This window comes from Delphinapterus leucas, chromosome 4 (genome assembly GCF_059928025.1).
Source record: "Delphinapterus leucas isolate spDelLeu-1000000601 "Yukka" chromosome 4, BTC_Dleu_Yukka2, whole genome shotgun sequence".
In the NCBI taxonomy this organism is placed as follows: Eukaryota; Metazoa; Chordata; class Mammalia; order Artiodactyla; family Monodontidae; genus Delphinapterus; species Delphinapterus leucas.
In genome coordinates this window covers 7,845,542-8,133,899 of record NC_143132.1, presented here as the reverse complement: position 1 = coordinate 8,133,899, position 288,358 = coordinate 7,845,542, and the positions used below count along the sequence as shown (strand labels likewise).

Here is a 288,358-nt window from a genome sequence, read left to right as displayed (position 1 = left end):
TAAGTCTCTAAGTTAAACAAACAAACAAAAAAAGCACAGAAATCCTGGCAGAAAAAGAAATGCCCCCAAAATATTAACAGTGTCTGTACTGGGGTGATTAGGACTATGAGTACCTTTTGTTCTTTTTTAGTTCTTTTCATAAACATGAATTATTTAAAAAATATTTACCATCAAATTTAAAGTATTTACTATTAAATTTAAAAAACTAGTTACTATTAAATTTGAGAAGTGGAAAAAAGAATTGATAAGGGCAGAGTCAGCATTCTTTCAACCGCAAGAGCCAGAAACCGACTTAAATGATCCTAAGCCAAACACAGGTATGTTGGCTTTTGTAATTGAAATGCAAGATGGAGTTAAGTTATACACAAGATTAATTTACTCATTTCTGGATATTCTTCCTTAGAGAGGATCCTTACCATTTACGGGGGAGACATCTAAAATATCTCTCAAATAGGCAAATTGACGAATACTACACCATGAACACTTTCGGTATTAAAAAAGCTGTAAGGAAAGGAAAACTTGTTAAGACCATATATTTTATCTCCTACGTTAATTTCATTCCCATAGCCTTCCAATAATTCAAATTGTGTAAAGTTCACATTTGGTGCCAAGCTTCTCCTTTCCTGGTTTGTAATTTCCTTTCCATTTGCCTACCTGAAGTAGGGTGTCTGTTTACCATGTCGATTACCAAGGACATATTGCTGATGTGCCAGCTGTAAACTTCATACAGTGTATCAACAATGGACCATCATGCCCTGAGAGTTAGTGTCCTGGAGTTATCCAAAATTCTACAGTGTGGACCCACTAAGAAGAAAATAGAACAAGATGATGTCTTGTAAAAGATTTTCATGAGGAAAATCACTGAAGTTTACTTCATTTCCTGCCATTGCTCGTGAATGCCTAAGGACGCGTCAGGGATGGAGCTTATCAAGGTTTAAATATGGCAGTGGCCAGGTCCCCACTCCAGCTCCTGTATCCACTACAGGAGTGTGGTGCGCTGGACTCCTCCAAAGACTACTGGGTATTCCTGGACTTCCAGGCGGGCCAGGTGGCAAGGAGATATCAGGTGCTACCACAGCCCTGTAGGTAAGTTCCACCTTTTGGTTCACCCTCTCTGACCCTAACTGAGCAGGCCAATGGCTGCCCACCAAGGGACTCATCCTCCAGATGAGGTATCCTCTGTTCTGTCTCGGTTATGGTGCCATCTGTTTATGATTTTTTACAGTTTTTTTTTTACCTGTAATTGATTTCTAATCTCATAGCATTGTGAATGGCAAAGATGCTTGATATGATTTCAATTTTCTTAAGTTTACCTAGGCTTGATTTGTGACCCAAGATGTGATCTATCCTGGAGAATGTGCCGGGTGGACTTGAGAAGAAATTGTATTCTGCTGCTTTCGGATAGAATGTCCTATAAATATCCATTAAGTCTATCTGGTTTAACGTGTCATTTAAGGCTTGTGTTTCCTTATTAATTTTCTGTCTGGATGATCTGTCCACTGGTGTAAGTGGGGTGTTAAAGTCCGCCACTATTATTGTCTTACTGTCGATTTTTTTGGCTGTTAGCATTTGCCTTGTATACTGAGGTGCTCCTATGTTGCGTGTATATATATTTACAGTTGTTATATCTTGCCCCATTGGTTTATTTTCTCCATCATCATGGAGCTCTTCTTGGTTTTCCTGGGTAGTTTCCGCACTAATCCTAAACTGAGAACAAAATGTTTTGTTAGATACTCTCTGCTAAATACACACCAAAACTGAAAATAGGTAAGGATCTGGAATAAAAGAAATGCTAGGTAACTCTGCAGAGCTCCACATTTAAAATTCCAATTTTAAAATTATAAATCCACATGATCCTAGCACTAGTGCAAAGGACCAAGGATATGACTTTCAGGAAGACTGGTAGTCTGCTGTCCTAGAGCTATCTACTAAACTGAACAAGCATGTTTGCCAGGCACCCTGAAGGCCCTTATGATTCAAGGTTCATAATCATATGAGAGAGATTGATGGGTAGATAGATATGTGATAAAGCAAATCTAGCCAAGTGTTAATTCTAGAATCTAGGTGGTAAATGCCTGGTCACTGTACAATTTTTTCAGTTCCTCTCTATGTTTGAAAGTTTTAAAATAAAAGTTGGGGTGAAAATGGAAGTAGAGATACTTATACAATTTACGGAGAACATATATTACTCTTCCTTTTGGTGAGTTGTCTCACATCTACTTACTGGGTGCCAGTTATGAATTATGCTAAATCCTGAAGACAGATATAGTCTTCCCTTCATGTAGTTTATAGCCTAGAAAGGAAGAGAGATGGTTGAACAAATAATTCCAGTAGAATGTGAAGAATTATTATAGGGCTCACTCCAATGACCTCGTTTTACCTAATTATCTCTGTAAAGACCGTATTTCCAAATAAAGGCACTTTCTGAGTACTAAGCGTTAGGACTCTAACATGTCTTTTTTGGAGGGACACAATGCAACCTATAACATGCGTTGATCAGCTTTGCATTTTAGAAAGATCCTTCTGACTGCAATCTCTGCAGGGTACATTACGGGAGGAACATCACACAAAGAATCTCAGGAGATATATGTAGTAGTCTTAGCAAGAGACCTTAGTAACTGGACAACGGTCATAGTAATAATGTAGGATGGAAAGAAGTGGGCCAATAGAGACACTTTAGGAGCTGGTCCCAATGTGAGCTCACACATGAGCTGGGAGAGTGAGAAGGGGTCTCCCTATGCATGAGGGGTTCAGGGTCCCACGTCTCACCCAAACCCGCATTCGCAGCAGGTATGACCATGTGGCCTTTGTGAAACTTGTAGTCATCACAGGGAAGAGTGTCCACTTCCTGGTTCTCCAGGCCCTGGAGCTTCCCTTCCACTCTGAGATGCCACGCCCCCATTCAGCAAGAGCTCAAATTATCCATTCACTGATAATCATTAGATCATTCAGGAAGTCGCTGAAGGGAAAACTCCTGTTTATTTCTGGAACCATCAAACTTCCATTTCACGTTCTTCCCTAGAAGGTATTTACGTGACTGTCTCTGATTTTTTTTTAAGGGAACGTTGATGTCTGGGTGCTACACAAAGGGCTCCTGTTACATTACGCCAAATATGGGCATGAGACTAGAAGCAACAAGGCAAAAACTGTCTGTCTTCTGGAACTGAGCACACCTGCATGTGAATTAAATTCACTCTCTGATAATGTCCATGTAATCTTAGAGGTTTAGTCGGGAACTCTGGAAGGAATGCTAGATGCCCCCAGTACATGTCCTCCCCTTCCTCTGGAGTAGTAAAAACTCCATTTTTTTTCTCAGCTGTGTATGTGGTTGCCCAGAAGAATTTGTCCAAGGGTGTCTCCATCACCCTTGTAACTAGGTGGGGCCACGTGACTACGTTCTGGTCAAAGGGATGTTAGTGGAAGCCACGTGTGCTACTCCTGGGAAGTATCTTTAAAGAGAAGGTGCAAATCCTTCTTTTCCCCCTTCCTCCCACTGCTGGTTAGAATTTGGGATGTGTTGGCTACAGTTTGAGGAGTCCTCTTGGACCTTGAGGTGGAGACTTCTTGCTGAGAATGGAAGAGGGACAGTTTAGAAAGCGTCTGAACTCTTCCTGACCATGGACCCTCCATCCTGGCCCTGACTGCCTACATTTATGTGTGAGAGAAGGAAACTTCTTTCTTGCTGTAGTAGACAGAACAATACCCCCTCTCCCCCCAAAAAAAGATGTCTACATCCAAATCCCTGGAAACTGTGAATGTGTTACCTTACAAAGAGACTTTGCAGCTGTGATTAAGTCAAGGATCTTGAAAGAGAGAGATTATCCTGGATTATCCAGGTGGGCTCAAGTTAATTAAAGGGGTCCTTAGAAGAGGAACGTCAGAGACAGGAAAAGGGGATGCAGTGATGGAAGCAGCAAAGGTTGGAGTGATGCACCTTGAAAATGGAAAGAAGAGCCATAAGCCAAAGGATGCAGGTTCTAGAATGCCTCTAGAAACTGGAAAAGGCAAGGAAACAGAGTCTTCCCTGGAGCCTCCAGAAGGAACTTAGCTCTGATGAACCTTGATTTTAGTTGCAAAAGACTCATCTCAGACTTCTGAGCTCTAAAACTGTAACAGAATAAATGTGTGTTATTTTAAGCCACTAAGTATGCGGTAATTTGTTATAGCAGCCACAGGAAACTAATACACTTGCTTAAATGCCTGTTATTTTGTGCTTTCTAACACTGGCAGCTGACTCCGGTCATAACTAATACAGAGTTGGGTATCCAGAAGTGGGAAGATGCATGCGGCAGAACCTAAGTTGCAGCACTGAGGTAGCAATTGGACAGTGAGGGCTCAGATACTGCAGGGAGGAAAAATGACAACCGTTAGTAGGAAAAATGACATTTGGTGGCATGTTCCCAGTATTACTTTAGAAAGCATACTACCTGCTGACCAAGGCTGCGCACTGGGAAAAATGATTGAAAAAAATCAGAATTTAGAGCACATTGGGCTGCTTCCTTCCACTTTCTGCAAAGTGCAAGAGAGAGGTGAACTCGGGGGGAAAGTCAGCCAGTCTGTAAACAAGGAATATTATTGTGCCAAGGAAGCCCTCTCTGCCTGGAGTCCACGATTTCATTTGACTGATAAACTGATAATCTGGGGTCTGCTTCCATACCCCAAGCAAAGGCAGCCCGGAAAGATGGTTTTACTGAGGTTTCCAAGTTTTACCAATGGCTTCATACTTCAATTTTTCTGCCCGAGGGTTAGAGCCAGTCCAGAGGTAAACCTTAGTGTAAGGGTGTTTTACTTTTCCAACCGAGCCCATCATTTCATGTGTCCTCAAGGTATTAAGGTGAAGAGAAGCATAGTGCACAGTAGCTAAAAGACCAAAGTCTTCAGAAAAAAACTGTCCAGGCAAGTATTTGGGCTCCAGTTAGTTGAACACGGAATAGAGTTGCCAAATAAAACACAGGATGCCCAGGTACATTTGAATTTCAGATAAACCATGAATAATTTTTTAAGGAAAATATGTCTCAAATATTTTAATTCTAGAGTATTTTTCATTGTTTATCTGAAATTTAGGTTTAACTGGGAATCCTGTGTTTTCTAAATTTGCTCAGTCTGGCAACCCTAAAATGGAACAGACCAGAAACAAACATATCAGGAGCCTACTAAATTTGTGAGGGTATTCATTATATTGTTAAGGAAACCAGAAACTGTCTTGCAAACGCAGGTGACTCAGCAATCCGTAAAGCAACTCCTAGGACCCCGTATCTGTTCAGCTCCTGAGAAGTGTATTCCCTCTAATGCTTACTTCCAATGTGGTTTTTGAAGATAAGAGACAGGGAAGTCCTCCTGCCGGGCAGGGCCAGAAGGATAACAAGAAGAGACTTTGGTCCAGAGCGGAGGGTATTCAGATGGGCTGACCAAGGAATCTACTCTGCTGGCAGAGAAGGGGATCTCACCACTCCTGCTCCCACAGGATTTGATCACTGCTATGGGCCAAGGATTTCCAGGTGTTTCCCATGAACCCCTTTTCCAAATGGGAGGTTTTATTGTAACTAGCTTTTCCTACTGCATGACCGTATGTTGCTCATTTTGAAGCAGATAACTTTTCTTTTAGTTTGTGGGTTTCCAGACCACAAAGAGTCCCTTTGGACCAATGGAGAGCTCCGTATACCACCCACAGTGCAGGTCTCTGAGCTGGAGGGACTTTGGAATCGCTGCTCTTGGGAAAGGTATACATCTGTATACGTGTGGGAAGAAAGAAGTGTATAGATATATGGGCAAAAGGGCAAGTTTGCTTTTTTGGCAGCTTTCCTTCCTCTTCCAACATCCTCCCCTTCTTCTGGAGCAGAATACCTTTCTGTGCAGCATGCTGGGATGTCACAACTCAGTTACAAGTTTATTCAGATATTGGTACCCTCACTTTCAGGGCAGATGAGTGAGTCTTGGAGCACATACAGCCTTTGGCCACAAACAGCCTGTCCTTTTGCTCCACTGGGCCGTCATCAGGAAATGGTTGGGATGCTATGAAATTAGAGACGGCATAGTCCATGTAAAACCACTCTCACTTCTGAGACCAATTACAAGTTTGGGGGAGTCTCAAAAGCACCCCCAGATTCAATAATTCATTGGAAAGTCTCACAGAACTCGCTGAAAACTGTTCTACCCATGGCTATCGTTTTTTTACAGCGAAAAGATACAGTTTAAAATCAGCCAAGGGAAGCAGCGCGCAGGGCTGGGTCCAGGAAAGCACCCAACATGGAGCTTCCACTGTCCTCTCCCTGTGTAGTCATGGATAGTGTTACTCTCCGGGCATCAATGTATGACAACACATATGGAACATTGCCACCCAGGAAAGCCCACCCAAATTTTGAGTCCAGGGTTTTTATTGGGGCTTCTTCATGTAGTAATGCTGACTTATCAGATGGCTGATCTCAGTCCCAAGCCCCTCTTGAAGTTGAACTAATACCCAAAGCTCCCTCCCTAAATCACCCTAAGTTACATAGACTTTCTGCCATGGCCAGCCCCCAACCTAAACAAAGACACATCTATTGAGTATGGCGACCTATTAGAAGCGGAAGGCAAAGGTCAGACCTCTCTGTGGGCAAGGTTAAATTCTTTACTACACAGATACACTCTTCTACAATAATAGAACCCCAATTCTTTTTCTTTCTTTTCTTTTTCAGCCGCACCACGTGGCATGTGAGATCTTAGTACCTGCAGTGGAAGTGCGAAGCCTTAATGACTGGATTGCCAGGGAAGTCCCAGAACCCCAATTCTTAACTGAGCACAAGGCACCCAGAATCCGGAACCCCAACCTCGACCAGAATCCCAACCTCCTGTGTGTCTAGTTGTGACGATGTGAGTAAATTCTAGGCAATGGGATATAAGTGGAGGTGGTATTTGTCACTTCTGAAAAGTGTCCTTAAATGGAGACCATTTCTCCGCCCCTCTCTTTCTTCTTGCTGCCTAGATGGGGCTTCAGGAGCTGTCTTGGCCCATAAGGTAAAGCCTCATGTTGAGGATGGTGAGCAACAAGGTGGAAGGAACCTGGGTTCCTGTTGACTGAGGCACCCTTCATACGGCTGTTAAGAGAAAACATTAAATCATGTTTAAGCCAGTGTTACTTTAGATTTTCTGTCATTTGCAGCAGGATCTAATTTCACCATTTACTTGAAACTTACTTTCATATCGCTTACATCCAGTTTTGCAAAACTCTTTGCTCATCACTCACTGGATTCCATCTTTAACCCAACTCACCCACAGGCTGTCAGATGCTCCCCGGTCATTTCCTCTCTGTGGTAACTCTTGCCTGTCTAGGACACTGGCCTTTATCCCAAGCCTTTATCACATCGAGGCATTTCACTTTCCATTTTCAGCTGAGGCATGAGGAAAGGAAAGGGATGTTTTCTGATTATATGATCATATTTTCCATGGCTAATTGATTGGTGACTGACTGACTTAACACCTAAACTTTATAGTTAAACTTACAGGTCAATTTTCTTGATACACCTTTTAAAAATTGAAGAACAGATATTTGCTTAATCAGAATGAAGATTTATAAACCTTTCTAAAACCTAATATTTGAATTTTATCCACATTTTATCAAAATGTAGCAGCATTCCCTATGCCCAGTTGCTTTGCATCATGTACACAGAAGGATACAGGAATATACAAGGATACAGCAGGATAAACACTAAGTTTTTAATTTTTATGATTTGGTGTTTTGTCATCCATTGTTCTTCATAAAGACTTCATCCCAGCTTTTACAGGCATCTAAGAAGTTAATCATTGAAACATAAAGGATGGGAGTTCCCTAGTGGCCTAGTGGTTAGGATTCCAGGCTTTCACTGCTGTGGCCCGGGTTCAATCTCTTGTCAGGGAACTGAGATCCCACAAGCTGTGCGGCGCAGCCAAAAGACAAACAAACCAACAGAACCAACCAAATAAAAGAAAATAAAGGATGAACTAATACTACTTCTTAGATTATGAAGACAGGGATTTTATCCTTCCCTTATTTAAGAACAGCAGGACACTGGGACATCGTGCAATCTCTGTCACCTTCTTCATGGTCTACCAGTCTTGAAACTGGAGGCGGGCAGAGGGTGGAAGAAATGACACAAACCCAAAAGTCTCACTTCTAATTTGCCTACATTAATGACCTGACTTTCTCATTTTCATGGTAGAAAGAGATATGTGTGTATCTGAAATATAAAAGTTAATTTTCTCATTACTGCCCAGTCAAAATCAATATTTAAAACTTCAGTATGTATCAATGATGTGATTCTTACTTTGCTGCATTACAAATTCAAGGAAAGAAAAGATGTATAACACCTGAAGAATGGAAAAGTCATAAAGCCTTAGGAAGGTTACCAAATAACTTTAGGAAGGTTGTCTAATAATAATTATTAGACAAGGACTTGACAGGGATTTGTTCCCTCAGTGAAAAAGGCCTCACGGAATCTTCTTGCTGAAAGGAACCTAAGGACTTAATGGCATGAGTTTCCTCCAGATGAAATAACCAAGGCCCCAGCGAGACCAAAGTAGATGCCAAAGGTCACCTTGCTAATTAGCAGCAAAGCTGGAAGCAGCATCCAAGTTGTTCTCGACATCCCATGTGTCCTCTGTGATGGTTACAGAAGTTTCATATCATCAAGGTTAAGATGAAAGAGCTTCTCCTAAGCTGCAGACGTGTTTGGATGCAACCTCAGCAAACAATTGGATCCACTTCACCTGTGCTCTTCTGATTGGAAAGAAACTTGTATTCCGGTGAAGTAAAAGATTTCTGTCTCCAGAATAATACAAAAACTATTTTCCTGCCGAACCAAATCAAACCAAACCAAAGAAAGAATGTGTTGCTGTCCAAAGTTCATCAACAACACAAATCAGCTAAGGAATAACACTAAAGTCATATCTCTTCTTGTAACTTGTTCATTCCTTGAGGATGAGAATCACTCAGCTTTGTATCTCCTACCCCACTTAGCACATTGTTGGTGCTGAAATTTCTTTTTAATGAATGAAGTATATAAATCATTGCTTTGTTGCCCTAGCATTGTACCCCTTTCAAAAGAAGTACTTAGTAAATATGTGTCTAATTTCCTGTGCTGTCAGAAATATTGTTTAATCATACTGTTAAAAATAAAGACCTCCAGGGCCGACTGAACTAAATTCTCCAAACCACTAGATGCTCTTTCCTCTTTGGGCCACTCAGCTGTGCAGCCGGAAATGGATCATGGTGAGAGAGCTGCAGCTCTTCCTCAAATACCCCGGAATGTTGGCTATGTCAGAAAGTGTTTGGAGAATGCCTCGGAGGCTGAGAGAATATTTCCAAAGCAATATACACACAAAGATATTTGAACCAGAGAATATGCACTCGAAAATAGATGCATGAGTGCATCCACAGAATACCAAGTTTTCACCAGGTTTAGGAGCTGCAGCCCATTACCGTGAACCCAAGAATTAAGGTAACTATAAAACATGCGTTTGCACTCAGGCATGTAGTTTTACATTGATCCTCTTACAGTAAAATACGTATAAAATTGTGATCAAACTCATAGGCATACAAGTGATAAGACCTGATAAAGGACACTAGCATGTTTCAGGAAAAAAAACCCTGTAGAAACAATTATATCTTTTTAAAAAGACATACAATGATTTTTCACTGAAAACTAGGTATCTTTAGTTGAAATCTGGGAATACAGCTAAGTGTTGGGCCCACACTAGGATAAACAACCTCTCATATTCTCTGCCAATTCACACAGTCAAAAGGATGTGCACGTTTCCTCAACTGACAACACAGACACAGGTAGGAATTGTCTAGGTTTGCAGTTTCTAGTCCTGAGAAGATTCCCACCATATCAATGTGAAAACGTGCTGTTTCAGAGAGTTGAGAGCAAATCAAGACATTGAAAGGATCGACCCAGTGGGATGCTACTCAGCAATAAAAAGGAACAAACTACTGACCCACACAACAGCCTGGATGGATCTCAGAAACTTTCCACTAAGTGAAAGTTGTCAGACACAAAGACTGCATACTTAAAGATTCCACTTATGTGAAATTTCTAGCAAACACAAAATTATAGAGACAGTATAGAACGGCAGTTGCCCGAGGCTACGGGTGGGAGCTTTCCAGACGGATGGAAGTGTTAGAAAAACTGGATTGCAGTGATGGTTCATAAGTGTATAAATTCACTAAAACTCACCAACCATACCCTTATAAGAGTGATGTTTAAATTATACTTCAATAAAGCTGTTTTTGTAAAAAGGAGAAATTAAAAGAGATGATTCTTTCAGGGCCAGCCTGTTGCACAAACAGGTTGCCTCACCTGTAATATTCATGGTAGCCATTGTACTTTCCAAATGTGAGAGGATCTCTCCAAAAGGGGTGCTTTGACATACACATCTAGATATTGTTATATCAAATCAGGTTTCCAAAATTAGAATGTACAATTTCTAAGCACAATTTTTATTATATTAGTGTACTCACAGTGCCAATGCCATGTTCAAGAATGTTAGTACGTTGAATTGAGGGAAACAAACAAAAAGCTTCCCTGATTTGGGGGAACGGTGGTATGACTGGGAGCCCAGCTTCACGGGCTTTTCTTGAACCAGGCAGCTGTTTAGGGCAACTCCCAGGGCAGGAGGAAAGGTATTTAGGGTGTAGACTTAAATGCCTTCACTAACAACTGTGGTATGCTGGCTACACTCACCCCTACCACCACAGAAATGTGGGGCAATTATACCAGGAAAATTCATCCTGTTCAAAGGGCAAAGAATGAATGGAACATTCTGGGGTCAACTTGACTGGTGTTTCTGTCCACAGCAAGTGGTTCTCATACTTGGTTGTGCATCAAAAATCTCTGGACTTGGGCTTCCCTGGTGGTGCAGAGGTTGAGAGTCTGCCTGCCAATGCAGGGGACACGGGTTCATGCCCTGGTCTGGGAAGATCCCACATGCCACGGAGCAACTAGGCCCGTAAGCCACAACTACTGAGCCTGCGCGTCTGGAGCCTGTGCTCCGCAACAAGAGAGGCCACAACAGTGAGAGGCCCACGCACCGCGATGAAGAGTGGCCCCCGCTTGCTGCAGCTAGAGAAAGCCCTTGCGCAGAAACAAAGACCCAACACATCCAAAAAAAAAAAAAAAAAAATCTCCTGACTTGTTAAAAAGTCAGGTTCCCGGGCTGGGGCCTAAGGCTGCCAAACTGGGTGTCTGGGAAGCAAGGCCAGAGTCTGAATCTTTAATGAGCCCCAGGTGATTTTTATGCTGATGGTCTTCAAAACACAGGTTAAGGAACACTGAAGAAAGAGAAGAAAAGCAAAGAAAAAGAAAAGAAGAGAAGAGAAAAGAAAAGAAAGGAGAAGAGAAGGGAAGAGAAGAGAAAAGGGAGGGAGGAAGGAAGGAAGGAGGGGAAAGGAAGAAAGAAGGAAAGAAAGAAAGGAAGGAAGGGAGGAAGGGAGGGAAGGGGGAAAGAAAGAAGGGAGGGAGGGAGGAGGGAAAAAGAAAGGAAAGAAGGAAGGCAGGAAGGAGGGAGGGAGGGGAATAAGGGGTGCCCCATGAAGGAGGTGAAGACGAAGATGAAGATGAAGAAGGTAAAGGCCTTGCTGACTGGGTACCTTCGCTGAGTTTAGCTTTAATTCCTTCTAAACCACCAGCTGTGTTTCATCTCCACATCTTACACTGTGTCCTCTTTACCTGTCTCTTAGCCCTGCTTTCAGGCCGAGGAGTCTCACCTGTGTTGGACTGGAGACAAATAGTAGTTAAAGCATTTTCTCTTTCATGCCCCCCACCAACCCCCATGGGACGAGACTGAGCTAGAGACAGATTAAGCCTTTGCTCACTGACTGGTAGGGTGGTCTTCACCTTGGGATCCCTGGAGAGGAACCTGCAGGGGATTCTTTGCTCTGAAACGTTGCTGAGGGGGAGGGAAGCAAGAGTTGACTGGATCTGACGGCCCAGCCCGGAACAGAACTCTTCCCCTGGTGGGGACACCTGTTGTCACGTGGGGAGAGAGGAATGCCCTCCTGCCTGCACACAGTGGTCCACGTGGACTCCTTAGCTCTAGAGATCCCTCTGCTTTCCATCCTCCTTGGCAACAACCCAACCCGTGGATAGTGGCCCTTGGCTATCTCTGGGAGATTCTGCCCAACCACCAGACCACATGGGTACGCCATGTTTACAAACATGATAGCCCTGTTTGTAACACACATGTGACCCACTGCCTCAGTCACTGGTGATTGGACCAAGAATGGACCCTTTACCCAAACTGGCCCAATCGGAGCCCCTTTTCCTGGAAACTTGCAATTATAACTAAGATATTCCCATCTCATTGTGGGCTGGTTTCTCATACAGAGAAGGAGGAAAACTCAAGAACTTTAGCATTGCTTTTTTCTACTCATGAGGAAGGAGCAGCCTAGAAACCTAGAAGGGAGAAAGGAGAGTTGTGTGATGAAGAGGGCGCCCCTGGGGTGACTGCATTTATTTGCCAGTTCAGTCCCTTCTGGGGCCCAGCTGGCCTCCCGAGCTGCATTCAGTCCCCTGAGACGCTCCAGTACTATTGGAATAACGGGTCCTTCTATGGTTCTTTAATCCAGCTCTGCCCTGCATTCAGAGTCCTCACGAGTCCAGGTGCGATCATATTTCCCTTTGGCCATCCCTGTCTTTGTTTTAACTCACATCCCTTCCTTCTGCAGACAGGAAGGCAGACCACATTGTCTTCCTGATGGTGCAAAATGAGAGCTTTCCTCAAAAACTGATTTGGTTTTAATTACTGACTATAATATAATATGCTGACTGTATTTGAAATTATGAAATAATAATTAATTTTTAGGTGCAAAAATGGAACTATGAATATGTTTCACTTAAAAAAGCATCCTTGTCTTTAGAGTTACATATTGAAATATTGATGCTTGAAACGATATGATGTCAGGATTTGCTTCTAAACAATCCCACAGGGCAGGAAGTGGGTGAGGCATAGATGAAACAAAGTTGACCTTGAGCTGATAATTGTTGAATTTGGGTGACTGGGGTTTATTGTACGAGTCTGTCTACTTTTCTATATGTTTAAAATTTTCCATAAAAAGAAATTCTAAAAACACCAATGGGAAGTTTTTCAGGGGATTACCTCTGAAATGACACGAAACTATCAATGTTCAAAAGTAGGAAGAAGCTTTTTAAATTAGAGATCTAAACGTGTCACTCCAAAGGCAGTCACCCCTAATGGGAGTGGGTCTCAAGCACCGTTCAGCTAGTGTGTGAATAAAAACACACCAGGTGTGTGTGTCCCCCCTTCTCTTGAATGGAAATAGCAACTTTGAGTTTGTGTTCAATTCATCTCTGATGATGCAATCCAAGATAAAATACCCAAAGATCTATAGCTTTTTTATAGTAAAAAAACTACACACTTGACTATATACTTAGTGGTTTTTATTTTATTAAAAATTATTTGGTAGATTTAAAAGAAACATTATCTCAAAGTAGAATATTTTCCAAATAGGTTGAAAGCATGTGTGCAAGAAAATAAAGCATCTTGGATGCTCTCCAATAGCTCCAAAAGGCTTCATGTATCTATGCACACCTTCTTATTTAGAGCAGTGAGTAGGAGGTGGAGGTGGAGGATGCTTGTTGAGTATTCCAGAGCATCTGATTTCATTCTTTACATATTCACTATGGTTAAGAGTGGTCTTTTCCGGGGGTGTGGGTTTGCAGAGAAGTATTTAAAGTTTAAGTTGTGATTGTCCATTTCACCTCCATCCCTACCCATTTTCAAGGTGGCCAAAGTCAGTTCTCTGTAGGAAAACCCAAGGGGACCATCTGTTCCTTGTATGACCCATTGCTGTCCTGATTATATGGATGCTCTCACACTGTAGACGCATTTTGGGGTGTCTGCCTGAGGCCAGGAGCCCCAACTGCCCTTTTAGTATCTGAATGTCCATTTCTTTTCATTGGTCCTTTCCTCCATCAGCTTTATTTGCTCCTTCTATCCATTCAGGTTTACTTTGATTGGACTTTGCAACACTCCATTCCTGACTGGTTTTTCTACTGTAGGCTTTTGCTCTTGTAACACACGTGTACTCAAAGCAATTCATCCTACTGCCTTAGTTATGGCTCCTTTGGTTCCATGCACTGAAGACCCACCCTACTTCATGGAAATAGGAGTTCATTGCAAGGACAGTTTTGATCAAAACATAGTGGGATCAAAAAAAGGAAAGAAAACCAACAAAAACCCCAACCAAACCCATTTCTACACTCAAGAGCGTGATGACTGCCTTCATTGCATCTCCAGGTGTTCATGAATTGAATGAGACTAAAGGTTTAGAATCACAAAGATAGCACCTAAAAATCTCCTTGTTAATATGAAATATTTATACCACAAAAATAAAGCTAATAATATAGCTGAGTCAATGAACCAATTAATAGTTGACATCAGTTTTCCATGGAGCCATATTCTTTCACAGTGAGGGTGCTATTAACAAGAAATAAAAACATAGATGAGGCCTCACATCAATACATCCCCAACCCAGGCTAAATTTTCATTACGTTCCAAACTTCAGACCTTAAAATAATATTTAATTTAAAATATTTTAAAGAAAAATGCAAAGGTCTCTCAAACTACAATTTCTTCTATGGATTGTACTTCTATAGATGTGACTGACTATGAAATAAAGTATCATATCATATCATATAATTGTTTAAGACTAACACGGTAAAATTGCTTACGGTCAGACATAAGAAGAATTTTGTTCAACCTATTTGGTATGTTTGGACTATAACTTCGTATATTATATAAAGGACTTTTGAATATTTTTGTCCAGTACCCTTTTTCACCTTTTAGCTATTATGCATAATGCTGCTATCAGTATCTGTGTAGAAGTCTTTATGTGGACATATTGTTTTCATTTCTCTTGGCTGCCTGCCTAGCAATACAGTAAACCCTGAATTAAAAGTTATCCAAAACAATATTTAACTTTTTCCCTAAATATTCTGATATTTTCTATTATGTTCTCTCTCTCTCTCTGTTTTGTTTCATTTTGGCTGCACCGCATGGCACGCGGAACTTCCCCAACCGGCCTAGACCACCAGGGAAGTCCTCTCTCTTTTTTTGAAAAGATGTTGTTATGAGCCACAAAACTGATTTCACAAACTACTTATGCAAAGTGACCTGAAGTTTGGAAAACATCGCTTTATTAACAAATAATGACAAAGAGTATTTAGTGATAACAAACATCCATGTAGTCATTGCGTGGATTTGAAAAATCCTAACATTTTCCTGTATCTACTTTAGATTATTTTTTAAATTAAAATATTGTAGCTGGAATCAAAGACCTCTTTGTACCCCTCTCGGGTCCAGTGCATCTTCTGCCTTCCCAGGAGCAAGAACTATTCTGAATTTGGTGACTATTGTCCCCATTACAGGCTTTCACATAACTACTACAAATGTACGGATCCATAGCAATATATAATATCGATTTCCATGTTCATGAATTTAAAACAAATGTTATATAATGCTGCAACTTATTTTCTTTCCTATTATTGTTTTTAGGTTTTATCCATGCTGATGGATTCATTTCATTCATTCATTCATTCATTTCATTCATTCTAGTTCATTTAACTGCTATTATATTCTACTGTATGAATATCCTTGTACCCTTTTGTCCCTCCCACCCTCCCAAAACTTTTTGAGACATTGATTAAGAGAATGTAATTATCAGAGTAGAATCTGATTTACATAAACAGGTCAGAGAAACCACCTGCTTTTCCAAACCCCTGTCTCATATGTGTGAGGATCACCGTCAGGGACACAGAATTACCAGGACTATATTTTCTTTTTTAAAATGTATTGACTGGGCTTCCCTGGTGGCAGTGGTTGGGAGTCCACCTGCCGATGCAGGGGACACGGGTTCGTGCCCCAGTCCGGGAAGATCCTACATGCCGTGGAGCGGCTGGGCCCATGAGCCATGGCCGCTGAGCCTGCGCGTCCGGAGCCTGTGCTCCGCAACGGGAGAGGCCACAACAGTGAGAGGCCAGCGGTAAAAAGTATTGACTTATAATTCACATACCATAAAATTCACCCATTTAAAGTAAAAATAAAACAAAGCAAAATAAAATAAAATTTAGTATATGTTCATAAAGTTGTGTAAATGTTGCAACTATCGAATTCCAGAACATTTTTGTCATCCCCAAAGGGAAACTCCGCATCCAGTAGCTTTCAGCCCCAATCCGTTCTCCTTCTAGCCCCTGGCAACCACAAGTTGCTTTCTGTTTCTGTGGATTTGCCTATTCTGAACATTTCATATAAAAGGAATCATACAAATATGGCCTTTTTGACTGACCAGCTTTTCTCACTTACCATAACGTTTTCAAGGTTCATCCATGCTGTAGCTTGTATTGGTACTCATTCCTTTTTATGGCCAATTAATATTCCACTGTATGGATATACCACATTTTGTTTATCCACTCATCAGTTGATGACATTTGGATTGTTTTCACCTTTTAGCTATTATGCATAATGCCGCTATCAATATTTGTGTAGAAGTCTTTATGTGGACATATTGTTTTCATTTCTCTTGGCTGCCTGCCTAGGAATGGAATTGCTAGGTCATACGGCAACTCTATGTTTAACTTTTTGAAGAAATGCCAGACTGTTTTACAAAGCAACTGCTGCATTTTACACTTCCAAGAGCAAAGTATGAGGGTTACAATTTCTCCAGACCCTTGCCAACACTTGTCATTACCTGCCTTTTTTTTATAACCATCCCAATGATGTGAAGTGATATTTCATTGTGGTTGTGGTTTTGATTTGTATTTACCTAGTGACTAATGATATCATGCATCTTTTCATATGTTTACTGGCCATTTGCATATCTTCTTTGGAGAATGTCTATTCAAGTCCTTTTCTCATTTAAAAAAAATGGATTATTTAATTTTTTATTATTGAGTTGTAAGATTTCTTTACATGTTCTATATACAAGTCACCTACTGGATATATGATTTGCAGGTATTTTTTTCCCAACCTGTGGGCTGTCTTTTGACTTTCTTGATAATGTTCTTGGAAGCACAAAAGTTTTTAATTTTGATGAAGTCCAATTTCTGTATTTTTTCTTTTGTTGCTGGTGCTTTTGGTATGGTATCTAAGAATCCATTGTCAAATCTAAGATCATAAATATTTACTCCTATAGTTTCTTCTAAATGTTTTATAATTTAGCTCTTACATTCAGGTCTTTGACCCATTTTGAGTTAATTTTTGTCTGTGGTGTGAGGTAGGGCTCTAACTTCATTCTTTTGCATGTGGCTACCTAGAGTCCCAGCACTATTTGTTGAAAAGACTATTCTTTTCTCATGAAATTGTCTTGGTACTTTTCTCAAAAATCAATTGACTTTAAATGTATGCTCTATTTCCAAACCCACTATAGCCTACAGTTGTACCTTGGTATCTGCGGGAGATTGGTTCTGGGACTCCCCTGCAGATACCAAAGTCCAAGGATGTTCACAGCCCTTAGTGGGCCCTCCATATCCTCAGTTTCCAAATTCGAGGATTCAACCAATCAGAGATCCTGCACTAAGCTTATGATCCTTGGGTTGTTTGAATTTGTGAATGGGGAACCCACGTATATGAAGGGTGGTCTGTATTTCAATGAGACTTGGGCCTCCTCTGGCTAATAAACCAGCTTATTAGGGGGAAGAGAAGACAATCAAAACCAGAGGCAACACACACTGCCCTGTGAACCACTAGGAGAAAAGTGCTATCAGTAAGACCATTTCACAGGTAAGAGGCTCAGGGCGAATAAACAGTAGCTGTCGAGGGAGCGGCGCTTTGCACCCAGTGCTGCCTTCTTGCAAAGCTGGGGTTTGTGACTCCTTTCCCAGGCTGCTTTCCTTCTCGAGGTCTATTAAGGAGGACAGTAATAGAGAAAGCAGCTCACCTGGGTCGAACACTTTGTGCGCGCCATTCCTCACTTTGAGAGGCCTGTTGATTGGTAGGAAATGTGTCCGTACCCACTGTGCGAAGGAGGAAAACAGGCTCACAGCGCTGAGAGTTCTCCATCCCCAGCCCCTCGCCAGCCTCCACGCTCCGTCTCTTTCCCCTCGTGCGCCCACACTCACCTTCTTGAGCGTTTGCTGCTGCACGATGTGGGCCTTCTTGGGTGCGATAAGGCGACCACCCTTCCTTAGGCTCAGCTCCGCCACCGCCAAGGTCCTGCTGTTTGTCTGCCTCTGTGCCTGGAATTTGCGCCGCCCCTGCGCCGAGTCCAGGCAGGCACCAGAAGAGGCGGGGCCGTTGATTTTTATTTGTCTTTTAAAGTCATACTTGGCAAAGCCAAAAAAATTTTTATTTTTTTATTGAACTATAGTTGATTTACAGTGTTGTGTAAATTTCTGCTGTACAGCAAAGTGATTCAGTTATACATATATACATTTCTTTTTTAATATTCTTTTCCATTATGGTTTATCATAGGATACTGAATATAGCTCTCTGTGCTATACAGTAGGACCTTGTTGTTTATCCATTTCACATACAATAGCTTCCATCTGCTAATCCCAGCCTCCCACTCCATCCCTCCCTCAACCCCCTCCCCCTTGGCAATCGCAAGTCTGTTCTCTATGTCCGTGAGTCTGTTTCTGCTTCCTAGATAGGTTCATTTGTGTCATAGTTTAGATTCCATATATAAGTGATAGGCAAAGTAAAAACTTAATAGCCATATACCAATCCACACAATTTGTTCAGTATATTTTACTGGTCTCTAAAGCAGAAAAGTTTGGAAAATGCTAGTCTAATATCTCATGGTTATATGGGATTTCTTATTGTGATGTTAGATATTACTTATCTGTTGCTTATATTTAATTTCAAAACTTAATGAACAGTCAGAAGAAAAGTGTGGATATGTATCACGTACACATATAGATGAAACATCTGAAACTACCACCAAATAGAATTCAGGACCACAATGACTACTTTACCTCAGGAATGTAGTATGGTAAACTCCCACTTCCTCCATCCTTTGTGCTATTAGTGTTGTATATTTTACTTCTACATATATATATATATATATATATATATTTTTTTTTTTTTTTTTTTTTTTTTTCGGTACGCGGGCCTCTCACTGCTGTGGCCTCTCCCACCGAGGAGCACAGGCTCTGGACGCGCAGGCTCAGCGGCCATGGCTCACGGGCCCAGCTGCTCCGCGGCATGTGGGATCCTCCTGGACCAGGGCACAAACCCGTGTCCCCTGCATCGGCAGGCGGACTCCCAACCACTGTGTCTACATATATTTTTAATTCCACACTACATTGTTATTATTATTGTGCTAGAGCGTACATTCTTGTCACGTGGGGTAATTAGGTAAAAACGTTGCTTAGGAGGGTTATAATGAAAACCTTGAGAATCACTGCTCTCGGCAGTCAAATATCTTTTAATGAAAATTTAATTATAGAGGAAAATCATATTTAACTCATAAATGCATATTTACCATTTCCAGTGCTTTTTATTCTTTTGTGTGGACCCAAGTTTCCATCTGGTATCATTTACCTTCAGCCTGAAGAACTTTCTTTCTTCAATATTTTAGTGCAGGTCTGCCGGTGACAAATTTGGTCAGCTTTTATTTATCTGAAAAAGTTTTATTTCACCCTCATGGGGGTGTGTGTGTATTTTTGCTAGATATAGAATTCTGAGTTGACAGTTTCTTTTTATTTAAAGATGTCTTCCAATTGCCTCTGGCTTTTCTAGTTTCTGACAAGAAGTCTACTGTAGTATTATCTTCTGACTTTTTCTTTTTTCCTCTGGCTACATTTAAGATATTCCCTCTATAAGCCAAGATATGGAAGTAATCTAAGTATCCATCAAAAGATACATGAATAAAGAAGATATGTACAAACACACACACACACACACACACACACACACACAATGGAATACTACTCAGCCATAAAAAAGTATGAAATAATGCCATTTGCAGCAACATGGATGGACTTAGAGATGATCATTATTAAGTGAAGTAAATCAGACAGAAAAAAACCAAATATCACATGATATCACTTATAGGTGGAATCTAAAAAAAATGATACAAATGAACTTATTTACAGGACAGAAACAGACTCACAGACATAGAAAATAAACTTATGGTTGCCAGGGGGGAAGGTGAGGGGGAGGGATAAATTAGGAATTTGGGAGTAACATATACACAGTACCATATATAAAACAGATAAACAACAAGGACCTACTGTATAGCACAGGGAACTAGACTTAATATTTTGTAAAACCTATATGGGAAAAGAATCTGCAAAAGAATATATATATTCAGATATATATATATATTCGGATATACGTATATCTGAATCACTTTGCTGTACACCTGAAACTAACAAAACATTGTAAATCAACTATATTTCAATTAAAAAATAAAGATATTCCCTCTATCATTTATTTTTAGTGATTAGATTTTGATACATTTGAATTGGTTTGTGTGTGTGTGTGTGTGTGTGTGTGTGTGTGTGTAAGTGAATTCTGTTTGGAGGTCATTGAACTTTTGGGGTCTATGTGTTTACAGTTTTCAGATTTGGAAAAATTTTCAGCCATTATCTTTTCAAATGTATTTTCTGCTTCCTACACACTCCTTGCTTTTTGGGTCTCGAATTAGATGTGTGTTAAATCAGTCTATATTTCCTGTCGATTATAAAACCTCTTTATTTTCCCCGCCTTTCTCTCTATGTATTTTATTTTAGAGGGATTCTATTTCTATGCCTTCAAGTTCTCTGATATTTTCTTACGCAGTGTCTAAGTTTGTGTTAGTCTAAGCCAGTGAAAAGTTAATTTCATATATTGCATTTCTATCTCTAGAAGTTTCGTTTATTTCTTTTTTATTTCTCACTTCATTATACACATTTATTCATTAAATTCTTAAATATAGTTCTATTGTTTGTTTTAATGTCCTTGTCTACTAGTTCCTTCATATCCATCATTACTGAGTGCCTCCCACTGCCTGATTTTTCTCCCGGTTATAGTCACACCTCCCTTGCATATCTAGCATTTTTCAGTTGAATGGTGGACATTGTGTGTGTTACAAAGCAGAGTGTCTGGACTGAGTTTTCATCTTTTAAAGACTGTTTCAGCTGGCAGCTAGTTTACTTGAGGCTATCAGTTCGATACCTTCAAGGCCTGTCTTTAAATTTTGCTTGACTCACTAAGAGTAGCCTCATTCCAGGACTCCTTCAGACCCTACACTGACCATTACTCCTCTTGGGTCTCCACTGAATGTCGCCCATATTTCTACTCTGGCTGGACAGATGGAAATGTCTTCCTGCTCTGTGTGTGTTCTGGGTGTTACTTAGATTACAATTCTCTGGTCACTCTTTGTGGAGCTTCATGGGGATTCACTCTCCCCATGTGCAGACTCAGTGGCGCCTCCACACAGGTTGCAGGAGTTCTTTCTCTGCACAGTGCCTTCCTTTCCAGAACTCTTTCCTGGCTTCAGCCTTCCTGAACTATAATCTCTGTTTCCTTCAACTCAGCAAGGCTATCCTAACTTGCCTTCACCCCTTCTCTGCACCACAGTTCAGAACAAGTTTGTCTTCTTTCTCCAAGGGCTCACAGTTCTGCACTGTCTGTTGTGTGATATCTGACAGCATTTGGTTTATATATGTTTTAAAGTTTTCTAGTCATTTATGGGGGAAGGGGAAAGCTAAACTGGCACCATTTACTCCATCATGGCAGAAAGCAGAAGTCTTATAGATTTTGATATACCATTTTAAAAAATTGTAATTTATACAGCACAGGGGATAAATCCAATATTTTATAATAATTTTTATTTTATTTTTTGGCCACACCACCCAGCTTGTGGGATCTTAGTTCCCTGATCAGGGATTGAACCCGGGGCCCTCAGCAGTGAACGTGCCAAGTCCTAACCACTGGACCCCCAGGGAATTCCCTACAATAACTTTAAATAGAGTATAATCTGTAAAATTTTGAATCACTATGTTGTAAACCGGAAACTAATATTTTATAAATCAACTATACTTCAATTAAAAAAATAAAAATAATAATAAAATAAGAAACATGGTTTAAATAATCATTCAGGGACTTCCCTGGTGGCGCACTGGTTAAGAATTCGCCTGCCAATGCAGAGGACATGGGTTCGAGCCCTGGTCTGTGAAGATCCCACATGCCACAGAGCAACTAAGCCCGTGTGCCACAACTACTGAGCCTGCATGCCACAACTACTGAAGCCCGTGCGCCTAGGGCCCGTGCTCTGCAACAAGAAGCCACTGCAATGAGAAGCCCGTGCACTGCAACGAAGAGTAGCCCCTGTTCGCTGCAACTAGAGAAAGTCCACGTGCAGCAATGAAGACTCACACAGCCATAAATAAATAAATGAATAAATTTTAAAAAATCATTCTGTTTACAAGATTTTCTAATTTCCCTTGGAATTTCTTTTTTGATCTATTTTTTAGAAATGTGTTGCTTAATTTCCAAAATATGGGGATGCTCTGTTTACCTTTTTGTTACTGATGTCTAGGTAAGTTTCACTAGGGCCAGGGCACATTCTCTTTATAATTACTATCCTTTGAAATTTGTTGAGATTTGCTTTATGCTCAGCATATCGTCATTTTTGGTAAAGATATTGTGAACACTTCAGAAGAATGGATATTTTGTACTTAGTGTTATATATAATATGTATATATACACACACACACGCGCGTATACGAATATGTATGTATATACAAATCATGCAAATAAACTGATGTAATTAACTTATGTAGATCACTGTATATATATTTGCATCATTTGCATTGTTCAAATCATCTATATTGTCACTAATTTCTTATTTATGTCACACATTGTATTTTCCAAAGATAGCTACAAAAATATCTTCCATCCCACAAGGTATTCAACAATATGTCCTGGCTACTCTTCCCATCCAGAGATGAGGTTCTATCACTCCCTTTGAATCTAGTGGGTTTGGGATGACTTCAACAATAGAGTATGGGAAAAATTTAACTGTATGACTTCCAAGGCTAGGCCATAAGTGGTGATTTAGTTTCTATCTTGTTTGCTGGCACACTCATGCTAAGAGCCCTGAGCTGCTACTGAAGAAGGGCTGCATCCCAGGCCACTGTGCCATGGGGACATCAAGCCAAGGGGAAAGACAACATGCAGATGTTCTGGTCAGCAGTCCTAGTCTTCTGAGCTTTACCAGATTTATAAGTGAGTGGGTCTTCAGATGACTCCAGCTCTTAGTCGCTGAATCCCTCTAGTCTTAACATCTTACCAGCAGAGGCCTCAGACATCATGAGGAAGACACAACCATCGTTACTGTGCCCCATCTGAATTTCTGGCCCACGAAATCTATTAGCATAACAAGATTGTTGTTTTAAGCTGCCAAGTTTTGGGCTCATTTGTTAGGCAGCAACAGTAACTGGGACAGAAATGTAGGGTCTGGAATTGGGGTGTACCCACAACAAAAAAACCTAAAAAGCCAGCATGGGCCTTAGGACCAGCACTGGGCAGAAGCTGGAAAGGCCCACGAGGAGACCACTAGTATAAACTTGAAGTCCCTTGAGGAGATATTGTTGTAGGTGGGAGACCAGGGAGGACAGTATTAGTGGAGGATTAAAAAAAGCAACACTTTTTATGTTGCTATGCTGCAACCCTTTTTTTTTTTCTTTTTTTTTGCAGTACGCAGGCCTCTCACTGTTGTGGCCTCTCCCATTGCGGAGCACAGGCTCCAGACGCGCAGGCTCAGCGGCCATGGCTCACGGGCCCAGCTGTTCCGCGGCATGTGGGATCTTCGCGGACCGGGGCACGAACCCGTGTCCCCTGCATCAGCAGGCAGACTCTCAACCACTGCGCCACCAGGGAAGCCTGCTGCAACCCTTTTTATGTAACTTCATGCTATGAAGTTTGGTACACCTATACCCTGTGGTGATATAGGAAACAGAAAATACATCTCATAAACTGATGGATTTGCCTAAGGAGCTATCTGGGCAAAATATTTAAAGGGCCGAGTATTTTTACGTGGTTACAAATGATAGGATACAGAGAGAGGGCAAAAAATTTTTCAAGAAATTTTTTTTTTTTTTTTTGCAGTACGCGGGCCTCTCACCGCTGTGGCCTCTCCCGTTGCAGAGCACAGGCTCTGGACGCGCAGGCTCAGCGGCCATGGCTCACGGGCCCAGCCGCTCCACGGCATGTGGGAACTTCCCGGACCGGGGCACGAACCCGTGTCCCCTGCATCAGCAGGCAGACTCTCAACCACTGTGCCACCAGGGAAGCCCTCAAGAAAATTTTTAAAAACTATAAAGGAGCAAGGATTATAAGAGCTTAAGAATAAAACTGTTTCTTATTCCAGTCTGAGCAAAAGATTCTCAAAGGCAGAAAGATAATTTAAAAAGGTACATACACCCTTATGTTCATAGCAGCACTAGTCATAATAGCCAAGACATGGAAACAACCATCGACAGATGAATGGATAAAGAAGATGTGGTGCATATATGCAATGGAATACTACTCAGCCATAAAAAAGAACGAAATAATGTCATCTGTAGCAACATGGATGCAACTAGAGATTATCATACTAAGTGAAATAAGTCAGAAAGAGAAAGACAAATACCATATGATATCACTTATATGTGGAATCTAAAATATGACAGAAGTGAACCTATCTAGGAAACAGAAACAGACTTACGGACGTCGAGAACAGACTTGTGGTTGCCAAGGGGGAGGGGGTGGGGGAGGGATGGACTGGGAGTTTGGGATTAGCAGATGCAAACTATTATATATAAAATGGATAAACAAGTTCCTACTGTATAGCACAGGGAACCATATTCAATATCCTGTGATAAACCATATGGAAAAAAATATGAAAAAGAATGTATATAAATGCATAACTGAGTCACTGTGCTGTACAGCAGTAATTAACACAACATTGTAATTCAAATATACTTCAATAAAAATAAATTTTAAAAAGAATGTATATATATAAAAAATTTAAAATTGAAGTAAATTAAGAAAGAAAGAATCTCAGGGCAGATATTAAATATACAATTTTGTCAGGAAAACATCTCAAAGTTTAGCAGTGATTTTATTAAATTCCCAATTGACCAGACTGCCTAAGGATTTAATCTTATGTCTAAATCAGTGTTGGTTTACAAATTAAAGCTCAATTTTAAAAATTAATGTTTTTTAAATCTAAGTTGTTAAATGTTTCCAAATTATGTTACTCATTTTTGTATATACATGCATAAAAAATTTTTAGAGGCATACACACTGACATGTAAACAAAGGATGCCTCTGGGATATAGGATGAAGAATATAGGAAGGGGAAGCTTTTCTTTATATATTTCTGTATTTAAATTTTTTTTTCAGTGAGAATGCATTAATTTTATAAAGGTTAATTTAAAATCCTTAATGAATGTAGTAACATGTGTGGTTTTCTGTTCCTGCCTCACCTGAATCTACCAAGTATAGTTTAACCTTTATTTCATGAATTGCCACCTTATGCTCTTTATAGTTTCATTATTTGCTCAATAAATATATAGATATATGACTGGACTGAATCTATTCTGATGTGGAACATAATTTCAGAGTATTGTTTGCAACCAAACCCTTTATATAATGTTTATCGATTTCCTATTTGTTTCTCTTCTAAACGTAGCATGAGTTGTTTTTTAAAAGAGAATGTAGGGACTTCCTTGGTGGCGCAGTGGTTAAGAATCCTCCTGCCAATGCAGAGGACACGGGTTCCAGCCCTGGTCCTGGAAGATCCCACATGCTGTGGAGCAGCTAAGCTCATGTACCACAACTACTGAGCCTGTGCTCTAGGGCCCGCATGCTGCAACTACTGAGCCTGCGTGCCACAACTACTGAAGCCCGAGGGCCTAGAGCCTGTGCTCTGCAAGAGAAGCCACTGCTATGAGAAGCCTGCACACCGCCTCGAAGAGTAGCCCCCGCTCGCAGCAACAAAGACCCAATGCAGCCAAAAATAATAAGAATAAATAAAATGAATAAATAATAAGTTATTAAAAAAATAAATAAAAGAGAATGTAAAAATTTCCCAATAAAGTCATGAGAACATAAAGATGTCCTCTACTATGGGCATTATTTGAAATCATTTTGAAAGTTCCAACCAATGCAAAAGGAGAAAATATATAAGAGGAGAAAACAAATGGTTATTTGTGGGTCATAGTGTTATATACTCAGAAAATCTGAACGAATAAACTAAAAATCTATTGGAACCAGCAGTAGAGGTCATTAAGGTAACCAATCCCTAGATAAATACATCCCCATACCAACTACTAAGAGAAAAAAATGCTTTACTTCATTAAAGATGTTTGTCTATACTAGCAGTAACTAACTAGAAAATATTATTAAAAGGAAAGAAAAAAATCCATTCCCAAAAGCAACAAAAAGCTAAAATATAGTAAAAGTTCAACAACAAATGTTTGCAACCTCTATGAAGAAAACTGAACATTACCAAAAGACATTCAGAATATATAACCAAGGTATTTCTGTACTTGAATACGAGGGTTACATTTATTGAACACTTATTATGTGGCAGGCACTGTGCTACTCACTTTGTATGTGTTATCACATTTAATTCTCATAATAGCCCTATGACATGGGTACTATTATCATCTCTGATTTAAAGATAAAGAAACTGAAGATTCACGAGATGAACTGACTTGCCAAAGCAGAAAAGCTGTCTTTGTCTAGTGCCTGTTTAACAATCGTTGCCTCATGTTCCCGTGTCATTTCTACCCAAATGGTCATGGAGTCAATGCAATTCCAAGCAAAATCTTAAGAAGAAGTGCTTTTTTTTTTTTTGGCTGCACTGCGCAGCTTGCAGGGTCTTAGCTCCCCAACCAGGGACTGAACCTGGGCCCTCCGCAGTGAGAGTGCAGAGCCCTAACCACTGGACTGCCAGGTAATTCCCAAGAGGAAGTTTTTTGAAACTTAAAACTTCATCTATAGGGAAGGTGGGAGGGAGGGAGATGCAAGAGGGAAGAGATATGGGAACATATGTATATGTATAACTGACTCACTTTGTTATAAAGCAGAAACCAACACACCATGGTAAAGCAATTATACTTCAATAAAGATGTAAAAAAAAAAACACCTTAATCTGGAAGAGTAAATGTTAAAAACTGCTAAGATGTCTTTGAAAAGAATACTAATGAGGAAGAAATTGCTCTAGTACTTCTCAAAATGGGCTACCAAAATAGTGTCATTAAAATAGTGTAACAGAGGCAGAGAAACAAACTTATATATTGACTTGATAATGTTGGTATTTCAACTTTGGGGTAAATTCAATAAGTGGTATGGGGATAATTGGATATCCAGCTGGGAACTGTGTAGAATAGACAGCTTCTTCAAAAATAATAAATAAAATGAAATTAAAATGAATTAAAATTCTAAACAAAGTAGTAAGAGTACCAGCAGAAAATATAGGAGAATACACATAGGGATAGTCTTTTTAAGTGAGACATTAAACCCAGAAACAAGAAAGAAAAGAATGTGACTGACTGGATTACATTATCATTTCTGGCTAAGAAAAAAAGCTCAACTTCCCTTCTGAACAGGAAAATGCAAATAAAAACAAGATACCACTTTCTCTCTTGTCAGGCTAACAATTTTTTTAATGGTACTATTTAGTATTAGAGATGGCATGGAGAAAAACCCTCTTTGTTGGTAGAAATGTTAACTGGCACAGCACTTTTCGAGGACAAACTGACATTTCTATCCAAAAATTTTTTTATTTTTAATTTTTTTATTGACATATATTCAATAGAAAATATTGCGTTAGTTTCTGCTGTACAGCAAAGTGATTCGGTTATACATATGTATACATTCTTTTTCTACATTCTTTTCCATTATGATTTATCACAGGATATTAAATATGGTTCCCTGTGCTTATACAGTAAGACCTTGTTGTTTATTCACATTTTAATACTCATTCCCTTTCACCAAACGAGCATGCATTTAGGATGGTAGGTTGACTGTAGATATGAATATAATACTGATGTATAGGGCAAAAAGAGAAAACTCTCTCTTACCTCGTTCCAGAAGAGTTTTAAAACAGATATATTTTGATAAGATGTGATAAGACTCACATCTATCACACCTTTGTGAGAGACTGGCTCTTTTATCAATGTACAATATTCATTTATCTCTTTGTCTTAATGTGCTTTGCCATCAAATTATATTTTATCTTTTATTAGTATTGCCACCTATATTTCTTTTTAGTTTGCATTTGCCTTTGATCACCCCTTATTTTCAATTTTTTTGTTAGTATTGTCTTATGAATATGATATTACTGCATTAAAAAATTTTTAGTACACTTTATTTTTTAGAACAGCAAAATTTAGCAGAAAGTAGAGAGAATTCCCACATACCTCCTGCCTCTGCACATGCTTAGCCTCCCAGCCATCAACAACCTGCACCAGAGGGCTACATTTGTTACAACATGATGAACTTATACATGTTAATATCAAAGTCCAGAGTTTACCATAGGGTTCACTCTTGTGTTGCACATTCTGTGGGTTTTGACAAAAGTGTAATGACATATACCATCATTACAGTATCATACAGAAGAGTTTCACTGCCCTACAAATGCTCTGTTCTCCATCTGTTTATCTTTCCCTCTCTCCTAACCCCTGAAAATCACGGATTTTTTTTTTTAATGTCTCCATGGTTTTACCTTTTCCAGAATGTCATGTAGTTGGAATCATACAGTAAATAGCCTTTTCAGATTGGTTACTTTCGTTTGGTCACTTAGTTTGAGAATACATTTTAAAAAAATTTTTAATTGTGGTAAAATACGCATAATGTAGAATCTACCATCATAACCATTTTTAATTGCACAATTCAGTAGTGTCAAGTACACTCACATTATATATACTTTTTTTTTTTGGGCTGCGTTGGGTCTTCATTGCTGTGCATGGGCTTTTCTCTAGTTGCAGTGTGTGGGCTTTCTCATTGTGGTGGCTTCTCTTGTTGCGGAGCACAGGCTCTAGGTGCATGGGCTTCAGTAGTTGCAGCATGCGGGCTCAGTAGTTGTGGCTCTCGGGCTCTAGAATGCAGGCTCAGTAGTTGTGGCACACGGGCCTAGTTGCTCCGTGGCATGTGGTATCTTCCCACACCAGGGCTCGAACCCGTGTCCCCTGCATTGGCAGGCAGATTCTTAACCACTGTGCCACGAGGGAAGTCCCACATTCACATTATTGTACAAGCAATCTCCAGAACTTTATCATCCTACAAAACTGAAACTCTGTATCCATGAAACAAGAATTCTTCATTTTCCCCTCCCCCCAGCTCCTGGCAGCCACCGCTCTACTCTCTGTTTCTATAAATTTGACTACTCTAGACACCTCATATGAGTGGAATCCTACAGTATTTTTTTTAAATGTCTGGATTATTTCACTTAGCATAGAATGTTTGAGGTTGATCCATGTTGTAGCCTGTGTCAGAATTTCTTTTTAAGGCTGAGTTATATTCCATTGTACATATAGACCATATTTTGTTTATCCATTCATCCACTGATGGACACTTGAGTTGCTTCCATCTTTTTGTTATTGTGAATAGTGCTGCTATGAACATGGGTGTGCAAATAACTCTTTGAGACCCTGTTTTCAATTCCTTAGGATATATATGTGAAATAAAATTCATATTTTATGGCACGACAAGAAAAATTTGAACAGGAAAAAAAATTCTCTGCCCTTTGGCCTCCTCTCTCCCCTCTACTGTGAATTGTGTATCTGCATCATGCTTTGACCAAACCTCCCTATCAGCAGAAATACCTGCTCGGCCATAAAGAGCAACATTCTCTTAGTACCAACAAGACAACACCTTAAAGGATAACATTCCTTCTTAATCTTGTAAGGGGCCACTATGATCCATGACGGACTACTCGCTAGATTGTGTAAACTGTCAATAATATGTCATTTAATGTACAGCTGTCTGTCTCAGAAAACTTACGTAACTGTACATTGGCCCCTAACCGACAGAAAAGTTCTCAGAGCTTTCTGAGAGGCTGTTCCCAGGCTATAATCCTCAATTTGGCTCAAATAAAAATTTCCACTTCTTTCTTAGATCAACTGATTGATTTTTGTCAACAATACCCAGAAGTGGAATTGCTGGATCATATGATAATTCCATTTTTCATTTTTTAAGGAACCTCATAATGTTTTACATACTTGCTGCACCATTTTACATTCCCAGTAACACTGCACAAGTGTTCTAATTTCTCCACATCTTCACTGTGACATCGTAATTTATAAGAAATATATAGTTGGTATTCGTCCCCCTTTTCTGGCACAGAACTAAAATCTTTAGAACTTCTAAGTGATGACAGCAGTATAGGGGTCTTTTGTTAAGCTAATGAGGTGACATTTGGACTCCCCCTAAGGATGGGGGCTGGTTGCCAGTGGAGTCAACCCGGTGATTAGAGGGTTGGAACTTTCAGTTTCACTGCCCCTAACCCCATCTCCACTGGGGAAGGGAGAAGGCCTGGAGGTTGGATAGATTGCCAATGGCCAATGATTCAATCAATCATGCTTGTATAATGAAGCTTCCATAAAAACCCAAATGGATGGAGTTTGGAGAGCTTCCAGGTTGGTGAACATGTGGAGATTTGGGGAGAGTGGCATACTCAGAGAGAACATGAATGCTCCGAGCCCTTTCCCCATACTTTGCCCTAAGCATCTCTTTCTTTTGGCTGTTCCCAAGTTATATCCTTTTATAATAAACAAGTGATCAAGTAAGTAAAATGTTTCTCTGAGTTCTGTGAGCTACTTTAGCAAATTAATGGAACCCAAGGAGGGGGGTGTTGGAACCTCCCGTCTATAGCCAGTGGGTCAGAAACAGAGGTGACAACCTGGACTTGCAATTGGTGTCCGAACTGGGGTGGCAATCAATCTTGTGAGACTGAACCCTTAACCTGTGGGAGTGATGCTGTCTCTGGGTAAATACTGTCAGAACTGAGTTAATTGCTTGGTGGTCATGGTGGAACCAAGTCCTCCCCTCCCCCATTGGAATTGGATGCAGATCATTTCACTCACCAACACTTGTTATTTTCTTTTTCTTTCTTTTTTTTTTTTAATTTTAATGTGTGTGGAATCTTTCCCTTAAATAGTGAGTTTAACTCATTTGCATTTAATATAGTTAATGATTCCTTATATCTCATTTTATGTTTTTATGTAAATACATTTTAACGCTTTCTTTAACTTTTCTATTTTTTATTGGATAAATTAAATTAAAAAATATTTTAATACATTTATTTATTTTTAGCTGCATTCGGTCTTCGTTGCTGTGCACAGGCTTTCTCTAGTTGCGGCGAGTGGGGGCTACTGTTTGTTGTGGTGCGCAGGCTTCTCACTGCGGTGCCTTCTCTTATTGTGGAGCATGGGCTCTCGGCACGCGGGCTTCAGTAGTTGTGGCGCACAGGCTTAGTTGCTCCGCGGCATGTGGAGTCTTCCCAGACCAGGGCTCGAACCCGTGTTCCCTGCATTAGCAGGCGGATTCCTAACCACTGCGCCACCAGGGAAGTCCGGATAAATTAAATTTTCTTTTTTTATCTCTCCCCTCCCACCATCCATAGTTTGGGAAGTTATGCATGCTATTCCTATTCCTCTGTTGACAGCCCTTAATTTTTAAATCCTTATCAAAAGCGCATATTTACTGAATGCTTACCATATTCCAGTCCCTCCGCAGATCTTTTTATATTGATTATTTCATTTAATTCTTACAATAACTCTATGAGGTTGTTTCTAAGTTTTAAACAAATTTTTTTATTTTAGAGTAATTTTGGATTTATAGAAAAATGGCAAAGACAGTACAGAGAATTCCTGTATACTCCATACTCAGTTTCCCTTATTATTAATATTTTCCATTAATGTAGTACATTTGTCAAAATTAATGATCTAATATTGATACATTTTATTAAATTAAGTTCATAATTTTATTCATATTGTAAGCAGATAGAGTAGGGGGTCCCGGGGAAAGAGACCCAGGCAGGCATGGTCTTCATGACAGAAGAGAAGCCATTTTTGGCCTAAGCCATTTTGTGATCTAAGCCTGGCCACAGTGCTTTCCCTTGAACAGGTTCAGTAATGAATGATCTCAAGGTAAATGAGAGAAGGCAGGAACTATGGAAAAGCAGTCAATAAACAATAGTTCAGGGACTTCCCTGGTGGTCCAGTGGCTCAGACTCCATGGCGTGCTCCCAATGCAGGGGGCCTAGGTTCGATCCCTGGTCATGGAACTGGATCCCACATGCCGCAACTAAAGATCCCACACGTCGCAATGAAGATCCTGCGTGCCGCAACTAAGACCGGTGCAGCCAAGTAAATAAATTTTTAAAAAACAATAGTTCAGTGATTAGAACAGAGTCGTATTTCCTCCCCAAGGGATATACGTAACAATCTGATACATACCTTTGAGTTCTGTAGGAGCTAAGGCCTGCATCCAGGTGGAGGATGGAAGGTTGATGTGGACCTTTTCTGACTTCAAACTACTAAAACTTGGACTCTGTTGTCCTTTGCCCCAATTCTATGCTGGATTCTCTGCTCAAGCGCCTTCATGAATATGCATGTGCCCTTAGCTTAAATCTTCCCCAACTCTGCTGTTTAGGGAGACACTGCTTTGGGGAAGATCCCCGGTGTGCTCCTTACTTGCTGCAAATAATAATAAATCCCTCCTTTTTCTGATCTTTGCCTTGGTTGTGTCTTTTGGCCCAACACCCACCAAGAGGCAAACCCAGGTTCTGGGTAACAATATTTCTTTAATTTTTGTCAAATGTCCTTTATCTGGTCCAGGATACATTATGTTTAGTTGTCATGTCTTCTTAGTCTCCTCTTGGCTGTGACAGTTTCTCAGCCTTTCCTTGTTTTTGATGACCTTGACCATTTTGAGGAGATGGCCCTTAAATTTAATAAAACCTTTTAAAAATGCCTTTCTATAAACATTTAGAATGAATCAGTATAACTTTTTCCCCTGGAGCAAGGTAAGACCTTAAGCATCTCATGTTTGTAGCAATACTATGAAATTTTAGTTCTAGTTTATCATTAACTTTCTTTTTACATTTTTCTGTTTTATTTCTTAAAAATCCTTTCTTAAATGTCTTAACATTAAGATTTAAGTATAAATTTTACTAGCATTTTTGTTTACACCACTTTTATATGTTTTGAATTTCCTTCTCTTTCTTGGATTCCTTGTTTTTGCCTGAAGGAAAAATTTTCAGGAAAAATGAATGGGTGATAAACTTTCTGAGTCCTACATATTCATGTTTTTTTATCTGCAAAATGAAGATAATAATACCTATCCTGCAAATTGTTGAAGATTAGGTGAGGCAAGAGTTAAGCTTTTAGCAACATGTCTGGCACCTTAGAAGCAAACAATTAATGTTAGCTTTTGCTACTATTACAGTGAGCATGGATTATTCTGTATTATAAAGAAAAATATACACAGACATATGCAAATGAGGAAGTTAGTGGCAAGGAAGGTTATAATAAAGAAAGAGATTTGATAGAGTAGGTGACGCAACGCCTGTGATAAGCATGATAAGTATGGAAAAAGCCGGATCATTTTTGCCAACCACTTTAACCTGGGTTATGCTGTCAACTATAGTCCAGAAAGCCACGTGGGTGTTCAAAGCCACACAGCCCATCTGTCCCCTCAGAGGTCACTGGAGTTTATCAGCTGTCGTGTACCCTTAGCATAAGTCAGGAGGGTTCTGGGGAAATGTCTTCCTAGTTACAAGGACTAACAATTTAGTTCAAAGATTAATAAACACAAAATAACACTTGAGAAGCATATGTCATGTCAAATGCAGAATGTGTCTTCCAGAGGGAGGAAAAAAGCATCAGAGTATTCTTTATACAAACCAAAATTTCTTCAATTGATTCTTTGTTATTCATGAGCAAGGAGAGAGAACAAATTGTTATGCCTGACACCAGATTTCAGGACTGGAATTTTGTAGTGTGATTCATGTAGCTATATTTAATATTTGCAGAGTCACAGAGTAACTTCTGTTGGAGCCCAGGGACGCCTTCACCCTGGGGATCCCTTCTCTTCCAGGGCTCTGCTTAGAGGCCCTTATAGGATGGTCTTGGTACAGCATAGAAATTCATTGCCCCCTTCAATGGCTGTCCAGTGATTCCATCAAGATCAATGCTTGTAAAACACATCTAGGTCTTTCGTTTTAACTTAAGAATGTGTTGCCCTTATAAAGATAAAGTGTTTACCTCTCTTGGTCTTGTTAAAGGTCTGTGACCAGTCCGGAATTTTTAATACCAGGGCCTCTGGTAGTTTCCTGTGCTCAGTGGATGGAATCCTGGAACGGGAGGTATACATAGAAAAAGAGAAAAGAAGTCAGATTTTTAAAAATGTGTGGGTTTGTGATCATTAGGGTAGGATATTGTGCTTAAATCTTCTTATGATGTACTTGTAAATGTTGATGGAATAATATTTAAATAACAAAAGACATGGCCTCATCAATTGGTACTTTGAAAGCTTTCACAGGAAAGAGATAAAGGATAATGTGACTAATAAAGGAAATGCTGATAAAGTATTAAAAAGAACAGAACACTTTTGATGGCTTCACACTCCAAGTGAAAGCCTGGGAAATAAGTGAACACAAAATAAAACAGCTGGGTGGACTCAAAGAAGTGACACCACCACTCCGTTTGTTCCTCCAAATAGAAACTAAGAGGAAAAATAAAATTGCTCCAAATCATTATAGGGGAACATTTAAGAATTCTAATATTGTAAATAGACATTCAGGCTGAGTTTTCCATGCAAAGCTAGAACAAGAAATAAATCCTTAGGTATCAACTAAGAGACTAATACAGCAATAAGAATATTTTCACAGGTTTAAAGTAAATCACTAAAAAAAAAATTGCAAAAACAACGTAATGAAGACATTTTGTCTGATGTCACATATGACAACACATACACATACCTGGCTTTTTCTGAGATTGAATGAGATATAAAGTACTTTGAAACTGTAAAATGTTATTCAAATGTATGGCAATATTAGGGTTATGTGGGAAAATAAAAGCATCAGAACTCTTCTTCCTGCTCCCATTTCCCATTCCTTACATTTACCTTAAAATGCAAGAGTTTATTTCTACCCGAGAAACTTGACAGGCTGCCTAATGTAAAATGGGACACACAAAAGCTGGCTTTTCCTTATTCTTTTATCGTTCAGTTGTGAAAAGATTTGTTTTCCTGGTTGTCGTTTAAAAATTGTTTTGGACAAGTTCAAACAGATATAAAGTTAGAAAGAATCCTATCACGAAGCCCATGTACTCATCCATCAGCTTCAAAGTTTATTAGCTTTTGCCCAGTCTTATTCTATATATAACCCCCCCAACTCCCACAACTCAAGACTATTTTGAAGCAAACACCAGACAGCCTTATCATTTCAGTCAGAATTCCTAAAAGATTAAAAACTTTTCAAAGAAAACGTGAACCTTAACATCATGATGGAGGCTTAAAATAAGAGCAATTCTTTAATTTCATCCCAAACCAGTCATTTCCTTTATTATCCTGTAATTTTTTTTTAACAAATTGTTTGGGTCAGGATCCAAAAAAGGCCCATTCTTTGTGGTTGATTGATGTATTTCTTAAGACTTAAAATCTATGGGTGCTACACAACATTGTAAATCAACTCTACCCCAATAAAAATGTTTTTAAAAAAATCTATGAGTGCTGCAATGATCTCCCCTGCCCCGCTTCCTATAGGTCTGACCTAGGACTCAGCATTCCACCCTCTGCCTGAAAAAGGGCTCTACCTCTGAGTACCGTCCTCTTCCCTTCTCTCCAGAATCCAAAGACACTGATAATCTAGCAAAGATATTAGGATCTAGGAGTGAATGAGAAAACTGTTTCAAAAAACCCCTCCAACATTTACTTGTCCTTACTCCTTAACAAGAGCCTGTACTGATCACTGGTATAAGAAATGTGGGAGACATTCTAGGAGAAATTTCTGTGTAAATGTAAAGTGGTATTGTTGGTAATGCTATCATTGCAGAATGTTTTAGAGAGGAGAGCTTTACACAGGAAGTACAAGCAAAATTGAACCATGAGCAAAGTATGTTATTACCTTCAGGGCATCCTTAACTTAAACCCGATAATTATTCACAGGCTCAGAAACCTCTGGGACAAGAAGCCATGGCTGTAAGCCAAGAGAGAAAAAATTGGATATTTCCTTAATACCCATTTAAGAGCGGGAAAGCAATTAGAGAGTAGATCATTTAAGTAAAGGAAGGTGGGGAAACACCATCAAGTCGGTATCCAGCCAATTATTCAATAGGATGATGGTACAAATCATCATGCAACAAATATCGTCTCTTGCTTACCCCAAAGTTTTAGGAATTGACTCATTGAGTTTTTAGCAGTAAAGAATTGGAGAGGTGAGTCAATCTATGCCTCCCATCTCTGTCCTTCTCACAGATGAGAAAATGGCAGCCTAGGGGGGCTATGAGATTTGCCCCAAGTTGACCCACTTAACTGCAGAGTCGGGGGAGAGACAGGCCACCTGATGCCTAGTCCAGGGCTCTCTCCATCTCTTCTGCCTTCCTTCCATCAGGTTTTGAGAGAGAATTTACAAAGTGTTTGCAGCAATTTGAAGGAAATAACACCAGCACTGTTGGCCTGAATCACCAACAGCCTTGAACCTGGAGGCTCCCCTGTAGGGGAGGAAGGACTTTCCCCCCACCTTCCTAGGTTCGGTAGCTGGGCCTTTGAAATAAACAGATAGCAGGCAGATTGTAAGCAGCAAAGGTGTACACACATTTATTTTTAATATTATGTGCATGGGGCATCACAAGAAAAAAAGTGAATACTCAGTAAATCGGTGTGATTTGAGCTTAAATACCATCAACAGGAGAAGGGGAGGGAGGATGTAGCCAACTTAGGGAGAGCAAATGATTTTCAGGAGAGAGGAAGGGGCCCTTAGAGGAACAGATGGGAGATACGATAGTTTGTGAGGACGTTTGGGTGTGGTGTGGACTTCTGGTCTCTTCTCCTGGGATAACGGTCAGTCTTCTCTGCTGCTGACACTTCTGGGGGGGGGGGCACTTATGACATTTGAGTTTCTTTTGGAGAATCTGAGTTTAGGCAGATAAGGGGAGTTCAGAGAAATCTTCTCACTGCATGTGCTGTCTTTACAGTAGTTTCAGCTCAAAATAATCAATATCCCAAAGCAGCATATTTTGGGGTGGCGTGTCCTGAACTCCTTCACTATTTAGTAAATATTTGTTGAGTACTTCTATGTCACAAGGATACTTGGGGGTTTCTTCTGCTTTTAACATCAGGATTGTTTCTCAAAGTTCATGCCTCACACCTTATCATCAGGTAGATTACTCTGGAAGGCAGGGGGTTTCTGTCATCCACTTTAGCACTGGTATTTCTATCATTGCCCCTTATTTGCTCTTCTCTGCACCATCCCCTACTGCCTCTTCTCCCCATCACAACCAAGGACCAACTTGTTTTGTTTGTTTGTTTTGGTTTGGTTTTGGCTGAGCCACGGGCGGCATGCAGTATCTTAGTTCCCTGACCAGGGATGGAACCCATGCCCCTGCAGTGGAAGCGCAGAGTCCTAACCACTGGACTGCCGGGGAAGTCCCCAGGATCAACTTGTTTTGTACAGAGGATGGTCACGTCTGGCTGGCAGGAAGGTAAAAAGAGACACCCACTGGGTGTGCAGACAGCTATCTGCCCGTGAACTCTTTCTTTTCTGCTCACTTCAGAATCGTTGTTTGAAAGGTACCTTTCATTATCAACTTGGTCCAACCCCTTCTTTTTATAGATAAGAACACTGGAGCCTAGAGAGGCGGCCGTCTGGCTCAAGGTCGCCTGAAGTGTCAATGGCAGATCCGGGCCCGGAAGCCAGGCCTCCGCATTTCTCTGTCTTTGCATCTTGCTTTATCATACAGGAGAATCAAATCTATTCAGCTACTAAGGGATTTGTGCAGAAACAACTTCCATTTGTGGTTGAGATAACCGACCCAAGAATTTTCAGTAACAGAATTTCTTGGGTAGATGAGGGAAAAAATCCCCACTGGGACAAGTTTAAAATGAAAAGCTGTGAAAACGTATGCCTCTCTGAGAAAAGGTGTTTAACCTGCTTCCTGGAGTGACTTGTGTTGGGAACACTTAGTAAGCACATGCTGACCCAATTAACACAGGGAAGGCATCAAACTCCAGCTGAAGGAGACCTAAGAGAGAAGGAGTTGTCTTTGTCGGAAATGTACACAAGTACCATCTTTATTTTTTCCGTTTTACTTTGTATATTAAAGTAATATATGCCCATAGGAACAGTTTCAATAGGAACCTTAATCTAATCATGAGGAAACACCTAGATGTGAGCCATTTTATAAGACAACTAGCGTCCTATCTTCAAAAAAGACAGGGGCTTCCCTGGTGGCGCAGTGGTTGAGAGTCCGCCTGCCAATGCAGGGGACGCGGGTTCGTGCCCCGGTGCGGGAGGATCCCACACGCCGTGGAGCGGCTGGGCCCGTGAGCCATGGCCGCTGAGCCTGCGCGTCCGGAGCCTGTGCTCCGCAACAGGAGAGGCCACAACAGTGAGAGGCCCGCGTACCGCAAAAAAAAAAAAAAAAAAAAAAAGACAGTGTCATAAAGAACAGAAAAGTCCTAATGGGGCAGAGATTATTCTATCATTTAAAAGTCCAAAGAGATAAACCATCCAAATGCAAACTCTGCAATCTGATTAAATCCTGGCTGGAAAAAAAAGATATACAAACAACACTTGGGGGACTATTGAGGAAATTTGACTGGATTGTCTATCAATCCACAGAGGGGATCATTGTTAATTTCCTTAGATGTGATGATATTCTGTGTATGGAGGAGAATGTCCTTGTTCTCAAGAGACATCAGCTGGAGTATTTATGAATGAAGCTTTGTGATGTTTTCAACTCACTTCAAGTGGTGCAGAAAAAAATGAGGGAGAGATAAAGTGAACGTGGAATCCAGGTTAAGAGTATATGGTTGCTACTTATTGTAGTATTCTTTAACTTTTATATAGATCTGAAAAATTTCAAGATAAAAGTCAGAGATAAAATTCTAGTGGGAAAAATCTCACTACAAAAAGTGTGGTCTCCTGTTTCTGCCCACTTCCTGTTTCCCAGGATATCTGCTTTCAACATATTTAGTTGCTTATTCTGGTATGTACCTCCAAATGTAAAAATAAATGCAGATACTGCTATTTCTAAAATTGCTATACAATTTTAGATCTATCTAATAACTTTCTAGTGTTGTAGGTGACACTTTTAGCTCTTTTGTGGTGAGATCCATATTTGACCTTTTTTCTCATGACTAAACGACATAAGGCCATATACTGATTAACAAGTGAGCATAAAATGATGACAGTTCCTGATTTATAAAAACGACCTTTTTTTAATTTGACTTAATTGCTCTATTTCTTCAGTTGCTTTGCTTTTTATGAACTATTGTTAAGTGTTTTCTCACCTAAAGGTAACAGCTCTGTAAGATCCCACTCAAAGCCCTTTCCCCACAAATCGTCTGTATTAGTTCCATTTTCTTTCTGAGGACACCTGATGTGGAACTCGCCGAGCACCTGTTTGGCTCTGAACTGTGTGCTCCGCAGGTTTGCTGCTCTGCAGTTAAATGGGACTTTCCTTCACCACCACCCTGCGAATTCCCACAGCATCTCTCTTGTGTTGCCTCCCAGATTCCTGGATCCCATGTTTTCTTTGCTTCCTTATCTTATAGATATCTGTGTTTTGTTGAGAAGTTGAATTCCATTCCAACTCCTGACCCTTTGTAACCTTTTTCTCTCTAAAAATTCTTGGGATGTCTCCTTCCATCTGATGTCCTGACATTGCAGCATGGTGTTCTTTGATGTTAGTCTTTTTCTATTCATCACGCCGGACACTCGGTGGAATTTTTCATTTGGAGACTTGTGTTCTTCACCTCTGGGAAAATTTATTGAACTATTTATTTACTAATTTCCTTCCTTTCATTTTCTCTAGTCTATCTTTCTGGGACTCCTGTCAGCCAGATTGGAGCTTCCACATTGAGCTTCTAATTTTCTTACTTTTTTTTCTCCTGTGGAACATATTCTTTTCCTTCTACTTTCAGAGAGATATCTTTCTGCTCTTTTACTATTTTTTCTTTTTTTGCTATCATATGTATTTACATCTATCGTATTTTCAGTTTTCAAGGACTTATTCTTTTTCTCCAATTAGTTCCCTTTTAAGCATCCTATTCTTAATTCATGGCTACAATATTTCTCTTATTTTCCTGATATATATTATTATTATTATTTTATTTATTCATTTTTTTGCGGTATGTGGGCCTCTCACTGTTGTGGCCTCTCCCGTTGCGGAGCACAGGCTCCAGATGCGCAGGTTCAGCGGCCATGGCTCACGGGCCCAGCCGCTCCGCGGCATGTGGGATCTTCCTGGACCGGGGCACGAACCCATGTCCCCTGCATCGGCAGGCAGACTCTCAACCACTGCGCCACCAGGGAAGCCCCTGATATATATTATTATTATATTGTTTTGGCTGCACCACATGGCTTGTGGGATCTTAGTTCCCTGACCAAGGATTGAACCTGGGCCTTCAGCAGTTAGAGCTCAGAGTCCTAACCTCTGGACTGCCAGGGAATTCCCCATCTGATGATAGATTTTTAATTAAGGTTTAAAAATTTTTTTAATTTTAATTTTTTATTGAAGCATGGTTGATTTGCAATATATAGCGTTTCCCATCTTGTATATATCCTTTTTGCTTATTTATTTTACACAGGGTAGTTTGTATCTCTTAATGCCCTACTCTTGCTTTACCCCTCCCTCTTTCCCTCTCCCCACTGGTAACCACTAATTTGTTCTCTATATCTGTGAGTCTGTTTCTGTTTTGTTACATTCAATTGTTTGTTTTATTTTTTATATTCCACATATGAGTGATAACATAGAGTATTTGTTGTTCTCTGTCTGACTTATTTCACTTAGCATAATACCCTCCAGGTCCATCCACATTGTTGCAAATGGCAGAATTTCATTCTTCTTTATGGTTGAGATATATTTCACTGTATTTATAGGTACTACATCTTTATCCATCACCAACTGATGGACACTTAGGTTGATTCCATATCTTGGCTATTATAAATAAAGCTGCTATGAACACTGGGGTGCATGTATCTTCTCAAATTAATATTTTCATTTTCTTCAGATCTATACCCAGGAGTAGGATAGCTGGGGCGTATGGTAGTTCTATTTTTAGTTTTTTTGCAGAAACTCTATACTGCTTTCCATAGTGGCTGCATCAGTTTACATTCCCACCAACAGTGTACTAGGCTCCCCTTTTCTGCACATCCTCACCAACACTTGTTATTTGCAGATGTTTTGGTGACAGCCATTTTGACAGGTGTGACTGATAGCTCATTGTGGTTTTGATTTTCATTGCCCTGACGATTAGCAATGTCGATCATCTTTTCATGTGCCTGTTGGCCATCTGTATATCTGCTTTGGAAAATGTCCATTCATGTCTTCTGCCCATTTTTTAATTGAGCTGTTTGTTTGTTTTTTGATATTGAGTTGTATGAGCTGTTTATATATGTTGGATATTAACTCCTCATCGGTCACATCATTTGCAAATATTTTCTCCCTTTCATTAATTTGTCTTTTTGTTTTGTCAGTGGTTTCCTTTGCTGTGCAAAAGCTTTTAAGTTAAATGAAGTCTCATATGTTTATTTTTGCTTTTGTTTCTTTTGCCTTAGGGGACAGATCCAAAAAATATTACTATGATTTATGCCAAAGAGTGTTCTATGTTCTCTTCTAGGAATTTTATGATTTTAGGGCTTATATTTAGGTCTTTAATTCATTTTGAGTTTACTTTTGTATCTGGTGTGAGAAAATGTTCTCATTTCATTCATTCTTTTACATGTAGCTGTACAGTTTTCCCAGCCCCACTTATTGAAGAGGCTGTCTTTTCTCCATTGTATAGTCCTGCCTCCTTTGTTGTATTTTAACTGACCATTAGTGGGTTTATTTATGGACTGTCTACCCTGTTGCACTGATCTATGTGTTTGTTTTTGTGCCAGTATCATACTGTGTTTTTTTTTTTGGCTGCGTTGGGTCTTCATTGCTGCATGTGGGCTTCCTCTAGTTGCGGTGAGCAGGGGCTACTCTTCGTCGCAGTGCACAGGCTTCTTAATGCGGTGGCTTCTCTTGTTGCGGAGCACGGGCTCTAGGCACACGGGCTTCAGTAGTTGTGGCACATGGGCTCAGTAGTTGTGGCTCATGGGCTTGGTTGCTCCACAGCATGTGGGATCTTCCCAGACCAGGGCTCCAACCCGTGTCCCCTGAAAGGGCAAACGGATTCTTTTTTTATAAATTTATTTATTTTATTTATTTCATTTATGGCTTCTGAGCCTGCACTCTAGAACCCAAGAGCCACAGCTACTGAAGCCTGTGCACCTAGAGCCCATGCTCTGCAACAAGAGAAGCCACCACAATGAGAAGCCCACGCACTGCAACAAAAAGTAGCCGCCACTCACAGCAACTAGGGAAAGCCCGCACGCAGCAGTGAAGACCCAACACAGCCAAAAATAAAATAAATAAATACATTATCATGTCATCTGCAAATAGTGACAATTTTACTTCTTCCCTTCCAATTTGGATGCTTTTATTTCGTTTTCTTTTCTGATTGCTGTGACTAGGACTTCCAATACTATGTTGAATAAAAGTGGCAAGAGTGGGCATCCTTGTCCTGTTCCTCATTTTAAAGGAAAGGCATTCAGATTTTCACCATTGAGTATCATGTTAGCTATGGGTTTGTTACAAATGGCCTTTATTATATTGAAATATATTCTTTCTATACCACCTTTGATGAGAGTTCTTTATTATGAATGCATGTTGAATTTTGTCAAATGCCTTTTCTGCATCTATTAAGTTGATCGTTTGATTTTTATCCTTCCTTTTGTTAATGTGGTGTATCACATTGATTGATTTGAGTATGTTGAACCATCCTTGTGATGCTAGAATAAATTCAACTTAATCATGGTGTATGATACTTTTTTTATATATTGTTGAATTTTGTTTCCTAGTATTTTGTTGAGGATTTTTGCATCTATATTCATCAGAGATACTGGCTTGTAATTTTCCTTTTCTTGTAGTCTTTGTCTGGTTTTGGTATCAGGGTAATGTGGCTGCATAGAATGAATTTGGGATTGTTCTCTCTTCTTCAATTTATTGGAATAGTTTGAGAAGGTTAGGTATTAGCTCTTCTTTATATGTTTAGTGGAATTCCCCTGTGAAGCTGTCCAGTATTGGACTTTCGTTTGCTGAAAGTTTTTTTATTATTATTATTTTAAATTCCAAGTTCAATTTCAGTACAACTGATTGGTCTGTTCAGATTGTGTATTTCTTCCTCATTCAGCCTTGGAAAGTTACATGTTTCTAGAAATTCATCCATTTCTTTTAGCTTGTCCAATTTGTTGGCATATAACTGTTTGTAATATTCTCATGATTTTTTGTATCTTTGTGATATCATCTGTTATTTCTCCTCTTTTATTTCTTATTTTGTTTACTTGGGTTCTCTCTCTTTTTTTCTTTATGAGCCTAGCTAAGGATTTATCAATTTTATTTATCTTTTCACAAAACTAGTTCTTGGTTTCATTGATTTTTTTCTTGGTTTCTTTTTTATTTATTTTCTCTCTGATCTTTATTATTTCTTTCTGCTGATTTTGGGCTTTGTTTTCCTTTTACTAATTCTTTAGAGGATAGATTATGTTGTTTGAGATATTTCTTATTTCTTGAGGTAGGCTTCTATTGCTATAAACGTCTCTCTTAGAACTGCTTTTGCTGAATCTCATAGATTATGAAAAGTTGTGTTTCCATTTTCATTTGCGTTGAGGTATTTTCTGATTTCCTCTTTGATTTCTTTATTAAACCATTGGGCTTTTAGTAACATGTTAATTAGTCTCCATATGTTTCAGTCTTTCCCATTTTTTAATAATTGACTTCTAGTTTCATACCACTGTGGTCAGAAAAATGCTTGATGTACTTTCTATCCTGTCTAAATTTGTTGAGACTTGTTTTGCAGCCTAGCATGTGATCTTTCCTGGAGAATGTTCCATGTGCACTTGAAAAGAATGTGTAGGACTTCCCTGGTGGCGCAGTGGTTAAGAATCTGCCTGCCAATGCAGGGGACATGGGTTCGCTCCCTGGTCCGGAAAGATCCCACATGCTGTGAAGCAACGAAGCCCGTGCACCACAACTACTTTGCCTGTCCTCTAGAGCCCGTAAGCCACAACTACTGAGCCTGTGCACCCAGAGCCCATGCTCCACAACAAGAGAAGCTACCACAATGAGAAGCCTGCACGATGCAACAAAGAGTAGCCCCTGCTTGCCGCAACTAGAGAAAGCCCGTGCACAGCAACGAAGACCCAACACAGCCAAAAATAAATAAAATTAAATCTTAAAAAAAAAAAAAGCTTAAAGTTAAAAAAATAAAAAAGAATGTGTATTCTGCTGTTTTGGGATGAAATGACCTGTAGTTATCTATTAAGTTCTTCTGGTCTAATGTGTCATTTAAGACTGCTATTTCCTTATTCATTTTCTGTCTGGCTGATCTGTCCACTGCTATAAGTGGGTGTTAAAGTCCCCTACTATTATTGTATTATTGTCAATTTCTCCTTTTATGTCTGTTAATATTTGTTTTATATATTTAGGTGCTCCTGTATTAGGTCCATATATGTTAATGAGTGTTATATTCTCTTGTATTGATCCCTTTATCATTATCTAATGCTCTTCTTTGTCTTATATTATAGACTTCGTTTTAAAGTCTATTTTGTCTGATATGAGTATTGCTACCCCCACTTTCTTATCATTTCCATTGGCATGAAATATCTTTTTCCATCCCCTCACTTTCACTCTGTGTGCGTCTTTAGCTCTGAAGTGAGTCTGTTGTTAGCAGTAAATAGATGGGTCTTATTTTTTTAATTCCATCAGCCATTCTATACCTTTTGATTGGAGCATTTAGTCCATTGACATTTAAAGTGATTATTGACAGGTATGTACTTATTGCCGTATAGTTACTTGTTTTCTGGTTGTTTTTTGTAGTTCTTCTCTGTTTTTTTCCTTCTTCTTTTAGTTTAGTCCCTTGTGGTTTGATGATTTTCTTTAGTGGTATACTTGTGTTCCTTTGTCTCTTGTTTTTATGTATCTATTGTAGGTTTTTGTTTTGTGGTTACCATGGGGTTCATATATGTTGACCAAAAACTATATCAATTTGTTTTAAATCAGTAGTCATTTAAGATCAAACACATTCTAAAAAATATACCCTTTTACCCGCTCCTCTACTTTTTGTGTTTTTGATGTCATATTTTACATCTTCATGTTTATCCCTTTATTAGTTATTGTAGTTATAGTTGATTTTACAGTTTTTTGTCTTTTAATCTTTGTCCTAGAATATTTAAGTGGTTGATCCTCTGCCTTTACTATATATTTGCCACTTTGATTTTCTTAAAAATACTCAATAAAAGTAGTAGATGGGTACTTCCACAACATGATGAACTTAAATCTCTACCTATATGCAGCATGAAGCTTATTGCCATCCAAATTGGGGCAAGATAAAGATGTCCTGTATCATAACTATTACTTGACAGTTTTCTGAGGGTCCTATTTATGCAAATTTTATTTGCAGATTATATGATTGTTTACAGAGGAAGCCCAAGAGAATCAAAAGAAAAGGTATCATGAAGAGTAAAAGAATTCTGTGAGGGCTTCCCTGGTGGCGCAGTGGTTGAGAGTCCGCCTGCCGATCCAGGGGACACGGGTTCATGCCCCGGTCCGGGAAGATCCCATGTGCCGTGGAAAAGCTGGGCCCGTGAGCCATGGCCACTAAGCCTGCGTGTCCGGAGCCTGTGCTGTGCAACGGGAGAGGCCGCAACAGTGAGAGGCCCACGAACCACAAAAAAAAAAAAAAAAAAAAAAAACTAACTTAGCTCAAAGTGGTTGCTATCAAATGCTTTTTCAAAAATCTATAGAAATGGTCCATTATTTTTCTCTTTTAATATTTTAATACTGTGAATTATTTTAATAGATTTTAAAATGTTGACACACCATTTAATTCCTTGGTCATTGTAATAGTCATACAAGGTTTTATTTAGAATTCTTGTGTTGTCAGTCTTAAAAGGTATTTCTTTGTAGTTTTCTTGTTTATGCTATCATAGTTGGGTTTTTGTTGTACATTAAGCTAATATCACACACACAAAAAAGGACTTGAGATTTCCTTCACTTTATAATCTAACAATTTGGATAGAATTGCAGTTATCCATTCCTTTAGGGTTTATTTGATTGAATCTTATGGTTAAACCTCTTGGCATTTTTCCTGAGAGGATTTGTCTGTTTTGGTTTCCTGTCTCTTATTAATTAACAAATAAGCCTTTCTGAGTCACTGAGTTTTAGGTATGTCTCCTGTAGACAGTTTGGCTTAGTGATCCAAACAGAGAATATTTTTTCCGTAGATACCACATTGTTGACTCCATACTATAAGCATACTATAAGAAATTAGTATATTTTCACTTCATTCATCTCCCCTGTCCCTTCCACCATGTAATTCTACTTAAGTACAAGATTTTTAAAACATGTTTACCTTTATATATTTAAATATGCTTATACCTCATTTAATAGCTTTAAATGATGTTATCTTTTTTTGGGGGGGTGGGGTGGGGAGCTTGTATCTTTACATTATCGAGTTGTCCCATCTAGCAATAGGTATTTCTCTACATTTACCATCTTTTTTTTAATGCCCCACAGTGGAATATTAGCATTTTCTTCAAAGAGATCCTGCACATTTCCTGTTCAGTTTACAACTATGTGTTTTATATTTTCTGTAGCTATCTTTTTTTTGCGGTACGCAGGCCTCTCACTGTTGTGGCCTCTCCCGTTGTGGAGAACAGGCTCTGGACACGCAGGCTTAGTGGCCATGGCTCACGGGCCTAGCCGCTCCGCGACACGTGGGATCTTCCTGGACCAGGGCACGAACCCGTGTCCCCTGCATTGGCAGGCAGACTCTCAACCACTGTGCCACCAGGGAAGCCCAAATGATGTTATCTTTTTATCTCTGGTTATAAAAAAAATTTTAAAACCTGTTTTCCATCTTCTTTCCACATTACCCACACTTAGTTTCTAAGTTATTTCACTTCTATAGTCTTAAGATTTTTAGTGTTATTATTCAGTTTGGTATATACAATCTCTCTGTTATATTCTTAAATGGACTTAATGCTCATTAATGCTTTGTATGTGGTTCTGCTATCTCTTGGTTGGCTGAAGTTCATTCTGTGTAATTTCTTTAAACAACATTCATGGGAACTACAGATCTAGATGTAAAATTCTTAGATTATGCATACTTTCCTTGAGAATGCTAGGAATGTTCATGGAATGTTACTGTGGAAAAGTCTGAGGTTAGATAGATACAGATATATATATATATATATATTTCCCCCCTGAGGACAACTCCAGTTTATGCTGTTGTACCAATATAATGATGAAAAATGCCCACCCACTTTCACTCACAAGTGTCCCAGTTAGGACAACAAATTATATGGTCACTCTACATATAGATAACATGATATTTTTACAGGATGTCTAAAGAATTATTTATCTTTGAAGACCAGAAACCTTAGACATTATGTCTTCATGATTATCTTTTTTTGTGAGTTTTTTTATGGAACAAGGTATTTCCTTATAACCTGCAGGTTGAAATTCTCTTTTATTTTTGGAAAGTTGTCTTGAATTATATCTTTAAATATTTTTCTACACTCCTTCCTCCCTTGCTTTTTTGTTTTTTCTAATGGTATGAAGGTTATGCAGGTTAGATCTTCTTTGTCTTCCATATGTAAAACATATTCTCTCTAATCCTTTTAAAATGCTTATTCATTTTTTCTTGCTTTCCTCTTTCCTATTCTCTATATGCTTTATTATGTTTTTCATAGTGTTCATTCTCTTTTGTGTTGTTTTAACTGGACCTTCACTTCTAGGATTACTTTTTCAATTTCTTTTCTAAGCTTTCCTTTCTTTGGCTTGTATGGACACTTCCCTGAGCCCTTACATGTCTATTTGTGCTTTTGTATTACAGAGGAAACAGCCTAACTAGGCTTTTGTAATTCAGTTTTATCTGTTCAGAACCAATTTCACCTACTCTGTCACAATTTTCACCTGCTCTATGGCAATATTTTTCTATTTAATATTTATTTGCCTTTTTTTTCTTTTCACCGTGTACTTATGGCACTATAATTACATAGATTCTATTTTAATTCAGTTTTAAATTATGAATTTTGCTTAAATAAACAGAAGTTTTTACGGACAACAAATTTCAGAAGGTTTAGATGGAGAGGAGCCAGAGTTATGTTCCTGAATATTAGACAAAGTGCTGTGTGCCTGAGTGTACTCTTTCAGCCTTTACTTCTCCAAACCAAATCAAAGATCAGCTCTGCATTGCTGTTCACAATGCTGAGTGTCTCTGCTACACCATCTTCACCAATAAGATGGCTCCTACAAATTATATGACTTTTCCATGTGATTCTTTATGCAGTACCACACTCCTTGCTTATCAAGAATCTGTGTCCATTTAAACTATTAAAATCACAAAATGATGACACTGGAAAAAAAATCGAGGAAATACAATGGAGTTATACATTTCTTTGGTTTACCCAAAAGAAATTAGTAAAAGGAAAAAGAGAAAAAGAAACAAAGGGACAAGGAACAGACTGCATAAGTAGCAAACAAATAGCAAGATGGAGGCATAAATTCAGTCATATCAGACATTAAATTAAAATGGATCAAATTATAATTCAAAGGCAAAGATCATCAGGCTCAATAAGAAAAGGTCCAATTATACACTATTTCACAGAGTTACACTTTAAATATAAAGGCAGAGTTAGGCTGAAAGTGTAAAGATGGAAAATTACATACTCTGTAAACATTAGCTAAATAAGGTTGGTCTGGCAAATTAATATCACAAAAAAAGATGGAAAGGCAAGAAGTTCTGGTGGTGATAAGAGGGACATTTCACAATATAAAAGGTGAATTCAGTAGGAAGACATAAGAATCACAAATGTATGTGTATCTAATAACATAGCTTCTAGATATAAAAAGCAAAATTTGACAGAAATTAAAGAGAGATAAACAAATCCACAATCACAATAAAGACAAATCTACAATCACCTCTCTCAATAACTAATAGAACAGGCAAAACAATCAGTAGGAACACAGATTTCAATGGCATTAATAGTCAAGGTGACCCAATTGGTGCTTATAAAACACTTCACCCAACAATTGCAGAATACACACTATTTTCAAGTGCACATGAAATATTCACCAAAATAGACTATACATTGAGTGACAAAGCAAGTCTTAAAAAATTTCAAAAGATTGAAATCACACTGAGAATATTCCCTTACTATAGTGGAATTAAAGTTGAAATCAATAACAAAAACTAACTAGTTATCTGTAAATATTAAGCCACACATTCTTAAATAACCCATGTGTTAAAGAAAAAGCACAATGGATTAGAAATATCTTGACTTGAAATGATAATTAAAATATAATCCATCAACACGAGTGGGGTATAGCCAGAGCAGGGCTTGACAGGGGAATATATTGTTCTAATGTGCAAACTAGAAGACAAGGTGAAAGCTAATTACCTAAACTTCAATCTGAAAAGGCTTAGAAAAATAAGAGCAAATTTAATCGAAAGTAAGTACCAGGAAATAAATACTTTTAAAAAGGCCCTAGGGCTTCCCTGGTGGCGCAGTGGTTGAGAGTCCGCCTGCCGATGCAGGGGACACGGGTTCGTGCCCCAGTCCAGGAAGATCTCACATGCTGCGAAGCGGCTGGGCCCGTAAGCCGTGGCCACTGGGCCTGTGCGTCCGGAGGCTGTGCTCTGCAACGGGAGAGGCCACAGCAGTGAGAGGCCCGCGTACCGCAAAAAAAAAAAAAAAAAAGGCCCTAAATCAATGAAATGGAAAAACAGAACTGCAATAGACAAGAATCAACATGACCACGAATCAACATGACCAATCTTTTTTAAAAGATTAAAAAAATAATATAATGTTTACAAGACTGATGAATAAAAATGAGTGAAAACACAAGTTATCAATACCAGTCATGAAAACTCAGATTTCACCACAGATCCTACAGATAAGAAAAGGATAAGAAGAGGAAATTAAGAGCAACTTTATGTCAATAAATTCGACAGGTTAGATAAAATGGAGAAATTATTTGAAAAAATCAATTTATCAAAAACTGATACAAGAAGGAGTATAATGTCTGAGTATTCTCATATTGTTTAATGAAATGGAATCTGTTATTAAAAACAGTCCCTCTACAAAAACTTTAATCCCAACTGACTTCACTGTTAAATTTTTTTGAAAATTTAATGAAGAAATGATACCAATCTTATATAACTCTTTCATAGGAAGGAGAAAAGAGGAATATTTCCTCGCTCATTTTATGAGGCCAGCATAACGTTGAGAACAGAACCTGATGAGAACATTGTAAGAGAGTTGCAGACTGATATCTCTGATGAACACAAAAATCTTGAACAAAACATTAGCTATTATTAACAAAAAATCACTAGCAAAATAAAGGAGGAAAGCCATACGATCCTCTCAATAGATTCAGAAAAGTCACTCAGTGAAATTCAACACCTGTTCATCACAAAAGCACTCAGTAAAGTAGGAATAGAAGGAAACTTCCTGCATTTGATAAAAGTATCTGAAAAGCCTATGGCTAATATATGAAATTCTGAATCATGAAATATTGAATGCTTTTCCCTCTAGGATCGGGCGAGACAAAAATGTTTGCTATCACCACTTCTATTCAACATTATACTGAGGTTCAAGTACGTACAATCATGGGAAAAAAGAAATAAAAGCACACAGTTTGAAAATGAAGAAGTGAAATATTATTTACAGATAAGAAGTTGTGTACACAGAAGATCTAAAGGAATTTACAATCTACTGAAACTAATTAACGAATTAAGCAAAACTCTGGGATACATGGTCAATATACAAACATCAGTTCTTTCCATATGTTTGCCACAAATTAATTGGAAAATGAAATGGTAGGTTTAGAAAACTGTTTTAAGGAGCCACTCAAACATAACTGAGGACACTTACTTGACACTTATTCCTTGCTAAAGCCTGTATTGATCACTGGTATAAGAAGCATGAAAGATACCCTAGCAAAAATTTCTGTATAAATGTAAAGTGGTATTGTTGGTAATGTTATCATTGCAGATTGTTTTCGAGGGGAGAACTTTACACAGGAAGTACAAGCAAAATTGAACCATGAGCAAAGTATGTTATTACCTTCAGGGCATCCTTAACTTAAACCAGATAATTATTCACAGGCTCAGAAACCTCTGGGACAAGAAGCCATGGCTATAAGCCAAGAGAGAAAAAATTGGATATTTCCTTAATACCCACTGAAGAGAGGAAAAGCAATTAGAGAGTAGATCATTTAAGTAAAGGAAGGTGGGGAAACACCAAGTCGGTATCCAGCCAGTTATTCAATAGGATGATAGTATAAATCATGCAACAAATATTCTCTTGCTTACCCCAAAGTTTCAGGAATTGGCTCCTTGAGTTTTTAGCAGTAGCGAATTGGAGAGGTGAGTCAATCTACGCCTCCCACCTCTGTTCTTCTCACAGATGAGAAAGTGGCAGCCTAGGGGGGCTATGAGATTTGCCCCAAATGACCCACTTAACTGCAGAGTCGGGGGAGAGACAGGCCACCACCCGATGCCTAGTCCAGGGCTCTCTCCATCTCTTCTGCCTTCCTTCCATCAGGTTTGAGAGAGAATTTACAAAGTGCTTGCAGCAATTTGAAGGAAATAACACCAGCACTAAAGGTGGCCCGAGATCACCAACAGTCTTGAACCTGGAGGCTCCCCTGTAGGGGTGGAAGGATTTCCCCCCCACCTTCCTAGGTTCGATAGCTGGGCCTTTGAAATAAACTGACAGCAGGCTGATTGAAGAAAAAAAGCATGAAAGAAATGCCAGCCCCACCATTTTGTAGTGTTCTTAAGCCCCTAAAATGCCAGGGTATTCAAGGAGAATAGTCAGGAGTTAATTTTTCCATCATACTTGTGATGTCGTATTAGAGTATATTTTCTGATCAATGGATCTTCAAAGGGACTGGAATTATTTGCCCTGGAGAGAGAAAAGCAAGTATGATATGCTGTTCACAGCTTTGTGTATTGAAGGTGTGCTTTTTTTTTAAGGAGGCGGTCTAGACAGTGAGTATTCAAACATAAGTAAATGGAACAAGAAACCAGAGATCTCAACTTGTCAAACCAGAACTCACCTTCTTCCTTAACCGGCTCTCTTAGGCGACGCTTTCATGGATCCAGCCACCATTTTTAACAAATTGAATTATAAGTTACCTACAGTGAAGTGCATTATTATTAACTGACCCCACATGCATTTGAAATGCATGTGTGTGAATCTTCTGTGTCAGATACCCTGATCAGTGCTGGAGATACAAAGATGAATCAGACTGGGTTCCAATCCTGACAGAGTCTAAGACTGGTGGAGGAGACCAACAAGGAGACAAACTATAACATGATCAGTTCTGGGGAAGAAAGGAAGGAGTAGATGAACCTTGTCTGGGGGAATCCCAGGTCTGTGGCCTGAAGCTTCTCACTCTGTGTATATACCCTTTTGGGTCCATCCACCATTCCAGCTTTAATCTTGTGACCTTGAGTGCCTAGGAGTGAGTGCGCAGGAGAATTGCAGGAGGAAAATTTTGTGTAAAGATAGATTCTCATGAAGGGGTTCAGGGCACACCACCCCAAAAATGTTGCTTTCGGGTATTATTTTGAGCTGAAACCACTGGAAAAACAGCAAATGCAGGGAAAAGCTTTCTCTGAACTCCCCTTATCTGCCTAAAGTCAGATACTCCAAAAGAAACTGAAATGTCATAAGTGCCCCCCCCACAGAAGTGTCAGCAGCAGAGAAGACTGACCGTTATCCCAGGAGAAGAGACCAGAAGTCCACACCACACCCAAACGTCCTCACAAACTATCGTATCTCCCATCTGCTCCTCTAAGGGCCCCTTCCTCTCTCCTGAAAATCATTTGCTCTCCCCTAAGTTGGCTACATCCTTCCTCCCCTTCTCCTGTTGATGGTATTTAAGCTCTCAAATCACACTGATTTACTGAGTATTCACTTTATTTCTTGTGATGCCCCATGCACATACTATTAAAAATAAATGTGTGTACACCTTTGCTGCTCACAGTCTACCTGCTATCTGTTTATTTCACAGACCCAGCTATCAAACCTAGGAAGGTGGGGGGAAGGTCCTTCCTCCCCTACAGGGGAGCCTCCAGGTTCAAGACTGTTGGTGATTCAGGCCAACAGTGCTGGTGTTATTTCCTTCAAATTGCTGCAAACACTTTGTAAATTCTCTCTCAAAACCTGATGGAAGGAAGGCAGAAGAGATGGAGAGAGCCCTGGACTAGGCATCAGGTGGCCTGTCTCTCCCCCGACTCTGCAGTTAAGTGGGTCAACTTGGGGCAAATCTCATAGCCCCCCTAGGCTGCCATTTTCTCATCTGTGAGAAGGACAGAGATGGGAGGCGTAGATTGACTCACCTCTCCAATTCGTTACTGCTAAAAACACAGTGAGCCAATTCCTTAACCTTTGGGGTAAGCAAGAGACGATATTTGTTGCATGATGATTTGTACCATCATCCTATTGAATAATTGGCTGGATACCGACTTGATGGTGTTTCCCCACCTTCCTTTACTTAAATGATCTACTCTCTAATTGCTTTCCCGCTCTTAAATGGGTATTAAAGAAACATCCAATTTTTTCTTTCTTGTTGTTGGAGCTGGTGTCTATCAGAGCCCCCTCCCCTGCCTGCCCCGCCACAGATCAATTGCTTGGACAGAGCTGGAGGTACAGAGAATGTCTTTTGTAACATGGAATTGAAATCCAGACATAGGAAGCAGATGAAGGAAATTTTAATGAGAAGGGAGGATGTGAGAATAGTTCTCAAGAACTTAGTGAAGTAAAGAAGGAAACAAATACTTGTTGGATGCCTGCTAGGCTCCTGGTATTCTGGGCTTACTGCCACATGTTTATTTCTGAAATGAGACGTGGGAAGAGGCCTATTTTATGATATTCCCAAGATTTAGAACCTGATTCATTAGGTTAAAAAATATAGGGACATAGGGTCTATTTTTTTCTCCTAATCGCCAGTAATTCATTGTAGAAAATTTGAAACAAGGCACAAAAAAGGGAAATATCACCTATAATTGTACCACCCTGTGGTAAATATTACAAAAATTTATTTTAATATATATAATTTTCATTACAAAATTGAAGTCATACCAAATCTACTACTTTATTTATTCTTTTATTATGTGTTCTATTTTGACATGATTTAAAAAAAATATATCTATTTATTGGCCGCGCAGGATCTTTGTTGCGGCGTGTGGGCTCCTTTAGTTGTGGCGTGTGGGCTCCTTTAGTTGCGGCGTGTGGGCTCATTTAGTTGCAGCATGTGGGCTCATTTAGTTGTGGCATGAGGGATCTAGTTCTTTGACCAGGAATCGAACCCGGGCTCCCTGCACTGGGAGTACAGAGTCTTAACCACTGGGCCACCAGAGAAGTCCCTATTTTGACATGATTTGGCACATTTTTTTTTTTTTTTTGCGGTATGCGGGCCTCTCACTGTTGTGGCCTCTCCCGTTGCAGAGCACAGGCTCCGGACACGCAGGCTCAGCGGCCATGGCTCACGGGCCCAGCGGCATGTGGGATCTTCCCAGACCGGGGCACGAACCCGTGTCCCCTGCATCGGCAGGCGGACTCTCAACCACTGCGCCACCAGGGAAGCCCGATTTGCCACATTTTTTAGTCAAGCCCCCACTGCTGGACATTTAGGTTGTTTCCAATGTTTCAACTTAAGGATGTCCTCGAGGGGAGTTGCTTGAAGGGTGGTGGGTTGGCCAGGGCAAGTGTTGAAAGAAAAGGAGACGTTTAGCCTGAGAAAAACTAGATTCAGGTGGGAAAATCACAGCTTCCAATATTTGAAGGTTGGTATTTGGAGGAGGAGTGAGACTTGGTCTTTGTGGTCCCAAAAGAGTGGGTGGAAAGTGTGAGGCGGTCAGTTCATGGTGTATACAGTTAAGGGCAGCTTCAGGAGGTAGTGAGTTTCCAGCTCATGAAGATGTTTAAACGCAGACTAAAAATCACTTACGCTTACAGTAGAAAGACCGGAGAGCTTTGAAAACACAGAAGAAGTGATTTATTCATTATTTTTTGAAGGGGAAGATGTCATGGAAGAGACTTCAAAAGCAAAAATTTGGAGGCAAATCTCTTATTATTTATTATTATTTGTATCAGGGCCCAATATTTATATAATAATTTACAGTTCACAAAGTATTAGAAAGAATCCCCCTTTTAAAATGAGAGAACCAAGTTAGGGATGCAGGCTTTTTTTGGGGTAGCAGTAGCTTTATTGAAGTATAAATGCATACAATAAACTACACATACCTAAAAATAAATAAATACAATTAAATAAAATGAGAGGACAGATTCAGAGAGGTTAAGTAAACCACCCAAGTTCCTACAGCTGGGAGGTAGTGGAGCTGGACCAGAGGCTCACGTTCACAGTCCCTACAACCACTCACTTTTCCAGTTGCTATTATTACTCTGTTAAGGTCAGCAGTCCCTTCTTGAAAGTCCAGACTCACAGGACTTTGCCTGTGCCCTGCTTCACTGCAAGGCAATGAAAATGTCCCCAATGACTAATGTGAACAGAATGTCACTGTACAGCTAACAGGTAAGGTCTCCTGTGTGTCCTTTCTACGCCATAGCAGCGACTTCACGATTAGGGGTCTGACAGGTGAGGGTGGGGCTCCTTCCCACTCTAACATCCTAGGATTCCATGATGTCTCAGGTGCCTTCTGCTCAGGACAGGGCCCCCGTCCCTGGCGGTCTGAATGACTATACCTGCCACATTATCCCTCTGTCTCATATATACCTTCGACCCTGTCAACTCAGACCCCCGGAACACTGGGCTTTGAGCCTCCACTCTGTCTAGCTGGAAAGCACATAGCCCAGGAAATTATTCCTGTTTCTGGCATCCACCCCGAATCCTTGCCTAGTCTGTTTGGGCTTGGCGCACTGAAATGAAATGTCAGGTTCCCTTTTGGCTCCAAGAAGTTGCCCAGCATCATATTCCAGTGAGCGACTCCCAGCTGCACTCCTGGGGGACCCTCCCCACCTGGCCTTTCTAGCAAAGCAAGTCAGCGGGTCCCATATATTGACCCACCTCCCTGAAAACACCTTTGGGTTTATAACTCTCCCACGCAGGCTCCCTCCCAATCTGTAGGAAGCCTGCATCCACCGTGGGACAGAGAGGAAGGCCGGAAGCAGATGGCCACCCCCTTTCAAGCCCAGAGTGAAGTGGGCTTCTCTTGCTTTTAACCATTTCCTGGTTTCAGCTGTTTTGCAATTCGATGGTGACTCCATTCTTACAAAAACATTTACTTGGTTGCCAGTATATTTCAAGCACTGGGGGTTAAAAAAAAGCCAAGTGAGCTAGGTCTCTGCCCTTGAAGAGCTTCCTTTCCTCCTGGCAGACGGAAAAGGAAACCTATAATGAAGATGCAGGAAGAGAAATGCTTTGATGAGGGAATGAGACCTTCCAAAAGAGAGAACAGTGTTATGGGGGCCTCAGTTGGGGATGCCTCTACCAAGGCGGCCTGAGGGTCAGATCGTGAGAGGACTGGGTGACAAACTGAGGAGTAGGAGTGTTATCCCCAAAGCAGTGAGAGCCCTTTAGGTGTTTACAGGTGATATTATACTGAATTTGAGAAAGAGTCCTCTGCAGCCCTGAGGAGGAGGGGGAAGGAGGAACAAGCTAAGAGGCTGGGAGGGGGCTTTTACTCTTTATGTCATTCTTTTCTGTTCTGTTTGGGTTTTCAAACCATAAGCTTGAATTGTTTTTATTTTTAAAATAAACAGTCATTATAATGGGATTAGTGGTTCCTTTTGGTCTTAGTCTTTATACTCTTCATGTTATAGATTTAAAAATGAAACATAATAAATAATTTTTGCTTTTAGAATTCTGGAATTGGGCTTCTCTGGTGGCGCAGTGGTTGAGAGTCCGCCTGCCCATGCAGGGGACGCGGGTTCGTGCCCTGGTCCGGGAAGATCCCACATGCCACGGAGCGGCTAGGCCCGTGAGCCTGCGCGTCCGGAGCCTGTGCTCCGCAACGGGAGAGGCCACAACAGTGAGAGGCCCGCGTACCACAAAAAAAAAAAAAAAAAAAATTCTGGAATTGCTTTCAGACATGGGAAAGGACAGGCGTTTTTGTTGACCTTCACAAATGGTTTGGCTATTTGACTCTGCCCTTAAGCTGCTAATAGTACAAGCAGACAGAAGGCTGTTATTTTTGTGTTTGGGATATAGAAGCTAAAAAACTCAGCCACACAGAATTCCTGCCTAAACCTCTGTCCAATGAGAATGCCCTAATCTATGGTTTCTCAGACTGGAGGTACTTGGGGTGAGCTGTGGACTGTGCAGGAACACTGGTTTGAGAAACACTGATGAAATAGAACTAGCTCCATGGTAATCGCTAACATTACTGTATCTCTTCAGTGGAATCTTCTTCTTCCAGCTTTGCCCTGCAACAATCTTTCCTCTGGCACTAGAGAAATTCTATCCATTTTAAGATCAGAAGAGAACATTTCCCACCTCTATACAAATCAATGGACAGTTTCTCATAAAGTTTTACAATTGCCAAAAACCTCACGTAGGGAAATAGGAAGGAAATAGCAGTAGATCATCATTCATTTAACAATACAAAGCAAAACAGTATTTATGGTATGCCAGATATGGTGATATAATGATGAAAATATAGGAACCTTGTCCTAAAAGCACTTATAGTTTAGACATGCAAATACAATGTAATAAAGTAATACCACTGCTATACCCACATAAATATCTTTTGCAGTGAATTGAAGCAAACACTGGAAAATAGCAGGAAATGGACGTACCAAAAAACACTGTAGGCATGTTAAATGATGTCCACTAACATACCTACATTAAAGCGCCAAGAAAATAGCCAAAGTTCTCCAAAACTGTTGAGCTAATGAACCATTGAAGTAAGTGGCCTTTGTAGATTTCTGTGCCTCCTACTTAATTTTTAATTCCATGTACTTAATTGTTTTTCACAGTTTCATTAGGGTATTTTTCCTCAACCTGTTAATTCCAAGGAAGGTATTATATATATATATATATATATATATATATATATATATATGAATCAATATTTTAAATTGTAGTTCTTTTCAAGTCTTGCCAAAATATTGCAAAATACTGTTTCAAGGTATTTCCAAACAGTGCAAATATTCAGTTTAATCCACAATTTCACGTTTTCTATTCAACCTTTATCTTGATGTCACAGAAAAAGAAAATGTTAATGATAATTCATGAAATAATACTGGTAAACATTCTTACAGGTTAGGAAAGTAATGAATATTGTATTGTCCTCCTTCTAAAAAATGACACCATTAGAACCCCACCTTGGGATAAAACAACCTTGTAGGCAACCTTATTGATGCTAGGATAATGGCAGCAGAGCACTTGGTCCCAGTGCCTGTTCAAGAGGAGGCAGGGATGCTGAGGGCAGTGAGGCTGAGAGCAGGAAAGAAGTCTGGGCTAGATCCAAGGAGAGATGGCCACAGGTAAATTGACTGTGGTGATGAATGTCTGGTGATATCATACACTAGCCTAACAACAGCATATGGACTGCCAGTTTTCTTTTCTTCCTTTCTCCTCCCCCCTTTCTTCCCTCTCTCCTCCACCTCCTCCTTCATCCCCTCCTCCCTTCCTCCTTTCTTTTTCTCCTCCTCCTTATTCTTTGCAGTAACTAAAAAAAAAAAAAAGAAATCGATAAAAAATAAAATCGATATATATGACATTATATATTTCCTTTTCCCCCAAATAGGCATAGGATATACACAAGCAGAGCACAAATAGCTAATAAACATATATATACATATATACAAAGAAGATACTAAATGGTCAAAGAAATGCAAATTAAGACAAGAGGGTGTGGTAGAGTGTGGGAAAAAGCCATTCTCACATACTACTTTTAGGAGTGCAAATCGGTGAAATCATTTCTGTGGGATATGTTCACAACATGAATCAAGCCTTTTAAGGATACATGCCCTTATACTAAGGAAATAACTAGACAGGTGTGTAAAATGTATATATGGGCTGTTTATGCAGCTTTATTTGTAATAACAAACAAAGAAGAAAACTTCCTTAAAAAAAACTAGAGGAGCAATTAAATTAATTATGGTTCGTTCAACTGATGGAATACTTGTAGCTTTTAAAATAATTATCTAAATTTCAATTGATTAACACAAAAATTTGGTCACAACGTAACTAAGTAAAAAAGGCAAAAGGCATAAAAGGTACCTCTGTATGTTGTATGTGTGTGTGTGAGCTCATGTCTCCCTAAGAAAATCTGGGAGGACTTATTCCAGTATGAAGCTAATAACAAGGTTTACCTCTGGGTGGTATCTATGAATAATCTTTACCTCTATTGTTTTCCATATTGTAAAGCTGTCTGTAATGACCATATACTACTTTTATTTTTTGGCTTTGGACCTCCACTGTAGAGAACTGAGTGTTAACTTTTCGGGCCTCTCACTGTTGTGGCCTCTCCCGTTGTGGAGCACAGGCTCCGGACGCACAGGCTCAGCGGCCATGGCTCACGGGCCCAGCCGCTCCGCAGCACGTGGGATCTTCCCGGACCGGGGCACGAACCCGTGTCCCCTGCATCGACAGGCGGACTCTCAACTACTGCGCCACCAGGGAAGCCCCCTCTCTTGTTTTAATTTATTTTGTTTTTTTAAAATCTGTTTGATATACATGAATTACTTATAAAATCAGAACAAACAATAAAGCTTGTATGAGGGAACAATCAAGAACTTTCACTCAGAAGTCTGTGAGAAGAGCAAGGGTGTCCTCACCACTGTCCAGGCATGAATTGTAAATTGTGCACCTTGTCACCTGGTATGAGGCGCAAAGATAGGATTTTTGGTTAGCTTGTTTATCCTTGGAATGTTTGGGTTATAGCTCCCAGTGGGGTTCCAACTGGTGAACTTTTGGGCTTAGTATGGTACACCACCAAGAGTGGTCATGAGCAGATTTGGAAACCAGCAAAAAAACCCCTGGCATCTTGACTTAGATCGGTGTATCAGTCTGCCGGGACTGCCATAACAAAGTACCACCAACCAGGTGGCTTTGACAACAGAAATGTATTGTCTCACAGTTCTGGAGGCTAGAACTCCAAAACGGAATCTTGTTCCAAGCCTCGCTACCAGTTTCTGGCAGCCTCAGGTGTAGGTGGAGTTCTCCCTGTGTCTTCACATCATCTTCCCTGTGTGTGTCTGTGTGTTCAAATTTTACCTTTTTATAAGGACATCAGTCATTGGATTAGGGCTCGCTCCAATGACCTTATCTTGATTACCTCTATAAAAACCCGATCTCCAAATAATCTTGCATCATTTTGGTGTGGTGGAAAGAACATAGGCTTTGCAATTACACATGAGTTTGAATCTTGGCTTTACCACTTACTGGTGGTATGACCTTGGGAAAGTTATTTAATTATTCAGGACTTGATTTCTCACTGGTATAATGGGGACGTAATGTTGCTGAGGTTTAGAGATACCCTAGAATGTGCTGGATATGTGCAGGCTGTTACCATCTGTGATTTGGGGGTCTTTGCTTGTAGATGTTAATTTCTATGACTAGATATATTTGTTAATACATCTGTCTGTGGACCTGATGGGAAGATTCTCAGATGAGAGCAAGGATTTAATCACTTAACCTGGTCAAGACTAAACTGGCATCTATACCAGGGTCCTTCCTGCCTACATGTGTTCACGTGTTTGGGATCAGCATAATTCACAGGTTACTTTTTAGGTGAAGCCTGTATAAAACCATTTTACAGCATTCCAACCTGGACATGACAGCTTATTGATCAACGTTGTTTAAGGCTGTCATACTGGGAGGAGGGATGGTGGTGGCGGTGGGGTGGAGGGGAGAAAGGGTGTAGCCTTCTAGATATGAAGACCAGCAATGCCTGCTATTACTGCATGACTATAAGCTCAAGATTCTGCTTCACCCTGATAACCTTCTAGATGGACTTGACTGAAGACAAGGGCACATTTCTTGAGACACTGTCATATTCTTTTCAGATTATCTAGAAGACTACTTATGCCAGTTTCCTTCATTACCAGCAATAAACATTTTTTTAAAAATAAATTTATTTGTTTTTATTTTTGGCTGCATTGGGTCTTCGTTGCTGCGCAAAGGCTTTCTCTGGTTGCAGTGAGCGGGGGCTACTCTTTGTTGCGGTGCATGGGCTTCTCATTGCGGTGGCTTCTCTTGTTGCAGAGCACGAGCTTCAGCAGTTGTGGCTCACGGGCTCAGTAGTTGTGGCTCGCAGGCTTAGTTGCTCTGCAGCACGTGGGATCTTCCCGGATCAGGGCTCAAACCCGTGTTCTCTGCATTGGCAGGCGGATTCTTAACCACTGTGCCACCAGGGAAGCCCCACCAGCAATAAAAAATTGAGTCAAATTTAATTTAGTGTTAAAGGTTGCAGATGCTCAGGTGTCCTGATGGAAGTGAAACTGTGGTGGATGGGGGTGGGCTTGGCGGTGGGAGCGGGGAGAAGAGAAGCAGGAGGGAGGAAGGAGTTGGTTGTATAGGTGGAAGTGTAAGTTTGGGCAGAGTCAAGATTGCAATCTCTCACCCTCAATAGGGACACGCTTCACCACTTCCTTCAAAACAATCAAGTTGAATGTGGACTTTAACTGCATTACTAATTTTGAAAAAGTCGGCACTCTAAAAGAACTTTTGATAGTCATGGCAACTTTTGATACCATGAGAATCAGTCTGAAGTAAGTTATTTGCCTACTTTTTGCCTAACTTATCTTGAGTTTAGTCTGGTTTCTTTCATGGCCTGTGCTAATTTGAATGGTTGTCTTAGTATAGTCAAGGTTCTGATAACTGTAGGAGGGAAACATTTGTTGGAAATACTCGTGTCTTTTCTCCAGTCACACAGGATAGAGACCAGTATTTATAACGGGGTTGTTTTTCCTTTTGATTTGTACTAAAAGATTAAAAACATTTTATTTACTGGAGTATAGTTGATTTACAATGTTGTGTTAGTTTCAGGTGTACAGCAAAGTGAATCGGTTAGACATACACATACATCCGCTCTTTTTTTAGATTGTTCTCCCATATAGGCCATGGGGTTGTTTTTCTTTACACCTGTAAGATTGTATCTGCAGCCACTGTACTTATGAACGGTTTAAGCTTCAGAAAAAATTGATATGAACATTATCATAAGATTGCAAAAACAAGCTTAGAAATAAATCCATAAACTGGTGAATAAGAGTAAAATAATATCTATAATATCCTTTTTACCATAATATTAAATGCCATTTTACTAGACTGGTACAAAATATAATTTCAGACAGTGGCTGTCTACTAATGACACAGTAGCCAGCACAGCAGGGCTACTAGCATCCCTAGGTTTTAATGCCTGGGGAGCACACCTCGCAATATTTAGTCAGGCAGAAGGTCTAGATAAAACAAAGATAAACCAAGGCCAGAATATTAATAAATTGTGGGCGGATCTAGAATCTGGAAACTGAGACGATACATGAAAAAGGAAATCAGGGAGTTGGACAAAGATACAGTAACAGCTTAAGACGATTAATTTTCGGGGAATTCCGACGGGGAAGGAAGGCTGTGCCCGGAAAGGCGGGACGGGGGGTTGAAATCCGTGGGAATGCCTGGGAGAGCCTGCACAGCCTAAAGTTTTTATGATGGCTCCGTCCATAATTTCTGTACGCTTGCATTGGCCGCCTCAAAGACCGAGCGACAGGATTTAATCAAGGTGTCAGCCGCAGGGGCATCGTGAATGCGGGCGAAGCGTCCGGAATTCCTGAGATGTCTGAAACGCGGAGGCGGCCTCTTCCCCACCCCCCGCCGCAGCCTCCGTGGGCATTTTCCGGCGAGGGGGGCACGCGAGCCCTTCGAAGAACAGCTTAAATCCGCGGACGTACGCGGCTGGCGCCCTCCCCGGGGATGAAGGTGAGAACCACCGGCCCGGGCGCGCGACGGGTGGGTTCCCCGGGTCCCCGCGTGGCCTCAGAGTCCGGCCCCCCTCCCCCCGGAGCGGGCGGGGCTGCGGGCGCACGACGCGGAAGCGCTGGGCTGCGAGGGCGGTGGCGCGGAGCCCGCGCGCGCTCTGCGGGCCGCGGTCGGCGCGGGCGCGGCGGGCGCGGCGGGAGCGGGGCGGGGCGCGGCTGGGCGGCCGGGGAAGAGGCGGGCGCTCGCGCACAGGCCGAGCTGCCGCCTCGCCCCCCTTCCTCTTCCCCTTCCCTACCTCGGCCCGGCCATCCCCCTCTTCTCCCCTCCCCCGAGCGAATCACGCGCCCTCCTCTGACACTCGTAGCGGGCCCGAACTCCGAATTTATCCTTCACGTGACCTGAGGGGGTTGGGTGGTTGGTTGGGGACGGAGGGGGAGAGGGAAAGGAGGGAACGGAATCTGCCGTTGCCCGAGCAACAGGCCCCGCCCGCCGGCTTGGGGCCGGGGGGCGGGAGGAGGACGTCAGCACGTCAGCCGGGGTTTTGCGTTTTGATTGACAGTTGCTATAGCGACCGGGTCGGTCCGTCGCCATTTTGTTGGTTGGTTTTTTTTTAAACCCTTTCGCTTCCCGCCCGAATAATAATAAAAAGCCCCATTGGAGTGAGGCGGGGGTGGCGGCGGCAAGAGCGGCGGGGGGATCCGGGGAGACTGCTGCCGTCGCTGCTGCTGATCGCGGCCCGGGACGGGCTCAGGGAGCGGACACCCCGAGCGGGGGGTGCGGGCGCCGCCGCCGCCGCCGCTTCTGCTGCTGTTCCTGCTGCTGCTGTTGGTGCCGCTGCCGCCGCCGGCGAGCGGGCGGGACCGGTGTGAGTGTGAGAGAGTGTGTATGTGAGTGAGCGTGTGCGAGGACGAGTGTGCGTGCGTGTGTGTGTGTGAGTGTCTGTCTGTCTGTGCGGGGACTCGGGGGCGGGCGGTTCGGGCTCTCCTGGCGGAGGAGCCGCCGCCGCCGCCGCCGCCGCCGCCGCCGCCGCTCGGGCCCCGGCGCTTCTCGCTGCGCAGGTTTGGAGCGCGCGCCATTTTGTGAGATTTACAAAATCCTCCTCTGGAAGAAGCCACCGGCAGCGGCCGCGACTCGGCGCCCGGCCTCGCCGCCGCCGCCGCCCTCCGCGCCGGGCCGGGCCTCGCGGCCCCGCCGCCGGGACTCGGGGTCCGGGGACTGCGGTATTTGCCGGGGAGGGTGCTGTCGCCTCCCCGGCCCCGGGCGCCGCTGGAACCGCGAGCCGGAGAGAGACTGAGGAGGCTGCGGCTCGGCCGCGGAGCCGGGAGCGCCGGGGGCGGAGAGAGGAGGCCGGGGCGGCGCTGGCTGCGGAGGCCGCGGCGAGAGCGCAGCGGCGAGAGCCCGAGGCAGAGACTCACCGGAGGGAACGGCGCGAGCCCCCCGCCATCGTCCCGGTGAGTGTCCGGCCCGGCCCGGCCGCGGCCCCGGCCCCGCCCGGCCCGGCGCCCGGCTCCCCCCGCGGCCTGCAACCGGGCCCGTGCCGAGGCCGGCCGGGCGGAGGGAGGGACCTGCCATTTTAGGAGGAGGCGCCGCGGCCCGGGGCCGGCCGCCGGGGGAGGGAGCCCGACAGGCCCGGTCCCGGAGGAGAGGCGGGTGCGAGCGGAGGGAAAGTTGCGGAGGGTGGGAGATGGGGCCGCGGCCTCCCGGGAGCTCCCGGGAGCCGGGGCCTGGGGTCCGGAGAAAGCGCCAGACCTTCACTGGTCGCCCGAGCGAAGGGGAGGAGGTTGTCTTCCTCCTCCTCCTCTTCCTCCTCATCCTCTTCCCCCAGCTCCTCCCTCGTCCCTCCTCTTGGTCCCCACCAGTGTGGGAACGGCTGGGGTTCTCCGCAAGGACAATGCGCGGGTTAAGAAAATGGGGCTGGCTGCCGGGCTAGGCGCCGGGGAAGGTCGCGAGCCCGGTCCCCGCGCGGCCCTTTTGGGGTGTGTGCTGGAGCCAGGGCACTCGGCATGCTCCGAAGTTGTGCAGTGAGTGCAAGTGAGCCCGGCCACTCGAGGTGGATTGATGACTTGTTTAGCAGCGGGAGGAATTGGTGGCTGAGGATGCGTAAATTATAATTGATACCTGGGTATTGCAACGGAACTTCACAAGTCTTTTAATAGGCACAGACCCCCTCTCGTTTAGAGACACCGGAGCTGCTGAATAGCTTCACACTTAGCGAAAGGCCCCTCCCGGGTCCGAAATAGTTAAAAATGGCAGAATTAGTGAGTGAGTGATTCTGACCACTTCTCTGTGCCTGCCGTCCAACCCTTGGATGATGTGAATCTTGTAATCGAGGTGCAGTACTTGAATGCCAGCACCATTTGGTTCTTGAATTCCGCCCAAGTTGTTAGAAAATACACCTTATAACATTGTTTTCACACTGATTTAAAGATTAGGACGAATAGTGCCAGGCACTTTTCTTCAGGGCCTTATGTGTATTAAGTCGCTTATCCTCCCGGTAGGAACTGTTACCCATTTCACAGATGAGGAAACTGAGCGGTGACTCATCCAAGGTCATACAGCTGGGACCAGGAGTCTGTAGCCTGCCTGGGCCCTTAATCACTAGGGTATAACTCATTATTGTAAATACTGGCAAATTTTGGAGCGATCTGTGTGTAATGACTCAGGATTCTAACCTAGAGCTTCTGTCCACGTATAGTGTTTTGCATGGAATTAACTTTGTGGTTTGCGGAAGCGGAAAGGAAAGGTTGAGGTGAGGGCCTCTGAATGAAAGTAACTAGTCAGCTTCTGCTCCCCCTGCCCCCCCCCCCCGCTCCCAATCAAACTATGTAGACAATTTTTGAATGGAAGGAATTAAAAAATATTCTTCAGTGCGTTTTGTTCACACTTAAATTTAATTATAGTCATGTAAGTATTGATGAGTCATAAGAAAGTTTTGTGCAGAGTTATTTTTGTTACTTTTTATCTTTGAATACTTAAGATTTTCTCTGTGATCCCTTACACTTTACATACACAAAGTATTTAAGAATGGATATATTTAATATTTTGATTTTGGGGGCGTTTTCATAATTCAGTGGAATTACCTTTAGCTTTTGTTTTGTAAACTTCTCATATCTTGATAAGTTATGAGAATTTTTTTTTAGCTAGAGTATAAATGTGGAAAGAGAATTAAAATTTCAGGTGCTAAGATTTTAAACGGAAGATCATTTCAAAGAGACTGCAGTTATGAAAAAAGTTCACTCAGTTAGATTAAGATTTTTAGTATACATATGACTTACACTTAAAGTACCCCAGTGCTTTTGGAGGATTTGCCTTGGAATAGCAGTGATGTTTATGGTGGCTGTCCAAATTCATTTAGACTTCAAACCTTGCCAAAAAGTTGAGTCCTGTCAATGTCTACAGCAAGTTGTAATGTAAAATGAGTATAAAAAGTTCATAAGAAGCGTAAGCTCAGAAGTTAATTATCCTGAAAGGAAGGGTCACTCCTGTGTCTGTAAGGTGAAGACTCACTCCTTTGAAATCTAAAAAAGATTATGGATTTGAATAGAATTAAGTGAGTGGATGGTCCTTATTGGTAGGGGTGGGAGATGGACTAAGTGATCTAGTGAGATCTTGTTTTTGTTTGGAATATGGAATTTAGATTTAAGATCGTTTCTTACATTTCTTTTAAAGACTCTTTGGTGGAATTCAGTGGGAACTTAACAAACATACATAATTACTGTGTCCTGGGGATTCAAAAATTGAGTTAATCCAGCCTCTTTTAAGGGCACTAACATTCAAAACAAATGAAGATGTTCCATTGTAATGTAGTATCTTGTTTGGGAATGTAGATGTTAAAAAAAACCCTGCCTTAGAATTTTTTTCCTCTAGAATATTGTCTGATGTGTGCCCCTTAGTTTCATTTATGGAGATTTTTTTGTGTGTATGACTTAGAGATGTTGCGGTGGGGAGTGTGGTAAGTGCAACAACTGGTATTTAAAGAATTTACATAGGTTTTTGTAGAGCTACAAATCACCATGCAACCAAATTTAGGATAACTTGTTATAATACGTGGTGAGAGTGACCTTTGGCATATGTTTTGTTTTGAAACTATGTAAAGAAAGAAGATGTTAATTTGTATTGAATCTTGGGTACTACTTGAAAACGAAACAAAAAACAGGTTAGAAGTTTAGAATGCCCAGGGATGTTTTCACATGCATGTTTATGCTTGGCAACTATCTAGTCATGGGGAGAAAACTTGAATAGAAGTAACTTTATTATGAGTGAGAAGGGAATTAATTGCCTTCTACATGATCTTAAAAATAAGCTTAATAGAAGAGGGGGCTTCATTTGTGACTTTATTTGTGGTAAGGTGTGTGCCAAATTTTCTTTAACATTCACTCTTCTCTTGTCTCAAAGAACTTTCACATTTCCTACACCCCCACCCCCACCCGCAAGCAGTTTCTCTTTTTATTCCCCCCCCCCGAGAAAAACTTTATCTCAACCCAGCAGAACCCCAAAACTTCCAGAGTCTTTATAAAGAACTTGACTTTTCTCTCCCAAAATTTTAGTAGTCTTAGAATTTTGTTGTATTACTATCAGTAATTTAAATTGTGAGCTAAGAATCACTATTTTCTGTTGAGTTTTTTGGTGGTTTTACCTCCAGATACTTGTGTGTATTTTCTGTTTAGAAGTAAGGATATTACTTGAAGCTATCAAACATGATCACCTGAAACTTGACACTATCATACTTTGCCCTGTAAGGTGAAATGCGTGACTTTATTACTTTCGTATGAGCACCTTACATGTATACATAGTGGTTATGCTTTTGGAAGGACTTCTTACCATATATCATTTTGACAATGGGCAACGTTTTGATGGCTAGAGAAATTATACTAATTCATAACCCAAGGCGTGCACAGTTTTGGTTTAAAAATTTTGGGGGAGGGCGTTAAAATTTGTGGTTAATTACTTGGAAAAATCATCAAATTATTTTAAATTACTTAAAATTTCTCCCCAGTTGCCTCTAAATAAAGAAATCATTTGAAATCTTGCCTTATGTCAATGCTATAATGTTAAGGTAGAGCTGTAAAGTTTACCATTGGTTATGTGAAAGTGAAATGTTGACTTCACATGACTAAAGTAATTAATTTAAGGCTCATATTAGGCAATTAGAGACAAGTCTTGTTTCCTAACCTAGTGGCTACAGGCAGCCTTAGTTTCATTTTTTGGTATATGAAAACAAAATGACTTGGAAATATTGCATTGTATAAACCAGCTAAATGTTTTTAAAAAGTTATGGTTTTGCTTTGAAATCCTACTTCCAGAGTTGTATAACAATTTAAAATTCTTTATTGGAGATAACTTATGGTACATTGAACATCTAAGATAATGTGGTTCCTTGTAGGCATACTTTTTGCTAATACAGAACCATTTTGGCTTTTCAGCAATTGATTCTTCTCCCAGAGCTATGTATCCTCTCTTCTAGAAGGTGACTTTTAAAAGTTTGTAATACTGTTAAAGTTTTGTTTGTTTGATGGACATGTGCCCATATCTGATACATAGTGCATAATAGTTTAAAATGTATCTTTACTCTTGATGAATTATTTTCAGTTTTATCTCCCCATAATTGGATTGCTTGTTCAAATTGATTTTGTGGAGAGGGGCTTAGTGAACTGGTTTATCATGGAATGAAACTGGTTTCAGCATCACCTCTATTTTAAATAACATACCTGTTCATTAAATAATCCCCTTATTTCTCTAAGTATATAAAATTTCGACTGGAAAGAGCTTATTATTTTTTTAAGTTTTATGGATATTTGTGGTTAATTAAGGTTGGCAGTTTAGCACATGCATTTGGGTAAGAAGATGCTCAAATTGTGACATCTATCCAAAATCTGCTTGATAGCAAGTTAGAGATAGCAGTTGAGGAAGCATGATAACTGTGGAGAGAGTATTGGCCTGTGAGATGGTGCCAGGCAGAGCCTCCTGAGTCAGGCAGGTCTGGAATCTCAACAGGTCCTGCCACTCACTGGCAGTGTGGACTTAAGGCACAGTGATTTTGCTAAGTATCAGTTTTTTCATATGTAAAATGGGGTTGATGATACTTACCATGGGGTTCTTGTGAAGACTGAGATAGCACACATACATTTCTTAATAGCTTTCTCCCTCTTTCCTCTTCTTCATTGATACTCATCCTTATGGTCTCAGCATAAATGCTACTTCTTCAGAGGCCTTCCCCCAAACCCCAGTCGAAGTAAGATTCCTTGGCCATGCATTCTTACAGACTCTGCTTTTTTTTGACAGCCATCACTAAATGTTGCTATACAGTTATTCATATGTACGCGTAAGTACACGTACTCATTTATTGTCTGTCTCTCCCTCTCTCCACTAAACTGTAAGGTCCATCTGGACAGGAATAATTCTGTAACCCCAATGCCTGGCACATAACAGGTGTAGCTAAATGTACATGTACATGGAATGATGGAATGAGGAACCTGTGTGCCACATCCTGTCTGAGCACCATTCCTTAGTTCTGCAACCTTGGGCAAAGTAGCTTCTGAGCTTTAGTATCCTGTATCCAGATGTGCAGAGCACCCGCTGCCTTGCCCAGGATTTTGAGAATGTGAAATGAGATACTGTAATGAGGTGTTCTGCAAAAAGTGTAAAATGTAAGTTGGTACAGTAGCAATAATTTCGGTAGTGAGATTACCCAAGAATTTATAATTAGAGTTTCAGCTTTCCTGAGCTGGTAAGTAGCTGTTATGTAATACTTATTAGTAACTTAATCTTTCTATATGCATTAGTTGGAACACAAGATTGGACCTATGTTCAGACTAAATACAGTGGCTTAAACAAGGAGTTTACTTCTCTCTCATATAAGTAGCCTAAGGCTGATTGTGGTGGCTCCAAGATATAGGGGACCTTGGTTCCTTCTGTCTTGTTTTCCTATGCTTAAGGGGACACCATTTCCTATATAGTTCAAGACAGCTGCTCACCACATTCACAGTCCAGGAACAGGATGTGGGGAGAGGACATCCCCTCTTTAAAGACAAACCTGGAAGTTGCATATGTGACTTTTGTTCACACCCATTGGTCAGAACTTAGGTGGCCACATGTAGCTGCAAAGGAGGCTGGGATATGTGGTCTTCAGTAGGTGGCTGTTTGGCTGAAAATCTGTTTCTACTGAAAGAAGAGAATCAGGGGGGTGGGGGGATTATGAAACATTGCCTGTCACACTTTCAATGTTTTGGAAGAAACTTACAGAAATGAACTTTGAAAAGACAACTGATTGCACTAATTAATAAGTTTATATTCCATATTTGCTCTTTTGAGCAAATTACTCTTTTGAACTATGGTGTACAAATTGAAATAGACTATCAGTACATAGTATATAGAGTATATACATATGTAGTCAGATTAGAAAAAATGTAACTAAACTTCTAGTAGTGAAGGAATTTTGGGTCACATTATTTTACTATGGTATTTTCTGATAGAAACATGATTCTTGATTGCTTTGACTATTATATGTAAATAGTATTTGAAATCTAAGCTCTTGGATTTAGTTTTAGCAGTCCCCTTGACCGTTTTGTATGTATTTGTGCTCATATCCTCAGCAAGCAATACTAGGATATTGTGATTCAGTATCGCAATATCTTGTTAGGTTTTCAGTAAATGTTTGAATCACTGAAGTTGCAAGGAGGATGATAGCAGTGATATTTAAACATTTACTGTCCAGTATCTTCCTCTTTTTTTCATGGGTTTGACAAAAGAGGAAGGTCTAGGATTCTTTGAACTAGCTTATAATTAGGTCAAGTAGAGACCTGAGGAACTAATGGGTCTCAAACAGTTTTCAGGAGAACTTGTCAAAGTTGTGGGATTCCCAAGCTCCGATACTTCTCTTTCTGTAGGTATGGGTGACACTCTACAATCCCCTTTGTTAATTTGGACTCCAGGTAATCCTGATGCAGTAGAAACATTTTGAGAAACATAGACATAGTTCATCTCTCATTTTAGAGAAGGAAAGGGATGCAGAGAAAATAAATGACTTAACCAGTGCCTCAGAATAAGCAGGTCTGGGGGTTCTTTGTTCTTTCTACAGAAGAGGGGACAGAGAATAGAGTACAACTGCATTTTTTTTTTTTTTTTTTTTTTTTGCGGTATGCGGGCCTCTCACTGTTGTGGCCTCTCCCGTTGCGGAGCACAGGCTCCGGACGCGCAGGCTCAGCGGCCATGGCTCACGGGCCCAGCCACTCCGCGGCATGTGGGATCTTCCAGGACCGGGGCACGAACCCATGTCCCCTACATCAGCAGGTGGACTCTTAACCACTGCGCCACCAGGGAAGCCCTGCATTTTTGATTTTATAGGAAGATCTGTTTTCAAATATGTTGCTATTTATGTGTGAGCTCATTGGTAGTGAATGGTTGGCTCACTTACCTGTCGTCTTAGCCTCTTAGAAGAATAGCCTGAGTTGGTCAAATAGTATTTAAAGGTGGGAAGCTGAGGTTTTAATTCACGTATAGTTAGTGTCGGTGCTGTAGTGGGTAGGGTAGTGTATCTCCAGCGTTAGGGTAGATGACAGGTAGGTTTTGACCTGGCATGTTTAGAAGGAACAAAGGGAGGTCATGTCCTCAAATTATTACTTTCCTTTTCTTCTGGTTTGCTTGCAGTTCTCACTGTTGAATTCATTCCTTTAGATTAAGGTAAGAGCTGGATTCCCTAATTTAAAGTGGAAATATTCCCAGAGGAATATCCTTTATCTGTTATCAGGCTAACACTTTATTTTTATCATTTAGCTGGCTGTCATTTTAAACATTGGAGAGTAGCACCTGCACTAATAAGAGAGCTTTTTGGGACGGGGAGGGAAGGGTAGGGCACATGTGCCCTTGCCCAAGGAAAATGAAGGGCATGTTTGAGAAATGTCTGCTTGTGGTGCAGTCCTGGAAGGGTTCACGGAGGCTTCTCTGGTGGCCGGAGGTTGGTAGCATTAGACTGGCACTTGCTGGACTTCTGTTGCTAAGAGTGTCCGTAATGGGACTGTGGGTAATTTTGCTGAGGACCACTGGGCTTGATGGAATACGGAGTCATTGGAGTAGGAGTGTTCTCCTTTTCTTAGTGTTTTTTCATCGTTTTAGGGCTCCTATTTGAGCAGTCGTATATCAGACATAAAAGGTATCATTTTGATCTAGAGAATTTTAGTTCTTAACAATCAACAAGTTATGTATTTTCACGATTAAAAAAAAAAAAAGATCCAGCCCGGTAGAATGGTGTCACCCCCCACCCCCTGTGCTCCCTAAGTAATAGCTATTTAGTTTTTCCTACTAGAAATGTTCTATACATATAAATGGACAACTGTATATGTAAACATTTAGTATATACACGTCTGTTACAAAGCTGTATATTTAGTGCGATCCTGATTTTTTTTTAGTGTGACATTGTGTGTGTGTATGTATCCACTCTGTGTACTTAAAATCAAAAGCAAATGGGATCATGCTGAACACACAGTTTTGCAACTTAAGCTTCTTGATCATCTTAGAACTATTCCCATATCAGGTGGTAGAGTTTCCCTGTTTTTTTAAGGGATGGGAAGTATTCCATGTTATGGATGCAGCACAATTGAATCAGTCTCCATTAAAAAGCATTTAAATTATTTTCCCCTATCTTTGCTATTTTTAAACAATGCTGCAGTGTACATCCTTGTACGTGTAACTTTTCTGTGAGCGTTAGCCAGAGAGTATATATTTATAAGGGAAATTGCTGGTTCACCAGGTATGTGCACATTTGAATATGTATTACCAAATTGTCTTCCAGAAAGTAGCACCAATTCGTACTTCATCAGCAGTGTCTGAGAGTGTATAGTTTCCCAAATCTCACCAACACTGGTGTTATCAAAGTTTTAAATCTTTGTCAATTTAATAGGTGAATAGTGAAGCCTAGTTGTTTGAATTTGCATTTCTTTATGAGTGAATTTGAGCATCTTAGTTGTACTGTAAGTCTTGTACATTAAATAACAAAGTATTCATTCTTTGTTGTTTAGTTAAAATTGTTCTGTGATTTTCCTGTATTCTGTTGAATGAAAAACTGTTTTGATAAATTGTAAATGCTTATAATTGTACCTGCTTTGATAAACTGTAAAAGGGGATTCTTGTTCCTCTTCAGCTGAGGAAACATTTGCCTGTCCTCTATATAAGATAATGTGAATTACGGCGGTAGAAACTTTGACTACAAAAGTAAATAAGGTTTGGTGACCTGTGCTGTTAGTGTTGAGATAGTTGTGTGTATACAGGCAAAATTAGCACAGGTAAGACCATGGCTGCTAACAATTAGAGCTATTGCCATACAAAGAACTAACTAGAAGAACACGGGGAAGGCAGACAGATTGGGCATCTGAGCAGGCCTTGTGGAGGAGGAGGGATGGGAGCTTGGTCTCGAAGAATGGATGGGCTTTTTACAGTAGAACCTGGGGAAGTGACAGTCGGCTGGAAGAAGTCATATGGGCACCTGTGGTGGTGTGCCTGGAGTTTAAGAGCGTGTGTGTGTGTGTGTGTGTGTGTGTGTGCGTGTGTTATGTTGGGGGAGGGATAGGAACAATTGCAGTGAGAAATGAGAGTTACGGGTCTTAAAAGGAATTTGAATTTGGGGCAGTTGAAGGTTTTTCAGTAGGGCGATGATGGCAGATCCATGGGTTAGGGAGATGACAGCCTAAGAAGGAAGGTTTTGAAAGGCTCATTCTAGGTGTACAGGCATGAGGAATAAGAGAGGGAAAAACAAGACAGACGGAGAGCCAAGTTTGGAACATCTTGAGTTCCTAATTATTTAATTTTCAACAGAACAAAGTGAATATTTCCGGATTCAAATAGCAACGTGACCCAGGTTTTGGAGATAGAGAGGAGAGAATTCAGCTTTGGTGGCAGTATAGTAAAGGCCATGACGAGTTGAATGACTGGCACATGGGACAGTTGAGAATATTTCCTAGTAAGGTCCTGAAGGAACTGTGGAAAAACAGAAGATAGAATTATTATTGTAGCTCGAACCTTCCATTAGTGACAGGTGGAAGTAATTTGTAGCACCATTAAAAATGAGCTAAAAAATGGGGCAGTGGGAGAAGGCAGTGTTAGAAGCTGTGATTCTGGAAAGGAACAGGTTGTATCATAGTTCACGGTTTAAAAAGTATAGAGCAGTTAAACATGTGAGAGTTTAATTTATTCTGAGTGTCTTAGTATTTTCCTGAAAAATACCATATTTATTCTGTTTATTTTCACATATGTCGTTATTGGGAGACCAATCATCTAAAAAGCATTTATCTTGTGAGGCAGATAGAGCTATTTATTGAGTACCTACTAGTGCCAAACATGGCACTAGGACCTGGGAATCAATGCTGAAATAAAGCCCTCGCCGTGTGTGCCATCACGGAAGTTAGTTGTAGAGGGGGATCTTTAATTTAATAGCCTGCTCCTAATCCAGAGTAGGCTTAAGGACTCAGTCTAGAGTATACATGAATTTTCATTAAAGGGAACACAGTCTGTGAAATTGAGTAATGTTTGATGTTGCTTTTGAAGGTCAAAATTTTTGTCTCCTTTTAAGAGTCCCTTTGACAGTTAATTTTAGGTTAAACTTCATTTGGATATAAGTAGGATTGCTGTCTTTAAGACAGATACTGTCTGCTGAAAAATTTGTTCTGATTTGATCGTTTCTCCTTGAAAAAGAACAGCTGTCATCACAGTGGTGTGTTTTACTTCACCTTTACATCAAACACATTCTTATTTATTTATTTATTTATTTATGGCTGTGTTGCATCTTCGTTTCTGAGCGAGGGCTTTCTGTAGTTGCGGCGAGTGGGGGCCACTGTTCATCGCGGTGCGCGGGCCTCTCACTGTCGCGGCCTCTCTTGTTGCGGAGCACAAGCCAAATACATTTATTTTTGAGAGACATTACTGTGGTACAAAAGACTGTTTCATTAAAGTTTTCCAAAAGAGCAATGGTGAGAAAATTATTAGCATCTCAACATATTTTGAAATCTAATTTCAATCTTTGAATTTCCCTCTAGTGGTTCTGTGGTACAGTTCAAAATGTCAGTAATGCTAGGTAAATTTACCTAAGAATTGGCCTGAAGGCCCACAGCTACTCAGCAGTACTGGAGTCAGCTATGCAAAGGGAAGAAATTGAAGACAGAAGTCTTAGGATTCATGGGAGATGTTTGGAAGAAGGCTGTTTGCTGAATAAGATAAAGATACAGACATCTGAAGTAAAGGATGTGGGCATATAGGGAAGGTCAAGGAATAAAATTCAATAGAATGGATAGAAATGGAGGAGAGATTTGAACAAATGGATGAACAAGAATTCTCAGTTCTTAAAAACAAAAACCCTCTTTAATGATTTATTGTGACTTCTAGGGGAAAGACTAGACTAGTCATAGGACCCCCTACCTGGATGATCTGGCTCCAGCTGACTTAAGCCGTCCTGCCTCCCATGTCTTTGCATGTCTGCTTCCTGGGCCAGCCATCATCCCTTCTTTGTTTTAGTTAACTTCTTTTCCTCCTTCATTTTCAGTTCAGATATTAGTTTGTCAGGGAAAGCAGACCCCTGTCCTAGTCACCTCTTCTTTTTTAATATCTCATGTCTCCCTGTACTTTTCTTTCACAGTGCTTATCACAGTTGGTAATTTTTTTAGTGCTTGTTTTATTAATACCCTCCAGAGAGCAGGCGCAGTGGTGTCTTGCTTCCCCTTGCATTCTAAGAGATTGGCAAGTGTTTGGCGGTGAGTACCAAATAAACATTTGTTGAATGAATCAGTGAACTACGTTTTGGTCTTTACTAGTTGGTCTCAAGGACCAAATGATTACATATGGGGAATGTACATTTGGAGTAAGAGTTGGACAGGGAATATGGGAGCCTTGAAGAAGAAGAAGAAGAAAGGTGAATCCTGTCTTTTTAAAAATAAGCTTGGAAAACTATGTAGCCAGTAAAAAGACAAAGTTATTTACTCATGGATTAATTTAATCAGTGCATATTGAAATACCTACTAGTTGTTAGAAGTTCAGTGTTGGTATTACGGAGTTGAAAGATTGTGCCTTCTCTATTAAAGGAGTACATAATTTTACTAGTTTATTGAAATAGATACAGTTTTTAGTTTCATTTGGAATGGTTTTAAATTGTGGAGGGAATCAGGCTGGATGTTCTTTATGATTCTTAGCCAACAAAGTGAGGTTCATTCAGCAATTATATCTGGAATGTCAATCCAGCATTTGCAGTAGCTCTCGGGTTCACATTTAAAATAAGCTCTAGCTTTGGCGTCATTTAAAAAGTGATAGAAGGGACTTCCCTGGTGGTGCAGTGGTTAAGAATCCACCTGCCAGTGCAGGGAACATGGGTTCGATCCTTGATCCGGGAAGGTCCCACGTGCCGCAGAGCACCTAAGCCTGTGCTGGGCCACAACTACTGAGCCTGTGCTCTAGAGCCCGCGAGCCACAACTGCTGAGCCCACGTGCCACAACTACTGAGGCTGCATGCTCCACAACAAGAGAAGCCGCCGCAATGAGAAGCCCGTGCGCCTCAATGAAGAGGAGCCCCTGCTCGCCACAAGTAGAGAAAGCCCTTGCACAGCAACGAAGACCCAACGCAGACAAAAAAAAAGTGATAGAAAAGTGAAGAAAGTGGTTTGGATGCGTTTTGGCTTTACTTTTTCTTCACATTTGGACAACAGAACAGGAAGAATGATTGAGGGAACGTTCGTTGTACGGATGGATTTTCAAAAAAATTGAATCTTGTAGTTAGAAAATTACTGAAGCTTTTGATCTTGTCAGGTGAATGATCTTTTTAAAAGCTTAAAAGGGACTTGTTTTAAAGTAGTTCTGAAACCTTTCTCGGGGACTGTTTTCTGTAGTAAATATTTAGAAAAGCAAATATTCAGATTTTATATTTTGGCTCTTTGCCTGGCCCCTTGACAGGCCCTTGGGACGTAGTTGTGAGTTAGATGGACATACGTGGTCCCATTCATGGTCATGAAGCTCTTCAGTATGGTTAGAGTTCACTGTAGAGAACTCTAAAGGAAACATGGCTTGATGCTTCCATCATCCAGCTATCCATTTGTCCATCTGTTTATGTATTCCTTGAACTTAGTTCTGGTGGCAACATGTTAGACTATATTGTTGCTTCATTTCTGATAACAAAGGGGCTAAGGGGGATAACATTTATAATACCAATGTAAAGTAGAAACTTGGATCTTCAGCTTGTTGGCATTGGCAGATTTTTTTTAAAAAAGAGACGTTCATGTAAATCAGTGAGTTTCTCTTATTAAAAAATAAACTAATAATGGTAACATTATTAAATAATGCTAGTATTGATTGCCTGCTATGGGGCAGACTCTACATATTCATTATTAGTTTTTAAAATATTATCAGCAGCCCTAGAAGGTGGTGGATAGTATCTGTTTATAAGTTAGAAAACTGAGATGCAGGGAAGTAAATTTGCTTAAGGTTAATCATAGTAGATTACCTATGCTGCTTCCAGGTAATAAAAAACCCAGTGAACAGTTACGGGCCCTAAAGTTAAACATTCAGATAGAAAAGAAAAAGGAGCCTAGAGCTTCTATAACCCATTAATAGAAGAAATAGATAAAAGTTCTGGTATGCTGGGATTGACGCTTTGTGCTACTGGTTCATTAGTCTTTCAGATAATTAACCAGAACATCTAATCGCTTTCTATGTTTGGGGAATTCTTTACCTTAAGAATCTTGGTGGGAGGTAGATGTCTTCCATTACGAAAGCCAGTTGCTCACTTTCTCTGCATTTTTTTGGGGTTAGGATGCAATCATATGACCTGGGACCTCCATTCCACTACCTCAGAAGCCAGTGATTTGCAGAAGCAGGCACTTTGCAGAGCCTGTGTTCTGCAGTGCAAGGGGGATGGCAGCTGCGGCTCTTCTGGAGGCAGTGAGTGACAGATCCAGTTGTAGCATTTAGTTCCGGGGTCAGTGGTATCTCTACAAATCACAGGGACCGAATCCTGTGTTGTCTCCACCGGACCAGATCTGTGGTTTGAATTTTCGGTGTTCTTGGTTATGTAGCCTTCCAGCCTGGCCCTCCTGGGGTTTTCTGTGAGTTGCCTAATACACTTTAATAACTTCCTTTACAGTTTCAACAAAGCTAGAGTTAGTTTCTTTTGTTTGCAACCAAGAACCTTTACTCAGATGATACTAATTATGACAATAGACAATTCTAAGGAACTCTGTGGTCAGGGTTACCTGTATCTAGATTAGAATTTACTAAGTAGAAGAGTTCACAATATATATTAAGTGAAATACTCGTAAAACAACTTTGCTTATTGATTTAATGAATTTGCTGAATTTGAGTGCCTGTTCTAGTCCAGGATATGTTCTAGGTGTTGGAGATACAGAAGTGACAATGTAGGTAAGATCCCTGTACTCACAGAGCTTACATTCTATTGTGAAATGTAGAATAAGCAAGAAAGCAAGTAACATAATTGACCAAGAGTGATACATATCATGATAAAAATAAAGACAGGATAATGTGATAATGATGTGTGTATGTTTAGGAGTTGTATCTTATAAAACATTTACTTTAAAATTGTTGTCAGGAGTCATGACTTCTGTTTTTGACTATGGGGCAGTAACGTTCTGAATTTACCTTCCAGCTAGGAAACTGGACAAAATACATGGAACAACTGTTTTCAGATATTAAACAATAGGCAGTGCAGAACCACGATCCCTAACAGATGGGAAACAAACGAGGAGGTCCTGTGATGGTGCACCTTTCTGCCTGGAGGCAGATCTCAGTGCAGGGAAGGAGATTCCCCAAAAAGCCAGTGAGTTGAGGAAAGAAAGATTGGAGTTGGGGGAGGCCAAAATGGTTCTGATTTGAGGAGCAGAGTTCTGGAAAGAAGGGAGTTATGCAGGGAAAGAGTTCCATAAATCTTCTTAGTGGTCCCCTTAAATGTTGACTGAATGCCAATCTGTGGTGCATGTGTAGGGTACAGTTTTATGAAGGAAACATTTCTGGGGAAGGAATCCACTGGGGAGCTGTAAGCAGAACAATTTTCTGAGCTCACCCAGGGCTGGAAAATATTTGAGTACTTGATAGCCAAAGTAGAAAGATCTCATTATATGCGGTGTTGATTGAGAATCCAAAAGGGTCATGTCTTAATGGGGCTAAACTAGTTCTAGAATAAAGGTTACTCTAGATCCGTTTGAAAAAAATCTTAGAAACAAGCCTTAAAAGGGGCAAACTACAATTGACCCTTGAACAACATGGTTTGAACTGTGCAGGTCCACTTAATACGTGGATCTTTTTCAGTACTGCAGTACTACATGATTTGCGGTTGGCTGAATCCATGGATGCAGAACTGCAGATATGGATGACTGGCTGTGAATTTATACTTGGAGATTTGACTGTGTGGGGCGGTCAGCAGCTCTAACCCCTCTGTTGTTCAAGGGTCACCTGTAATTTGAAAGTAATGTAATTGCAAGTCATTGCAAAGGCCAATACTCTTTAAAGAAACGTAAAGAAACCCAACACTCAACAGTGTAAAATGTCCAGCATCCAATCAGAAATTACTAGATGTGTGAAGACGTAGGTTAAAGTGACTTACGATTAGGATATCAGTAAATTGAAACCAACCTAGAACTGACATGTTAGAATTAACAGGCAAGGACATGAAAGCAGTTACTGTATTCCATATGTTCAAAAAGTTAGAAATTATGAAAGGTATAAAAAGATCCAAATAAAACTTTCAGAGGTGCAAACTAACGTGTGGAATGAAAAATATACAGGATGGCATTAATGGCAGATTAGACATGGCAGAAGAGAAGATTAGTGAGCTTGAAGACAGAAGAGAAAACTCAGGAGAAACAGAAATGATAGAGACAATGGAATTAGCAGACAAGGTTATTAAAAAATGGCTACAATAAAATACAGGGTCAAATGTCAGATCACTGTGTTGTACATCTAAAACTAATATTTTATGTCAAATGTATCTCAATAAAAAATACAAATAAAACAGAGGGTCAGATTGTGGTTAATGTTGACATCTTGGTACATGAGTTTTGCTTAAAAAGAGCAATTGTGACTGCTACCTGAAGTTGGCTTGATGTGTAGTTTAGAGTAGTTGCAAATCATTATTTCAGCAAAGCACCAGGATATGGTGGAAGAACTTTATTGTGTAACAGGGTGTTATTTCTTGATATGTAACAATATTACCATAAAGTTAGAAACTTAAAAACAAGTACATTTATGGCCTCACAGTTTCTGTAGGTTAGATGTCTGAGCAGAGCTTAGCTTAGCTGGGTCTCAGAGGGCTCTGGTCAAGTTATTGATGGGGCTTTGGTCTCATCTAAGGTGTAACTGGGGAAGGTCTCCCCTAAGCTCATATGATTGTTGGTAGAATTCGGTACCCTGTGCAGTGTTGGATTGAGGGCCTCAGTTTCTTGCTACCTATTGGCAGACATCTGCCCTCAGTTCATTGCTGTGTGGTCCTTTCCAGCATGGCCACTACTTTCTCAAAGACAGTGAAGGAGCAAGTCTACGCACTAGACAGATATACAGTCTCATGTATCATAACCGCAGAAGTGACATCCCTTCATATTTCCTGTATTCTCTTGGTTAAAAGCAAGTCATAGGTCTTGGTTCAAGGGAAGGGTCTGTGGAAGGGCATGAACAGCAGGAGGCTGTGTCGTGGGAGCCATCTTAGAGTCTGTCCATTACAGACAGTAGAGTATAGTGGTAAAGAAGTGCTGTACATTTGATTGGATGCTGTACATTTTTGTACATTCCCTGGAGTCTGATCTAGATATCTGGCTTTGAATCCTAGCCCTGCCTTTTCCCAGCCATGAAAACTTCTCTGAGCCTTAGTTTCCCTGTGGGGATAATATATGCCTACTGTTCATAGCATTGTGAAGAGTAATAGAATGCTTGTAAAGCACTTAGGACTCCATCCTGCTAACTCCTAGTCATCTTCCCCATCTCAGTTTAGATGTCTGTGTTCAGGGAAACCTTCCCTGAGTCCTTCCAGTCTAGGTTAGGTTTCACAACACCTTGAACTTTTCCTTACCACTCCACCAGAATTTTATACCAGTTAGGTTTATTTATTTTTGTATCTGTTTTCTTTAGACTGAGCTGCTTAAGAGCAGGAGTTGCATCTGCTTTGTTCACTGCTGTCTCTTCAGGGCCTAGCATAGAATCATAGAAGGGCCTGTTGTATAGAAAACTCCATAAATGCTGAATAATTGAAAGAATGAGGTTAAACTGCATGCACTGTTTCTTTGAAATGGCATTTTTAGTGTTACCATACTGTGTTTTTTCCAAGTACTGGAGCAGTTAGTCTAAAAGATACTCCCTCTGTTTCTAGGATGGTCAGGATCTAGCATGGGAGACTGAGGCATAATAGTCTTAGAACTGTGATTAAAGATGTTTGCAGAGTGGATGCTAAAAAGTGGTAAAAAGAAAAAAAAAAGAGGCTGACAGTATTGAGGATACAGTAGTAAAAATCAGTCCTATTGGATTAGAAGTAGGGTACACAGTAGAGTTTCTCTTGCAGTAAATGTGCTCTGCAGATCACTCCATGGTGTGGTATGAAGGAAATAAGCTTGGAGAAAATTACCTTCTTGGAGATTCACAGTACACATTAGCATATTATAGGAAACCTGTTAACATAGTAAGGGCAATCTTTATTAAGCTTGCTCTGAATACTTTATAAACACACATCACAACCTAGTAAGGTATTATTTTCAAATAACTGATGATAAAAATTAGGTTTAGAGGTGAAGTAATTTTCCCTAGTGGTTGGAGAGATAGGATTCAAACCAGGTTCAGCCCTCACTCTTAGTTATTATTTGTATTGCTTCTGTGGAATATGTTTTAGCAAATATTAATTTCATGAAAGCAGGAATCTTGTACCTTTTTGAAAAAAATTATTTTTTGGCTGCATTGGTCTTTGTTGCTGCGCGCAGGCTTTCTCTAGTTGTGGCGAGCAGGGGCTACTCTTCCTTGCAGTGCACGGGCTTCTCTTTGTTGTGGCTTCTCTTGTTGCGGAGCACGGGCTCTAGGCGTGCGGGCTTCAGTAGTTGTGGCACGCGGGCTCAGTAGTTGTGGCTCTCAGGCTCTAGAGCGCAGGCTCAGTAGTTGTGGCGCACGGGCTTAGTTGCTCTGCGGCACGTGGGATCTTCGCGGAACAGGGATTGAACCCGTGTCCCCTGCATTGGCAGGCGGATTGTTAACCACTGCACCACCAGGGAAGTCTGAGAACCTTGTACATTTTGTTCGTCATGTATCTAGGGCTAGAATCTTGCTTATCCCTTAATACATGGCTGAATGAAGGGTTTCAGGTATTATTTTAAACTGTATCGGCTTCACAAGTTGAATTCCATGTAAAACTTGAAGAGAGTTTTGTAGATAGCAGCTAGTATAATCCAATCAGTGGATTACAACAGAAAGTAATTTTGTGTTTTCACTTTGCAGTGATTGAGTAGTTATGTCCCTAAAGAAGAAACATCTATGTAGTCTCTGACTCCTTGTAACTTCCTCTCAGTTACTTTTGAATTTACTCTATTACCCAGCTCTCTTGAGTTTTGTTTCTGAAATAGTCTTCAATTAAGTTCTTTCTTTACATTATTGTTAATGACCTCTACAGATCAGATCTTTAGTTTCTTTTTGCTTACTGCAATAATTTTTTTAAGAATTACTTTTTAGTTTTAATATGCATATAATCAAAATTGAATACTACCGAAAGGCTTGTGATGAAAACAGCCTCTCCCCAGGCACCCCCTTCATTACTCCAGCCGTGCTCCGTAGAGCAGTGCTTCCCGAACTTTTCCACCTCAGGTTCTGTGTGGACAAAATAGAAGAGGCTGTTTGGGTGTCCTGAGGTCTTTAGGGGATCTTGGCACTTCTGGAACATTAGTGGCACTGTGTGCCATGCACACTAGCTGGCAAGCTCTGCCCCGTAGGTAGTCACTTTTTCCTCAACTCTTAGCTGTTTCTTCTGCTGTTTATCTATTTCTAAATAATTTGCTTATCAGTTAGGATGCTTTTGGATGGTAGTACTGAGACCACGACCCAAACTGGCTTCAGTGTAAATCCCAGTTGGAAGTCCAGAGGTAGGGTGGGCTCTAGGGCTAATTGGTTTTGTGGCACAGTAATGTCTTCAGGGCCCCAGTTTTCTGTCTCCCCCTTTAGTCATTGGCCGGCTACATCCTCAGATTAATAAGATGGCTGCAGCAGTTTCAGGAGTTGTACCCAGATCCAGCAGTGTCCAGAGAAAGAAAATTATTTTTCTTGTAGCTGTATAAGAATATGGAAACTTTGCCTAGAAACTCCAGCAGACTTACCTCCTGGGTTGTATGCCTGTTTCTGAAAGACTCACTAGGAAGGGAAATGGAATTACATTTAGACCAATTAAGCACACGCCTGGAACTGAGCGCTTTCCCTGAGAACATGCCTAAAGGGATGGGTGTGCAAAGCGGTTCTGGACAAAATTAGCTTCTGTTAGAAAGGAAGAAGGGGAGAGTGGAGGCTGGGTAGGTAACCCTGACCCTAATTTGGTATTTGACTTAAAATTTAAGATATTATCTATTGACTTTCTGTTAAGGTAGATGAATATTTAACTTTAAACCACCTGTTTTACACTTCTTCTCCCATCTGTTCATTATAGTTTTATATATATATATTTTTTTTCTTTAAATGTATTATGTTTAATGATGATTATGTAAGTCTTGTTCACCATGGAGAAAAATTGTATACTATGATTACATTTCCCTCCTTGTATAATTTTGTTTTTCCTGTTTTGTTTTCCTCGTATAATTCTGTTGTGTTTTGTTTTCTAGGCACTAGTGACTGAGTTTTCCTGTACCTTCTAATAGCCTCTCCATATAGTTTTGCACAAATATCAGATAATTAGTTGTCCCATTCCTCATTCTCACTCACCCCCACCCCCTCCCTTAAGAATGTTCTTAAGGGGCCCTCCATCAAACTACTCCTGTATGGAATTCTTTTTTTTTTTTTTTTTTTTTTAATTTTTATTGGAGTATAGTTGAGTTACAATGTTGTGTTAGTTTCTGCTGTACAGCAAAGTGAATCAGTTATACATATACACACATCTACTCTTTTAGATTCTTTTCCCATGTAGGTCATTACAGAGTATTGAGAAAAGTTCCCTGTGCTATACAGTTGGTCCTTATTAGTGTGTATGGAATTCTTGCTCTCTAGGTCTAATAGAGTTCCTTTGCGTTATTTCCAACAGGTTTGGGTCTCCTGTTTCCTAGTTCTCTGACCTTTATCTTTCCTGCCTTTATCTTTCTTTTTGCCAGAGCACAACTTTCAGTACTTCCTGAGAAAGGGTGCAAGAGAGGTTAATTTTTGAGACATCATCTGAAAATATCTTTAATCTGCTTTCTCTCACGAGTAAAAGTTTTGACTGGGTACAGAATTGCAGTTGGAATATAATTTTTACTGAGAACTCTGAATGGATTGCTTCATGGTTTTTTAGCTTCTATAGCAGATATAATTTGTATTCTGGGTTCCATTGGAAAAGTTAGAGAACGTAATGCACTCCCATGTATCCATCACCCAACTTCAACATTGATCAACTCATGGCCGCTTTTTTTTTTTTTTTTAATTTATTTATTTTTGGCTGTGTTGGGTCTTTGTTGCTGTGCATGGGCTTTCTCTAGTTGCGGTGAGCGGGGGCTTCTCATTGCAGTGGCTTCTCTTGTTGCAGAGCACGGGCTCTAGGCGCACGGGCTTCAGTAGTTGTGGCACGTGGGCTCAGTAGTTGTGGCACGTGGGCTCTAAAGCGCAGACTCAGTAGTTGTGGCACAAGGACTTAGTTGCTCCGCGGCAAGAGGGATCTTCCCGGACCAGGGCTCGAACCTGTGTCCCCTGCATTGGCAGGCAGATTCTTAACCACTGCGCCATCAGGGAAACCCTCATGGCCACTTTAAAAAAATTCATAATCCTGTCTACCCCTCTTCCCTTTGATTTTATACAAGCAAACCCAGATATATAATTTCACTCTTGAATATTTCAGTATGTATCTCTAAAAGATAAGGACTAGTTTCTAAACCATAACCCCAGTAGCATTATCGTACCTTTAAAAGATTAACAGTAATTCTTCAAATATCCAGTTAAAGTTCAAGTTACCTCGATTGTCTCATAATTATATTTTTAAACAGTTCATTCAAATCAGGATGTAGGTAAGGTCCATAAATTGTCATTGATTGACAAATCTCTTAAGTCTCTTAATCTATTGGTGGTTTTTTTCCCCGTGAGTTTTATTTGTTGAAGAAAGTGTATCATCTGTCTTGTAGTGTTCTACAGCTTGGATGTTGTTGAATGAAACCCTGTGGTGTCATTGATGGGTTCCCCGTCCCTTGTAATGTATTTCCTGTACTTGGCAGTAAGATCTTGATAAAACTTTGGTTTTTTCTTCTTTTTCTCTGTTTTTTTTTTGAGAGGTGGTGAGTGGGGAGAATACTGCATAGGTGGTATGTTATCTTTAGGAGGCACAAAAATATCTTACTTTCTGTGATGTTAGTGGCTACTAAATATTAATATAGATCCATTAGTTTATTAGAAAATTTGGTCCTTTTTATATGAACCTTCCCACTTCCCGGAAGTTTTAAGGATCTGATCTTCATCTGTGGTGTTCTGAAGTTTTGTAGTGTTACCTTGTCTATTTTTTATTTGTTTACTTTTTACGCTTATGGGGAGATATTTTTCAACTTTTACTTTCCATCAAGGTATTTTTTATGTTCTCTGCTCCTCCCCCCCCCGCCCCCCACTAGCATTTTTTTTTTACTTCATGGTTACATATATTCTTTTGCCTCTTCAAGCACATTCATATTATGGTTAATTGCCTTTTTTCCCCTTTCATGGCACTGTCTCAGTTTCCTCTGTATTCCTGTTTTTCTGCTTGTTTTGATTTCTGTCTTTGAGTTTTGGCAGCTTTCCTCAAATATCTGGCCATCCCTGGGCTGGTGGCTTTATATTTAGGAGTAAGTTACAATAAAGCTGAAGGAAGCTCTTTGTGAGGTTGAGGCTTGTTCACTGAAGGCTTAGTGTGGTGCTCGAGGGCCCCATGAATATGAGTAACCCTAGGGCTTTTACTCCAGGTCTCTTGATGTCTCCTGATTGAAACTGTAAATCGCATGCCTGGGGGAGAGGGAACGTGTATTCCTGTTGCTGATGTTCTGCAAGCAGAACTGGAGAAGGGGACTAGAGTCCACAGTTCCGTATAGAGACTCTTACCCAGTTCTGTTTTTCGTCTTCTGCCTCAAACCAATTCTCTGTTGTGCTTGATCTTTCAACGTGTGGAGCCTCTTTACATTTCCCCAGAGAGCGTGCATGCCTCTGGTCTATTTGGGGACATGATAGTTGCCAGCCTGTATAGGGTTTGGGCTGCAATTTGGGGTTTTACTACATTTATTTTATATACTTATTTGTTAAAACGAACTTAGGAAAGTTGCCGGTAAAATACAGATAACTTTTATTTCCTGAATCTTTTGAGAGAGAGTTGTTGACATGATGTCTCTTTGTTGAATATTGTAGTGCATGTTTCCTACAAAGAGACATTCTCTTGCCTGACAACAATACAACCATCAAAGGCAAGAATGTAACATTGATAGATTACAGCTGTCTGATCCTTAAGCCTCCATTCAGGTTTCAGCAGTTGCCCCAGTGGTGTTCTTTATGGGAAAAGGATACAGTCAATCTAGGATCACTTAACACATTTTGTTGTCATGTCTCTTCAACTCTTGATCTAGAATAGTCCCTCAACTGTTTTTTTCTTTTATGGTATTGATATTTTTGAAGAATACAGGCCAGTTATTTTATAGAATCACTCTCAATGTGAGTTTGTCTGGTGTTTCTTTGTATTAGATGTAGGTTAAGTATCTTTGCCAGGAGTATCATAGAAGTGATGCTATATTAATTTCAGTGCATTTTGTTAGATGGTGTATTATTGTTTTTCTGTTTGTGCTGTAAAAAAATTACCACAAATTTAGTGGTTTAAAAAACATACATTTATTATATTATAGTTCTGGAGTTCAGAAGTCCAAAATGCATCTCAGCTGGGCTCAAATCAAGGTGTCAGTAGGGCTGCATTCCTTTTGGAGACTCTACAAAATAATGTTTTTCCTTGCCCTTTCCAGCTTCTGGAGGCTGCCTGCATTTCTTGGCTTATGGCCCCCTTCTTCTCTTTTCAAAGCCAGCAAGTTTGGACCTCGCCCATCTCGTGCTGCCATCTCTCTCTCTCTCTCTTCTTCCCCCCCACCCTTTCACTCTTAAGGACCTTTGTGATTACATCGGGCCAACTGGGATAATTGAGGATAATCTCAATTTTAAAGTCATCTGATTGGCAACTTTAATTTCTTCTGCAAACATAATTCTCCTTTGCCATGTGTAAAGTAACACGTTCACAGGTTCTGAGGCTGAAGGTGTGGACCAGTCTTGAGGCAGGGGCGTCGTTGTGCCTGTACTACAGGTGGCATATGATTTCAGTTCGTTCCTTATTGATGACGTTTACTTTGATCACTTGATTATGGTGGTGCCTTAAGGCTTCTCCATTTTAAAGTTACTTTTCCTCCCTCTTTGTAATAAATATTTTGTGTAGAGATACTTTGAGACTGTGTAAATAGTCCATCAGTAATCAGACTTCTAATTTATTCACTTGTTTTATATCACTGTGAGTACCTGATTTTCTGTTTTATGCAGTGGGTTGTAATCCATTACTGTAATTATTTATTTTGATGCCTCACTTGTCCCAGATTTTGCTAGTAGAAGCCCCTTCAAGTTTGCTTCTATGTCCTTTTAGCATATCTCCATCATTTTTTGGAGCACTTTCCAGACTCATCTTGAACTATTGTCTCAGCCTTGGAATTGGAATTGGCTATTTTTCCAAGGACCCCCACCCCCTTAAAAATCCTTTATTTTGAAATAATTGTAGACTCACAGGAAGTTGCAAAAATAATATAAAGTCCCATGTACGCCCTTCATCCAGCTTCCTTCAGTGGAGTTTTGTGTAGCCCTACTACAGTATCAAAATCGGGAAATTTGATATATCTGGTACATTTCTGTTAACTGCACTACAGAACTACTCACTTCTCATTATTTTTTAAGCTTGCATTTGCGTGTGTGTATAGTCTTTTGTAACTTATCTATTCCATGTATAGAGTTGTGTAGCTAGCCCCACAATCAAGATAACAGAGCTGTTCCATCACTTTAGAAGAACTCTTTTGCTACCTCTTTGTATTCCCAACACCCCCCTCCACCATTCTGTTTATTCTCCATGTCTGTAGTTTTGTCACTTCAATATGAATGGAATTACACAGTATTAACCTTTTGAGATCAATCTTTTTCACAAAGCATAATGCCTTGAGGTCCATTTGGTGTTGTGTATATCAATAGTTAATTCCTTCTTATTGCTGGGTAGTGTTCTATTGTATGGATGTACCAAGTTTGTTCAACCATTCACCTACTGAAGGACATTGGGATTGTTTCCAATATTTTGTATAATATTATGAATAAAACTGCTTTGAATGTTTGAGAACAGATTTTCATGTAAACATTGTTTTCTGTTTTTTTGGGGTAGAAGTTTAAGAGTGTGATTGCTGGGTCATGTGGTGAACACGTCTTTAGCTTTGTAAGCAATCACCGGACTATTTTCCATAGTGTCTGTACCACTTTATTGTTCTCACCAGCACTATGTGAGGGATCCACTTTCTCAGCATCCTCCCCACCATTTAGTGCTATCACTGTTTTTTATTTATAGCTGTTCTAGTAGGTGTGGTGATACTCTGTTATGGTTTTAATTTGCATTTCTTTAATGACTAATGATGTTGAACATTTTTTCATTTGCTTGTTTGCCATCTGTATCTCCTCTTTGGTGATATATCTGTTCATGTCTTGCCCATTTTCTGATTGGAGTTTTAAAAAAATTTTTAACTGCTGAGTTTTGAGAGTTCTTTATGTATTCTAGATACAAGGTCTTTGTTGGATACGGTTCGAAAATACTTTCTCCCTGTCCATAGCTTGTTTTTTCATCCTCTTAAAAGAGTCTTTCAGAGCAAAAGGTTTGAATTTTGATGAAGTCCAGTTTATTAAATCTTTCCTTTATGGATCATGCATATGGTGTCAAGTGTGAGAACTCTTTGCCTAGAGCTCTGGTTCTTTTTCATGGAGAATGGTATTAGAAACCAAAACCTGAGCATTAGGTGTGCTTGTTGCTCTTAGGGTGTGGATCTTCTCCCGGTCTCAGTGGACATAGAGAATGTGTGTGTGTCCTAAGCCTTTCCAGGTTTCGGGGTACATTAACTATTTTCTTTGGTATCTCCAAGTGTAGACACTTATTCTGTGCCTTCCTTCATTCTCCTAAGTCTACTACCACTGTCTGTGTTTTATTTTATTATCTAAACATTGGTCCATACTTTCTTTTATTATTATTATTTTTTGACTTCTATACTGATTTTATTTTCAGTGGAGCTTTGTGAGAGAATAATTGTAAATGCATGGACTATCCACTGTGTTGAATGTGTACTTGGTGAAGCTGTAGTGTTCCCTTTTCAGATCTTTTTTGTTGTCATTATTTTTCTTTTACACTTGTCAGCCTTACCCCCCTCCTACTATAGCTGCTTTCACCCTGATTGTGCAGTTTTGCCACAGCCTGTAATCATCCAGGATTCTCGTTTCCATGTAATGAAGACCAAGTTCATTAAAATATTCAGGTTCTCTTTATAGTTGGACCTCAGCTTACTTTTCCAGTCTTTTTATCTGCAACCCTACCGTATTTGCTCCACTCCAGAGCTATTCTAAGTAGCTTTCATTTCCCCACATGTGTTATGCTTTCTGCTCCTTTCCTCTCAGTTTTCCTTTGAGGCACATTGTCTGTGCTAATTTTATAACATTTTCTATAGAGCACAGAGCTTGGCATATAGTGGGCACTTGATGCATTAAATACATAAACAAGTGCTGCTTCCTCTAAAATAATAATACCACCCAAACTTTTTATTGACCTATTATCATTTTCCAAATACTACCATACAGTATCTCATTTAATTCTCAAAGCAACTCTATAAGCCATTATTCATCTTTTATAAATGATGCTGAGTGAAATGTCCAAGGTCATAACTGTAGGAGTTAAATTGCATTTAACAAATGTTTGTGTACGTATTTTGTGGCAGGCCCTGATTTAGATGCTCGAGACACTTGGGGAACAAAGCAGACAAATGTGCCTTTAATAGAACCAATATTAGAATGTTTTCCTTGTGGGGTGGGTTTTGGGTAAAGTCTTCCATAACCGTAGTTACTCATCTCAGATGTCATCTCTTTTAGTTTCTCCTAGCTCTTCTGGAAGGAGGCAGGAATTGGGTAGAAAGAATAGCTGTGTCTTCTCGTTAGTTCCTTTTTGTGCACAGTTTTATTCTAAGTAGCATTTATAAAATCATTATTTGTATTTGGGGCCTTTGCTAGATTGAGCAGCTATGGGCAGGGATTGTTTTTTTTCTGGCATCCGGGATGCCTGGCCCATAGTATATCTAATATTCTCAATAAGTGTTTTAACCCATTAATATAAAGACTTATCCATGGTTGTCATTTACTGATAGCAGGTAACAATACTCTTCAGTACTCATTAATGCCTCTGTGTAAGGATACAAACCAGTTTAAAAAACTCTACTCTGTATCTTAGCCAGTAGGACATATTCTCAAAGAGATTATCTATAGGCAAGTTTTTTACTGAAGTTTAATAAACTATTTTGTTTGTGGGTATGTATACATCTCTAGTCTGGAGATGGAGTCTTGACCCCCTTTTCTCCTCAGTTTTGAGCATCTCATAGGAGTCCTGAGTTGTTTGTTAAAGAAGTGTGCTGATACAATATAAGGTGTCAGAATTTACCAGCCTTTTTCCAGTTCAAGAAGATAAATGATTTCAGATGTAGAGTGTTTACTTTCAGACATTTTCCAAACACATACATTGTAACTTTTCTTCCATGTTTGCTTGCATACAAAATGTTGAAGTTATCTATATTTATTTACTGAACCATGTCAAATCTCAGTGGCTTAAAACAACCAGTACTCTTTTCTTTGCTCACAATTCTCCAATTTGGGCAGGCCTTGCCTCCATTCCACATGGTGTCTCCTGGGACTGGAAAGTCTGAGATGTTGGATTCCAGCACATGTGTGGTCTCTGAGACATCTTCCTTGTGACTTTTTCATCTGGTTACTGTGGGCTTTCTCACAGCATCGTCTTGGGGTAGTTGAACTTCGTACGTGGTGGTGGATTCCAGAGGTGGTGACTGGATTCTGGAGGTGCCAACAGCGGAAGCCACTGGGCGATCTTAAGACTTATGCCTGGAACTGGCATAATGTCATCTTCACCAGATTCTTTAGGCCAAAAGCAAGTCACAGGCCTGTCCAGATTCAAGCAGAGGAGACTGTACAAGGTGTGGACACTGGCAAGAGTGGTTTATTGGGACCACCAAGGAACATCCCACTACATGAACCAAGTATTTTTCTGAAGGGGAAAAAGGTGACTTTTCTGTTTTGTTTATTATTTACTGACCAGTTTATGCATTTTATAATGCACTGATGTGATTGTATTCCTTTTTGCTGTAACTACATTCAGATAGCTGTATGATATTAACATAATTTGTCTTATTCAGTTAAACTGTGGTTTGATAATTTTGGTAGGGTTTATAAATATAGATTTGGAGATTGGGTAAAAGAGATAATGAGTACTTTATGGCCTTCTCAGCTCCAAATTACACCTAAGTTAAAGCACCAAAGTACTAGATAAAAACCCTGAATATGTACTTTGTGAAATAAGTGATGTAAACCTTCTTTTGGGTCACATGTTACAGTCCATAAAATATCTCAAGTATTTCTCCAGTAATCCTGTGATTGTCCTTTGTACAGGAGAAAGAAGAAATAGATAATCATATCTCCTGTAATTGTAGCTCAAGACTTTTCTTTTTTGCCCCTGAACAGATCTCCTTAATGCCGGGAATGTGACAGTGTTCAGTGTTTCATTTCATTTAAATAGTTCTCATATTGAGGTCATCCTGTTACTGGGCTTGGGTGTAACAATGGAAATTTGTCAGAAACATTGTGGCTCATTGACCATATACATTGGAGTCCTCTGGAAAGCTTAAAAGAAATGCAGATTTTTGGGTCTACCCCCAGACTTAGCATATCCAGATGTCTGAGAAGGGGTCTGGGTGATGTGTAAAGTTTGAGGATCACATTTTTAGGTCCTGTGACATGCATTCTCCATGGGGGAGGTGATATCACTCCCCAAGGGGGAGAACTTGTTCTTGGGCGTGGGGGAGTGAAAAAAATCTTAGATATTACAGTAAGTCAGCCTTACCTGACAGAATCTTATTCCATAATATTTAATTTCACTCATTAAGGAGAAATTTAATTTAACTAAAGTTTTCTTCCTGGTGATGGGAACGAAGGAGAAAAGGTTGAGAAACATTGTTCTGTAAGGATTACTCCTGCACAGTGCCTGCCCCACAGGACTTGAGCCACCTCCCCCATCCTGGAAAACCTTGGTATGTGATCTGGGTAATTTTTTTAATACTGAGGTTTTACCTGCACTAATAGATTTTCTTCTAAAAATCCAGAGGGGGAAAGCATTTTACTCTATGGAGTTTTGCATCCAGGCAGATCGATCTTATCCTTATGGACAAAGCACTGTTAGAATGGACTCTGTTCTGGGATTTGGAAACCTTTTAGCTTTCTAGAAAAAGCTCTTCCTGTTCTTTAGCTTATTATCACATAGCTCACCAGGATCTCTTGTATGCCACAGGAAAGGAGGCGTTCCTGTCTCTCCTGGGAGTGAGGCCTGTTCCCACGCCTCTGTCTCCTGTATGGTGCAGGCCCCGGGGTGGGGGGGGCGGGTCAGGGTGGGTGAGAAGGCAGGACCCCAGTGCCCCTGTTCTCTGGGAAGGAGTGTAGGCCGAATACTGTTACTTGGGTTTACTGACTTCTTTCTTTGCTTTGGACTGGGTACAAATGAAAATACTTTTTTGGGATGGGGGCTATTACAGGGCAGTAGCAGAAGTAGAAGAGACGTTTCTAATATATTACTTTCTATAAGGAAAAACTTCAGATTTTGATTTGAGTATTTCTGGGTCCTTCAGGATAGTGTTAACATCTTTGTACTTATTTTCTGTGTAATTTATCCAGGCTCAGGAGGGTTAAAGGCATAGTACAGCCAGGAAATGAAAGGCTCTGTAAATCTGCATTCACCTGAAAACACATTGCTTGGCAGCTGGCAGATGCTGGGGTAGATTATTTGTTGAATCAATGAATAAAATTAATCCAAAGGTTATTTTTAAAAATGCAGTTCTTTTTTCTATGATTTTAGAATCCAGGCTTAACATAATGTTAAAGGGAGAGTGACCTGGGAAGTTAGGAGTCCCAGGGTCCAGTGTTCTTCCTGCCATGTCTTTTAGTCTCTAGACTTTCATAGATGATCTTTTAAGAGCCTTTCAGCATCCAACATTTTATTATCAGACACCTTAGAAACATCCTCAGCTGATGTATTAAATAGTTGTTAGAGGGGATTAGTTCTAGTTGTCACGTACACAGTAGTGTATTAGGGTCCACGGTTAAGCTGCTGTAAGTGGGAGCCAGCACTTTGATGGCTCTGAGAACACAGAATCATCTCGAGGAGGTGAATGGCCAGGTTGCTCTGGGTGCTGCCTCAGTGGGTCATCCAGAGACACGTTTCTTCCACCTTGATCATTCACAGTACCCTAGGGGACGGCCCTCATTTGTGTTGTCCTTGCCCCAACTCACAGGCAGGTGAAGAGACTGAAAAGTGTTCACTCCTTGTCTTAAAAGGCCGTAAGTGTCACCCCACGCTGTTTTTTTCACATTCTGTCCATGAAAACTTAGTTGCATGGCCATACCCAGCTGCAAGGGAAGCTGGGAAGTGTAACCTAGCAGGGAAGTTGTGTGCTTGACTATATTTATGGAGGAAAGAGATGACTGTCTCTGCCACAGATAGTGTGGATGAAACCATTCAGCCTTCTTAGTAGCATCCTTTTGGGGGAAGCTTTTTACTTAATGTTTTTGTTTAGCAAAAATCTTACAATTAACACAAAGAGGAAGTAAATTATTTTGGCACTTGGATTAAAATGCTAAGTAGAGTATATCAAAAGGCAAGTTTTGAAATTAATTAGGAACATAAAACTAACCAGCTCTAACGGATTATACCTTTGTGTCCTCAGAGTACAAGCCAGGTAAAGAGTCGTTTAATCTTTGCTGTATTCTGTGTTCCTAGAAACACCTAGGTGCACATTCAGTCACAAGTGACATCTCAGTTTTCCAGAGGAGTAGCCCATAGTTCACTTCGGTAAACTAGCCCAACAGAAGGAAGCTCCTTCTTAAATACTATCAGGCCTCTTGGGCTCTGAATTCTTGTTGGTTTGTAAATTTGGCCATGTGTCAAAATCGCCTGGGGCCCTTGTTCAAAATATAGGTTCAGGCCCTGTCCTCTGGAGGTTCTGATGGTTATGTCTCTGAATCTGAATTTTTAACAAGCCCCTCAGGGTGACTCTGATGCAGCTGTCAGTGGTATGGGATGTCCACTGCTTTGGATAGTCTGCACCTCAGTTGCCTCACGTGTAAAAGTGTAAAATTATACCTACCTGGTTTCACAGGGTTCAGGGAGCATGACATGAGTTGTACTTGAAATTGTTTCATAAATTAAAAAGTATCATAAAAAATGTTAGGTGGCATTATAAGTTAAGTCTGTGCCAGGTATTGTGCTAATTTATTTGGTAAATAAAGTTAAGTGCTCATATCTCCCTTTAGAAGTAAGCTGGGAAATTACTGTGAGATAGAAATCTAGACTTCTTGATCCTTGCCTAATTGAACAGGGATTCTGGAAGAGTTATCTGCTCAGCATAACTACCAATAGCAGAACAAGCCAGATAATTTACATACTTTTGTTTTAACATAGTGATAAGATACTGTATATCGACTTGATGACTTCCATTAAATACATTTTCATTGTCATCTGTGTGGGAAACTGTGCTCTGTACTTTGGCCTTGAATATGGTATAGTCTCTGCCCATAAGGAAGTTACAACCTGGTAGAGAAGACAAGACTTATAAACAGATCACAGTACCATTATTAAGAACATTTTCTTCGTAAGGGATGAACTCTACAACTGTTACAAGGCAGGTTCTGAATATGATATTCAGGTTCAGATGGGAGAGGTCACGTAAGGTGAAGAGCACAGCTTGACACAGGAGGAGTGACTTCCCTTTTTCTTTCTACCCCAGAGGGACCAGCCTCTGTCAGGTACTAGGAGGACTCTTTTCTGTCCCCATTTGCAGTTGCCTGGACCTTGTAAGGCAAGTAACATGATAGAGAAGCTTGTGAAGGTTAAGGATACGTTTCCTTCTCTGAAGTAAAGGGAAGTGGAACTAAATGTGATAATGCAAACCATGTGCTAGGCACTAATGTATATCACCTTAATCAGTTCCAACAGTTCTGTGAGTTGAGAGAGGCCATGTCCTTTAGTGGAAGGAGCCTGGGATTTTAAAACCCAGAAGCAGTTGGTAATGTTGGAGCCAAATCTGGCTTATGCATCGATATTCAAGTAAGTGGCTTCTTCCTGGTGAAACAACTTGACAGGACATGTCAGACTGTTCCTTCCTTTCAGCGCGTTAGGTTTGCCTTGGCTTTGACGAGGGCATGGCTGCTGCTTATTAACCCATTGAGATATTACGGATGGAGGTCTGGGGGTTCATTATTAAGCTGCAGAGTAAAGGAAGGGGAAGTGTGGTGTAGCAAACATGCAGTGTATGGTAGTAGGGAATCTTGACAGGAAATACAAAGGCTGATTTATTTGATAATGTACCAAAAGTTGGGGATAAAGTAGTGAAAAACACAAATACAGTTTGTGCCCTCGTGTCATTGACAGCCTAGGTTTGACATTTTAACGTTTGCTGTTTGTGATAGAACATGTGAAAGCTTTCTCGAACTGTTACAGATTGGATAGCTCAGTATTGGGTTTCACTGAGCATGAAATTGGTGGGGATTTTACACTATATGTTTTCCAGTGGTTATGTCTTTTTAAATCTTGAAGGAACTCACAAAAAAGCAGTAAGATTGCAGATCATTCCAAATGAGATGTTGACATAAATCAAGCATACTTTTCCACATCCTTCAAGAATACAAATACAGATTGGAGCGTTTTTCATAGGTGACATTTGTAAATGTACATATTTTAAGAAGATTTGAAAATGTCTTTCTTACCTCTTTGTATTAGTTTCCTGTGGCTGCTGTAAAAAAAGTACCACAGACTTAGTGACTTAAAGCAATAGAAATTTATTCTGTCCTTGTTCTGGAGGCCAGGAGTCTAAAATCAGTACCACTGAAACAAGATGACAGTGTCATCAGGCCCAGGGGGTCTCTAAGAGACAGTCTCTTCCCTGCCTTGCCTAGCTTCTGGCGGCTGCCAGCATTCTTTGACTTGTGGCTGCATCTCTCCGACCTCTGCCTCCATGGTCGCTCTGCCTTCTCCTCTTCTGCCGGTGTGTCGCGTGTCCTTCTGCCTCTCCAATAGCACACTTGTAAAGGCATGTAGGACCCACCTGGATAATCTCCTCATCTCAGGATTCTTAACTACATCATAATCACACCTGTAAAGACCTTTTTCTAACTGTGATAACATCCAGAGATTAGGATGTGCATATTTTTTGGAGGGTGACATTTTTTAGCTTACACTGCTATGCATTATTTGGAAGAGTAGGAAGTTTGCTTTCGAAATAGTAACTTTAAGATATTCGTAAGTATATTTCCAGTTACAGTAAAAATTCATGATGTATCTTACATCTTTTCAACATTAGCTTGAGATTCAAATTTGGGATCCAAATTGGGAGGCATTGCCCCAAATTTTACCACCTCACATGTCATTTATAACAATGGTTTTGAGCTACTTGTCTCTAAATAGTGGAGGTTATTGTTCTTTTAGGACTAGCTCAAGTGAAAGTTGTAATTTTTATCAGGATTTGTTAAAAATGAGTCTAAATTTAAGAAAATGATATGAATTATTGGTACTCATTTTACCAATTTAGGAATTTTAATGACTGTGAGAAGGTGCGATTGCAGGAGGATAATGAAAAATATACTATGATTATACTTTTCCTAAAATTGCTTGGTTCTGTCAAACTTGAAGATGTGTTACAGTTGGACTTTTTGTTTTTTATTATGCTATACCTTATTTTAGCGAATTTTGGACTGATCATTTTGAATGAGGTATGAACACATAGTAAACAGTGTTGTTTCAGAAAGAAAAGATGGTTACACTTAGAATGGAAGGTACCAATGGAGGGTTTTTGCAGTCCTGAGCCAGTCATGAACATAAATGTATGTGTGTGTATTAATTTTAATACCTGGTTCTTTCTTGAACGTGCCTAATTTTTTTTTGTCACCCTTAAAAAAAAAACAGACTCTTTTCTCTAATATCTTAAGATACATATTTGGAAGTTCTTTTCAGATAGTTCTATTATTTCTAGTTCCTTGGGTATGAAGTTTGGTTGTTTACCCACTGAGTTTCTCTTGTGATGGAGGGTTTCTTTGTGTGTTTGTAATTACTTTGTATGAGCTCTTCTTCACAGGAACTTCTGAAGGTGTTCTGTGTATGAACTTCGAGGGAAGTTCATATCTGTGTTTAAATATTTAGAGTCAGTGACACTTTGCACTTCCCATTCCCTATTTCCCAAGTGTAATAACAGTAAACACTATCAAGCTGTTTACCTGCTTGGTGCAGTTGTTGCCATTTTTTTCCTCCTACATGTGTTACTCCTACGTATGTTACAATTTTATGATTTTAGCTTTAAGCACATTTTAAGCTCCAATTTATGATTAATTTTTGTTTTAAACAATAATCTTTTAATTTAATTACAAGAAGGAGAAAATATTCATTTATGAAAATTTACCTACTTATTTACCATTTGTGGCACTCTTCATTCCTTGTATAGATTTGTGTTTCCATCCAGTATAATTTCCCCTCAGTCTGAAGAACATTCTTTAGTGGTTTTTGTAGTGCAGGTATGCTGGCAAAAAATTCTGTCTTTATTTCACCTTTGTGCTTGAAGGTTATTTTAACTGGGTATAGAATTCCAGATTGATAGTTGTTGTCATTGAGCATATTAATGGTGGTGTTCCACTGTCTTCTGGCTTCCTTGTGTCTGGTAAGATGTTATTGATAGTTACTATTTTGTTCTTTTCTCTGTGTATACTGTCTTTTTTCTCTCTGGCTGCTTTCAAGATTTCTCTCTTTATCTTTGGTTTTAAGCTGTTTGCCTATGATGTGCCTGTGTGTGGTTATAATTTGAGAGATTTTTTTTAGCCATGATTTCTTCAAATATTTTTCTACTGTTTTCTCACTGTCTTCCGTGATTTTATAATTTCCTTTTTTTTTTGTAGTTTCAATTTTTCTGCTGAGATACTCTGTCCATTCACACATTAAAGAGCAAATTGTTCCTTAAAGTTTTTGAATGCATTCTCTTCTAACACTTTGTATAAAATATCTGCTTTAAAGTTGTTGTCTGCTATATCTAACATCTTGTGCAACCTGGGGTTGGTGTTCTGTTGACTCTTTTTTCCCCTTGACTGTGGATCACATTTTTCTGTTTCTTGTTTACTGAATTTTGATTGAATACTGTTTTTTCCTTCTTGAGAATGTTCTACAAAGCTGGTTGGTCACCTCGAATTTATTTATGTTTGTTTTTATTACTCAAGATTTATAGAAAGCTCAAGGTTACGCCTGGCCCCTCTAATATGGTGGGACATGACTTCCAAACTGGGTCTTCCTGTGGATCTTGCCTGGGTTTGGTTTTAGACATTATTCGTTTTGGTCTGGAGTAGGCTATACTCTAAAAGTGTGGTCCTTAGTCTTGAAAGGGGGAAAGGATGTTAAGGTGTGTATTAGTAAGGGTTCTCCAGAGAAACAGACCCAATAGGAGGTGTATGATTTAGTGTAAGAAATTGGCTCGTCTGGTTATGGAGGCTGAGAAGTCCCCACATCTGCACTTTGCAAGTTGGAGACCCAGAGAGCTGATGGTGTAGTTCTGGTCAGAGTCTGAAGCCTGAGAACCGTAAGAGCTGATGGTTTAAGTTCTAGTCTGAAAACCAGCAGGCTCAAGATTCAAGAGCTGCTGTTTCAGTTTGAGTCCAAAGGCAGGGAAAAGGTTGACGTCTCAGCTCAAAGCAGTCAGACAGGAGTTCTCTCTTACCTGTGGAAGGGTCAGCCTTTTTATTCTACTCCGGCCCTCAGCCAACTGGATGAGGACCACCCGTATTAGGGAGGGCAGTCAGTCTGGATTGGAATGTTAATCTCATCCAGAAACACCCTCACAGACACACCCAGAATAATGTTTGACCAATTGTCTGGGCAGCCCATGGCTCAGTCAAGTTGGCACAGTAAACCTCTGTTAAAGAGATCTCTCCACTGTGGCTGGGCAAAGACTCCAAAATTTCCCATTCTCTTTCATTTCTGTTCTCCTCTCAACCTCTTAGCAGTCACTGCACTAAGCTTGTCTCACCTTGCCCCATGTACGTTCTGGTCTTCTTGGGACCCCTCTACAGACTTTTGGAGACCCCTTTCTGCATAGCTCTCCTCTCTGTGTTGCTCTGTCCCCCAAAGATTCCAGGTGCTTCAGCTGTTTGGAACTCTAATCTTTACTTTCACATCTCAGTAGGACCCCCATGCTTTGCTTGGATTCTAGCTCCCTCCACCATGTTGGGAAGTTGTCCCCAGAGAACCTGGGCAAAAAAATAGGGTCAGTGGAGGAGACAGTTTTCTTTAAAAATTCTGTTTCCCTGATTATATTTCATGGAGTAGGCAGACTTTTAAATAACGTTGTAGTGATGTGGACCTTTGGATGAAGGTCAGGCCAAACGGGTGGACTCTAGAGTAAATTGTACCCCGCTTCCCACTTAGTGTTGGAACCATAGCCAAGGCAGATGCCATGGGTCGCAAGCTCTGCAGATGCAATGACTAGGGGCTGTCACTCATGAAACAGCTCTCCCATTAATGGATGCCTTCATTCTTTCCTTCATTTGCCACTTGTTCTCCTGTAACATTCTTCTTACTCTTAGTCCTATTTTCTTTAACTACAGGGAGCGAGTCAAAGTCAGTTCATTCCATCCTTGAGACTTGCTAAATTATTTGGAAATGTCTAGTCACTGGTCCTTTAATCTTTCATTGTCTTGGCCGAACGTCCTTGGTACTTCCAGATCCCCAACTCACCTAATTACTTTCTCAGAAGTTCTGAATTTTCACCGCCTCTCTTACGTAGATCTAGAAATTGAAAGAATTGTGAGCTTCAGAAGCCTTACCCATACTAAGACTACAAATCCAGATCTCACCTGTCAAATTCTTGGAAAGATTTTTCTGATACTCCCTCTTCCTCAAATCTAAATTGGTTCTTCTCGTTAATTTTCTCTTTTAGCAATGTGTACTTCCCCCTCATAATCGTGAGCATGGTTTGTAGTTATATATTAGTGTGATTTTGCCTGTCTCCCACGTTGGACTGTGAGTTCCCTGAGGGCAGACACAGTGGCAGTAAATCTCACCCGTGTGTCTCCAGTTCTCAGCACATATTTGTTGAAGAAATGAATGATAGATTTGAAACTCTCATCATGTCATGACATCATCTGATTTTTAGGATATTATTTGTGTGTATGCAGTTATTTAAATTATTTTTCGGTTGTTTCAATAGGCATAAGTGATGGCACTTCTGAATTGTATACAGAAGTATGTATGGTTGTCCCTCTTGCGACTTTCTGTCCACTCCTGTCCATTCCTACCCAACCACCTTCTCAGTCCCATTGTCCTAACGACAGATACTGCTGTTGAAGGTTTGCAGTTATCTTTCTGGACATTTTCCTGTGTATTTCCATTTATATGAAAAGAAACATAAGTATGCTTATGTTGTTGTTGTACAGATATATGTTTGCCCATATTTCTTTGTAGCAATGGAGTTTGAAGCTCAATTAAAATGGCAATTAAGTATTATTTTGCTATTATCATTGGTTTGATAATCAGATCTTTTCTGATCTGTTTATTTTACTTTCACATACTCTTTAAGTAAGGCACATAACCTCTAGACCTGAGTTTCCCCATCTACTAAAGGATTGATTTGAATTAAATGAAATTGAAGACCTCTTGCTCTCAATCTGATACTAAATTCAGTGTTATTGTATAATCCATATGTATTAGCTACCACAAAAAAACATGTTATTCTTTGTAATATTGAAAAAACAGGAAGATCAAACATCAATTATGACTTTGGGTAGCAAGAGGAAATTTTGGGGCAAGTTGTTAAAATGTTCAATTTTTTTTTTCTCCAAGAGTGGCTAGAGAACGTTAGCTGCTAAAACTAGTAGTGGGATCTGTCTGTCTTGTGGACTTTGGCACTAGGAAGTTTGTGCTTTGTTGATCCCTCAGAGCTAACTGATGACACCCTAAAAGGAATTTCACCCCAACTCCCTGAATTTTCACATCACAGCTGTACATTTATTAACACAATAAATGTCCCTGTGAAAAATTTTATAAGAATCAAAGTTTACATAGGTAAATCTTTGTTAGTTATTTATATAAAGCATTTTATGTAAAATAGTTTCCCAAGCAATTTTAACCCCTATCTCCTCTCCCAAAAGAGAAACAAACAAAAGAATAAAAAAAAGCAAATTTTGCTTAGTCATGGTATGTTTTTAAGTTCTCTGTCATAGAATATCAAATCTTTAAATTTCTTTTAGTTAGCTGCTTTTGTCAAGTATCTCACTTATTTTATAGTTTAAAGAATTGTATTTCTAATACTTCTTTCATATATCGCCACTTCTATTTAAAATTTTTTAATTATGGAAAACTTGAAACATACATAAAAGTAGAGAATATAATGAACCCTCATGTCCCTGTCCTCCTGCTTCCACAGTTGTCACTATTTTGCCCACCTGGTTTGCTAACATTTTCAATATAATACCACATTTAAAAATATTCTTTTTAGAAAAGAGGCTTGGTGTTTAAGAGGAAAAAAAAACAAACTCAAAACAAGAAACAAAAACTATGCCCAAGCTTTATCTGATTATGGCTATTTATAGAGAATTGATAATTATATAAAATATTTTTTTAGTTCATATACCATTCTCTGTATCAGAAGTACTCAGTTTTGTGCCTTTCGCATTGAAATGAATTAGCAAAGTCATTTGTTCCATCATTAGATTGCAGGTATGACTTAACTGTGCTTATAATCTTGTCTTAAATATTTAAAAAATTTAACTCATTTGTTTCAACAAAGCAACCAAAAGCAGATATTTTTTTGGAGATGATGTAGTTTGATGGTACTGGTTTCCTTTCCCTCCTGTATTGAGAGTCAGCTATAGTTGAGGAAGCTGGCCATCTGGAGGGTGAGTTGAACAGGCTGTTCCCACTTTCTGGGGCTAGGTGCTGTCAAGCATAGAGTTAGCTACAGTTGAAGGCAGAGTGGGGTTAGGGCCTTAATCATGGTATAAATACTGCTGCGGCAGGGTTGAGGGTAAGTGGTGTCTACTGTAGAGGTTGCTGGTGGGAGACTTTCTGGAGGAGAAGACATTGGTGTTGACAGGCAGAAAAGGAAGGAAGGCTCATGGAGTCTGAGCAAAAAAGTGATGTTGGGGGAATGAGCTTTGTCCCTCGTGGCTAGAGTGTAGATTTGGGGAAAGCATATAGTAGGAAATAAGACTGGAAAGGTGGAGATAATAATGACAGTATAAAATATGACAGTATGAAGAAGTGAACAGGTAATGAGCATTTACCGGGCAGTGCTTTAAATGCTTTACACGCGCTACGTCATCGATAGCAGCACTATTTTATGGGGTAATCTTCACTTTGTAAATGAGGGCACTTAGTCAACTAGGAGTTTAGAACTTTGCGTGAGGCCACCTAGTAAGTTATGGAGCCAGGAGTTAAACTAGGGCAGGCTGACTCCGGAGCCTGACGGCTTTGGGCCTTGAACACCAGGTTAAGCAGCACAAAGCACTTTTTGGGGGTCCTACCATGGACAGTGACCAAGCAGTATATTAACTGAGTTTTAAAAGCAAAGATCTTTTTTTTTAGCTGTACGTGGGCCTCTCACTGCTGTGGCCTCTCCCGTTGCGGAACACAGGCTCCGGACGCGCAGGCTCAGCGGCCATGGCTCACGGGCCCAGCCGGAGTTCCGCGGCATGTAGAATCTTCCCGGACCGGGGCACGAACCCGCGTCCCCTGCATCGGCAGGCAGACTCTCAACCACTGGGCCACCAGGGAAGCCCGCAAATATCTTTAATAGTTTATTTTCATGAGCTTTTCACCTTTACTGGAGTTTTAAACATTGGAGGTACTTAAAGGTTGTTTCATAGTTGTGGCTTTAGCTAGATTCCATGTCGACTTTTATGTTGGCTGAATTTCTTGGACCATTTTTTCCTGATTATAAAACATGTGCATAGGGCTTCCCTGGTGGTGCAGTGGTTGAGAGTCCGCCTGCCGATGCAGGGGACACGGGTTCGTGCCCCGGTCCAGGAAGATCCCACATGCCGCGGAGCGGCTGGGCCCGTGAGCCATGGCCGCTGAGCCTGCGCGCCCGGAGCCTGTGCTCCGCGGCGGGAGAGGCCACAGCAGTGAGAGGCCCACATACCGCAAAAAACAAACAAACAAACAAACGTGCATATTTATAAAAGTTGTGATGCACTGAAAAGTGTAAAGAAGACAATAAAAACCATCCAGTCTTTTATTAGCCAAAGACATTCATTATTAATAGTTCATGTATTTTCTTCCAGAGTTTTTTCTATTCTTTTTTTTTTTTAACTTTCCTGAGACTGTGCTTTGATGAAGATTTTGAGTTCTTTCTGATAAAATATAATGCATGCCTTTTCCCCTCATGTAATATAATTGTTTTAAGAACTTAAATGATTACATAATATTTTATCATGTGAATGTACAATAATCTGTGTCCTCTTTTCTTTTGAAAGTGTTGAACATTTTTATTTATGATTTTTTATTTTTGATGATGTACATTTGTATATAAATTTTGTATTTTTCATCATGAAATGTATTTCTAAAAGAGGTTGAATATGAAGCAAAATAGACTACAAGCAGAATGTGAATCAGTGTTACATGAAGAAAACTGTATGGGAATAATACTTACTTTTGCTGAAGCTCATGTTCAAGTATACCATGTATAGATTTGAAGATTATAAATTGAGAAATAAAGCATAAGATTCGAGCAAGAAAAATGGACTGGGACTGGCTAATTAAATTTGAGAAGAGAGGTTGAGTGTCTTGATGTTCAGCTGGAGAAGAAGGTGAGGAATAAGTCTCTGTGCATCTGAAGCGTGTTTTGTAGGCTTTGTATAGTTATTTTCTGTTTCTTCAGAGTGCATAAAAAAACATGAACATAAGTTAGTATGGAGGAATTTAGCATACAGTTTGATTCAGGATTGAAAATTCTCGGTATAGTTTATCATGAGAATTATTCTTGGAGATGGGTAGATTTTCACTATAAATTTAGGATTTTATTCTGCATAAGGAGGAAGGGGTGCTTAAGATGGCGATTTAAAGGTATAACTAGACCTTTATTTCTAAGATTTATTTTAATATTAGTTGTAGTTTTCTTACCTGTTGTATGTTTCTTTTTGGATATTTCCATATAAGAGCAGCACTACTATGTTAAAATTTGCAGTTTTGATTGAAAGGGCAAACCAGAACAAGAAACAAACAAATAAAACTCCACACAGGCAGCTAGCAAAATAGCATGCCCGTGTATGTAATTGATTTGCATGACTGTGAATGAGGTCCCCAAAGTTGAACATCCAGTCTAGTGAGGCCAGCGGAATTTGAAATATAGGTTGGGAAATGTTGACATTAACAAATCAGTCATATGTGTTAGGATTGTGACAGTATGGCTGCTGATACCCTATGGCTGCTGATACCCCATGCCAGTCATTTATACAGAATTGCCATTGATCAAGAAAATCCTAGTTTAAGATTTTAAGGTTTAAGATTCTAGGTTTAAGGTTTCGTTTCATTACAAAATGCCCATTCATTTTAGAAACTTTAAAAACTACTGAAGATAAGAATAACAATTTCTTGCAGTTCCTCTCTCCGGAGATAACTGCTATTTGCATTTTGTGTATAACCTGTCTTTTTTTTTTTTTTTTCCTCTGCGCACAGTTATTCTCTCCTTTTTAAAAATGAATATATTTGCATACTGCTTTATAGCCCACTTTTTCTATATAAGACAGTATTTTCCATGTTGTTATTCTATCATTCTAACGTGCTTATTGAACATCTCCTAGGCTATAATAGAAATATGAGATTGAGATTCACCAAGCAGTAGATACTATCACTTGAGTAAGAATATAACATAAATAATTACTAAAATATAGTGGTCGATAAGTAAACACAAGTTCAGAGGAGAGATTGGAGTGGCTTTAAGCTGGATGAGGGAGAATTAAGGTGGTCTTGAAGAGTGGATAAGATTTAGGTAAAGAAAGGGCAAGTTTTAGGAAGGGGGAATGATTTGAGCATTGATGCAGAAGGAGGTTAAGTGGCATTTTATAGAATGCCATGCTGAGCTCTGAGTTCAGGGCGATAAGATTTGATCTAATGTTCCTAAGTTACAGAGGGGTTAAATCCAGGTTGAAAGTCTGTGCTTCAGGGATGTATGCGTGGCAGCTAAAGGTGTGATGAAATGGGACAAGGGATGAGCTGTCTTTAAGTAAAACAGTTCCCAAATCCGGCTGTGCTCAAGAATAACCTGGAAGTTCTTGTTTAAAAACAACCAGATTCTTGAGTCCTTCTCCACGCTTCCTGAATCAGGATCTTTTGGGGTGGAGTCTGCAGTCTAGTTTTGGCAACCTCCTGTATTGTTTCTGACATACTGTCTGGCCTAGGAGATGCTTAGTTTAGGAGGCCTCTGTAATATGTGTGAAATAGGGACTGATATAAGGACATGGACCAGGGTGATAACAGTAGGCATGGACGAGAATGGAAAGGCATGAGGCATTTTGAAAATCGATAGAATTTAGTGAGACTGTTTAGAGTAGCTAAAGAAGTCAGCAGTTACTAGCATGGTTGTGGTGTCGCTGGCACGTGTAGAGATGGCAGTGTGAGCTGTGTAAGGAAGGGATGAGGATGCCTTTTAGGCATAGTGAGTTGAGGTAGTAATGTGGCACTGCACGCAGCATCCAGCAGCTGTTGGACTAGATACTGAGTGAGCGGTCAGGGTAGAGAAGAGAGTCTGGAATTATTAGTTCAGAGTAAATCTTTGAAGTACTTCTTTTAGAGGGAAAGATGTATAGAAGAATGATTTGGAGGGGCCAGACGATGGAACTGGAGAGTAACACCTGAGTTTGGAGCCAAAGGTGAAAGAGACATGGAGGATGATTGGTACCCTGAAATACAAGGTCACACATTTAAAGAATTTTTTAGGAGGTAGCATTTCTCTAAGTTGCACAAAAGTCTAGCAGGGAAAATAAGTGCAACTAAACTCATTTTACTGTGCAACTAAACTCATTTAGTAAATAGGCTTATTGGAAGAAAATGTAAGCTGTTAACAATAGTGTGTGTGTTTTTTAATTATTTCTGCATCTTGTTGTTTTTCTGTATTTTTGAAATTCAAGGATAATTAAAAAACAGTGGTTCATAAAATTATATATAATTATATGTATTAAAGTACACATAATCAACTAAGTATATGTGTGCACGTACTTATGTAAATTAATTACATATAATGTACACTTTATAAATAAAATTGTGTGTATATATATAAAATACTTTAGAAACACACACATATATATAAATACTTTAGACCATTCTATTTAGAAAAGTCAGTACTATCAGAAAGGAAAGAGTGAGCAGTTTTTTTTATTGCATTTCTTAGAAACTAGTTATGAGAAGGGGTCGCAGACTATTATCGATTGAACATATTCTTCCTAAGTGTCTTCTGTCTGATAGATATGCTTTGTTTCTGGAATACATGCATGCATGAGATCACCCCAGATGTCAGGTTAGGGAGGGAAATGTAACGGGGGATGACACTGAGCGCTGGGTCTCAACCTTGTTTGATTCTCAAAGCACCTAGAGGTCGTTGGGCCACCCCTTTTTAATTCCTCTTATGAGCAGGATCGATTTGAGTAATAGAAAGTTTGAGTATGTTATGTGTAGGTGATATGAAGCAAGCGCATCAGCAGAAGAGATTGAAAAAATTTGTTTTGTTCATATTACTTTGCTTTTAATTCCTATTTACAAAGGGTTCTTGTACCCAGTTCCAGCATGTGAGGGTGTGTGTGTGTGTGTGTGTGTGTGTGTGTATGTTTTTCACGGGGGAGGGGCTTTTTCACACCAAGCAGTTCTCAGATGGCAGCAGGGTGTCTGAGAATTCAGCCCAATTCTCAAACTGTCTACCTGGTAAAGGGCTCAGTCCTGTAAGACCCTCCACTTCTGACACCAAGCACAAGCCCAGGTTGTTACCTGGGCGTCTGACTGGCTACAAACTGGAGGTTCCTGTGACCTCCTCCTTAGGTTTGACTCATTTCCTAGAATGGCTCACAGAACTCACTTTTCTTATTTTGGCCGCGCCTCGAAGCTTGTGGGATCTTAGTTCCCCAACCAGGGATCGAACCTGGGCCCTGGCAGTGAAAACGCCGAGTCCTGACCACTGGACCGCCGGGGAATTTCTCAACACAAGAATTTGTGTGGATTGGATGTGGGGTAAGCAATAGCAAAGAGGTCCTAGATGATATTAGGGTTTTAGTTTGGGAGGTTGGGGTGTAGTGATACCCGTTAACCAAAACTGAGAATACAGGAAGAAGAAGTGGATTTTTTTCCTGTCCTGCCTGGTCATTCCTCATCTTTTTTGATCAAGAGAGAAGAGTGGGGAAATGACAAATTCAGTTTAATGTGGGACCTGAGATCAGCGGTTTTGGAGTCGGTTTGGTTAGATTTGAATCTTATCTCTCTACAATTCGCCCTGTGTGACTTGGGGCAACTTCACCTCTCTGGGTCTTAGTTTCCTCACCTGTAAAACGGGTAATAGTGCTACTTAACTTATGTAATTATTTATGAGAATTAAGTGAATTAAAGGAAAATGTTTATGTGTACATTAAATATAAGATACCTCATATGCAGTAATAAGTGGGAAACAAGATCAAGCTCGTTCACTGGACTCTCAGAAATGTGGGCCTGAACCTTAAAGGAGAGAGGTGGGCTAGAGGCAAGTTGGTATTTTCAGTCTGCTTAATTCCACATATAACTAAGATAGTACTTAATGTTGCCTTTCAACCAAATCTTAGAAGTGAGCCTTCTGGAACTTAGGTCTGCTTATGACAGGGATATTTCCTAGTATCTACTTTATATAGTAGTAGTCACTCTCCAGTAGTGGAAGTTAGGTTCCTGAAAAGTGCTGTGGTCTGAATATTAATGTTTGAGGAACTTGGAGTATAAGAGAATACATGCAGATAGGTTGATAGACTTGAAGGTTGAAATAAACCTGTGAAAATCATTGTTTTCACACTCACTAAAGGAGACAAAGGATGGCAAGCAAAATAAAGTATCACTGGTAGTTTATATGTTTTTTTAAAATAAATTATTTATTTATCTTGGTTGTGTTGGGTCTTTGTTGCTGTGCACGAGCTTTCTCTAGTTTTGGCAAGCGGGGGCTACTCTTCATTGCGGCGCGTGGGCTTCTTGTTGCGGTGGCTTCTCTTGTTGTGGAGCACGCGCTCTAGGCGTGTGGGCTCCAGAGCGCAGGCTCAGTAGTTGTGGCGCACGGGCTTAGTTGCTCCGTGGCATGTGGGATCTTCCCGGACCAGGGATCGAACCCGTGTCCTCTGCATTGGCAGGCGGAGTCTTAACCACTGCGCCACCAGGGAAGTCTCTGTATGTTTTGAATTAGTGGCAGGGTACCTGTACTTTTTTTTGGTCACAGCTTACTCCTAGAAACTTTTCAGTCTCTGCCCACCAGTCTTAAAAAAGATATTTGTCAATGCGTTATGGGTTGTAACAGATAATATGCCTATGAGTTATTTCCCTCCTGTTTTCCTGTATTTTTTGCCATATACGAATACTCAGTGCCTAATTTTGTCTCAGTTTAGCCCAGATATAGTCCTGGAGAGGCCAGGTAACTTGGTGCTTGAGGTAGCAAAAATTGGGACAATATTTATTTAATCCACACAGCTCTGTCTTGAACCTTTTCTATGGTGCTCACTCAGGGTTGTGTTAGTTCTTTATGTAGTTTTATGAGAAATCACATCCTTCTGCCCCTTAAACCCACGTATCAGCTACTTCCACTTCCAACGTGCCGTTGGAGTCATATATTCCAAGACCCAGGTTTTCAGTCCTTCATGTTCTTTTTATCTTGCCTGAGGCTTTAGTGCAAAAATAACTTATCTGCTATTGGTTTTTACACTCTTTTATCTTGTCTCCTTAATTCTTTTGTTTTTTTTTTTGGTTAAGGGAATATAGAACGAACTGTTACATGCTATAATCAGAATTTCTCTGCTAGGCTGACTTTTCAGGAGAGTTACTTTTCCATTCCCCTAAAGTGAAATACTTTATACAAATTAATTTACTGCTTATGAGCTTTATTTCATGTTTAGTATGGTTGAGGCAGAAGAGTGGTGAGTCTAAAATCAGACTAAGTCACCTAGATTCTTGCAGGTTTGCAATTTTCTTCTAACCTTTTCAATGATCCCTAATGAGAGGCATCTTGGAGTGGTGGAAAGTAGTGAACTTTGGTGTGGGACCAGAGTTCTCAAGCTGTGCCCATAGGCCAGGCGGGTTATCTCTCTGACCCTTGATTTCCCCACTGTTGAAATAACAGTGCCTACGTGTACGGTGTGTGTCAACGTCTGTGAAGTGTCTCAGCTGATGGTGTACAGCAAATGGCTTTTTCCTTGCACTTTTACTCATAATTTCGATTTGATATCATCTTAATGCTTTTTGCCTTTTTACTTTTTTTTTTTTTTTTAAAGACTGTGACTATTTCCTAGGGATCCTGGGGGAAGTCATAAATGTTCTTGGTTTTTAGGATTTCTCTTGAAACCCCCAGTTAGTGAAAGGACTTTTTTCTGTGTATGCCATTTGATCATCTTATTGGGAATTAGAGTTATAGATTTTTTATTTTCCTTGTGTGTTAGGTATCAGAACATTTCCCCCATGACTCCTTTGGCTATTATAATTCTTGAAAATCTATTTCTAAAATTATTATCTGGAAAAAAGACATTTTCTTCTATCACTTCCTTGCTCTGTTAGTGTAAATGAGCAGAAGTTTATAAGGAAAGCTAATCACAGAGTATAATTTTAAGATAATCACATTGTAATTTGATCCATGGAATCAAATTTTAGGTCTTTCAAATTCGTTTTCATTTTTTTTTTTAACATCTTCATTGGAGTATAATTGCTTTACAATGGTGTGTTAGTTTCTGCTTTATAACAAAGTGAATCAGCTGTACATATACATATATCCCCATATCTCCTCCCTCTTGCGCCTCCCTTCCATGCTCCCTATCCCACCCCTCTAGGTGGTCACAAAGCACGGAGCTGATCTCCCTGTGCTATGCGGCTGCTTCCCACTAGCTATCTATTTTACATTTGGGAGTACATATAAGTCCATGCCACTCTCTCAACTTTGTTTTCATTTTTGTAGCTTGTTATTTTATTTTTTTGTAGCTTATTCTTAATTGGCATCTTCTGAACTATCAGAATTGTCCTTTTAAATCTCATTGTGCATTATATTTTATTTTTTCATGTGGGTTAAATTTTTAAAATTGTGAATATATGAGAATATATATTGATATAACACATAAAATTAAAAGGTCATAAAAAAACAACTGTATACTTGTACCCAGCTTAAGAAATAAAATAGTACCTACCAGTACTTCTGAAGCTTGTATCAGACTGAGTTTTTTCGCTGGCTGCTTATGATACTTCCTTACTACTTTAGTTATTTTGGAACTAGATATAGGGCTTCCCTGTTAGCGCAGTTGTTAAGAAACCGCCAGCCAATGCAGGGGACATGGGTTCAAGCCCAGGTCCGGGAAGATCCCACATGCTGTGGAGCAAATAGGCCCGAGCGCCACAAATACTGAGCCTGAGCTCTAGAACCTGCGAGCCACAACTACTGAGCCCGCGTGCTACAACTACTGAAGCCCGTGTGCTACAACTACTGAAGCCCGCACGCCTAGAGCCTGGGCTCCGCAATAAGAGAAGCCACCACAACGAGAAGCCCGCGCACCACAACGAAGAGTAGCCCCCGCTCGCTGCAACTAGAGAAAGCCCACGCACAGCAACAAAGACCCATCACAGTCAAAAATAAATAAATAAAATTATTAAAAAAAAAACAAAACTAGATACAGTTTTTAGTTTTGCCTCAGTACAAAACATTGTGTCATTAGAGAATACATTAGTACCTGCCATTTAGTTTATTAACTCTTCAGTTAATCTGGATTTGCCATATCATGCTAATGCATTCATTTCAATCATAGTTTTGCCACCCTAGTTTTTTTCAGATTTGTAGTAATTTTATAAATCTCAGCATGACAGTGCTTTTGATTAGGTGTCTCGATATCCTCCCACCCTCTCTCCCCTCCTCTCATCTCCCCCACCCCTCTTGAGAAAGAGAGACAGACACAAAGAGACCGAGTCTGATACCTTCCTGAGCATACCATGCACGTAAACTCAGCTTGTTGAAATTCTGTTATCCCTGCAGATGTGCTGTAGGTTAATTTTATGCAGTGATTTTCAGACAACTAAAAATTGGTTTGTAAGTTAACTTCAGAAACCACTTAAGCTCAGTTCCTAGATTGTTCATAGACCATTGTATTGCCTTGGGCAAAATGTGAGCTAACACATACTGTAAAAGATTTTGAGGACTATGAGAGGTTCCTATGGTAAGGATAGTAGATGCTTTTCGTTGGCATCTAATTTTGCTCCATAATTTGTGAATGGCTCCATTTGTGGGGGGAAAGATAAAAAATTCACTGTAGGTTTTTCTCAGAAACAAATAAAATATGACTGTCTGGATTTGTAAGCTTCTTTAGAAAGAAAATTGTATCTATAAATGCAAAGTACATTTGTTGTTCGCTGTTACCTACTTATTGTCATTAAAACTCACATCTATTTTTTGAAAAGTGACCAGCCTGAAGGATATATTGGAATAATCACTAGAATCTTTATTTAAAGTAATCTAAGGTCAAGACTTGAGTTTATCATTTCTCAGTATATGATGGTTTAGTTGCTGCATATGTCAGCAGCAGATTTTGTAACTTACAGAAATTCTTTACCCTTTGCTAAAGGCTGCTTTTCAAATGAGTGTGATTAAATGGTTGATTTTTTTTTCTAAAAGATGTCAGTTTTAGGGTGAGATCATTTTGATAATCCAGAGTCAGATGCATTACCCATTGTGCCACTGGCCGACTCATCTTTTCCTATTGAAACCATTGAAGTTGGCAGGGTATAGGTAGCATTGTGACATCTTACAGGTGAAGAATGTGATGTCAAGAGCCTGAAGGATTTGAAAATGTGCAGTTCATGGCAAGAGATTTAAAAATTCACATTTTCCTTTACCATAGTTTATCCTAGAATTGTAAAGACTGACCATTTATGAGGGAAAAATTATTAGAAAACTATGTCTTTGAAGTAAAAAATCTTGACTCTTGATGATTCAAATATTATTTTTGCAAATAAAACTATTTTGATGCACTACTTTAATGTTCATCCATTTATCTGTCCATATCCCCTTTCCCCCAAGTTGGGTACTAATTGGTCACATGCCTAGGGTTTTCCTTGATACCACAGCAGCACCTAAGCTGGAAAAGTGGTTCTTCAGGAATGGAATCTGGAATCCAGGGAATGATTTCAGACACAGGTAGTTCCTAATTTACAAGTAATTCATACATGTAAACCCCTTCCCTGAGCTGCTCTTTCAGTTGCTGCTATTTGGAGTACAGAATTTGAGCTTTTAAAGAACTTCTGGGGTTCAAAAGTAAGTAGAAGCAGAAATAAGTGAAAAGCAGAAATATTTGGTGGCAATAAATAGTCAAATCCATATTATGACCCACTTGCATAAAAATGTTTTTCCTCAAACTATCTCAGTAGTTTTTAACATTATTTTGCAACACTGTTAGAATTCTATCATTTAGGGGTTTATTTGGGCTAACTAGCTAGCATCCTTGTTGAAAACTGCAAATATTAAAGTGAATTATTTCAGCCCTGCTGATTTCTTCCTATCACATACCTGAAGTGAACTACACTGAGGCAGTAGGAGCTTTGGGTGGTAATTTAGGAACATACTTAGGGGAAAGCGTTGTTATTAGCAGGATGATTGGAATGTCATAATATAAAATTTAGGGAATTACAGGCATCAGGAGTTGAGAGAGTGCTAACAAAGGAAAACAACCTATTTCAGAATTTGTCTGGATAAAGAGAGGATCTAGAATTGGTTAAGTTTCTATGTTTCTTCTGCAGGGTCCCCAGTGCCCATGGCTGGTGTAATTATCTTTTGGGTTCAATAGATGTCTTTTGGCTAGTCTGGGAACTTGGCCAACATAAGCAACATTGTTTCATTAGGAATAATACTTCCACAGCATCAATTTGAAAAATAGATTTTTAGACCAGACTCATTTATAAGTTAGGTTTCAGCCTGTGCTTGTCTTTGTCTTGTCTGTCATCACGTGCTCTCAGTTGACAATAGCTACCAGGTTGCTTTTCTTTCCCATCAGTCATGGAATTTGCTGGCCAATCATAAAATAGCAGTGGAAGTAATAAGTAGGAAGTAAAGTGAAAGAATTACAATAAGTACAAGAAGCCACTCCTAGAGCAAAAGAGGGCTTGTGGGCTTAGGGGAACAGTTGGTGAGCAGTGTCTCAGAACTTAATTTACCAGTAACATTGGTAGATTGACGTGATCGTTCCTATAGAGTAAGTTTCATTACCTCTGATAGTAAGCCATGGTGAAAAGTGAATTCACATTTACTGATTTGTGAATTGATGTAGATTACAAAATGTAGATGTTTTTTATTCAGATAAAATTACATAGAATAGTGTAATATTGACGGTTTATTTCATCCCTAGATATGTGTGAAATTTTTGTTGGTAGTAGTCAGATTTTAAAACTGTTTTTCTCCCTGACAATTAAATATTTTATATTTTATATATAATTGCTTTTCATTGATGAAAATTATTTTCAAGTAAGCTTAAATAAATGTGAGGAAATGAATTTGCAGTAATTTTATCTCTATGTTTTGGGGATTGTATTTACATTAGATGTTCCTCAATTAGGGGTAATTGTCTTGCATCCTTATCTCTTATCATAATCTGTTTTTCTTCACACAGTGTTATAGTTTTGCTGCTGGACTCTTCCCTCCCTTCCCCCACCCCATCAGGATGATATGAGACTTGAAAGAAGACGATGCATACAGGTGACTCAAGTTTTGAAATACAGTAAAACTGTGGCTGTCTGAGAGAATGTGGGAACTGGTGGTATATTTTGAATGCGGGAGCTTTCTGATAAACAGCATTAGTGGGGAGAATTATTTAGATCAATAAATGCAAAGATAGTTGGGATATTTATTAAACTTGACTTTGGGAATCAAGTTTGATAATCAGTGACATATAGTGTTATTAATACAAATACAGCATAGTGATTGCTAGTACTTGACCTTTTCAAAAGGGGTGTTGGCTAATACTTTGGCGAGAATTGAAGTATTTCTGTTAAAAATAAGTAAAATATTCACCTTTATGGTTGAATGCATGTTCCCCCAGATCCCTGTTAGAAGAGAGCAAATTTTTTAAAGGCATAGGGAGTAGATGTTAGTAGTGTGTCTTAAGTCTCTGATAATTCAGTTAAGGATATTATTACCCATATGTATGATTCCTTAAAAAATATGGTCTGGGATTTTGTTTTTTCTTTCCTGCCTCTCCATCATTTCCTTCATTCCTCTCTTTCTCCTTTCTTTCTTTCTTTTCTCCTTCCCTTTTATCCTTTTGTCATTTGTATTTATACAAGAGAAGCAGTATAGAAGGCATTTTTGAAAGAATATTTTTGATTGCTTTATAATTAATTGAGGTGATCTTATACACAGAAAAATGGAGGCTTGTTCCATCTGTGGCTGTGTTTGAGCTCTTGAAAATGTAGTGTAGCTAATGGATGAAGTGTTAACTAACTTTTAAACTTGAATGTTCTTAAATCAGGCCGATTAGGAGGTATTTTGTTGAACCAAGTGGCTTATATTTGCAGGCCTGGTCAGAGATAGTCTTATTTGATTTATAAACTGTTTAAAAGAGTGATCTTTAACTGGAAAAGAAGTAACCACATAAATCTTGGATAGATGCTTAATTACATTATTGGTGAAGGTGTTAAGGATTTTGTGATTGCTTTTTAGTTGGGTGATCTTTGTTTTCTAAAAAGAAAAAAAATTACCATTTTTTGACTTCAGCTCAGGATTTTAAAAAATAATGTCTCAGGTGTGCCATTTTGTATGAAGAAATGTGCTTGAATATATATTAAATTTAATTATAGATCAAATCATACTTTACATTCATGAGGGACTCAAAGAATCTGATGATAATTCTTTTTTGAGTAAAAGGTGTTTGAGTAATTATCTCTGTAATCTGTCTCTCGGGTACACATGTGTATTTGCCTGTACGTATTAGAGGTACACCATGTACACATTCTGGCTGAGTGGCTGACAAAAGCAACATGATGCTGAGGCTGAATGTCAGTGTCATAGAGGAATAAATAGGAATACTTACAGAAAAAATTATAGAATTTTATGAAAATTTTGTTGTCAGATTTTATACGTTTGACCTTTTGGTGCAGGAACAGTTGCTCAGCACTGTCAGCTCCCGGATTGCTCCTTGGGCACTATACTGCACATTGGCTATACCAAGTAGATGCTCACTTTCGCCTGAGGTCAGTAGAGGAACAAAGTATTTTGGGGGTATCTCATAGATTTATCCATGAATATTAATGATTTTGGAGATTTTCCCTTAAGAAATTTTGAGGTGGCAAAGTTGCTATTTTATTTCTAGTTTACCTTCATAAGATATGAAGAGTTTCTAAATAACTCTTTTTCTTGAAAGGCTTGTGGATGAAATGAAATATCTAAAGAGTAAATCCAGTTTTTAAAGGTTATCTAGTTAATTTTATGACTGCTAGAACACACAAAAAAATTACAAATACTAGATTTATGATATAATCTAGTCTCTTACTCAGCCTCATAGTCTTTAAAAAGTACCAACATTTACTGGCTTATAAAGGAAAAAACTCAAGAAGAAAGATCTGACTCTCTCTAATATACATATTAGCTGTTGGCGTATTTCCCTTTCAACAGTTTGAAAGTTAATAATTGTTTTTGAATGTAAAATTAACAGCTTTCACAATCATCATTAATTAATGAAGTTTGCTCTTGTTTTACTGTGCACACATTTATTCTTCAACGGATAGAATTTTAACACATAAAAGCTCGTAAGGAGTTTTTTCATTGAAAGTTATTTCTAGAATGCTTTTGCCTACTTGAAAGTGAATATTGTTTCCCCTGGCATTCATGGTCCTGACTTTATGTTGGTTAGCTGTGATGATACCTTACTCTCTCATACCATTTCATTTTAGGTGCAGGTTCAGGGATGCTAGAAAGGACATTGAAGTATGCTTTGACTGACTGTCTTTCAAAAGCCACAGCTTAATAATCGATTTTTACTGAACAGCAAACCAAAGTTAAACTTCAATATATCTCTGGTACGTGTGTATATAGGTGTTCCTGTATTTACTTAATTTGAGGGTATTTTTGCATATTTTAAAATATAGTTAGAATGTAAATTAGGTAAAATTAGATTATTTTTTGATTTTTGGAAAAAAAATCATTTATGACCAAACATTTTATTTGGCTAACATTTGCTTTGTACCAGGTACTGTAATAGTGTTCTGCTCGTAAGGATCCCTGTACTTAGAATCAAGGAGCACATAGGAGCACATTTCAATTGGAAGAGGGGGCAGATATATAACAAATTTTGCAGTGGATGTTTATGATAAATCTTAAACACTTGTCTGTTGAATTCAAGCCATCTAGAGTAAAAACAGAAAGCACTCTCTGGTTAATAGCATTTGCAGTAATGGCTTCACCTGATACCTTCATGCCGATGTTGTCAAAATCTACCTTTGTGTCCCACTCTTCTCTTCTGAGCTCCAGACTCATGTAACTGCCTCCTACATGTCTCTCCTGCACACACTCCCTCCTCTCCTGTTTATCCCTGTTAGCGATGAGTGACACCGTTCTTCCCAAGCACACTGTCATCTTGGGAACCTAGGAGCTACTTTTTACCGCTTTGAATTAAGTGATAACCAAATTCAGTTTATTTAGAATGTAGAAATCACTTAGGAGATTAAATTTGGAAAATGCACTGCCTCAGAGATCACTGTGGACATTAACATAAAGGCATTTGCATTTTTCCAGTTTATTTGATAAAAGGACCTCACCTTCCTTTTATTTCTTATTTATACCTGTTAACATCCAAGGGAACATTAATGGGAAAAGCTGTTGGATACAGCAGTTGATACTGTTCTTTATTTGTTGGGCTTCTTTAACAACTGAAATTGTTTTGTAACAATAGTGATAGGCTAGTTGTTTTAAAACTTGAAATAGTTCTAGAACATACAGAACTGAAACTCTTTGAGGATGAATAACATTGGAAATTTGTTTATTTATTTTGAAAATCAATTCTTTTTTTATATAAATTTATTTATTTATTTTTGGCTGTGTTGGGTTTTTGTTGCTGCGCGCGGGGTTTCTCTAGTTGCGGTGAGCGGGGGCTACTCTTCGTTGCGGTGTGTGGGCTTCTCATTGCGGTGGCTTCTCTTGTTGCAGAGCGCGGGCTCTAGGTGCGTGGGCTTCAGCAGTTGTGGCACGTGGGCTCAGTAGTTTTGGCTCGTGGGCTGTAGAATGCAGTCTCAGTAGTCGTGGGCTTAGTTGCTCCACAGCATGTGGGATCTTCCCGGACCAGGGCTCGAACCCATGTGCCCTGCATTGGCAGGTGGATTCTTAACAACTGCGCCACCAGGGAAGTCCCGGAAATTTATTTTAAATTCCGCTCATTTGTTCATATTGTCTGCCATATTTCTATGAATTTAAGTGCTTAAAACCATTTGATATGGCAGAGTTTTAATTCTAGATTAAAATGTGGGTTTTGTAGGGCAAAGTTTATATACCTCAGTGGTCACAAGAGTATGGCATACTATTACAGAACAATTAGAAATCAGATCTGTATATTTAAATAAAACCAACTTCTGTAATTCCATTCATGTACAGGGTGCACTGGGGGAAATAAAAGGATATGTACATTTTGATATTTGGGAGTGTATTGCCCATTTCCTTCCTTTTGGACTTGTTCTTCATGTGGTCCTGCGTATCTGGTCTTTTTCTGTAAGTGTTTTCCCTCCTTTAGCTGTCATTCATTTCTTAACCCTGAGCGGTCTGATTTTGTGCTTAGTAATTCAATGAATTGATGGGTTTTGGTGAATGGTAAATCTAGTGGATTTATTTTTGCTCTCAGATTTTAATTTTTTTCTCCCAAGAAAAAATTGATAAATACTTGTATTTACCAAGTAATACAGCATCAGTGAAAAAATTTGGAAATTTATGAGAATATTGGTAAGTGGAAGGAAACATACCCAGAGTTCTACTGCCCATTGCACTATGGCACTTCCCCTTCTAGTATTTTGTTTGCAATGCCATTTCTGATTAATTAATATCATCTGAATATCTGTTCAGGTTGGTGTGCTTGGGTAGAATCTATTTTTATGTTGTTTATATTTTCTCTTTTATTGCCTAGCATTATGTTGTGAACATTTCCCTGTGTCATCAGAAACTTACTAACTATAGTGATCTGCTGTTCCTTTGAACTTGGAGCAAATTCAGAGCATTCAGAACTATAACTTTTTGCAGGTGAATTATTTTAGAAATTTATTTTAAAGTATGCTGAGTTGAAACCATTTCTTTGTATGCTCATTTCCTAGTTAAGTTAGGTTTCTCTCTTATTAGACTTTTTTTTTATTTTTCCTTTTCACTTTTTTTTAAAGTACTGACATCTGTGCATGAGTGTTGGGTTGTATGTTAAATTATTTCCTTGTAATTTATTCCTATGAGCGTAAGTATTAGGTCATAGGGCTTGGAAAATTTTAAGGCCCTTCATACAGGCTTTTAGAATGGTGTTTGGTAATATGTACCAGTTTATACTCACTAGCATTAGATGAATGTTGGTCTTTTAATATACATTTGTGAGCATTGAGTATTATAATTAAAAACAAGTTTCTAATTCAGCTGGCAAAAAGAAGAATCTCCTGTTTTAGAAAATATAAAAGTGATAGTGTGTACTCAATGGAGGAAAAAGTTCAGTTGCTTCAGAAATGTATAAAGTGACAAAACTAATATAGTTCAGTAAATATTCTCCTCCCAGGATTCTTTCTAGCAAACGGTTGTATTTAATGCTTTTATGGCATTTGCACATGTTTGCTTACGAGTTTTTTTGGTCCCAGCTAGTCTGATTCTCAAAGTCAGAGGACCATGGCTTATCCTGTTTGTGTTTGCTGTGTGTGTCTCGCAGGGCTCCTGTGACATAGAAAGTGCTCAACGAACACTTAGAAAAAAACCACTTTTTGTCATTCTACTAATGCCTAAAAGTATTTTACTCTGAATGTCTGCTTTAATAAATTTCTTCAAACGGTTTTAAGAGTTCTGCATTATTTTCCATTTCCTTATCCTTTTATGTTTCATATTTTATTAAGTTTCTGATTTCCAAGTGAAAGCAATTAATAATGATTATATCATATATGTATCTCATAAGAAAACATACGATATTTGTAGAGAAGATGATGGGAAACCTGAGGTTAGCCATGTTGTAAAGTTGAATTTCTTAGACCCTAGTGCCTTTATTCAAGACCTAGGCGAAAGCAAATAGATTCATATTCATTATTTTAGATTTTAGGGACTTACTAAATGTACCTCCAAAAGAACGTTTTGAGTTCTGGGAAGATGACAGCAGGGCATAGTTTTTTGAATCTTTGTAGTTTTCCCTAAAAACAGAGTAACCAGCACAGCAAAACCAAAAATTCATGGACACTTTCTATAAGACTAGGTGAACAGTATCACTATAAACCCTAATAGAAGTAGGTGGGGACAAATCTCCAATAGCTACAAGACCTGCATGGTGTCAGCATTTGTACAGACAGATGCAGAAGGGAGCAGCAGGAATCTGATGGACCTGAGAACAGGAGAACCCCAGGCTAGCTAACAAAAAGTCCCTGGAAAGTGTGGCAAGCAAGTTGGAGAACAGAAGCTAGAATTAAGAGATGTTTTTGAGTTCTCAGAATACCAGGGGCCCACAGTGAATTCTGTGGGTTAGATCCATCTGGTCCCTATGAATTTTCAAAACTTACCAGTTGAAGTTCCCTTGCTGGTCAAAGTCCTGCACTAAGGAGACGCTGCTGGTAATAGAATCCAAATTAAGGAGGATGAAGACAGTGGGGAAAAGGGAAAAAAGGACATATAAAGTTGGGGGAAGGTGAAAGTACAGGAGACCTCATTCATGAAACTGTATTTCAGTGTCCTTCATTTCCTCTTCATGAAAACAGCAAAGGACTCTTATTGAAACCGGAAAAGCTACTCCAGTTTCCTAAAAGTTTTTTATTTTACATGAAATAGAGCAACTGACTAGGATCACAGTCAAATTCCCCACAGAGCTTTTGTAAGAAGAAAGGAATAAGGAGAGAATAATATTTCTGCAGACAGTGAAAACATATTACTAGAAAGAAATGTTAATGAAACAAATGAAAAATATAATCTAATGTTTCTAAATGAACTCAGAGAAATTTAGGAAATGGTACAAATATGGAAGAGCAACATAAATCTGAATAAGGAAATCTTAGAAATGTGGTGATAACTAAGGAAAGAGAAATAAAAGAAAAAATCATTTAAAAAATGAAGTCTAAACTAGAAGGTACACAAGAGTGAAAAAACAGTAGAAAATTTCTTTGGAGAAACAAGATAAATAGAAGAAAAAAATTTTTGATAAAAAAGAATTAAAGAAGAATAAAGAATCATTCTAGAGAAAGTGACATTTACTAAAGAGAGGCAAGAAGTTTCAACATACAAATAATAAGAGTCTCTGAAGAGGAACCAAAGCAATGAAACAATAAGTTTTAATAATAATAACTCAAGTAAATTTCCTGAAATTAAAAAAAAGTGTTGCCACTACATTTGAAAAGGGTATGTTGTATACTTGGATAAATCGATACAGAAACAACCAACATGTAGACATATTCTTTAAACATTATTGAAAATTCTTCGGGGTATCTAGGTAAAGACCCAGTTCTTTAAAGGAAGAATATTAGATCATTTGATTTTGATAGCAATGCTTTATTCTGGAAGCAATGGAGTAGCATCTCATATTCACAAGGAAAGGAGATAAGAGCCACGAGTTTTATACCTAGCTGAATTGACTGAAGTATAAAGACAGCAGAGAAAATATTATGAACGTGAGTATGAATTTGGAGGCTGCTCTTTCTTTGAGCACTTCTTAAGGAATCTACCAGAGACTAAACTTTGGCACCCAGAGAGATTGCAGGGACGTTGATATAAGGGGAGCTTTAAATAGGTACTTGTGGAACTTAAAGGATGCTTATGAGTGAGTGTAATATGTAATGGCTAGATTCTCTGCAATGAAGATACAGTACAAACAACAACAAAAAAAGGTAAAGTTTCTGATTGCTTCATTGTTACTAATGGGAAATAAAAGAATATTACCTCAAGTTGGAGAAGAGGGAGGGGAGGGGGGAAAAGTTACTAATTAAGTTTCAGTGGTATTCTAAGTAGGGGAAACAGTAGGTCATACTCTTTCACCCCTAGACACATAGTGAAAAGAAAGGAAAATAGAAGGGATTTGGGTAACCATGAGAACAAAATACAGAGTTCCAAATCTCACTTTCTTCATATGGGGAATAGGAGGCATAATAATGGTAATAAAACCTCACAATGTAGTGCCGAGCACATGCCTGATAGATGTGCTCTATTTTAATTATTATTATTCTCTCTCCTCTCAGTTGTTATTACCATACTATTTATGAATATTTAGGTTTTGCATTTTCTTAAATTTCCCCCTTATTTGAGAATTTGGCCTGTCTTCTCAAATTACATGTTTAATGTCTCAAATTTTATCAGACTTACAGTTAATTCAAATTCATCTCATTTACATAATTTAAAATTTGTGTTGAAGGACTGTTTTATTTATTAGGCATTGGAATTAATGCTGATTTTTTTCCTACTTATTGGAATTATTCAGAAAGGATTTATTTGCAGGAGCAGGGTAGATAGGGAAAAAATGTAATAGGGGTAAAGGGTTTTTTCTGGGAACCAAGTTACCTGAAAAGCTAATAACATTTTGTTTTTTCATAGTGATAATACTTGACATGATTATCTAACATCCATTTTTACATGAATCTAGTAGAAAAAGATTTTGTTACAACGAAAATTTATTGTCGAAAGAGATCTGAAATACTTTAGTTTTCCCTCTTCCCCATTCAATAAAACACAAAATGTAGTTTTTTTCTCTCTTTGAGGGCAAGGACTTTTTTCCTATCCCTCACCTTTTATAGAAGTAAAGTATGTGTGTATTTGTGTGTGTAAATATTCTCTGACACAAATTACATATCATAAGATTCATCTTAGGAGTAAGTTTGAGCTTTGAGTGAATTTATACAGTTGTGCAGCTATTACCACCACAGTCCAGTTTGTGTGTGTGTGTGTATATATATATATATATATATATATATATATATATAATTCATTAATTTTTTAATTTTTGGCTGCATTGGGTCTTTGTTGCTGCGTGCGGGCTTTTCTCTGGTTGCGGCAAGCAGGGGCTACTCTTTGTTTTGGTGCATGGGCTTCTCATTGCGGTGGCTTCTCTTGTTGCGGAGTACGGGCTCTAGGCACGCCGGCTTCAGTAGTTGTGGCACGCGAGCTTAGTTGCTCTGTGGCACGTGGGACCTTCCCGGACCGGGGCTCGAACCTGTGTCCCCTGTGTTGGCAGGCAGATTCTTAACTACTGAGCTACCAGGGGAGCCCAAGTTTATATATTTTTAATTAAAAATAATTCAAGTTCAAATAGAACTTCTGTAAAGAAGAAAACAAAAATCAGCAGTAATCCAAATAATCAGAATATCACTGTATTTTTTTAGTTGATATATTTTTGCCTGTTATACCTTATGTACATGTGGCTCCTTCAAACAGTATTGAAGAAACAAAATGGGGTCACATTTTACTGACTTTTTTTAGTCTTCTTTTAAAATTTAAACATTTCTCCATCAATATTCTTTTATAGCATCATTTTTAATGAGTAATTAGTATTTTACAAATCAGATAACTATTCCCCATTGTTGCTAATTAGTTCATGTTTAAGTGAATGTTACTGTGGTAGTCCTTGTGTTCATGTTTGATTTATTGCCTTAGGTCCAGTTCCTAGAACTTGCATTTATTGAGTTAAAGGATATGTACTTTAAAAAAAAAATTTTGTTTATTTTTGGCTGTGTTGGGTGTTCATTGCTGGTGCGCCAGCTATCTCTAGTTGCGGTGAGCAGGGGCTCATTGCGGTGCGTGGGCTTCTCATTGCGGTGGCTTCTCTTGTGGAGCATGGGCTCTAGGCGTGCGGGCTTCAGTAGTTGCAGCACGTGGGCTCAGTAGTTGTGGCTCGCCGGCTCTAGAGTGCAGGCTCAGTAGTGACACAAGGGCTTAGTTGCTCCGCGGCATGTGGGATCTTCCCAGACCAGGGCTCAAACCCATGTCCCCTGCATTGGCAGTCAGATTCTTAACCACTGCGCCACCAGGGAAGCCCCAAGGATGTGTTCATTTTTAAGATACATATTTTCAAATGTCCTTTTAAGGGACAGTTTATGCTTTCCCCAGCTACACAGCAGAATTTTACCACATTCTAGAATTCTGAGTATTTAAAAATATTCCAATTTAATAGACAAAACATCGCTTAATATTTTAATTTGCATTTATTTGAATATAGTGAGATTGAATATGTCTTTATATGTTCTGTGAATTTCCTTTTAATATTTTTTGCTGATATTTCTCTTGAGTATTTTTTTTTTAAATTTCATTTTCTAAGAGTTCCTCACTGACTCTGATGATATATATGCCAGGAGCCATTCTAGATGATTTACATTTATTAACTCATTTTTTCTTGATGATAACTCTCAGATAGGTATGATGATTAACCCAGCCAGAAGTTAGGTAGCCTGCCCCAGGTCACACAGTTAGTCAGGGATGGAGCTTGGATGCAAACCCAGGAGCTTGACTCCCAACTCTTAACCAGTATATTTCTGCTTTGTTACTTACTTCTCATAATTTTGCAGTTCATATTTGTGTTTTAATTTAATTCATGGTATTATTTTATACAGGAGCTCTAAGTTTTTATATGGAGGGACTAGGTCTTATTTATTAGTGTGAATGCCTGGAACATAATCGATTCTCAAATATTTGTTGAACAAATGAGAATAAACCCATTAACAATCTGTTGGTGGTGGTGACCTTTTATTTTGTGTATTGTATATCCTCTTTTACAGGGATTCCCAAGGGCTTCATAAATAATTTACTCTTTGGTTTTGATAAGATACAATAAGCTTATCTGTATTAGCTTTTCTGGAAAGTCTGTGGAAGTAATTACTGCTTTAAAAAGGAACATGTGTTCTTACACAAGCAAATATGAGTGGTGAAGAATGTATGTTATCGACAGGGATTTGAATTGTAGATTCAAGTGAAATGAAATATTTGTTTTGAGTGTAGGAATAATTTGATGGAGTTTGGTTTTTGTAGTTTTAGAAAATGGATAGACTTGGCCATTATTTAAAAGGCTTTTTGAATAAATTTTGGTTTATTTTGAGCAGTAAAATCCTTTAAAAGGAAAACCCAAAGTAAAAAAGCTGATGTAAAAAGTTAATGCTAAAGGTTTTGACAGTGTAGATCAGCTACTCCAAAGGTATAATTTAAGATTGCACTTCTTTTCTCCCTTTTCGTTTCACATCAGGCTACTATTTACTGGTCCCTCTTTAGTTTGGTTGAGGCCTGGGGTGTCCTTTAAACACTAGTCTTATTAAAAAGTGTAGAGGTCCATATTATTAAATGGATCTATGTTAGAGATTAGAGAGATGCACATATAAGTTTACTTCCATTTTTACACACTGTCCACAAAATATACATGGGATCAGGTACTCAAAAAGCAGACACTTGAAAATGTAAATATTTATCTTGTTAATAGAAACCTAGGTCTGCTTTGTATAAAGTTATAAAAGCTAAAAAAAATTTGTTGAATGCTTGCCTTTTCTATAACCTCCTGGTTACAACCAACCTTTTTTTCCCCTACTAGTAGTAGTATCTTTTAGCCCATGCTTAACTGACATGTTAAAATCATATTTGTACTTTTCTTCTATATTAAGCATTAATTACTCATTAATTACTAAATTTATGGGCTTATGTTAATATACCTTAATCAATTCTGGAAGTAAAAAATGAAATATCAGTTTTCCTTTTCCTCATTCTCACTCCTTAGTGGTAAAATGCCTTTTAATCTTCAGTTTTTAAATTCTTCCTTTGGTTACTTACATCACTTTAAATAGAGTAATAGACCTATTTTATTATTTAAGAAACTAATGGCTGTCGTCCCAGAAAGAGGAAATCAAATAGCTCTCTATGCTACCTTTCTTTCTGCCAATTTCTATTACTATTTTAAAGTTTTTCTGTTATTATTAAAATTTTATAAAATTGATTTAAACCTCTCTTTCTTGACCTGTCAGTTTTAGACAGCTTCTCTTGTTTTCCCAAGATATAAAATGAGGGCTTTAGTACCCTTTCTTTTTACCTCACAGACAATGACTTTTACATTGTATATAAGAATATACACTTAGATATCTTTCTTTAACTGCAGTTCCATGATTTTGTCTTGAGATTCTGTTGAAAATTAAAAACAGAAAAAGCTATACTGGAAATACCACATAGTGTATTAGAACCTATAGAGAGGGAGATGTAATAGGATGTCACTGAGCCCCTTCCACTCACAGAAGAAATGTTAACAAAGATTGGAGGTGTAGTGCGATGTCATGATGATTTTTAAAAATGATTTAATTGTATGATGTGCATTCAGTTTTCACTAGGAAAAAATTTTTAAAAAATCTCAGATGCAGAGTAATTGTAATTTTTATTTTAATAAAAAATATTTGTAACCCCTATTGCCCAACTCAAGAACCTGAACTCCCTCTGCCATTATCTTTTCTCCCAAGTGGCAGGACGAGTGCAGATTTGGTGTTTGTGGTGAGACACTGGACGGATGACCTCAGTTCAGTGGCTGTGAATTGGGGTCCTGGCAAGAGGTTTCTCATACTTTCATTTCCAGGGTGGGGGACCACAGTGAGCAGTACGGAGTTGTGCTGCTCCTGTCTAGCCCTTCCTAGGCAGGTGGCTTAGTGTCTTCTGGGGCATTTCTTTGGCCTCAGCCTGGGGGTGACTGTTCATCTGTGTTTGAGTGTCTGAGTTTCAGTGTGTTGACTGTGTGGTAGACACTTCTTGGAGCTGTTGGGACAGGCTGACCACGCAGCAGGTAGTTGTCTGGTAATGAAGCCCACTTCTGCCCATCCTTCTCCTCCAGTTTTCCTTTTCCACTCAGAATGGCACCTGCCACTTTTGCTGTGGTTCTTGGTGTCAGCTTTCAGCTCTGGGTCTTTCTGATACTCTTTGGATATTGGTATGATCCTGTTGGCCTTTTATCTTGAAGAAGTCTGTCAGAACCTTTGGCTCACTGGTATTTCTCCATCCCATGCTTTAATGAATTGATTTTATTTTTGTGACTCTTGACTGCTGTGTTGGTGGATATCATGGAGGATATGAACCGGTATGCTTATTAGTCTGTCTAGTGCTGTAGATTTTCTTTTTAAAAGCACCTTCCACCCTCAGTTTAGGAAACTGAGCTTCTGGGTGTGGCGTCGGTTCCTTCTCTTGCTGGTAGTCTTCAAGGATTTTTCAAGCATTACTCCAATTCTGGCTGTCCTTGGTTCTCTATTTACTAGTGAGTTCTGGTAGTAAATATTAAGAACTAGGTGGCATTCGTGGTCTCAGTAAAACTTTCCTTCTACTACCCACCTGTAGTGTAGCACTTAAAAGTTGCCCATGTGAGAAATAGCTCTCTTGAGAGTCAATACCTGTACTTCAGTTTCTGCCTTTGTGACTTTTGGTTTGGGTTCTGTTTGGAAGCACTGTTTTCTTTGTCCATGTTTTGTCCATTACCTCCACGTGGCCTCTCCTTGTTACCTAGATTTCAGCTGCTTGGGAGGATGTCTGCTTATCTCAGGTGCTTCGAACACAACCATCTTGAAAGTGAAATTTTCATACTGTTCATTTTTAAAGTCAAACTGAATATAACCCCTAAATGTATTAAGTCTGTCCACCTGTTTTCATATGACATGGGAATTGATAAGAAAATACTTAATGTAGTTTGTATAGGTGAAGATGGTTAAGAAAGAGGAAACTTACTATATTTTATTGTCTTGATAAGCACAATACAAAGAAAGATTTTAACCCCAAAGTTAATTTGCAAGAATCTTTTTTTGTTGTTGTTTGTTTTGGCAGTGTGCATTGATTATGATAACATTTAGCTAAATAAAGGCTTGATCAGCTTTTTATATTTCCATGATACCTGATGAGGGAGTAAAAGTATATTTAATATACAACAGTGAGTATTCGTAATGTTTTGGCGCCTTTTTTGGTTTGGGAGGGGAAGGAGGATGAAGATGGGGCCATTTCCCAAATGTGAATTAGTTGATCCACAAGAGTAGAGAATAGTCCAAGATTTAAAAATTTATGTCTATAATCCAGATTTAAATAACAGTTTACCTTCTTTTTTTTTTTTTTTTTCCTGTACGCGGGCCTCTCCTGTCGCGGAGCACAGGCTCCGGACGCGCAGGCTCAGCGGCCATGGCTCACGAGCCTAGCCACTCCGCGGCATGTGGGATCTTCCCGGACCGGGGCACGAACCCGTGTCCCCTGCATCGGCAGGCGGACTCTCAACCACTGCGCCACCAGGGAAGCCCTACCTTCTATTTTTACAAGCAGACTCATGAGAAGGAGGGGAAAAAAGCATCAGGATTGCTCTTAAGTTGGAGAGAATCTACTGGACTTAATTTTTTTTTTTTTTTTTTGCGGTACGCGGGCCTCTCACTGTTGTGGTCTCTCCCGTTGCAGAGCACAGGCTCCGGACCCGCAGGCTCAGCGGCCATGGCTCATGGGCCTAGCCGCTCTGCGGCATGTGGGATCTTCCCGGACCGGGGCATGAACCCGTGTCCCCTGCATCGGCAGGTGGACTCTCAACCACTGCGCCACCAGGGAAGCCCTGGACTTAATCTTTTGTAAAGGATGTCCAGCTAAACAATCTGGTGGCAGCCTCACTTTATAGAATGAGGCATTACAAACTTGACCAAAGTAGTTGCTCAAAAATTTTTGAATATTTTTCCAGATTAGATGGCTTCAAATTAAAAAAGGAAAACACTTGCCATTTTTCAAAACTATAAAGCTACATTGTATTTCTCCCTAAAATGCAAAATTGTTGGTATGGTGTGATTTGTCATTTGAGATAATCTTGGATGATTTGTTAATGTGGCATAATAATGGTCTCTTACACATTGAGAGGATATATGTCTTGAACATCATTAATTGCAGATGAGAAGTTACTAGTTATATATTCTAAATATGTTTCTTCTTAGAATATAGGGGAGAAAACATAACTGGAATACTATATTTTTAAAAAGTTAATGATTAATTGTATACTTAGAAAACTTACCATTTTCTTTACTAGGAATTCTAAAATACATATTTTATATAATGAAGATTCTAATTTAGTGAGTTAACTAATTTTAAACATTTTAAATGTTTAATTTCTGATTCTAAAAGTAGTCATTGATGTTTTCCTAAACTCCACAATTTAAGTAACTTTTAAAAGAACTGCTGATAACTAAACAACATTTAAATTCAGGATGTTTTATCCTAGAGCATCTGTCACCAGGCAGATGATATTTCCTTGTGTCTCTAGGCCCCAAAGGAAAATAAGAATCCAAGGTTTTAATTTTTTTTTCTTCTACAAGGATGGGAAAATTTTGTCCTATGAAAAGTGTTTAAGAGGTGGGCCAGGAAACAGCCTTTGTTTATATGGAAAATACTTTTTTTTTAAACTGCTGTAGATTGGAAAACAGGCTGGATTAAGATCACTTAATCAATGTGATGGAAGTAAGAAAAACTTGAACCTGGGAGAAATGACCAAGATATTAAAGATTCATGGGCAAGAGCAAGAGTATGAATGAAATTGGCTTAAAAATCTTTTTTGCCCTTGTCTTTAGGAATTAAAGGAGGCTTGTAAAGGGTTCCAAGTACTTAAAAAACACACCAAATGATATCTAAAGTTTGAAGTGAAATGAGATTGCGTCTTTCAGGGAATGGATTAAATGCTTTGGGTTAGTGATTTTCAACCCTTTCTTAAGTAAGCCTTGGTTAATAGATGCTTTTATCATATGATGGCATGGAGAATGATTCTGAACTAATCTCTTTTGAACATTTATATTTAAATATATTTTCATATGAACAGCAAACCATGAGACTTACTGGTACCCCACGGATATATTGATTATTTATAGATACTGTTAAAAGATTATTTGGGAGGGCTTTGATTTTCATCTGTAGGATCTTTTGCACTATTTTTCTAAAAGTATAGTTTGTTTATGGAACAAGGGGTTAGTGTTAGTCTTTCAGGTCTCTTCCAGCTTTAAAGTTCCTCCCTCTAACAAGCTGACTCTGGTTTGTGGTTTTATTGGACTTTTTAAATGATTTTCATCCAGAACTGCTAAGTAGAGAGAACATGAGAAGAAATTAGGAGGCAGGTATGGGTGACGGATGCTTGGAGATGGTGGAAAAGTGGCTTCGGTTTTCTTAAGGGGGAAGATAGTTTGCAGTGGTAGAGATAGGAGCAGCATGCTGTTTTCTTTGAATCTGGTGCTTGAAATCTGCTCTTTGTCTTAATTCAATGTATTTTACAAATGCTAGCAGTCTTTCTGGAGACATTTACAGACATTCTGTGGGAAAATATATTTGAAAATCACTGACTTCTTGGTGTGGGATGAATCTGTACTCCCGTTTAGAAGGAGATAATTGCTAGGATAGGTGGGACAAGTTGATCTATTTTAAAATAAAACTGTATCTTTTATGAAGATACAGTTACAAGGCACAAATGGGAACTGTGTCTCCTTGACATGTTTCAAAGCATTTCTCTGACTATGTGAGATTAAAGAAATGTTCTCAACCACTAAGAATTGTCAGGACACTGATGCTCTTTAAGGCTATATTTGTAGCTGTTAGTATGTACTGACAGAGTAGAAGTTTTTTTTTTTAATGTTTTATTCATTATTAGAAAGTTTACATATGAATATAATGTGTTTATATTTTGCTCATATCTTGAGCTTGGTTCCAAGATATGAGTATTATTTTCTTGGTCCCAATTTGTGTATTCTGAGCCCTATAGGTTAACAATTAATGTGGGTTTTATTATTTTAAAATTATTTTGAAACTATATATTAACACATAGCATAACCAAAACCAAAATGTTATTTCTCTTCAGTCTGATAAAGCTTGTTTCAGACTTCCACTGAGCCGTGTGTTCTGTTATGCCGACCTTTTTGTTCAGGCTTTCCGTAATAGAATAAAAATGCTGTATAGGATTTCTCTAAAATGAGAATCTGTTTGAATGTATAGAAAGACCTTTACATAATGCCTGCCTTTGAGTAGGTGGGGGAAAAAGTTAAAATGTTGATGGCAGCTTCTGATAGAAAAACTCATAGCTATATAGTAAAAAGTTAAAATTACAATACATACACTACATTAACTGTATTCTGTGTGTATTGCCATTGGATTTCATTTGGAGTGAAAAATAGAATATGATTCTAATCCTTTACAGTTGCTGTTAATTTTGCTCTAAACCTGAAAGTGTTAACAGCAACTTGAAAATGTGACAAAGCTCAATTTCATTTCTTGTTTATTGCTTGTTTTCCTATTGGACAATTGGAAGTAGCTCTGCCCTGGCAACTAAAATAGGCTGTTTGCATAACCTAGTTTGATTGGCTAGCATTCCGACTAACAGTTCCAATCATATGGCGTCGGTTTAGTGGTAGGCTATGCTAATTAGCCGCTGTTGCTGGGGTTCAGGATGGTTTCTATGTGCTGTTCTGCTGCGTTGTGTTGCCTGGTGAGAGACATTGATAAATGAGCCTTTAATGATCTGCAGCAGTTCCCACTCACTGCGGGCAGGCGGATTTTAGAACAGAAGTGGAAATAAGGATTTAATTGCTTTGTTAAATACCTGTAACCAAAATATGTGTATTAAATTATAGAAGTTAAATTGTATAAAATCTTTATCTAATTAAATACTTTATAACAGAAAGGGAATAGCATTGCCAAAATATAACCCAGGGAGCAGCGCTGTGCACAGGTTTTGTAAGACTATTCAGTAAAATTGATCTCTTTCTTTTCAGATTAGAAATAGTACCATTGCAAAAAGTAGCATATTTGATACTTCTCATGATTTTGACCTTTTATAAAGGTACATGTTTGTTTTTAATCAATTGGTGCAAGCTCTGGGGCAGAATTATCTTGTACTGCTCATGTAATCTTAGCAGATAGGAGCATAACTGGAACCCCCTGTTCATACTCTTCTGTTCACTTGGAAGATCAGGTTGTTATTCACCACCTCTTATTATTATCTTTCTGATTTAAGTCAGATGCTTTAACTCTTGCTTGTATTATACTATCTTAGGTTTACATTAGGTTTTTATTGAGTAGTTAGGTGAGAGATTCTGTAGGAAATTAAAAACTCAGTGCTTTGTTCAAAGAACTTAAGAGGTGAAGAGTAAACACATGCAAAGTTAGATGAAAATATAAGACAGTCATACCTAGAACGTGCCTTATCTGGAAGAGTACAGGTAAAAAGAAATCACCAAGCGTTTTGAGGATAGGGACATGGGAAATGGGTTGAGTGGTCTGGGAAAGGCTTTTGAGAAAGCCCACAGAACTTTGTTAAGGTTTTAAGTATGACTTAATTCAAATAGCTGGAGAATAATAGGAAGGAAGAACATTTTAGTGTGAAGAATAGATAACAATTGAACAAAAGTAACGTTCTGATATTATTGTTATCCAGTATAGGTGGTCACAGTGATTAAGGCTTCAGCGTCTTAGATGTTTCAGTGCCTGAGTTTCTAAGCCAGCTGGTGTTATTCCCTTAAAATAAGAACTGCTGTTATACTGTTCTAGCTCTAATTTTCTTTGGCTTTTCTTCACTTGGTTTTGTGGCAACCAGTGCTCTTCACCTTTTGTGTCTGTTGCTTAAAGCATAGGGCTTTTAAACTTTCTTTCCTCCCTTTTCCTTGGCCCTAAAGCATTGAAACACAAGATGGCACCAGAAATAATCCATTTGAGTTTTAGATGTCTATATCAAATTTTCTGAGAAGTTTACCCCTTTAATTGTTATATCTTTTATTTAAGGGCCTGGTTAAATTAGACAGGCTAATTGGACAATCTTACAGCCTTGCAAAGAATGTAAACAAAAATTAAACCTTAATAGCTGATTACTGTTTTTCCTAGGCATATTTACTGAAGATGTATTCTAAAACAAATGTACACATTGCTCTATGTTAATTATATCTCAATAAAGCTGGAAGAAAAATAAATAAAATAAAACAAATGAATAGAAATGCTTTATTCGTCCCCATAGTCAGAGAGATATATATAGGCTCCTGCACTCAGGGAGTTTATAATTTAATGGAGGTGGATGAGGTATGTCTTTATATAACTGTATGGTATAGTTATGCAAAGTGGTGAAATACCTCTGCTACAAGAGAGGTGGAAATTCAGAAGAGGGGTGATCCTTTTTCGATTGGGACAAGGAAAAGATTCTTGGTGGAAGTGGTGTTTCACATAAGACGGTCTTAGGAATGCTTATTTGCGCTCCGTATGTCATCTTTGGTGAAGTGTTCAAATCCTTGTCCAACCTTTTTTTTTTTTCTTCTCCTTTTTATTGAGTTTTGAGAATTACCTATTTTGGATTCAAGTCCTTTAGCAGATACATGATTTGCAAATAATTTATCCTAGTCCATGGCTTACTTTTTCATGCTCTTAAATGTGTCTTGAAGAACAGATGTTTTTAATTTCTATGACGTCTAATTCATTGATTTGGTCTTCTGTGGATCATGCTTTTGGAAAACTTTTGCCTGATTGTCCCAAGGTCTAAAAAGTTTCCTATGTTTTTTTCTCCCCCTCCAGATTTTATAGTTTTGGGTTTTACATTTAAGTCTGTGATCCATTTGGAGTTAATATTTGTAAATGGTGCTGCAAGGTGTAGCTAAAAAATCACTTTTTCTGCAAGTGGGCCGTTTGAAGAAAGGACTATCCTTTCTCCAGCGAACTACTTTTGTATCTTTGTTGAAAATCAGTCTTCCATATGTGTGTGGGTCTGTTTATGGACTTTCTGTTCCATTAATCTGTTTGTCTGTCTTGACACCAATACCATATTGCCTTTATTACTGTAGCCGTATAATAAGTATTGAAATCTGGTAGTAGTAGTGTTAGTCCTGTGACTTTCTTCTTTTTCAGAATTGCCATGGTCACTCCAGGTCCTTTGAGCTTCCATGTGAATCGTCACATCATTTTGTCAGTTTCTGCAAACAAGCCTGCTAGGATGTGGGTTGGAATTGTGTTGAATCTGTAGATAGTTTTGGAGGAAGGATTGACTTCTTAAACAATATTGATTCTTCAGATTCATGCTCACTGTATATCAAGAAAACAGAAGCCATTGATTTCAGAACTTCTTTTTAAAAAATATTTTATATTTAGTTCAAATTATATTTTCTATTTCCATTTATGTATTTAATTCACACAACAGAGGTACTACTGGACATTATTTGCTATATTAGAAACAGTACTGTGTTTTTGTCCATTCCATTATCCAATGTCTTCTTTTTTAATAGAGGTGTTTAGTGCTATAATTTTCTGCCTAAGTGTTGCTTTAGCTGTTTCCCCCAAGTTTTGATATAATGTACTTCATTTTCTTTCAGTTCAAAAAAAATACTTTTAATTTGCTGTTTGATTTCTTCTTTGAGCCACAGGTGTTTAGAGCCATTTCTTCTTTGAGCCACAGGTGTCATTTAGTTTCTAAGTATTTGGGGATTTTCCATACATCTATTACTGCTTTCAGATTTCATTGCCGTCAGAAAACGTATTTTGTGTGACTTGATTCCCTTTAATTTGTTGAGATTTGTTTTATGACCCATATTATGGTCTGTCTTGGTAAATGTGCTGTGTTGCTAGAAAAGAGTGTGTGTTCAGCTGTTCTTTGGTGGAGTATTGTCTAAGTGTCGGTTACGTCAAGTTTGTGTATAGTGTTGTTGCTATATCCCTACTGATTTTCTGTCTACTTGTACTATCAGTTATTGAGAGAAGGATATGAAATTTTCTAATATAATTGTGCCTATTTATTCTTGCAATTCTATCTTTCTTTGCTCTGTGTATTTTAAAACTCTTTTAATAGGTGCGTACGTATTCAGAATGAATATATCCTGTTGATGATTTGGCATCTTTATCATTATAAAATGACCTTCATTCCTAGTCATATATTCCTTGGGTTACAGAATACTTTGTTTCATATTAATATAGCTGTTCTGTCTTAATTTTGATTAGTGTTAGTATGATATATCTTTTTCAGCCTTTTACTTTTAATGTGTTAATGTCTGTATTTGAAATGTGTTTTTATAGGCAGCATATAGTTGAGTCTTGCTCCCCCCGCCCCAAGTCTGCAAATCTCTTGATTATTGATATGTTTCAGTTTAAATCAGGCTGCTATTTATTTTCTATTTGTCCCCTCTGTTCTTTGTTCCCCCTTTTCTCTTTTTTTCCTGTCTTCTTTGGATTAAATGAATATATTATTTGATTTTTTTTCTCCTTTGTTGGCTTATTCATTTTAACCCTTTGTTTTTTAATTCAGTGATTGCTTTTTATCTGATAACAGTCTGCTTTCAAATACTACTACTTATATCACATCACATTTGGCATATTGACTGTACCATAGAATACTTTCATTTATCTTTTACTGGTCTTTTTACTGCTTTTTCACAGATTCTATTTGTATGTATGTTAAAACCCCACACTACATTATTATTTTTGTTTAAACAGTTAATAATCTTTTAATGAGACTTAACTAATTAGAAAAATTCTATACATTTGCCCATGTGATTACCTTTTCTGATGCTTTTCATTTCTTTGTCTAGGTCCTGTTTCCATCTGGTCACATTTTCCTCCATCCCCAGTACTTCCTTTAATATTTTTTGTAGTGCAGGTCTACTAGTGACACATTTTCTCACCTTTTGTATATCTGAAAATTTTTGCATTTTATTTCATTTTTGAGAGATATTTTCATTGGGTATAGAAATTCTAGGTGATACTTTTTTCTTGCAAAACAATTTTAAGATGTTACTCCACTCTACTCACTTGCATTGTTTCTTCTAAGAAATCTTCTTTAATCCTTATCCTTGTTCCTTTATGTATAATATGTCCTTTTTCTTTCCTGGCTGCTTTTAAGAATTTTTTTCTGTCATTAGTTTTGAGCAGGTTGATTATGATGTGCCTTGGTGTGGTTTTCTATATGTTTCTTGTGCTTGGGGCTTGTTGAACTTCTGGATCTGTGAGTTTGTGGTTTTTTTAATCAAATTTGGAAAATTTCTGACTTATTTTTACAAAATTGTTTTTGTTCATTCTCTCCTCCCTATCAGGAACTTTAGTTACATGTATATTATGATATTTGAAGTTGTCCCAGAACTCAGTGAATGTCTGTTAATTTTATATTTTATTTTCTCTCTTTTTAAAAATCTGTTTTATTTTTTTCTGTTTTGACAGCCGGTTTCAGGTGTTGAATAGTCAGTTGGAATTCTGAAATACTTTTTATTGCTGTGTCTTCAAGTTCACTCATCTTTTTTTTCTACAATGTCTAATGTGTTTTATTTTAAAAATTTATTTATTATTTTATATTTATTTTTGGTTGTGTTTGGTCTTCGTTGCTGCGCGGGGGCTTTCTCTAGTTGCGGTGAGCGGGGGTGACTCTTCGTTGTGGTGCGTGGGCTTCTCATTGCAGTGGCTTCTCTTGTTGCGGAGCGCGGGCTTCAGTAGTTGTGGTGTACAGGCTCAGTAGTTGTGACTTGCAGGCTCCAGAGCACAGGCTCAGTAGCTGTGGCACATGGGCTTAGTTGATCCGCGGCACGTGGGATCTTTCCGGATCAGGGCTCGAACCCATGTTTCCTGCATTGGCAGGCGGATTCTTAACCACTGCGCCACCAGGGAAGTCCCTTTAATGTGTTTTTAATCTTACACAGTGTAGTTTTATTTATACAAGTTCAATTTGTGTCTTTTAAAAAATATTTTCCACAACCCTCCTTAACTATTTGAATATGTGGAATGTAGTTATAATAATACCTCTTTTATTGTCCTTACCTGCTAACTTTAACAGCTGTGTCAATTCTGGATCAGTTTCCATTGATTGATTTTTTTTTTTCATAGGTTATGATTTCCTGCTTCTTTACATGCTTGGTAATTTTGATTGTGTGCCAGACATTTGTGAATATTTACTTTGTTGAGTGCTGGGTAGTTTTACATGCCTATAAATTTCCGTGATCTTTTTTCTGGGACAGTTAGATTTCTTAGAAATAATTTGATCTTTTGAGTTGTACTTAAGGTTTTGTGTGTGAGACCAGCACAGTGTTTAGTCTGATTGTTCCTCACTACTGAGAAGATAGTACCCTGTGTAATTTATTTAATGCTCTGTGAATCTTGATGTTTCCCAAGTCTGATTGGTGTGTATGTTGCCTAGCTTCTGGTGGTTTGCTGTCAGTCTTTGGCACGCCTTGACCTCTGCTGCATCACCCTGATCTCTGTCTTCATCTTCACATGGTGTTCTCCCTGTGTGCCTGTCTCTTTGTCCAAATTTTCTCCTCTTATAAGGACATCAGCCATACTGGATTAGGGCCCAACCTAATGACCTTATCTTTAATAACTACATCTGCAGTGACCCTATTTTCAAATAAGGTCAGTTCCAAATAAAGTCATATTCTCTGGTGCTTGGGGTTAGACTTTAACATGAATTTTGAGGGGACACAGTTAAGCCTGTAACTGCCCCCCTCCCCTAGTGGTGTTTCCTTGAATGTACCCCCTTAAAAAAATTTTTTTTAAAAATATTTATTTATTTGGCTGGGCTGGGTCTTAGTTGCGACACGTGGGACCTTTTTTGTGGCACACGAGATCTTTTAGTTGCAACATGTGAGATCTTCCTGGTGGCACGTGGGATCTTTTAGTTGCAGCATGTGGGATCTTTTGTTGTGGCACTTGGCATCTAGTTCCCTGACCAGGGATCCAACCCAGGCCCCCTTCATTGGGAGCGCAGAGTCTTAGCCACTGGAACACCAGAGAAGTCCCTGAACATACCACTTTTATGCTCTTACGTTCTTATCTATGTTCTTCCCTCATTGGAATGTCTCCTTTTCCTTTCATTTGCTTATCTTAATTAAAAACTACCTACTAATCAGAATTAATGTCTATTTACCCTTTGTTATAAGCGTTTACATGGCTGTTTCTTGCACATACTTGCAACATTTTTGAAGAACTGGAGAGGACTCATTTTTGGAATTGTGCCCCAGTTCTTTCTTTCCTCCCCAGTACCGCCTGTAGTACCTTATAATTAGTGGTTACTTGAATTGAGTATATTAATGAGTGTGTCTGAGCAGACAAGTTGTAGGTACGAGGCATTTTACGAAAGATTAATAACTTTAGGAAGGATTGGAGTCTGGACTCATGGAAGCCATTTAGGAGGTGGTTATAGTAAGCCAGCCATGCATTAGTTTATTAAACAAATAGTTATGGCGCCTACTAGGTACAGAACCCTTTACTAGGTGTTAGGAATTGATAGACCTGTGAAAATTACAGAATCTGCCACTATTCTCATGGAACTTACCGTCTATGAACAGTTACGAGGTAAAAGAACAGAGAAGATGGATATGAAGGAATTTCCTAGGGAACCCTAGACAGAACTTAAAGAATGATTAGTCACGAAGGTGGAGGATGAAGAAGAGTTAGAGCAGCATGATGTGAAGCCTGGATGAGTGGAAGAGTATTGTTAGTGGAAATTTCAAGTCAGGCAAGGACATTCTTTTCTCAGGGGAAAAGATAAGTTAGTTTGCTTCTGGTTAAATAGAACTTCTAAGTAGAAATTGCAGATTGCAGAAAATTCAGAAATGAATAGTGAATTCATAGATGTTGGTCCTGCTTTACCATGAAAAGGAGAGACAGCATGAGTAGCTAGTTAAGGGAGGGGCTGACGGGGTCGACAGCGGGGCTTTCCTGGGTAGGTGATACTCTGAAAATGTTTGGAGGAAGAGTGGAAGGGCTGGAGAACTGGGACGTGATAATGTGATGATCATTTCTACTTTACTAATGAGGAAGCTGGGGCACAGGAAGTTGAAAGGTGCTCAAGGACACAACTAGTAAGTGGTGGAGCTGGAATTCAAACTGGGTGTCGCGGCTCAAGGGTCTGTGCTTCTAGGCACTCCTCCATGCTGCCTCTAATATTTTTCTTTAAATGTACTCACTTATTTAACACATTAAAGTTTTTCGTAAGGAAACTATAATACTATTACAGAGTTAGAACATCAGCCTCACTTGTCACTTAATGAAGGTGGGAGTAAAAATAAATATAGGGAAACCAAAGCAATTCTGTTTTTTTTTTTAAGATTTATTTATTATTTATTTATTAAAAAAATTGTTTTTTGGCGGCATTGGGTCGTAGTTGTGGTGCACGGGCTCTTCGTTGAGGCGTGCGGGATCTTTCATTATGGTGCCCGGGCTCTTCATTGCGGTGCATAGCCTTCTTTCTAGTTGTGGCGTGCAGGCTCCAGGGCACATAGGCTCTGTAGTTGCGGCACACGGGCTCCAGAGTGCGTGGGCTCTGTAGTTTGCGGCACGCGGGCTCTCTGGTTGAGGTGCGCAAGCTCAGTAGTTGTGGCGCGCGGGCTTAGTTGCCCCGCGGGATGTGGGACCCCTGACCTGGGGTCAAACCCTCGTCCCCTGCATTGTAAGGCGGATTCTTTACCACTGGACCACCAGGGAAGTCCCAGCAATTCTGTTAAATTTATACAACTTACAGAATGCATACCTGAAAATAATGGAACTATTTATGATCAGTTAGTAGGTAAGGGATATTCTGCTGGATGTCAGGTAGTTTAAGAAAACAGTGAGGTAAGCAACATACGTTTTTGGGCATTTATTGTGCCAAACATTTCCTCTTGGTGTTGAATATATACTAGTGGATAAGACAGAGTCCTTGCTGTCATGGAGCTTATGTTCTAATGGCTAGAGATACGCAGTAAACATCTAAACAAGTAGATGGTTGGGGGAGGTACAGTTTTTGCTAGAAAGGCCAGGGATGGTCTCTCCAAGGGAGTGCTTTACTTCAGTTTCATTTGACTTGTTTCAAATGAACATGTGCCTGTGGGATAGTCTAGTTTATAGTTCCAACCACAGTCCTGCATAAGATCTTGCAAACGTATTCTTGTATCTAGAACAACTTAATATTTTTTCCCAGTTGTAGTAGAGGAATGATAGTTGTCCATATGAAAGCCCAGGAAGCTCTGTGTAAAGGAGCGGTCATTCGTAATCACAGTCTATCTCCTTATGGAGCCGGGGAAAGGGAGGGAACTTAGCATCCTGCTCGTGTCAGTATTAGCAGTCGTAACATCATTCATTTGGGGGTAAGGACTTCCCTGCTTGGAAAACAGTGAGTAGACTCTGCCACCACAAATGTCTTCAGCATTAAGAAAATAATGTAGCACTGTGCAGGAAAATCTTTGCTAGTGCCCGTACATACCATCGATATTTCTTGATAGTTAATGTGGAAGAACATTTTATAACTGAAAGTTTGAAAAAGTTTTCCTGAGCACTAGGCCTCTCAATTCACTCATTTTGCATAAAATGGATTATACTGCACTTATTTTAACCATCTACTAAGTATTGTAATATCTCTGAAAACGTAGGCATAAGAACTTTTTTTCTAAAACATGTTGAACTAAGTGCATTACTATTAAATACTCACTGTAGCGGGTGCAACTCAGGAAACAAAGCAGACAGGTTGCATTTTTCAAAAATTTGAAATGAAAATAGCCTATTCAGGTCCATGGAGGACTTTTAAAAAACATTTTAATTGACATTAGTTTTCTTTTCAATAAAGTAGTTAATAGGAAAATTGGTACGATTTCCTAGCTATTAAAAATATTAGTATCCTGGAGTTTGAGAATTCATAGCATGAAGGCAGCTTTCAAATCCTTCATCTTTGAATTTGGGTGGTGTTTTAGAGTTTACAAAGTGTGTGTTCATATGTGTTAGCTCACATGACCCTCTCATAGGTGTTGGAATGACTTATCATCCCCACTTGAAGGAAGGGCAGCCGAGCCTTGAAGACGGCCAGGGTCACACTGAGAGATAGTAGAGCTGAGGCTAGAATCCACTTACTCTTTTTAGTGCAGTGTTTGCTCAGTGCCTGTCATATGGAACAGGCACTGTAGACGTCACAACTAGGAAGGCCCGGCTGGCTCTCCTCCTTCTCCCTGTTGAAGCACCATGCCCAGGATGGGCAGAGGGAGTTGTCCCTCGGTGCCCCCTTGATAACTCTGCTGCGTGGAGTTCTTGATACAAGTCACTGCTCCTCTGGTTGATACTAGTCTTATGACTGTCCCTCTTTGTTAGCACTTGTCCTCCTTGTCGGTGACAGTGACAGCTTGGGAGGGGACCAGAGGGCACTTACCATTTCTCTACTCTCCTAGTAGGAGAAACTGGTTCTTTTGTATCCCCTTCCTTCCTGTTAATCTGTGTTTGAGTCTTATGAGGTGAGTTAGTTGAGCCAGGCAGTGATGTTTTTTGAGTGCCATTACGTACCCATTCACTGAAGATATGTCAGTGAATGAAGCAGCAGCAGTTCCATCCTTCAGGGCCTTGTGTTATAGTTGGGGTAAAACAGATAATAACACAAACACATGTACTATATAAATAAATACATAAATACACAATATTTTATATTATACATGTAGATACATAACATACAGATATATAAGCATGTGTGTGTGTATAATTTTAGGGTGCCTCACACTAACATTGCTGCCTCTGAAGTCGCAAGACCCCAAATCCAGCCTATTGCCTCTTTCTTATAAATACACAGCCACACTCACGGGTTTATGTATTGTCTGTGGCTGCTTTTGTGCTGTGAGGGCAGAGTTGATTAATTGCAGCAGAGATTGTGTGCTTGATAAAGCCTAAAATATTCACACTCTGGCTTGAAGAAAAAGTTGGCTCACTGCTTGCTCAAGATCTTGCCAGCCATTGTGCTCGAAGGTACTGGTTCAGCTTCAGAGCTAGAAAATAAAGCTTGATTGGGAAGCCGACAGAGATGATAGATGGTTGCAACTTTGGGGCCGAGAGGGTAGTTTCCATTCTCTAGGTGCGGGATCACTGTGGTAGCTCCAAAGATGGAGGTGACTGAATAATTTGTTTTGAAGTAGGGAACCTATTATGCTTGCAGAAGAGCGTTTATTGTTGTTTTCTAGTAAGTGTGAATGGTATGTGGTGATTTAAAAAATGTGTATTAAAATGATGTAATAAGGACTTCCCTGGTGGCGCAGGGGTTAAGAATCCGCCTGCCAGTGAAGGGGACGTGGGTTCGAGCCTTGGTCCGGGAAGATCCCACATGCCGCGGAGCAGCTGAGCCCGTGTGCCGCAGCTACTGAGCCTGCACTCTAGAGCCCGCGAGTCACAACTACTGAGCCCACGTGCTGCAACTACTGAAGCCCGTGTGCCTAGAGCCCATGCTCCACGACAAGAGAAGCCACCGCAATGAGAAGCCCGCTAACCGCAATGAAGAGTAGCCCCCGGTTGCTGCAACTAGAGAAAGCCTGCACGCAGCAACGAAGACCCAATGCAGCCAAAAATAAATTAATTAATTAATGAATAAATAAAATGACGTAATGAAAGTATATATAAATTAGATGATGGAAGTTGCTCCTGTTACCCTAGAGTCCCATTCTTCAGAAATATTCGTGATTAAGGACTGTTTTTTTTAAGATCTATTTTGATGTGGTAAAGTCTTTATTCAATTTGTTATAATACTGCTTCTGTCTCATGTTTTGGTTTTCTGGCCGTGAGGGATGGTGGGGTTTTATCTCCCGGACCAGGGATCAAACCCACACCCCCTGCATTGGAAGGTGAAGCCTTAACCACTGAACCACCAGGGAAGTCCCTTAAGGGCTGTTAAGACATGGATTTTAACCTCTCTCTAAATATTCCCTTCTACCCAAGAGTTTTTAAAAAATTGATTTTCTGATAATCTTCTTGTACATTGTGACCCCTTAGTTGACTTGGCACCTCAAACTGCAAAGGATTAGAAAGGATTTTAATAGAAGCCTCCCCATCAGTTGATGAGTTGACATTGTAGATTTTTAAAATTATGCTTTCATGTCAAATATTAAAGTACTTTGTACTATATCATCATTGTTCTAAATCTCACAAATTTTAATGAAAATTCTCGTTCTAGTAGAGGGGCCCCATAATCTGATCACCTGGGAAATCTTTGAAAAATATTGATGTCTGGTCCCCATTTCAGACCTAAATGACTCCAGATCTTTAGAGGTTGAGATGTCCCCCAAGCGAGCTATTGAGTAGGTAGCACTTTGTATAATACAACTTTGTTTTCATAATGAAAATTTATAGGAAAATGGTAAGGTTTTACATGCTTCTGGTATATATAGTTCATGGTTTATCCTGGAAAAAAAATCTGTATACTGAGTTTCTTTGAATTCAAATATTGAACAAAGGAGGGAAATACATATAAGACAGGGATTATTTCATTTGATTTGAAGATTCACATTAATTCACTCCCTCCCACCCTCTGCTTTTGTACTTATTCATCAAGAAAAAGTCTACCTTCTCAAAACCAAAAACACATTTCTTAACCTTTGGGTGGTAGCTTTGTATTAGCCCAGATCCTTACTAATGGGAGGTGGCATACATCTGATCACTGTTTTCAAACTGGGAAATAACATTTCTTTACGTATTTACTAACCTTTCTGGGTAGATATTACTTTCTGTATTCATTATGGTAGGCTAACTGGTATAACAAACATACCCAACATTTCAGTGATTTTATTTTTTTATATATATATATATATATATATATTTTTTTTTTTTTTTTTTTTGCGGTACGCGGGCCTCTCACTGTTGTGTCCTCTCCCGTTGCGGAGCACAGGCTCCGGACGCGCAGGCTCCGGACACGCAGGCTCAGCGGCCATGGCTTACGGGCCTAGCTGCTCCGCGGCATGTGGGATCTTCCCGGACCGGGGCACGAATCCGTGTCCCCTGCATTGGCAGGCGGACTCTCAACCACTGCGCCACCAGGGAAGCCCCATTTTTTTTATAATTAAAAAAATATATATTTTTATTTATTTCAGGCTGCATTGGGTCTTCGTTGCTGCACATGGGCTTTCTCTAGTGGCAGGCGGGGGCTACTCTTTGTTGCGGTGCGTGGGCTTCTCACTGCAGTGGCTTCTCTTGTTGCGGAGCACAGGCTGTAGGCGCGTGGGCTTCAGTAGTTGTGGTACGCGGACTCAGTAGCTGTGGCTCTTGGGCTTAGAGCACAGGTTCAGTAGTTGTGGTGAGCGGGCTTAGATGCTCTGTGGCATGTGGGATCTTCCCGGACTAGGGCTCGAACCCGTGTTCTCTGCATTGGCAGGCGGATTCTTAACCACTCAGCCACCAGGGAAGCCCTCAGTGATTTTAAATTAGAAGTTTATTTCTTGTTCATGTAGTAGCCTACTGACTGTTGAATCAGGGGATAACTGTTCTGCTCTGTACAGTTATTCAGGGACCAAACTGTGGACATTTTCCTATCTTACATGTGGTGTCTAAAGGTCACCCTGGGCTTTGGCATTCAGTCATTGGGTTGGGAAAGAGCATGGAGGTTTACATGGGAGATTTTTATGGGTCAGACCTGGTAGTACCACACATCACTTCTGTTGACATTCCATTGGTCAGAGGTTAGTCACAGGGCCATGCTTGCTGCAAGAGAAGCTGGGAGATGACTAGCTGCCTCAGTAAGGAAAAAAAAAGTACCTTTAGTTACCGATTAGTAGTCTTGTCCACGTGGCAGATGCAGCCACCATAAATATGACCAGCAAGACCTTGATTTAGTCTATGTAATTTTTTCTTTCATTGTTCCTTTTCTCATCCCCCCATGATTCTGCTAAATTACTTCCCCCACGTGCCCCCCCCCCCCCCATTTTGGGTGATTGTCCTTCATTGTTCCTTTATGTGTGACAGGGTTCTTGGATGCAGAAAAACTCATCCTTTCCTAATTTGGGAAGAAAATGAATTTAATGGAAGGCTATAAGTTAGCTCGCAGAATTGATTGGAAAGCTGGAGACTGTGCTGGAAAAATAAGTAGGAACCAAAGTGGCTGGCAGCAGGGGACACAGCCAGGTCAGGCCACAGGATGCCTCTCCTGGCACCTTGCAGTCAGTCGCCACGTGAGCTTTGTCCAGTCCCCACAGTGAGTGTGCTCTCACTGTTGGTGCATCTTCAGAAGTGACTCCTCAAGATGCTCGCTCTGACTGTTCAAACTTGGGTTGCTAGCGAAGCCCTAGTTACCAAGGAGTGAGGAAGAGCAAAGTTTTGTTACTGTTCAGCTTTTACAGTAGGAGGCATGGCTTTCTTTGTCTTCTGTGATTCCCACAAACCGTGGTGGGTGTCCAGAGACCAAGTGACCAAAAAGTGACAAACCCCTACTTTAGCACCTTTTCATCAGGAGAAAATGTCCCATATTTTGGTGTAAGATAGGAGACTGTTCCAGTCTTGATTTTGCCACTGACCTTTTTGGACAAGTCGTTAAAACTCTGGGTTGCAGGTGCCCCCTTTATAAATTGAGGTTGGGAACTTGATGCCTGTTAATATTGGTTCATCCACTCACTCACTGAATAAAATATTTATTGAGTGCCTTTATGTGCTGGCTTAAAAGAGGTGAGTGAGAGAGACATCCTGGCCTTCTCGTAGTTCAGTGATTGAGCACGGAAATCATTCCAATGCAGTTAGGGTGGGATGGCAGCTCGTGAGGAGTCCCTTATCCAGATTAGAGGGTTGTGGGCAGGGGATTCCTGTATCTCTCTTTGCTTCATTCACTCATTCATTTATTAAAGTGTCTGCTTTAAGCCTTTGCATTGTTGTATTTTTGAGAATACGTGAACAAATAAGACCAGTCCTTCCCTCAAGGGTGCAACTGTGAGGGCATGCTGATTACTCCCGCACAGAACATGCTTGCTGTGCTAACAGCAGAATAGTAGGAAAAGAAATGGAGCAGGGAGCAGCTCACTGTAAGATTCTGGGAAGGTTTCTAAGAGAAGATGACATTACATCTGGGTTTTGAAGTTTGAGTTCAAGATTTCTAGGAGCAGAAAAAAGAAAAGGGAGTATTCTAGATAGAGGGAAAACTTCTGCTCAGACACTCTCAGTGCACCTGAGAGAAAGGATGTGTGATGGGGGGGACAGGATGGAGGGAATGGTGGGCAATGAGATGAGAGCTGTAAACACTTAAACCTGGAAGCTCTGAATGTCTCAAGGTGTTGGGGATCTTGAAACTTTTAAGGAAGCAAACTTTGACAGCAGTGGGGAGAAGGTGCAGGTACTGTAGAATCCTCAACCCTTTCTTCTGAATTGAGATCTTGACGAAGAGTACAGAAATAAGTAGATGGATTTGTGAGACATTCCTAGGCCAAAGTCATAGAATGTAGTTGGATTGTGTGAGTGTGTGTGTGTGTGTGTGCGCGCGCATGTGCGTGCACAGGGAGGGGGGGAAATGAGACAGTGAATAAGGCTCTGCGGTCTCTAGCTTGAGTGGATGGATAGGGGGGATGCAGTTTATAGAAGTGGGTTGCACTTGGCATTCCTCTCTGCTCCAGCCTGGGCAGACACAGCATGCCGTGCTTTCTAAACCGAGGTTCAAGTTAGCCTTGGAATCTGTAACAGTATGCGCTCCAGACGGCCACTGCCAGTCTGTTTGAGTTTGTACTAGAGGGGTTTGAAACCTGGCTGCCTTTTTTCTCTGTTGTGAGGGATGGGAAGTGAAGAGAAGACACAGCTCCCCTCCACACCCAGTTTCTCTTTTCCTTGTCTTATTTTCTTCAGAACACTAATCGGACATTTTTTCTGATATTATCAAGTTCACTTATTGTCTCAGGGATCCTGCCCTCCCCCCACCAGCAATAAAATACAAACTCCAGGAAGACAGAGACTTTGCCCTTCATCTTCACATTTTTGGCCTTAATGCTGAGAACTTTATCTAGAACAGCACTGTCCAATAGAATATAATGTAAGCCACCTATGTAATTTAACTTTCTAGGAGTCACAGTTTAAAAAATAGAAAAAAGAATCAACATTAATTTTGGTAATATATTTTATTTTACCCAATATTATTATTATTTACCCAATATATACTATTTATTTAAAAATATTATTTTAAAGTTAAAAATTATTGAGAGAGTTTACATTCTGTTATTTTGTACTAAGTCCTTGAAATCTTGTATGTTTTACATTTGTTGTACATTTACAGCCCATCTCAGTTCCAGCCAGATGCATTTCAAGCACTGAGTAGCCCTACCTGTGATTAGTGGCTGCCATATTGGACAGCTTTGGTCTAGAGCATAGTAGGGGCTCAGTAAATTTTTTTTTTTTTTTTTTTTTTTTGCGGTATGCGGGCCTCTCACTGTTGTGGCCTCTCCCATTGCAGAGCACAGGCTCTGGACGCTCAGGCTTAGCGGCCATGGCTCACGGGCCCAGCCGCTCCGTGGCATGTGGGATCCTCCTGGACTGGGGCACGAACCCGCATCCCCTGCATCGGCAGGCGGACTCTAAACCACTGCGCCACCAGGGAAGCCCGCTCAGTAAATATTTGTTGAATGAATGAATTAGAAGATAGATTGGTTGTTAAGGGGGCATGTAGAATCCAGGAAGGATATGGTTTTAACAGTAAGGAAATAGAGCATATTTGTATGTTTGACAGACTGGAAGGGAGAGGTAGATGATAATAGAGGGGCAGTTTGATGGAGGAAGTTCCCTGGAGGAAGGCCCCTGAGGAGGTGGTTGGAAATGGGGTCTAGCAGCCCAGGTAGGAAGGATGAGAGATGTTCTGCTATCTTACCTCTTTTGAAGAGGTATGTTCTTCAGTTATATTTTAGGAAACCCAAATCCAGTTTGTTTAGCATAAATTTCTAATTGGAATTGTGTTATAACTATTTCTTCCCCTCATTTTAGATATTAGATAGTTGAGAGTTATTTTAAAAAATCTTAAAAGTGGTTTCCCTAATGACTTAAAAAAATTGAATCATTATGTTGTACGCCTGAAACTAATATAATGCTGTATGTCAGTTATACCTCAATTAAAATTTTTTTTAATTAAAAAAAGAAAGGAGGGCTTCCCTGGTGGCGCAGTGGTTGAGAGTCCGCCTGCCGATGCAGGGGACGCGGGTTCGTGCCCCGGTCCGGGAGGATCCCACATGCCGCGGAAAGGCTGGTTCCGTGAGCCATGGCCGCTGAGCCTGCGCGTCCGGAGCCTGTGCTCCGCAACGGGAGAGGCCGCAACAGTGAGAGACCCGCGTACCACAAAACAAACAAACAAACAAAGAAAGGAAAAGAAAAACATCTTTTCACGTGGGAAGTGGGAAGAAGTGTTATTGACATGTATCGACATTCTTTCTTTGATGTCATTCGACTAGAAAAAGAAGTATTTTCTGTGTTAAAATTAATCAAATCTAGTTTTTAGCATTGTGATTATATTTATCTGCATTGTACATGTCTGAATATAAAATAAGGTTATTTCCCGAAAATTATTCCTCAGTCCTTACATACTTGAGTTCTTAAACAGTCTTTTATATTGTCTCTTCTGTTATGGGGTATACTATTACTGTTCATTACTTTATTTGAATAATAGAGGTCTGTTTGAGGATGACATGTAAGCATGGGGAACTGCTTTCAGTAGTTTGGGATGCTTATGGAGATCGTTTGATGTAACGAACCTGTTCAAAGTGAGGCAGAGAAATTTAACACAGATTTTTAAGGTCATGATCTCATGTTTTCAGGTGTTGATGTTGTAAATAAAACTTTTGAAGACCATTTTTTAAAGTATTGTAATAAGTAGAAATCGTGAATATACCCGTAGAATTAATGGAAAACATCAACTCTTCTAATTTAAAAAGTTTTTAATCTTACTGTTACTTGGGATAATATATCCAGTTATAGTGTCATACGGTCATTCAAAAAATGTTGCCTTTAAAACAGTTTAGAAGTTAAGATTGTGTGCTCTGGGAAACCTAGGTGACTTTAAAGGAAATCTAATGAGGACAAGAAACTGGTATTGAAGATTGGAAGTAGGCTTTTGACTATATCGTGATGGACACCTCCCATATATTTAGATAGATATGCTCAGGCACACCTCAGAGATACTGTGGGATCGATTCCAGGCCACCCCAATAAAGTGAATCACATGAAGTTTTTGGTTTCTCAGTGCATATAAAAGTTATGTTTACACTATACCGTCATCTGTTAAGTGTTCAATAATAGCATTATGTCTTTTAAAAAAGTACATACCTTGATTTAAAAAATTCCCCAAAAACCCTAATTACAATAGTAACATCAGAGATCACTGATCACACATCACCATAACAAACGTAGTAATAATGAAAAAGTTCGGAATATTGCAAGAATTACGAAAATGTGACACAGAGACATGAAGTGAGCAAATGCTGTTGGAAAAATGGTGCCGACAGACTTGCTTGACTCGGGGTTGCCACAAACCTTCAATTTGTAAAAATCACAATATTTGCGAAGTTCAATAAAGTGAAGCGCAGTAGAACAAGGCACACCTGTAGTCGTGGTCCGATTGGGAAATGTGAACTCTTCTTGCTTTGGGGACAGTCGTATATTCCTGACTGAGGTATGCTCAGGCAAATATGCTGATGTCAAGGCTGGAAGTGACAGGGGAGATGGGTGTTCAACCTTTTTTCTGCCCAAGCATCCAGAGCAGGTTAAGTTAACACCTGTCAAAACAGAGGCTTTCTAGGAAAATGCTTCAGAGATGGGGAAGAAAGGAGGGTGATGTGTATATTTTGAAGAAGCCCCAAATAGATGGTGATACTTCCTCTGTATGTGACGCAGTAGGGTATGTGACGGGGTAGGGCTGTTGGTACAGGTGGCATGTTTTTCCCAATGTCACGTAGTTAACCTCTGAATTTGGACCAGAACTGTGGGCTTCTCCTCCCCAGGCCAATTTTTGTTTTTCTCTGCCACACTCTTTTCCTTCTCCTTTTATTGTTTTTGTACCCTTTTCTCCTTTCTATTCTCAATAAAGGTTTAACTGTCATGTGCTTGATAGCATGAAAACTGCTGAGATGTACTAGGAAGCAGTCTTTGACCAAGTCATTACATTTAAGAACATGTGTTCATTCAACCTAGTGCCCTTTTCAGACTTTCTCATTGTCACCAGTTTCCTAAGTCTCCTAGGCTCAAAACCACTGAGCCATTTTTGAAACCAGCTTGTCTCTCATCTTCCATCTTTAAACAAGTTTTTAAGTCCTGTCATTTCTATCCCGTGGTGTCTCTTCATACATCTTCCTTTTTTTTCTCCAACATTAATCTCGTAAAGCCTCTCACAGTCCTTTGCTCGGACTGTTGAAATAAGCCCCTAATTGATCTCTGCTTGAGGTTTCTCTCTGTTTCAATCCGTATTACACATCAATTATGATAAGCTTAAATAATAGAACATCTATTGAGCACTTACCATGTGCCAGATATTGTTTAAAACAGCAGTCCCCATCCTTTTTGGCACTAGGGACCGATTTCGTGGAAGACAATTTTTCCACGGATGGGGGGGACATGGTTCAGGTGGTAATGCAGCGATGGGGAGAGGCAGATGAAGCTTTGCTCGCTGGCCTGCCGCTCACCTGTGGCCGTGCGGCCCTGTTCCTAACAGGCTGCGGACCGATAATGGTCCGTGGCCTGGTGGTTAGGGACCCCTGGTTTAAAACATTGTCTTTAACTTTAATAATAGTCTTGAGGTTCAAGCACTGTTATTAACCCATTCTGCAGATGGAAAGGGAGGCAGAGATTGAATTATCCAGTCACTCAGTAGCTAGGTAGTAAGTGGCAAAAATGAATCCAGACACTCCAGAGTGTGTGTTTCTATAGTTGAAAACACAGCTGGAGTGGTGTCACTCCTGGCACCCTTTCTCTGGCACCCTCTTACCTATTTTACAAAATCCAAATCTCTTATCCTGGCAGAAAGACTCTTTGGTCCAGCCTGCCTTTCTATCTGTAACCTACTCCTCTGTCTATGTTCTCCAGCCAAACTTGAAGTGACATTTGAACCGCTGTCTGGAAGAGAAGTGGGAGTTGGTCGGGCAAAGTAGCGGAGTAAGGAGGGAGCGGAGGGTGCGCCTGGGAGAGCTGGGGCTGGAGCCCAAGGGAGGGCCTGCACAGGGTGAGGCTGCAGGTGAAGGTCGGTCTGGACTGTGGCCCACTTCCCGGTCTTGTCTTTTTCCACAGGACATTTTCGTGAGCTCTTCACAAGATTCATGGAGACTGAGAACTGGCTTTTTTAGGAAGGTACTTTTGTAAAGCTTGATGTGAAGTTTATCTGTTTTTCCTAGATTCCTTTTTAAATTCCCCTCTCTTCTGGCCACAGCCATCCATTTGGATGCATCCGTGCTGCATTTATTTTCACTTGAATTCAAGCAGGTTGTACTTGGGAAGGACATTCTCAAGCAGGGTGCTCTTTCTCAGCCTCAATCTCTTTTCCCTGCTAGTTCAGTTTATCTTCACTCCTTTGCAAGGGAGGACCTAGCAGTCTCGTCTTGTAGGAGGTGTTTCTCGTGTCTCTTGAGCACTTTCCCACTCTTTCTATCTTTGAGGCGTCCCCTGGTGAGGAGAGTGGACTCTGCAGAAGCCTGGGTTGTGTTACCACTGACCAGCCATGAGCATGGGGCCACCACATTTAGGGCCCCTGTGCAGCTGCTGGACTTCAGTTTCTTTCTATGTAAAGTGTAACAGATGCTGTAATGATGCCACCTAATTCTTGGAGCTTTCGTGGATATGAGGCATACTGGAACAAAACTTGGCATGGAAGAAGGGTTTAATGAATGTTGTTACTATTTTTTACTTTTATTACTTTTTCTTTAGTTGTGAAAAACTATTGACAGAGCATTCTGGTAAAGGGTCATACAGACCTGCTTTATTCTTACTATTACTACTGAGGGTATTCTCTTTGGTTTAGAAAAATGTGCTTGTTTGAGAGGTAAATAATGAAATCTCATTGTTATTTACCTGTCGACTTACTTTTTGACTTCCAGTGAGTTTGAAAGTTTTCCCATATGCTTATTATTGGTTTGTGAGAATTGCATCTTTTGCCTTTTTTCGGGGTGTGGGGGCAGATCTTAGTGTTTTAAATTGTATCGTTAGCTTTATATATTTAAGGATATTGTATAACACTTTGGACAGTAACATTTTCCAGACTGTTTTCATTTGGCATGGAACTCAGATGCAAATTTTAAACACTTTTGCACAGTAGAAATGGAAGAGGGAAAACTAATGATGAGTTCTAAAATGATGTATTTATTTGCTACATAAATATAGTTTTAATGAAGTGTTCCTTTTAAAAATATTATTACATTTTATAACCTCTGTGAACAGTTAACAGTTTGCTCAGTACTTAACTTTTAAAGTGTCTCTGGTCAGATAAATATCTTGCCTTTGGGGCATTTTGTAATGGAAAATCCCTGTAAATATACAGTGTTCTAATTGGAATCACAAAGCCAAATGATTGCCTCATTGGATAATTTTAAGTATTATGCTGCAATTCAATATAGGTACCCAACTAAGCACTTAACTAGATTTAAAAATATCTTGTATGTTTAACAGCTGTCTAGCTAGAACGAAAAAAGAGTGAGGAGAGGAGTTATGTGTATGTTCTCCTCTTTTCCGCCTGGGATCAGAGAGGGAGAGAGTTTTAAAAGTGTTTTTTTCTTTCTCAGCTGCTGTTGCTGTGCCTGCTTTGGGAGAAGGCAGAGGCAAAGATGAGGGAACGTATGGGGCAGCTTTCTTTCCAAAGAAACTTTATGTGCCTGAAACTTAGTAGCATCTCCAGACACTTGTTAAAGTGGCATGGTTGTGGCATAGCTGAAGTGATGGCAGCCTGTGGTAGGTGACATTTCCGCCTGTGTTGTATTCCTAGTGGCCTCTCTCTGTGTTCTGATTCTTCTTCCTGGAGGGGAAGGCAGCTAAGCAGGCAGTGTTCAGCTTTTTAATAGCTTCATAATATTTTAGCTTTTAGTTGTGTTGTAATATGTGGTTTCTCTTCCTTTTGTACTTCCAGGTTTCTGGAAGGCAACTCTAGTGTGTATGGGCCCTAGCAAAGTCGTGGTCAAGAGATCTGAAGAAAAATCCTGGAATGGGGTTGGGGAGGGAGCATCTTTGGGTAATTCAGGTTTTATATGTATGAACATATTCATACATTATGTGTGTGTGTATGTATATACGTGTATATACTTTATGTGTGTGTATATATAAAACATTTAAAGTTTTTTTTAGATAGTATTTTACTATGTTTTTGTATAGATTTTTTTAAAAAGGAAATAAATTAGAATCTAACCACCATTTATTAAAATGTGTCATTTAAGCTCTAAACAGAGACTTTTGAGCACAACCTTTCCTTTCCTCTGGCAATGATCTGTGTAATATTTCAAATCCATGGCACTTTACAAAGGAAGGAATACTTTGCGTTTATGTGACTGGACAAGATGATGAACCATCTCATTTCATGTATGAGGAAACTGACTTATTTGTTACCATGCTGCATTTATGCGGGTGTTACAGCAAGCGAGAGGAAGTCTTAAATCCTAGTTCAGTGTATTTCTATGTAGCAAGCTTGAACTTTCCTGGTGTATTTCTCATTTTACCTGTTTTGTAAATGAATATGCTAAATTTGCCTGTTACAGAGGAATCTGAGATACGGAAAGCAGAGCTTCACAAAGGTGGTTATGAGCAGCTTGAGATCTACAGTTATCCCATCTGGATGGTTCCAGTGCTTTTCCTTAACTGTCCCACAGATGACTCTGACCTGAGAGGAGGTGAATGAAAACCCCATCTTCCGACTGAAAATAGGAAGTGGCGTTCATTGAATGCACATGTCACGTTACTGCTGGTTAGGCTGACTTTAACTGTTTCATGCGTTGTCAACTACTGCTAACCCTGTCTCAGGTGATTGTATTTGCTAAACCATAAATAAGGGTATGTGTCATCTGACAAATACTAGTATGAGGGACAGCTGTCTGATAGCCTTGAGCTACACGATCACTGTCGTCCCTTCTCGTTGAAAGGCACGCTAGACTCTCAGATCTGGCTTACCGTCTAATTGAATGATGATAGTTCCTTAGCTTGCTTGAAAGAATCATTTCTTGATTTTAACCAGTATAGTTTGTCAGTTTGAATGACTTACATCATTTTTGTAATACTTTCGGTATCTTTATTTATTTATGAAAGTTAAACTTACTGAAGGCTAGATGACTGCAGTGAACATGTGAATCCTTCAGTTAAACAAGCGTTTAGCATTTATACAAGCATTCTAGTCAGGACCCCAGTTATTTGCTCATTTTCTTTGGTATTAACCTGGATGCCTGATAGAGCAACCAGCACTGTCCTGTGTAGATCTTCTAGAGTCTTAAAAATACTTTTATTCTCACAGTGGTAGTAGATTTTTTTCTTTTTTTCGAATCTTGGTCTCCTTTAGCCTGATTAGTTACCTGTTGAATAAATCATGTTATTCTCATACTGTGGCTAGAAAGAAATTTATGTAAATTAGGTCCTATATTTATAGGTGACACTGTTTTTGTACTGAGACACTGATATTGCCAGAAAAGGCTGCTGCAGCAGCTGTCGTCTCATTGCTGTTCCCTTGTGTTCAGAGCTGGATTTTGCTCGTTCAGAAGGCATCTTTTTTCTGTCCCTCTGCAGGGCTGTCCGGTGAAACAGCATCTAAAATTAAACTATCAGAAACAAGTTTGCTTTTTGTTTCCCAAAAGGACTGGAGTAGGGTGGGGTGGATGGGTTAGAGGCTATATAACTTTGAAACAGTTATGGGCCAACAAGGATCATGCAGCTACCATCATGAAGATAAACCTTTTTTTTAATTGTATTTCCCTCAAACTTAATTTGCCTCAAAAGCATGTTTGTGAACATTTTGTTCAAGTGGCCATTATTTTGGTTGCTGTGTTAAGCATGTTGCTTTCTTTAGCATGTAATTTTTCCAGTAAAATTTTAGTTTTAAGTTTTAGAAAAGTTTTGTTGAAGTCATTTACAATCAGTTACCAGTTAATCATACCTAAAATTCAGCAGCTTGTATGCTTAATTTATTGTAACATAGTAATCTTTTGTGTTGGCATTTCTAAATCTTCTCCTAATGGCAGATTCATATTTATAAATTTGTAAATGTCTGTGCTCTTTCTGTACTGTACAGTGAGTTGGTTAGGCAGCAGTTACTTACAGCATGTCTACTGAATGTTGAGCACTGTTCTAAGTCCTAGGGATTCAGTAGTGAACAAAGCTGGAGGGGGGCAGGGGGAGTGTCCGTTTCAGTAACATTATTGCACTGGGAGGTGGACTGGCTTCTCATCCATATCAGTCACTAAGTAGCTACCAGGCCAAGGAAGAAAATCACTGATCTTCATTTTCTTCAAGTGGTTGGAATTGATCCCTTGAAAGGTTTAATCTCGCTTCTAAAATTTCTCTATGGAAATTGTGTATGTTTACTTGTCTTTTGTTTAGGCCCCACACCCCTATTCCTAAAAATTAAGGGCTCAAAGGCTGCTTGGCACCTTGTTTCCTACTAAAGGGGGAAATTTTTTATTTAGATGGGCTTATTACTGATTAAACATTTTAATTTAATGGACAGTATAAGAGAAAAGGGATTTCTTTTTTTCCACTTGGAATTTTTTCATAGCTGCTGATAACCCATAAAATAACCAGGTAGTATTATCTGTTTTATTTATTTTTTTCTATTTAAACATATTTTATAATTTTAGAATATTGGGAGAAATATAAATTTACCCATATTATGTATTAAATATACTATGTACAGTATAATAATTATAGAGTCTGGCAGCTGTCTCTTGAGTGATTATTTTAATCCTTTTTGTGTTCCAGATGCTATTATTAAAAATAAGTGCTTGACATTTTACTTCAGCTATAAGAATTTGGTTTGCCGTTAGTAACTGAAAGGGTAAAGGACCGTTTACTGTCTTACTTAGGGCTAAGTAAGATTTTCTGTGATCTAGTTGAGGATAATCTGTCCATCTGTCCATCCATCCATCCAAGTCTTTCTCAGTGGTTGCTTGAGGGCTTACCACATGCATCCTTAAGTTATAGTGTCTTGTACTCTAGGCACGTGGGCTTCAGTAGTTGTGGCACACGAGCTCTGTAGTTGTGGCTCGCGGGCTCTAGAGCGCAGGCTCAGCAGTTGTGGTGTACCGGCTTAGTTGCTCCGCGGCATGTGGGATCTTCCCGGACCAGGGCTCAAATCCGTGTCCCCTGCATTGGCAGGTGGATTCTTAACCACTGCACCACCAGGGAAGGCCTGTTTTCTTTGTTTTTAAATTGGCTGATTTTTCCCCCCCTTCCACAGTGTCTAGTCTCCTATTAGGTCCATTTAGTGAATTTTTCACTTCAATTATTTTTCATTTCTAGAATTTCTTTTTGGTTCCTATTTATATTTTCCATTTATCTGTTAAGATTTGCTGTTTGTTCTTTTATTTTGTCCGTAATTTCCTTTATATTTTAAAAGATTTCTAATCTATTTTTTGTCTGCTCATTTCACTATTTCTGTCATTTCTGGGTCTATTAATGAGGTATTTTCTTCCTGAATACAGATTTCCTTTTCCTGCTTCTTTGTGTGCCTAGTGATTTTTGACTGGATATGGGCGTTAAGAACGCTAGGCTGTTGAGCATCTGGGTTTTGTTGCCCTCCTTTTAAGAAGTGTTGAATTTTGTCCTGGTGGGCTGTTAGCTTACTTGTTGGTCATCTTGATCCTTTGAGGTTTGTTTCAGTCTCTGTTACAAGTGGAAGGCTGCCTTTTATAGGGCCAGTATAGCTTTCCTCCTAAAGTGTGGATTTTCTGGGGCCTCTGTTGAACGTCTGTGGTGTTTGTCACGGTTTCTGCACCCTAAGTGATTAGAACACTTAACTGTCTCCCAGTCCGGGGCAAGTTCTAGTAGTTGTTCAGCTTTCAGCTCCCTGCTGTTGCTCTTTGCGTGGCCTCATGGACCTTCACCTGACGATTGTGCAGCTTAGTATTTGGCCACACAGTCAAGGGCATCCCCAGGTATAGATGAATGGAGCTCCTTCTCTGCATAACTCCCTTATTTCTACTGCCTGCCCCACAGATTCCAGCTAACTCAGTAGCCTTGAACTCTCATCTCTGTCTCCTCAGTTCAGTAAGACCACTGTGTTCTGCTTGGGCCCCCCTCCCTGCACTGTACTCTGGAAATTGTCTCCAGATAGAAAGCTAAAGTGGTTGTGGGGCTCACCAAGTTTGTTTCCCTTTTCTCGGTGATCACTAGGCACACAAAGAAGTTGTTCTGTGCGGCCTGTTGTCCAGTGTCTGAAAACAGTCATTTCATCTGTTTTGACTAGCTTCGTAGTGGTTTGTTGTGAGTGAGGTAGTTCGGTACCAGGTGCTCTAAAATGGTCAGAAGTGGAAGTCTGATATTATAGGCTTTAAAGAGAAATATTTTTATCCCTATACCATTGTTACTTTTAACAATTTAATGCACAGATTTACTTAACATCTCATATTGATAAACCGAGCATTTGTTTAGGTCTTATATGAGCAACTTCATCCTGTTTGTAGACAATTGAATATGCTGTTTTGGCTATTAGGTTAAAGTGTGTGTGTGTGTGTGTGTGTGTACATGTACACATGCATTCTGTGGTGATACATATTGGCCACTAACTAGAGGGTAATAAGAAATCAGTTCATTTGTTTTTAAAATTAGATAATTTATAGAATCATAACATAGTTTCCCCTTAATGTATATTTATTTAACACCTGTGGAGGCAGGCACTGTCATGTGCTTGGGATATAAAAGTGAGTAAGAGAAATTGACTGTCAGCAATAGATGTGGCCTGTGCTGTGATTAGACTGTTCTTTACTTCTGGCTCATGAGCCCCCATTTTATTTATTTATTTATTTATTTTTATTTTTATTTTTGGCTGTGTTGAGTCTTTGTTGCTGCATGCGGACTTTCTCTAGTTGCAGCGAGCGGGGGCTACTCTTCGTTGTGGTGCGCGGGCTTCTCACTGTGGTGGCTTCTCTTGTTACAGAGCACAGGCTGTAGGTGCATGGGCTTCAGTAGTTGCGGCACGCGGGCTCTAGAGCGCAGGCTCAGTAGTTGTGGCGCACGGGCTTAGCCGCTCTGTGGCATGTGGGATCTTCCCGGACCAGGGCTCAAACCCAAGTCCCCTGCATTGGCAGGCGGATTCTTAACCACTGTGGCATTTTAAAAATACTTCTTTCATCCTTACCCCCTTCAGCTTTCTCCCTCCCTTTTTGAACCATTTCTTCACGTTCTAAATATTCCTGATGGATTCAGTTCATTCTTTCACCGAACAAATATTTATTGAATGCAGGCCACGTCCCAGGCACTGTTCTTAGTACTAATGATATCTTACTCGTGGACTTCCATTCAGTTACCCTCTTAATTTATATTTTTCTTGCCAGCCATCATTAAAAGTGCAACTGGCTACTCCTTTAACGTTTTTCTTCTCTTTTGCTATGGGTATATCTTGTTGCTAGGGACCTTGGAGGTTTCTTCCCACTTAAGCTTGGTTGCCTTTCTGTCATTTCTTAGGGAATTCTGTCTCAGAAACTTGGCCTCGTAAAAGTTTCTGCATTTGAATGTCTTAGTTTTAATTAACTTGAATTATTTTCATTTTTCTTTGTTCTTTAATATTGTTCTGTCTCTTTAAAATCTAATGTGGATTAATACTGTCACAAGGATGGTCTCCTATCAGTATATTAATAAAAAAAAATTCAAGTTAGCTACAAGTGACGCTACATGTGGGTCTTATATCAGAGATAAATGATTGTTATTTTCACTCAGGGTCTTCTCCCAGGCTTTTCTGTTTGGTATTTCCTCTGTGTCTACTTCTGCCTCTGTCTTGCTGTCTCTCAGTCTCTGAGATCTGTTCATGGAATGTTTCTCTCTAGAATCAATGCTAATCTCTACTAGTGTTATGGTCTCTAGTTGTTAAAGTTTAGAACATAGTGAGGAAGCTGCTTCATTTTTAAAAATTTATTTATTTATTATTTAGTTATTTTTGGCTGTGTTGGGTCTTCGTTTCTGCGCGAGGGCTTTCTCCAGTTGCAGCAAGCGGGGACCACTCTTCATTGCGGTGCGTGGGCCTCTCACTGTCGCAGCCTCTCTTGTTGCAGAGCGCAGGCTCCAGACGCGCAGGCTCAGTAGTAGTGGCTCACGGGCCCAGTTGCTCCGCGGCATGTGGGATCTTCCCAGACCAGTGCTCGAACCCGTGTCCCCTGCATTGGCAGGCAGATTCTCAACCACTGCACCACCAAGGAAGCCCGCTGCTTCATTTTTAAGTAAACTATTTACCAACATTTTTATGAACTTTTAAAATTTATGAAGATATGCTTATGGTTAAAAAGATCCATAGAGTTCAGAAGGATATAAAAAATGAAGACAGGACCTTATATGCATCCTTTTCCCCAACTTACCTTTTATACTGTTTGGCAGCGATTTAAAATATTACATTGGAGTTGAACTCCAAGAAATGATTTTGAAGCAGAAACTAACGCACCATTGTAAAGCAATTATACTCCAATGAAGATATTTTTAAAAAATAATTTTGAATTAAGTTTTATAAGTTTATCATTAAATTAAAATATCTGCTATTGCAACATGTATTTATGATACATTCTTGGGCTAAAATATTTTTAATTTAGTTGAATAAGGGTTATATATAATATGGCAGATACAGGTTAAACCATATGTAATTGCTGTTTTGTAGGCCAAAGGAGGTCTAATATCAGCAATTTCATATAGTTCAGCCTAATTCTTTATCATCGTCTCTGTTATAGGATGAACTGAGTCTATTCCCTCATTAACATTTAGATTTAAAAAGGAAGATGGGAGCTTCCCTGGTGGCGCAGTGGTTGAGAGTCCGCCTGCCGATGCAGGGGACACGGGTTCGTGCCCCGGTCCGGGAAGATCCCACATGCCGCGGAGCAGCTGGGCCCGTGAGCCGTGGCCGCTGAGCCTGCGCATCCGGAGCCTGTGCTCCGCAACGGGAGAGGCCACAACAGCATGAGGCCCTCGTACTGCAAAAAAAAAAAAAAAGGAAGATGGAAACTTTAGAAAGAATAAAAACCATGGTGATTTGCTTAATTATAAAATCAAGTTGACAAGAAATTCCCATATTAGTTTGTCTTCTTGGAGTCTTATTATAGGAGAGGAATGAATGAGTGAATACCTTAAATACTTTCTGGCGTTGTGGGAGGAAACTAAACTTGAGTCTCTTTCTGGATTTCACACGCAGCAGTTGAGCTAAGAAAGGAGACAGTGAGCATGTGGCAGACACCACCTATATACCAGGCCTTAGTGCTAGAAGCTTAATCTTTCTTTCACTTCGCTAAGTAACTGGTAGTGTTACTAAGTAGTTATAATAGATTTTATAGTAAACAGATGGTATTGTAAATAGCTTTAAAAAAAAATCCCACAGGGATTTCCCTGGTGGCGCAGTGGTTAAGAATCTGCCTGCCGATGCAGGGGACACAGGTTCAAGCCCTGGTCCTGGAAGATCCTACAGGCCACGGAGCAACTAAGCCCCTGCGCCACAACTACTGAACCTCTGTGTCTGGACTACTGAAGCTCACGTGCCTAGAGCCCGTTCTCCGCAACAAAAGAAGCCACCGCAATGAGAAGCCTGTGCACCGCAACAAAGAGTAGCCCCCGCTCGCCGCAACTAGAGAAAGCCCACGCTCAGCAGCGAAGACCCAGTGCAGCCAAAAAAAATCCCACAAGTGAAAAGCATAGTTGTTTCTTATTGACCCACATTTAGATTACCTACAGCAAATTTTAAAGGAAAATCAGATTCTTTGTCACCTACCATACCACTCTTAGGACGGGAATGTGTTTTAGTCTTTAAAAAAAAAACAACCTACAAACCCCAGAATGTGGGGGGAAAAGCCTTACGGTGTATTGTGTGGTCAGAATATAGCCTGTTTTTGGACTCTGTGCTACTTGTATTAGTTGGAAGATAGCTTTCTTAAGATGAGCAGTTAAATTTTTTTATATGTTATTCAAAGCAGCATTGGCATCATTTGGTGGCTTGTTAGACTCTCAAGCCCTACTCTAGATCTACTGAGTCAGCCTGCAGTTTTAACCAGATTCAAAGGCAATTTGTAAGCACGTTAAAGTTTGAGACTCACTGTTAGAGATCTTGGGTGGCATTGTCACCCCCACAAAACAATGCCTTAGTTACCCCTCAGTGAGTGCTTGTTGAATTTAGTGCATGTAATTGACTAGATCTAGATTCAGAAAATGAAACAAGTATTTTAGGAGGATAGTTGTAACAGTAATAATCAAGCAGCAGCTATCCAGTTCGTTGTATTTCTTTCATGGCTGTCTGGATATCAAAAAGTTACTGATCCGTCACCCAAAATGTATTCTTGAGTCTGATTCTACTGATGCTGGATGATTAGTCACTGTCTTGTGATTGTGTGTTTGTGGTGTGTGTGTGTGTGTACATATGCAAGTCAACAATAGTATACAAATTAAAGGAGTAATTAGATTTTGGTGAGTCAAGGATATATAATCCATATTGTAATGTATAAGATAACTTAAAAAAAATAATCTGCGTGCAAGGAGGGCATATAAAGTTTAATCCAGCAGAAGGTAAGAAAGGAACATAAAACAGTTGGAATAAGTATAGAAAGGTTATTAGTGTTCATACATGAATTAAACCCAACTACATACTGTTTAACAAGAAACAAACCTAAAATATAAGGAAACAAAGGTTGAAAGTAAAAGGATGAACAAAAGACATACCACGCGAAGATTAAGAGGTAGGCTTGGTGTAGTCATGCTAATGTCAGACAAGGTGAAAAGCATTATTGGAAACAAACAGGGGCAGTTTTTAATGATAAAAGGTCTTATTCATCAGGAAGGTATAAAAACTTTCAATTTATGTAATGCAGTACATGACCCAAATGGGAGATTTTTAATATACCTCTCTGGCTAACCGATGGAGTAAGATAAGTACAGAAATAGAAAATACAAGTAAAAGAGGAATACTTAATAAAATTAATAAACCTTTGATTAGACTGATCACAAAGAAGAAAAGAGAAGGACTTTTTAACCAATCTTGGGTGAAGGGGCTGTCACTACAGTTATGTCTACATTGATTGAAAAGCTTATAAGAGAGGGTATTATGAAGAAGTTGGTAACGATGCATTTGAAATTTAGACAAAGTAAACATAGTATTGGAAACATATAGCCTACCAAAATAGACATACCAGAAAATGTAAAATCTGAATAGTCATATTTAAGAAATTTAATTGAAAAACCTACCCACAGGGAAAGCTGCACGTCCAGATGATGTCACCAGTGAATTTACTACAAAAGGATAATCATGACCAAATTGTATTCCAGGAATGCCGCAGTTGATTTAACATTCATAAACCAATCAGTGTATTTCACCACGTTAACTAAATAAATAAGGAAACGCATGTCATTTCAGTGGAGTTCAGAAAAAGCATTTAATAAAATTCAGCACCAGTTCATGAGAAAAAGGTTTTAGCACACTGGGGCTAGAAGGGAACTTCGTTAACCTGGTAGTGGTTATCAGTTAAATACCTAGAGCAACCACAATACTGGAGAAATACAGAAAGCTTTCCTTCTGAGATTGGGTGTGAAACAGCAGAACCTGTACCTCCTCCTCTAATCACCGCTGTACTGAAGGTGGCAGCAAGTAGAATAAGGCAAAGTGAAGAATAAAGATTGGGAAGGGGGAAAAAGCAGACTGTTCAAGTGCCCAGTTGTGCTAGTAGCTACTTACTAGACAGTGCAGATAAATCCATCATTGCAGAACTTTCTGTTGGACAGCGCTGTTCCAGACAATGCAGTTTCAACCAAAATCCCAGCATGCGTTTATTTGTCTTGGTGAATTTGATGAGCTAATTCTAAAACATAGACACAAAGAGGGCTAAGAATAGCCAAAACATTCTTGTAGAAGAAAAAAATTCTTTACTACATATTACAACTTCTGAAGCTCTCATAATTTAGACAATATTTGGTTCTTACACAAAGATGTAAGAAATCTAGGTAAGTCTTTATCCAGCATAAGAGAATAAAGAATCCGAAAACAGATCCAAGTATGTATGAGTATGTGATTTTTGATAAAGTTGACATTACAGGGCATTGGGGAAACTTTCCTTTTAATAATTGGTTCTGGGTTAACTGGATGTCCATTTTGGGGGGAAATGAAACTTGATTGCTATCGGAAACACAGAAATCAGATCCAAGAGCACTGCCCACCTTTAGATGTGAATGGTAAAACCCAACTTCTGGAAGATAACATAGAATTTCTTCATGACTTTGGTATAAAGGAAAGATTTCTTAAACAGACACCAAAAGTACTAATTTTAAACCAAAAGTTGGTAACATTAAGAGATTGTGTTCATCAAAAAATACCATTAAAGGACTTCCCTGTTGGTGCAGTGGTTAAGAATCCACCTGCCAATGCAGAGGACACGGGTTTGAGCCCTGGTCCGGGAAGATCCCACATGCTGCAGAGCAACTAAGCCCACGAGCCACAACTACTGAGCCCGTGAGCCACAACTGCTGAAGCCCATGCTCTGCAACAAGAGGAGCCACTGCAATGAGAAGCCCGTGCACCGCAATGAAGAGTAGCCCCCGCTTGCTGCAACTAGAGAAAGCCCGTGCACAGCAACAAAGACCCAACACAGCCAAAAAATAAATAAAATAAATTAGTTAATTTAAGAAATACCATTAAGAGAGTAACAGTGTAAACCATCTATAACCAATAAGGGGCTTATATCCAAAATATGTTAAAAAATCTAATTTTTTTTGACTCTCTTGATAGAAAAATTGAAAAACAATCTGAATGGGCATTTCACCTAAGTGGATACCCAAGTGGCTGATAAATGAAAAGATGCTCATAGTCACGAGGAAAATAAACATTAAAATCACAGTGCAGTACACACCTACTGCAGTGGCTGAAATTAGAAATACTGATGGTTCCAAGTGTCAGCGAAGGAATGGAGCACAGGGAATTTTCATAAACTACTAGGGAAGAAGTAGGTTGATTAAACAAAAAACTGGAAAAAAACCAACAGAACAGCATCTCTGTATATACCGAAAATCACTTAAGAATCTTCCTAGTGCAGTATGCGTAATAGCTCTGAACTGGAAATAATCCCATGCCAATCAAAAGTAGGGTGGATAAAGTAATGATAATGAACAAGCTACAGTTCATAAGCCTAACATTAAGCGAACAAATTCATTTATATAAAGTTAAAACTAATCTGTTTTTGGAGGTCAAGATACTAGTGACTTTTAGGGGTGAGGGAGTTAGGTATTGATTGGGAGGCGCCGTAGAGTAGTGGTGCGGGGTTTCTGGAATGATGGCAAGTTTTATTTTTCTTGTCCCACAGGTTCAATTGATGATAATTAAGCTATATACTAATGACTTTTTTCTATGTATTATAACAAATAAGTTTAAACACAATATGTAATAATGACACTGATGATAGAAACAGAAGCTTGTATTTTTAAAAAAGTGCATGTTATGTACCAGGTTCTATTCTGCATGTCAACTTGTGGTATCTCGTTTAAACTTTATAACAATCCGAAAGGAACAGGGTTAGTGTAATAATACCTCTGCTATAGGTAGGGAAACTAGGACCCAGAATGGTTAAGTCGTTTGCCATTCAGAGCCTTAGTCTTTTTACTATTTATTTATAAGAGTTATTTATAGATCAAGGACCCCAATTCTTTTCATATACATTTATATTTATATTCTTTCCCAGTCTTTTGTGTTTTTAACATGCAGATTTAACACACACACACACACACACACACAGTTATTTGACAGTTAGGTTTCCAATTTTTTGCTGTTGTAAACAATACCAAAATAAACATTCTTCCCTTACTATTTTTGTGCACATCATCTATTATTTCCTTAGGATAAATTTTTTTTTTCACTGAACAGAGTCGCTCTATGGAATTGGATTAACTGAATGTATTTTAAAATTATGAATAATGAAATGTTTAGAGAAGTTATCCCATCTGTCATCGTAGGGACATTGTACTTATCCAGCGGATATTTATGCATCATATACTCTGGGTCATAAAGGACCGCACGCTGTAATGGAGGGAGATAGAAGCTAAGGTCTAAAAACAACGCTAAGTAGGGGGTGAAGACTTGAGATTTGCGCCTTAGAAAGGTCACTCTAGCCATCTTATTGAAGAAATGCGGAGTTGCACATGGGCAAAGTAAAGAGAGAGAGATCTATTAGGAATCTATTTTAGTCATCTAAGTGAGGCATGGGGTAATGGAAATGAAAAGAGGAGACTGAGCGTTCTATGGGAAGTAGAATCAGTGAGATTGGGCTTCCATTTGCACAAGGCCGTCTGTGGAGGAAACGAACTCGAACGTGACTCTCAGAGCTTTAATTCTGGTTGACTGGGTAGAAGACAGTGGCGTAGTGGCGTTTGCTGTGTAGGATAGAGAAGTGGAACTTATATTTTTGGGGGGGAATTGAACTTTGTTCTCTTTAGTTTGCAGAATCTGTGCAACATTCAGGTAGAGATTGTATGCTCCAGAAGAAGGGTACTCGCCCCATCTTCCTTCCCCATCTACTGTACCGTGCATTACAGTACAGTAATTGCAGTTGATATTAAGCCATCTACTAATTGCCGGAGCCGTTCTGAGTACTTTACATGTATTAGAGCCCTTAACCTTCACCACAGCTGTTTGAGGTAGATATTATTATCATTATCAGGAAATTAGGTGTGCAAGGCCACACAGCTGGTAAGCGTGAAGCTGAAATTTCAAACTACAGCAGCCTGGCTAAGAATCTGTGGTCTTCACTTTGGGGCCAGCGCCGTTGTGTGTTTCAAAACAAGCTGACTTTAGAAAAATTACTCTGGTGCTGAACAGTGTAGTGTGTTGTGTGGTGAGAGTTTGCTGGTTTACCCAGACGGGCACATGTATTCTGGGCCAGTGTTGGTTGGCCAGGGTTTTGTGCTTTGTTTTCTGGCTTTAGTCTGTGATTGCAAATTTGCAGATTTGGTTGAATATAAGAAGAAAAGTCTTTTTCTTTTCCTAAAGAAAAATTAACTTTTATTAGCTAGCTACCAAATACTTTTAGGACCAAAATGTTAATTTTCCATTTCTACTATGAAAATCATGACCATGGTCCCAGCCTACCTGTGGGATAATAATTGATTGTTCGTTTTTGTGGCAAGCTTGCCTGGTCTAGGCTCTCTTAGGACTGTGTCAGAAGAGTCCAGAGGAATACAGCAGCCTGTGAATTTGTTTCCATGGATTGTGCGCTCAACTTTTAATTACCTGTGTCAGTGGTGAGCACCATTAGGACACATTTTTCACCTGGTTTGGGGGATGCTAGGGCTGTTGATTCCCATACACCTGACAAAGCGGCATCTTGGCAGTTTTCCTTTGAATTGATTTTTGAAGAGCTGATCCATTGGACAGGCCCTTTGCAGGAATTCAGAGATTACTTTTGCAACTTGTGGTTCTCAATTGATGCAAATCTCATGTAAAAATAAGTATGAAAGGTTGTTTCCATTGCTTTACAAAAAGATTTACTTAAGATTTTCTCTTAAAACAGACTTGTAGATATTCATTTAAATCACTATTATATTTTATACTGTTTATTGTACAACAGTTGTGTTGAGTGTTTGCAGTTTTAAAGGTTTTTAATATTATTGAACATCCTAAAGTCCTTATTTAAAGAACTATCAGATAAGTCAGAAGATACAAACATTGGGATATGAATGCATCCTTTAAACCTCACTTATTATCTTCTCGTAGGAGGAGAGACTTCAGCATGCAAACCTTCATCTGTTCGGCTTGCACCGTCATTTTCATTCCATGCTGCTGGCCTTCAGATGGCTGGACAGATGCCCCATTCACATCAGTACAGTGACCGTCGCCAGCCAAACATAAGTGACCAACAGGTTTCTGCCTTATCTTATTCTGACCAGATTCAGCAGCCTCTAACTAACCAGGTAAGTTTATGACATATCAGAAATGATTTGTTGGGATGGTAATTTATTCATTAAAATGGTAAAATAGTAAATAGGCAGAATGCCTTAATGGTTTTCAGTTTACATGTCACATGGGATTCCGGGTTGACAGAATATGATATTAAGGAGTTTGCGTTTAAAAGTTTGTTGGTTTTTTTGGTTTTTTTCTATGTATTTCACTTTAATTAGAAAAACACTTATAAACATAACCACATTCTCTCATTCTGCGATGGGGGAAAAGTTACTTCTAAAGAATATTAGTTAAAATAAAAAAACTTAAACCTTATTTTTATGGGAAGGCGGTTAAGTAGAAAAATATAAGTTATAGGAAAACAAGTCGGATTCCATTATAGGAAACTTAAAGAGGTGATTTTACACTGTTATAAACTACTTTAGTACACATTTATAAAAATAAATATGAAACTCCTTAAAATTAAAAAGAAAAAAATGTAAATTAATCATGCTGCTCATTCTAATATTCAGACTAGAGATTCAGCAATTTTCCATAAGACGGATAGTGTAAAGTGAATAAATGCTGAAAGCTCTTGATCTACATACACATATGCATGTGTGTATGTGTGTATTTTTAATATCTTCCTGAATTAACTGCGTCCACCATGTTGATTTTTGATTTCGGGAGTTTTGTTTACTAGCTGTAGTTGTGGTAAAGTTTCTTTCTCCACTGAGACTGTGTGTGATGAGTGCTGAAAATGGCTGTTTTCCCATGTACTCAGGAATTTGGTTTGTCACTGTTTAGGTCTTTCAATATGAACAAAAACAGAAAATTTCAAAGTATTTCTTACACTGGATTATTTGAAGGAAATGTGTTTTCTCTAATTCAATAATACCTGGTTTTAATGAGCTATTGGCTACAGTTAAGTAACATCATTATTTGAGGACACCCTTGTATGTGTTATAATAAGATCTTGTGAATAGTTGAACTGACTTTACATTTATAAAATTATATAGCATGTGAATAACATTCACAGTTAAATAGTAAGATAAATTATGACAGGACATAAGAATTTGTTTTATGCAGTAAATGGAGAAGTTGTATGTTTGAGAATTGGAGCAGTTGGTCAGAATTGGAAAGTGTTTAATTGTGTACCAGAAGAAAATTCTCTGGACATCCAAAAAGTAGTAATAGCACAGTCTTTGCACTGTACTTTTAAGAAACAAAGTATGTTTGGATTCATTTTCCCGCTTGTTCAAAAGCAGCCTATCAGGTAGGGTGTCTGTTTTTAGTCTGTTTTTACAGCTGAAGGGATTGAGCTCCCATTTGTGACTTCTCTAAGTATGTAGGCAGTAGACTCTGGGGCCCAGCCCAGGCTTCTTTCTTCTTAGATACAGTGCTTTTTCAGTTGTAACACCTGGCATCTAAGGAGGGCTAGGAAAAAAATCCAGTCCTTTCAAGTTATTTTATGTTTGTATTATTGTAGTAGGTAATTTAGTTAACAAAGTAACCTATTTTTAGATACAGCTAACATCTTATTTGAGGGTTATTTTCAAATAAGAGATAAATTACTTAGTATTTCCATTGTAAGCTGTAAAATATTTTAAAAGATTCATATGATGTAAAAAGACTGTCTTTTAAGTAATAGTATTCAGCCAGATACTTCTGCCAAACTCCAGAAATTTTGGAACCTTAATAAGGCAGTCAGATTAAAAGCTTACTTATAACTGAAGTGTGAAGCACTGAAACTGTGCACTGATGTGGCGTGGTCTGCCGGTCATAAGACATGGGCTCCAGGTCTTGACTCATGATCTGGTTGTGTGACTTGAGTTTAGGTCACATGGACCCTTCTCTCTGTTCCTTGAATGTAAGATTGAGACCTTAGACTAGACCCTCCAGAAGAGCACTCTCTAGCTCTAAACTTCTGTAATTTCATTATTCAGTTTCCATAATCATCCTATCCAGTGCCTTTTAAGTAAGGTTTATTGTACAAGTAAATTGAAAGGAGATAACGTTTTATTTCTGGTAGTTAATCTTTCTTGTGTGAGCGTGTTTCATGTGAGTTTAAATACAGTTTTGTTCAAAAGATAAATGAAGTAAAAGTAAATGTAGAAAAGTATGATTGATGTTCAGAATGCTGAGTCTCTCTGGGCTGTTAACAGTTTTCACAGTACCTTTCATGGTTCTTAAGCTATGTACTCTGGATATGTGTTACATATGCTATTCAACTTTATTAATAGCTCTCAAAATAGCAAGAATGGCAGGACATGGTGTTTCTCATTCTCCACTGTATATATGAAAATATGAGGTAAACATAAATAAAATGGGTGGAATAGGTATTATTAAACTAGAAAACAATTTTTAAATAAAGTCCTGGTACTTAACACTATGGAATCTTTTCAAGAAAAAAAGATTGTTTTAGCTCTTGTAACTTCTCTAAGCAGGAGGTGTGAACTACTGCCTTTTTTTTTTTGGCTTTGTGACCTGTGTCATCATCACACAGAAAGGTCAAGAGATAGGAGCGTTGGGGATGTGACTTTTTTTGGCTCCCGGAGCCTTAAGGCTGAGGTGGCAGGAGAATAGCTCAACAACTTTGCCTTTTCAGCGAGGGCGTTGGGGGCGGTGTGGAGGCCGTGGTGGCACTGGCTACCTGCAGTGGCTCAGGGAGCCCCTGGGTCCTCTGAACGCTGTGGGACTTCTGCCCGGCTGCGGAAGGGAAGGAGGGAGCTTGCTATGTTACATTCTCCTGACTGTGTGACCATAAGAAGTTGGAAGTGGACAAAGTGTCAAATGCTTAGGGCTGGCTTGAGTCTTAGTATATAGATTTGTCACTGAGTGTGTATTTGGACAAGTTAATTTTCTAATTCTGGATTGGTGCTTATGGCACCACAATAATGAAAAACAGAAAGTTTGGTTGCCTAACATGAAATCACAATGAAAGTTTGTGAAGGAAGAGTTGTTTAGTTTGTCGAAATTAATTTGTTCTTTCTATATATTTTGAGTGCCTAGCCTGCACAAGGCACTATTTGAAGCACTGAAATACAGCCTGATCTAAAGGCCAGTTTTTTGTGGGTGGAATTCATCTGGTTTATATATACAGATACCCCTGAAATAGTAACTTCTGTTGCCAGAAGAATATAAGAAAAGTAATGTATTTAGAATTAGCTAATTGATTTGGCCTTTTAGGTAGCTTGGCTAATTGTGGAAGAGGTTAGCAATATTGTGTGACATGCCAAGGCCATAGCACACACTCATATATTGAGTGCAGAAAAAGATTGTTAGGCAAAGTTACATTCATATCCAATTTCATGCATGTCCTGTGTACATTTAATTTTTTTTTTTTGATTGTGGGATTTTGGTGTTTTAAGCGAGCATAATTACTCATGGAAAGATGTAGGCACTAGTCACATTTTTTCCAATGTTTGAAATACCAGTGGAATTGTAAGTGGGCAAGTTAAAAAAGCATATTTACAGTTTTGAACATAATTAATTGTAATAAATGCATATGTTTATTTTATTGGTGTTTATTATGCATGACTCAATTATTTTGTCCAACAAATAGCCTAAAAATGATTCAACAAGAGGATAGACGAGAGACCTAAAATTAACAGGGAGCTCCTGGCCCAGTGCTGTGGTTCAGATCATAGGCTTAGGTGGGAGACTGCCTCAGTTCTCATCTCTGTTATTTACTGGCTCTAAGACCTTGGTCAAGTAACTTGACATCAGAGACTCAGATTTCTCATTTGTAAAATAGTGACAGGAACTTAGGTTACTTATTCTCATGAGATTGTTGAGAGGATTACATGAGAGAGTAAAAATCTGCATACTCAAAGCATAGTGTATAGCAAATATTTGCTGCTATAATTATTATTTTATTATTAACTACTTAAGTAATTCAGTTGTTTCTAGCAGTAGTTATACCTTCTATCAACTCTTGTGGCAAAGGTAAACAAGTATTTCACTGGTTCAGATTTCGTGAAACCTCACAGTGAGGCTACACTCCAATAGTCCAAGAATGGTCTTGCCAAGTACGTTACCTGCTTGAAAACGGTCAGGGTCTTAAAAAATAAAAAAAGGAAATACATTAAGAGAAACCTCTTTCATTACCTTAAATGCTTATAGCATTCATTCACATAAAAGTATTTGACATGCTTATTACTGATATTGTCTATTCATTAAATTAAGTCTCCAAGGACAGGTATAAGAACCAAATATTCTGTGAACCTAACTGTACCTGTTCATATTTAGAAAAATAAAACTATATATATTTAATAAATTAATTCAGGTGATATTATTAAGTCTTACTATATTTTCAGACAAATAGTTATAATCATTGAAGGTTTTTTTTCCCTTAAACCTTATTTGGAACTTTAAGAAGGAGAGGATCATGGGAAGAGGTAATAATTATTAACTTAATTCAGTAATTCAGTGAATTTGCCATCCGGATAACAACTTTTTAGAGTTCGAGTATAGATTCAGAAGAAACTAATGTTAATACCAGTTTAAGAGCAAGTGCAGGGTCGCAACAGTTCTCGGAGCTGAGTTGCTATTCCCAGGTTATAATCCTCAAATTTGGCTCAAATTTCCACTTCTTTCATAGAACAAAGAGAGGGAGAGAGAGTACAGCTAGGTAACTGTAACTAGGTAACACCATCTTTTCATACCACAGGGATGGGGATTCTTTTCTGTTCTGTCCTTACAACCCTTCTGTCTTCTTTTTTTGTTACTGTGGGTTAACTTGGTTAATTTTCCCAAGACTTCAGACATTTCTGTGAGGCCTTAGTATGATGTCTTTTCTGTCTCTCTGCCCCTCAGATTGACTGACCACAGTGCGTTTGGAAGGGGCTGCATCAGGGGCTTCTGGCTCAGTTGTTTTGCTGGTGTAAATGTCTGCAGGAGAGCTAGACAGGAGCCCAAGGATGACTAGCGTAGTGACCGAAGGTACCTTGATGTCATTAATTGGTTTTGAGGATCTGTTGGTTGCAAGAAGCCCCTCTGGGAACTCCTTTGCTGAGGCTTGAGGAGTGGGGCGAGAGCAGCCATCCAGGATCATTAGTGTGCTAGTTGCAGCATTCCTGGGCGTATTTATGTTTGGAGGACGTTTGTGTTTCCTGCTTTATCCCCCGTCTAGCAGGAAGCTCACAGTTGAACCCTGACTGCTTATTGAACGATGAAGGAGACATGGGTTAGTTTTGGGGTGGGAGTATGGTTGAAATGAGTTTTTTAAAAGAAAGTTTCATTAGCTTTAAGGTGTTCTCTGGAACTTATTTGTGGTCAGCTCCTAGTGTAATCATAGGTAGGGATATTGGTATTATGGCTTCACTTGTTTATTCAACTAATACTTATTAAGTACCTACTGTGTTTCAGGCACTATGCCTGCTATGTTTTAGGCAAAGGGAATACAACATTGAAGAAAAGAATCCCTGCCCCATATGGAGTTTTCCTTGTAGTGGAAGGAGAAGGAGAAAAAACTAAAACCAGTAAATGAGTAAATGTATACCAGTACGTCAGGTGCTGAAAAGTGCTGCTGGCTGGGGGCACAGGGAACGTGGAGGGTGAGGTCGGATGTGTTAAGGTGGAGGGCATGTTTTACTCAGTCATGTTAAAGAAGTGAGTGAAGATTTCAGCCTCGCCTACAGGTGCTGGTCAGAGGGCAGGGTCTGGGGTTGTTAGGAGCTGCAGTTCTGCAGCACCAAGCTCCATCTCTGCTCCACGAGCAGCTTGCTTCGTGGTGCCAACTGGGTCTTAAACTCCCGTGTTAGGAAGCTGAAAGGTGGGTTAGTCTTCATCTGCCTGTTGTGAACCAGGTCAGGCTTTAGGAATAATTTAGAAGAAATTTTTCCTTAGGCTAATTGTATGGTGGAGAAGCCCTCTTGGGCAGCATCATGCATGTCTCCAGGACCAGGGGTGTATCTGTATTCCTCTTGTTGAATTTGGGGAACAAAATTGAAGCCTTGGTAACTGGGCATATTATCTTCTAATTCCGTTTATTTGTTCCAGTGGTTGTCTTCAGTGGATTCCGGATGAAAGAGATATGACCAAGAGAGCATATGTACTATTCTAACGTAGATGTCTTTTTTTTTTTTTCTTTTTTAAATACGTATACACAGGTTACAGAAGAGGGAATTCATACCAGTACAGTATAGTTAAAGTGCTAGTCTTTTCTGTCTATTTAAGGTGATGCCTGATATTGTCATGTTACAGAGGCGGATGCCCCAAACCTTCCGTGATCCAGCTACTGCTCCCCTGAGAAAACTTTCTGTTGACTTGATCAAAACATATAAGCATATTAATGAGGTAAGACTATTGATTTGTTATAACAGCATCTATTTTGCAATAGAGCAAGGGAAAAAAGTTATTTTGTACCATATTTAAGCATACTAAAATTATTTTTAACTCCCAAGGATTGTCATATTGACGATTATCATGAAGACTGGTAAGTTAGTGATTTATAGATAATAAAATTATAATTGTGTAAAACAAATAAGATATATTAACAAGGACTGCAAAAAGTTAAGATAATTGTGGATAACTTCCCCTCTTTTTAAAGTTATATTTAATATATGCTGAGTTGTCATTTTTTAATAATCTCGTCTCCAAAACTTCAGGGGAAAGGAAGGTAATAATATAAAAGTATGAAAATGTTACAGAATTTTGCTTAAATTTTTACGTATCTGTTTCTCCTTTTACCATGGATGTCAGGAAGCTCTGAGATGTATTTAATGCCCAGTTAACAGGCATTTGCTCTAGTCTGTCTGATCTATCTATATTTATGTGGTTTAGAGTTTTCTTTTTAAATTAATGTGTGTTCTTTTATCTGTATCTTTTTCATTGTAAGATATCTGAAAGCCTTTTTGGTGGAAGTAAGTAGGATAAAAAACATGGACAGCCCTTTGAATTACTCACCTTTCAACTTGACTTTCAAAACTTATTTTTCTGGTGTCTTAGACCTTTGGCTTGGTTGTTACTTGCTTCTAATCCCAACTCTAGCTCTGTAATGAATTATTAAATGAGCTTTTTTGGAGAAGGGTGGACACCCTGTGCTTTCTTTCCTCTTCCAATGGGGCCTTACATCCTTTCACGTTAAAGACTTATCTTCTACCAGCTTTAGAGCCATTTAACTAAAAAGATGTTCTTATGTGTGTATAAATTTTATAGCAGTTTGATGCTGCTTTAATGCCAGTACTATATTATTGTGGCAATGTGGCAGGATAAAATTGAAGTGAACTCGATGAGGAGCATTTCTAAGTTGGATTTTGTATACAATTTATATGTTATAAAAGATGTTCCAAACTAGCTTTTGGTCATCTGAAAATATCTGATAAATTGTTGTTAACAATTGATTAATGTCAGTTTGTTAATATCTGATAAATTGTTAAACTGTTAACAGTAGCTTTGTTAAAGCTTGTTTTTAACTGTTTTGCCACCTTGTAAACTAGTTTTTCTGATGTTGCTCTGTGCAGTGTAATTTATAATTTCCTGAAAGTTAGTTACCAATTACCTGGACTGTTGCCTAGTCCACCTGTTATTTTTTAGTAGTCTTAGAAACTATTTTATAAGAAAAACAGATAGAAGGAAAATAACTGAATCTGTGACCAACCACAAGGTTTACGGCCTTTAGTCGGGGGGGGAGGGACATGGCTGGTTTTCATTAATATGTTATTACAGGCTTAAGAACTAGGCATGTCTCAGAGGCCCTTTTTATATTAGCAAAACATCAGTTCATATATTATACATTTAAACTTTCATTTTTAAAATCTTTTGCTCTAGGATCAAATATAAAATTGGGATTGACTAGAAGGGGGCATGAGGGAACTCGAATATAAGGAGGATGAAAATGTTCTTTATTTCGTTTAGCATATGTTGATTACATCGGCATATACATTTTCCCCAAAGTCCTTCATATTATACACTCTTGTTTTTTGAATTTTATTTATTTATTTTATACAGCAGGTTCTTATTAGTCATCCATTTTATACACATCAGTGTATACATTGTCAGTCCCAGTAGCCCAATTCCCCACCACCCCCCACCCCCACCCCCACCCCCCGCCGCTTTCCCCCCTTGGTGTCCATACGTTTGTTCTCTACATCTGTGTCTGTTTCTGCCCTGCAAACTGGTTCATCTGTACCATTTTTCTAGGTTCCACAAATATGCGTTAATATACAGTATTAGTTTTTCTCTTTCTGACTTTCTTCACTCTGCGTGACAGTCTCTAGGTCCATCCACGTCCCTGCAAATGACCCAACTTCGTTCCTTTTTATGGCTGAGTAATATTCCATTGTATATATGTGCCACGTCATCTTTATCCATTTGTCTGTCGATGGGCATTTAGGTTGCTTCCATGACCTGACTATTGCAAAGAGTGCTGCAATGAACATTGGGGTGCATGTGTCGTTTTGAATTATGGTTTTCTCTGGGTATATGCCCAGTAGTGGGATTGCTGGGTCATATGGTAGTTCTATTTTTAGTTTTTTAAGGAACCTACATACTGTCCTCCATAGTGGCTGTATCAGTTTACATTCCCACCAGCGGTGCAAGAGGGTTCCCTTTTCTCCACACCCTCTCCAGCATTTGCTGTTTGTAGATTTTCTGATGATGGCCATTTTGATGATGGTGGGAGGTGATACCGCATTGTGGTTTTGATTTGCATTTCTCTAAGATCTATACCATCTCACTGTATATAAATTATACGTTAGTTTAGAAAATAAATATGAATCAGGTCCTGTTACTCTTCTTGAGTGGGAGACTTTGGCGTGGTCATGTAACATCTCCTATTTAAAAAATGTATAAACAGTGTAATTCTAAAGTGAATTTTACTGTAGATATTTTTCATTTGTTACATATCAGTGTTATTCTGTAACTCCAGTAGCAACTATAGAAAATTATTTATTTCATTTTTGTGTGTGTTATAAAGAAAAAAAATTCATCACTTTCCTACTGATAGCACATGTGTCTTGTATGTACTCGACATATGGTGCCCTCACTGCTCCCCGTCCCCAATAATTTTTCATTGCACAGCTAACACTATTTTCTCACTGCAGGTTTACTATGCAAAAAAGAAGCGAAGACACCAGCAGGGCCAGGGAGACGATTCTAGTCATAAGAAGGAGCGGAAGGTTTACAATGATGGTTATGATGATGATAACTATGATTATATTGTAAAAAACGGAGAAAAGTGGATGGATCGTTACGAAATTGACTCCTTGATAGGCAAAGGTTCCTTTGGACAGGTAATTTAATGGAAGATGCTGAATTTCATAAATTAGAAAGAACTTCTTAGTGAATCATGTTACTATAGCCTTTTCTCAGTAGTACACTTTTAATATTTGTAAATAGATCTAAACAACGGGTATGTAAGCATTTGGGTTATTATAGTTTTCTGTAAAGGTAAGAAAACTGCATCAGCTATAAAAACTCCATTAGGCTTTTTAAAAAAAAACTTTCTATAGCTATCAAGTAGTTATTTTACTAATACTAAGTGGTTGATTTTAATCACTAATAGACAGTATTGCCTCTTTCATGTGGGGTTTTTAGTCTCTGGATGGTTCGTCGTTATGTATGAGAGAGATAATTACCTTCCTGTCGGATACTCCTCCTCACAGAGAACAAAATTGCCATTTTCAGCTGGCACAGCACATGTCCTCTCGCTTCTTTGGAGACTTGAGACACCAGGGGCTGTGCCCTAAGTTTTTCCTCAGCTCCTCTTCTAGCTCCGTCAGGCCTCTAAATGGGCAGAGGGTCTCCAGGGTCTCCTCTTAAGTCCTCATGGCATCAGCGTTGCTAATATTGTGATTGGCATTGTTCCAATGGGTGGGGTCGTTCAGGCCGCTTCTACCCAGAAGAGTGAGTGAGGAACTCCAGTGGACCTGGTTTTTTGTTCGTTCCTAGCCTCTTCTCTCCACCCACAGCTCTCTTCTCCTCACTTGCCCACCCTATCCCAACACAAAGCACAAACGCTAACTACATTTACCTCTTACATCAGCTGTGCCCAGACTAAGAGCTGTCAGACCTTCTTCCTTGCACTTTTAAAAAGCTTTTCTCTGGCAGTGGATCCCCCAGCTGTTCCCATGTGTAAATCTCCCTATCTTGTCTCATCAAGTCACAGAGCCTTTTTGTTTGAGGTATGATTTACTGTTAATCCCAGCCTCCTTTGCCTCGTAGCTTTTGTGCAGCAAGTCAGTTACTATAATAACTTCTAATCCAAATACTTCTTTTGACTTGGACAATATTTTGGATTTTGGAGGTTGTTTTTGGTTTGTCTAAAACTATGGAACCTGCATACACTCTTACTTACCTGTTCCTGCCCTGAGTGAAAGCAAAGCATGCCTCTTTTCAACCTGTGAGGAAAAATTCATCATGTGTCAGTCTAATCATGCTTAGGACAAAAAGTATACTACAGGCCAGTAGCAGCTACAGCTCTAGACCCAGAGAGATCAAGCTATTAAACCTATGGGGAAATATGAACAAGCTTCTTAGAAGACCCCTGACTCTGGTGTGGCTCTACCAGACCCTGGTGTCCCATGTATAATACATTTGCTCCTGTCCATGATTTCACAGAATTTTTGTAATTATACGTAATTCAGGGCCTTTCCCCTTGATTTGTAACCTCTTTTTCTCCTGAGTCAGGGGATTCTCAGTGTGTGGGGAGTCCCTCTTTAAGAAAGGATTACTTTTTGTCAGAAGCAGCTTCTGCTTCTCTTTGAGAGCTTTTTAAGGAAAGGCATTTCTGAGGCCTCTACCTTTTAAGTAAGGCCGTGAACACCCTGGATAGAGTGATTGTCATGTCCACCTTCAAAATTACACCAGCGTTTAGGCAGTTGCTCTCAACAGGACACTTTTCAAACTTCTGTGATGTCCACCATGAAAACTGTGGCTGTACGGCCTGTTCTCTAAAATTAGTTTTCCTTAAATACTCAGTCTTTGAGCTCACCGTGATCTTTCCCCCTCCCCTTTAATTTTCTCATACTCTGATTCCTAAGAGCAAGTCAGCATAGTAAACCTGTGAGAAAACATAGGCCTATTTGACATCAAAATCCATTTTACCAGATCAGACTGACTGATGCCTTTCTCCTAGGCTGAGGTGTATTCAGGGTCAGGACCTGTCACTCACCAGATAAAGTCTTCCTTACCGACTTGGTCAGACATCCTCTAAATCCTCTGCCAGATCCTTGTCAAAGAAGCAACTCCTTCATTTCTTAAGCCAGTGGTCATCAATCCTGATTGCACTTTGAAAGTTTCCAGGGAGCTTTGGGGATTGGGGGTGGGGTGGGGAGGGGAGGATGGATACTTAGGCTCCAAGCAATTAAATCAGAATCTCTGTGACTGGATTCTGGGCATGGGTATTTTTGAAAACACCCTACTGAATGTGTGATATTCAGGGTTGCAAATCACTGCTTTAGCATTGAGCAAGTTAACTATTTGCTAAGTCAGTAAATAGTTGAGTCCATGTTAGTGGCCTTTGTCCCGGAGACCGTTAGGATCTGGGCACTGAACTGCAACTCTTGGTACAGTCAATATGGTCAGTGAAACAGAAGAATATCAGAAGCACTTGGTCAGATGTTTACATGGGTCGCCTCTGATTTAAAAGACAATAGATAGTATTTTTTTAGAATTGGGTGAAACCAGAGATACTGCACGTTTCATTCCAAGTTTGATTTCAGCTGAACGATTTATGATCTATGAATGACAGTAACCTTGACTGATGTGATCTTGGACCATGCGTTCCATTCTCTTCCTCTAATCCAGTGGTACTCAGCCAACACATTGGAATCACTTGGAGTTCTACCTGCATCTCTGTACTTTCTGAATATGCTAGAAAATGTATCTAAAACTATTATCTATTCAGACTATTTGTAATATTATAAATATAATATTTAATCACTTATAGCAGTTTCTGATTTGTAGAGATATAGTTTTATCTGTGTATTTCCTAATTTTTGTATAAATTTATTAATAGTGTGAAACTTGTTTTAAATGAGTAAAATTTTAAATGAGAGGTGTGCATGGTGATTTGCACATGAATGTTTCAGTTTCCTTCTCATTTTAAAACTCAAAATCCCCTAATTATGGCATTTTAAACTTTTTTCCTGGTTATTTGTTTTTGATATTCTTTTAATTGAATAGCTGTAAACTAATTCTTCTGGTATATGCCTAAGTTTTTATCTGTGAAAATCTAAGTCACATTTAGAAAGTTATCTACATTTTTCAGATGACTTAGAACCTCACACATACGCTTCGGATTTAAACCAGGTTTTTCTCCTACTAAAAGAATAGTTAGAAGAATTGTTTTATAATGTTATTTAGTAAGAAAGGTAAAAAACCCCAAAGCACTTGTCAAGATTCATAATTTATTTCTGAAGGAGGAAAATAGTTAATCTGATTTTAAGAAAGTTAGCTATTTTGTGGATGTTTAGAAATACTGTAAGGATGCAGAAGAAATCCATTTGAAAAATGACTTAAAGTGACAATAAAGTAGTAAATGGATGCTGTTGAATGGAAACGAATAGGATCTCTTTTAATTAGGAAGGTCAGAAAAAGGGGAATTAGATAAATGTACAATTAAGTTGAACTGTAAACTGTTGTTAAATTGTTCATTAATGAAATAGATATCATCTGTCTTTTTTCTCTTTTAGGTTGTAAAGGCGTATGATCGTGTGGAGCAAGAATGGGTCGCCATTAAAATAATAAAGAACAAGAAGGCTTTTCTGAATCAAGCCCAGATAGAAGTGCGACTTCTTGAGCTCATGAACAAACATGACACTGAAATGAAATACTACATAGGTAAACAAACAGACAGGCAAAGAAAGCAGTGTGCCCTAACCCAGACCACAAATTTGAGTTATTTTTGTATGAATATATGTTGATTTTATCTTAAAGTGATTGGGTAAAAATTCAGTGATTTCTGTTGGAGGGCATAGGTTTATACACGTTACTTGATCTGGCAGTAATATTTTACATCTTTGGCGACATGCATTCTAGGTGGTATATAGTATAAAAACAAATAGGAATAGTGTCTTTTTGTTTTTTGTTGTTTTTTTTTGTTTTTCAAACTTACAAGTGTCATTTGTTTGCTTTAATGGTGCATGTTTATATAGAGAGCCCACTTTGTGTTAACTTTAACCATTTCTAATATAGCTCAGAAATTAGAAGTGAGCTAATATGTTGTTAATGGTTACAGAACCATTTTTGGAATGTCTGAGCCAAGATCTCAGGTTCTCCCTCAAGAAATAATAGCCAACATTTCTTGAACTCCTACCATATTCCTTGTGGTTTTCTTCCATCATCTGTAATCATAGCAGTCCTGAAAGGAAGGTGGTAAATCCTTATATTACAGGTAGTTTGTACAAAGAGTAGCATACCCAAGGTCCCAGGGCTCTTGGAGCTAGGGTCTGAACCTACCTCTGCCTGACTCCAGAGCTTGTGTTTATTTCATTGTCGTATGGTGTTTCTTCTGAATACAAAAAGAGGAGACAGAAGAGTTATGAAAATAGTTAAGTCTAGGGCCAATTGATATATGGATAAAACATCTTCTGATTATACACCCTTTAATACTATTCTTAATCAGATCTAAGACACCATAATTTTATGTGCCACCAAGAAACAAATTGCTGCCAACTGTAAAAACAACATGATGTCAATTTCAAGATAGAGACCTTAGGATCAACTAACTACAGACTTTTTATAGGCATGTATTAGCAGCTCACCTTCAGAAATGCTGACTTTACCTGAAAAACATATGAGGTTAAGTTTTATTAGCAAACTCCTTTTTAAGAAATGAGGAGAGGGCTTCCCTGATGGCACAGTGGTTGAGAGTCCGCCTGCCGATGCAGGGGACCCGGGTTCAAGCCCTGGTCCGGGAAGATCCCACATGCCGTGGAGCAACTAAGCCCGTGCGCCACAACTACTGAGCCTGTGCTCTAGAGCCCGTGAGTCACAGCTCGTGAGCCCACATGCTGCAACTGCTGAAGCATGTGTGCCTAGGGCCCGTGCTCCGCAGCAAGAGAAGCCACGGTGATGAGAAGCCCGTGCATCGCAACAAAGGGTGGCCCCTCCTCTCCACAACTAGAGAAAAATCCGGCGCGCAGCAACGAAGAACCCAACACAGCCAAAAATAAATAAATTTATTTAAAAAAAAAAAAGAAATGAGGGGAGGGCATTATGGTTCTTTAGTCCCCCCAAAATAACAGAAACAAAAAAATTGATGTTTAAAGGTATAAGGTTCACATATTCAGATTAAATTTCATTTATGAAACACCCTTCATTCCTCATTGTTGCAATAAAATGAGCTTATACTATTAATTTTTCTTCCTTAGTGCCTTCTCTGTAGATATCTGATATAACCCACAGTAATAACATTTGTATTTCAAGCCTTTTCACACTTACTGCATGTTTGCTGTTTACTTTCAGTTACAACTTAGTGTAAGGTGAGCACATTTCCATTCAAGGGGCTTAGGAGGCCAAGAAGGACATTCTAAGGATGCTTGACTTACAGTCTCTAAACATACTTCCCTTTTTCTTCTTTCTCACTCTTGTTTTATTTTGAATTTTTGCTTAAGTAGTAGAGAAAATGTTGATAGCATTACTACAACCATTTATTTCTGCCTTGTTGAAAGAAAACACGAAATGTTAGCTACTTGGTTATGTTATAATAATGGCTGTCATTTTTGTTTCTGATAAGCTGACTTTAATGATCATTAGTTGCATCAGTTATTACAGATATTCTTTTGGATGAGTTTTTTTTGTTTTTAAAGGTTCTTATTTAGGAAGAAGGTGAATTCATGCACAGTGTCTTAAGAAACTGAGTTTCTATATTGGAAAACAAGCAAAAAGAACTTTAGATTTAGACACAGCCATGGCAGTAGAGTTGGTACATTAAATTTAAGGTGTCTGGAAGTTGTATTGCTCTTTTATAACGTAAATAACTTAATTTTGAAGTGATTTTATCAATATAATTTAGTCTCATGAGTTGTATAGTCTTTAAGTCTTTGAACTTCTAAAAACTCTTACTTTTTTTACCACAGAGCATAATTTCTTATCTGGATTATTTGGTACCTGCCACGGTCTAGTTAAAAGAACATTCAGTTTAAGTGTAGAGCAAAGTCTTGCCAACTGTCTGTTCTCCCCAGAGTTCAGTTTAAAAAAACTGAATGTATATACTTGTGTTTGAGCTTTCTTTGACAGTGTCTTTAGTGCTCAGCACATTACAGATACTTAGTAAATGAATGATGAATTAGTGGAATTGAGTGGATTGATCTTCCATTGGAAGAGCATTCTCATCACAGCTTCTTAGAGGGATTGTCATAATCACGTTTGAATTCTGACATCAGTTACCTTTTGCATTCCTTTTGCGGCTGCTGCTTAACCAGGTCAGAACTCTTGTTTGGACCATGTCTCTGGGGTGTCTTATGTCACATGGAGCTGTGTTCTTAATTTTAAACCTATGAACTCAGTGATTAAGAGCAGATGTTATACATTCTTATGTAACTGTTGGTGAGAGTTGAGTTGTACTATGGACTCCTATAGAGCCATGTAGTAGTTGTGTTATTTATCCTAATTTTAGATCACGTGTATCAGGAATGATCTAAAAGCTATATTGACTTGCACTGCTTCCAGGGAGACAGTTCAGGGCTCCTACCAGGACAACACAATGTATCCCCTTTCTCAGGGACCAGACATTGAATACTGTCCTAGTTATTCCAGATAAATCTGTAGAGAAACCTCTGTTTTAAATGATACTAAAAGACCAAAATGAAGGTAGCCTTGACAAATGGTTGTTTTATGTCGTTCCAGTTGAGTTATAGGTGCTTAGTTTGGTGTGTGTAAGAATTTTTATACTGAAGGGCAGTTCTTTATTGAATGACTTCATCTGATGTGAAGTCAGTGTTAATACTTAAAGCACAACTTTTCGAAGCAGTTTGGCGACTATTAAGCCTTTTTAGAGGATCAGGAGTGATACCAAGTAATGTATTCTATTAGACTTTCCCCATTCATAAGCCTACTCACAATTTCTTGTGATTGAGCTTTATTTTGAAGTTTTCCTAAACCTTCAGTCTTGGACAGGATGTCCCATGTACCAGTCTGATGAACATAATCAGATGCCTTGATTATGAACTCTAGTACCTTACAGTGTGATTTTCGAGCCTTTGCTGTATTTGCCCAAAAGAAAAAAAAATCTGTCTTCCTTTGACACTTGTTTCAGAAAATTACTAGTGAAATCTAAGGCTCAGCAAAGCAGATTGTGTATGTGTATCAAAGCCTTCCCAGAGAGGGCTGCCAAGTACAGCATCGTCACAAGCTGGACATCCCAGTGGATGGAGCTTAGATGAAGTTGTGAGGTAGGGCTTTCAGGGAGTACAACGTGTTTTCTCTTACCAGTGACGATAAAATTATCAAAGTATTCTCAGTACTCTTTGTCAGTTTGCTACTTGCGTTTTCATACCTGACTTAATTTTTTTTTAAGCAAGGCATTTTGGTGGTACTTCTTGCATTATATTGCATATCGGCAGACACTATACACTAATATATTAATTCAGCAGATGAACAATTTAGATATTCTTAACTGATTAAAGAGTGTGCTGTTTAGTGCAGAATGCTGATCTCCAGATTTTAACTTGATTTTCACTCTGCATTTGACATTGTCATGTTACAGATTGTTGGAGAGTTCATGTGCATGTTGTTCTCATTTTATTGGTATGTATAATTTAAAATGAAACTTTTTTCTCTTTCAGTGCATTTAAAACGCCACTTTATGTTTCGAAACCACCTCTGTTTAGTTTTTGAAATGCTGTCCTACAACCTCTATGACTTGTTGAGGAACACCAATTTTCGAGGTGTCTCTTTGAACCTAACACGAAAGTTTGCACAGCAAATGTGCACTGCACTGCTTTTCCTTGCGACTCCAGAACTTAGTATCATTCACTGTGACCTAAAACCTGAGAATATCCTTCTTTGTAACCCCAAACGCAGTGCAATCAAGATTGTTGACTTTGGCAGTTCTTGTCAGTTGGGGCAGAGGGTAAGTATATTTCAGGACTTGTGAATTAAAATTAGAATAGGTTAAAAGAGTGTAAGTAGATACTTGAAATGTTATTAACCTGTATACAATTTGGAGGTAATTACAGGATGGTTATCTTTAAAATGCAGCACTTGAATCACCTTGTGTTGATACCTATTTTGGGAAATACCTTTTAAAATGCCAATAGTAAACTTTGAATTAGAAGGTATTAGTTTTTTAAAGTTTAACTTAAAAAATTATGTGTATACTAAAAGTCTAAGAGAAAAGAGGGGATGGATATATTACATATTAGGTGATTTGTTGTAACTATATTTCCCAAATAGAGGTCCTTAGTATAAATTTGGGGAAATTCCAATAACAGAACATTGACTCCTTGCTGTAAAATATTTCTCTAAATATAGGTCGAGATAAATGTTTTTCCTCAAAAGCTGATGGGTAAAAAAAAATGCAGGTAATTTTACATTACACACAGTGATACAGTGTAAATTACTAGGTTGATAGACATAATTGTTTTGATAAATAAGTTTAAATCTTTTTTTTGTTTTATAAATTATGACACCGAACTAGTTTTCTTTAGAGTGCTAAAAACAGACATGTCCATAGCAGTAAATAGATTTAGGTTTAGCTGATTTTAGGAAAGCAAATTTTTCCTACGGATCTTTCTAGCATTATGAAAGCTACTCTAACAGTGTTTTGCATATAAAATAGAAGTTATAGGATGTTCTCTTCTTGAAACCAACTAGGGTCACCATTTGATAATACTTTATTCATTTAAAATGTTGTTCCTATTTACTTGTAAGTATTGAAACTGCATTTCTTAAAAAAAAAAAGGTAAAAACTAACATGGAGATATTCCTATTTCATATTGGCTTTCCATTTCTTGTTTTTCCAAATTAGTGAAATTTCCTATCCAACTTTATTCCAGCTTTTAAATACAGTAGGTTAATTTAATCATGAAGGTTTATGGTCAGTTAACAAGATTGTCTTTTTGTTATTTTCTGAAAATTATCTTATGGTAGCAATGCTACATTGAAATACTTTTTAAAAATGGAAGGGATAGGAAGCAAAGTTTGCAGTTTCGGATGCCTCTGAAAATCAAAAGATGCTCATAGTTGTTAATAGGGATCAAGTATATTGTAACTGGAAAATATGTGCCCATCTTGAGAGTCATTTGAATAGATTTTAGACTTGTAAAATTTTTTCCTATTTAAACCAAATCATATATGCCGCCCTGATATCAAGCACTACTGTCTCTCTCCAGCCAAAGTGAAACAGCTATACCTCTAGCTCAGTGAGTTTTTTAACTATGTGAGTGTATCAGAATCCCATGGGAAGTCATTTCCAAAACAGACATGCAGTGGCCCTATTCTAGGTCTGCTGGCTCAGTGTTAGAAGGTGGCAGGGCAAGTATGTTTCAAAAAAAGTTTCTCAGACGATCCTGGCACACACAGGCTTGTAGATGACCCAACTACTGCTGTAAGCAGCTGGATAGGTAGGTGACAAACTTCCTTTCCTAAGCTGGGAAGTAAGTCTCAGTAGTAGGGAGTCTTTGGGGCTTCACGATGCCATTGGCTTACAAAAACTTGGAAATGTAATACTTCTTCCTGGTCCCTTTCAGTTAGGCTTTCTTCACTCTGAGCAGGCCTTAAAGTTGAGCTGACCTGCTAGTGGAGGCATGGGATGGTTCTCAGATTTGGCTGGAGTTGTGGAGGTCACAGAAGCTTTCGTGAGAAGTGGCTCCATGCTGCTGGCTGCCTTGTTTGAGTGTTAAGTTAGGGAGTTTGGGTAGGAGGATTTTGTTTGTTTCTCTCCCTTTTTTAAGTAAAACTATCTTTGTTTTTGTAGTATTTCCAGACATAAATTTTAAATGGCCAGGTGAAGATGAATTGGTCTCTGAAGACATCTCAGATTACTTCATCGAAAATAATCCATTTCAAGATTTCTTTTTCTAAGAAGTCTTAGAATGAGATGGAGGAGATAGGGTAGAGAAGTGATTAGTCAGAAACGACTCCCAATTGAATCTTTATGTGGCAGTGTTTCTAGATTTATCTGTGAGACTAGTACAGTACAGATGTCTGAAATTTCAGTTACATTGTACTGAGTTTGAGTCTTTCTTAATGCTTTGAATTAACCTGAAAAAAGTCTTTCAGGTTAATTTAGATACAATTTAGCTGTTAAATTAATGGTAAACCAAGTACCAGCCATAGCAGGAAAGAATAATTAATAGGGAGATAAATTGTTCTCAATAATATTTTCTTCTAATAAGGCATAATTGTTTAAGATATATCTTGGTTACCGGTTAGGATTGAACTAAATGAAAGGGCTTGAATTATTTATATATATATATATTTTTTTTTTTTTTCATTTCACAGTCAGATTTACCACTCCCTTGAAACGTTTAGTTCTTTAAACAGTATTCATAATCTAATGTTGAAATCAGTAAATGGAACTCTAATAACCCAGTTGTTTTTTGCTGTTAATATTAGACTTGTGTTCTTAATTCATTGTTGACCACAGTTAAAGAAAACTTGTTTTGGAATTAATACTATTTTGAAATATATTTCAGATATACCAATATATTCAGAGTCGCTTTTATCGGTCTCCAGAGGTGCTACTGGGAATGCCTTATGACCTTGCTATCGACATGTGGTCCCTTGGGTGTATTTTGGTTGAAATGCACACTGGAGAACCTCTGTTCAGTGGAGCCAATGAGGTATATGATGGATCGCTTTAAAAATTCTGTTTTTGTTTTCAGTCTCTGACAGTATAATCTGAAAGTTGTTTTTAGGAAAAGATGTCTATTTACCAACTTTAATCATTCAAGTGTTAGGTCAGTTTTGAACTTATTTTATCCATTTAAATTTTTTTTTCAATTATGTAACGGTGAGTTTAGAATTGTGAGACGGGAAGCGAGATCTTTCAATCTGCCAGTGGAGGAGAGCAATAAATTAGATTAGAAAATGTTAAGTATTTTGGTATAAATTTTACAGATTTTAAGAATAAGAACAGAAAAAGATGATAATGAAGAAATGAGGACCACCCTAAAAACAGTGTAAACGTGACTGTAAATTTTGAGAGTATGATTTGAAATTAAAGTGAATGATGACTAGTAGGGTTGATGAATATTTGATCTGAATAATTCAGGGTAAATTAGGACTATAGAATTTCAGAGCGAGTCCACAGGTGTTTATTCTGTGTTCTTAGAAGATTTTTGAAGGTCAGAGGCAGTGCCTGGGAGGAGGGAGGGCAAGGGAGAGGGAGGCCAAGCTCCCTTACAGTCAGAGGAATGGGCTTTCATTGGTTTTAAAACTATTTGCTTGTGGGATCCTGTTGTGTTTTGTTTTTTAAAGAAAAGTTAACCATTGCAGATCGTGATCAGTCCGTTCATTTATACGTGAGAAAAGAAAGACTAATGAAATTTCATGACTTGAACTGGGTTATACAACTGTCAATAAATAGTGCCAGAAACGTGTCCCTTCCTCCTTCCTTTTAATTCACTTCACTCTAGCCAGTGAGCTACTCTTTGGCGGAGCTGCCATAAGTGTGTCTTTAGTTTTCTTTTAATAATAAATAATATAAAGGTAATAGTACCTTTTTCATGGGCTTAAACAATATTAGGAGCATCTGAAACTTCAGTGGCTTCCATCTCACTCATGGTGAAAGCCAGAGCCCTTTTGAGTAGCTTGAAAATCCCTTACTCCCTCTGTCTCCTGTTCTCTCCCCACCTCTCCCTGCTGTCCTGCCCCGCCCCGCCCCGCCCCGCCCCGCCCCCACCGTCTCCCGGCCCAGCACACACAGCTCTCTCAGGTCCCTACGAACGAACCACAGGCTTGTACCAGGGCCCTTACGTTCATTCTTTGCTCAGTGCCTGGAGTGCTCTTGCTCCTGCCCTTGCGGCCTTCATGTTTTTGCTCTCACGTCACCTTCTCGGGGAAGCCTTTCGTGACACCCTATTTTAAGTTGCAGTGCCCTTCTCACTCTCCATCCCCTTTTAATTTTCTCCATGGTTCTTAGTGGTCACCTGGTATGTATTTGCTTATTATGTATTTGCTTCTTGGTGATCTCCTCCTCTACAACACAAACTTTGGGGCAGGGATTTTTGTTTTGTTTATTGCTGTGTTCTAGTGGGCATGGTTTCCAGCATATAGTAGACGCTCAGTATTTGAGTGAATTAATCTGCACTTAAAAAAAATACTTTTATTGGGCCCACACTTTTAAGCCTTTGGGTTTTTTTTTTTCTCTGTGTGTGATTATTTAACTAAAATTCTCCCAAAACTTAAACTTTAAGACTCCCTCCAGTCATTTCCTTACTCTCCATTGTATCCATGACCACCTGCCATCCCATGGAGGTATGTGTTTGCTTCACTGTGTGCCCTCCCCTCTGTGGAGTGTGGGGCTCAAGGAGGGCAGGGACTTTATCTCTTTTGTTCATTATTCTATGCTTACTGCCCCGAGGAGTGCCCAGCACACAGGAGATGCTCGATTTATTTATTTCTAATTTATGAATGAATGAATGGATGGATGAGCACAGATAGGGTGTCCTACAGTAGAAATTACAGGTGTTTTGTTTTTATTTTTAATACAGGTAGATCAGATGAATAAAATAGTGGAAGTTCTGGGTATTCCACCTGCTCATATTCTTGACCAAGCACCAAAAGCAAGAAAGTTCTTTGAGAAGTTGCCAGATGGCACTTGGAACTTAAAGAAGACCAAAGATGGAAAACGGGTAAAATAGGGAAATAATTTTTTTGAGCCTTTGTTATTTCTTTTACTGAGCTGTCTTTATATAGTGCATTTTGTATTTACTTGAAATCAGTGTTGCTGAACTCAGTTATTAACAGTAGTTCCATTGATAACTTAGGTATATATTTTCTTCATAAGTTGGTTATAGAGTTTGACCTGAACTATCTGTATGGACCAGTGTTTGCTTAGTGCTCTTTAAGGCTTCATTTTGAAACTGTATGTCTGCCTTCTGAGGTAGCTGATCAGATCACCATGCCTTGTCTCCACAGTAGAATGAGTAAGTTTGACCTTTGTTTCTCCTAGTTTGAGTACGTAGTGAAGTCACAGCTAACAGTACTGCAGCTGTGAACACTGGAAGTCATAATTGCAGTAAATGGCTTTTTTTTTTTTTTTTTAAGTTCAGATGAGAGAAAAGGATTCTTGACTTAAGCAGTTTGTGACAAGAATATGAACTGACTAAATGGTCCTTTGATAGATTTCAGATTCCTAGCTTGGGTAACAGGAGTTTCACATCTCCAAAATCTTTAAAATTTAAGTGAGGTTTTTAAACACGTTAGGTACGTTTTAGTAATTTTCTTTTATCTGAGAACTTTTTTCAGAGACCTAAACTGTGTCAGTTTAATAGAGTAAATGATAACAGTTTTGCATCTTGATTTACATCTTTTATATATCTGAAAATAATCATATGTTTTGTAATCTAGCTTGTTTCTAGTATAAGATGAAAATAATCTATAAATCTGTGATTGTATGTGATACATATACCAGACACCTTGTGATTGTAGTTTTTGCATTTTCAACACTTAGATTTTATTTTTGCTCCACTTTTTATTTTGCCCTTGCGTTTTAGCGATGCTGCCACCGGGTGTCATTTCCAGTGAACTGAAGATGATGCTTATGTGCTGTAATTCACCTTCAGCTATGGAGTCTTAACTATTAATATCAAATGGGCTTTTTTTAAAGAATATTAAGAAAAATTATATATATATATAACTACCTTTCACAACTGATTTGTAACTTACTGCATTTTGCCTTATTCTCTGAAGTTCCAGGCATTGTAATATCTGGCAGCTAAATTATGCCTACTCCCCATAAGGAAGGGATGGAAAATACCAAGCAGACATCCTGAATCCTTTTGCCTTTGTCCACATAGCTTTATCAGTCATGGCCCCTTTTCCCATTGAACCAAAACACAGCCTAGGAGTCCTTAGCTTCTGCAGCATTCAAGGTTGCTCCTACCAGTTGATTTTAATTAGCATGGAGGATGTGAAGCCTTCTTTATGTTTTTATCTCTCTGCAGTACAGGCTACCACTTCTTTTTCCACTTTGAAGTTTTTTTTTTCTTCTTCTGCTGCTGTTTTTTTTCCTTTTTATAAATGAAACATTCATCTCATTCCATTTCCCTAATCTCTGCCTTATAAAACCACAGTTAAGTCACAATGAGTTGTAACCTATCATTTCTCCAAAATTCAGGTATAATTATTTTAAATTGTTTAGGGGGGACATTTCAGAAAAGAGTAGTTAAATCTTTTCCCTTAAAATTGAAAGTGAGTATCTTGACCCACATTTAATACATATTAATTAACCATAGATTATTTGAGGGTTTTTTTAGCTGCAATTAAGCAGCTGACTTAAGAAACTTTATTTTTTAAAGTGTAAGATAATTACTTCTCTTTGAATAGAAATAAATTTTCAGCAACAAAAAAATCAAATCCATAACCAAATGGTTACATTGCAACAATGCACTAGGGATTTTAACCATAAGTATAAACAGGTGTGCATGCACTATCATTGGGTATATTTGTTTGCTTTATTTCCTTAGTGATTTTATTTTTAATTTCTCATTTTATGTTTCAAGGGCCCATTTTAGCTTCCTAGTAATGAAATCCATACCTACTATCTATTTTTTTCCTTTGGTGGGGAAGGGGGATGAAGAATTAAGAGTATAAGCGATACTGTTTTGTTGAAGTATAATTTATATACAGTAAGATGAGTATTTTAAGTGTTCTAACTTTTTAACTTTTAAATACAACAGTATATATCCACTACCTAAAACAAGGCATAGAGTAAGTACTTCCACCACCTCTTATATCCTTTTCTGTCATCTCACCCTCAGTTTCTGATTTCTGTCATCATAGGTTAGTTTTGACTATTCATAGGAAAAATTCATGTAAATGGGATCTGTATAGTATTTATTACTTTGTTTCTTTCACTTAACAGACATTGTTTTTGGAGATTCATCCATATTGTGTCTCAGAAGTTACTCCATCTTATTGCTTCATAGTATTTCATTGAATGGAAATACTGTATTTATATTTACTTGTCAGTGGATGTTTGGGTTGTTTCCAGTTTAGGACTATTAAGAATAAGGCTACTGGGAACATTCTTGTATCAACTTTTGTACACTGAAATTTTCATTTCTCTGGGTTCACTACTTAGAAGTAGAATTACCAGATCATAGGGTGTATGTGTGTTTACCTTCATAAGAAAAGAGCAAACAGTTTCCCACAGTTTTATCATTTTGCATCCCCACAGGTATGAGAGTTGCAGTTGCATGACATCCTCACCATTTGATATGGTTGGTCTTCTTGATTTTAGCCATTCTAATGGGTATATATAGTGGTTTTCATTTGCATTTCCCCATGACTGATGATAGTGACCACCTTTTCATGTGGTCATTAGCCATTCATGTATCTTCTTTTTTGTGATAGTCTTTCCAGTCTTTTGCCTGTTTGTTATTGGGATGTTTAATTGTTGAGCTCTAGGAGTTCCTTTTTTTTAACATGTAATGAATATAAGTCCTTTGTCACATATATGTCAGTATTCTCAGACTGCAGCTCGCCTATTTCTTTTCTTAGTAGTAGTTTTTAATGAGCAGGAAATTTAATCTCTTTTTTTTAATGAATAGTGTTTTTTGTATTCTAAGAAATCTTTACCTTCCTCAAGTTTATGAAGATACTCTCCTTTAAAAGTTTTTTTTAAATTGAAGTATATGTAGTTGATTTACAATGTTGTATTAGTTTCAGATGTACAGCATAGTAATTCAGTTATACATACATATATATATTCTTTTTCAGATTCTTTTCCCTTCTAGGTTATTGCAAAATATCTAGTATGTCCCTGTTGGTTATCTGTTTTATATATACTAGTGTGTATATGTTAATCCCAAACTCCTAATTTATCCCTCCCATCCCTTTCCCCTTTGGTAACCATAAATTTGTTTTCTATGTCTGTAGGTCTGTTTCTGTTCTGAAAGTAAGTTCATTTGCATCTTTCTTTTCTTTTCCTTTTTTTTTTTAGATTCCACATATAAGTGATCTATTTTCCTTTGTTTGGCTTATTTCACTTAGTATGATAATCTCTAGGTCCATCCATGTTGCTGCAGATGGCATTATTTCATTCTTTTCTATGGCTGAGTAATATTTCGCTATATATATACACATACACCCCATATCTTCTTTATCCACTCACCTGTCGATGGACATTTAGGTTGCTTCCATGTCTTGGCTATTGTATTGGGTTGGCCAACAAGTTCGGGTTTTTCTGCAAGATGTTACGGGAAAACGCAAACGAACTTTTTGGCCAACCCAATAAATAGCCCTGCAGTGAACATCGGGGTGCTTGTATCTTTCCGAATTAGTTTTCTCTGGATATATGTCCAGGAGTCAGATTGCAGGATCATATGGTAACTCTATTTTTAGTTTTTAAGGAACCTCCATACTGTTCTCCGTAGTGGTTGTACCGATTTACATTCCCACCAACAGTGCAGGAGGGTTCCCTTTTCACCACACCCTCTCCAGCATTTATTATTTATAGACTTTTCCATAATGGCCATTCTGACTGGTGTGAGGTGATACCTCCTTGTAGTTTTGATTTGCGTTTCTCTAATAATCAGCGATGTTGAGCATCTTTTCATGGGCCTGTTGGCCTTATCTTCGAGATTCTTTACATCCTTACTTTGTGTCTGTCTGTGTATATTTGTTTTATCAATAACTGAGAGGAGTGTTCATTTTTAGTGATGATACTGGATTTGTCTTCATCTCCTTTAGTTGCTTTATGTTTTTTGAAGCTCTCTCAATTAAGTATACCTATTTAGTATTTTTAGGACTTGGTGATAAATTCAGTCTTTCATTACCATGAAATATTCCTCTTTACCTCTAATAATATTTTTGTCTTTGAGTCTACTTTGTCTAATATTACGCTAGCTATACCAGCTTTTTAATTCTTAACATTTTTATAGTGGTTTTTTTACCCTTTTACTGTAGTAAACCTGTTCATACTTTTGTATGTGAAGTATGACTTCTGTATACAAAATGTAGTTGAGTCATCCTTTTTAATCTAGTCAAATAGTATCTTCCTTTCACAGTGAATATTTAACCTATTTAATTATTCAGGGGTTTGGGTTTTAGACTTTTGCCTTATTTGTATTCTATTTGTTTTATCTGTTCTTTGTTCCCTGTTCCTTCTTTACTGCCTTCTTTTGAGTTGAGTACTTTTTGGTATTTTATTTCACCTTAAGTGACTGTTTAGCTGTTCTTCTGTGTGTAATTTTTAGTGTTGCTTTTACTATATGCATCTTTAACTTACCAGTTGAACTTAACAAAATGTTATATCACTTTATAAACCGTGTGATAACCACGTGCTTTTATCTAAGTCCTTCTGTCTCTTGTCATCATATATCACTTACACATATGTTATAACCCTCACAACACATTGACTACTTAAATTAAAAATGATTTTTAAAAGAGATTTAAAAGTACATAAAAAATAAAGAAAATAAAAAGTTCTTTTTGGGAATTCCCTGGTGGTCCAGTGGTTAGGACTTGGAGCTTTCACTACTGCGGCCCCGAGTTCAGTCCCTGGTTGGGGAACTAAGATCCTGCAAGCCCAAAAGAAAAAAAAAGTTCTTTTCTTTTTACCCATGGAATTTTTCATTTCTTTTTGCAGTTCCTGACTTCAATCTTGTATTATGTTCCTTCAGCTTGAAGAACTTCCTTTAACTTTTTATTTTATAGTGAATAACTTCTGCTGATGAATTCTCTCAGCAGTTGTTTATCTGAAAATATCTTTATTCACCTTGATTTTTGGGAAGATATTTTCCATGGATATGGAAATTTACAAATTGATATAGAATTTTAGGTTTACGTAAACCTAAACAAATTTAGTTGTTTAAATATATTAATGACATTGTTTTCTGTATTACATTGTTTCTGAAGAAAAGTCAATGGTTTTTCTAAGCATTGTTTATGAAATATTTCTCTGTCTTCCCCCTGGCTGATTTTGATGCTTTTTTTTTTATTATTATAACTTAAGATGTTTTTATTTGATTCTCACAATAAGAAGATGACGATAGATAGTAATAATAGATATTCTCAGTTCCATTTTTACACATCAGAAAACTGAGATTCAAGAGTGTTAATTAAATTCTTTGGTGACCACAGCAAGGAATGGTAGGGCTAGAAAGCAAGCTCAGGTCTTCTCAAGCTGTGCTTAGCACGCTCTCACGCTGAGAAAGAGAACTTGGGGATATAACGAAGAAGGAAAATGCCTTTAGCACAGGGATCTTCTGTGGAAGAGAAGAGTAAAGAAGCAAGCAATTTGGGTGACATGCTCAAACATGACATATAAAAAAGCTGGTATGAATTTTGTAGATCTTTTCGTTCAACCTCTTTTTTTTTTGCTTTTTTTTATGTTTGATTTTTCAGCAGTTTGACTATTAGGTTCTTATGTATAGTTTTCCTTGTATTTATTCTCCATGGAGTTTGCTGAGTTTGTTAGATCTGTGGATTAATCTCTTTCATCAATTTTTGAAAGTGCTCAGACATCATCCTTTCAAATATTTGTTCTGCTTCACTCTCTCTTCTCCTGCTAATTATTCAATTAAATATATGTTATAGTGCTTACTATTAGAGGTCTCTGGTTTATTCATTTTGTTTTCTTTTTGTGTGTTAGTTTAGATAATTTCTTTGCTCTGTCTTTCTAGTTCACTGATTGCTTTTCTTCTCTTGAGCCCAGTCTGCTGTTAAAACCATTAAATGGATTCTCTGCATTTCTTTTAGTTCTAGTGTTTTCACTTAATTTATCTTTTTTAAAAAAAAATACTTTTGGGCTTCCCTGGTGGCGCAGTGGTTGAGAGTCCGCCTGCCGATGCAGGGGACACGGGTTCGTGCCCCGGTCCAGGAAGATCCCACGTGCTGCGGAGCGGCTGGGCCCGTGAGCCATGGCCGCTGAGCCTGTGCGTCCGGAGCCTGTGCTCCGCAACGGGAGAGGCCACAACAGTGAGAGGCCCACATACCACAAAAAAAAGAAAAAAAGAAAAAAAGAAAAAAAACTAGTTTTAAATAACACCCCCCCAGTCTATCCACATGTTACCTAACTTTTGAACTAAATTCTTTTTATCATAGTTATTTTTTAAAAATTAATTAATTTATTTTGGCTGTGTTGGGTCTTTGTTGCTGCGTGCAGGCTTTCTCTGGTCGTGGCAAGCGGGAGCTACTCCTTGTCGTGGTGTGCGGGTTTCTCGTTGCAGTGGCTTGTTGCGGAGCACAGGCTCTAGGCACACGGGCTTCAGTAGCTGTGGCACATGGGCTCAGTAGTTGTGGCTCATGGGCTCTAGAGCGCAGGCTCAGTAGTTGTGGCGCACGGGCTTAGTTGCTCCGCGGCATGTGGGATCTTCCTGGACCAGGGCTCGAACCCATGTCCCCTGCGTTGGCAGGCAGTTTCTTAACCACTGCGCTACCAGGGAAGCCCCATAGTTATTTTAAAATACCTGTCTGTCAGTTTCAACATTTGGGTCATTTATATATGTGAGTTTTCTACTATTTTTTTCACTTGATTATGGACCCTTTTTGTTTGCTTGTTTCATGTGTCTATAATTTTTTATATGTATGTTGGACTTGCTGTATTTAAGAACAGTTGAGATGGAAGTAAATCTTATTTCTCTTTAGAAAGAGGCATGCTGCTTACTCTGTCAGGCTACTAGTGTGATGAGACTGAGTCAGTTTCATTTGTAGTTTAGCTGAATCTGGGCTGTGTTTTGTTTGTTTGCTTGACTTAGATTCTATTCTCCACTGTCTTCATAGGTTTTAAGCGGTGTTTGGAAACTGCAGAGATCTTTTATGCATTGTTGCCCAGCCAGCAACCCGCTGCTAACTCTTGGTGCCTCAGGGTGATCTGTGTCCATAATGCTGCTCTGGACCCAGCTCTGCAGCGCCCTGGGGGACCCTCCCTGGGTCGTCTGCCTGTCCCGTCCTGTGGCCCAGCCACACGTGGCTGTTAGAAGTTGGTTGGGAGTTGGGCTGGACTCTTCTTAGTCACATCTGTGGCATTTGCTCCTTCTCCCACCATAAGTCTCTTCTTTCCTAGGAAAGACTCTTCATTTTCTAGAATTTAGCTAATCTGGTTTCTTTAGTCCTCAGCTCTCTGATAGGTTTTTAAAAAGCAGTGATTTTGTTGTGTGCCTGCCTGGCTTGTTCTTGATTTTAGAGTAAGAGCGATGGTCTCTTGCGAATTGCTGCATTGTACCTAGAAGCAAAAATCCAGTGATACTATTCTGAAGAAATTCAGTATTCATAGGGATTTTAAAGGTTATACTGTTATCTGTTAAAATGAGTTCCCAGAAAATCTCAGCACATGTTAAGGCAATTTATTATTAAACATATTTTCTATCAATAAAATGAGGCATAAATAATTTACTTCTGATTCTTTTATCTGCATATGAGCAGGTAGGGTTAGACCCATGATTCTTTATTAGGAGTGATCTTTAAAGCTTTAGTGAGCCGCTGTTACTGAGTAAGTGCCCCTGAGTTCACAGGTGTATTGGGCAGAAAAGAGGTTCACAACCACTGGTTGGCACACTTCCTTTGTAAAGGACCCCATGGTAAAGGTTTCGGCTTTGTGGGCTTCTGTTGAGTGTTCCTACTTGGTTTTGTGTGTTTTTACAACCTTTAAAAATATGAAAACCATTCATAGTGGAGGCTATATAAAAACAGGCTCTGAGCCAGGCCATAGTTTGCTGATCTCTGGGCTAGATGATCTTTATAGTCATTTCTGGTCTCAAAATTGAATTTCTCCTAAGTACAGTGTGTTCGGAATAGTATGTGTGAAAATATAGAGGCTCTAACTATAAAGCGTTCTTTTTAATAAAGGCCTCAACATTATCATACATGTAAGCATATTTGACATTATGTAGGCTTTTACATATTCCATCAGATTTAGAGAAAGCCTTTTTATCTTCTTTCTCTTTAGGAGTATAAACCACCAGGAACCCGCAAACTTCATAATATTCTCGGAGTAGAAACAGGAGGACCTGGTGGGCGTCGTGCTGGGGAATCGGGTCATACAGTAGCTGACTACTTGAAGTTCAAAGACCTCATTTTAAGGATGCTTGATTATGACCCCAAAACTCGAATTCAACCTTACTATGCCCTGCAGCACAGTTTTTTCAAGAAAACAGCTGATGAAGGTACAAATACAAGTAATAGTGTATCCACGAGTCCTGCCATGGAGCAGTCACAGTCTTCGGGCACCACCTCCAGTACATCTTCAAGCTCAGGTCTGTTCTTTTGATATTATATTAGGCTTTGAAATGTTTCCTCTTTTCTTTACAAAGTGGGGGTTATTTTAAAGTTTTTTAAAGTTTGTTAATGGGTGGGAGGAATTATTTTTCCCGAACCTGTTCTTTGTGGCTAGTAAAAAAATTCACCTCCCCCAAAGCTCTAATACTTAATTATGCGTATAATAAATTCTGCTTGGAAACAATACTCCTTATTAGCCAAATTTTAAAATTGTTTTTAAAATGGAAATACTTGGTTCACATGCTTGAGTTTTCCCCTGACTTAACCAAACTTGGTCATATTTTAGTTCAGGTTAATACAGACTTTTTTTTTGGTGACTCACTTCCCGTTTTAATGTTATAGTTTTAGGATATATACTTGAACAAAATTAACTTTACACTCACAAGCTGTACCGTGTTGTGATGCTTCAGGCGGATCATCGGGGACGAGCAACAGTGGGAGAGCCAGGTCGGACCCAACGCACCAGCATCGGCACAGCGGCGGGCACTTCACAGCTGCTGTCCAGGCCATGGACTGTGAGACACACAGTCCCCAGGTGAGCGGTCACACAGCCCTTCATTCACGCCCTCCACTGTGCCCAGGCGTACCAGTGTTGGATGCCAAGTGGTTTTAGAATGATAACGTCATTTACTCTAAAAGGTTCATAGCTTCCTTGGTTGTAAGGAATTCTAACTTACACATCCTTGCAACGTTTTCCCTCCGTGTTTAGAAATAGCTCCCATTTATTGAGTGCATACCAGCAGCTGCTCCAGGTGTTTGTTTATCTTGTTTACTCCGGCAGCATTTTGAGCCTCGCCCTGTTTGGATTTTCATTTTACTTTGGGAACTGTGACTTCAAGGTTTAGGGAACTTTCCGAGGTGCGTGATCTTAATTACTGCACTCTACTGCCTCTTGTGATCTGCTGTCACTGATAGTCCTAGATTCTGAATCAGTTTGTGGTTTGATTTTCACCTCCACTTTTTGTTTTGAACGTTTTTTGTTAAAGAGGATCTAATTAAGTAAATTTTTTTAAGGGGTGAAGCAGATGACGGTAGTCAGAATGTTTATTAAATACTCTTTGTAAAATAATAAGTTAATTCATACTGAGTACTGCATTATGATGTTTACAGTGAGAGGCAAGTATATTATCTAATGAGAAATAAAATGGAAGTTGATGAATATCACTGCCCATTCTTGGGACTGGGGCAGCTGAGTGCTGGTGGAGAAAGGCAAACCTGTAGATGCATTGTTACCCCTGTTAATTCGTAGTCACCAGCATCTACTTGGGCAAGCTTGCATGTTTCTCAGGTCATCTCATCGTGCTCCCATTCTCTTTAATAATTGCTTCACCCTCTCCTACTCTTGCTAGAAACCTTTGCCTCCCCTTCTCTGCTCTCCCTCACTCCTCACTGTGTAAGGAACAGTCCTCAGAAAGGAGCGCCTCACTGCGTGTCACCAGCCACCTCGCCCCACCGCCATGTGTGCTTGTGCCCTTTCTCCCGCCCCTTGTCAGCAGGGGCAGCAGCTCCTGCCTGGGGTCAGCCACCCCGGGCCCTGCCCCTCTCCTCCCACCTGCACAGGACTTGGCCCTGCTCAGCCACTGGCCCCTGTGTCCTCTGCTCGCCTTCTTCCCGTCAGCACCTGATCATCCCCAGCTCTCTCCCATCTGAAGCAAAACCTTTCCCTGGCCCTTGTCTTCCTTGCCCCACATTTCTGCTACTATTACTTCACCCTTTAAGAAGTCTTCAGCTGCTCCAGTTGGGCTGCTTCCCAACTCAGGAAACTGTTCCTGTGGAGTCACAGTGGTCATTACTGAGGAGCCCGGCAGACACTCAGTCACTTGTCTCTCTCTGGTCCTCACTCACGTTGACACAGCCCTGGCCTCTCCGTGCATTTTTTTTTTGCGGTATGCAGGCCTCTCACTGTTGTGGCCTCTCCCGTTGCGGAGCACAGGCTCCGGACGCGCAGGCTCAGCGTCCATGGCTCACGGGCCCAGCTGCTCCGCGGCATGTGGGATCCTCCCGGACTGGGGCATGAACCCGCGTCCCCTGCATCGGCAGGCGGACTCTCTACCACTGCGCCACCAGGGAAGCCCCTCTCCATGCTTTTTGTAGCACTCTCCTCTGCCTTCCCGGACAGGATGGCCCTCATCCCAGCCCCCACCCCCTTCCTTCACTGTCTCCTTTTCGGATTCTCTGCTCCCCCTCGGCCACGTAAACGTGGGTGGTCTGTGTCCTGTCTCTCACCTTAAACACTTCCTGGTGACCTCACCTGCTCTTACCAATGACTGCGGCTACCATCTCGATGTCGGTCACTTTATGTCTTTATTTCTGATCTAGACTTCACTCCTGAGCCCCACACCTTTATTTCTAATCATTTACTATAAATACCGTTTTGGAAGTCCCTACAGCATAACACTACAGATGCATCCTATAAACTGATGTCATCATTTTCTCCTCCCCCAAAGCTCATCTCCTTTTATCTGTATCAATACAAGTGGCCCTGAATTTACCCATTTGCTCAGGTTGTACACCTGGCACCTGGGGAGTTCATTCTTGACTCCTCTCTCCCTCACCCCCCACCTTGAATCCAATGGTAAATAGTATGGATTCTGAATATCCTACATATGTGTCTGTTCTCTCTACTTCACCCCCTTGGTACAATCATCTCTAGCTTATCTTGCTATAAAGATTATTGCAACTGGACTTCAAGCGTCCAGTTTCATTCACCAGTTCGCCTCTGTTCTCTTCTTTGCAGCTTAGTGAATGTTCAGTAGAGCAGTCTGATCCAGCTCTTTCCCCTGCTTTCAACCAGTTTCTGGCTTTCTCTTGTACTTAAAAAAAAAAAATGCGACTTCTTACACAGGATTCAGTGATTTCTGTCATCTGGCTCCTACCCAGGCATCCTTCCTCCTCTTCATTCATTCTGGTCTTCCTGGAATTTTTTTTTTTTTTTCATTTTTCAGACTGTATACCATGTTCCCTTTCACATTTCTCACATTGACCGTGCTCAGCCTGGAATAAGCTTTTCCTCTGTCTTTGCTTTGGTGACTACTATATATCCTTCAGGTCTCAAATATCACGGCCAGAGGCTTTCCCTAATTCTTTAGAACGACCTTCCTTCTTCCATCCCTTTCTCCCGGTTTCTAAATTAATGTTATTAGTTTTATGTAGTCTTTCTGCGATGTTTTATACATATGCAAGCAGATACAAATGTATATCCTTCACCTAACCTTTGTACACAAATGGTAGCATACCGTGCACACTGTTTCACATCTTGTTTTTTTATTTTAACATGTTTTACATATATTTTTATTTATTTATTTATTTATTTATTTATTTTTGCTGTACGTGGGCCTCTCACTGTTGTGGCCTCTCCCGTTGCGGAACACAGGCTCCGGACGCGCAGGCTCAGAGGCCATGGCTCACGGGCGCAGCCGCTCTGCGGCATGTGGGATCTTCCCGGACCGGGGCACGAACCCGTGTCCCCTGCATCGACAGGCAGACTCAACCACTGTGCCACCAGGGAAGCCCTACATATATTTTAAAATATATATTATGGAGCTCTTTCTGTATCATATAGGGGAGCTTTTTCATTCTTTTTGTTGTGTTTTTAACAGTCACACAGTATTCCATTGTTTAGATATTCCAAGTCATTGCAGTAGTTCCCTATTAATGGACATTTAGCTTATTTCCAATCTTTTTTACTACTGCAGATAATGCTGTAATAAATAGCCCTACATATAAATCATCCACACATATGCAGTTTATATGTGATATGAGTTCCTGGATGTGAAATTGCTGGGTCAAAGAGTAACGTGGTTTGTCATTTTGATAGCTGTTGCCAGATTGCTCTCCATATAGTTTTACCAGTTTAGCCTCCCACTAACAGAGTTTGGAGAAGCAGTCAGTGTGATCACCTTTGGATCAGTCTGAACTGAAAAACCTGGTATTGGACAGAGTATAGTTACATTTCACTTATTTCTTCTTTCCATGAATTTAAGTAGCTTCATAGTTTAAGAACCATTAATATTTTCTGAGAACTTTCTGCCTATTTTTCTACTGGATTATTTTCAATAGTTTTTCTTGAATTTTGATTCTGAGACCACCTTTGTTGAGTGGTCTTAATGATCTGTGCTAGCCACTGGTGATAAAGACACAGGCTTTGCCTTCCTAGAGCTTACCGTGACACAGAAAATAAATAAAACGAATCAAATGAATGGAAATTGCAAGTACTATTAACTGTTAAAAAGAAAATAAGACAGGATAATGTAATAGAGAGTAGTGATTTGTTGGGTGGGAGGTATTAATTCAGATAGGCCGAACTGATAACAGGTAGACCCCCCAAAATATGGTAGCTGAAAGAATGTGAAGTTTCTTTTTTATGTAATAGTCCAGAGTGGGTATTCAGGTTAGTGGCGTGGCTCTCTCCCACATCCTGGGTTCCTACCATCTTATGACTGCCCCATCCCCAAGGGCCTAGTTGTCTGCTGCATCTGGCAGACAGAAGGACTTGGGATGTATTTTGTGGGCCAGATCTGGCTGTAACATAGGAACCTTCATTCATATTCCATTGACTAAAACAGTCATATGGCCATGTCTAAGTACAGGGGAGGCTGGGGAGTAAGCATAGTGCAGCCTTATGCTCAGGAAGAAGAGTATGTTTTTTGAGGACAATTTGGAACCTCTGCCACAGAAATTGGGGGAGCATTAGGCAGAGTGGTGAGGGAAGACTCTGGAACTGAAATGATGAGAAAGAATCATCCAAGCAGAAATTAGAAATCAGAGCATTCTAGGCAGAAGGGAACAGTAAGTACAAACACCCTGAGGCTTCTGAAAGATGTTGACTAGGTAGAGGAATAGAAGGAAGATCCTGTGTAGTAGGAACTTAGGCAGCAAGAGGAAGGATGGCTAGAGGAAAAGGTTGGAGAAATGAGCATTGGCCAGATTGTTTATGGATTTTGGATTATTTTGTTTATCTATTCATCCATCAGTGGGCACTTACTTGGGTTGTTTCCATATTTTGGCTATTGTAAATAATGCTGAAGTGAATGAACATGGGGGTACATATATCTTTTCAAGATACTGTTGTTGTTTTCTTCATATAAATACCCAGAAGTGGAATTGCAGGATCATATGGTAGTTCTGTTTTTAATTTTTTGAAGAACCTCCTCCATACTGTTTTCCATAGTGGCTGCACTAATTTATATTCCCACCAAGCAGTGCATGAGGGTTCCCTTTTTTCCACATCCTCACCAACACTTGCTATTTGTTGTCTTTTTGATAATAGCCATTCTCATGGATGTGAAGTGATATCTCGTTGTGGTTTTGATTTGAATTTCCCTGGTGGTTCATGATGTTGAGCTTCTTTTCCTGTACCTATTGGCCATCTGTATGTCTTCTTTGGAAACATGTCTAGTCAGATCTTCTGCCCATTTTTCAATCAGATTGTTTGGATTTTTGCTGTTGAGTTTTATCAATTCTTTATATATTTTGTATATTAGCCTGTTATCAGATAATATAATTGACAAATATTTTCTCCCATTAAGTTGCCTTTTCATTTTGTTGATGGTTTCCTTTACTGGGCAGTAGCTTTTTAGTATGTTGTCATCCCATTTATTTATTTTTGCTTTTGTTGCTTTTGCTTTGGTGTCAGATTCAAAAAATTATCACCAAGACCTATGTCAAGGAGCTTATTACTGCCTGTGTTTTCTTCTAGGAGTTGTATGGTTTCAGGTCTTACATTCAAGTCTTTAATCCATTTTGAGTTTGTGTTTGGTGTAAGATAGTGTGGTTGAGTTTCATTCTTTGGTATGTGGCTATCTAGTTTTCCCAACACCATTTATTGAAGAGTCTGTCCTTTCTCCATTGTATATTCTTCGTTCCTTTGTCATAAATTAATTGACCATATACGCGTAGATTTATTTCTGGGCTCTCTCTTCCGTTCCATTGATCTATGTGCCTTTTTTTATGTCAGTACCGTACTGTTTTAATTGCTATAGCTTTGTAGTGTAGTTAGATACCAGGGAGCATGATGCCTCCATCTTTGTTCTTCTTTCTCAAGATTGCTTTTGCTATTTGGGTTTCTTTGTGGATTACAAATTTTAGGATTATTCTTTTTTTTTTTTTGAAAAATGACGTTGGAATTTTGTGGGGGATTGCATTGAATCTGTAGATTGCTTTGGGTAGTTGGGACATTTTAACAACATTGATTCTTACCCTCTTCCAGTCTGTGAGCATGGACTATCTTTCCATTTATTTGTGTCTTCTTCTTCCAGACCTTCTTCTTCTACAGGTCTTTTACTTCCTTGGTTAAAGTTATTTCTTGATATTTTATTCTTTTTGATACAGTTGTACATGGGATTGTTTTCTTTTTCTGTTTCATTATTAGTGTATAGAAATGCAGTCGATTTTTGTGTATTGATTTTATATCCTGCAACCCTATTGAGTTCATTTATTAGTTCTAACAGTTTTCTAACGGAGTCTTTAGGGTTTTCCATATAATGTAATGTTACGTCATCTGCAGGTAGTGACCATTTTACTTCTTTATTTCCAATGTGGATGACTTTTCTTTTTCTTGCCTAATTTGGATTTGTGTTTTAAAAAGACTGTTCTTGCTACTCTTTGGAGAATGGTTTGGAAAAAGGCAAAGATGGAAGATGGGAGTTGATTTAGGAGGCTGTTATATTAGTCTAGGCAAGAGATGATAGTGATCTAGGATAGAGTAGTCGTGGTGGAGATGGAGAAAAGAGGCCAGATTTGGGTTCTATTTTGGAGGCAGCTTTAGTAGTACTTGCTGATTGTTTGGATGGAGGAATGGTTGAGCAGCTAGATGGGTACTAGTGGTTCTATTAAAACAGAAGATTGGAGAGAGGAGGAGCTTTAGTGGGAAAGTAAAGAATGCCTTTTGGACCTGTCAGAAATATTTGCTATCTGGCCCTTTCCAGAAGAAGTTTGCTGACCCCTGGCATAAACAGTGCTCCCAAGGAAAGAAAGTGGCGAGTAAAATATATGAGTATGGGTGTAACTTGCTAAAAATTGAAGCTTTCATAATAAAATATTTTTCACTCTTGAACACATTTGGAAGTTTGTGTTATAGAACTGTCTAACACATTAAAGTTTCAAAACCCTCTCTCTAACTAATGTAAATGCTAGTGTTGTAGCTTTTTATCGAAGATTAAAGCTTGGAAATGGTACTCTTAATCGTTTTAAAATCTGTTCTTACAGGTGCGTCAGCAATTTCCTGCTCCCATTGGTTGGTCAGGCACTGAAGCTCCTACACAAGTCACTGTTGAAACTCATCCTGTTCAAGAAACGACCTTTCATGTAGCCCCTCAACAGAATGCATTGCATCATCACCATGGAAACAGTTCCCATCACCATCACCACCACCACCATCACCACCACCACCATGGACAACAAGCCTTGGGCAACCGGACCAGGCCAAGGGTCTACAATTCTCCAACAAATAGCTCCTCTACCCAGGATTCTATGGAGGTTGGCCATAGTCACCACTCCATGACATCCCTGTCTTCCTCAACTACTTCTTCCTCTACATCTTCCTCCTCTACTGGTAATCAAGGCAATCAAGCCTACCAGAATCGCCCAGTGGCTGCTAATACCTTGGACTTTGGACAGAATGGAGCTATGGACGTTAATTTAACCGTCTACTCCAATCCCCGCCAAGAGACTGGCATAGCTGGACATCCAACATACCAATTTTCTGCTAATACAGGTCCTGCACATTACATGACTGAAGGACATCTGACAATGAGGCAAGGGGCTGATAGAGAAGAGTCCCCCATGACAGGAGTTTGTGTGCAACAGAGTCCTGTAGCTAGCTCGTGACTAAATTGAAACTTGAGTTTGTTTCTTGTGTGTTTTTATAGAAGTGGTGTTTTTTTCCAAAAAACAAAGTGCAAAGCTGCTTGAATCAGAAGGAGATTAACACACTGAACCGCTACAAGAGGGCAAAGCTGACTTTTTTTTTTTTTTTAACTTGAAAAGATTGCAAAGGGACAATGAAGTTTTTAAAAGAGCCATGTCCAAACCCATCTTCACGGATAGCTCAGAGGTGTCCTCTTTTTGCCTCCCCCATTTTAACTCGCCACATCCCAGTCATAGTGGGGTTTTTGTCTTTCTATTCCACAGAAGTTGTTGTTCAGATGTTGGTCTTAATCATTTGCCAACTAATTTTAAAATAAAAGGCACTGCACATAATTTGCATTTTAAAGGGCCCCATGAGGGTGTTTTTCCTTCCATTTTTGTTTTTCCTTTTTTCCTTCCCGTTTTTGTTTTGTTTTCATTTTGTTTAGGGTGGGGGGTGGGATATTTGGGGTTTTAAGTCCTCTAAACACACTTGGGCACGGAAATGCAGTACTGTAAGGAAGAGGGACCTCCAGCTCACACAAACATCACCTTCAGCTGTATGGAAGGGACGGTTGTATTGGAGTTTGTAAGGCACAGTAAGCATGCTAAGTGGCGGGATCAGAACTCTCCTGTCTGAACCTACTGAGGAGCAAAGCAGCAATTGCCTGGGATCCTGTGGGTCTCCCGTTGTTGAGGCCACAGTGAGATAGTAATGGAACGTGACTGGTCTCCTAACCAAGGTGCACTGAGAAGCAATCAACGGGTCAGTTGTGGCCAGTCCTGGGGAGGTCTGAGTGGTGGTCTTTGGGATAACCTTTGGCCTTATGGATTTGGACTCGAAGTTAGAAGAGCCTACCATTTCAGATGCAATCACTTTTGGACATGCTTTTGCAGACAGTCCTTAATGCTGAAAACACAGAGAATGGGTAATTCAAGAGGCCTTTCTTTTAAAATAGACTTTTGTGACCCACTAATTGTAAGGTATTGCAAGGTCACTTTGCGTGTGTCATAAAGTTGACTTCCTTATTGGTTGAAGGTCACAGAAGTAGTGGTTTGCTTTGATGGAAATAGCTACAGCTGTGTCCCTTCCTGCTTTTTACTTTTTCTTTTGCTTTTTCTCGGCACGTGGTATCTCCACCATTTCTTCTGCACAAAGATGTCTTCTGTTCATCCTGAACATTTTTAAAAAAATGCAGAATTTTATGTGACTGCTTTTTTGCCTCACAATTATGCTGTGAATTTTACAAAAATTTATTTTCTTTTTTGATAATTTATTGTACCAAAGCTGTTTTTATAGCACATAGATGTCTGTAACCAATAATGTAGCAGTTCTGCACTTTGACACAAGGTGTAACTAGACCATTTTTAAATGTCAGTTGAAAATTATGGCTGTACTATTGCTTAAACAAAACTGGAACTGTTGTTGAATCCATAGCCAATACATTTACAGCAGTCTGTGTACTGAACTTAATAGATTGACATCTAACTCAAGATTACAACAGCTGTTACATCCTAAATGTGTTCAGGCTTCTGAAGGTAAAGGGACACTGGATCCAGAAGCTGTGGAACCAGCAGTTGATTCTTGTATTCCTGATTAACCTACTTGTAAACTTGAAAGCAAGACCTTGATTGCACCAACAGGTCCAAACTATGAGCACGAGTAAAGCAAAACTTGCATGCATGACCCGGAAGGGAACAGGCTGGTGTTTAACAGGTGCCTAGTTTTGAGATTGTGCTGCCTTAATGTAACACAGTCTGGCAGTTGCTAAATTTGTGTTCCCATTTTAAATTGACCAATTTTATGGTGTTAAACTTTTGAGCGGTTGAGTTGGGAGAATGAAGATTAAGGAATTTACCTGTCCAGGATCAAAGAAGCCTAGAAAAGAAGCAGTAATCTACCTCTGCCGATAACCCTGTTCAAAACAACTCAGCAGAAACACCACATTACTTTTTATTGGTCAATTCCATGTGGCTGACTAGATCAATTTTTTCTGAACAAGAGCAGGTTTTTATATGTAATCAGTGACAAAAGAAAAAAGGCTTAAAACTGTGTGAATGGAAACTTGGGAATATCAGTTTTTATAAACCACAAAAATTTTTTTTGTTAATCAGGAAATCCGTATTTATTTTGTAATTAAATGTCAAGCCTGTGGATGGATTTTTGAACTCGGTAGTTCATAAAGTTTACAGTGAATAAAAGGACATCATCTTGAGTCTAGCAATGTCAAAAGGAATTCAGTAGTTACTGCTGTTTAGGAATATAAGGTGAAGATACATGGGTCAGGTCATTTTCTGTGCTGGTTGCCACATCTTAGCAAGCACCAAAAAACGAAAGCAGTTTTTAAACCGCTATTTACATAAAGGAAGTCATAAAATCCAATGCTTCTGCATACTGTGTTATGTTACAGTCCAGTTTTGTGTGCTTTACTACACGGTTTGGTTACAGGACTTCTGTGCATTGTAAACATAAACAGCATGGAAAAGGTTAAATACCTGTGTGCAGATTGTAAGATCTGGTCCGGACTTGCTGTGTATATTGTAACGTTAAATGAAAAAGAACTCCCCTTTGTATTATAGTCATGCGGTCTTATGTATGATAAACAGTTGAATAATTTGTCCTCAGACTCTTTACTATGCTTTTTTAAAATTAATTTAAGAAAAATGTAAACATAGTCGAAATCTTTCTATGCAATTAACCTGGTCCAGGTAATGAATGGTCTGGTAGGTATACTGACTATAAGTTTAGTCAGACGTGTAGAAAGGAAAACAGTAGTTACATCAACGTAGGCTTCAAAAATCTTGGAAAGTAAACATTGGAGGTTTAACAGACCATTTTGATTTTTTAAAATTGTTTCTTTACTTGATATTCACAGTTTCTCTTTGATTCAAAGTGCTCATAGGCCGTAATGTTTAGGATGGATGTGAGAGTTAGATGATTTTCTCTAGGATTTGACCTGCTTGGAAGCAAGAGGAAATACAAATAATATCGTTCTTCTTTCCCCAGATCCTTGATGGGGGCCTATCAGGGACTTTATACAAGAAAGTCTAGAATTCCTGCCACAGTGAATTAATCCTAACCTGAAGTCTCCTGTTTTTTATAAGTTAGCCTGCATAAGTATACATTAAGGTGTCTTTCAGAAGGCAAAAAACTTACTGTAAATTTAAATGTGATTTTGTAAAATTCAGATTGTCTACATAAAGTGCACTTACCACATGTATGAAAGAAACTTCCTTTAGTGTTTTTCTTAGGGTAATGAGCATTTTATAGGTAAGTGGCACATTTTGTATATCAGAATCAGTATCCAAAAAACTTAGGCTTATTTTTATTTAATGAATATTAGAACTGTTGATACATGTGAAAAATCATTAAGGCTACAATAATTATATAAGGCCCACAAGATGACTACTCTGTTTGCTACTGTATTGTCTTTCCCAGCTCCTATGTTGTTAAACTTATTGTTGTAATAAGTCTTATAATAAGGCAATACAATGATGAGATAGTAAATGCTAAATTTCTTCTAGATTAGTTCCCCAGTTTCCTTTTGGCCTGCCTTTACTCTGTTAGCTCTCAGAATACAAGTTAAGTACTCATTTTTATATCCATTTTTGTAGTGGTGACCAAAGCTAACAGATCAGACGGTTCATTCCAGATACAGAACTTGGTCTTAGTGCCATATATGAAAAAAAAGTTTGAAATTTTAAGATTAGGGTTAGGAGAAAAACCGATCGGTATACTGAGTCTATTCAGATTTCTTAGAATCATTGGGATTGCTCGACATTGGGAAGCCTTTGGTGTCAGGAAGTGCAGAGTAGAAGGTCTCATTTCCTTAACCATGGATCTCCTTCCCTAGACTTGTTTCCTAGGGTGAAAACATACATCAAGTAATTTTTAGTACAAAGAAGAAGAAAACCCTAAGAACATAGCTTATCGTATTCTTCATCATCCCTCATAATGCATAGCAGTAACCTGTCTCCCCGTCCCCTAAGAACCATCTTGTGGGTATCACCTGGGCTTTCACACTCTAGTATTAATTCCTACATATCCCTGTGTTTAAAGCTCTCGTTATTTTTTTGTGGAAGACTCATTTAAGATGGTAAGTGGTCTTGTCGGTTTGTGCGTTTTTCTTTCTCTTTGGCATTATGTACAGCCAAGGTCCCTGGTTTCAGCTGCTCACAGGAAAACATGATAAAAGAGCTAAGGTGTTCTTGCATCGTAATTTTTGGGGATACCATTCACCTTAACACAGAGAGGGCCCGAGGTATTTGTCATCAGTTTTCTTACCTTAGATCTTCAAAGACGAAAGTATTTCTCCAACTAAAACAATGATTTAAATGTGTACCAGGCAACTAGGTAGAGCCCCGCAGGTTTCAGTATCAGCTTCTTTACATGAAAACACGGGGTTTATTTTTTTTTTGCGGTACGCGGGCCTCTCAGTGTTGTGGCCTCTCCCGTTGCGGAGCACAGGCTCCGGATGTGCAGGCTCAGAGGCCGTGGCTCACGGGCCCACCCGCTCCGCGGCATGTGAGATCTTCCCGGACTGGGGCATGAACCCGTGTCCCCTGCGTCGGCAGGCGGACTCTCAACCACTGCGCCACCAGGGAAGCCCAAAACACAGGGTTTTTGTTTTTTTACATAATTTCACACCTTGAGGGTATGACCTTTTATTAAAGAGAGCGGTGGGAATGACTTAAGTTTCAGGCTTGGCATGTCATGAATTCCCTGCCACCTGCAGCAGGACTTGGGGACGCTGCTTCAGAGCAGTGAGGAGGGAAGATGGATCTCCAGTTCGCTTCCTTGTGCCTTAACTGGATGTCAGTGTCCAGTCTCAGCTGGGTTCTGAAGGAACAGAGGTACTGCGGTAGGAATCTTGTTGGCTGGTAAAACGCAGTTTAAATGTGTGGCAGGAAAAATGGGTGACAAAGCTCCTGGTGAAGGATGGAGGAGGTGGGCCGTAAGTGAGCGCACACCCGTTCCGGGTGAAGGTGGTGCCCTTGGGTGTTGCAGGCTCGGGTGTGGTCAACCGTGTGCTCTCAGATCTAGAAAGATACTTGAGGACTTTTCAGGTTGCAACATGTAGAAAGGCCATGTAGGAATTATATTCATTTGTCTGTTTTAAAGACCACAGTTTATTTAAGATACTTCTGTAAAATTTTATTTTATTCTTGTAAATTTTACTCCCAATATTTCCTCATTAATCACTATAGTTGCCTCAGGTCTTTAGCTGAAGCTGCAGTCAAAGGGGGAGGATTCTGAGCCAAAGGTAAGATAGAGGGGCAGGCCCTGGATGTGTGGCGGTTCTTCCTCAGACAGGGCCATTGCCACCAGCCGAGCAGCTGGGCCTAGGGCTGGGGCCCAGGGAGGTCTGTCAAGAAGGAGCAGCTTTGCCAGGAGAGTGTTGAACTGGTTAAAATAGAGCCCAGGGTGGTGAGTTTGTGAGTCCCCCTTGACTCACTGTTGCATAGGAATGCAATAGGCTGGGTGAGGATGGGGCTTGTCAACTCCCTGGACACTAAGATGACTCCTGATGGTGTCAAAGGATTATTTATGTTTTTAAAGGTCTAAAGCACGATACAGTGAAATAGTGACCCTAAGGAGAAAGTCTTCACGTACATCGCAAGCCCCCGTCTGTTGAAGAGGTGACATGACACACGGCATCCTGAGCTGGGTGAAGTAGTTGACTTCAGGCGCTGCTCCATTAATTGCCCAGCAAATCCGTAAGCAAGATCTAGGGAAAAGAAACGGTGTGTTTGGTGAACCCTAGGTGATCTTACCAAACTGTTAAATCAGTGCTCATCAATTTAAAACGAGTTTTCAACTCTGCCACACATCTGACTCACCCGTAGGATTTTATAAAATCACAGATGTGCTCATCACCCTCCCAGAATTTTTGATTCAGAGAGTTGGGAGTGGGGCCTGGGTCTCTGCTTTTTAAGTGGATTTACCGGTGACTGTGCCCTTGCATAGGATGACTTGGAGGGCCCAGAGATTGGCTCGGCTAACCGGACAGGAGTCTGAACTGAAGAACGTTTTAAAATACGTTGAAGTGTATATAATTAAATATATATCAATGGGTAATTAAAATTCACAACTTAGCCTGCATTATAAAATATTATAAACAAGCCTCCAAGAAAGGCAAAAATAGCAGATGTAAGTGTGTAAACCTTTCACGGTTTGTTTCTTGTCATCTTCCCTTTTGGAAGGGGTTGGTGTGACAACCTATCAGTAGCTCTCAGATGTCCCATGAGAATGGCACGTGTTAAGTTTATTTCCCAGAGATGGGGCTGGGCCGTGCTGCTTCACACCTCAGTCTCACGTGGTCTTTGTTGGCCCAGCAGCGGATTCTCCAGGTCATGAGCCACCTGGTCTGAGCGTGCAGACGTTCCGGAGGGCTCCGCAGTGCAGTGGCCGCAATTTTCAACTCTAGAATCGGGTTCAAGTCCTTGCTATCCGTGCTCTTATCCTGGGCAAGTTGTTTTACTTCTCTAAGCCTCACTTTCCCTTTTTTTTTTTTTGGTAAAATGGGAATAACTGTAGTACCCACTCTGGGATTTTATGCAGCTTCACTGAGATAATGTACACAAGAATCAGCACAATGTAGGCAGTGCTCAATAAATATAATTTGTAACTAGAGAGCTTGGGTCCACAGTATGAATGGATCTACTTCTGTATCAATTTAACAGGCATCCTATGGGAAACCGAGTAGTGTTCTCTGTGAAGGATTAAATAGGATTATTTTCCAGTTTCCTTTTATTTCTGGAGTCTGTAACTGGACGTTATTCCCTCCCTACTTGATTTTGCTACTGCACAGTACCTACATCTATTTTAGGATTTTGAGGTGGTGTGTTTTGTAGTTGGCTTTGATATAATGTGTGATATTTAAATGTTTTATAAAGGAGTTTTCTCTGTAACTTAAAGGAAGCTCTTTGGAGGCCTAACTATGGAAAGGGCCCATTTTTTAACAAGCACTGTCATTCAACCTGGCCGTCGTGTGTCCGGTGGCCTCTCCCCACGTCCCTTTTCCCACTTGAAGGCATATGTTACATTTTTAGCCTTCAGAGATTTGACTTAGGGAGAAAGGAGGATAAGTAAAAAAATCAGTTCCCAAGTTCATAAACAGCGATATAATTGGGGAAGCTTTCAGAACTTAGTTATAACCCACACGTTAAAAGCTTTAAGGAGCTAGCTGCTGCTTGGTTTTTTTTTGTTTTTATTCTTTATTTTGTTCATATGTTAGAGGACTCTGTACCTCCACCAGTTTGGGGGCCTGTAATTTGACACTCTTTTCATTCCTAAGGCATCCTCCTCTCCTCAGAGCAAGCATAAGGACAAAAATGTCTTAAGACAGAAAGTCTGTTCCTTCGAGTTAGAACATATGTGTGTGGTTGACGTTACCGCACAGGAGCACATGCATAACATGGCCTGTGGCTGCAGCTGGATGGAGTTCACGATGGATCTAATAATGGATTTAAATGTTTCCCTGAGGTAGATAAAATGCTTTGGGGAGACAAGAGTTCCCCATGATCCTAAATTTCACATACAATGGACAGCCTCTTTCTTGTTGTAAACCAAACTGGGCTGCTTTTGTGCCTCTTAATAGCTCTCCGTCTTTCCCTGACCTGCTGGCACATCTCTGCCCTCTGGACATGCCTTTGGCATGAGGGCCTGGCCGGCAGGAGCCCTGGTGCTGACTGCACACCTCGGATCAGAGTAGGATGGGGGTGAATCTAAAACTGCTGTCAGACCTGAGAGATGCTCTGCCGTTTGCAAGGGGGCTCACACGGTCTTCATCACCGCCACTCTCTGACTCAGTACGACTGTCGCCCAGGTCCTACCCCCGGCGTGGGGAGGTGGGCGCTGCTGAGACCGTGGACACTTTTCTGAAGGTGCCTCCTGCCCACGTGTAAGGGCAATGATTTCACATCTGTACTGGTCCAGGAGGAGTCAAGTTAGGGCTTGTCCCGTGCGGCTTCCCCCGTAGTCACCAGCTGCGGTCCTTCTCCGCAGCTCAGCTTGCTCTGTGGGTGAGGGCCCTGCCTGGCTTTCACTAGGAGCGGGGCGCTAGCGGTGACTCCCCTCACTGGTCGGATAAAACCGGAGTGAACTTGAAACATCTCCCCTGCTGCCTGCAGAAGACACTCCGAATCAAAGGAAGCAATCAGTACTAACCCTGGAAGTAGAATTTATAAATGGAAAGCCCTACTCTGAAGTAAAATGTCTTACTAGCTGGAGGGATGGGGTGTGTCTTGAGGCAGGTGACATGAGGACTACCTGAGAGAAATGTGTCATGACCACCTGTCATGTGCAAGGCACTTGGCTACGTCCTAGGGCTGACGCCAAGTCCATCACTGTTCCTGGGGGTGGGGCTCAACTCCAGCTGAGCCGAGTGTTATTAGGGTCAGGGTGTGAACAGGGACCCTCTTCTGGTCCAGGGACTGGAGGGGGTTTCCCTGAGGAGTTGAGGGTTAGGCTGCTAACCTAATGGGTGAATGGGAGTTAGCCAGGTGGTGGTGGGAATGTTCTAGAATCTCGAAGAAAGAGTATGTTCAGAGCCTGACGAAATGAGGAAGTGAGAGGCCTTGCAGGTATCTGTTCCTAAGCAGATGGAGTCCAGAGCCGCTTAGGAAGGAGAGCTGGCAGGCCTGGGGTGTGGATCGGACCGAGTGAGTGGCGGGGCGGGGGGGGGAGCAGAAGTGGAGGCGTTCGCCTGAGCAGCTTGGTGGCGGCCGTGCTGTCACTGGTATCGGGAGCGTTTGAGGTAGAGCAGGTCTCCTACACCGTCTCCCTGCAGTTCAGGACTTTGAGTGCTAAGGGCTTCCAGGACATTTAAGTGGGCATGTCAAGTAGATCGTTCGATATAAAAGGACAGGTTGAAGGGGTGAAGGTGAGGCCTGGGGTGGTAGATTTTGGTCCTTCTGTAAGCAGGTGATGGTGACTGAGATGACGTAAAGGGAGGTGGGAGGAGAGCCCGGTCACTTTCACCAGAGAAACCTGTACAGTCGGAAAAGTAAGAGCCCACGCCTGCCTTGAGCCTTCCGGCGATTTAGGACTAGCGAGGGCAGAGGTCATCTAGGCCCTCGCCACCTGGCGTAGTCGGGACCTGCAGCATCAGCATCGCCCGTTCTGCCTGTTAGAAACGCAGATCCTCAGGCCCGGCCCAGACCTACTCAGAACCTGCGTATTAACAACGGCTGTGGGTAATTCATATGCACGTGCAAGGGTGAGAATCACTTGCTGGCACCTCACTGGGTGAGGTGAAAACCTAAGAGAAACCTTGGAGAAAACCTAAGAGTTGAAGCAGCTTGTTCAAGATGCCACACCTGACCAGTGACAGCCTCCAACTTCCAGGCCAGGCTCTGGCCGCCACGATGACCTCGACTTTTGGGATCACATACCACAACCTGCAGCCGGACGGTCCCTCCAGCTGCTGTGACCACCCGAAGCGGAGTTACGGGTAAGACTAACATCAGTTCATGTAGACTCTTGGCATATGGGCTGAGTAAGCTTAGTGATTCTGGAAGGACTGCATTGTTCTCATGAACCACGATAGACATGGCTTTCCTGAACCTGGAAATGTTGAACAGGTTTATCTCTGATTGTCTTTTCATTTAACCATGTAACTAAAATAGCTCCCGGGAGACTCTGAAGAGTGAACACGGAGACTCTGCTGCTTCCCCTTCTCCTCCTCTAAATGCTGTCCCTTGTCCCCCTTCCTTTCTCCCAAGGTCATTTTTGTTCCTTCTGGTTTCCAGGGTCCAGCATTCTTCTTCCGGCTTCACCTCTTCCCTGGAGATGTTTCAGGCTGGTGTCTGGGGTGTCGTGTGACAAAGTCGGGAGCCCTTCACCCAGACTGTTTCTGCCATGTGGCAGCCATAGGCCCCTTTTATCTCTCCCACCTGTCCGCCAAGTCCAGACAAATTGTGCAAATCCAGATTGTTAATTCAGGCCCCTAGCCCATGCCTCTGGATTAAGTGAGGCTCTTGAGGACTCTCTGAACAAAGGTAAAAATAGAGTTGTAAATGGAAGAAAAAATAAGGAGATTCATTCTGTTTTAGTGATTATCAGGGAGGCCTTCCCTTTTTTCTCTCTGAAGCATTTCAGCTTGCTCGCTCCTTGCTGCCGTTACTCACATTTGCCCACATGCGGCTGGCAGCAAGCCCTCAGCACATCTTTCCAGGGCGGTGGGCCCCTCAGGAACAGGAGACTCCGGAAAAGCAGGGATGACTTTGGCCTCTGCTTCCTGTCTGTCGCCAGAGGTTAGGTGTTGGCAAATTACAGCCACCCTCCTGCTTTGGTATGGCCTGCCCAGCTAAGAATGGTTCTTATATTTTAAATGGTTGAAAAACATCAAATGAATAACATTTCATGTTGTGGAAATTATATGAAATTTATATTTCAGTACCCATAAATGAAGTCTTATTGGAACACCACCACATTTTAAAATTTGCATATTGCCTGTGGTTGCTTTTTGCTACACTGGCAGCGTTGAGGAGTTGCCACAGAGAGCATGCGTGGCGCGCTCATTTTGCCCTGCTGTTTGGTGCCCTGCACGTGGCAGTGACAGTTATAAATCAACAGTACTTTCAGTGCTGCATATTTTACCATGCCACGCATTTATTTTTTATTACCAGTGTGGTCATTATGTCAAAACAAGAGAAGGGGAAAGTGGATTTCAAATATCACAGCTTTGATGGAGTATGGGTTATTTTGTTCCTGAATTAAGTGGCAACACGCAATGATATGGTAGCTGTCACATTACAAAGAATACAATATATGTTGGCATTACCAGTCGAAACATCCAACAAATGACTTCTAACTCACAAGAAAGCAATGGTCAGGAAAATTAGAAAATTTAAAATTGAACATCTCATCACAGAATTCCTTCCCAGAAATAAAAATTGAAAAGGAGGCTGCAACCAAAGTCAGTTTCTGATTGGCTCATTTATTAGGCAAGCAAGGAAAGCCACTTACCTATGGTGGGTTAATTCAATCGTGTGTGATGCAGCAGCTGAAGAAACAGCACCAGAGAAAGTAAGCCTGTTTAGAACTACCAGCCTTTCGATGGTAAGGGTTGCTCCAAAATTTTGCAGACAACAGGAGTAACATCAATAGTCAATTAAAACACAAAGCAAATGATTTTGAGTGTTTTTCTGTGACTCTTTTTTTTACAAGAGTTGATGTATGTTAGCTTACTTGAGGAGCCTGTGCTAAGTTGGAAATTAGCCTTTGTGCACACCCTGTGGTGTAACAACTACAGACAAAAATATTTTCAAAGTTGAGAAACCGAGTACAACCTGGAGTGGAATCTGCTAAGATGCGCTACAACTGATGGTGGGAAAAATATGTGAAGAGTAGAAAAAGGGTTAACAGGACAAACTTACAATGCTTGTGATACTATAAGGTGTTAAAGTGTAGGGTTATTTGTTGTATTATTTAAATCACTGGGTATGTTGTGGAAAATATTTGCATCACGTGTTACTGAACCAATATTGTCAACAGTGAACTTCAGTTGCTGTTGTGGACTTACCTGGCAACAGTTCCATGAATTCTTGTCAGAAATAGTAGCTGAAAGTCCTGACCTGGTCTGTAACACAACAGTTCAGTGGTTTAGTAGTCGTAAAGTTTATTTCAATTTTTGACCTCAGGACCAAGACTGAAACTTTTCTGAATAAGAAGAACTGCCCTCAACCACTATTGTCAAACACTGAACAGCTTTGGAAATTAGCTTTTGCTGCAGATTGATAATGTTTCCTAATGAATTCTATCTAAAATCACAAGGGAAAACTGTTTATACATGGAATTCACACTATGGTAAAGTCATTTCAACAAGAACTAACGTTGTTGGGATCACAACTAATGTTAACATGTTGTCAAAAGTTGAAACAAGAAGGAAGAGTTCCATTATTCCCACACACGTTTGCGGCAGGTATATTATCTGAGCTCATACTACAGTTCCAGGAGCCATTTTTAGACCTTAATGTAAACCCAAAAGATATGTGCACATTTCAAAATCCATTAACTGCAACTGAGGAGCTTCCACGTAACCTTCAATTGAAGTGATTAATCTGCTAAAAAGCAAACATCAAGAGAAAAATCTAATAGAATTCTATAAATGTCTTTCTTTCTTTCTTTTCTTTTCTTTTCTTTTTTTTTTTTTTTGCCACTCCGCGCAACATGTTGGATCTTAGTTCCCCAACCAGGGATCCAACCCATGTCCCGGGCAGTGGAAACATGGAGTCCTAACCACTGGACCACCAGGGAATTCCCTATAAATGTCTTTCAAGCGATAAATATGTGCAGTTAAAAATCTTGTGCTCATCGACTGATATCAGTATTGGGAAGTACCTATCCGTGGGAAGACATTTTCAAACATGAAATATGTAAAATCTCATTACAAATCAGCATTAGCATATAAAGGTGTGCAATTAATTTTGATACTAATCACTAGCTTTGAACTTCAATTAAGTGAAATGTTATCTCCCCCAAAGAATTCAAATTATTCTTATTACTAGACCTGTATTACACAAAAATTATACTCAATTATTATTATATTTGGCTTTCACCAATTAAATTTTTTTTGTTTATTATATAAATTCCTACACAATATCCTAGAGTTTTGCTTCTTGGCCCAGAAAACCTAAGACATTTAATATCTGGCCTCTTAAAAAGTCTGCCTTTGGGACTTCCCTGGTGGTGCAGTGCTAAAGAATCCACCTGCCAATGCAGGGGACATGGGTTCGAGCCCTGGTCCGGGAAGATCCCACATGCTGCGGAGCAGCTAAGCCCGTGCACCACAACTACTGAGCCTGTGCTCTAGAGCCCACGAGCCACAACTACTGAGCCCTCACGCCTAGAGCTCATGCTCTGCAACAAGAGAAGCCACCACAATGAGAAGCCCGCGCACCACAATGAAGAGTATACCCCACTGGCCGCAACTGGAGAAAGCCCGCACGCAGCAACAAAGACCAGTGCAGCCAAACATAAGTAAATAAATAAAAATCTGCCTTCTCCTACAATAGATGGAGCAAAGAAAGAGTAAGTGAATTAATTCAGTCTCCAGATGAGTACACCAAAAGGCAAGTTTGGGACAGAGGTCCAGGACCCTCTGGCCCTACTCCCAGAAACAATCTCTGCTCCCCAAAGAGTCTTTGGGCCATGGTCTGTTGGGATAGGACCAGGCCATGATGCAGAGAACCACCAACGGGACAGCCCCGTGTCCAGCAGCAGGGAGTGATAGACCAGTTTGTGGCTCAAAGCTTGTCTACTGACAAGGTCTGTCCTCGGATGCCTGACCTCCACTCATCAGTTTGCCCGTACAAAGGCGTTGAAAGGTTTACCTTTTCCTCCTGATGCAGAGTTCAGCCGGGTGTCCAACAATTCAATTCAATTCTGACGCTATCTACCTGGAGTTAGCCTCAGATTCTGCATGTAAAAGGGTTCAGTCCCGCAAGACTGCCCCCACTTCAGATGCCAACCACAAGTTCTCAGACTCCTGTGCTTCTGATCGACCAGGGTACTCAACTTCTCTGGGTCTCAGTTTCTTCATCTGTAAAATGGGGATGAGACTATTACCCACCCTGTAGGTTATTGTGGGATTAAATACATTTATATTATATTATAAATAATCTTAGAACGGTGCCTGGCACATAGCAGAGCTTAGTAACTGTCAGTTCTTAGTTGTTCTAGCTTCCCAGAAGGTAAGGACTGTTACCTGCAGCTCAGTAACTGGCCTAAGGTCACAGAGCTAGTAATTTTGGAGTCAGTTTTCAAGCCTAGGTTTTCAGACTGAGCGAGTTCACTCACCATTACCCCAAACGGCCTCCCATCCAAGCCTCCACCCCGACTCCAGCTCTGTCTCTTGCCTCCTATGCCCCCGGTCCATCACTTACCTGATAGCATTCTCACAGACAAACATTGACCTTCTCCATATAAAATCCTACCCCATCACTGCCAGGATATAATTTAAGTTTCTAGAAAATTCATTCAAGAGCTGGCACCCACCTGCCCCACTGAGCCGCAGCCTCCTGTGTTCCAGCTTCACCAGCCTCTCAAATGTGCCTCCATCAGCCTTTGCTCCCAGCCTGATCTTCTGTGATGCCTTCCTGGTCCTTGCCAGTGCCCCCTCCCTCCATGACCCAGGGTCCTGCCTGTGTTCCACGGCTCCTGTGTGCACCCGCAGACATCGACCAATGTGTCAAAGTTAACAATGTCTCTCTGGCCAGCACCTGGAGGGCAGGGCCTGCTTCTCCTTCCTCCTCTCTCTCCAATGCTTGGGGTAAAGTCAATACAGGATGCGGGATGCATGTGGAGTAAAAGAATGAATGGGAGCATGTGCTTCCTGGAAAGGAAGAGAATATGGCCGGACCCGTTAAGTCTCTTTCCAAAAGCTTTTTGAAGTTTGTGTGTTTGGGACTCCCTGAAGCAGGAAGTTGCTCACAGAATCACGGATGGAGAGACACCATGTCTCACTCTTGTACCTGGCAGAACATTCTCAGGCCAGAGAGAGGAATCAGCTACCTCTACCCCTCTGGCTTTAGGGAAACAGAGGGGTGCTACACCTCCATTCATGGTGTTGACTGAAGGAAAAACACACAACGTAAGAATTATGAGTTAAGTTTTATTCAAGGATCTGACTGAGGACTATATAGCCCAGGAAACAGCCTCTCAGTAGCCCTGAGGGGCCTGCTCCAAAGAGGTGGGGGGAGCACCAGAATATACATGATTTTTGGCTCAGGAATACGTGCAGTCAAGCACACATCTTGGTAAAACACTACTGCTAGTCACAAGGAGTAGGTATCTCAGTTAATGACTTTAGTGCTTTTCTATGTAGGGGAAGATGCAAGAATCTGGGTTCATTAAAGTTCTTTCTGAGATATACATCCAACTATCTGAGGGGTATGTTTTTTTCCAAAGCACAGAGTGCCTCTTCCTGTTTTCTGTCCTGAATTTCTTTCAGGGTGAACTAGGACTTAATCCTTGTAGAACTGAATGGTAGGTAACATTCTTTGTTTTTACAGTGGATACCACCCTGGGGCAGATTCTTTTTGTTTCGTTTGCACAGATCGGAAGCTTGGGGCTGGGGGCCATCGAAGGTGTCCTTTGTGCATCCAGCATCCAGGCTGAGCAGGCCTGGGTGGGGCTGGAGTGAGGGTGACATGCCAGCTATCAAGAGGCCAGGGTAGGGGTGCAGGTGGTTTGAAGGAGGCTGGAACAGGCACTGGACCACAACCAAAGACCGGGAAACGGGTGAAGGAAAACAAAAAAAACAGGTAAGAATTGCACCAAGGGAATTTTGTTTTTTGAACCTGAAGACAATTTTTTAAAAATAGACAAGTTTCTTTGGGTCTCTGAGTATTTAATAAATGGTTATATGTTTTATAAGCCTAAATTGCAGAAAATCTGTGGTGATGAAAGGTCTGGGCTTGAGAAGTGTGCCCATCTGGGTCCCAGGTGATACTCTTCCGTTGAGAGACATGGGACAGAAGCCCAATGTCACCACATAGACCAGAGTCACAAGAGTAGCATCAGGGTTTTATAAGATGAAAATAAACCCTCTTCAAGATTAGATATATAAACCTCGGGTTGGGAGGTGACAGCAAGTGTTAACATACTGTCAAAGGAAACTTCTTGGACCTTAAAACTACCTCTAGAGCATTGACGGCTCAGTCTTTCTAGAAAGGCCCACGGCTGCAGGGGACCAGCTAACTGCCCATCTGTGATGCTTCCGGTCAAGCAGAGTGGTGACTTTTGCCCTGGAAAGGGTGAGTCTGCATCTTCTCTCCTTTCTCGGACTAACTTTCAACACAGAGAAAGGGTTTTTGTTGTTGTTTTTGTTTTTTGCGGTACGCGGGCCTCTCACTGTTGTGGCCTCTCCCGTTGCAGAGCACAGGCTCCGGGTGCGCAGGCTCAGCGGCCATGGCTCACGGGCCCACCCGCTCTGCGATATGTGGGATCTTCCCGGACCGGGGCACGCACCCGCGTCCCCTGCATTGGCAGGCATTGGCAGGCGGACTCCCAACCACTTCGCCACCAGGGAAGCCCAAGGGTTTGTTCTTGTGTGACCAAGTTCTCCCAAGACACAGCAGCCTTGGGATGAAAGAGGAACTGTGGTGAGAAGACAGAATCTCCCTAGCTCCGCCCCCGCCCCTCCCTTACCTGTCCACGCCCAGCCCTAGCTCTCCCCAAGACCTGTGGAGCGTGATGTCACAGTCCTCCTGCTGCTGGAATGACCCGTCTCCAGGCATCCTGGGCTAATCTCCAGCGGTCCCTGAACACACTGCCCATCACTTCCCTGGCGGCCTGGTCTCAGATCTGCAGAGCTGAGAAAGTGGGGCAGCCCCTTCACCCCAGCGCTCATTTTCCCAGGGCTGCCCTGGGCCCCCAGTGCTGGAGGGCTGGGAAAGCTCTGGGCACGCCCCGCTGCAGGACTCCTTCCAGACAATTCCACTGGTTTGCTGTCCTCAGATCTGGCTTCTGGGCCTCTATGTCCTTGGGAGGAATTATTTCCTCTTTCCCTTTTGCAACCCCCCCTGGCAGCTGCCCTGGCTGGCCTTCGGGGCCGCGGCAATCCTTAGGTACTAAGCCACATCAGGCACAGCTGAATGTGAACGTCCACTGGTTAGAGTTTGATTTGGGTGCCATTTGGGGCATTTTCTAGAATGATATTTTTTATGACAAAATTCCAGCTATAGTTTCTAACTGCGGTAAGGACAAAAAGGCAATGAGCTTCCCAAACTAGAAGCGTTCAGAGACTTTTTGAGTTTCTATGATAATACGCCAAAAATCACTTCAACTTACCTTTTTTTTTCTTTTGCTGAAAACGTGATATTTCAGCCAAATTACTTCAGTAATTTGCATCTCTAAAAAAATGACAATTTCCTGCTTAACCAAGCAAAATTAACAGTAATTCCTTACTGTCATATCCAGCACCAGGTCCACAGTCACGTTTCCCCATTGTCCCCCCAATATATTTCACTGCTGATTTGTTCAAACTAGGATTCAATCAAGGTCCAGACATTGCATTTACTTGTTGTGTTTCTTAAATCTCCTTAGATCCAGAAGTTTGTTCTCTATATTTTGGGTGATAGAACAGTTTTCCCCACTCTAATATGTTTAATAGTTTCATTTTTTACATTTAAATCTTTGATCCATTTGTAATTTATTCTATTGTTATCTTGTGAGACAAGGATTCGATTTTGTATTTCCCCAAATGGCTATGTGGGTGTTTCAACACCTTTTATTAAAAAGTCCATCTTTCTCCCGTTAATTAAAGATTTCACATGTATCCTTTGTCATATGTTAACTGTCATAATTGCTTGGGTCTTTCGTACCTTCTAACGTGTTGCATGGTGTGTGAGCCTACCCATATGCCACAAGCACACTGTTTTCACTGCAGAGGTTCTGTGGCACGTTTTAGTATCTGGCAGACCAGTACCCCCAATTTATCACTCTTTTCCTCACAGTTTTCCCGGTTATTCTTGCTGGTTTATTTTTTTCCATATGACTTTTCAAATAAATATATCTAATTTCAGAAGAAAATTCTGTGAATGATGAATTGACTTGGGAAGAATTGATTCCCTCTGATGTTGAGTCATCTTATCCAAGAACATGGTCTATCTTTTCATTGGTTAAATCCACTTTTGTGTCTTTCAGGAGTGTTGTAAAATTTTCTCATAAAAGTTTTACACAATTCTTTTAAAGTTTACGCTGAGGTATTTTTCCTTTTTTGTTTGTACCGTAAGTGGGATTTTTCTCTTCCCTTATATCTTCTAATTGGTTATTATATGAATATAGGAAGGCTATTTATTTTATGGTATTTTAATTTTATATCCTTACTAAATTCTCTCATTTTTTTTTTTTAGTATATTGTCCATGGACTCTTGTACTTTTCTACTATGCAATAAAATCATCTGCGAACAGGGATGTTTTATATTTTCCTGCCAGTGGCTATCATTTTGCTGTTCTCTCATCTAGCGACATTAGCTAATAATTCCAGTGCAGTTATTGGAGTGGTAGAAAACATAGTGGGCCTCCTTGTCTTACTCCTGACTTTCTTTATAATTTGTACAGTTGTACCAGTTATCTTTTGATTAGTGTTTGCATAATATATCTTTTACTATCCTTTTACTTTCAGGCTTTCTGTATCCTTTTGTTTTCTATCTGTCTTTTGTCAACAGCGTAGAGTCGCAATGGACATATTTTTATCCGCTCTGAAAGTCTTTTTGTTTTTAATTGGACTTTTAATCCACTTAGATTTAATATAATTGCTGATGTATTTGGAATTGTACATTGATTCCATATTAATTATATGTTAGATTTAATATAAGTAAGAATATATTTGGAATTATACATTATTTAGAATTATATTACCTACTCTTTTTGTCCCCAGTGATTTCTATTTCTATGTACTTTTCTTCTTCTTTTGGGTTGATAGTATATTTTTCAATTATCATTCTATTTTCCCCATTAGTCTGGAAGTTATCCAACACTCCACTTGTCTTTTAGTGGTAACCCTAGAGATTAAAAAGTGTGACACTCATTTATCTAAGGTTACTATTATTAAAGCACTTCAACCTCTTTCTAGACAATGCAAGGATCTTAGAATATTTTTAACTGTACATACTTCTCAATTTACATGATATGATTATTATATCTGAACTCTATTTTTAGCCCACAGTAGATTTTATTGCTTTCTATGAAGTCAGCAGTCGGTAGGATTTACCCACAGTAGGATTCACCCTTTTTCATACTCTTCATTCCTTCCTGCATCTCTGAGCTTCCAACTAGGATTGTTTTCATTCTGCTTGAAGGACACCTTTTAAGGTTTTTTTTTTTTTTTTTTTTTTTTTTTGCGGTACGCGGGCCTCTCACTGTTGTGGCCTCTCCCGTTGCGGAGAAGAGGCTCCGGACACGCAGGCTCAGCGGCCATGGCTCACGGGCCCAGCCGCTCCGTGGCATGTGGGATCCTCCCGGACCAGGGCACAAACCCGTGTCCCTTGCATCGGCAGGCAGACTCTCAACCACTGCGCCACCAGGGAAGCCCAAGTTTTTGTTTTTTTAAAATTGCAGTCTACTGGTAGTGAATTACTTTAGTTTTTGATATTTGAAACTATTCCTTACGTTCATTTTTTTAAAAATAAATTTATTTATTTTTGCTGTGTTGGGTCTTCGTTTCTGTGCGAGGGCTTTCTCCAGTTGCGGCGAGCGGAGGCCACTCTTCATCGCGGTGCGCGGGCCTCTCACTGTCACGGCCTCTCCCGTTGTGGAGCACAGGCTCCAGAGGCGCAGGCTCCAGAGGCGCAGGCTCAGTAGTTGTGGCTCACGGGCTTAGTTGCTCCGCCGCATGTGGGATCTTCCCGGACCAGGGCTCGAACCCGTGTCCCCTGCATTGGCAGGCAGATTCTTAACCACTGCACCACCGGGGAAGCCCTCCTTACTTTCATTTTTAAGGAATTTTAGTTTTAACTTTTAATTTTTAAATAATTTCAGGATTATTAAAACGTTAAAAACATAGTGCAGAGGGTTCCCGGATACTTTGCATCCAGTTTCCTCTAAAGTAACCATGTTCTGTAGCCACAATACAATTATGAAAGTCAGGAGGTTAACACTGATACGATACTATTCACTGATCTACAGTCCTTATGCAGATTTCATCAGCTGTCCCACTAACGTTGTTTTTCTGGACCAGAATCACGCGTCGCATTTAGTTGTCATGTCTCTTCTGTCTCCTATACTCTAGGACAATTCCCCAGTCTTTGTCTTTCAGGACCTTCACACTTTTGAAGAGTTCCACCCCGGTATTTTATAGAATTTCCGTTGGATTTGTCTTTTCTGATTTTTTTGTGATTAAATTAGGGTTATACATTTTTGGTAAGAGTACCAAGAAGTGATATTGTGCTCTTCTCATTACATCACACCAGGAGGCATGGGCTTTTGTTATATCTTATTACTGGTGATGTTAACTTTGATCCCTTGGTTAAAGTGGTATTTTTCAGTTTTCTCCACTGTAAAGTTATTAGCTTTCCCTTTGTAAGTCATAAGCATTTGATGGGAGATACTTTGAGACTATGTGTATACATTATTTAATACTGTATAACAAGTTACCCCCAAAGTTAGTGGCTTGAAAGTAATAACCATTTATTATCTCACAGTCTCCTTGGGTGAGGGATTTGGGAGAAGCTCAGTGGGATAGTTTCGCTTGGGGTCACTAGAGCTGAGGTTGTAGTCAAGATGTCCATCAGGGCTGCAGTCATCTGAAGGTTTGACTGGGCCTGGAGGGTCTCCTGCCAAGATATCTCCCTTCCAGACTGTTGGTAAGAGGCTTTAGGTAGTCACTGAATTCATGCAGAAGCTTCATTTCCTCACCATGGGGATCTCTGCGTATGACCCCTATAGCATCCTCACATAGCACCTAGCTTCCACCAAGTCCAGTATGCCAAGAGCTTTAGGTAGAAGCTACAAAGTCTCTATGACTTATCTCCTCGCTCTGTCATTTCCTCAGTATCTTATTGGTCGTCCCTAAATAGGGAGGGGTCTACATAGCAGCAGGAGTACTGGGGCCTGGGGATCATCGTTGGCCATCTCCATGGACCTCGGTTCCTCTGGGCTTTTGACCCCACCTTCTCAGGCATCGTTCCTTCTCCATGAAAGGCAGCTGACGTTTGCTGCGGAATTGTTTGCTTAGCCTGTGTGTCAGTCAGGGTCCATCCAGAAGACAGAAACCACACAGAAGTTTGTACAGGGAAAGCTTAGTATAAAGAAGTATGAACAGGAGTACCGGGGAACTGGCTAATAAGAGGCCGCTAAAGAATACAGGCACAGAGACTTCCCTGGAGGACCAGTGGGTAAGACTCCACCCTCCGAATGCAGGGAGCGCGGGTTCAGGCCCTGGTCGGGGAGCTAAGATCCTGCATGCCGTGCACTGGGGCCAAATATAGAAAAAAAAATAAAATAAGAACAGGCACAGGGAGCCGGCACCACACCTGGGACTGAGACAGGCCCCTGCCAGGGCTGAGATCCAGACCCCGCCGTGCAGGCACAGTTCAGGGGATTACAGGGACTTCCCCAGGCAGGATTTGCTTGCCTTCCACCCTGCAAAAGGAGGTACCACGTCTCGGAACCCTAGCGGCTGCCTCAGGAGGTGCTGCAGAGGCCCCGCAAGAAGAGGGTCTGGCTGGCCGCCATCCTGAGCGAAGGCACCTCTGCGAGCCGAGCGGTGTGTCCAGGGCACGGGCTCCCGGCGGCCTCACCTGCCGGCACTCTGCCCTGAGCCACCCGCGGAAGCCATCCGTGGGCGACTTGCTGCCAGCCATCCAAGGAGACGTGACTAGCCAGCAGCACTAATTCATACCGACGGAACTAAATGACTAATATGAGGTCAAGCCTTTATTTCCTTTTGTAAGGAGCGAAAACAAAACTTCTTAGTTCCAATCTAACCGCCCCCTCATTTGCCAAGTTGCCAAGGTCCTAGCTGCGTTCAGCATAAACTCTCAGCAACAGCCCCGGGGTATGGATGGATACAGTTAAAGGGTTTGGGACCTCCCTGGTGGTCCAGCGGTAAAGACTCCGTGCTCCCAATACAGGGGGCGTGGGTTCTACCCCTGGTCGGGGAACTAAGATGCTGCATGCCTCACAGCATGGCCAAAGATTAAAAAAAAATAAGCGTACAGTTTGATTAGTTTCAATGTATGTATACACATGTGTAACCACCACCGTTGTCAGATAACAGTTCCATCTCCTCCAAAACCCCAATTCCCAGTGCGATCCCTCCTTTCATCTGCCTCAACCGCCGATTTGCCCAGAGCGTTTAATCGGTTAAAACAACCTTAAGATGTATATAGGAGAATCATTTCCTAAGAGGACAGACAAGAAAGACACAATGAGGAAGAGTGATAGGGGTTGCAGGGACTTGCTTTACCAGCTGTCAGAAGGTTCTGTAAAGCTACTGCAACCAAATCAGGGTCTAGGAACAGACCACGAGATCCGAGGAAGAGCAGACAAGCCTGAAATACGGCCCACCATCTATGGATGGAATTTAAGACGTGACAAAGGCAGTTCTCTCCCGTGGAAAACGTTTCCTGGCGCGTGCGTGTTTTCAGTCTCAGGGGCTGACATACGTAGTTATTTTAACACAACATGGACACGCTTCAAGGATTTACAGGATCAGAGGAGGAACAAAGTGGGTAACAGAGGATATAACACTCCAGAAGGATTTTGAATGAGAAACGAGTTTGTTCCGGGGACAAGGAAGTCTCGTTTTGGACTTCTGACCTCCAGAACCGTAAGATGATCCACCTGTGTTTGTTAAAGCCAGTGAAGTTGTGGTCATATGTTACAGTAGCCACAGGAGCCCATGCAGGCCAAGTAGATCAGGTTGGTGGAGCCTCAAGTCTGAGGGGAAGATGGAGACGGAAAGGCAGACTGGGGTTTGGGGCAAGACCAAGGGGCTTACGTGACAGGGTGGCAGTGACTCCCATTTTCGGATCATCACGCTGGCAGGAGGGTTTGGAGGCACGCAGCGAGGGGTTGTACTCTCTGTTCTGCACAGATGACGTTTTCATCTTGGTGACCTCACTCTTGAGAACAGCCTCTCAGGGGACATGTGAGTGGGTATCGCTGTCACGGTGCGCGAAAGTTCACGTGTGTTTTTCTGTTTCAGGGTTTCTGCCAAGTTTCTCTTGACCTCCCCCTTTGACAGGCTGGTTGAGTCATTCAGGCGTCACGAGGCAGAAGAGCTGTGGACAAGAGGGAGGTCCAGGTGAGTCAGGCCTCCAGGTGGAGAGGAGGATTCAGGTGGAGGGTGACACCGGGAACAGCAGAGGCCACGCAGGAGGGACTGAGGGGCCCCTAGACACATCCTCTGTGACACTTGCTGCCCATCTTGGTCGGAAGGCCACGCCTGGCTCCTCTGGGGGCTGCTCTTTGGCCGTCACCTCTGCTGTCGTCCAGGGTTTCTGTGCATGGAAACCCCTTTACTGAGGTAGCCCAGGGGGTCTTGTGACCAAAAGAGCTGAAAACATTCTGATTATCATTAGTTATTATTGTTATAATAATCATTATATGTAAATCTCTCATCTAAAGTTCATCTGACCCAGTTTAATTAATTCCAGGATTCAGGTCAACGCGTGGTTATTTTTGTGTTTGCTCAAAAGGGTGTTTCTTGCAGATGGCAAGCAACATGAGTGTTTGCTATTTGGTGACAAATGGAGCTCAATTAAAAGCCCTGTCACTTTCAGGAGTGGCTGTTTTGCACAAGGGTCATATGCTCAGTCGTGCTGGACAAGGAACCACGCTTGTTAAGAGGTTGCCGTCTTTAAGCGAAGCCAAATTCCCACTACGCTCCCCTGTGCATGGTGAGATCTGAGTCCACAGGACACGAGGCGCTCCCACCCCGCCCCTCCTGACGCCCTCCAGGCAGCCTTGGTGACAGCCGGGCACTGAGACGGGCGCAGCGGTGTCCTTGTAGGTTCTGAAGCACATGGTGGGGAAACTGAGCCTGTGCCGCCCAGACCTTCAGATTCTCTTGATAGATGAGAAGGGAAAAGCAGTTATAAGATAACAAATTAGGATTTCTGTGTTGCCATCTGTGATCTGGTAGATGATCAAGAATGTACATTTCCCTTCCTCCCAATGCGTTTCTGGGTGTCTTTTGAGAAAATGCAAGAATTGAGGATTTTGTGTCAACCTCTGTGGCCTGTGAGTCATTCCCGTCAAGAGTAGTTAGAACTGGGGGGTGGAGGTGAAAAGGGGGGAGAAACTGAAGGCACAGGAAGGGGCTGTAGGTGGGGACGGTTTGCTCATGCGTACGGGCTGAGGGTCCCCATGCGGGCAGGATGTTTTCACGGGCAGCCTGAGGCTCTGTCCTGTCATCCTGAGTACCTGGGAGGGAAGCTGAGAAATAAACAGGCAAAACAAGGTTAACAAAGCTCTTCCATGTCAGTGGACAAGGTAGTGGGACCTCATTTTTACTAAGTGTTACTGTCATCAGTGTTGTCCTGGGTACACTGTGAACACAGAGGTGTGTATAAAGGCCTCCTCTCTGGTCCTCTAAACCGTACTCTCCTGTCGAGCCTGTAGTCCATCACCTCCCCACCCTGTTCTCAGGGTGCTGGGGGGACCGAGCATCCTTCCCAAAGGCTCATTGACTTGTTGCCTTTGGTTCAACACAGACCAGACTTGCAGCCAGTTTGCCTTTGAAGGGAAGATGAAGACGTGGCTTCAGGAGTTTGGTGAGCAATGACAAGGCTGTTAGAAAGGGGACACTGAGAAACTGAGTTCATTGGGATCGGCTTTTTATTTGCTTCCTTACTCAAAAGTATTAGCTGTTTATGATTTCAGGGTAATGATCTTGTTTAGTACAGCAAACAATGATTTAGTGCCTACTGCCATATGTCTCTGAGTGTCAGATGTTGTCAATGGTAAGATGGACGGTTCATTTATAACAGCCATGCGGGAAGAATGGGAGGAAACACCATGACATAAAGGGACCCACTGACTGTGGGATTTGTTCTGATATTTGAATCATTGTAATGCAAATAAATAGTGTGCTTGTTTCAAACTGAGGGAATAAGTCAAGTGTGACAGGGGAGAAAAAACATTAAGACGAGCAATAAAAATAAGGATCCTTGGTATTAAGAACCCTTCCTTCATTTGATGTTATGTGTTAGGTAGACTCTGGTAGGTTACAAGTCAATGTAAACCTAAGATGGTTTGGAGTTTCCTTCAGGCATTGGCGTTTCTTGTAGGGGAAGGGGGCCCAGGTGCCTCAAATGCACAGCCAGGCGTGGGAGCTGCAACATGCATAATATTAATTAGAGTTCAATATTTATTTATAGTCTTTATTTTTAGGTAAAATTTATATAGAGTGAAATGCACAAATATTAAATGCGTATTTAATGAGTTTTGACAAATGCATACAACTGTGTAACCAAACATCTGTCAAGTTATGGAAATCACCATCACTCCAGAAAGGTCCCTGATTACCCCTTCTAATCAATCCCCAACTACAATACTCAGAGGTAACTATTGTTGTGATATTTCACTACAGATTAACTTTACTTCTTCTGAAACCTCATATAATAGAATAATACAGTTTATATTGAATACTTTCTTTCAATTAAATTTTCTTTCACTCAACATAATACATTTTAATAGCTTTTTTTAGGTGTAATTTGGCTTTACCATGAATTTCACTGATTTTAAGTGCCTAGTTTGATGAGTCCGTAAATTCAGAATCCAGCTTTTAGAACACTTCCATTACCCTCAAAAGTTCCCTCTTGCCCATTTGCGATCCATCCCTACTTTCATTCCAGGCAACCATTGGTCTTCCTTCTGTCTCTATAGTTGTATAGACATATGTGTCTGGATTCTTCCACTTAAGTTTTTTTTTTTCAGATCGATGTATCTCTTTTTTTAACGTGATTTCAAATGTGTATACATAGCTATATTCTATTTTTCATTTTGGTATATGTCTTTTATTTATTTTTTATGGAAGTATAGTTGATTTATAATATTGTGTAATTTCAGGTGTACAGCATAGTGATTCAGTATTTTTGCAGATTATACTCCACTTTAGGTTATTACAAGATAATGGGTATAATTCCTTGTGCTATACAGTATATCTTTGTTGTTTAACGTCTTTAGTGGTTTTAATGTCCATTTATGTTGTTACACATATCAGTAGTTAATTCTTTTTTATTACTAAGTTGTATTCTGTTTATAGATATACCAGATTTTATTTGTTGCTTCATCAGTTGATGGATTTGGCCATCATGAATGCTGCTGTGAACATTTATGTGCAAGTCTTTGTGTGGACATATATTTTCATTTCTCGTAGGAAATGGAGTGCAATTACTAGGTCATATGATAAATGTTTGTTTAACATTTCAGGAAATTGCCAGGTGGTTTTTGAAAGTGGCAGTACCATTTTACATTCCCACCAGCAATATACGAGTGTTCCAGTTTCTTCACATCCTCACTAATGTTTGGAATTTTCAGTCCTTTGATTTTTTTTTTTTTTTTTTTTTGCGGTACGCGGGCCTCTCACTGTTGTGGCCTCTCCCGTTGGCTCCGGACGTGCAGGCGCAGCGGCCATGGCCCACGGGCACAGCCGCTCCACGGCATGTGGGATCCTCCCGGACTGGGACACGAACCCGCGTCCCCTGCATCGGCAGGCGGACTCTCAACCACTGCGCCACCAGGGAAGCCCCAGTCCTTTGATTTTAGCTATTCTACCTGCATATAGTAGTATTTCATTGTTTTTTTGTTTGTTTGTTTGTTTTTGGCTGCGCCATGTGGCATGTGGGATCTTAGTTCCCTGACCAGGGATTGAACCCATTCCCCCCTGAAGTGGAAGCGTGGAGTCTTAACCACTGGACTGCCAGAGAAGTCCCTCATTGTGGTTTTAATTTTCACTTCCCTGATGACTAATGATGTGGAACAACTTTTCAAGTGCTTACTTGTTATTTGTATACCTTCTTTAGTGCAGTGTCTATTAAAATATTGTGTTTTTTTTTTATTGGGTTGTTTATTTTCTCATTACTGAGCTGTAGGAGTTAGTTGTGTGTTCTAGATATGTCTTATTGGTTCCACCAGGTGGATATATGATTCACCAGTAATTAACTGCTAAGTCAGACAAAGTACAACACATTCTAAAGAGAGACAATAAAACTCAGAGTCTCAATAACAACATGAACAATATCCAGCAAACAATAAAAAATTATGAGGCATCCAAAAAAGGCAGGAGGGACTTCCCTGGTGGTCCAGTGGCTAAGACGCTCCATGCTCCCAATGCAGGGGGCCCAGGTTCGATCCCTAGTCAGGAAACTAGATCCCGCATACCACAACTAAGAGTTTGCATGCCTGAACTAAAAGATCCTGCATGCCGCAACTAAAAAAGATCCTGCATGCCGCAACTAAAAAAAGATCCCACATGCTGCAACTAAAAAAGATCCCACGTGCCACAACTAAAGATCCCATGTGTTGCAACTAAGACCCAGTGTAGCCAAATAAATAAGTAAATATTAACAAAAGCCCAAATACAAATAGTTTTTAAAAATCAGGAAAATATGATCCATACCTAAGAGGAAAAATTGTGCAAGAGAAATAGAAGATGAAGGGTTTATTTTGGCCATGCCACACGGCTTGTGGTATCTTAGTTTCTTGACCGGAAATTGAACCTGTGCCTCCTGCAATAGAAGCTCAGAGTCCTAACCACTGGACCTCCAGGGAAGTCCCCACATTTTCCAGTCTTGATGAGAAATATCCTCCCAAAAAGTTCAACAAAACCTAAGTAGGATAAACACAAAGAAAAACCACATCTAGATGTACCATATTTAAATTGCTAAAACTCAAAGATGGAGAGAAAAATATTAAAAGTAGCTAGAAAAACTCCTCATATTACATACACAGGAACAATAAGAATGATTCTGACTTCTCATTAGAAACAATGTGAGGCAGCATAATGGCACATTTTTTGTAAGTGCTAAAAGGCAAAATTGTGAATCTGAGTCCCATTTTCAGAGAAAATAGCCTGTAAAAATAAAAATGGGGTTTCCCTCGTGGCGCAGTGGTTGAGAATCTGCCTGCCAATGCAGGGGACACGGGTTCAAGCCCTGGTCTGGGAAGATCGCACATGCCGTGGAACAACTGGGCCCGTGAGCCACAGCTACTGAGCCTGCGCATCTGGAGCCTGTGCTCCGCGACAAGAGAGGCAGCGATAGTGAGAGGCCTACACACCATGATGAAGAGTGGCACCCGCTCACTGCAACTAGAGAAAGCCCTCGCACAGAAATGAAGACCTAACACAGGCAAAAATAAATAAATAAAATTTTTTAAAAAAATGAAATGATTCATATTCAGAAACAAAAAAGTTAGGAAAATTTGTAGACAGCATGCTTGCTCTACAAGAAATGTTAAGAAAATTCTTTAGGCTCAAGGGAAATTGTACTGAAGGAAATTTGAATTAACACACAAAAATGAACAGTACAAGAATGGTGAATATGGGAAAAGTATAAAATATTTTCCCCATTTCCTAATTTCTTTGAAAGCCAATTTGATTAAAAGTAACAATATTAACATCTTGTAGGGCTTATAACAAATGTGGATGTAAAATTTCTGAAACAGCATGACACGAAGGGAAGGAGAAAATGTAAAATGTCCGGGAAGATCCCACATGCCGTGGAGCGGCTGGGCCCGTGAGCCATGGCCGCTGAGCCTGCGCGTCCGGAGCCTGTGCTCCACAACGGGAGAGGCCACAACAGTGAGAGACCCGTGTACCGCAAGAAAAAAAAAATTTTAGTAAAGGTAAAAAAGATTTAAATAATCCTTTTGATCCACTTAACCTGTTTATCATTAACAAAATTCTACACCTAACAAAAGCAAAACACTTCTTATTTTTAAATACATATTGAACAGTCACTAGAATAGACCACAGAATAAAACTCAACACTTTAAAAAGTATTGAAATAATACTTTCTGGTCTCAATAGGATTAATTAAGAAATACTTAGAAAGTCCCCAAATATTTGAAAGCTAAGCAACATACTTTTAAATAACTCATGGATTAAAGAAGAAATCAAAATAAAATTAGAAACTATTTAAAAAATACTTTAAATAGGATTTTAAAATTTGTGAAATTCAGGTAAAGTAGTGCATAGAAGGAAACTTATGGCTTTAAGTACATATATTAGATAAGAAGAAAAAGTTTAGCATCAATGATCCATAAAGCTAAAAGTGAAGAAAGAAATTAAATCCAAAAAAGTAGAAAGAAGGCAATGTGAGCAGAAATTGGTGAAATGAAAAATGGAGACTGTACAGAAAAATCAATAAAACAAAAAGATGAATAAAATTCATAAATGCCTCAAAAGACTGAAGAAAAAAACCACAAATTATTAATATCAGGAATAAAAGAGAGGCATCACTACAGATTTGAAAAGCATGAAAAGGATAAGGAAATATGAACAGCTTTCTGCTAGTAAATTCAGTAGCTTAATTAACATGGCCAAATTCTTGAATGAAGCAAATTTATAATAGTCAAAGAAAAATAGAAGGTCTGAATCACTCTATATCTGTTGAAGAAATTGAATTTGTAATTATAAACTTTCCCACAAAGAAACTCAGGGCCCTGATTGCTCACTTGTCAATTCTACCAAGTATTTAAGAAATAATAATGTACATCTTATGCAAATTGTTTGGAAAATGGACAAGGAATCCCCTGACATCAAACCAGGCAAGAACATTTCAAGAAAATAAAATTACAGAAGGTTGTCCTTTAAAACACAGATGTAAAAGTTCTTACCAAAATATTGGCTATTAGAACCCAACAACATATAAAAAGGGTAATCATGACCAACTAAGATTTATTCTAGGAATTCAAGGTCATTAAAACATTCCAATCAGGGACTTCCCTGGTGGTGCAGTGGTTAAGAATCCACCTGCCAGTGCAGGGGACGCAGGTTCAAGCCCTGGTCGGGGAAGATCCCACATGCCGCGGAGCAACTAAACCCGTGTGCCACAACTACTGAGCTTGCACTCTAGAGCCCGCGAGCCACAACTACTGAAGCCTGTGAGTCTAGAGCCCATGCTCCACAACAAGAGAAGCCACCGCAATGAGAAGCCTGTGCACCACAATGAAGAGTAGCCTCTGCTCACCACAACTAGAGAAAGCCTGCACGCAGCAACAAAGACCCAACGCAGCCAAAAAGAAAAAGAAAAAAAAAAAAAAGAAAGGAAAGGGGGCAAGATATTTGAACATATACTTCACAAAGGACACATTAATTGCCAATAAGCTCATAAGAAAGTGTTCAGTATTCATCAGTAAGATGCAAATTAAAATCATAATGAGATACTCCTACGCCCCAGGAGAATGGCTAAAATTAGACCCAAAACACCAAATGCTCGTTCAGGACATGAAGTCACCACAACTCTCATATGTTGTCATGAGCGTATAAAACGGTACAATCACTTTGGGAAAATGGAAGTTTCTTGTCAAGTGAAGCATTCACCTCCCCTATGACTAAGCATTTCCACTTGTTTACCCAGAAGAAATAAAAACGTATGTCCACTAAAACAGCCGTGCAAGGATCTTCATAACAGCTTTATTTCTAATAGTTAAAAACTGAAAACAACCTACATTTCCATCCCCACGAGAGTGGATTGTGATGTATTTATATGATGGAATACTACTCAACTACAGAAAAGAACAAACTACTGATATATGAAACTGTACGCATTTAAGAACATTATGTTGAGTAAAGCAAGCCAGATGGAAAAGAATACACACTATTTGATCCTATATATGATGTTCTAGGACATGACAGGCTAGTCTATGCTGATAGAAACCACAACAGTGGTTTTCTCTGGGGCAGAAAGATTAATAGGAAGGACGTGAGTAAACTTTCCGTGGTGCTGGAAATGCTCTGTATTACTACTGGGGCTAGGGTCACACGGGTTTATCCATTTGTCAAAACTTGTTGAATGGTATACTTAGGCTCTGTTCATTCCACGTTATGTGAATTTTGCCTTAACAAAACAAAAAGAAAAGGAATAAAAGCTAAAGGAACAGACCTAACACATTTAAAAGAAGATGAAGGGTTAATTCCCAAATGTACAATCCTTGACAAGGCCACCTTTGAGATGCAAGGGGCACCAAAAATGCTTTTCAAAAAGCATTACCACTGAATTATACAGTGATTATGGGAGGAAGCAGGAGTTAATTTGAGAAAAGATATAGGGCTATGAGTAGTTTCCGAGAAAGATTTGCGGAAGTCAAAGGTCTACAGCCAACCACATTACGTTCACACTACTGACTTCAGACATGTAATAAAGTGAAGGGAGTCTTCACATTACTTATATTTATTATAGAATTATCTAACACAACAAATGTAAAACATCAAATGAACCTACCTAGACTAAACTTTTTTTTCTTTTTTTTTTAACTACACACCCTTTTCTCTGAGGCAGGGTTAAGAATCCAAATTACCTTAACCTTCAGATGGGCGTTTATGGAGTCTCTTTCCAGGATGACTTTGTATCAGATTGGATGCTGGGGGTCGGATCCTGTCCCAGGACTCTTCTCAGAGATCCAGAGCTTCCGGCCAAAGACTAGACCTACAAATGTCCAGAGAGTACAGGGACCACCACAGCCTTCCTGCAGGGAAGCAAGTTCTGGGGGGCTCTGAAAGCACAGACATTATATATTCAGTGAACCCCAATCTGTCGGCTGCGGGCATGATGACTGCTGATTCTGGCCCTGCTTTCCCCAGCCATCTACTTGTAGAACAGCCAATTACACGTCCTGATAGATGTGATTGCCTTCCCTGGAAGAAGGCAGCTCTTGTAGTTGGTTACCCATCAGGAGCTGTGGCTGGGACTGAGATTTCAAGTCTCAACTCATACACACTCTACATCTGGAGTGACATCCTTGTGTTACTATTTCACAATCAAACGGAGCAAAGATGCCACAGCCATGGACGACTCACCCTGAGAAGTGCCCCGGAAGGAGAAACCCTGGGCTGTGGCCAAAATTAAGGGAGGAAAAGCATTATAAAAGGAAAACCAGTGGCCCCAGGCTGTGAGGACGGCCTGGAGCTCCTGCAGGAAAGTGCCCTAAGAAACCAGGACCGGGCTTCTCACGCTGGGGTTTGCAACTTGGATGGCAACTTGGATGAGTGGTGTGTGTCCTGCCTGTTTTGCATTTCAGAGAGAAAGGAAGAGAATGAAATAGGCTTGGTCCACAGCAAATTCCAGGCCTATTTCTTCTGCTATTGCAGTGCAGGGGCTCCGGGTCCAGCAGTATTTTGAATGACAAGGGTGGGAAGTTGTGGGTAGTTGGTGGGATAAGAAAGGAGGGGCTTCTCCCATGGAACTGGACCCAAGAGTAAGGAGTCTTTGGGGAAAGCCTGTGCTATGTTCCAGGATATTCTATTGTTATTTTCTAATCTTTTAATCTCATAGCCTCTGGTTCACACGCTTAATCTCATTAACCTTCGAAACAATCCGGGGAGATAAGTCAGGTAATTCCCGCGTTACAGATGAGGGGCCCAGAGTGATGAAGTGGCTGATGCTAGATCACACAGCCAAGGAGGACCGAGGCTCAACCCAGGTTGGGGAACTCCTCAGGAGTGCATTCTGGGGCTGTCCTGTGTTCTCTTAGAGCACACGGGGGCCCTGGTCCGACAAGGCCATTGATCTGGCGGGAGCTTCACGAACTACTCCAGCATGAACATCTTCCAGGAGGATTCTTCACTGGGCAATGAAGCAAGAAATTTATGGCTCCGCCTGATTAACGGGCCAGGCAGTTAAGAGTGCTTTGCCAAGCTATGAGCATAATTTAAAGGAACCGTGGCAGGAGGAAAGACCTCATAACTCACATCCTTTAAGGGCTCTTAGAACAAGAGACACGCTGGATCATTGAAAACATTTCTGCTCCTCGGGCCAAAAAAGATGGGTGTGTTTCTGGGTATTTCGGTCAAAGAACAGGGAGTCTGGATGAATATACACGGCAGAAAAAAGTAAGGAAAATACTCGCAGGCCGTAAATTTCTGGCTGATATTTCCTTTGTTATTTTCTGACCAGCTTGGTATTTATTCAACCACGTGCTCGCTCTTCATGCCTCTCCCCACACCTTGTAAATGCCACCCTCTGAGCCGAATAATTTTTCATTGAATAGAATTGAAATGCTGCCAGGAAAATGGGTTTGGGGATTGTGGAAACAGAGCTACAGAAGACAGAGTGGAAGAGTCCCGGTGAGTCCTGGCCCTTTTACTACGTGAGTTTGGAGAGGCCACTTCATCTCTCTGGGCCTCAGTTTCCTTTTCTGTAAAACGAAGAGTCTGGACCCATCATCTTCCCTAGTTTGAAAGTTCTGTGAATTTCTTGCAATCATGACAACCCACAGTATTATCATTCAGCATCTGGAATTAACACGCCCCCTCTGCTAAACCCCTGGAACCATTTTCTCTAAGTGTTTATCACTTTTCATCTCAAGTTCTAATTATTTATGGGCATTTCTTTCCTTTTTCCCCTCCCCGCCTGGACTCTGAGTGCTTCGGGCGAGCTGTCTTTTCCCCCTTGGACCCCTCCCAGCCCCCGAGTGGCACACTGTCACCCAGTAACCCTCTGGTGTGAATGAAAATGAATGAATAATTGAAGATGGGCTCTACTCACTATTTGTCCTGAGGTCGGATGACTTTGAAACCGACAGAACGCATCTCGGTACTTAGAAGAGTGTAGGTTCCCCTCTCTCGGTGCAGAAAGAATTCAGTGAGAGGCAGAGTGACAGGTAAGGAAAGAGTTTATTAGTATAGGACACTTGTGACAAATACAAGCGGCGGGAAAGAGGATGCCGTGCCCAGAACATAGTGGGCTACAGTTTTATAATCCAAGGAAAAGTGGGGAGGGGGAGAAGACCACCTTCTTCCTCATTCTTTTTTTTTTTTTTTTTTTTTTTGCAGTACGCGGGCCTCTCACTGTTGTGGCCTCTCCCGTTGTGGAGCGCAGGCTCCGGACGCGCAGACTCAGGGGCCATGGCTCACGGGCCCAGCCACTCCGCGGCATGTGGGATCTTCCCGGACCGGGGCACGAACCCGTGTCCCCTGCATCGGCAGGCGGACTCTCAACCACTGCGCCACCAGGGAAGCCCTTCCTCATTCTTGAGTAGACGTCACGCTTTCATCATCAGCTCCTCCTCCACGTTGGGTGGTGGAGTTTTCTTGTCCCTACGTGGTCAAACTGGGCTTATCATGGTACTATTCAAATTAGCAGAAGGGTGGTATATGCTAAAAATGGTAAATCATCTCAGGTTTTAGTATAATGTCACTTTTTCCTTATATTTTTATTTTTAGTGTGCACAGAGGACCATGTCCTAGGAATCGTTGACTACTGAGCTCACTGGGCAGGATGTGGGTCTCACGCCACCATTGTTTTATTGTTTGGGGGCACGTCTCATGCTTCTGTTGCATGGTTTTGTTGCTAAGTGAGCCTGCTTGTTTTTGTGGTTAAACAAACCTGCTTTCTTGAGTGATCATTAACTTACAGGGGTCTCCCATACTTTTTTCTCTATTTACAATCCCCTAGTGGGATTAACTATTTCATCACCTACTTTGTCCCTTTACTCTGTCCGTATCAACTTGATTTAGAGTTTTTCTTATAAAAAGTACATTATTTCTATTTGATAAATTTTAATATGTGTATTTCAAAATGCAGAGTTAGAAATACATTTCATTTTTGTAAGATAGTATTATTTTAGAAGACTCATTAAAATGAGTCTTTTCTATTGCAGACTTTAAATCAAAGCACCACGTTTTTCGTGTTTTCTGGAAGATGCTGCTCCACAAATTTCATGGTGGCCACTGTCCCCTCTCCGCCCCAAATTGATCACGTGAATTATTGTTGAGCAATAATTCCCCCTGTCACTGTGGACACGATATACCCATTGATATTGGCTCTGACCAGGTTGGCTGGTTTTGGCAATGGAATGTTAGCAAACGTGGTACAAGCAGAGGTCTTTTTTTTTTTTTTTAATACACCTTTATTGGAGTGTAATTGCTTCACAATGCTGTGTTAGTTTCTGTGGTACACCAAAGTGAATCAGCCATATGTATACATATATCACCATATCCCCTCCCCCTTGAGCCTCCCTACCATCCTCCCTATCCCACCCCTCTAGGTCATTGCAAAACACCGAGCTGATGATCTCCCTGTGCTATGCGGCTGCTTCCCACTAGCTATCTATTTTACATTTGGTAGTATATATAAGTCCATGCCACTCTCACTTCGGCCCAGCTTACCCTCCCCGACCCCCACCGTGTCCTCAAGTCCATTCTCTATGTCTTCGTTCATTCCTGCCCTGCCACTAGATTCATCAGTATCATTTATTTTTTCAGATTCCATATATATGTGTTAGCATATGGTATTTGTTTTTCTCTTTCTGACTTACCTCATTCAGACCTAGGTCCATCCACCTCACTACAAATAACTCAATTTCGTTTCTTTTTATGGCTGAGTAATATTCCGTTGTACATATGTGCCACATCTTCTTTATCCATTCATCTGTCAATGGACATTTAGGTTGCTTCCATGTCCTGGCTATTGTAGATAGAGGTGCAATGAACGTTGTGGTACATGACTCTTTTTGAATTATGGCTTTCTCAGGGTGTATGCCCAGTAGTGGGATTGCTGGGTCATATGGTAGCTCTATTTGTAGTTTTTTAAGGAACCTCCATACTGTTCTCCACAGTGGATGTATCAATTTACATTCCCACCAACAGTGCAGGAGGATTCCCTTTTTCACCACACCCTCTCCAGCATTTATTGTTTCTAGATTTTTTGATGATATGGCCATTCTGACTGGTGTGAGGTGATACCTCACTGTAGTTTTTATTTATTTATTTATTTAAAATTTGAATTTTATTTATTTTTTTATACAGCAGGTTCTTATTAGTCATCAATTTTATACACATCAGTGTATACATGTCAATCCCAATCGCCCAATTCAGCACACCACCATCCCCACCCCCTCGTGGTTTTCCCCCCTTGGTGTCCATACGTTTGTTCTCTACATCTGTGTCTCAACTTCTGCCCTGCAAACAGGTTCATCTGTACCATTTTTCTAGGTTCCACATACATGCGTTAATATATGATACTTGTTTCTCTCTTTCTGACTTACTTCACTCTGTATGACAGTCTCTAGGTCCCTCCACGTCTCAACAAATGGCTCAATTTCGTTCCCCTTTGTGGCTGAGTAATATTCCATTGTATATATGTACCACATCTTCTTTATCCATTCTTCTGTCGATGGGCATTTAGGTTGCTTCCATGACCAGGATATTGTAAATAGTGCTGCAATGAACATTGGGGTGCATGTGTCTTTTTGAATTATGGTTTTCTCTGGGTATATGCCCAGTAGTGGGATTGCTGGATCATACGGTAATTCTATTCATAGTATTTTAAGGAACCTCCATACTGTTCTCCATAGTGGCTGTATCAATTTACATTCCCACCAACAGTGCAAGAGGGTTCCCTTTTCTCCACTATGTTGAATAATAGTGGTGAGAGTGGACATCCTTGTCTTGTTCCTGATTTTAGAGGAAATGCTTTCAGTTTTTCACCATAGAGAATGATGTTTGCTGTGGATTTTTCATATATGACCTTTATTATGTTGAGGTAGGTTCCTTCTCTGCCCACTTTCTGGAGAGTTTTTATCATAAATGAGTGTTGAATTTTGTCTAAAGCTTTTTCTGCATCTATTGAGATGATCATATGGTTTTTACTCTTCCATTTGTTAATATGGTGTATCACATTGATTGATTTGCGTATATTGAAGAATCCTTGCATCCCTGGGATAAATCCCCCTTGATCATGGTGTATGATCCTTTTAATGTGTTGTTGGATTCTGTTTGCTAGTATTTTGTTGAGGATTTTTGCATCTATATTCATTAGTGATATTAGTCTGCAATTTTCTTTTTTTGTAGTATCTTTGTCTGGTTTTTGTATCAGGGTGATGATGGCCTCATAGAATGAGTTTGGGAGTGTTCCTCCCTCTGAAAATTTTTGGAAGAGTTTGAGAAGGGTGGGTGTTAGCTGTTCTCTAAACGTTTGATAGAATTCACCTGTGAAGTCATCTGGTCCTGGACTTTTGCTTGTTGGAAGATTTTTAATCACAGTTTCAATTTCATTACTTGTGATTGGTCTGTCCATATTTTCTATTTCTTCCTGGTTCAGTCTTGGAAGGTTATACCTTTCTAAGAATTTGTCCATTTCTTCCAGATTGTCCATTTTATTGGCATAGAGCTGCTTGTAGTAGTCTCTTAGGATGCTTTGTATTTCTGTGGTGTCTCTTGTAACTTCTCCTTTTTCATTTCTAATTTTATTGATTTGAGTCCTCTCCCTCTTTTTCTTGATGAGTCTGCCTAGTGGTTTATCAATTTTGTTTATCTTCTCAAAGAACCATCTTTTAGTTTTATTGATCTTTGCTATTGTTTTCTTTGTTTCTATTTCATTTATTTCTGCTCTGATCTTTATGATTTCTTTCCTTCTGCTAACTTTGGGTTTTGTTTGTTCTTCTTTCTCTAGTTCCTTTAGGTGTAAGGTTAGATTGTTTATTTGAGATTTTTCTTGTTTCTTGAGGTAGGCTTGTATAGCTATAAACTTCCCTCTTAGAACTGCTTTTGTTTCAGCCCATAGGTTTTGGATCATCGTGTTTTCATTGTCATTTGTCTCTAGGTATTTTTTGATTTCCTCCTTGATTTCTTCAGTGATCGCTTGGTTATTTAGTAACGTATTGTTTAGCCTCCATGTGTTTGTGTTTTTTACGTTTTTTTCCCTGTAATTCATTTCTAATCTCATAGCGTTGTGGTCAGAAATGATGCTTGATATGATTTCAATTTTTTTAAGTTTACTGAGGCTTGATTTGTGACCCAAGATGTAATCTATCCTGGAGAATGTTCCATGCGCACTTGAGAAGAAAGTGTAATCTGCTGTTTTTGGATGGAATGTCCTATAAATATCAATTAAATCTATCTGGTCTATTGTGTCATTTAAAGCTTATGTTTCCTTATTTATTTTCATTTTGGATGATCTGTCCATTGGTGTAAGTGAGGTGTTAAAGTCCCCCACTATTATTGTGTTACTGTCGATTTCCTTTTTTATAGCTGTTAGCAGTTGCCTTATGTATTGAGGTGCTCCTATGTTGGGTGCATATACATTTAAAATTGTTATATCTTCTTCTTGGATTGATCCCTTGATCATTATGTAGTGTCCATCCTTGTCTCTTGTAATATTCTTTATTTTAAAGTCTATTTGATCTGACATGAGTATTGCTACTGCAGCTTTCATTTGATTTCCATTTGCATGGAATATCTTTTTCCATCCCCTCACTTTCAGTCTGAATGTGTCCCTAGGTCTGAAGTGGGTCTCTTGTAGACAGCATATAGGTGGGTCTTGTTTTTGTATCCATTCAGCAAGCCTGTGTCTTTTGGTTGGAGCATTTAATCCATTCACGTTTAAGGTAATGATCGATATGTATGTTCCTATGACCATTTTCTTAATTGTTTTGGGTTTGTTTTTGTAGGTCCTTTTCTTCTCTTGTGTTTCCTGCCTAGAGAAGTTCCTTTAGCATTTGTTGTAAAGCTGGTGTGGTGGTGCTGCATTCTCTTAGCTTTTGCTTGTTTGAAAAAGCTTTTGATTTCTCCATTGAATCTGAATGAGATCCTTGCTGGGTAGAGTAATGTTGGTTGTAGGTTCTTCCCTTTCATCACTTTAAATGTGTCATGCCACTCCCTTCTGTCTTGTAGAGTTTCTGCTGAGAAATCATCTGTTAACCTCATGGGAGTTCCCTTGTATATTATTTGTCATTTTTCCCTTGTTGCTTTCAATAATTTTTCTGTCTTTAATTTTTGCCAATTTGATTACTATGTGTCTCAGTGTGTTTCTCCTTGGGTTTATCCTATATGGAACTCGCTGCGCTTCCTGGACTTGGGTGGCTATTTCCTTTCCCATGTTAGGGAAGTTTTCCTCTATAATCTCTTCAACTATTTTCTCTGGTCCTTTCTCTCTCTCTTCTCTTTCTGGCATCCCTATAATGCGAACGTTGTTGCGTTTAATGTTGTCCCAGAGGTCTCTTAGGCTGTCTTCATTTCTTTTCATTGTCTTTTCTTTATTTTGTTCTGCAGCAGTGAATTCCACTATTCTGGCTTCCAGGTCACTTATCCGTTCTTCTGCCTCAGTTACTCTGCTGTTGATTCCTTCTAGTGTAGTTTTCATTTCAGTTATTGTATTGTTCATCTCTGTTTGTTCTTTAATTCTTCTAGGTCTTTGTTAAAGATTTATTGCATCTTCTCGATCTTTGCCTCCATTGTTTTTCCAAGGTCCTGGATCATCTTCACTATGATTATTCTGAATTCTTTTTCTGGAAGGTTGCCTGTCTCCACTTCATTTCGTTGTTTTTCTGGGGTTTTATCTTGTTCCTTCATCTGGTACGTAGCCCTCTGCCTTTTCATCTTGTCTATCTTTCTGTGAATGTGGTTCTTGTTCCACAAGCTGCAGGATTGTAGTCTTCTTGCTTCTGCTGTCTGCCCCCTGGTGGATGAGGCTATCTAAGAGGCTTGTGCAAGTTTCCTGATGGGAGGGACTGGTGGTGGGTAGAGGTGGCTGTTGCTCTGGTGGGCAGAGCTCAGTAAAATTTTTATCCACTTGACTGCTGATGGGTGGGGCTGGGTTCCCTCCCTGTTGGTTGTTTGTCCTAAGGCAACCCAACTCTGGAGCCTACCTGGGCTCTTTGGTCGGGCTAATGACAGACTCTGGGAGGGCTTATGCCAAGGAGTACTTCCCAGAACTTCTGCTCCCAGCGTCCTTGTCCCCACAGTGAGCCACAGCCACCCCCCAACTCTGCAGGAGACCCTCCAATGCTAGCAGGTAGGTCTGGTTCAGTCTCCCCTGGTGTCACTGCCCCTTCCCCTGGGTCCTGATCTGCACACTACTTTTGTGTGTGCCCTTTAAGATTGGAGTCTCTGTTTCCCCGAGTCCTGTCAAAGTCCTGCAATCAATTCCCACTAGGCTTCAAAGTCTGATTCTCTAGGAATTCCTCCTCCCGTTGCCAGACCCCCAGGTTGGGAGGCCTGACGTGGGGCTCAGAACCTTCACTCCAGTGGGTGGACTTCTGTGGTATAAGTGTTCTCCAGTCTGTGAGTCACCCACCCAGCAGTTATGGGATTTGATTTTACTGTGATTGTGCCCCTCCTGCCGTCTCATTGTGGCTTCTCCTTGGTCTTTGGATGTGGGATATCTTTTTTGGTGAGTTCCAGTGTCTTTCTGCCTATGATTGTCCAGCAGCTAGTGGTGATTCTGGTGTTCTTGCAAGAGGGAGTGAGAGCACATCCTTCTACTCCACCATCTTGGTTCCTCCTCCCTCATTGTAGTTTTAATTTGCATTTCTCTAATAATTAGTGATGCTGAGCGTATTTTCATATGCTTCTTGGCCACCTGTAAGTCTTCTTCGATGAAATGTCTATTTAGGTCTTCTGCCCATTTATTTATTTATTTATTTGTGGTACGCGGACCTCTCACCATTGTGACCTCTCCCGTTGTGGAGCACAGGCTCCGGACACGCAGGCTCAGAGGCCATGGCTCATGGGCCTAGCCACTCCGCGGCATGTGGGATCTTCCCGGACCGGGGCATAAACCCGTGTCCCCTGTATTGGCAGGCAGACTCTCAAGCACTGCGCCACCAGGGAAGCCCCCGCCCATTTTTTAATTGGGTTGTTTGTTTTTTTGATATTGAGCTCCATGAGCTGTTTTGTATATTTTGGAGATTAATCCTTGGTCAGTTGTTTCATTTGCAAATATTTTCTCCCATCCTGAGCATTGTCTTTTGGTCTTGTTTATGGTTTCCTTTGTTGTGCAAAAGCTTTGAAGTTTAATTAGGTCCCATTTGTTTATTTTTGTTTTTATTTCTGTTACTCTAGGAGGTGGGTCAAAAAAGATTTTGCTGTGGTTTATGTCAAAGGGTGTTTTTCCTATGTTTTCCTCTAAGAGTTTTATAGTGTCTGGTCTTACATTTAGGTCTTTAATCCATTTGGAGTTTATTTTTGTGTATGGTAGTAGGTAGTGTTCTAATTTCATTCCTTCACATGTTGCTGTCCAGTTTTCCCAGCACCACTTATTGAAGAGGCTGCCTTTTCTCCATTGTATGTTCTTTCGTCCTTTGTTGTAAATTAGGTGCTCATATGTGCATGAGTTTATCTCTGGGCTTTCTATCCTGTACCATTGATCTATATTCCTGTTTTTGTGACAGTACCATACTTTCTTGATTACTGTAGCTTTGTAGTATAGTTTGAAGTTAGGGAGCCTGATTCCTCCAGCTCCATTTTTCTTTCTCAGGATGGCTTTGGCTATTCAGGGTCTTTTGTGTTTCTATATAAATTGTAAAATTTTTTGTTCTAATTCTTTGAAGAATGCCATTAGTAGTTTGATAGGGATTGCATTGAATCTGTAGATTGCTTTGGGTAGTATAGTCATTTTTACGATATTGATTCTTCCAATCCAAGAACATGGTATATTTCTCCATCTGTTTATGTCATCTTGATTTCTTTCATCAGTGTTTTATAGTTTTCTGAGTACAAGTCTTTCACCTCCTTAGGTAGGTTTATTCCTAGGTATTTTATTCTTTTTGTTGCAATGGTAAATGGGATTGTTTCCTTAAATTCTCTTTTTGATTTTTTGTTCTTAGTGTATAGGGATGCCAGAGATTTCTGTGCATTAACTTTGTGTCCTGCAACCTTACCAAATTCATTGATTAGTTCTAGTTGTTTTCTGGTGGCATCTTTAGGGCTCCCTATGTATAGTATCCTGTCATCTGCAAACAGTGACAGTTTTACTTCTTCTTTTCCAGTTTGTATTCCTTTTGTTTCTTTTTCTACTCTGATTGCCATGGCTAGGACTTCCAAAACTATGATGAATAAGAGTGGAGAGAGTGGACAACATTGTCTTGTTCCTGATCTTAGTGGAAATGTTTTCAGTTTTTCACAATTGAGTATGATGTTTGCTGTGGGTTTGTCATATATGGCCTTTATTATGTTGAGGTAGGTTCCCTCTATGCCCACTTTCTGGAGAGTTTTTATCATAAATGGGTGTTGAATTTTGTCAAAAGCTCTTTCTGCATCTATTGAGATGATCATGTTGTTTTTAATTCCTTAATTTGCTAATATGGTGTATCACGTTGATTGTTTTGTGTATATTGAAGAATCCTTGCATTTGTGGGATAAATCCCACTTGATCATGTTGTACGATCATTTAAATATGTTGCTGGATTCTGTTTGCTAGTATTTTGTTCAGGATTTTTGCATCTATGCTCATCAGTGATATTGGTCTATAATTTTCTTTTTTTGTGATATCTTTTTCTGGTTTTGGTATCAGGGTGATGGTTGCTTTGTAGAACGAATTTAGGAGTGTTCCTCCCTCTGCAATTTTTTGGAAGAGTTTGAGAAGGATGGGTGTTAGCTCTTCTCTTAATGTTTGATAGAATTCACCTGTGAAGCCATCTGGTCCTGGACTTTTGTTTGTTGGAAGATTTTAAATTACAGTTTCAATTTCATTACTTGTGATAGGTCTGTTTGTATTTTCTAATTCTTCCTGTTTCAGTCTTGGAAAATTGTACCTTTCTAAGAATTTGTCCATTTCTTCATGGTTGTCCATTTTATTGGCACATAGTTCTTTGTAGTAGTCTCCTATAATCCTTTGTATTTCTGCGGTGTCAGTTTTGATTTCTCCTTTTTCATTTCTCATTTTACTGATTTGTGTCCTCTCCCTTTTCATCTTGATGAGTTTGGCTAAGGGTTTATCAATTTTATCTTCTCAAAGAACCAACTTTTAGTTTTATTGATCTCTGCTATTGTTTTCTTCATTTCTCTTTCATTTATTTATGCTCTTATCTTTATGATTTCTTTCCTTCTACTGTTTTGGGTTTTCTTTGTTCTTCTTTCTCTAGTTGCTTTAAGTGTAGGGTTAGATGGTTTATTTGAGATTTTTCTTGTTTCTTGAGGTGAGATTGAATTGCTATTCCCTCTTAGAACTGCTTTTGCTGCATCCCAAAAGTTTTGAGTTGCCGTGTTTTCATTGTCATTTGTTTCTATGTATTTTTAAAATTTCTTCTTTGATTTCTTCAGTGATCTCTTGGTTATTTAGTAGCACACTGTTTAGCCTCCATGTATTTGTGGTTTTTACAGTTTATTTTTTCCTGTAATTGATTCCCAATCTCAAAGCGTTTTGGTCAAAAAAGATGCTTGATACGATTTCAATTTTCTTAAATTTACCGAGGCTGGATTTGTGACCCAAGATGTGATCTATCCTGGAGAATGTTCTGTGTGCACTTGAGAAGAAAGTATATTCTGCCACTTTCGGGTGGAATGTCCTATAAATGTCAACTAAATCTATCTGGTCTATTGTGTCATTTAAAGCTTGTGTTTCCTTATTTATATTCTGTTTGGATGATCTGTCCATTGGTGTAAGTGGGGTGTTAAAGTCCCTACCATTATTGTGTTACTGTCGATTTCCCCTTTCATGGTTGTTAGCATTTGCCTTATGTATTGAGGTGCTCCTATGTTGGGTGCATAAACATTTATACTTGCTATATCTTCTTCTTGGATTGATCCCTTGATCATTATGTAGTGTCCTTCCTTATCTCTTGTAACAGTCTTTATTTTAAAGTCTACTTTATCTGATATGAGTATTGCTACTCCAGCTTTCTTTTGATTTCCAGTTTCACGGAATATCTTTTTCTATCCCCTCACTTTCAGTCTGTATGTGTCCCTAAGTCTGGAGTGGGTCTCTTGTAGACAGCATATATATGGGTCTTGTTTTTGTTTCTCTTCGGCCAATCTGTGTGTTTTACTTGGGGCATTTAACATTTACATTCAAGGTTATTATTGATATGCATGTTCCTCTGACCATTTTCTTAATTGTTTTGGCTTTGTTTTTGTGGGTCTTTTTCTTGTGTTTCCTGCCTAGAGAAGTTCCTTTAGCATTTGTTGTAAAGCTGTTATGGTGGTGCTGAATTCTCTTAACTTTTGCTTGTTTGAAAAAGCTTTTGATTTCTCCATTGAATCTGAATGAGATCCTTGCTGGGTAGAGTAATCTTGGTTGTAGGTTTTTCTCTTTCATCATTTTAAGTATATCATGCCACTCCCTTCTGGCCTGCAGAGTTTCTGCTGAAAAATCAGCTGATAACCTTATGGGGATTCCTTTGTATGTTATTTTTTCTTTTAATTTTTTAATATGAAATATTTTTAATATTTAATATTTTTTCTTTGAATTTAATTTTTGTTAGTTTGATAAATATGTGCCTTGGTGTGTTTCTCCTAGGGTTTATCCTGTATGGGACTCTCTGCATTTCCTGGACTTGGGTATTTCCTTTCCCATGTTAGGGAATTTTTCCACTATAATCTCTTTAAATATTTTTTCAGACCCTTTCTTTTTCTCTTCTTCTTCTGGGACCCCTATAGTTCAAATGTTGATACATTTAGTGTTGTCCCAGAGGTCTCTGAGATTGTCTTCAATTCTTTTCATTCTTTTTTCTTTATTCTGCTCCTCAGCAGTTATTTCCACCATTCTGTCTTCCAGCTCACTTATTCGTTCTTCTGCCTCAGTTATTGATTCCTTCTAGCATATTTTTCATTTCAGTTATTGTGTTGTTCATCTCTGTTTGTTTGTTCTTTAGTTCTTCTAGATCTTTGTTAAACATTTCTTGTACTTTCTCAATCTGTGCCTCCATTTTATTTCTGAGATTCTGGATCACCTTTACTATCATTACTCTGAATTCTTTTCAGGTAGGTTGCCTATTTCCTCTTTATTTATTTGGTCTTCTAGGTTTTTACCTTGCTCCTTCATCTGTGACATATTTTTTTGCCATCTCATTTTTTTTTTTTTTTTTTTTGAATGGTGGGATTGTGTTCCTGTCTTATTGGTTGTTTGGCTTGAGGCTTCCAGCACTGGAGTTTGTAGGCTGTTGGGTAGAGCTGGTTCTTGGTGCCAAGATGAGGACCTCTGGGAGACCTCACTCCAATGAATATTCCCTGGGGTCCAGTGTTTTGAATTCAGAGCTCCCACCACAGGAGCTTCAGCCCGACCCCTGGCTCATGAACCAATATCCCACAAGCTGTGCAGGGTGGCAAAACAAAAAAAAGAAAAAAATAAATAAGAAAAAAAGGAGCAGAACAATAATAAAGAGTAAAAAATAAAATTAGGAAACTAACAGATATGTTAGAAAGAATATAAAAATAAAAATATAGATGAAACAACAACTGGAAGGTAAAACAGAACCACAATAGTAAAAAAGAGGAGAAAAGAAAAAAAAGGTGGAAAAGGCTTTGGCTGCGAGGGGGCGGAGCTTAGGAGGGGTGGGGTTTAGGCCGTGGGTTGGGCCTATGCTTAGGACCCACAGGGCTGGAAAAGGCCCTGGGGGGGTGGGGGCTGGGGCTTAGGCTTAACCCTACAGAAGGGGCCCAGGTGTGCCTCTGGTCTCCGAGGGTGGGGGGACCCGGCCTGGGAGCCCACCAGGCTTCCCAGGCTTGAGTGGACGAGGCATATGCCCTCTGCTCCTCTCCCACTCCTCCGGTCCTGGAGCGCCCCTCCTGCCTGCCTCTCTTCTTCTCTGCCAGCCTCCTTCCTATGCCCCCAGGACCAACATGGCCCAGAGTGGGCCTCTGAGGGTGTAGGACCTGGCTCAAGAGCTGGGAAGACTTCCCACACTGATTGAGCAGGGGAAATGCTAGGCTTGCTACCCTCTGATCCAAGCCCCCGAGGGTCCCTTTAGGCATGGGGACCCCTCCCCCCACCCAACCACCCCTCAGGGGCGCCAGTCCTGCCTGACTTCCACTTCTCTTCCCTTCTCGATCCCCCGACCTCCTACCCGATTGCTTGGGGGTTCTTCCCATCTCCTTGGGCACCGAGGTCCCCCACCAGCATCTGGCAGGTGCCCTAGTTGTGGGGAGATCCAAACTCCACGTCTTCCCATGCCGCCATCTTGACTCTGCCCCTTGCAAGCAGAGGTCTTGAATGTATGCTTTTCCTCGCCTCTGGTGCTCTGCTATTTATCATAAAAAGAACATGGGGAATAGACCAGAAGCCACACTGCAGCCTAGATCCACCAAAGTGCAATCAACCTGCCACAACCTCTAAAGGTCGACAAGATACAGAGTGCTGGGGTTGTGTGTTAGGCAACGGTATTGCAGCGATAGGACCTTGATGACAGATTGACGTCATAATGGAGTAATTATAGCTCAGGCATACAAAAAGGAGTCAGCGGCCATGAGGATCTGGTCTCAGACACGTCCTTGCACCCCTGGGAACTTGGACTTTCTGTGAACTGTACCAAACTCAAGGACACCATCAGTCATTTTTAAAACAACACCTGCCAACTGCAACCTTGTGGTCTCAAGGCTGTTCTCCCTTATAACTATGTAACCACCTTGGACCCCAACCAATCCTTCCTGCCAGCTCCCATTATAATTCTTGATAAACAACTCATGAAACTAACAATGGCCTTGCAGTTTTTGCCTTTACAAGCTTTCTCCATTTTGTGGTCCTGTGGAACACAGTTCAGGTGCCCCTGGAATCCGTGTCTCCTGGCTGCAATCCTAAGAAACCCCAAATAAATACCTCTTTATTTCAATCAGATCCCCGTTTCTGAAATTTTGGTTAACAAACAATACTTCCAATTTCTTTCGTCCTTGTATGGTTTACTTTCCCCCAACTTCTCCATCACGCCTGTCTTTGTGCCTTTGGGGATAAAGCTAGAAGTGCTGCTTGGACGTCTACTTTTCAGTAGATACAGGTCCATCAAGCAGGGGACTTCTGGAGTTTCAAGCCTTCATTTTGAGAACTGAGCTGAGTATCTCTGATTCTCTATCATTGTGTCCATATTTAATTTGTTGTTCTTTACATTTGGAGTATAATGTAAGGAAACTTTACATGATTCACTAAATTTTCTTTAAAAATTCGCACATATTTTTTTTATCACATTTTATGGAATCAGAATTTCCAGGTTCCTCCTCCTTATTAAATCAATGGCTGAAATAAACATTTAAAATGGGATTTAAAAAAGTTAAAAATTAAACAAGACTTAAAATAAGGGTATTATTATTACTAAAATGAAGCAAAATTCACATTACATAAAATCAACCACTTTAAAGAAGGGTGTTAGTCTTCTTTTTCTTTAAGCCCCCTCCTTTCATGAACAGAACCCTTTGTTTCCCTCCCCATTCTTAGCCACAAGATTTGAAGAGGTTGAAACCCATCCCCAGCTCCAGGAAAGGATCCCTAAGTCAATCAGGGAATCCCAAGCCTCTGGCCATCAATAACTAGTTCAAGGAAGGACACAGAAACTAGTCAGAGGCAAGGAGATGCAAAGAGGTCTTCCTGGGGCTGGTGGGCTTGGAGGCAGTCTCTCCTCGTTCTGTAAATCCACTAGGAGAGACCCTCTCTCTTCCACTGGATGGAACAGTATGAGGTAAGGATTAGAATTCCAGCAACTGCATTTTTTCAAAAATGTTCTAATTTTTTTTACCTTTTCATCCACTAGTTTTTTTTGTTTTTTTTTTTTTTTCACGGTATGCGGGCCTCTCACTGTTGTGGCCTCTCCCGTTGCGGAGCACAGCTCCGGACGTGCAGGCTCAGCGGCCATGGCTCACGGGCCCAGCCGTTACGTGGCATGTGGGATCTTCCCGGACCAGGGCATGAACTCGCATCCCCTGCATCGGCCGGCGGTCTCTCAACCACTGCGCCACCAGGGAAGCCCCATCCACTAGTCTTAATCTACTCTAGTAAGTGGCCAGCCAGCTACTTCTTTCATCTTAAATGTTATGGTAAAGTGTAATTCAGGCTATGCCAGAGTCAGAAGGGGAAGGAGGAGGAAGGAGCCCAGAGCAGTTAGAGAGAAAGGGGGTGGGGCTGAGGCAGAAGACTGGAAAAGAGAGGAGCTCCTGCATCCTCACTGCCCTTCTGCTCCTGGCCTGGGTTCCCTGGCTGGGGTGGGTCTAATAAGGACTCGTGTGTGTGTGTGTATGTGTGTGTGTGTGTGTGTGTGTGTGTGTGTGTGTGTGGCGGGGAGGGTGGGGGCACGAATGCTCCCCAACATCCATCAGTTCAATCAGTTTCTAATTGCACGTGCAGCATCCAAGGGTTCTGCACCCTTGGATTCAACCAACCGCAGATCAAAAATATTTGGAAAAGAATTCCAGAAAGTTACAAAAAGTAAAACTTGAATTTGCCACACACCGGCAACTATTTACATCGCATTTATGCTGTATTTACAACTATTTACATCGCGTTTATGTTGTACTCAGTTTTACAAGTAATCTAGAGCCGATTTAAAGTATATGGGAGGATATGTGTAGGTTACGTGCAAATACCATGCCGTTTTGTTTTGTATGAGATTTGAGCATCCTCGGGTTTTGGTATCCTGGGGGTGGGGTGTCGTCCTAGAACCAATCCCCCTTGGACCCTGAGCGACAACTGTAATCTTGGAAGTAGTGGAGGAAAAATGGAACTAACAAGCAATGAGGGGTTATTCATTTTTCATTTCTGCTTTTTTGACTTTGCATCTTCAGGTGGGAGGTGAAAATGCTGGAAGTCATTGACTTTGACCCGTCTTACACTTCATACCTTCTGCTCAGGCTTGGGGCATTTTCCTCACTTGTGAGATGAGTCTGTTTGACTAAGGTGGGTTATAATCCTCCTCTCCCACGTCACAGTGTGCCCGGGCTTGCTGCGGGTCTGATTTCTACTTTGGTCCACACGCGTGAATCTATGGCTGTGGTCTGGGGACTCCTGGGGGTCCCCAAGATACTGCAGAGGGCCTGCAAGGTCAAAACTATTTTTCATGATGATCCTACCACATTAGCTTTTGTTCATTCTCATGAATGTAATGTGGGGTTTTCCAGAGGTCACATGATGTGTGATATCCCAACAGATTGAACGCAGAAGCGGACATGAGATTCCAGCTGACATTTAAGAGATTTGCAAAAATTTAAAAGAATGCCACTCTTGCAGTGTTTTTCTTTTATGAAAATATAATTATTTTTCATAAAATGTTATTTCCATGAACATGTAATGGGCTTAATGTTTTAAAAATCTCTTAGTTCTAATGTGGTGAATATTGACAGCTATCCTCCACATCAGCAAAAGCTCTTTGGGTCCTTAAAGGGAGGAGCTAAACCCAAAAGCCAGAGGACCGCTGCTCTAGGGTCAGAGTATGTACACTTCCTCAGTACACATCTGTGCTCAGCCTTGTGGGAATAAAAAGAGAAGGTTGCAGACGGGGCCCCTGGGCATTTTGCCTCTTCTCTGGACAAGGGTCTGAGCCGGTCTGCCCTGTGGGATTGCCCATCGTGGGTCTGCTCTCGTAGGCACTGAGCCTTTCCAGTGCTGGGCCTTCCAGACCACCTGCCTCCCACTCCGGCCCCAGAAGCATCCTGAGAACCTCAGGAGGTGTCATTTGCACTGAGAGACTGAATATAGCATGGAGAGACCATGTAGATATAAATAGAACCTCTGCGGCTATGGGCCCAAAACGCCCAGGACTTGGTCAGTGACTGCCAACTTCCCTAAATTTTGCCCTGACTTCCAGCTCAAGACCAGCCAGAGAAAGCTAAACGTGCGCTTTTCTTAACCAACCACATAAGATGCCCACTTCTAGTCAGCTGCTTCCAGCTTCCCTGCGCCAGCAGCCTCCCATCAGGGCCCCCCTGAAGCCTCCCCTCTCGTTCACGCTAAAGCTTTCCCACTTCCTGCTTTGCTTGCCTTTGAGTCTCTGCCAGAGGCAAGTGTTATGGGTTGAGTTGTGTCCCCGAGAAATTCATTTTTTTTTTTTTTTTTGCCTTGCTGCATGGCTTGCGGGATCTTAGTTCCCCGACCAGGGATTGAACCCCGGGCCCTCGACAATGAAAGTGCTGAGTCCTAACCACTGGACTGCCAGGGAACACCCAGAAAGTCGTATGTTGTAGACCTGGTGCTCAGCAGCTCAGAATGTGACCTTATTTGGAGATAGGATCATTGCAGATGCAATTAGTTAAGATGACATCACACTGGAAGAGGGTGGGCCCCTAATGCAATACGACTGGTGTCCTTAGAAAACAGAGACGTTTGGAAATGGATCTGCATAGAGATCTGCACCGAGACCCGGGGGTGCATTTACTAATCAAGGAACACCAAAGGTTGCCAGCAAGCCACAGGAAGCCAGGAGAGATGCTTGGGGACCTTCTCCCTAACACCTTCAGAGGGAGCACGGCTCTTCGGATTCATGCTCTCAGACTTGGCCTCTAGAACCGTGAGAGAACGCATTTCTGCTGTTTCAGACCCTCAGTGGTGGGTGCCTTGTTACAGGAGCCTTAGCAAACCAATGCAGCTCCCTTGCTATAGCAAGCTGGGAAGAAACGAGAGCCTTTGCCTGCTGTCACTGGGTGGTCTTCATCTATTTCCACAGCACCACATCCCTGCTGGGAAGGACAGGTCTTCAGATGGAGTTAGCAGGACCCCAGGCAGACAGGCTTTCAAAGGGTAGAAGGCTGCTAGAAGCCGTTTCTCAGGCTAGGGGTACTGGGCCTTGGCACAGCCCAGGGGATGACCTGAGACGGTCCCATAGGCTCCGGACTGACCATCAGTATTTCTGTTCCATCACCTCTGTGGTTTGTTACCAAAGAGCTTCCCATGAGACAGTGTGAGGCCTGGGCTTTGGCTCAGGGCGGTGGTAGGCTAGCTCTCCAGCTGGCTGCACCCCGACCCCAGGCCCCGGGTGCTCACAAGACAGCTGGAGCCCTGGAATTCCATGCTGCTGTTTTATTCCCATTTTGTAAAGCATTTGGGCTCATTCAAAGGTGTCCGTTTGGCCTTCCATGTGCGGGGAACAAGGGCCTCTTGCCTCACATGGCACGCGGAGGCCGACTGGAAACAAGTTATTTTGAGACCAGCACAGTCTGTACGGATAACAGTAATAGTATTTTATTGCTGAAGTCGTGTGAGAAATGTTGGGCTTGGGGGGAGAAGAATGCAGATGAGTTTAAAAATAGAAGGCTGTAATTAGCCAAGCACGGATTCGTTCTGGAAGATATCGATTACTACGGCAACCACACATCCTACTTTCTCCAGGACAGCGTTCGTTCTGTGGAATTTGATTCTTTTCAGTTAAGGTGATCCGTTAAATGTCTAAATGCAACTTACTGTTGTGGAGTTGTACAACTGTTACACACACATGAATTCACAAATCCAAACAAACACTCTGTGTGTCATCACTCAATTTCTTTCTTTCTTTTTTTTTTTTTGTTATGGAAATATAGGCATTGTAGCTGTGATCTTTTCCTATAGGTTAAGAACTAGTTACGAAGATAAGAATCCAGGGGGGCGTGTGTCAGACGTGGGGCTGCTGATAAGGTGTGAAATGGGGAGTTAGGCTTAAACTTCTTGGTTGGAGAGCTGGACGTTTTTTATTGGACGTAAATCCAAGAGGCCAGTTTTCAAGTCTTTGCTCTGTTCTGAAAGTTGTGTCTCATGGAATTCCAGAGTGGTCTGCACGGGACATGCGTGTGAGCTGCTCTGGGTGTGGATTATCATGGCACGTATGCTGTGCTTACCCATGAAGTGACGGGTGTGCGATGAATGGGATTTGCACGAATGCGTCCCTGCAAAGCCCAGAGCCCAGAGCTTGGGGCTAAAGAGAACAGAGCCCCTCGGGTGGCAGCAGCATGGGTGAGGTCACTCTATGGACAGAGCGTAGGAAACCATCTTTCCATTTCCTGCCTCGGTTCTCAGAGGAGGTGATGGCTGTGTTGTCCGGTGGTTGGAGGGGGATACAGGGCAGCAGGAGTCCAGGAGGCGAGGACACTGGGGGTGGCAGGTGGGAGGCACCCACTCACCGCTGGTGGATGGTCATCTTAGCACCAGAAACCTCCATTTTGGAAACTTGCATGTTTGTTGCTATTTGTATTTTCAATAAGGATTCCCCTTAGTTTTCTGCAGTCTTAGTTATATTAACATTCTTTTGCAAATATCAGCTAATTTTGGTTATCCTCAGGGAATAAGAGGAAAGAGACTTTGATCTAGGACTGGAATTTTGATGGGCATCATGGAAATCAGAGTTAACGAAAACAACAACAACACTCCAAGGGGAAAGTTAATCTTGGAGGGAAGAGCCTGGGAGCCCTGGAGATGAGCTGAAAAATGCACCTTTGTCTATGCTGGATCCCTCTCCAGCGCTCCTCTGCTCGAATTTTTTTTTTAAATCAACTCATTTTTACTTTTTTTTTTTAAAATTAATTAATTTATTTATTTTTGGCTGTGTTGGGTCTTCGTTTCTGTGTGAGGGCTTTCTCTAGTTGCCGCGAGTGGGGGCCACTCTTCATCGCGGTGCGCGGGCCTCTCATTGTCGCGGCCTCTCTTGTTGCGGAGCACAGGCTCCAGACGAGCGCAGGCTCAGTAGCTGTGGCACACGGGCCTAGTTGCTCCGCGGCATGTGGGATCTTCCCAGACCAGGGCTCGAACCCGTGTCCCTTGCATTAGCAGGCAGATTCTCAACCACTGCGCCACCAGGGAAGCCCCTGCTCGAATTTTTGAGGGGTTTGCGCTTTGGTTTTAAAAGGAAGCTGTTCTGTGTTCTGACTGTGTGCCGCCCTAGGAGATGGCATCTCAGAAAACTCGCCTCCAGCACTGCTTTTGGTTTGTAAAACAGTAAAAGCATTTCTCAACGTGTGCTTTGTGGACCAACAGCACGGGAAGCTCCTGGGGGCCTGTAACTGGCAGAATTGCAGCTTCCTCTTCAGACTGAACGTCTGAATCTGAATCTCTGGGTCTCTGGGCCTGGGGATCTGCATTTTCAGCACACACCAAAGTTTAGGAACCTCTGCTGCAAAATCTCAGCAAGTCCAGCTGAACTCCGAACCTAGCCTAACCTCCGCAGCCCCTTAAACGGGAGGATGCTTTCAGAGCGCCGAGGCCACGTGCCCCAATTCCTTCCGCCTAAGTGCCGTGGGCACGTGTGCGCCTTTGTAAGGCTAAGGCCCAGCCGAAAGAGAACAACAGGCGGACGTGCCCTGGGTGGGACTCAGATGTGCCGTTTCCAAAGAGAGCGACACTAAACCCCGCTGATGACTCTGTGTGTCTAGCCGTGTGCCTTATACAGAGTGCAGAGGCCCCGGGAAGTATCTACGGGGGGACAGACAGAGCGGCGCTCCTGAAGGCGCCTTGTCCACAGTGTCACCATGTGTCTGCGTCTTTTTTTTTTTTTTTTTTTTTTGCGGTACGCCGGCCTCTCCCTGTTGTGGCCTCTCCGGTTGCGGAGCACAGGCTCTGGACGCGCAGGCCCAGTGGCCATGGCTCACGGGCCCAGCCGCTCCGCTGCATGTGGGATCTTCCCGGACCGGGGCACGAACCCGCGTCCCCTGCATCGGCAGGCGGGCTCTCAACCACTGCGCCACCAGGGAAGCCCCTGCGTCTGTCTTTGGAGAGCGCCCAGCCCGGTGTGTTGAACAGCTGATACATGCTTGTAGCAAGCAGAGCTGGGCAGCCGAGCCATCTGCAAATGGGAGCAAACATCTGGAATGGTTTCTTGTGGCAGTGGGACCCTCGCTGGTCTTACCGACAGAGGCAGAGGAGAAACCATAGAACCTCGTTAGGTCCTGCAGGAGATCCGGCAGTGGTGCCAGGATACGTAAGTCGAGGTCAGTCCCACCCCCCCACCACTCCCTCTTCCCAGATGTCACATTCTTAGTCATATCTTGACTCCTCCCTCTGAAAGGGCACACCCTCTCTTCCCTCCCGCTGCTTTACGTTCCCTCAAAGCGTTCCTCCACACCCACCCCATAAACGCACGTGCTCAGCATCACTCCCTCACTGGATGGTGGGCCCCGAGGGCAGGCTCCCAGGCTGTCCTGGTCATCACAGGATCCCCGGTGCCTAGAGTGCCCCTGGTGCGTGGAGGTGCTGGAACAGTGTTTGTTGAATGAATCAATGGTAGACAAGATGCTCAGAGGAAGAGCCGTGGGCTCCTTCTCGCCCCTCTGAGTGATACCTGCCCACCGCAGCAGGAAATCTCCAAGTCAACGTTGCGAATGAAGCCGAGCAGTGCGCGTGTCTGGCAAAGCTGGCTGGACACGGCAGGGGTGTAAATATGCAATTGTGGATTGTACACTCTTAGGCCTCACCCTTGGGCTGAATCCCATCCACGTGGAACACCAGGTGGTCTTGACAGTGTCCCCCAACACACAAGGCACACGGCACTCACCTGCCCCTCGTACCTGCCATTCATCAGAAGGCTCCAATCCTTTAAGGCCAGCTCGAGGCCGGCCCTCCAGGCAGCACGTCAGGTCCTTCTGACGTCACCAACCCATCCTGATCTCTGCTGACTCCCAGTGCCCATGGCCCTGGGGCCGTGCCGCCCGGGGCAGCTCTGCCTGGCTCTGGGTCTTGTGAGGTGAGAAGCAAGTGGGATTGATGGACCCCTGGGTGCAGGGTCTGGGCATCTTTTATCATTCTAAAAATTATATTTACTTATTTTATTTTTTTGGCTGCATCGGGTCTTAGTTTGCGGCTCGCGGACTCCCTCGTTGAAGTGCTTGAGCTCAGTAGCTGTGGCGCGCGGGCTTACTTGCCCCGCGGCATGTGGGATCTTTGTTCCCCAACCAGGGATTGAACCCTCGTCCCCTGCATTGGAAGGTGGATTCTTTGCCATTGGACCACCAGGGAAGTCCCTGGGCATCTTTTAAAATCCCTCAGGCCACCTTGTAGGTGGGGGGCCCCACAGAGGCTCACATGGAGCCCCTGTTTGTTGTTTAATTGTTCAGCCTGCATCCCTGGAGGGACCACGTCCGTTTTCTCCCATCTTCCTCTCTTTAAGTGACTAGGATGTGAGGGACCCCTTGTTGAGCTCAAGAAATGTTTATCAAACACATGCATGTAGTTGAAGAATTATCTAGAACTGAAAGGCACAGACGGTGAGGGCTGTCCCTTGAGCCACTCCTTTCCCCCCATAGCCATGCTTCCCAGAAAACCGTTTCACCCTTTGAGCTGTTGCTTCTGGGCATTACCTCCTGTGTTAATTTCCTGTGGTTGCTTTAAAAACTACCGCAAACTTAGTGGCGACAACACAAATCTGTTATCTTACAGTTCTGGAGGTCAGAAGTCTGCAACGAGTCTCACTGGGCGAACATCAAGGTGTCGGCTGGGCTGTGTTCCTCCTGGAGAGGCTGGGGGAGAACCTGTTTCCTCACCTTTTCCAGCCTCGGGAGCCCGTCCACAGTCCTTGGAGTGTGGCCCTTCCTCCGACCTCACAGCCATAGTCACATCACTCTGACCTCTGCTTCCATGGTCTCACCTCATTCTTGATCCTCTCGCCTCCCTCGTCCATCTTTTAAGAATCCTTGTGATTACACTGGGCCCACTGGGATGATCCGGGATCATCTCCCCATCTCAAGGTGGTAAATTTCGTCACATCAGCAAAGTCCCTTTTATCACATAAGGCACCGTAGTCACAGGTTCCAGGATCTGGACGTCTTTGGGGACCATTACTCTGCTGATCACACGTCCATATGTGCTGATACTGTCATTTCCTGACACCCATCTTTTCCGCATTATCTGTTGATTTCTTATTACTAGACTGGAGGATTTCACTCTTAACATCTTTATTCACCTCCTCCCCTTACACTCTCAGTGTGTTATAATGACAATGTAACAATTGTTCCCTGCTGAGCCAACTCATATACTGTGATTTCATTTCCTTTCTTGTACAGCATTTTCTCCCCTGGACTTCTACTTGCCTTGATCTCTGCCCTACAATTTAGTATGGTCATATTCCCGTGCTTCTCCTGGAACGCTCCCTGTGAGAGCCTTCTGACCTCAGGTCCCATAGGGTTTCTGGGCACCGCACAGCATGGCGGTTGGGTTTTAAGCATGTACATTCTGAGAGAGAGACAGAGAGACACACACACAGAGAGAAGGAGGAGAGAGGTGGGAAGAGAGGTGGAGAGAGAGGTGGGGGAGATGATGTGTCGGCGGGGATGGTGGAGAGAGAACACTGCTGCATTCTAGTCCTCACATTCTATTCCCAAAGACCCTCTGAGTTTCAAGGGGGGCAGGGGATAGACACCATCTCCTAAAGGGAGTATGCTACCTCCTGGAAGGATATGTGAGACCAGAAATATTACATTGACAATTTTGGAAAATATTAACCTACCATACAGTGTAACACAGTTGTTGTTTTCTTTTTTTTCTCAAACAAGAAATTTGTTCTTTAAGAGCGACTGGTGCCAGCCGAATAAAAAGTATTTTTTACTCCACTCCACTTGCTTTGCACTGTACACCCAAAATACAGCTTCTATTTCTTGTGTGCACAAACCACATTGTCATGAGCTTTTAAGAGAACTTTCTCTCATGCTATTTGCACCTCCTTTTTTTTCATTTTATATAATCATTTTTCTTTGCTAACTGTTAGAAAAATTGCTTTTAAAATAAGTAATCATTTTCTTTCAAAGGATATATCCAGAAACAGTTGTATCTCCTAAAAGTCCTTCAGTAATTTGTTTTATCTGAGAAAATATAAGGTGTTTTGACAGACAGATTTTTTGGGGGGGGGATTTTTTTTTAAATTCAAACAGAAAGACACAAAAATTATCATCCTCATCAGGTCACTCAGTCCCGTGTAATTATTTTTTCATCTTGATCTTTTGTTAGCGCTTTTATGAGTTCACCAGTTTTCCATCAGAGTTCTGAAAATGCTTATTCATTCAGTTCAGAAGTACAGTCAGTTACCAGAAACCTGTACTTGTCAGAGTCTTTTCCATGAATTCCTTGAAGATGAAACCCTTTTATAGGAACAGTTTTGCAAAAGCATCAGGGTACACCCAGGACTGTCTGTAAAGGACAAAAGACTTGAAAATGACCACGGGTAAAGATTTGATGAAAGTTCATAATAATTCAGTTGACAAAGAAATTTAGTTATTTCTGAGATACACATTTTAAAGTAATAACTTGAATTATGACTTATAATATTATACCAGAACATATAAAATTTTTGGAAAATTCATGTAATGTCTGAAACATTTATGTTAACATATTTCCATACAAGTAACCCAAAGAAAGTTTAGTATTAGTTGTTTTTTTTGTTTGTTTTATACTGCAGGTTCTTATTAGTCATCAATTTTATACACATCAGTGTATACATGTCAATCCCAATCACCCAATTCAGCACACCCCCACCCCCACCCCACCGCGGTTTCCCCCCCTTCGTGTCCATATGTTTGTTCTCTACAGACAGATTTTTGTTTCATGAGAAGGCTGATGTTAGGACAATGGCCATGCAAACTGTGACCATACCCTGTCATCCCCCGCCCCCGTCCCCAGCTTGTTCTTATTTCAAAAACAACTCTTTGGAAAATAATTTTAAGCAACAATATGATACAATTTTAATGACAATATGATATATAACATTTGGGCCAGTTGACCCAAACCAACATTAAATTGAAACCTCCGATTATTTAGGCAAAAAGCAAACCTAATGAAGTACGTGTGGATTTCACGGTATGTACAATATTAAAATCATGCCATAGCAAGCCGGGGCTGCCTGCAAGCCCCTCTGCGATTATGTATTGTTGAGTGCCCCTGAGGTCTCACACAAGGAAGCCTTACTTCTTTGAGCCCTACTGATGCAGGGGCTGCTTGGACCTTCGTGAGACCTCAGTGGGTTTTTTTTATCTTAGGTCCTGATCACGGAGTAGATTGTGTTTGGTGCTTGGGGAGCCTGAGCCTGATCAATGGCCTGTGCGACCCTCTGCCATGGAGGGTGTCCGAGTGTGTTTTCCACTCTAGGCTGCCTTGTATGGCAGTGCATGTCATGCACTGAGCAACTCCAGGGGCACCATTCTCGTCACACTCAGGTCAGTTTTCTGGCAGTCAGCAGTATCTTGAGGAAGGGGTGCTTTTTCCTAATTCGTGCAGAGGTGCACGCTGCCTGGAGGCGAAGGAATACTGTGACTGGAATCAATGAATTGGAGGATAGCCCTACCTCTTCCGCCCCATGGCTGTGTGACTGTCCTCTGAGTACTAGTCTGCTCAGGTTGCCATGACAAAGTACCACAGACTGGGGGGCTTAAACAACAGATATTATTATTTTCTCACAGCCCTAGAGGCTAGAAGACTGAGATCAAGGTGTCAGCAGGGTTAGTTTCCTCTGAGGCCTCTCTCCTGGTTGTGTAGATGGCCATGTTCTCCAAATGTTCACATGGTCTTTCCTCTGTGTGTGTCTTTCCTTTCCGGGTCCTAATCTTCTCAGGAAGACAAAGACTGGTCATGTTGGATTAGGGCCTCTCCCGAATGACCTCATTTAACCGTAATTACCTCTTTAAAGACCCTCTCTCCAAATACTGGGGGTTAGAACATATGAATTTGTAAGGGGAAACAGTTCAGCCTAGAACACTGTGCCCCAGCGTCCTGATCTAGGGCTTGTAATGATAACCTTCTTAAAGGAAGTTATGTGAAAGTACTTTGCAGACTGTAAAGTGCTGTGCAAATATAAAGTGTTGCTACCTCCTTTGTCTTCCTGACCTGTGCCTGGATCCCTGATGTGATTGCTTAGATCTCGAAGAAATACCAGGCAGAGTCCATCCCCTGGAAGGTGGGAAGAGCCAATAAGGGGTGGTGGGGCTGGGGCCCAAGGTGGTGGCTCGCTCTTCCCGCGTCAGAGGCCTCTCTTCCCTGCCACCCCAGCTGTGCTTACTCAGGGGATAGTCAGTGTGTACCTGCTCTGTGCCATGCCTCTGGTGGCGGGGAGGGGGCAGTGTGGAGGGAGGAAAGGGAAGGGATGTCCTTACCAAGATGTAGAAGGCCCGAGAGTTCTGGGTGCACTGGCCTTCCATATAGTTAGAAGTGGTGGCATCTTTACTGGGGGACCAACAAGTTACTGGCGACTGGCTCTGCCTTCCCTGAATCACATCAGATTCTCAGCAATGTGAGCAAGCATTTGCCCGGGGGAGGGGCGGCGGCAATGAGGATGGATTTAGTTTCCTCTGGACCACTTGCTTCATTTTGATGACAACATTTCTCAAAATTTATGGAAGTGCTCTTGCTTTATGAATCTACCCTTTATTTCTAGAAGAGTGAGGAAGGAATGTCAGATGTCCTCCTCGGATGATAGATGATAAATCTCTTCCTCTGCGCCCCTTCTGCAACTTCCACACTCCCAACCTGGTCTTTGAAATCAGGAGTCTGAGCAGATGAAGAGATAGGAATCAAGAACATGTCCAAACAGAGTAATTTTTCCTGTTTTAATAATAATGTGTATCGCCTTGGGGTTCTTAGTCTCTTCTTTAGAGCCAACACAACTGATTTATCAATTTGTTTTCCTTTTTCCTTTGACTTCATGGCTCTTTCTCATTATTTCCTGAGTATGGCTTGGCTTTGCTTTGCTTCCCGGCATGGGTAACAGAAATGGTTCTGATGAATCCTGGGAAAGGCCTGGTCTTACTCTCTGATGACACGGCTGCGCAGAGGGAAGTCTGGCCAGTAGAGAGCGCTGGGATTCCTGTTCATATCCCTGGTATGTGACTACATGGGGCCATGAGCATTCAGTAGGCTCATGTGGTCTCAGAACCCCACAAAGGGAAGAAAAGCACCCCTCTAAGGCTTGGGGAGTATTAAATGAGTTGGAGAAACCAGGTCTTATAACTAGTGATCTGCACCAAGTGGAAAGACCCCCTCTTATACTCTCTTCAGAGGCCCTAGTGGTGGGGGGAGGAAGGAGGCTTCCCCCTCCTTTGTGTCCTCTCTTCCCTCTCCCTAGGAACCCAGCGCTTTAAGTTACCTCCTCTCCTATCAGGAAATCAGGGATTTAGTGTCTTTTATCTATTAAAGAATCCAGAGAGGATGATTTTGCGGTACGCGGGCCTCTCACTGTTGTGGCCTCTCCCGTTGCGGAGCACAGGCTCCGGACGTGCAGGCTCAGTGGCCATGGCTCACGAGCCCAGCCGCTCCGCGGCATGTGGGATCTTCCCGGACCGGGGCACGAACCTGCGTCCCCTGCATCGGCAGGCGGACTCTAAACCACTGCGCCACCAGGGAAGCCCGAGAGGGTGATTCTTAATCTCAGAGAATCGCTAATGGAATTTCAGGCATTTCCACGGAGTGTTTTAAATGGCAGGGCAGCCTCTGACTTGCCTGCAGGTGGCCGAAGTAGACTGGTGTGGCTCTGCCAGGTATCCTGGTGGGCCTGAGACAAATGTTCATTTGACGTGAATGGATTTAAGCTGGGACAGTGTTAATAACCCCTGAGGAGTTCGCTCAGAGAAGTGTATCTGAGGGAGGCCATCTTTCACTCTTGCCCATCTCTGTGGTTAAGAAGTGGCCCCTCGTAGCCAGAGCGTTCTCATTACCGCTGGAGTCCACGGTGGGCCTCCTTCTTCCTCCAAGGCCCCGGGGCTGGAAGGCTGGATCCAGGGGCGGCACCAAGCCAGAGGCATGTGAGGAGCTCTGGTGGGTACTGCTGACAGGCCGTCTTCTCCTGGGGACCGGAGGTTGGGCTCGGCAGCTGGCACGTCTGGGGCCGGGGACCAAGCATGCAGCCCACTCCCTGATGAGTGTACAGGGGCATTGAGCCAAGCCTTTCCCCTCAGACCTCAAGGCCCACCTGCTGGCCTGCAGCTGGTCACTCACAAGCAGCTGAGATGCAAAGCCTGGCTTTGTGCAACCTTGGGCAAGTTCCTCAAACCCGTCCGAACTTCTTTCCTCATCTCTAAAATGGGGACGAAGCCCGCCCTGCAGGGTAGTTATAGGACAGGTGAGGTGATCTGGGGAGAAAATGGAGCCTTTGTGGGATGAGCAGACACGAGCTGCTCTCACCACATCTTCTCAGATGGGGTCGACCCCGGATTTCCTTCTGGAACGTTCTCCCATGCCTCAAGGTTTCCAGTGGGCGGAGGGTAGGTGGTGACAAAGATGTTTTAAAGCCGAAAAATCACAGGATCCTAAGTCCCCAGTGACACCCGTTAACCCAGTCAGTACTTCCGGCCCTGGGAAGTGCAGGTCAAGGGCCCGGGGGCCCCCCGGGGTCGGCTGGAGGCGATTGACACCAGGGCGGCGTGCAGCCCCGCGGAGCGCTGCTGTCCTGGCGGGGAGGGGCGAGCCGGCTGCAGCTCCCTCCCACGCTCTCGCCCTTGCCCTCCCCTGGTGGGGCCCCCTGCACGCGACGCCGGAGCCGCGGAGCTTCGCAGCCTCTATTCTGGGGTGCGGCTACAGGCGGCGCGGGACAGAGGAGACGACGGGCTGTCTGAGTTGCTCTCCGAGCAGACCCTCATCCTGGTGGTGCCAGCACCCTTTCGCCACGTTGGGCCGAGCTGCGAGGCGGAGGGCGGGGGAGGCTGCCCTCGGCCGGAGGTCACGTGACCCGGCGCCCGCGGCACCGATTGGCCGGACTCTCCCGGGCCACGCCCCGAGGGCCGGGCCCTTTGCTCCCAGAGGAGGTGCGGCTGCCGGCGAAGTGGCGTCCTCAGGTGCACTTGGGTGGGGACATCTGGGCTTCTCGGCTTCCGGGTCACATCGGGATCTGTGCTGCTGCGTCTCTGGTGGCTGGACACATTAGCTATGCTGAGCTTGGCGTGCTGCAGGGCAGCTCTCCGGAATGGGGCTTTCTAGAGACTGCTCCAGGGCTGCGTTAGGGAAAGCAAGCCCTCCATACGGGGTCACATCCTCGCCGTGCCCCGTGACGTGGTGCCCGAAGAAAGCCCTCACCGCCGTGAAGGAACCCTCCCAGGAAAATCCTTGCAGAGGCCATCTTCCCCTCCCTGCAGTATCCAAGCCTGGTCCCAACTGGCTTTTCACTCCTGTTCCCCGTGGGGAATGCAGATTGGACCTCAGGACACCCCACCTTCCCCTGCCTTCCCCTTCCCCCCCACCCCCCGCCCCGGGTTCCCCAAGGTTGATATTCAGTGAGACGTGTACTGTGACTCACGGTTGCAGGCATTATTTCTCTCCGTCCCGGCAGAAGGTGGCAGGCTGCAGCTGGCCTTCATTCCTGTGTCTGGCGAATCACAGATGTGGTTTCTGAGTGAATTTACAGCGGAGCCTGCTGAGGAGTCCCACGAGCTCTGCCCGCATGACCAGCGGGTCTCCCTCCTCCACATCATCCTCCAGCTCGCTGCAGTGCCAAGCACGGTATAAGCACCGACTCAGGAGACCTGCAGAAAATAGGGAACCCTGCCCAGTGGGACTCACAGTCTGGAAAGGGAGAGAGAACAGGCCCTTCAACAATTATAGTGCAGTATGCCACAGCTTCCACGGCCAAGTAGCCCCAGTTAGGCATTTATTTGTCAAATACAATGACCCTGTGAGTTAGATGTTACCTTCATTTCACCCAGGAGGACTCTGAGACTTAAGAAGTGAGACGCTGTGAAACCACTCTTGAGTTTTCTTCCCATTCATCAACTTCTAAGATATCACCTGTTGTAGTTTTAAATGGTTGAAGTCCTTTGCGGTCCCCTCCACTTTATAATCGATACCAATGTTGCCTCAAAACCAACAGGGGTCCTTAACCCCTATAGGACCCCTGTCTTCACTGACTTTTTTCTGAAGAAACTTAACTCCAGAACTTCTGATTGAGATCTAAGGATATCACAGTGGATACTTTACACCATAGAACTCCAGGTTTTCAATGTGAGAGAAAAGAAAAGGGAGACAGGAGAGCAGACTACATTTTCCAATGAATTGTGGGAGGGTCCCTGACCCAGGAGACAGGGTCCAGGTGGCGTTTATGGGGGCGCACATATGGAAAAGGTGAGAGAGCTTCCATGGAGGAAGAGGAGAGAGAGAGAGAGAGAGAGAGGGAAATTTTAGAGCCTTTGCAATGTAAAGCACTGTGTTGCATCTTCAGAAATTCCTACAGAAGAGTCTACATTATTCTTCAAGACTTCTGGGGTTGATTTATTTTATTTTATATTTTGTTATTTTATCTAATTTATTTTTTCTTCAACCCGCAGAGGAAGACTTCAAGGCACTGCAGTTATATTCTGGCTATCTAAATTGATCAGAATATGAAAACACATTTACAGACTTCCCTGGTGGTCCAGTGGTTAAGACTTTGTGCTTCCAGTGCAGGGGATGCAGGTTCGATCCCTGGTCAGGGAGCTAAGATCCCACGTGCCTTGCGGCACGGCCAAAAACAAAAACAAACAAAAACCCAAAATGTATTTAAATCGATCTCAAAACACTTGAGCAGATTTGATTTTCTTCCCAAAGTGAGGTACAGTTGAGTAGCCCTGGAAGGAAACTGAACAATGATTCCGTCCTTCCCTAGATGTGGTCCAGGCCCCACCTGCATCACAAGGTCAGTCCCTGGGCCACAGTAGGACCTGCTGAATCGGACTCTCTGGGACAGAGTTTGGGAATCTGCAATTTTAATGAGCGTGGTTAGGACATGGAAAGAAGGCTGAGACCATATTCGAGGCCCAGAGCTTTTTTTCTAGTTGAATATAGCAAAAAAAAAGAAAACAAACCCTAGTCTTTAATAATCTTTTATTTCTGTCATTGGTCAGTCTGCCCAGCAAAAGCTTTGGGGTGGAAAGTGCATGGAAGGAGGCCTTTGCACCCTGTGGATTGGTGTAGGTCGTTTAGGCAAGTGTGAGAAAGCTCCCTGGGAGCTTTTGAAATGTCTTCCCCTAATTTGAGAATTAGACCTAAGATCCTTGCTACTCCAAGTCTGTTCCTTGGATGGTGTCACTGGGAACTTGGAAATGCAGAATCCCAGGCACCTGCCTTATAACAGGGTCCCCAGGTGGTCCACCTACCCAAAAAATTGGAGAAGTGCTGCTCTTGATAATAGTGTGAACGTGCAGGCTGGACACAGGTGCCAGAGGGAGAAGGACATCAAATTACTTTTGATAACAATTTCAGGAGAAAGAGCACTGTTGCACTCTTCTCTGTGGCTCTGAAGCTCCACCCACCCACCCACCGTCTCCACCAGTGAAGGGGCTCCCTAGTGTGTGGGAACTTTTCCTCCTTCACAGCTCCCTCCCAGAGGTGCAGGTCCCGTCCCTATTGTTTTGTCTCTGTTTTTCCTTTTTTCTTTTGCCCTACCGAGGTATGCGGGGAGTTTCTTGCCTTTTGGGAAGTCTGAGGTCTTCTGCCAGCGTTCAGTAGGTGTTCTGTAGGAGTTGTTCCACATGTAGATGTAGTTTTGATGTATCTGTGGGGAGGAAGGTGATCTCCACGTCTTACTCCTCCACCATCTTGGTCCACCTCCATGACTTCTTGAGTCTCCTCCATGGGTACCTTCTGCATATTATTTCTCACATCATTTGAAAAATCCTGATAATTATTTTTTTTCCAGTTTTATTGAGAAATAATTGACATACATCACTGTATAGGTTTAAGATGTACAACATAATGGTTTGATTTACACATATTGTGAAATGATTACCACAATAGGTTTGGTTACCATTCATCATCTCATATAGATACAATACAAAGAAAAGAAAAAAATTCCTCCTTGCGATGAGAACTCTTAGGCTTGAATCTCTAAAAAACATTCGGATATACTGTACATCAGTGTTAACTATAGTCACCATGCTGTACATTACATCCTTAGTACTTATTTATTTTATAACTGGAAGTTTGTACTTTTCATTGACTTGAAAAAAACACACAGTGTGAGAGCTGTGAGTTTCAGTTGCAGGGGACTTACTCAGGACTAGAGCCCAGGAGACATCCTCTCAGATAGCTCTGAGGAAGTGCTCCAAAGAGGGAGGGGGAGAGGTCAGAGTACACGTGATTCTGGCAAAGGGGTATGTGCACTCAAACATAGACCTCAGTGGAAGCTCACTGCTCATCATGAGGGACAGATATCTCAGCTAATGATTTTAGTGCTTTTCTAAGTATGGGAAGAAGCAAGAATCCAGGTTCATAAAAAGTTTCATCTGAAATATTTCTAACTCTCTAAGGGCCTGTTTTGCCTCATTCTTGATCTTCGCCCTGAATTCTGTATATAGGTCAGCGACTGCAGTGACTAATAACTCAATCCTTGTAGAGCTGGATGGTGGGCAACATTCTTTACTTTCCACTTTTGACCACCTTCCTCCAATTCCCCTTTCCCCACCCCTATTTTTCACTTCATTTTAATTTACTGCAGTAGTTCCCCCTTATGTGTGGTTTTGCTTTCTGTGGTTTCAGTTAACTGAGGTCAACTGTGGTTCAAAAATATTAAATGGAAAATTCCAGAAATAAACAATCCATAAGTTTTAAATTGTGCACCGTTCTGAATAGCATGATGGAACCTCATGCCCTCCTGCTCCGTCCCTCCAGGACGTGAATCATCCTTTTCTCTAACATGTCCCACCCGTTAGTCACTTAGTAGTCCCCTTGGTTGTTAGATCACCTATAGCGGTACCACAGTGGTTGTGCTCTAGTAACCCTTATTTTACTTAATAATGACCCCAAAGAACAAGAGTAGTGATGCTGGCAATTAGGGTATTGTCTTACTGTGCCTAATTTATAAAGTAAACTTTATCTTCAGCATGTATGTTTAGGGAAAAATCACAGTATATATAGGGTTTGGTACTATCCTCGGTTTCAGGCATCGACTGGGGGTCCTGGAATATATCCCCCAAGGATAAGTGGGGATGACTGCATGTATTAATTGGAAGGGCATACTTGGGAGCTTATCAGTATCCCATTCTGAAGTGTTATTTGACAGTTCTACGTGTTGAATCTCTCTTCTAAGTGACATTGGGAGCTACAATGACTGGACACCAGTTTTTTCAAAATCTTTGAATATGCAAAACCTTTCCCATTCTTCTGAAGGTAACCAATCAGCAGCAGTGATTCCTTAGAGCTGAGTCAGATCTCGTGCTGTAGATCATACTTTTAGCATTTTAACTAAAATTGCCTTTAGGACTGAGGAATCTGATTATCTTCGCTGTACAGTGGAGGGGCAGGGTTCAAATCATTTGGCTAAAGCCACATGGTAATTTTGGAACTTAAGTGAGGGGCATAGGCAAAGCCACAGCATTCAATGGTAGTTATTGAGATGACACAAAATAGGAATAAATATAGTAATGCAAAGAGAATTAGAATTCAAGTTTAAAAATCCAACGTCTGAGGAAAACCATCAAGCCATCTGCATCATGAAAATGTGTTTCATGGTAAAATGCTATTTACTGTCGTTTTGAGTAAAACAGATAACAAAACAAAACCAGAGTTAAAAAGTTCAGAACGTTTTTTTTTTTAAAAACTGAAGTATAGTTGATTTATAATGTTGTGTTAATTTCTGCTGTACAGCAAAGTGATTCAGTTATACATACATATATATTCTTTTTCATATTCTTTTCCATTATGGTTTCTCACAAGATATTGAATATAGTTCCTTGTGCTATGTAGTAGGACTTTGTTGTTTATCCATTCTATGTATAAGAGCTTACATCTGCTAATCCTAACCTCCCACTCCATCCCTCAGCCATCCCCTCTCCCTCTTGGCAACCACAAGTTCATTCTCTATGTCTGTGAGTCGGCTTCTGTTTTGTAGATAAGTTCATTTGTGTCATATTTTAGATTCCACATATAAGTGATATCATATGGTATTTGTCTTTCTCTTTCTGACTTACTTCACTTAGTATGATCATCTCTAGGGCCATCCATGTTGCTGCAAATCCATGCCCTGAGAATTTTGTTGTTATTATTGTGTTCTCAAATATTTTTGCCTGAAGAACTTTTCAGTCTAAGGACTTTTCTCCCCTAGAGGAATGGCTTTTCAGTCTTTCTGTTGAAATTACTCTCACATCTCTTCTGACAGAGTTGCAAACACGCCGACAACCCCCAAATGATCTGATATGGGATCCTTAATAGGTGTGGAGGTGTTCTCCAGACAAGAAGTGCCGCCCTCGCTGATGGTGCTGGTTCTGGATTAGAAACCCAGGTGGGAGTTTGTTTGACAGATCTGCCAGGAACTGCAGGATGACTTTCCTGATCTGGAAGAGTGAATCTCACATACTTTACCCATTTGTAGGTATTTTAAAATAGTTTTTGTAAGATGCAAACTTTACATGTACAGTATCTTGGGGTTCTCCCATGTTTATTGCAAGAAGAGCTCAGTGGTGTTTATACTGAATTTCGGGTGCTCTCTATGACCCCAGCCCCCCTCACCCACCAACTTCTCTCTGGTTCTCAGACTCCACTCCCCTGGGACCCATGGTGCCGATGACTGACTGGTGTCCTTTAGGTTTCATGCTCCAGGACCCATTCCTCCCCCTGGGTCTTTGGCCAGAGTCTTTCTTCTGCTAAAGCAAATCTGCCACTTACTTCAAGATTCTGCTCAAGACTCTCTCTTCTGAGGAACCTTTCCTAAAAACCCGACTCCATATTTTCATCATTGGCCTACCCCATGCCCTTGGTAAGATGAAGTTTGACCAACGACTCTATGGCAATAGACATTTGCATTCACATAACTTTTCTCTTCTCTTGAATTATTTGCTTAAATTCCCAGGACTGAGTTTACTGGATCAAAGCAGACAGATATTTTTATGGCTGACAGAATTCATTCATTCAAAAAATATTTGTTGAGCAGCTGTGGGGTGCCAGGACTGGGCCAGCCGCTGGTGGTGAAACAGCAAACTGTCAGCCTTCCTGGAACTTACCACCAGTAGAGGGAGAAGACCACAAACAAATAAACAAATAGATAGATAGACAATCAGGTAGATGACCACCATAGAGAAAAACAATGTAGAGTAGGAGGCCTGGAAGTGCCTGGTTGGGGGATGGTGAGGAGGGCTAGGGAGTTGCTGTTTTACACAGGGAGGTCAGGAAAGACCTCCATGTTGAGGAGATATTTGAGTGGAGACCTGGAAGAGGAAAGTGAGTGAGCCATGCTGATAGATAAGCGAAGGACAACTCAGAGGAGCGGTAGGTGCAAATGTCTTGTGTGTCCCCTTCAGAGACTTCCATTAAGTGCATGTTGGTACACTTGACGATGTCCCACAGCTCTCTTGAGACACTGTTCATTTTTTAAAAAATTCTTTTTTCTTTCTGCTGTGGACTGAAAGTTTGTGTTGCTCTCCCGCCACACAACCAAATTCATATGTTGAAGCCCTAATCCCTAGTGTGATGGTATTTGGAGGTAGAGCCTTTGGGAGGTGATTAGGCTTGGATGAGGTCATGGAGGTGGAGCCCCATGATGGGATTGGTGTCCTAATGAGGGGATGAAGGGACCAGAGATTTCTCTCTCTCTCTGCCATGTGAGAACCAAGAAGAGAGAACTCACCAAGAACCCAAACATGCTGGCACCCTGATCTCGGACTTTCAGCCTCCATAACTGGGAGAGATGAATGTCTGTTGTTTGAGCCACCCAGTCTTTGGTATTTGTTACAGCAGCTCGAGCTGACTAAGACACTTTCTTTTCCTCAGCCTGTGTAATCGCAACCAACCTGTCTTCAAATCTGCTGTTGAGCCCCACTCTTCAATTTTTCTTTGCAATTACTATACTGTTTAGCTCCAGAATTTATATTTGTTTATTTTAAAAAATAAGTCTCATCTCTTTAGCGATATTATCTGTTTGGTGGGACATAGTTCTCATGCTTTCTTTTTGTTCTCAGGCTTGGCCTCCTTTAGTTCTTTGAATTTATTTATAATAGCTGATTTAACATCTTTATTTAGTAAGTTCAACATCTGGGCTTCCTCAGGGGCAGTTTCTGACAGCGTTTTTTTCCTGTGGGCCATATTTCCTGTGTCTTTACAGGTCTAATAACGTTTTTGTTGCAAACCGGACATATTAAATCATATGCTGTGGAAACTCTGGAAATCACATCTCCCAGACTCTGTTAGCAACAGCTGCTGTTTGTTTACGAACTTTCCGAACTAAATGTGTATAGTCTATTTTCTTCATCGTGTGTGGCCACTGGGATTTCAAGAAAACTCGCAGACAGGACAATAATGGCAGAGTCTGGGAATGGGGCTTTTGTGGGGAGCAACTTGCCCCAACTGCCCCAGCTGGGAAAAGGAAGATGGGCCCAGGGCAAGTGAAAATGCTACAAAGTTCACATTTCTTACCAAGATTTAATCATTTTTCTTGAATAAATCTCCTCAAATTGTTGCAAGCCTTTGGTTAATTTTCAGAGTACTGAAAAAGTTGCTTTTGACAATTTTCTGTTATTTGCAGCCAAACCTAATTTCAACATTTGCTTGAAACTTACTTTCACATCACTTACATTCAGGTTTGCAAAACCTTTGCTCATCACTCACTAGATTCCATCTTTAATCCAACTCACCCACGTGCTGTCAGATGCTCCCTGGTCATTTCCTCTCTGTGGTAACTCTTGCCCCTCTAGGACACTGGCCTTTATCCCAAGCCTTTTTCACATCTGGGCATTTTGCTTTCCATTTTCAACTGGGACATGAGGACAGGAAGGGGCTGTTTTCTGATTATATAATCATCATGCTTTCCATGGCTAAGTGATTGGAGAATTGACTAAACTTTATATCTGGGCTTCTAGGTCAGTTTTCTTGATACACCTTTTTAAAATTGAAGAACAGATACAATGAGCTAACACTTTATTGGGGGTGTGTGTGTATGTGTGTGTGAAAATCCCTGAGAAGCCAGAGTAGGGGCAATTGATTGAGCAGACAAGGAGGGAAAGCAGACAAACGGGTGTGTTACTTACCCGTCCCAGCCTCGCCAGACAGGCTGGCTGGTTGTTTGGTCCCATGCACTGTCTCCGGGCTGGCTGTATGAACATGCAGCTGCTCAGAGCCATCCTTCAGGAGGGAGGCAGGTGGAATTCATCCACTGGATCCTCCTGTTCCATCTCCCATTGTCAAAGTTCCCTTCACAGAGATCAGCTTCCCACACTTCTGGGTCCTGCCACCTTCCCAGGAAGCCCCAGGGGCTGGAACCTCTCCTGGGCTACTGTCACCCTTTCTCTGGTCAGCCTGTCTTATTTCTCTTAGGGAGCACATGTTTTTTGTTCCATCTTTCCATGGGGCCCTTTGGCTTGGTGGTGGAACCACTATTACCTTCTGCTTCAGAAGTGGTCTTGGTAGGTGAAATGGTCCCAGGATGCTTCCCACTTGGGGATGCTGTCACTTTCATTAACATGACTGACAACCCTTCCTTAAGGGGGAAAAAGACAAATCATAAAAACAAACCCAGCAAACGAAAAATAAGAGACATTGGTGACTTATTTGAAAGAACCTGGGGACTTCCCTGGCGTTCCAGTGGTTAAGTCTCTGCACTTCCAATATAGGGGGCGTGGGTTTGACCCCTGTCTGGGGAACTAAATCCCACATGCCGCATGTGCCAAAAAAAAAAAGAACCTGAAGGATATGCCCTTGCATCCCCCAACCCCCACTGATCAGGGAACGTGGCCAGTGCCCACTGAGACTGGCCAGTGCTCTGTGTGGGTGAAGCTAGGTTTTCCGAGGCCCAAAGCTTGTATTATTGGAGGGTCCATTTTAATAACAAATAACATGAAATTATGAATATGGAGTTAGGTTTGATGGTGAATATTTATTTAGGAGAGAAAAAAATCACCATCGATCATAAATTTAATAGCACACCCATTAAAAAGTCCAGAAAAGTAACACACTATTTTATTAGTTAGCTGCCCGAACCACCTCTTTTCCCCCCTCTCTATTTTTTGGGCTGCATATTCTTTGCTTTCCTCTTCATATGACAACGATTTTAAACTATATTTAGAAAGAGAGAATAGATTCGTCATTCGGTCTTTCCTCTGGCATCTGTGATCAATATTTGTTATTGATAGTTTGGCAAAGATTAATTAATTTATTAATTACAACCTCACAACTAATTACTGGTAATATCATGTAAAGTTTTAGGATTGTTAAAATTGGGACCATCTCTATTGAGTTTCTGTCACCCGTGAGCTTTAAGACTGCAAGGCATTTCAACTTTCTTGTGATTCACTATTCTTAAGTATTCTTTGAACCCATCCTCTTTAACCAGATGGTCATAAATGTCCTTGTTGTAGTGGTGTTAGGAGTTTTACGTTATCTTCATCAGTGTCGCTATTCAGTGTCACAGAAGCAAAATATTGAAATCTTATTTCAGTCTGATCCTATGACTCACTTCTCATTATTAATTGGATACCACGTCATTCAAGAAACAGTTATTTCTATTAGAAATTTATTTCCTTGTCTTAATGATCGACTACTTTTAGGATCATCTAAACTTTTTCATTATTAACGTTCTCTCTTTGATAGCAGAATGATTTCTGCTGTTCATTTCTCATCTTTGTTGCTTTTTAAATATTCTATTTTTTTTTTTTTTTTTTTTTTCTGTATGCGGGCCTCTCACTGTTGTGGCCTCTCCCGTTGTGGAGCACAGGCTCCAGACGCGCAGGCTCAGCAGCCATGGCTCACGGGCCCAGCCATTCTGCGGCATGTGGGATCTTCCCAGACCAGGGCACGAACCCGTGTCCCCTGCATCGGCAGGCGGACTCTAAACCACTGCGCCACCAGGGAAGCCCTCTATTAATTTTTATGTGTATTTTCTTTCAGTGCTTTAACAAATTTTAGTGTCAAAAAGGGCACTTTTTATACAAGTCCATACGAGTCTATAATTTCTCATTTGTTTTATTGAAACATTCCAAAGCACATTTTCAAATTGCAGTTAAACTGGCATATTCAAGTGTTATCAATTTTTCTGAATAATTCTTTTTCTCATTCCTGCTGTGTTTGGATTTCTCTCTTGAATCTTTAAAAACATATATTAAAGTCCTTAAAATATTGTTATATCCAAGTTACAAGGCTTGAATGAATTTATAGTAGTATCTCTCTACAAATAGACTCTTCAAATAAAAATCCAGTTGATAATGTGTACTTAAATTACTCAGTCACTTGAACCTGAAAAAAAAGCCATATAATTACTGCAAAATATTACAGTAGTTAACAACTTTAGGTCTTATGAAGGCAGTTTTTTCTCCTATGAAATTAAAGAAATGAGATGCTCAAGGCAAATATATTGTGATATTTGTGTCACCAAGCCAGGTGAATTGGAACAGAGGGCAGGAAGAGTGTTCCTGGAAATCATTTCTGCACTAGATTAGTTTCTCATTTTATTTCTCTGTTACAATTCCTTATATTTTCACGAATTTTGCCCATTTTTCACTCTAAAAATGTTAACATATATATTAATACATTTAAAGTCTTTATTTGCACATGACAGTTCTGGGTCATCCCTGGGTCTGTTTCTACTGACTATTTTTTCTATTTATGGGTCCTATTTTCAGGTTTATTCACATGTACTTTAGGTTTTTTTTTCTTGTTGTTTTTTGTTTGTTTTTTAAGTAAATACTACAGTTTGAGTGTAACAGAGCAGTGAAAACAGACAGAAATTATAATATTTTCCAGGAAGTGCTTGCTCTTTTTTGAGTCAGGTATCTTGGTCTAGGATCTGGTTTCTTCAATCTAATCATTAGTTGAGCTGAATTAGCACTGGGGTTGTCACTCTGGTTAACTTAATTCACCTCTGTTCCTAAATATCTTGAGTGTGGGATTACCCTCCTTCCAGCAGTGCTGTGAGATCTGATACCACAAAATTTCTCTTTCTTGTGTCATCTTCCTGCCCACCATTTACTCAGTAAATTTCTGTGAGAGAGGGTTGGCAGACAGTGATATCTGACTCTGTGTTTGGGACTCCACCAGATTCAAATCTACACATCAGCTGTTAAACACTCAGCTTCTCCTTATCCCCTCAATTTTTCTCTACCAGTAGCAAACTTGTTTTTCTGCCCATCCAGGCTCCCATACTTGACAACTTACCCCAGTAATGGAAGAGGCCATGCTCAACAAAGAAGGGCTCATCCCTCTCTGGATTTTAGTTTATTCAGACTTCTTTTGAATCTACAACTCTTCAATGGTGTTAAAGAAAAATACAATTTCAAGCTTATCCAGCACTTTCTCATAGATATGGTGTGGTGGTCTTTTGTGATCTTTTACATCTTAACCAGAAGTGGAACCTCTTCATTTTGTTTTGATTTTGGAAAATCTGCTCTTTTATATTTTGTTTCTTTTAAGCCATTATTTGTTTTGTTTATTGCTTTTGATGTCTCTGCTAATTTAGTTACTTTTTTCTGAAAAGTTTTCCTTGTACTTCTAATCCTGTTCTGAGTTCTGTTACCTGTCCTTTCAAATCCTGTACTTCTAAAGGTTTCTGGTTTTGATTTTTACACTTTTTTTTTTTTTAGCCACATGGCTCAGCTTGTGGGGTCTTAGTTCCCCTACAAGGGATTGAACCTGGGCCATCGCAGTGAAAGTGACAAGTCCTAACCACTGGACCGGCAGGGAATTCCCTAAGTTACGCTTTAATAACATCTATCATTTGCTTAATTCCTTTCACCTCATTTCAAATATTAGGTTACATTTCCATCTGCATTGTGCTTTCTGTTTTGCTCTCGTTGCCTGTAGCGACAATATTATGTTCTATTCCTCTTTCCTCTTATAACAGCTTTATATTAGAATTGGCCATGATCCTTTCTATTGTGTTTTGTTTTTTGTTTTTAAGTGAAATGAGTTTTTCTGTATTTATAGGAGTGAGGGATACAGCAAAATAGGTTTTGTAGCTTCCTGGCTCTAGTGCTCCCTCTTCTGCTGCTTTTGCAAAGTGACAAAAAATATTGTATTCAATATTTTCAGAGATCTGACTTTCTGATCCCCTCCCCCAATTTTTCCTGCACCACCTCTGTTCTCTGTACCCTTTATTCCTGATCTCTTCCTTGTGGAGTTTGTCTTGACAGGTAGCTTCCCTGTGCTGTTTTTGAAGGCTTCCAGACTGCTCCTTCATGGTCAGAATGGTGTGTCATGGTCCCCTCGTGCTCCCCTGTGAATTGGATGCTACAATTTTCAAATTGGACCTCTGTGCTGTCAGTGAATACAGGTGAGCAATGTTGTGGTTCTTCTGTTCTCTGTACTGTCGGAATTCCTTTCTTTCCTCCCACACAGATCCTCAACCATACGGGTCTTGTAGCTGTTGGTGATTTACCCCACATGCTCATTCTGCAAGATTCATTGGAATACCTTGTTAATTATTTTGTTGTAGAAGTTCAAGGTCTTTGATTTTTTTTTTTTTTTTTTTTTTTTTTGCGGTACGTGGGCCTCTCACTGCTGTGGCCTCTCGCGTTGTGGAGCACAGCCTCCGGACACGCAGGCTCAGCGGCCATGGCTCACGGACCCAGCTGCTCCGCGGCATGTGGGATCCTCCCGGACCAGGGCACGAACCCGTGTCCCCTGCATCAGCAGGCGGACTCTCAACCACTGCGCCACCAGGGAAGCCCAAGGTCTTTGATTTTGATACACTGGTTGCTTGGTCTGATTTGATGGAGGAATTTGAAGAGATGAAAATATTATGCCTCACAATCTCCCCAGAATCCTTGTCATAATTATTTTCATATGATTCTAAAGGAAAAAAAAGATCTTACTGATGATTCAACTCTGATGCCAGTCAACTGGGATATTTCTAGAGAAGATGGTTCTGTTCTGGTTTGGTGGCTAAACAAGGCTATGTCACCATCTATGACTGTTTTCACAGAATCCCACAAACTCTGATCTGATTTCTTCACACCTCTTATTTTCCCTGTTTTGGGCTGAATTGTGTTTCCCCTAGATTTATGTTTTGACGTCCTGATCCCTGGTACCTCAGAAAGTGACTGTATTTGGAGATAGGATCTTTAAAGAGGTCATTAAGTTTACATGAGGTTATATGAGTGGGCCCTAATCCAATAGGACTGCTGTCCTTATTAGAAGAGGAGACTCAGACACAGAGAAGTACAGAGGGTGACCATGTGAAGACACAAGGAGAAGGTGGCCGTCTACACGCCAAGGAGAGGGGCCCTCAGAGGAAACCAGAACCCTGCTGACACCTTGATCTCAAACTTCTGGCCTCCAGACTGTGAGAGAATAAATCTATTTAAAGCCTCCCAGTCTGTGGTACTTTGCTATGGCAGCCCTAGTGTGATTCAACCTGCTCCCCCCAACCCCGCCCCCTGCCCCCGAACAAACAAATGCACACACTGCTTGTGAGAATCTGTTCCCAGTTCACCACGTCTGGAGTGAAAAGACCATACCGGGACCTTATTTTCCCTCTTGTTATATAAGAATAGCTCCCTAGACCTTTTACTCCCTTAAAAAACTCATTTTGTGGGAGGAATAAGCTACAATAGTTTTCATTTTATTTTGTGATCTTGGTTCAGGCAGAACTCGGAGGTGACTGACCTTTTGTCTGTTTTCTTATAATCTGTTCTCTTATAGCTGTACCTACAGATGTTTAAATTACACTAAATATATTCTCTGCCTTCTCTCTCTCAGACTTTCCCTGCAAAGGTTTTCTGGAGAAGCAGTATGACAGAAAGAGGGCAAGCTTTGTTGGAAGAGAGAGGTGGGTTCAAACCGTCTGTCTGTTGCTCATGTGCGGGATATTGGGTGAGGAACCTAACATCTCAGAGCCTTTGCTTCCTCCTTTTGAAACTGAAATGATGCTCCTCCTTCAAGGACAGGCCCAAGGGTCACAGGAGACAAAGCTGTCATTTGCTTCCTGGCACATAACGGACATCAAATAAGTTCTATTTTCCATTTTTTTTTTCTCTTCCTTCTCCCAACCACAGTTAGCCAGGAAAAAAAAAAAATCATGGATCAAGGAAAATTTCAGTTAATTGAATATATGTTTAAATGTGCGCAAATTAGCAACGTATTATTCCCTGCACTCCAAATGAACTGTCATCATCGGGAGTCCAGAAGGGTGTTGCTTACACACTCGGGAAGCACACCATGAACAGCTCTCTGAGCGTGGTCCTCTCTGCAGAAACAGAGGCTGCTTCAAGGATTCTCTATGTATCGTTTTCATTCAGCAACTGGCAAGCTGGTGTCCTACCTAGTGGTCAGCAGGAGGTAGCCCATTTCGAAAAGAGATGAGAAGACGTTTCATATGATCTTCAGAAGTCTGAAGAACTATCAGTTCATCCTCTTCTCCCCATTTACAGAGGTCCGGGCAGTGTAAAGCCCACTATGTGAGGGTGGCAGGGGGCATAGTACGTGTGCAGCTACCGTGGCAACCGTGGGACTGATAAAAGAGGTCCTGCTCAACAGAAAAAGAGTCACTACATTAAGAGGCACACTTTTGAATGGTTTTCTTAAAATATGAATGATTTCAAGTACACAGAAAAGTTCATGACAAACACAGCACATTTACCACCCAGCTCTAGCGAGTTCCAACATTTTGTCATACTTGCTTCCTATTTCTTTAAGAAGCAAAAGAACACACATGCTGGCAAAGCTCCCAGTATATCCTTCCATGATCCCTTTCTTTTCCCCGTCCCTCACCCAGAGGGGAACTGTCATCTCGAATTTGGTGTTTACCTAGAATGGCATTTGAAAATTCTATTAACATCCTATATGTGAATCCCTATTTTTTGCGTGTTGTCAGAATGTATTTTATTGATGTCATACTGTGTATATTTTTTCTATGACAAACAAATAATGCAATAAACCCTCTTGTACCATTTTCCCTATGGAACTTCTGTAAGAGTTTTTCTATTCTTTTCCTAGAAATGGAACCGCTGGATTGAAGAGCAAGTCTTTTCTTTCCAGGGTGATTGTAGCAAATTACCCTTCAAATACCCATGTGTAAGTTATCCCATGGCTTTATATCTGCACTGATACTGAAATTGTTAGGCTTTTGAATATTTTCCAATTGGGTGGTTATAAAATATTTCAGTGTTTTAATTTATCTTTCCTTAATTAGTATGTATATTGAGCATCTTTTAAAAAATGTTTTGTTGAAAAATAGTTGATTTATAATGTGTTAATTTCTGCTGTATAGCAAAGTGACTCAGTTATACATATAAATATTCTTTTCCATTATGGTTTATCACGGGATATTGAATATAGTTCCCTGTCCTATACAGTAGGACCTTGTTGTTTATCCATCCTATATATAGAAATTGGCATCTGCTAATCATACTGGCCATCTTTTTATATATTTCTTGGTCTTGTATTTACCTCTTCAGGATGGGGGCTGGTTTCCAGAAAGATCACACCAGGAATAGAAGCCTGGAACTTTCAGCCTCACCCCCTCAACCTCTGGGGAGGGAAGAGGGGCTGGAGGTAATCACCAATGACCAGTAATTGAATCAATCACATCTATGTAATGGAACTTCTATAAAAACTCCTGAACAATGGGATTCAGGGAGCTTCCACGTTGCTGAACACATCGAGGTGCTGGAGGGTGGCCTCCCTAGAGAAGGCATTGAAGTTCTATGACCCACCCCCAACCCCCATGCTTCTCTTCCATTTGGCCATTGTTGAGTTGTATCCCCTATGATAAACTGGTAATAGTAAGTGAAGTGCTTTCCTGAAGTTCTGTGAGTTGTGCTAGAGGATTATCAAACCTGAGGAGGGGGTCTTGGGAATTTCTGATTTATAGCCGTTTGGTCAGAAGATTGGGTGGCCCAGGATTTGTGAATGATGTCTGAAGGGAGGGCAGCCTTGAGGGACCGAATGACCCCTTTAACTGACTGACTCCAGGTAGAGAGTGTCAGAACTGAATTGAATTGCTGGCCACCCAGCTGGTGTTGGAGAGTTGGAGAAGTGGTGTTGGAAAAGACACCATATATTTGGTGTCAGGAGGAAAGAAACCTCTCAGGATTGTACATAATGTATGTGTGGTGCCGTCATGGAGGGAGCAATTAACAAATTCATTCACTTATTCCACAAATATTTATTGCACAACTGCTTCACACCAGACACTGTTCCAGGCACTTGGGTGGTGAATAAAATATAAAAAATCCCTGCCCACGTGGGATTAGATTCTAATAGGGAGCAAAGAAAAAAAAAAAAAGAAATCAACATGTAGCAGATCAGGAAGTGTATTAGTTTTCTAGGGCTGCCTTAACCAAATACACGGACTGGGCAGCTTAAACGATAGAAGTGTAGTGTCTCTCTGTTCCGGAGGCCAGAAGTCTGAGATCAAGGTGCCAGCAGGGTTGGTTCCTTCTGAGGCTATGAAGGAGAATCTGCTCCAGGCTTCGTAGTCATTCTGTTTCATCGTTTTTACATCATCTTCCCTTTGTGTGTGTCTGTCTCTGCGTCCAAATTTCCCTTTTTCACAAGGACACAGTCATATGAGATTGGGACCCTAATGGTCTCATTTTAACTTGATTACTGCTGTGAAGCGTCTATCACCAAATAAGGCTCCGAGGTAAATGGGGGTTAGGGTTCCAACATACTTTGCCGGGGAGGAGACAATTCCACCTCTAACAAGTAGGTATTGGAGAATACAGAGGGCAAGATTGGGTAGGTTTGTATATAGAGAGTGGTCAAGGAGGGCTTCCCTTAGAAGGTGATGTCTGAGCAGAGACCTGAAAGATACTAGGGAGCAAGTCCCACAGATGTCAGAATGTTGGGGGAAGAGCTGCCAAGGCAGGTTGGTGGGGGGCTCTGAGACCCTTGCTGAGGGTTTGAGGGGCAGCAAGCAGGCAAATGGGGCCAGGATGGAGCTGGTGGGGAGGGTCATGGCGGCGTCTGCTCTAGTATGAAGGGCTGTATCAGTTTCCTGAGACTGCTGTAACAAAAGACCACAAACTGGGTGGCTTAAAACAACAGAAATGTATTCTCTCACAATTTTGGCGACTGGAAGTCTGAAATCAAGGTGTCGCCAGGGCCATGTTCTCTCCCCTGGTGGTTGCCAGCATTTCTTGGCTCACAGCAGCATAATTCTAATATCTTCCCACCTCCGCTCCCATCATCTCACGGCCATTATCCCTCTGTGTGTCTGGGTCATCACTTGGTGTCCTTCTCTTTGCACCCCTGTCTCTGTGTCTCTTCTCCTCATCTTATAAAGACACCAGTCTTATTAGATGAAGAGCCCACCCTACTTCAGTATGACTTCACCCTAATGTACATCTTAATTTTATCTTTAAAGAGCCCATTTCCATATAAGGTCACTTTCGCAGGTACCCAGGAGTTAAGGCCTCAACATACCTGTTGGGGGACACAATATAACCCACACAAGGACCTTGTACGTGAGGTGGGGCCACTAGACAGTAGGGGTTCCTGTGTGTCTGATACTCTGCTCAGGGCTCTTTGATGAATGGAAGTAGCTGCATGGAATAGAGCATCTTTTTAGCAACACATCCCTTGCCTACTTTCAGAAAAGCTTGGATGCAGCTTATAAAGGTCAATGCATAGGTAATAGGACAATTATGAAAGAAAGGACAAATTTCTAATGACAAGACTGAGAAATAACTATATTCTGGCCCCAGGAATGCATCAAGGACTGAATTCACTGGCAGCAAAGGCAAAGGGGAGAAATTGGTTTAGTTCCATAAATGCCTTATTTTTAAATTACAGCATAAAAGCCATAGGTTAGTATGATGAAAAAGGTCTGCAGCTACAGTTTGGCAAAGTCGGGGAAACCTCCCCAGCATCTGTTTCCTGTCCTGATGCTCTCTCACCTTTGCCCGGAAGTCAGCATTGTGGGGACCGGCTGAGGGTGTGCAGCATCCTGTTTCGGAAACCTGAAAGCATCGTATTATCTCTGAATCCAAGGAGGGCTTTCTTTGTGGAGAGTTGAAACCACATGCTTCCTAATGATTCAGTTGAACACAGCGTTTGCATTTAGAAGTCCGAGAGGGAGAGACAGCTAATGGAATCAGTAGGTCGAGATTGTGCTGAATTGACCTCAAATCACCCTTAAACGGACCACACCAGTCACGTTACCCGCCCCCCATCTCCCCACTGTGTGTCACCCCAAATCCTGCTTCTTTTTTCCCTCCCACGTCCCGGTGAGTCCTCCTTCAGCACCTCCTGTGTACATCACTCCGTATCCTCCCCGAGCCACAACCCCAAATCACCCCTTGTACCCGTTTCTGGATGACAGCACCGGCCTTGACTAGCCTCCCAGACCCCTCTGCTCTTAGAGGAATCTTCTCAAAACCTAGCACGTGCATGTCAGCCCTTCCGTAAGAATGGTCAGTGGCCCCAACCCTTCAGCCTGGCCTCAGAGAGTAAGTGGAGGGTGGAGACACACAGCCCTGCATCCCCATATTGATGCTCCCTATTGAGGCTCTCTGAACTGCAGTGTACTTTAGCTGAGTTGGCTAAAGGTGTCACTGGGGGGATCCTGCTGACCCAACCCTATAACGTCGGGTAAGGATGCCAGGTGTCTTGGGTGGCTTTGCTCTCCTCTCCCCTCCCGCTGACACCACAGTTCAAAGCTCAGGGAGCAGTCTTACTTCTTTCACTTTTAGGTTCTTAGGGGGTGCACCATCATGCACTAGCCATGGTGTTGTGACGTTGCCAGGATTTGGGGTGTTGGGCAATCTGGATGGAACTCAGTGATGAAATGGTGAGCCCTTTGGTTCTCAGCTGCATGCCGTCTCATGCTTCATCCGCAGAGCTAGGGGTCCAACTTTCTGAGAAGAGAACTCTTCTAGAAAGCAGACGGTCGCTTCATTTTTTTGCTATAAGAGTCTCCATTTTTAACCTAATATGCATAATATTCTTATTTTAGGTGCCGAATTAGCTAACGTGAGAGCAACTTTATGGAAGAAATGATAACTTTCAGTTATGCCCCAAATATTTGTTTCAGGGTGGTGAGAAGCGGTGGTGGGTTGCTAATGAAATAATTAGAAGCGGTTGCTTGAAGTTTCCTCAGGTTTAATAAAGCGGACACTCCTAATTAGGGGTGACAGATGAGGCTGACAGGCATTTAGACAGCCAGATCCGCCTGAAACAATTATTTTACAGACAGATTATGGTCATTACAGCCTTCGAAGCTTCCAGAAATTTCTGTTAGCTCATGGACCGTGGGTTCCTAGAAATCTAGTTTCAGACATTGGAGGAGTCTGAACATCCATGGGGAGGACACCCAGGATGCTTTGTGTAGATGCTGGATCTGGAGGTGGATAGCATGTTGGCTCCCCCTCTTGCTAGCTATGAAGCCAGGGCAGGTTACTGAAAGGTCCTGAGCCTCAGTTTCCTCATCTCTAAAATGGGGGTAATCAAACCTAGCTCATCAGGGGTTGTGGGGAATCTCATGAATTGATGTACGTGAAGCACTTAGCCCAGTGCCCAGTATTTGGAGGCCAAGTAGCTTCTGTTTTTACTCTGTGATCAGATGCTCACAAGCAGAACTTTCCGTGTCGACCATGATCACGTGGGCAGCCTGCTTTTCTTTGTTCAAATTCTTTCTTTGAAGGATGGATGAGAAAAGGGCTTAAGACTCCAGACTTACAGGAAGCTGCTTGCTCAAAGCAGGGCTTCCTGGAGACTGATGATATTACAGTCTGGAAAGGCTAGAAGGTCAGGGGGCGTGATTGGCTTTCTCCTTTTGCATGTTCCGGGAGGGCCTATTTAGGCTCTGGGGATGTGTTCCCAAATTTTTCAGGGTCAGGAAAAAAGTGAATTTGTAGGTGGACAGTCTTCCTTCTCTGTGCTGTGCAGTGCCGAGGTTGGCCCCTCAGGCTGGGGCAGTGCCGGGGAGGACCGGGGAGATGACACCAAGCATGGTTTGACTTGGTCTCAATTGCTCGATGAGGGTAGAAGGATGGGTCGTGGAAGGCAGGTCCTGGCCTGGGATGTTAGCCATGGGTCACTCTCCCGTCCCTACTCTGGGTTTTCCTGCTTCGGTTCTCTTGGGTGGAAATTCCAGTAGGGAACTTGGATTTTTCCAGTGCAGTAACTTGAAAGGTAATTGATGATAATACTTCTTGACTGTAATTGTTGAATCCTGGTATGGTCCAGGCACTTAGCTAAGCTTTCGCTCACAGTGACTCATCCATCCTGGCAATACCACTCAAGATAGGTCCTGCCGAGGGTGCTGAGGCTCAGGGAGGCTGAGTGACTTGCCCAGAGATGCACAGAGTATGTCAGATACACACCTGAGTCCAGAGCAGGTGCGTGTAAACACTGCGCTGCTCTGTCCTCCAGGGCTTTCTTCCATGGTCAATTCCCCCTGCGGCCTCTGTAAACTCAGAGCAGACACACAGCTAGGCTTGCTTGCTGGGCTGTGAGCCCACCTGGACCTTGTGTTCAAGGAGCTGGCAAAGTTGACAGGCACAGGTAACAGAACAGCGTCATCCTGGGTGGGAGTGCAAGGTGCATGCAAGCGGGGTTGGTGGACTGACGGCAGGAGGTCTGGGTCCTGCTTCTGACTGTCACCACTGGAAAGGGGACATTCAGCCATCGGCATCTTCTTCTGGCCTGAGGAATGGGACTATGTCCTTCTGATGTAAATCCTTACAATTCTAGGTCCCTGTGTGCTGTAGGACTTTAGGAAGAAAGGAAGCCATACGTGGCTAGCTGGAGCCAGGGATGCCCTGGTGCTCTCTGCCAAGCTGTAGGCTGCATTATGTGCTTTCCAGACTGATCTGGGCTTTGTACTGCTCCCAGGCGATCCCTGGCTTTGCCCTGCGTGAACCCTCGTACTTACCTGGTTGAGTCCTGGTCCCATGCCTTGCACTGCCCTTGGGGAATGTGTGCAAGCCTGGCATGTCCCGGTGCCACCTAAGCAGGTGAGTTGGTCCAGCAATCCTACAGAACCAGCCCTGGATGCCCAGGGCCACAGAGTCACAGAGTCTGGATGCCTTTGCCTCCCTCTTAGTGGAGCTGCTCCCCTAGCCCTCCTTCATCCTGGGAATGAAGAACTCCAGAGGGACCCCAAACTCCCTTCTCCCTTGTGGGACCCCCTGATATCAGTGGATGAGAAGGGGGGGGATTGCATCCCACAGAGACCCCTCCTAAGCCTGTGCTCTGGCTTCATGCAGACAGTGAACCCCGGAGGATGCGTTGTAGCCTGAAGGGAAGGCAGAACAAACCTCAACACTGTGGATTTTTCCTTTTAAAAAGTGCACCAGGAAAGTGTAACTAAACACAGACATGCAGGAAAAGTGAATACAGTTCCTCGGGCTCACTTCTGTTCTTCCAAGACGCATTTCAGAGAGCAGTTGACCTTTCTAGTCATCTCATTATCTCCTCTGAAGGGTGGCAGCCTGCAAAGTTTAGCGCCTTTTATCGGCTGAACGGTGGAGGTTGCCGAGTGCTCTAGAAGTGGTTTATGTTTAGACCATGTTCCAAGTTATGCAAGACATCCCCTCCGGTGGATAACGACAGGTCCCCGAATCCCTTGTCTCCTGTCCCTTCTGTCCCTCCCTCTTCCCTTCCCTCTCTGCCTGCTGCCCTCTCCTAGTTAATAGAGGAGACTCCACCTTGGATGTCCTCCTCTCCTGGTGGCCATTGGGAATTCATACGTGGGTTTCAGCCCCTGCTTCTTTGTTAATGCCCTCTGCTTTGGTGACAGTAGCCTGGACAGTAAGAGAAAAGCCCCCTACCCCAGAGTCTGACAACTTGGGTTTGACCCTGGCATAGCCTCCAGCAAACCTCTAAGTGGACAGGTCACTTAACCCCTCTGAGCTCCCATCTCCTTGCCGTTCCATGAGGTACCAGTAGCTCCCACCCACTCGGGTGTCGTGTGCTCTTTTGTTCTTTTCCCATGAAACTTGAGGACAGGGCCTGTCATATAGAAAACTATCAAGGTGAATTGTCATTGTCATGATGCCTTCAGGGTGTCCCCTCAGTGTCTTCTTGGTGGAGCCCAGACACCGATCAAATCACTCCTGTTCAGATTGGAGAATCACAAACCTCAGGTCTCCCAAGATGAGGGAAAACACGTGGGGTTCCAGACCTGACAGTGTGGCTGGCTTTCCTTGTGTGTGTGGTTCTATTTCTGGATTTCCCTTTCTCTGCCGATTGGACACCTGGGGGTTGGGCTTTATATTCAGTTCCCAGCGCTGCTGTATGTAGCAAGTTACCATGGACGGGGTGGCTTAAAACAACAGACCTGTGTTATCTCACAGTTCTGGAGGCCAGAAGTCTGACATCAAGGTGGCGACAGGCCCCGTCTTCCTTTGAAGGCTCCAGGGGAGGATCCTTCTTGT

The 288,358-nt window shown here is 40.7% G+C and overlaps 1 protein-coding gene and 1 pseudogene across 16 annotated transcripts; both read left to right on the top strand.

The window, feature by feature from the left end:
• Positions 1–62,799: 62,799 nt before the first annotated feature.
• DYRK1A (dual specificity tyrosine phosphorylation regulated kinase 1A) lies at positions 62,800–207,531 on the top strand. Of its 16 annotated transcripts, XM_022552899.3 has the most exons (15): positions 114,513–114,598; positions 115,999–116,091; positions 116,791–116,916; positions 152,455–152,620; positions 153,418–153,549; positions 166,569–166,765; positions 172,914–173,033; positions 175,781–175,969; positions 179,372–179,519; positions 183,467–183,753; positions 186,320–186,466; positions 188,339–188,479; positions 196,741–197,047; positions 197,480–197,604; positions 204,276–207,531. In XM_022552899.3, exons 4-15 carry the CDS (start codon positions 152,497–152,499, stop codon positions 204,894–204,896), a joined length of 2,538 nt encoding a protein of 845 aa, XP_022408607.1. In that variant the 5' UTR covers positions 114,513–114,598; positions 115,999–116,091; positions 116,791–116,916; positions 152,455–152,496; the 3' UTR covers positions 204,897–207,531. The 16 variants fall into 16 exon arrangements, with proteins under 16 accessions (XP_089766380.1, XP_089766382.1, XP_022408618.1 ...); XM_089910254.1 differs by lacking the exons at positions 115,999–116,091; positions 116,791–116,916 and adding an exon at positions 62,800–63,158; XM_089910256.1 differs by lacking the exons at positions 115,999–116,091; positions 116,791–116,916 and adding an exon at positions 63,832–64,021.
• Positions 207,532–227,049: 19,518 nt separating this feature from the next.
• On the top strand, positions 227,050–266,594 carry LOC149749266 (uncharacterized; annotated as a pseudogene).
• Positions 266,595–288,358: the final 21,764 nt, after the last annotated feature.

Bases quoted from the DNA above. Each gene is read 5' to 3' on its own strand.
- DYRK1A (XM_089910254.1), top strand. From the start codon at position 114,569: ATGAGACTTGAAAGAAGACGATGCATACAG. The intron at 186,467-188,338 runs GTATATGATGGA...TTTTTAATACAG, and splicing joins TGTTCAGTGGAGCCAATGAG to GTAGATCAGATGAATAAAAT. The intron at 197,605-204,275 runs GTGAGCGGTCAC...CTGTTCTTACAG, and splicing joins GTGAGACACACAGTCCCCAG to GTGCGTCAGCAATTTCCTGC.